This window comes from Podarcis liolepis (genome assembly GCF_965112155.1).
Source record: "Podarcis liolepis genome assembly, chromosome: 2".
Classification (NCBI taxonomy): Eukaryota; Metazoa; Chordata; class Lepidosauria; order Squamata; family Lacertidae; genus Podarcis; species Podarcis liolepis.
Genome location: NC_139555.1, coordinates 100,683,823 through 100,927,886, shown reverse-complemented (window position 1 = coordinate 100,927,886; position 244,064 = coordinate 100,683,823). Strand labels below are relative to the sequence as shown.

The 244,064-nt window shown below is 42.7% G+C and overlaps 6 protein-coding genes across 10 annotated transcripts; 3 read left to right on the top strand and 3 right to left on the bottom strand.

Moving 5' to 3' along the window:
* Nucleotides 1-12,471: 12,471 nt before the first annotated feature.
* On the top strand, nt 12,472-17,853 carry SNTN (sentan, cilia apical structure protein). Its single transcript, XM_083490663.1, has 4 exons — nt 12,472-12,825; nt 13,706-13,740; nt 15,018-15,157; nt 16,252-17,853. The coding sequence occupies exons 1-4, from the start codon at nt 12,710-12,712 to the stop codon at nt 16,408-16,410; spliced, it is 450 nt and encodes a 149-aa protein (XP_083346789.1). The 5' UTR covers nt 12,472-12,709; the 3' UTR covers nt 16,411-17,853.
* Nucleotides 17,854-32,108: 14,255 nt separating this feature from the next.
* Nucleotides 32,109-76,017, bottom strand: LOC310701477 (cadherin-related family member 3-like). Its single transcript, XM_083492410.1, has 17 exons — nt 75,853-76,017; nt 74,232-74,320; nt 66,923-67,023; nt 61,571-61,681; nt 60,253-60,449; nt 59,021-59,198; nt 56,772-56,934; nt 54,164-54,266; nt 52,872-52,970; nt 47,973-48,208; nt 41,437-41,608; nt 40,370-40,614; nt 36,450-36,649; nt 36,031-36,050; nt 35,865-35,896; nt 34,669-34,717; nt 32,109-33,923 (listed from the first exon to the last, which is right to left on the bottom strand). The coding sequence occupies exons 5-17, from the start codon at nt 60,392-60,394 to the stop codon at nt 33,760-33,762; spliced, it is 1,803 nt and encodes a 600-aa protein (XP_083348536.1). The 5' UTR covers nt 60,395-60,449; nt 61,571-61,681; nt 66,923-67,023; nt 74,232-74,320; nt 75,853-76,017; the 3' UTR covers nt 32,109-33,759.
* A 17,733-nt stretch (nt 76,018-93,750) lies between these two features.
* On the top strand, nt 93,751-102,113 carry LOC310701863 (uncharacterized protein C3orf49). 2 transcript variants are annotated; one of them, XM_083493330.1, is made up of 5 exons: nt 93,751-94,585; nt 96,566-96,900; nt 97,741-97,871; nt 99,848-99,958; nt 100,788-102,113. In XM_083493330.1, the coding sequence occupies exons 1-5, from the start codon at nt 94,464-94,466 to the stop codon at nt 100,980-100,982; spliced, it is 894 nt and encodes a 297-aa protein (XP_083349456.1). In that variant the 5' UTR covers nt 93,751-94,463; the 3' UTR covers nt 100,983-102,113. The 2 variants fall into 2 exon arrangements, with proteins under 2 accessions (XP_083349456.1, XP_083349457.1); XM_083493331.1 differs by lacking the exon at nt 99,848-99,958 and having other exon boundaries at nt 93,753-94,585.
* On the bottom strand, nt 101,852-113,172 carry THOC7 (THO complex subunit 7). Of its 2 annotated transcripts, none has more exons than XM_083493505.1 (8): nt 113,033-113,172; nt 111,153-111,270; nt 107,748-107,875; nt 105,254-105,340; nt 104,269-104,326; nt 103,408-103,474; nt 102,386-102,455; nt 101,852-102,133 (listed from the first exon to the last, which is right to left on the bottom strand). In XM_083493505.1, the coding sequence occupies exons 1-8, from the start codon at nt 113,049-113,051 to the stop codon at nt 102,066-102,068; spliced, it is 615 nt and encodes a 204-aa protein (XP_083349631.1). In that variant the 5' UTR covers nt 113,052-113,172; the 3' UTR covers nt 101,852-102,065. The 2 variants fall into 2 exon arrangements, with proteins under 2 accessions (XP_083349631.1, XP_083349630.1); XM_083493504.1 differs by lacking the exon at nt 113,033-113,172 and adding an exon at nt 112,373-112,478 and having other exon boundaries at nt 101,913-102,133.
* ATXN7 (ataxin 7) lies at nt 113,072-205,695 on the top strand. Of its 2 annotated transcripts, XM_083491516.1 has the most exons (13): nt 113,072-113,179; nt 128,172-128,264; nt 143,164-143,460; nt 144,795-144,863; nt 160,744-160,848; nt 188,497-188,752; nt 191,023-191,282; nt 192,811-192,893; nt 194,250-194,515; nt 196,201-196,399; nt 196,899-197,020; nt 197,776-198,721; nt 200,766-205,695. In XM_083491516.1, exons 3-13 carry the CDS (start codon nt 143,175-143,177, stop codon nt 200,781-200,783), a joined length of 2,610 nt encoding a protein of 869 aa, XP_083347642.1. In that variant the 5' UTR covers nt 113,072-113,179; nt 128,172-128,264; nt 143,164-143,174; the 3' UTR covers nt 200,784-205,695. The 2 variants fall into 2 exon arrangements, with proteins under 2 accessions (XP_083347642.1, XP_083347643.1); XM_083491517.1 differs by lacking the exons at nt 113,072-113,179; nt 128,172-128,264 and adding an exon at nt 142,357-142,506.
* Nucleotides 205,696-208,538: 2,843 nt separating this feature from the next.
* Nucleotides 208,539-216,548, bottom strand: PSMD6 (proteasome 26S subunit, non-ATPase 6). 2 transcript variants are annotated; one of them, XR_014523096.1, is made up of 8 exons: nt 216,262-216,523; nt 213,864-214,069; nt 213,001-213,146; nt 211,977-212,196; nt 211,766-211,874; nt 209,917-210,985; nt 209,445-209,681; nt 208,539-208,857 (listed from the first exon to the last, which is right to left on the bottom strand). XR_014523096.1 is itself a non-coding variant. In XM_083493052.1 (8 exons), the coding sequence occupies exons 1-8, from the start codon at nt 216,404-216,406 to the stop codon at nt 208,761-208,763; spliced, it is 1,170 nt and encodes a 389-aa protein (XP_083349178.1). In that variant the 5' UTR covers nt 216,407-216,548; the 3' UTR covers nt 208,539-208,760. The 2 variants fall into 2 exon arrangements, 1 of the variants encoding a protein (XP_083349178.1); XM_083493052.1 differs by having other exon boundaries at nt 209,445-209,522; nt 210,817-210,985; nt 216,262-216,548.
* Between the last annotated feature and the right edge of the window lie 27,516 nt (nt 216,549-244,064).

Genomic DNA, 244,064 nt, shown 5'->3' with positions numbered 1-244,064 from the left:
ATTCCAAGACATAAAAATGGGGGGGAGGGGAGACTCTGCAGGATCAGATCAAAAGGATCCATCTTTTCCAACACCTTATTTTGAACCACAGCCAATGAAATGCCTGGCTGTGGCATTGAGAGTGTTGCAAGATTTCCTGTTTACCAACAGGAATCAATACATTCTTGCTCTGGATTACCTTGAGACTAGAGTTCATAGACTGCCTAGCTTCACAGATATATTTTTCCTCCAGGAAACCTACACAGCACATTCAGAAAACAAACCCAGGACTTAAAGTTCACAAGGAGAAGCAGAAAGCACATAGCAGTCAGCCTTGTCTCTTGCGGTCTGGCAAAAGGGTGAAAACAGAGTGGTTTGTACAGAGTGGTTGTAAAGAGCCATTTAGGAAACAGATGGAAGGGGAGTTGAGCAGCTGATGGCTTGACACCTTCTGCAAAGCCCAAAATCTAGCATAAATGCCTCCTTTGCCATAAGGGCACATGCCAACCCTGAAGAAGGCACATCATTATGTATTTAGCAAAGAATGGGAAGCAATGAATCATAGGCTATTTTCAATCTGTGCTGTTAAGGTTGTACTAGCTTTGCTGTCAGGAGGAGACTGGAGATATCACAATAAAAAAGGGTGATGAACCTCTTGCCTCCGGCTTGCATGGTGACAAGAATGTAGAGGAATTCTCGACATGGACACATCATGTATCTTAATCTTATAAAGAACGCCAGAGATTTGTTGCCTTCTAACAACACTTTCTTTTAGGCAACTGGAGAAGACTCTTGGTTAGAAAAAACATAACATTTTGTTCTGATGTATCTCTGTCCTCTGTCAGTGAAGTTAACTCTTTATTCGAAGAAACCAAAACAGTGCCGGCCTAGTGATCACAGCAACTCTTGCCCCAATCAGACAGTTGCAAGAACTGAAAATCCCTGCCTTCTCAACACTCTTTAAGTCTCCTCCCCTGGGTCCTTCCCCAGAAGCCTATGGCTCAGTTGCCTTGTATCTCATTGCTCTACCTTCTTCATTCCTCTTTGTGTTGTGGGAGACCAGAGGGGAGGGGAGCTGGTCGCAGCAGGAGGGGGAGTTTCTCTGGCTCCTTCAGCAGCCTACCTCACCTCTGTCTCCTGGCTCCCTCCTCTCCTGCCTCTGAATCTGGACCGCTCTCTGTCCTAGCTTCTTCTTGCTCACTAAAACCTGTTGCCTTTTCAACTTCCAACACCTCCTCCCAGTCTGTTCCCATTTCTCCCTCTGACCACGCATCGTCATCCCACCACCAATCCCCTGGCTCCGAGCCTTCATCCCTTGGGGGTTCCCCAGCTTATGCCTCCCACCACTCCTCTGCATTCAGCCAGTCCATGACACCTAATCGGCAGGACCAACAGTTAAGGATGATAGGAAGTGTAGTTCAACATCTGGACATTCAATAGATTCCTCACCCCTGGTCAGTACATTTGGCTAGCATAGTAATAACTAGCCAAAGGGCTCTGCAACTCATAGGTACAAGGCAAAGGCCAAATCACATATGACACTAAATGCACTTCTACAAACACTTACCACCTCATCCTGCCCTGCTTGGCACAATGGGCACTAATAGCAGCACAGGAGACAATTTCCATTGAGATCACAGAGAGGGATCCACTGAGCGTGCCATCATGACCAGGGGTCAGCAAATGTTTCAGCAGGGGGCCAGTCCACTGTCCCTCCGACCTTGTGGGGGGCCGGACTATATTGGGGGGGATGAACAAATTCCTATGCCCCACAAATAACCCAGAGATGCATTTTAAATAAAAGGACACATTCTACTCATGTAAAAACACATTGATTCCCGGACCATCCATGAGCTGGATTTAGAAGGCAATTGGGCCAGATCCGGCCCCTGGGCCTTAGGTTGCCTACCCCTGATCATGACTATGGTCCCAATATATCCCTGACATGCTTTGTCTTAGGACACATTTAGTTGGCCCTAAGTGGAAACTTTGCGCCTCGAGTCTTTGATGTAGCCCAAGCTATAAATCTAAGCAAATGCATGCTCAAACAGTTCTGTTTCTGTACTATGGTTTGCACTACCTTGCAAATGACAGACTTTTAGTAACGACATTCTAGAACAATGCATAGGGCACCACAAACTATAGCAGCTTGATAGTAGTTTATTGCATTGCTGCCCCAGGCAATCTTACTCAGCAGCAAGGCATGCTGCGTTCAGTAGACCTTACTCCCACGATAGGTAAAAAAGGTAAAGGACCCCTGGATGGTTAAGTCCAGTCAAAGGCGACTATGGGGTTACGGCGCTCAACTCGCTTTCCGGCGTTTGTCCACTGACAGCTTTCCGGGTCATGTGGCCAGCATGACAGAACCGCTTCTGGCGCAATGGAACACCGTGACTGAAGTCAGAGCACACGGAAACACCGTTTACCTTCCCACCACAGCGGCACCTATTTATCTACTTGAACTGGCATGCTTTCGAACTGCTAGGTTGGCAGGAGCTGGGACTGAGCAACAGGAGCTCACTCCATCGTGGGGATTCGAACCGCTGACCTTCCAATCGGCAAGCCCAAGAGGCTAAGTGGTTTAGACCACAATGCCACCCACCCATGGTTATCTCCCAGGATAACCATGCATGGACTTGTAGCCCTGTTATTTAACCATTTCCCTTATTAATGGAATAGCTACAATCTGTGTTCAGATGAATAGCGCAGTTAGCTATTTATCAGTAAATTAATATCAATGAAGTCGGTCATTATTTTATCAGCAGGTACCTTCCTGCTGTGGTGGGAAGGTAGCGCAGTTAGCTACCTTCCCACCACAGCGGCACCTATTTATCTACTTGAACTGGCATGCTTTCAAACTGCTAGGTTGGCAGGAGCTGGGACCGAGCAACAGGAGCTCACTCCATCGTGGGGATTCGAACCACTGACCTTCCAATCGGCAAGCCCAAGAGGCTAAGTGGTTTAGACCACAGTGCCACCCACGTCCCTTATATCTCCCAGGATAACCATGCATGGACTTGTAGCCCTGTTATTTAACCATTTCCCTTATTAATGGAATAGCTACAATCTGTGTTCAGATGAATAGCGCAGTTAGCTATTTATCAGTAAATTAATATCAATGAAGTCGGACATTATTTTATCAGCAGGTACCACTGCACACACACACACACACACACACCCTGATGAATTCCTACTCTGCATCACAAAGTATTGCTTGAATTGCAGGATGGTTCTGAATTATTCTTAGCAGGGCCTCTGATATATTGATGAAAAGAGGCTGCATGCGACATTTATTCCATCTGCCTTGTCTTTGCCACCTACCGTTATCACTCATATAACTCTGCTTTTCCAATCTTTGCTTGCTCCCTAAATGATTTAATCTAAGCTACAAAGGTCGTTTCTCACATTAGACAAGAGGGGACGCAGACTGCCACTCGGTGCATATGAAACAGGAACCTGCAGCCATTTACAGGGTCCCTGGCAAGCATTCCTGTATGATAAAATACCACACACACACCCAACATGTGAATTGGCCCTACATCTCTATAATTAGTTCCTTCCTGGAGCTTTAAACTACAATCCTATATCCACTTACCTGGGAGTAAGTCCCTCTGAACTCAACGAATTCAATTGCTTCTGAGTATAGGATCATGCTAGTAACCACCTTAATTGAAATCCATCATTACTAGATGGTATCTTCAGCGACACCTCAGCATGACAGAATAGATACTCACAGTGGCGTAGCGTGGGTTGTCAGCACCCGGGGCAAGGCAAGTAATTTGCGCCCCCTTACCCCGTGGATTTGCGCCCCCTAACCCTAACCCCCAGATGTTGTGCCTGGTGCGGCCGGCCCCCCCTGCACCCCCCACGCTACGCCACTGGATACTCATTCGTTTGTTACCAGATAAACTCTGTATGTTCTTTCAGCTGGGATGAACATAAGGACATAAGAAGCACCTTGCTGGATCAGGCCAAAGAATCATCTAGCCCAGTGTCCTGGTCTCAAAGTGGCCAACCAGAAGTCTACAGGACCTGAGTGCAACAGCACACTCCCCATTTGCAATTTCCAGCAAGCAGGATTCAGAGGCACCACTGCCCCCCACAGGACATCTGTTTTTTATTCAATATTCACAGAGAGAGGCTTGGGAATGCAGCCTCTAGGAATAATGGCGTTGTCCTGAGTGAGTCTCCACCCCCCATGTGTATTGGTGCAGGTGTTGAATAGTGTCCTCTGCCTTTGAGCTCTTTGTTCTCCCACTTTCAATGTTGGCCAGGTCCTGGGATAGAGGTGGGTCTGGAATGCCTTCTTAAAGACACTGTGTCCATCAGCTGTCACCCCCTGCTGGTGCTTCTTCCTCCTCCTCCTCCTCTCCCATTATTTCCCAGTTTTTCCTCTCATCTGCCTCTGAGCTGTGATCTCCCTCAAATCCCTGTTGTAATTCTGAACTGTCTTCTTCTCTGGAAAGGCCAGTCTAGCGATGCGGTCTCCACCATTCCTCCTCTGCCCAGTACCTGACAACTGCCTAGGTTTTTTGTGGGGGGAAACCAATGTAACCTAAAATATATATTCACAACCAGTGCTTTTTTTCTTAAAAAATGTTTAGGGGTACTCTCATTTTCCTACCCATACAGTCATACCTCGGGATAAATACACTTCAGGATAAGATTTTAGGGTTGCGCTCCGCTGCGACCCGGAAGTAACAGAGTGTGTTACTTCTGGGTTTCGCCGCTCGTGCATGTGCAGATGGTCAAAATGACGTCACGCGCATGCACGGAAGTGGCAAAACGCGACCCGCGCATGCGCAGACACGCAGTCACATCTTATGTTCTGTTCAGGAAGTGAACAGAGCTCCGGAATGGATCCCTTTCACATCCCAAGGTACCACTGTATTGAAATACCAGCCCTTAATGAGGCCAAACTTAGATTCACAATATGTTAGGGGTATGCGTACCCCTGCATACCCTCAGAAAAAAAGCACTGCTCACAACCTACAACCCCTACTATCATACCTCCTTCAACAATGAAGGTAGTACATAACCATCATAGCAAGTAGCCATTGGTAGCTTTATCCGCCATGAATTTGTCTAATCCTTCTTTAAAGCCATCCAGATTGGTGACTGTAGTTACATCTTAAGGGTTGCACATGTAAATTCACATTGTGGCACATGTAACATGGACAGAGATAGCCAAACTACTGTCGTCTGTGCTCAGGTAACTTTTAGGTGAGATCAGGGGTAGTCAACCTTTTTGTATCTACCGCCCACTAATGCATCTTTCTTGATGGTAAAATTTCCTTACCGCCCACCAGTGCTCGATGGAAGGAGGATTCAGCTTGTGCCGTAGAACCCCCTACCGCCCACCTAGAACCCTGAAACACCCACTAGTGGGCAGTAGGGACCAGGTTGACAACCCCTGGGTTAGATAGACACAATGTTATTCACAGGGCTGCCTCTGAAGATGGTTCGGAAACTTCAGCTGGTGTAGAAATTGGTGGCCAGGTTGCTCACCAGGACAAAGTGGTTTGAGCATGTAGCACCAATCCTGGTCCAACTGCACTGGCTCCCAGTGGTCAGGGACGGTGAAAGTTTTAGTCCAGCAACATTCAAAGGGCCGTAAGTTAGCTTTAAAAATGACACAGCCAAAGGTAGGAAATTTGTCCTGTGGACCCTCTTGGCAAATGGGTGTTCAGCTTTCACACAATTCTTTTCAGATTATTTTATTTTATTTTTTTATGCTGGGGAGACAGAGAAGCTGGGGAGACAGTTTAAATCACCCCACAGCCACACTTCCCTGATGATAATCCAGTTCTCCATTCCGGTTGATACAAAGAGATGGGGGTTGCATTTTAAGATGAGAGCACAGGAACATGCAGGTGATTATCTACAAATGCAAGGTGAGGCTCCATAATCCCTGAGGTACCTTGAAATTCAAAAATAGCCTTTTCACATTCAGTATCGTGATCTCTTTCTGAAGCATGCCTGGAATTGAAGCGATAAATGATATGCCCTCACCTGCGCAGTCATAGGCCTATTATAGCAGCTCCTCAGAATGACATTTTACCAGCTTTATCTTCAGAAACAAGTGATTAGTATTTTAATCATTAGTGACCCACAGAGCTCAATTTAACTGTCAGAGCTGCACAAAGTGTGTTGTCAGCTGAAGAGCATAATGGATTTCTAAAGCTGAGTTTTACCACAACCAAACCACTCCTGAGTCTTGCTGTTCACACCTACAGGCTAAACACCATTGTAACATCCTGCGCTGACAAACCACTTTAAAAGACCATATATTTAAAGCGCATCCAACACACATTTAAAGCACATGACTTTCCCATACCCTGGAAAAGAGGAGACTGAGAGGTGATATGATAGCCGTCTTCAAATATCTCAAGGGCTGTCACATGGAAGAGGGCACAAGCTTGTTTTCTCCTGCTCTGGAGGGTAGGACCCAAACCAATGACTTTAAGTTACAAGAAAGGAGATTCCAGATTTTCTGAAATTAAGAGCTGTTTAGACAGTGGAACAAACTTCCTTGGAAGGTGGTGGACTCTCCTTCCCTGGGTATTTTTAAGCAGAGGTTGCAGGGCTATCTGCCATTGGTGTTTTAGCTGAGCTTCCTGCACTTCAAGGGGTTAAAATAAATGACCGTTGGGGTCCCTTCCAGTTCTACAATTCTATGATTCTTGGTGTGCATGTGGGGTCCAAGCAGCTAGAGTTCCAGAGCCAGCTCCTCCTTCATGTCAATACCATACGATATGATATGATATGATAATCTTTATTGTCATTGTCCCATACAGAACAACGAAATTGGAAAAATCTATGTCAGGCATTCAAAAACCAACAAACCTGCTATCTCAGCTATCCCTGCCTGGACAATCCCCTAAAAACTCTGATACCCCATAATTAAATACAATATACTGCCATAGAAACTACATTGAAATGTAAAGGTAAAGGGACCCCTGACCATTAGGTCCAGTCGTGACTGACTCTGGGGTTGCGGCGCTCATCTCGCTTTACTGGCCGAGTGAGCCGGCATACAGCTTCCAGGTCATGTGGCCAGCATGACTGAGCCACTTCTGGCGAACCAGAGCAGCGCACGGAAACGCCGTTTACCTTCCCACAGGAGTGGTACCTATTTATCTACTTGCACTTTGGCGTGCTTTAGAACTGCTAGGTTGGCAGGAGCAGGGACCGAGCAACGGGAGCTCACCCCGTCGCAGGGATTTGAACCGCCGACATTCTGATTGGCAAGTCCTAGACTCTGTGGTTTAACCCACAGTGTCACCCGCATCCCTTCCAGAGACTACCTTACACTGTGTTTAAAACCACAATTACATTTGGATAGAAACTGTTTATCAGGCGGCTAGTCCTAGTCCTATGTCCTATGTCCCTAGTCCTATGTCATGTCACAAATGACTTTTGCAAGCCCCCTAAGTTTCAAGAGTAAATTGACACACAATGCTGCCCAAAGCTGGTACTCATTCTAAACTAGAGATGGGGCAGAAAGACGAACCTACCCGATTCACAAGATCTAAAACAATATGAGAACGGAAACAGCCATCCTTTGGAATTCGCAGCTCTCTGAATTTTGCAATGCGCACCTCCAGCCGTGTAATATGCGCAAAGGCTAGTAATGTTTCGATGCAAATGCACATGTTAGCAAAAGTAATGCAAAAGTGTGCTACAATAGGCAAAAGAGCTTTGCAAAAAGAAATTTGTGCTTTAGGCAAAATTGCATACAAATGCGTGTACAGGCACAAATTCACAATTGATGTAGAAGTGTGGAAAACTGCACTGAAAAGGGGGGAAACCAGAAAGCGATACAAGCTAAAATTGATAGACTCACCCTTCCCACATCCAAAGCAGTTATTGGTTCCTGACCAGTGACTCTAATCTTCCCAACAGCATGACTGAAAACGTTGCGTGCCATATTGTGGGGTTCAGCTGATGGGGAAAACAATCCAGATTATTACTCACACTTCATGTGAAAGCTCTTTCTAATTTTCAAGCTGGGAGCAGATAAATTTCTGTGTAATTTAAGTGTGTTAACTGAAGGAATAATGAGCATGGATTACATGCATTTTGGCAGTGACATTGCAATTACAGGCTCTCTTTTATTCATAAGCCTTCCCTAAAGAAGGCACCAGGAATATAAGAAATCTTAAAGCACTTCCAAAAAGGGCAAGGGTGGGGAAAAGAATGGCTTGAAAGATGACACACTAAATATGGTGTGGGTGAGATGAGGTGAGGTGTATGGGATGATATGTTCCTAGATAATTAAAGATAATTAAAATCCAGAAAGAGTGATGGTTGTAGATATCTATATTTGCTTTGGCCTCAGGAATTTCACTGCAGCTAAATGAGGGAGAAGTCTTAATTCTTTCAGCCATCTGTTGCAACCTTCTTTCTGTGTCGTCATCATGTTACATAAAGAGTCGCTCCAGAGAGTTTTGTCGTTGGAATTTATCACGGCACTGGAAATACTAGGTAGAAATTTGAGAAGCAGTGATATGCAGTGGCCTATAGGGATGGGTTGGTAGGAAGAAGAAGAAGAGTTTGGGATTTGATTCCCCACTTTATCACTACCCTAAGGAGTCTCAAAGTGGCTAACATTCTCCTTTCCCTTCCTCCCCCACAACAAACACTCGGTGAGGTGAGTGGGGCTGAGAGGCTTCAGAGAAGTGTGACTAGCCCAAGGTCACCCAGCAGCTGCATGTGGAGGAGCGAGGAAGCGAACCCGGTTCACCAGATTACGAGTCTACCGCTCTTAACCACTACACCACGCTTGGAAATTTCACATCACCAGCAGTGCAAAGAGCTCAGTGCTGCGGTGGCGGCCATATTGTCCAAAGGAAAACTGCTGGGGAACACCAAAATAATAATGAGGGCAGAGAGGGAAATGAATCTGAATAGCAGCTCTGTCTAATTTTTTTCCAGTTGCTTTCACAAAAGGGTTGCATGTCTCAAAACACATTGTCAATGTTACAATAGCAGAAAAACAAATTTCAAAACCATTATTTCATTTCAAAACCACGTGCAAGCAAACAACGTAGGAATTTTTTTCAGCATACCAGAGTTGGTTTCCACAGATGGAAGGATATAATTTTTATATCGATTTTCTAAATATAAAATTTGATATACAGTGGTACCCCACAAGACGAACGCCTCGCAAGACGGAAAACCCGCTAGACGAAAGGGTTTTCCGTTTTGGAGGCGCTTCGCAAAACGAATTTCCCTATGGGCTTGCTTCGCAAGACGAAAGCCCATAGGGAAATCTCCGGGGACCTCTTTTAAATGCTAGCGGTGGGGAGCAAAGCCTTCCCCCCCCTCCGGCCTTCAGAAGAGGTCCAGGAAGGCTGGCGGGGGCCGAAAGGCTTTGCTCCCCAGCACCAGCATTTTAAAAGCAGTCCGGGATAGCAAGGAAGCGCTTCCTGGTATCCTGGACGGCTTTTGAAGGCAGGAGAGATCCGCGAAGCCTGGGCGCGCTGATGTCAACGCGCGCAGGCTTCGGCATGCCGGCAAGTCTCCGCCAGCAGCGGCAGCGCTGCCGCTGCTGGCGGAAAGGTCCGGGAAGCCTGGGCCGGACAGCTTTTGAAGGCAGGCGGGGGGAGCAAAGACTTTCGCCCTCGCCAGCCTTCAGAAGAGGTCCAGGACCTCTTCTGAAGGCTGGCGGGGGGCAAAAGTCTTTTTCCCCCCTGCCTGCCTTCCCAGGGGCTTTTAAATCGCCCCGACAGCGGAGAAGTCCTCCGCTGTCCCGGGGCGATTTTAAAATGCCGCCCGCCAGCATTTTAAGATCGCCCCGGACAGCGGAGAAGCCCTCCGCTGTCCCGGGGTTTTTTAAAATGCTGGGGGTGGGAAGAAAAGCCCTTGTCCCCGGACCTGGTCTGAAGTCGGTTTCCCTAGGAACGCATTAATTGATTTTCAATGCATTCCTATGGGAAACCGTGCATCGCAAGACGAAAAACTCGCAAGAAGAAAAAACTTGCGGAACGAATTAATTTCGTCTTGCGAGGCACCACTGTACAGTAAAACTATTCTGTAGCATCAGGGCTGCTCAAAACAAGTGTTCCGTATTTTAATACGGAATTTATTTGACATATCCTGAAGCAAACTTACATTTAAGTGAACTGCCCTGAGACCTCGGGGTATAGGGCGGTATATAAATTCAATAAGTAATAATATAATAATAATTTAATGTCTCACAATAGCAAAATTAGGGCTCATTAAACATGCTGTACATCCAAGGGGGCTGAGGGGAATCCCAGTGTTTAAGCCCCACATAAAGTGTGATGGAGGATCAGCATTCACGCCATAGGTTAGGGTGGGCTCAAAACGTCCTCTGGATCTGGGGAAGCGAGATGGTCATACATTTTCAACAATAGCTCGGTTGGCAGAGCATCAGACTCATGAGTTGAAGCCCCACATTGGGCAAAAGATTGTTGCGCTGCAGGGGGTTGGACTAGATGACACTTGTGGTCCCTTCCAACTTGACAAAATTCTGATTCTATGTACGTGGGCTGCCTTATACCCTGAAAAATGGTTCATATAAATTTGATATCAAATCGATCAAATTGAAATCCTTTGATATAGAATTGATATAAAAATTTAATATAAATTTGATATCCCTTGATTTAAAATTTATATCCTTCCATACAAAATTCATATCAATAGGTGAGACCACCTGTCACTTTCTTTTAGAGATTATGGGTGGCGATCCCTGTAGTTTTCTAGCTCAGAACCACAATCTGGGTCTCTTCTGAAGGTATACAGTGGTACCTCAGGTTAAGAACTTAATTCGTTCCAAGGTCCGTTCTCAACCTGAAACTGTTCTTAACCTGAGGTACCACTTTAGCTAATGGGGCCTCCTGCTGCTGCCGCGCCGCCAGAGCACGATTTCTGTTCTCATCCTGAAGCAAAGGTACTTAACCCGAGGTACTATTTCTGGGTTAGCGGAGTCTGTAACCTGAAGCGTCTTTAACCTGAAGCATCTGTAACCCGAGGTACCACTGTATTCAAACAGGACATTACGGCTGCAATCCTCTGGATTAGTCTCACGCAGTTGAATGAGACACATTCCCTGGTGTGTGTTCAGCACTGCAGCCTGTAAAGTGCTGGGCGAAATCTGAATGTAATATCTACATTGACCAGAAAGTACTGCGTTCCATTTACAAAGTGATTTCCCCACCCCAATTTCAATCTCATGTTAGCATTCGCATGTTGTTGTCAACTCACATTCACAAAGTGTTCACAGGAAGCTCAAGTTCAGGGCCGTATTTACCAGGGCGTGCAAGGGGTGTAGGGCACCCAGGAGCCAAATCTGGGGGGGGGGGTGCCAGGTGCCCACTGCTGAAGCCGCCTAAGCTCTTAACTATCTACCTGTTATGAAATAATAAATAATTTTGATCAAGCTAGAAAAACAAAATACATATATACCTAGGTATTACCGAACTGTATACCTACTATTTCACTAAAGGACTTTCAACTTTGTGTGCTCATTTGCCAAAGATGCGCTATGCCAGCGACGGTGCTTGTCATTCACAATGGCGGTACTTGTCAGACTCAACGAGTATACAGTAAGTCTATCGCAAATAATAAAGTTTGTTTCTTTTTCCTCCCTTCTTTCGTAAACAAGAGATAAGGCGTAAGCGTGGTGTCTGGCATAAGCATAATAAAAGTAACTTGTGGGCTAAACTAAACTAGGGGGCACTGGGTGGATCTGTGCATCCCAGTGGTGCGTATGCTAAAGACTCCCCTGCTCAAGATGGTTTTTATTTTTATTTTTTATAAAAATTTTATTAAGTTTTAACAATGCACAACAAAAAAAATACAAAAACAAAAACAAAAAAGTATAAAAACACAGCATACATACTACAAAATACAACACTACAAACATTAAACACAAAAATACAAAGATACATACATTAAAAACTAATAATAAAAAAGAAAAAGCACATATAGGAACAACACAAAAATTCCCTCTTTCTTGGTTTTATATCTTAAATTCACATATTTTCCTGACTTCCTCACATCCCCCGTTCTTGTATCCCTTTTAAAAGTTGATTCAGCAAATTCATAGCCCTTAGTTTGTCTATTTGTTAATTTGTTAATTTAATCTTAAATTTTATCTTATTGCTAGAGCCCCCACAGTTCATTTCAATGTCATCAACATTCAGAAATTTTACAGTGTTTCTGCAAATAAATTTTAAATTTCCCCCAATCGTCTTCCACTTGCTCTTCTCCCTGGTCTCGAATTCTGCCAGTCATCTCCGCCATCTCCATGTAGTCAATTAGTTGCATCTGCCAGTCTTCCACGGTGGGTAGATCTTCTGTCTTCCAATGTTTTGCTATAAGAATTCTTGCTGCTGCTGTAGCGTACATAAAGAAAATTTTATCCTTCTTTAACACCGATTGGTCAACTATGCCCAGGAGAAAAGCCTCTGGTTTCTTCAATGCTCAAGATGGTTTTTAGCACCATGCACTGAAGCAGCCTGAGCCAGGTGTGTTGCACAAGCAGCGATGAGCTTCCTTTGTTAATCTCTTAGCTTAGAATGTCCTCCCGGGCTGATTTATTTTGCCAGCAACTTAGTGACCAGAGAGCCTTCCCATTATTAATAGGCCTGGCTGGTGAACAGGCTGCACCCCCTTCCTCCTTCACAGCTTGTGTTTGTCTTTTTTTACAACCTCGGAAGTTGCTAAGAGATCGTAAACAGTGCTCAGGCTGTAGAAAAAGATGTGTGGCTGTGCATCTAGCGCTGCGGACAAAAAGTCATATTCTCTAAATCAGGCGGGAGATGCTTCTTCTTCGAAGAAAGGCACAAATTCAACTTCCAAGAAGATGGCCAAGCCGTAAGTGTTAATCTTGACCTCTTTCCCTCTAGCAGGCTCTCCTACATTTTCCTTGCTCTCTGTGTCTGTGTGAATGAGGTTCCACAGGAGAGGAAAAGACAGAGGTTTCACAGCTTGTGGGCTGGGCTGTAATGAGTTTCTCACACTTCGGCAAAACTAATCATACTGTCTATTAAAATGTTTAAATCCTAGGGGAGAATAGGAAAATCCTCCAAGAGCATTTTCTTGATAGGCGCTTTAAAAAATTGATTACTTTATTTTTCAAACTTATATCCCACAGTTCCTTTTGAAATCCCAGAGCCACTTAGATGGGCTTCTCACTGGGCAACTAGCAAACCCAGGCCGACTCCTAGCGGCTGCTTCACTAAGGCTAGCAGAGGGAGTAGAGTCCACAAACAGAAGCCGGAATTGTCCAAAATGAGTTGAAAACATCGGAGCCAAGTCCTAAGGGCCGAGGTCCCCTCGCCAACCCCTTATAATATATTTGATGGAGCCAGGCGCCCCCCCAAGTTAATGAGCTTTGCCATTCAAATGGTGTAGGTTGCACCATGTCATGTGATTATGTGGGGCAGGGCTTACCTGCCCCCCAATATTATATTCAAGTTGGCACCCCTGGTTCTAAAGGTCTTTTCTTAAGATGTGTTCAATATACACAGGCACAGATTCTATTATTGCAAGCAACCGAATCTGATTATGTTTTGAGGGGCATTACATTTTTATCCTATATCTCAGAAAAGAAAAGAAACTTACAATGAAAAGGAGAGTGACCAGCCCAATATTAAAAGCCCTCCCACTATGCTCTCAGATAATAAAAAAAAAATCATTTCTTGCTACATTAACCACCCAGATATACCAGTAACAATGTCTATTTAATTTCCAGTATTCCAATATCCAAGCAGCTGGCTTCCATAAAAGGTAAGTGAGCTACTCCCCTTGTTTCCTTTATACATTCATCTATTTTCCTGGACAGGGCAGCATAAAATGCTGTGATGCACATAGCATTTCTAACCACGTTTACTTCATGGAATCATAGAATAGAATCATAGAATCATAGAGTTGGAAGAGACCACAAGGGCCATCGAGTCCAACCCCCTGCCAAGCAGGAAACACCATCAGAGCACTCCTGACATATGGTTGTCAAGGCTCTGCTTAAAGACCTCCACAGAAGGAGACTCCACCACACTCCTTGGCAGCAAATTCCACTGTCGAACAGCTCTTACCTTATTTCTAACCTTATTCTATTGGGCTTACACCCAGGTTATTGGGGTTAGAATTGCAACCTGAATATATATTGCAACACAGAGCACACATCATTCCCATCCCAAAGCCAAATGTTTTTTTAGGTTCTCTTAAGAACATCTGAGGAAACAAATACATTTTTAGTTGATGCTGAATTATTATTTTTAATGAGTTGGTACGACGCGGGTGGTGCTGTGGGTTAAACCACAGAGCCTAGGACTTGCCGATCAGAAGGTTGGCGGTTCGAATCCCCACAATGGGGTGAGCTCCCGTTGCTCGGTCCCAGCTCCTGCCAACCTAGCAGTTTGAAAGCATGTCAAAGTGCAAGTAGATAAATAGGTACCACTCCGGCGGGAAGATAAACGGTGTTTCCATGCGCTGCCCTGGTTCTCCAGAAGTGGCTTAGTCATGCTGGCCACATGACCCGGAAGCTGTACGCTGGCTCCCTCGGCCAGTAAAGCGAGATGAGCGCCACAACCCCAGAGTCAGTCACGACTGGACCTAATGGTCAGGGGTCCCTTTACCTACCATACATTACTCAGCATCCCACACCAGGATGCTAACAAGGCCCCTCAATAGATTTTAAGGGTTGCGCAGGCTCAGGACTATTTTTGCAAAATGGCAACTCTAACCATCAGCCTGAATCACAGCCCTCTCTTAGTCTGCAAGTTTGTTCCACCTCTAAGCAGGCATCCATAGTGCTGGGCTCTATTACAACACTAAGGGTCTAAGCCTTCCTTTGAATCCTGCAGCCGGCTCTTCTGCAGGTAGCTCACAACCATAAACACCCTCGCCATACAAATGCAGTATGCAGTGTCATTGCTGTCAACTGCAGGAAGCTCAGAATAATTTACTCTCGCTGACTCTGGACTCTACTGTTCTTCTTCTTGTTGTTGTTGCTGCTTAAAAAACTGCTTCCGTTGGCCTCCCACTTATTGTATTTCGTCCCTCAGCTCTAGGGAAAGGCTCAGATCTGGAGAAAGCTGTTGCGACAGCAGCCTTGGTTTATGACAACGTTGCAGACACAGAGGGAAAGCTCAGCAAAGCCGAAGCAAAAAAGTTGCTCGAGACTCAGTTTGTGCATTTCATGCAGGTAAGTGGAGTGATCAAGCTGGTGTAAAGGGAACATCGGGGGAAGAGACCAAACTCCTCAGCCCTAGGCCAAGAGCATTGCCAGGCCCAGTTGAAAGTACCAATATCACCTTTAATAAAGCCTTAATAAAGCCTCAACTTTCTGGGGTTTAGAATATGTGAAGGAACACCTGCTGAGAGCTACTGGGGGTGAGGAGTTGCATGGCACCCAACACCCCACTGCTAGTTGAACGGGGGCTGGTGAGGGTTTAGGGGCCCAGAATCTGGAATTCCCATTTCTGGTGGTCTTCTTATAATAATTTAATAATAATAATTTATTATTTATACCCTGCCCATCTGGCTGGGTTTCCCCAGCCACTCTGGGCGGCTTCTAACTGAATATTAAAAACAATCTTCTTCCTCTTCTTCTTCTTCTTCTTCTTCTTCTTCTTCTTCTTCTTCTTCTTCTTCTTCTTCTCCTCCTCCTCCTCCTTCTCCTTCTCCTCCTCCTCCTCCTCCTTCTTCTTCTTCTTCCTCCTCCTCCTCCTTCTTCTTCTTCTTCTTCTTCTTCTTCTTCTTCTTCTTCTTCTTCTTCTTCTTCTTCTCCATTTGAAGGGTATACAACATTTGGTGAACAGTTAATCTTATGTGGGATCCTGTTGTTGGTTTTTTAGTATTATTGCTGCTGTTTTCATTACGTTTTCTATTGCTTTTCTCTTAATACAGTTTTCTATTTTGTCAGCTCAGAGGACCAAAGAGCAGCATATGAGATTTTAGTATAAGCTCCTCTCCAGGCCTTAAAAAAAGCAGTGTGTTTTCAGAACCTTTCTTCTGGCCACTTCTTCGGACATCAATCCATGTCAGCTGGTCACACATACCCTTTCTTTTCTTTTCCTTTTTAGCATTGCTATTTGTGCCTTTGGCATGCTTGCACCGAACGCATTTGACTGTGTCTGTTAATAGTCTCTTGACGTGCGGTACTTCCCCTTAAATTGACCCTGATTCTGCAACCTGTCTAGGAAGCATGTTTTGTAGCTGTTCTGCTCTCCCTCATTAGCAGCCATGATGAAAGCAGCTTCCATATTTTGTCACAACATGATTCACGTTTTTTCACAGGGTCAGGAAACCAAGCCGAAATACCAAGAGATCATTTCTGCTCTTGAGGAGAACAGGGACGGCGAAATTGACTTTGAAGACTTCATGGTTCAGTTGCTTAGCCTCACCCTGATGTCTGATCTCCGGGAAGAGATCCGAAACGTGAAAAAAACAAAGTGATAAAGGATGCTGGATTGAACAGATCTTTTGGGTGGTGGGATGGGGGGGGGAGAGAAACTAAGGGGAGCATCTTATTTTTATGGCATGTTTCCAGAATGATAGATAGATCACTGGTATCCTTGGCAGAATTGTGGAGCACAGACGTATGGGTGACTCCCCACTTATGCGGGGGTTTCATTCTGGCGCCCTGCGTGCATTAGTGAAATTTCTGTAAGGGGGGAGCACACTCTAAACACACTTTTCATGCCCTCTCTGCCACTGTCTCTCCAATTCAGATCAAAAATGCTGTACCAAAAATATCCGCAATGGGATTGAAGCTCGGGGGGCAGCTATCCCACACATCAGCTGTTAGGCGGGGTTCTGAGCAGCCTAAACAAATTCCCACTGTGCCTCCAGTCTCTTTTCTGCCCCCACTAAAGTCCTCTTTGGACTCCGGGGAGAGTCTCCTCACAAGCCACCAGGACTCTCCAGCTCTCTCTCTTGTGCACGCCATTTCCTGGTGTAAATGGAATGATTTAATTTCCTGGCACCACACATATACACGGTCACACACAAGTTCATCGCACGCAAATTGGGGGATGCCAGTATTCTAAAAGGGGAGAAAAGGCTTTTTTAAAAAAGGTTATCTGCCTTCCGTTAGGCTCTAGTGTGATCAAGGATCAGATGAGTAACCAACAACCCAAATCTGTGCAGGTTTGCCCATTGAACCGTGGGGCTTATTTGGAAGTAAGGATGCATTTGGCTGCCAGAGATTGCAACCCTGCGCACTCTTATCAGAGAGCGTCTCATGAAACCTTTGGATCAATAAGCTTTTGAGTACATATGCATAGGTTTGGGCTGTAAGAGCAATTTGCATTTCAATTGCACGTTAAAGGGCGAAGCAGTATGGCGAAAAAAGAGATACTGGCCCAAATCCAGAGATACTGGTGCGCAAGAAGGTGTTGCATGAAGCAAGCAATGGGGGTGTGAAGGCTTTGAGTGTTGGCCCCGAATACCTTACAAGCATTCCCATCCACACCAAGACAGATGAAATGGGAATGTGCACTTTCTGGAGCGATGGAGAAGGCATGAGTTGACTCACATAAGTGTCTTGCCCTTACTGAACTCCACCTGCAACCCCACGTCTGTTAGATTACATACGCATTATGCCCTGCATCACGCACTCCCTTGTACCATCTCCTCCACAAGAACCCCAGCTGGGTGAGCATGTGAAGCAGCCTTAAGGGTGGACCAGGTCTACAATACAAATAGTTTCATCTCCTGGGTATATTCATTGACTAGGCTATTGTGTGGGAAATGTATAGGAAAATACCTAGAGTTAGTATTGAGGACTTTGGGTGCTGCAATTAAATGTTGGCTTATTGAGCTGAGTTGAAAGATTATATTGACTCTTAGCCTGATGCATTATAATGAATAAAATTAACGCTAAACCAAGACAAATAACGGTTTATCTATTTATTCTTGCAAAAGGTACAGAGCTGTCAAAAGCACAGAATTTCCTTAATGTTATTTCACATGAAGTACATTCTCAGGCATCCTGAAATTGGTCTATCTTGGCTTTGCCTCTGGACAATTTTGTGACAGCTAGAATCTCTCTTTTCAGATGGTCCATGTTGCGCAAAAGGTAGTGGGGGGACATTTCTCTGATAACCTGTACACTGATTATTCAAATGTCAGGTTTTCAGCTCACAAAGCAGCCCTGAGCGATGATAACTTTGGAAGGCTGCACATTTACTTGGACGTAAGTCCAACTGATCACAGTGGGACTTCTGAAGGATAATGAATGAGATCATGCTGTAGGGTTATTGACAACACAATCCTATGGAGTCCATTCCTTGGAAATAAACTTCATTGTGTCCAGAGATGTTTATTCCCTACTAAGTGTTTAGGAGTGCGGCCTAAATGCCATTGAACGCATTGGGCATCATTCTCAGAAAACACATTTATGAATGATATCGCTAGGTTTGTCCTAAGAGACTGAAACAGTTGGAGGATGTGTCTGGGAGCAGGGAATTCTGAATGCTACCCTTTAGCTTTACCAGCTCCTGTTTATGAAAAGTTCCAGAACTTCAAGCAGAGTGTGTTAGAGCAAATGTCTATTAGTGTAAACACAGTGTGTGTACTTTGTGAAGACTCCAGAGATCTGAAGGGAAGACTCCAGATATTCTTTCCTGTTCTGTGGAATCTGGTCCTCCATGTAGGATGATGACCAGATGCAAAAAGAGAATAGGACTTTTAACAAAATACAGTTGTACCTTGGAAGTCGAACGGACTCCATTCTGGAAGTTCCTACAGCCAATCGGAAGCCATGCCAGACATTCGGCTTTCGAAAATCATCTGGAAACCGAAACACTCACTTCTGGGTTTCAATCATTCGGGAGCCGATTTGTTCGGGAGCCAAGGTATGACTATATAAGGAACCTATTCAATGCAATTCAGAGTTTTTGGCTCTGCCCTGGTTTGCAGGCATGGTCATGGCTGCCTTATGTAGCTGTTTGAATATTGCACTATTATAGACCGGGGTGGATCTACACACAGGGGCGGAAAGGGTCAGAAATTAAATTGTTATAACAAAAGGGGGGGGAACGCTATGTAAAATCACAAAGAATATTTGTCCCTCTCCAGCGCCATCTAGTGTTGCATGTTTATAACACATTTAAAACTCTGCTTTTTTGACTAATGTAGCTTGGATTCACTTCCTCACTCAGCTATGAGGGGTGACTGTGTGAAGTAATCATTAGCTCACAGCCTAACCAACCTTAGCAAGGTTGTCGTAAGAATCAACTGGGTGAAAAAGAGAGCCATGCACGCCCCCAAGCAGCTTGGAAGAAGAGTAGGATGCACATGCAGTAAAATAAAATGGCGGAAAACTAGTGGATGAAAATGCAAAGATACAGAAGAGGAGGAGAAGAGGAAGAGGAAGAGGAAGAGGAAGAGGAAGAAGAAGAAGAGGAGGAGGAGGAGGAGGAGTATGGATTTGATAGCCTGCTTTATCACTACCCTAAGGAGTCTCCAAGCAGCTAACATTCTCCTTTCCCTTCCTCCCCCACAACAAACACTCTGTGAGGTGAGTGAGGCTGAGAGACTTCAGAGAAGTGTGACTGGCCCAAGGTCACCCAGCAGCTGCATGTGGAGGAGCGGGGAAGCGAACCCGGTTCCCCAGATTACGAGACTGCCGCTCTTAACCACTACACCACACTGGCTCTGGCACCATTCATAGTTGCATAGAACCATAGAATTTTAGAGTTGGGAGGGACCCTAAGAAGATTTTTAGGCAGATGTAACTTGCATGAAAATTGTAAAAGTCCCTCTTTTACACACCTCTTAAAAGGTTCAAGAGCCCTGTCTGCTTTGGAATCTGGCCACTCTACTAAGTATGCCATTTTAATATTTTAACTTTAACACGTGCATTTTTGTACTCATCCCTTGGCAGGAGAACTGCATTGCCAAACTCAGAGAAGCGTGAATTTCAAAGGACAGCTGTGTTCCAGTTTGTGCATTGTTTCAGGAAGTGCAATTTCACCTTTAGATGCAGACTGAATTGAACCTGTTCCCCATTGTTGTTTACACCTGTATATTAATGTACACCCCCCCAACAACAATAGATTTAGCAAGGAAACATTAATCTCTTAGAGGGAAGTGCAACCCTACAATGAAGATGATTTCCTGGCTACATCTGGATGATCGTTAGGCTTGTCCCACTGAGAAATGGTGGGTGCTTTCCTTATGAGATGAACTAGCTGGAGTACTTCCTGTCCCCCCGTTCTGCCTCTCCCTTAGTTAAGCCTCCTTTCTTGCTTGTGGGGTGAAACGAGGTCTTACGATGGAGAAAACCATGTGTCCATCATAGAGACGGAAAGAGCAGTGGGGCCAGACTTTCACCAGCTGCATCTTTGCTTGGTGCGTCAGAGATTTTAATGGGAGAGATGCAATCCCCGGCAACAGCTTTAGACAGTTAAGGGGGGAAAGTGAGAGACACAAGGTAGTGGGTTTTAGGAAAACTAAGCATAGGCAGCAAGCTTTCAGAGAGCAAGATGCATGTTAAAGTGAGACGAATTAACTCTAGCAACCTTGCCTTCCACGCTAAGTATGTTTCTAATTCCCCTATTTTAAAAAGGCAAAAAATATGTCTAAGTAATTAGTTGGAAGGAAAATGCCCCTAAAAGGCCCTGGAGATATCAATGTGTCTACAAATGTTCCAACCCTTTCATTTTCTCTCTCGCCTGAGCAGAGGAGGTGGGCGGGCAGTCCTTTTGCCTTGGCACGCTCTTATTTTCTTTAAGCAGGAAGAAAGAGAAATGGGGGTAAATTAACCCGTTCGCTGGTGACCTTCGGTGCTAATGAAGGAGTACAATGTAGGGGCTTAAGGACAGATTTAGCTCACTGACACCAGAAGCGTTGTGCTATGGCAACCTGCGTTTCTCATGTCCATGCAGTCCACCTGAAAGAGGAAGGCTAGGGTGGATTGACTTTGCATTTTCAACCCACACTTCCCCCCTCAAGGAGCTCTCCATCCCGCTTCTTATGAACAGAGCAACCCTGTGATGCAAGTTAGGATGGAAGAAGGAGACTGACAGAAGGGCACCCAGAGGGACTGTAGCTCCGTGGCACAGCACACACTTGGATGTGGGTACAGTGGTACCTTGGTTCTCAAACACCTTGGTACTCCAACAACTTGGAACCCAAACACTGCAAACCCGGAAGTGAGTGTTCTGGGTTGCGAACTTTTTTCAGAAGCTGAACATGCTCTGTTTTGAGCGTTATGCTTCCAATTTGGGTGCCACGCTTCCATTTTGAGTGTCATGCTGAGGACTGTCTGGTTTTGCTATTTATTTTATGTTTTTGTTTTTGCGACTCTTTTTGTTTTGTTTTGTTTTTGTGACTGTGTGGAACCCAGTTTAGCTACTGATTGATTGATTGATTGTGTGACCACAGTACATGGTTTATTGCTTTCATTTTATGGATCAGTAGTCTCATTTTATAGTAAAATTCATGTTAAATTGCTGTTTTAGGGGTTGTTTTTAAAAATCCGGAACGGATTAATCCGTTTTGCATTACTTTCTGTGGTAAAGCGTGCCTTGGTTTTGGAACGCTTTGGTTTTGGAATGGACTTCCGGAATGGATTACCTTTGAGAACCACTGTATAATCCCCAGCATCTCTAGGTAGGGCTGAGAGAGATTCCTGTCTGAATCCCTGACATAGATACACAACACTAAGTTGGATGGACCAAAGGTCTAACTTGGTAGAAGGCAATCTCCATCCGAGTGTGACGCTCTTATAGTGTCTCTCAAGGCTGGACTATATTGGAATGTAGCAGGAGTTCCCATGTGAGCCTTCTTAGATACAAAGGAGAACAGGCCTCCTGCTCTTTTAATAGTTTTCAGCAGGTCACAAACGCTATACCTGCTGAAATTCCCTCTTCTGCACAACTATTGAAGGTGCAGGAACCCAGCTTCCTTGTGGATCTGCTCACCCTAGAGTCTTCTCAAGGCAAATAGGAAATTCCTCATGTTTCCTCAAGTGAATATGGTTCTTTCCTGTTTTTATGGAGGAATCATGGGGGAACAGCAGCAGCGAGGTTGTCCAATGAAGCTTGCTATTGTGTCACACCTTGCCCACTCGGGTGAATGAAATTTAGCACAAAACGCTGGCATATTGATCAAAAAGCCACCGTTCTATAACACAACAGGTACTGCAGTATGAAAGGAACGCTGGAAAAGAGGGCAGAAGCACTTGCATTGTATTCAAGAAAGCTCACACAATATTCGCCATGTTTGAATGCACCCTAGGAATACTCAGGGGCTACAGAGAGTGGGGAGGGGTAAGGGAATGGAACGAACTGTCTAGAGTCCTGAACAGAAGCATACCATGATGCACACTTCCGTTGGAGCTCTCACTTGTACAAGTCATCACCTCCATTAATTTGGTGAGCCCAGCAAGGCTACTATTACAGTCTAGTCACCTGTGTTCTGTGTTTGCTTTGAGTCTGCTTGTCTCTATAGCTCGGTGTGTGGGCAGTGGAGGTTTTCGCCTTAAGCAACTGCAAGTTCAGGTATGTGCCTCTTCAATTCAAAATGTGCGTGGCTCTATTTAAAAAAACAACAACCCCAAACCAACAAACCTAAAGAATGTCTTCAAAAGAAGTTGAGGAAGCTGGCCGCTTGCCACTCTCACACCGGCTAAATCAATAGCAAACAAGTATCAGGGTAAGTGATCCTCATGGCAAAACTTTGTCTTACTGTACATATTTGCAGAACAACTTCTTCTAGCAATTACCAAGGAATGTCACCGAGCTTGCACAAAACAAACTGCCGGTAAAAGAAATGGCAGTCAATCCAAGATCAGGCAGCAGCTGTCTGGATGAATTGATCCATGCCATATAATTAGATATCCCTCCCCCCTTTTTTTAAGGAAGTGGCATGGCTGGAATGGGTATATATTAATACCTGGAAATGTACCAAGGAACTAATGTAGTGAAAAATGGTAGTGCTCTAACCGAGGCTGGTAAACAGATCCTTTTCCCATTTAGAACATTTGCTATTTTTATAATGTCAGCACTAGAGGGAACAACTTTATTAGACAGCAATATTTTTGTGAGGCAAAGTGTGTGTGGTACCTGTGCCCTGGCTGTGTAGACTCTGGAATTTCATTTAGTGGCTGGGCTTTCTCATGGTATAATTGTTTTTAAAAATAGAATACATGTTCCCTGAAATATATTAATAATAATGGAAGCAGAGTTTGTTCAGTGGTAGAGCACATACCTCAGTCAGTAGAGCATAAGACCCTTAATCTCGGGGTTATGGGTCCAAGTGCCACATTGGGCAAAAAAGTTTCCTGCATTTCAGGGAGTTGGACTAAATGGCCCTTGTGGTCCCTTTCAGCTCTCCAGTTTTAGGATTCTATGTTTTGTCCAGGGTTCAGTCTCTGCCATCTCCAATTGAAAGGCTACGGAAGCTGGTGAAGAGGAAAGAGAGAGACCTCTGCTGGAGAGTGTTGCTGGGACTGAAGTAGCTGGACTAAGACAGCTTCCCATATATCCAGCTATTAGGAGATTAAAGATATATGTGGGCAAACCTCAATAGAAGAAGCCAAAGGGAAGAATCAGGACCTTCAGTGATTTGCCACCCAGCAGCATAAGTGATGAAATCAATGGCCACCAGTGACCTTCTAGAAGAACCTTGTGGATTAGCATCAATTTGGCACACGTGATGCTGCCTTCTGCTGAGTCAGACCATAGATCCATCAAGCTCTGTATTGGCTTGCAGTTCTGGCTAACTCAATATTGACTGGCAGCAGCTCTCCAGGGTTTCAGGCAGGGTCTCTTTAACTACCTGGAGATGCTGTGGATTGAACCAGGCACTTTCTGCATGCAAAAGCACATGCTTTGCCATTGAGCTATGCCCCTTGCGGTTGGCAGGCTCAGGGCCGGATTTCGGTTTGATGAGGCCCTAAGCTACTGAAAGTAATGGGGACCTTTGTATGTCCAGCTGTCCTTTGTCAACAACAAATTGTCGCTCTTTTTTGTGTTGAATATGTGCTATATGGTAATTTCTGGCCCTAATAGGTATCTAAAGCCATTTGCACATAACAAAATATGTATTTTATCAAAGAAATTGTTGAACTGAAATACAATTAAGAAGAAGTATATTAAAAGTGACATTTGGGGGGGCAAGAAAGTGGAGCCCTAAGCTATAGCTTGTTTAGCTTATACGTAAATCTGGCACTGAGCAGGCTGCTAGTTCAAAACTATCCTCACTCCCCCTGCCTTACTTCTTTCTGAAACTTTAAGTGTTACTTAGAAAGCTTTTTGGCCACCTCATGAGAAGAGAAGACTCCCTGGAAAAGACCCTGATGTTGGGAAAGATGGAGGGCACAAGGAGAAAGGGACGGCAGAGGACGAAATGGTTGGATGGTGTTCTCGAAGCTACCAGCATGAGTTTGACCAAACTGCGGCAGGCAGTGGAAGACAGGAGGTCCTGGCGTGCTCTGGTCCAGGGGGTCACGAAAAGCCGGACACAACCAAATGACTAAACAACAACAAAGAAAGCTTGACTAAAGGCACTGGAGAACAAAAGTTCCCAGATAATTCTTAGTTGGGCGGAGCCCTGAGGCAGGTTTCTTTAGTGTACATACATTGCCCAGTTGCCAAATTCATCTTTTGTTTTCAGACTTTGTGGCCAGGGCCGTCTCTACCTGGGGGTTCAAGGGGTGTGGGGCACCCGGGCATCGAGCTCTGAAGAGCCCTAGGCCGAGTGTCTGGGGAGGAGAGTTGCAGTCTGGAGAGAGCAGAGCCCGTCCGAGTGTCATGGGCTCTTCTGCCACAGGCTCTGCGTCTGGGGCCAACGAGGTGATGACGAGGCGGCTGGCTGGCTCCACCCTGTGTGCGTGCCTGGCAGCCTTGGACTGGTCTAGGGCTATCGAGGGGCCTGCCCACCCAGCGCACGTTGCTCACCCCCCAGGCACCTGGCTTTGCTCAGTCGCCACCATCTCATGTTCTGCACTGCTGTGAGGCGCTGAGGTGGCCAGCCCTGTGGGAAGAGGGAACCGGGTGATGGGGAAGGGGAAGGGGAAGTGGAGTATGAGGAGGAGGAAGGCACCGCCACCATGGAGAAAGAAGAGAGGCACCCCAACTCGCCCCTGTTCTTCCTCCTCTATCCGGGCCACGGGTTTGCAGCCCCAGAGCACCTGGAGAGGCCCCCCCCCGGGCCCTTGCAGGGCCCCTTTGTTGGGATTTTCCATTCCACCTTTAGTGGCAGGCATGGGATTGTTACTTGTCACACGTCTGTTTACATTCCAGGACAGTTAGCTGGCACAAACTGAACTTTCGCTGTATTGTTTTTCTTTTCCTTTGACTTTCTCTCCGAGGAGATGGCAACAAGAGACGACATGTTTATTTGTCTTGATTTATGCTTAATAAATCTGTAGTTCATAGTACAGTGGTACATTGGGTTAAGAACTTAATTCGTTCTGGAGGAGGATTTCTACATCCTTTCTGCTTCTGTCTCCAAGCAGCGGCATTTTGGCCAAGTGTAAGATTAGTGGGCTTGATATGGTACAAACTGGACAGAAACTCAATTGACCTTTACCCTGCAGGAGATCACATCTCTTCCCATCACAAAACTATTGTTCAATTGACAAATTTCCTGTGACAAGAAAATGGTATTCGCCCACACAGTAGGAAGAGTTCTTAAATGGACTTGGTTTTTGACACTCGCAGCAGAACTGTAGAGAAGAGGGGCTAGAGTGGTAACTTATCCTGGCATTCGTGAATGTTCACTGACAACATATCTAGATCAAAACGTGATGCCTTGACAAATGGGTTGAAATCAGATGCTGAGCCCTCTGATGCAGGCATTAACCAGGGCAGTTAAATACACAAAAAAGAACTGAAAATAGGATCAGGGGAGTGGAGACTCAGTACAGTGGTACCTCGGGTTAAGTACTTAATTCGTTCCAGAGGTCTGTTCTTAACCTGAAACTGTTCTTAACCTGAAGCACCACTTTAGCCGCCACGCCGCCGGAGCACGATTTCTGTTCTCATCCTGAAGCAAAGTTCTTAACCTGAGGTAATATTTCTGGGTTAGCAGAGTCTGTAACCTGAAGCGTATGTAACCTGAAGTGTATGTAACCTGAGGTACACTGTATTGGAAGGGATAGAAATTGGTTAGGGGGCAAAGAAAGTTCAGATACTGTAGTACAGTGGTGCCTCGCAAAACGAAAAGAATCCGTTCTGTGATTCTCTTCGTCTAGCGGTTTTCTCGTCTTGCGAAGCAAGCCCATTGAAGGATTAGCGGATTAGCGCTATTAGCGTTATTAGCGGCTTTTAGCGGCTTTTAGCGGCTTATCTGCTGATCGGATCAGCTGATAAGCGGCTTAGCGGCTTAGAAAAAGGGGGGGAAGGAAAAAAACCCAGCAGGAACTCGCAAGACATTGTCGTCTTGCGAAGCAAGCCCATAGGAAATTCCTTTTGTGAAGCACCTCCAAAACGGAAAACTCTTTCGTCTAGCGAGTTTTCCGTCTTGCAAGGCATTCGTTTTGCGGGGCACCACTGTATAAAGAAAGCAATGCAACACAAAAGTTCGTTGAGATCCTTTCAGCACATCTCCAACTGCTCTATTATAGCAGCAATGGTGAAAGCTGTGTTTCTGTGTAATGTCTGGTTTTCTGAAACTCTTTCAGCTGGCGAGGAAGTCAGTGAAATTCTCCTCCACCTCTGAATTATCTCCCATGGACCTTTATTCGGGAAGAACGTGAGCAAAATGATTGCAGTACAAGCACCTGAGACAGATCTGGGCATGGTTTCCAACAGACAGGTCAGAGATCCTACCTGATTGTGTTTTCTCTTTCACTTCAGTGGAGAGAGCAAAAATATGCAAGCCCTGAGAGACACAGAGCTCCATTGAAGTGACTGAGGAAGCCCTGGCAGCCAGGTGAGCTCAACAAATACATCACAGCTCCCATATCAGCAAAAGGGATTTATGGGATGGAGACATGAGGTGGAAATCTTGAACATAGCGATATGTACACTGAAGTTAATGGGATTTATGTGTGTATAAATATGGACTAGATTGCAGCCTAAACATTTTATTATTTGCTCTCCTACATCCCCAGGTCCATAATTCCCTGGACTTAAACTACCTTCGATTGTTTCTCATTCTCTCTATCTTTCATATTTACATTTTTATTGATATTTTAATGAAAGCTGTAGGACAAGATATAGGAGCCACTTGGAGTTCTGATAAGAAAAGCCCTTGTGGAAATCGAAAAAGTTAAAAATTACATTACATTGAATTGGCTAAACTAACAGAGGTAATCGGAGACCAACCTAAACAAAAGTTCAGAACAGAGTGGGGGAAGTGGAAAGATTACTTTATAAAACAGTGTCCCCAAGTGAAAACCTGGACTTGTTTTGGTTAACTTCTGCAAGATGATTTATGATTCTTAGGTTATGTATGTGAGACAATCATAATAATAATTCACAAAGGAAACAGTTGAAAAGAAATAAATTTAAAAGCCGATATCAGGATGAAGGAAGTCAAAATTTTATGTTATTTATATTTATGTGGTGTAAATGTATAGGTTTCGTTGGTTGTAACTTTTATTGTCATTATCTAATTTCAAATATCTTTTGATTGCTGTATATATATATATTTTCTTCTGTTTTGTTGTTGTTGTCCTGATGTATCAATAAAATCATTTTAAAAAGAAAAGAAAAAGTTAAAAATCACAGTTCCATCTGACACTGGAAATGGTAGCGAGAAATATATGTAGTAAATTATGCCTTACATCCCCAAACCCAAAAGCAGTTAGAAAAATATTGGGATGCCTTGTTAGAATGAATTTACATCCTAAGGATGCATTCACTTTAAGAAGGAATCATAAAGAAAAAGAAGGGAAAAGAGGAGCAAAGTAGACAAAAACAGAATGGCAGGCTGTACAAGATTCTGCTTGCACAAAACGGCTTTGCCCCATCCTTTCCCCCACTCCCCCCCCCAATTGGCTGGGGGTGGGGAGGGCCAGGAGAGACCCCAGAGCAGTGTTTAGGGGGAGGAGAAGAGGGAGCATCCCATCCCGCAAGCTGCAACGCTTGTGCAGATAGAACAATGGGAACTGTGTGATACTGAATTCCACCCTACAGACTGAATGAATTGCTTTTAAAAATGTGAAAAATTGCTTCTGCCATCTAATTATGTGAAATGCCTAAGCTCATCATGGTGGTTAATTAGGTTAATGTGAACTACAGCGGGGGGACTTTAAATTATATATATATATTTAAGCCTGATGGCTTCCAGCGGCCGTGCTAGGAAGAGACAGGCGTATTGGGAAATGATGCATTGGGCAGTATGCACCGGAATGGGGAGAGGCCACTAAGAAGTTTGTCAGAGATCTGTAGTTCAAATTAAATATGAGGGTCTGGGAAGGAGCTACAGACAAAGGCATTTAACCCACAACAACAACCCAATCTTGCTTTAGCATGATCAAATCCAGCACATCCCTCCACGATGCTGCACAGGCCTTTTAAAAAAACACCCTTATTTTGTACATCATTTGTCATGCCTGTGTGAGCATCATGGAGGGTCCAGCTTTATCACGCTACGGGGTACCATCTGCCGCATTGTGCCTGTCACTCTCTGGCATCCAATAGAGGGCTCCCTTTCTCTTGCACATGCATTATCCAGCTCATCGATACCATATTTTATCTGTCTCCATTTGCCTCCTGTGGTTCCTCAGGGTGGTTGACAAATGAAAGTGTAAAGACAAAGGCTTTGATCCTGCCCGGAGTATGATAAGTTTGGCGGTTTCAAGTCTGGCGGATGCGTCTCCCAGAATCCTTTGTGAATATGTGAAATATACTTGGAGTCGAGAGTGGATTTCATGCTCTTTATTCAGCTCATGGTAGTGAGGAATGAAAGTTCCCCCAAAATATTTGCTTCATATACACATGATTGGCTAATTCCAGGATTCTCCTGTAGGCCAATCAGGTTGCGGATTCACTTCCACCTGGAGCTGGATTCGGTAGCTCCTGCAGACCAATCATACTGCTGCATTGTTCTAGGACCAATCAGACTGCTGCATTCTGAATCCTATTGTTCTCGGACCAATCATACTGCTGCATTTTGGATCCTGTTCAACTCAGTACATAACAATATGGAAATTGGGGAGGCTGTACAGTCGTACCTTGGTTTTCAAACAGCTTAGTTCACGAACAACTCGGAACTTGCAAAGCCAGAAGTAGGTGTTCTGGTTTGCGAACTTTGCCTCGGAAGCCAAACGTCTGGCACAGCTTCTACAGCTTCCGATTGGCTGCAGGACGCTCCTGCAGCCAATCAGAAGCCACACCTTGGTTTCCGAATGCTTCAGAAGATGAACAGACTCCTGGAACGCATTGTGTTTGAAAGCCAAGGTACGACTGTACAGTGGTACCTCGGGTTACATATGCTTCAGGTTACATACGCTTCAGGTTACAGACTCCGCTAACCCAGAAATAATGCTTCCGGTTAAGAACTTTACCTCAGGATGAGAACAGAAATAGTGCTCCGGAGGCACAGCAGCAGCAGGAGGCCCCATTAGCTAAAGTGGTGCTTCAGGTTAAGAACAGTTTCAGGTTAAGTACGGACCTCCGGAACGAATTAAGTACTTAACCCGAGGTACCACTGTACTTCCATTCACTCTGACAACCTGAAGTGCCATTACCAGATGCGATGATGGCCACCGACATGGGCATCTTTTAAAAAGAGCTTAGACAAATTCCTGTAGGATCAGACTATTGATGGCTTCTTGTCATAATGGCTGCTAAGGTCCAGAAGTTGTTTGCTTCTGAATTCTCATAACGGGAGATAATGAGTGGCAGAGCACCATTGCACTCATGGCCTTTGGAATGTTGTACTAGGTGGGTCATTTGTCTAATCCAGAGAGGTCTTCTAATGTTCTTCTGGCACTAACTGGTTAGCAGCCGCAATTTAAGGTTATTTAAGCCTCTCTGCATCAAAGAGCATTTTCATGAGAACACTAATTATTCTCCAACCCGCTCCATTCATCATTTGAACAATTGCACTAGGAAAGCTGTTAGAGACAATCATGTATATTCATGTTCAGAATCCAGGAGACTCTGTGCTTAATTAATGTTACTGGGTTCTGTCAAAAAAAGAAAGAAGGAAGGAAGGAAATTGCACAGAAATGGAATAAAGGAGTTCTGCAACAATCTAAAGGGGGGGGGGGACCACCAAGCTGAAATGCCAGTTTGGACTGATTCCTACGACCCCCTGCGAACCAGCTCTAAACATCCAGAAAATTCAAAGCTCATTACAGTTAGTTGCAAAGCCAGTCATGGCAGGGCAGGGCATTTTTATACTGAGAAGCATAGTCTCCTACCATTCCTGGTATCTCCCTAACACCTGGGACTCAGCTACATTAGTCAAGAAACAGTGTTTTGAATGCGTTATATACATGCAACACCAGATGGCACCAGAGAGCAAAAGAATTTTCTAAGCGATTTCCCATAGTGTTTTTTTTCTTTTGTTATAATGTAAGCTTACCAGATTTTTTTTTCAATGAATCCGGGAACACTTCATTAAAATGAGTCGGAATGATAGGATTTTGTCAGGGGACTGATTTGTAAATCTGGGGACTGTCCCCGGGAAACCTTATTATAATGATTTAATTTCTGACTTGTTTATAGTGTTTTTTCCTGTGTGTAGATCCACCCTCAGACTTAAAAACCCCAGTGGTTCGTGGTGGGACTGAGATAGATACCTATCATGGGAAAGGAGCAGGCACATTGTCATTCCTTAGATCAAAGAAGTAGCTGTCACTATCTAGGCAAGATGTGTGAGGCATCGGGAATATTCAGATGTATTCCTCCCTGCCCAGTTCCTCCTTGCCCATCTTTGCTTTCATGCACACCAACACAAACATAAGAGACATAAGAGAAGACACCCACACACCCCGTGTTGTTTACACTGGAGAGAAGGAAATACAGATCTCTATGCCTGTGTGTCAACTGGAGATCAAATATCTATGGTGCATAGGCATAGTCTTGAAGATCAGGAACTTCTTGGGTTCCAAATGGGAAGGTTTCACTGACCGGATATTACAGATGCACCCCTGCCTTCCAGTTGACCATTGCAAGCCCTGACAAATTTGTCACTACCCAAACCCAACATATAGTACTGCCAAATGAGATTTTCCACTGGGGCAGGGCAGACTTTGGGCCTCCTTTCAGAAATGGCCTTGGCCCTCATGGTACTTCGTTATGAGTATGGCCAAGGGCTCCTTCCAATGGAGGCAAAGCAAGGAAGTGCTACAACAACTGTAACTGGCCTCAACCTGGACCACTAAGCACCATGGTGGAAGCTTCCAAGCACCAGGCCAATGGGAGTAGGGGAAAGGATCATGTTCATTTGCTGGCAATCCATCATTTCATCTCTTGCAAACAAAGAAATGTGCCTAAGTTGAGGGCTGTGCAAATTATTTCCCTTTGTCAAATTAACCTCTAACAAGTCACCTGGCATAACCAATCAATAAGTGAAATTAGTCTCTTTCTGTAGCTGCATATAGATTTCCCCAGTGTGGCTGCCCATCGCTTCCCAGGCACGAGGATGACAATGATGAGTGCCTGTCACAAACTCCATGAATATTAAGGCCTCGTTTATTGGACAGCCTTAACTAATGAGATGCACTGAGAGTCACTCGTCCAAAAACAATTGCATTTCAAGGAAGCCCAGGAAATCAGAGGGTAGTATTGATGGGCTCCTGTGAATTTGCTGCAAATTTCCAAAAAAAGTGCACGTGCATTCTGCTAACTTGTTTCTCTACCTGCTTCACATATTGTCTTTTTCAGTGATGGGAAGAGACAGTAGTTGCAAATTTAATAATTCCAAACTTCCTAGATATGCATAGAAACCAGATTCTGAAGAGCCTTGGTATGTGATACCAATCAGGATTCCCCTGTTCGATCCAAACAGGTTTTAGTTTTCATTTAACCAGCACAATGTGATATAGATAAACAAATTAAATGGAGCCACCTAGAGAAATCATCAGCAATCTGTGCTGGAAAATAAAAAGAGAAATATACCCCCTTGCAATTTTTGGCATCCAATTTCTTCTTTTTAATTTCATTCCTTTTGTCAGGGATCCAAGTGTCATAATAAAAGCACATAATCAGAGGGGAAGGTGATGGAAGGTGTGGTTTCCAGCTAAGTTTTAAAAAATCTTCATTTCACCATGGTCCAAATAGGATTCAGGGCCATCTACTGCTATTAGTCATCTTTTTAAAAACAAAAAACAGCAGCAGCATGTCACCCCATTCAGTTCAATGGCAGTTGCTCCCCATAAAATATACTGATGAATCAGTGGAATGAATTGGTGAAACAAAATGGTGGGGGTGGGTGATTCAATGAAACTATTCCTTCTGTAATGACTCAGTTCCATGATATATTTTTTTTGTTGTTAAATCACTCTTTTCCACCAGCTCTAGTTTTGATCAGCATTGCTTCCTCAGTCAAATTTCAAGATGAATTTAAAGCCCATGGAAAAGGTTGAGCCAATGTGAAAAATTTATCTAGCTAAGGAAACATAGTTGATATTTCAGAGCAGCAACAAGCATCCTGATAGTTCATCCTGACAATCTTTTCAGTGTGTCCAGATTTTAAACAAAAAAATTGCAAAGTGTTAATGGTTTAAACCAACATTATTGATGATCCAAGATAAGGCCACCTAGAATTGATTGCTGTCACTGCTGTCACTATGGAGATGTAGTCAAAACATTTGCTTACAGCTCCAATATCCAACCTATAGAGGCCTCCAGATCAATAGGTAATAAGTAAATTAAACTTCTAAGGGAATTGGTTTTCCCCATTCCTCTTTTTCCTCTTTTTAATAAACCTCAATACAAAGAAAGCAATTGATCAAATTTTCTTTTTTAAAAATTAAAAAATGATTAAATGCCATTTTCATATCAGAGTTATTGGATTAGACATTGTTGATTTATAAAGCACTCAGATGCTCAGGGAAATCATAGCAAAACGTAGGCTCTTTTCAAAGTTTCGAGGATCCTAATTAGATATACAAAAACCAGGAGTAGTAGTACAATCAAGAAATTGCCTTTCAGCTGGAAAATGGCTTTAGCTCAATGGTAGATCACAAGTTGGAGTTGTATAAACTTCTAACATCCCCAGAAAAAGGATATCAGGTCGCAGAGATATTGGAGAGCTATTGGACTATGTGCATCCTTAGTCAAATTCATGCCAGATCTAGATGTTAGCTATGAGCACATAATACTAAATCAGGGTTTAGCACTATATGAATGAGATAGAAATGGGGTGGTACCAGATCCTACATAGCCCTACATCCTATTTGAGTGTTTTTTTTGCCTGCCCAGAATGAGTCCTTGCACTCTGATAATGCCTCTTGTTTGCCTAGGTAGAGGAGATAGATGTGTAACAAGTTGCTCTGACCACTTTCGCCTCTGGATCTGCCCCCTGGAAAGTTGTCCATGAGTGAATGTGGACCTCAGGCTTAATAACGTTCCCTACCATAATTTCATAATACAAAACTCATGACATGGTGTCCTTGTATCGTGGGCTTCCCTGGCTTCGCTCTACTTTCGGCAGTTGCTTAGGGATGGAGGGTGATACAACAGTACTGTATGGTGTCTTTCCAAGGAGAGAGCACATGTCTCAACAGCCTTCAAAAACAAACATGGCTTCATTCTGAAAATGTTTCTTTTCATCCATATTCAAAAGTCCATCTGAACCCCACTCCCTGATACTAAATCCATCTTCCTGCTGAAGACTAGAAGAGAAATAGATCAGTTATGATTAAATGATTGGCTTTAAAGGCTGAAGAAGTTATGGATCTTTAGGGAATTTCATTGGCATGTTCTTTTCAGGAGAGAGACTCTGAGACACCGAAGATATGCTTGTGAGATCCAGATTGTTTCTGATGGGTTCTTGAGGGACCTTCCACTTTCTTGCTCCTGACTTGCTGTTATACTGATAGACATTGCCTGTGACTAAGGAAGAAAAGAAAAATGGTGCAACGTTGCATTATTATCTGTGAGTAGAATGAATGCAAAGTTAGTTTCATTTCTGAAAATTTTGCTTCATATTGATGAAGAATATCAGAAGTGTCTTGCTTTATGAAACCTAAATCCCATGTAGTCCAGCATCCAGTTCTCACATTGGCCAACCAAATCATAGAAACCTAGAGTTGGAAGGGACCATGAGGGTTATCCAGTCCGACCCCTTGCAATGTAGGAATCTTTTGAACATCGTGGGGCTCGAACTCATGGCCCTCAGATTACGAGTCCCATGCTCTACTGTCTGAGCTATTTATGAGAAGCCCACAAGCAGGGTCCTTCCTTTGTAATTCCCAGTAACTGGTATTCAGAGTGGGAAAAGAACACAGTCATCATAGGTAGTAGCTGTTGAATACGAAGTACTGAAGGAAACGAATAAGTGAGGTCCAGGAGGCCTGGTGGCACCATCTACTGCCAAAGGATTTTGTGAAAGGTATTTCCATACAACCCATAGAAGGCATGTGTAAATGATTGCTGCAAATATCTTACTCCTCAAATACTGACCAGATTGATACAGTTGAACTCTGGAAAAGGAAACAGATTTGCTATACAGGCTGGATCTCTCTGTGCTAGTGTGTTTCCTTATACCAGAGCTTTCCAAACTGTGTGTCGCGACACGCTAGTGTGTCAGTGTGTCGTGTGAATGCTCCCCACATTCCTCCTAGGGAGGATATATTACCTGGATCTTTGGCTTCTCCGTTGAATACAGTTTCATAAGTGGAGGTTTCCTGAAGTGAAAACAATAGCAGTCAAGTTTCATAAACATCATAATTAAGAAATGACTTGGTTTCCATTAACATCAGTACCTCACCAGCAGCTGCAGCAGGAGAGAAGCAGCAGCCAGACCAACTGCAAAGCAGGTAAAAGTTTTGAACCAGCACCCTTCTTTTCCTTGATGCTGATTTCCACTGAAGGAAGAGGAGAGATGCTGGACCATCCCTGGAGGAAGATGCTGGACACACCCACTGCTGATTTGCAACAGCCTGATACCAGACTTTTGGGTGGGGAACTCAAAGGGAGGGGGAATAGTTGCTTATTTAGCTCCTCAGATGTTGTTTTGCTACTACTCTCATAAAAGTCAACCATAGGCCATGCTGCCTGGGGCTGATGCAGACTTTCCACGTTTGCTTTAATGGAAGTGATGGCTCTTTCTACAGTGGTACCTCGGGTTAAGTACTTACTTCGTTCCAGAGGTCCGTTCTTAACCTGAAACTGTTCTTAACCTGAAGCACCATTTTAGCTAATGGGGCCTCCCCCCACCGCCACGCCACCGGAGCACAATTTCTGTTCTCATCCTGAAGCAAATTTCTTAACCCGAGGTAATATTTCTGGGTTAGCGGAATCTGTAACCTGAAGCATATGTAACCTGAAGCGTATGTAACCCGAGGTACCACTGTATATATATTTTCTTTACTGGGACACGGGTGGCGATGTGATCTAAACCACTGAGCCTCTTGGGCTTGCTGATCTTAAGGTCAACAGTGCAAATCTGTGCAATGGGGTGAGCTTGTGTTGCTCTGTCCCAGATCCTGCCAACCTAGCAGTTCAAAAGCACACCAGTGCAAGTAGATAAATAGGTAGCACTGCGGTGGAAATGTAAATGGCATTTCTGTATGCTCTGGCACTCATCATGGCGTCTCTTACGCCAGAAGCGGCTTAGTCGTGCTGGCCACATGACCCAGAAAAGCTGTCTGCAGACAAACGCCGGCTCACTTGGCCTGAAAGCTGAGATGAGTGTTGCACCCCATAGTCAAATTCAACTGGACTTTGACCTCATAGCAAAAATGGGTATACTTATTTAATTATTGTGAACTTTCATAATAAAATTCTTTACCGGTTGTGTCATTTTTCAACCAGTGTCACAATACTACTTACTGTTATCACTTCCATGTTTTCTTTCTGGGTTCCTGTATCAACAATAAAAGTCATTTTACTTATGGGAATAAAATCAATGAACACAGACACACATATTATCCATTATATGGATATAACAAAAAAAACATTATAGCAACAGTATTCATAGTTCCACAGAAGGACTTACCTAAACTATATTTCTTTATTCTGTAACAGAAAGACATTTAATAGGAGTAAGGCATATTGCAAATACTTTTACTTCCATGTATATAGAACATAAGGCATCAATTCTCGCAGATGCTTGCAGCAGGTGGATCAAAATGTGACCCAGCATTTATTTTCACTGGCAACTGAAAGTTCAGGTCCTTGAATCAACTTACCAGATTGGCTTATGGAAGTCTGTCTGAGGTGGGAAATGGTAGCACAACAAGGGAGGTTATGAGACTGGTATTAAAGACCTCCCCCCCCCCGCCCCCCGTTTTTCCATAGAAAACAGAACTGCCACAAAGGATCCCAACTCTAATTGTATGCACAATCTTCCTGTCCTTCACAGGTTTCCACAGAATTTAATTATTTGGATTCTGGCCTTTATGTCAAAAGACATACCTTTTTATTTCCCTGGGAGTTTTGGTCCGCTGTTTCAGACATGCTTCCTTACACCCGCCATATCTCCATATCAGAAAAAACCACCAAGCAAGCAATCCAACAGCCATAATTGCGGCCAGTGTGAAGATAAATGGAACATACCAATTATCAGAATGGAATGTGTTGACTGATGTGTATACAATGGTCAGACCTTTCTTTGGCTGTATGGGGAGGGAGGGAGAGGGAGAGGGAGAGGGGGAGAGAGAGAGAGAGAGAGAGAGAGAGAGAGAGAGAGAGAGAGAGAGAGAGGAATCTCTGAAACCATTTTAGTTTTGATGCAGTGCATGGGAAATCCAAGCTAAATCTCAACAACAACACAAGACACTGTAGGATGGCTCTGGGGAAGTGTGATTAAGACTAACTAAAAGAATGTGCCTGGGGGTGGGAAACTATTCAGAACACAAAAATGACATGTCAGGAGTGTTTAAATAGGATAATCTACCCCAAGAATGGGATTTCAAGTCATGAGGAACATGCAATAAAATGTGTATATAAAGACACTGCAGAAATGAAGGCATTGTTGTTGATGCACAATTCAAAGTGTTGGTGCTGACTTTTAAAGCCCTAAACGGCCTTGGTCCTGTATACCTGAAGGAGCATCTCCACCACCATCATTCAGCCTGCGAGAAGTGAGGTTACAGGGAACCAGACTGAGGGCCTTCACGGTACTGGTGCCTACCCTGTGGAATGCCCTCCCATCAGATGCCAAGGAAATAAACAACTATCTTACTTTTAAAAGACATCTGAAGGCAGCCCTGTCTAGGGAAGTTTTTAATGTTTAATGCTGTATTGTGTTTTTAATATTTGGTTGGTAGCCACCCAGAGTGGCTGGGGAAATCCAGCCAGATGGGCAGGGTCTAAATAATAATAATTGTTGTTGTTGTTGTTGTTGTTGTTGTTGTTGTGCTGTACAGATTTATTTTTTTCTGCCTCACTCCCCCAGCTCACATCCCAAGCCTACAGATAAGGTATACAGAATTAAGAGCACTTACTGATTGCATGAGCAAACTCCCCCAGTCCACTGGCCTAGTGCAGCCTTCACTAGGGATGGATGGATATGTCATTTTTGGCTTCTTCGAATATCTCATTCCCCCCCCCCCCAAATCTTAAATTGAGTTTGCCCCCATTCCTTCATCGCTTCGAAATTATTATTTTTAAGTTCACAGGAAAACACATTTTTGTGCCTGATTTCCCCTAGTACAATGATATTTTTGTGTTATTTTGACTTATATATACATTTTTTTTGTCTGCGCTTTTCAAAATGTAAGCATTTATCTTTGCATTTTCTGCACTACAATATTTGGAGAAGCACAAATTCTGAAGGATAGCTGCCTTTTGGTTCATGTATCGGTTCAGGAAATGTGAATTAGCCAGATTTGCATAGAAACAGGATGAGCTTTCTCCTCCACCCCTAGCCTTTATAGATAGGCGGAGGGGTGTACCTAACATGTGCAGCTATGAGAGTTGTGCCTTCCTATTGTGGCATAGCCAGCAAGGCCACAAAAAGGAATATTGGGGGAAAGGTAGAGTCAGGGACCAGACTGAAAGTCTGGGCAGCTGCTAAATGATTTCAGGTGGGCGGGTGGGTTGGGGGAGTCCTCTTGGAATTCACTAGTCCTGAATGTTGTTTGATAAAGAACTTTAACAAAGTTTGTTCAAAGCCATTATGCCAAACCTTGCTAAAATTGACAACTCCCAAAGGGCTGAAAACTCAAGGAGGTTACATCCAATTTGGTCATTCTGCAGCTAATCCCCCTCTGGGATTTCTACATTTTGCTTTTAACCAATTAAGGAATACATTCCTTTTTAATTTTATGCTCAAGTTAGCAACCAAATAAACAGAAGTATTCAAGGCTGTCCTTTCATGAGATTTGGCAGCCTGTCTGAAGCTGTGGCAAAAGTGTCCCCCTCCATCTCCGCTATAGTCATCTTGCTGTGGGCTCTCTGTTGCATTCGGTGAACAAAGCCGCAAGTGTGGCTGACAGCCAGGATATTGAGTGGCTCTGAACAGCCTCCTGACTTTTAATAAGAGGGAAGAGTCAATTTGAGTTGTTCTCCACACCTGCACTTGCCAGGCAGGGATTGCTTTAACAGGCAAAAGCAGAAAGAGTTTGACTTGCTATTTTAAAACAAACATATCCTTCACTTCCCCCATGTAGCCCCCCACCCCAGGGAAAGAAAGTTTGTTAACAGCATCTTCTGTAACTAATTCAGTCTTCTGAACAATAAGACCCAGGCCTTTTCTTTTTTGGATTTCTAATATCAGTAATTCAAAGAAAAGTACTACGGGAAGGCAGGGGGTTGGATTTGAGTAGTTTTTACTCAGAGTAGATCCATTGAAATTAATGGACCTAAGTTAGTCATGGCCATTCATTTTAATAAACGGACTTTGGGGCTGGATCTACACACGGGGGTGAAAATGCTATAATTAAGTCATAAATTAGATCGTTATAACAAAAGGAAAAAAAAACCTATGTAGAATCACATAGATAAATTTTGTGCTCTACAGCGCCATCTGGTGCCACATCTTTACAATGGAGTTACAACGATATAACTGACTGAGTGTAGCTGAGTCCTGGGTAAGTTAGTTGAGTTGCAATGTTCAGGGGCCACTTGCAATTCACCCTTACTCAAAAATAAGGATGAGGAACCTATGACTCCATAGATGTTCTTGAACTACAGCTCCTATAAGCCCCAGCCAGCAGGGCCAGTGGTCAGGAATGATGGGATTTTGTAGTCTAACAGTATTTGTACAGTCACAGGCTGGTAGTACAATAGCTTTGTAAGCAAGCATTTTGGTTTCCTTGCAAATGTCCCGGTCCTCAAACACTCTGCACTTCAATCGGGAGAAAGCTGCACTCACAGGTGATGCTGGATTTTGGCATCAATATTGGCCCTTGGGAAAGATAACTGCCCAGGTATAAGTGATTGACACTTTCCAACGTTACACCATTGAGTTGGATGATACTGTATGTTTATGAAACATGGACCACTTATAAACACCATCTCCAACTACTCAAAAGATTCCATCAAAGGTGTCTCCGAAAAAAAATACATATCACTCAGGAAGATAGGCGAACTAATGCCAATGTACTGGAAGAAGCAAAGATTACCAGTGTCAAAGCAACAATTCTTCAACAGCAACTCTGTTTGACTGATCATGTTGTTCAGATGCCTGATTATCATCTTCCAAAGCAAACTACTCTAATCTGAACTTAGAAATGATGAAGAAGAAGAAGAAGAAGAAGAAGAAGAAGAAGAAGAAGAAGAAGAAGAAGGGAAGAGTTTGGATTTGATATCCCGCCTTTCACTCCCTTTAAGGAGTCTCAAAGCGGCTAACATTCTCCTTTCCCTTCCTCCCCTACAACAAACACTCTGTGAGGTGAGTAGGGCTGAGAGACTTCAAAGAAGCATGAAAATGAAAAGCATAATGCTGGTGGTCAACAAAAGAGGTTTAAAAACTGTCTCAAGGGAATTTTTTTTTTTTTTAAAAATGTAGTATAAACACTGGCCTGCAAGTGCTCCAGTTGGAGAACAGCCTTTGCCAAAGGTGTCATGAACTTTGAAGACACTCGAACTCAGGACGCAAGGGAGAAACGTGCTAAGAGGAAGGCACATTTGGCAAACCCTCACTGTGATCAACATCCCACCCGGAAACCTATCTCCCCACTGTGGAAGGACATGTGGATCCAGAACTGGCCTCCACAGTCACTTACGGACTCACTGTTAAAACTGTGTTTATGGAAGACAATCTTTCTCGGCTAGAAGTGATTGCCAAAGAGGACGAGACAGCCATAGGTTTCTCACCAATGGGTAGCATTTTTCCCACTGGACACCAGTTTGTTTCACTTGGTCTTTGCTAAACACAAAGTACTACTTACATCAAAATATGGCGTTGTTGGAGGAGGAGTCCTGGTTCTAACCACAGAAACATCTATCAGGACTGTTCCTGTCATAGCTTTGGAAACAGAGTTATTGTACAAGTTGTCATCTATAATGTGAACCACAAGATGATACTGGGTCTGCATGTCCATTCTATCTTCAAAGTTGAAAGGGCTTTTCACAATCAGTCGCGGTGAACTGGACCCTCGAAATGGGTCAAAACCAAAATGGTTACCACCATTTCCTTTGTGTGAAGAACAGAAAGAGAGATTAGAATGCCTCTAAATGCCTCTAAATTTTATCTTATCTCGGGTGTATTTTTATACAAAAAGGCTTACAATGAATGCACTTTTAGTGGTATCACTAATGGCAATAATAGTACCTTTTAATTATTTTCTTTTATCTGTATATATATATGCTTTCTCTTTTGAAATATGCAAAATTCAGTAAAGCATTGATTTTAAGAATGATGATAATAATGGTTCCTTTTAAAATGAATATTCATAAAAGATGCACATTTGAAAAGCAGATGTCAAACAAAGGTACAAACTAGGCTTGCAGGGGCAGGGAATTGTTCTTCCCTCTTGAGAGTGTCAGTGGTTACGATGGCCTGAGAGGCATTACAGTGTACTACAATTTCATGGAACTAATCCTGTGTACACACCAAACATTTAAAGCACGACTCCCGCACCCAGCAAGAATCCTGGGAACTGTAGTTTCTTAAATGGTGCTGGGAGCTGTAGCTCTGTGAAGGGTGAACTACAGTTTCCGGGATTCTTTGAGGAAAGCCATGAGTTTATGAGGCCCGAGAACCTATGCCCTTAACCATCCATAACCCAGAAATCAACAAATGATGTTTCTTCTCCCACCACCACATATCCATGCCAGAAAAGGTTTCACTTATTGCATTCCTGCATGACTCGCGCACAGCTCTTCAAAGAACAGAGCCTCTCCGTTTGGTGGTTAGGGTGGAGACTGCAACCCTAGCTAAGCCCAACGAGGTTTGGAAAGTGTTGTTCCACATCAAAAACCGTAAGGAGACATTTCGTGATGCAAGAACTTTTACCGAAAACAATCTCAAACCGCATTGAAGTATCAGCAGAGTCTCTATCGTGGCAGGTAAGCCGAAAGCTGTTTATATTTGTTCCTGGGGAGGTACTGTCAAGCACTGTTGCTCTATAGGTAAGGGGTGTGCATAGGGGGGCTTCGTCATTCTCTTCTCTGATATCTATTGTCACCTATTAAAAGAAACAACAGCAAATCAAGAGAATCATAAACAAAAGGAGCCTGCAGAAGAGTGCTGGTGGGGCATGGCTCATCTACTGTTGCTAACAGGATCTAACGCCCTGGAAGAAAGACTGTCACAAGACATAGCGGTGTCTACTTGCTCAGAGGAGATAAAAAGGAATGAGATGATTCAGGGAGGATGAGTCTGTCAAGGCAGTAGCAGGAGTGGGGCTCACTGCAATGCCTCTCCCCATATGAACCAACCCAGACCCTGCAATCAATGCCTGAGGCCCTCCACGAGAGGTCCAGAGGGTGGCAACATGAGGACGGGGCCTTTTCTGTGGTGGCTCCCCACTTGTGGAATGCTCTCCCCAGGGAGGCTCGCCTGGTGCCTTCATTACGTATCTCTTGGCACCAGGCAAAAACATTCCTCTTCTCCCAGGTCTGTGGCTAATTAAACAATCTATGGCCTTTTAAACTGGGGGGGGGGATTGCTTTTGTTTGTTAGTATGGTTTGTGTTTTTTATATTGAAACTACACTGTGATCCTTGGATGAATGACAGTATAGATATTTTAAAAGGTAAAGGTGCCCCCTGACTGTTAGGTCCAGTCACGGATGACTCTGGGGTTGCAGTGCTCATCTCGCTTTACTAGCCGAGGGAGCCAGCGTACAGCTTCCGGGCCATGTGGCCAGCATGACTAAGCCACTTCTGGTGAACCAGAGCAGCGCACGGAAACGCCGTTTACCTTCCCACCGGAGTGCTACCTATTTATCTACTTGCACTTTGACGTGCTTTCAAACTGCTAGGTTGGCAGGAGCAGGGACCGAGCAATGGGAGCTCACCCCGTTGCGGGGATTTAAACTGCCAAACTTCCGATCGGCAAGCCCTAGGTTCTGTGGTTTAACCCACAGCGCCACCCATATCCCTATAGATTATTATTAATTAAATATATAGAAATAATAATAATAATAATAATAATAATAATAATAATAATAATAATAATAATACCTCCCATCCCCCATGCTGCTGCTGTTTACTGGGGATGGGGAGAGGGAGGCAGTGGTGAGGTTTGGTGTTCTGCACCCCCATTCTGTTGCAGGTTCTACTCACATATTATAAACCAAAGGGTGGGAGGCAGGGGAATCGGCCATGTTCATTTACACAGAAAAGATCAAAACACCAAGCAAGCTGGAAATGCCAGACTCAGCCTAAGGGTTACTTGCCTCGGAGATGATGAATGGTTTCCCACCTGAAACATTCATGAGTAATCTCAGTAAGCTCATGTCTCAGAACAGCACTTGGATGAGAAACACTGTAACAATCCCCCCCCCCCCCCGGGCAACACACAGAAGCACACTAGAAAATTAAGATGCATAAGAAGAGTCTTCTGGACCAATCTCCTCTAGCATCCTGTTCTCCCAGTGGCCACCAGGAAGCCTGAAGACTGGACATGAGCTCAGCTGCATTTTTGCCCCCATCAACTGGGGTTCAGAGGCATAATGCCTTTGTGAAGCAGCCAGGTGAAATACAGTCACCGGCTTGCCTCCACCTCGGGAAAGCTGCTTTAATAATTCCCAAAGAGAATTGCTTCAGGAAGCTTTTCCCCTGCAGGTGTGGGGACTGAACAGCAGTAATGGCATTTCCCAGTTGTTTGCAAGCAAAGGAAAACCGAAAGTACCAGCACTCTTCCTTGATCTACTTGTGCAAGAAGGAGACAGTAGCATTTGAAATAGTAAGGCATGGTTCTCAGCAGTTTTTACGATTATCTTTTTTTTTTAAGTAATTATATTTATTCCAGGCTTAAAATGAAAGACACTGGAGCTCAAGCCAGTCTGAAACAGAATCTTCTGACTTGGAAACCCTGAGGAACTGAGATCTGGTTGCATAATGAGCCCCTGTGGGCTAAAGGATGAGGAAAGCTCTCTGTACAACCTAATAGGCACTCACTAGCAAGTCTACAGGTGCAGAAAAGAGCAGTCCTTATCAATGCATAATATGGGAGATTCAGGGGACAGGAGCATGCTGCTTCTCTCACAGATTGGATGCATTCATCCAGCACCTTTAATATTCCACAGCTACTGTGGACAAGGAGACACAGCCAAAGAGGTATTTCAGGGACCCTCCCCACATGTTAATGTGGGGCAGCCGCTCTTCCAAATGGGTTGGCCATGTGTCCTGTTTTACAAAGAACAGTCCTCCTGAAGGTGTCCTGTATCTGAAGTCCTGCCCACTCCAAGTGATGGAAAAGAGCTTCTCCCTGAGTTTCCAGAGAGCTGCTGCCAGCCCGAGTAGACAGTACAGGGATCCATATCAGACCCTCCCAGTGTCCCTATTTTCCCGATGGACAGAAGCCGTCCCAGTTTCTGATTTGACCCCAGAATGTCCCGCTTCTCCTTAGGACATCCCTATTTTAATCGGAGAAATGTTGGAGGGTATGGCGTTATCCAAGCCCCCAAGCCATCTGAAGGCAGCCCAGTATAGAGAAGTTTTAAAATGTTTAATGTTTTATTACGTTTTTCTATATGTTGGAAGCCGCCCAGAGTGGCTGGGGCAACCCAGCCAGATGGGCCAGTATAAAAGTTGTTGTTGTTGTATAGGACATTCCTATTTTCATCAGAGAACAGTTGGAGGGTGTGCCATATGGATGAAAGGTCCAAGCTGATATATATCAGCTTCCTGCATTCCTCTGATACATTACACTTGGGGAGGGGATGTTAATTTTAAAAAATGCAGCATAGATGTATACATTTGTCCCAAGGTGAAGTTTTGGTGTTAACTGAGCACCTGTATTTGACACCTATTCTGGTCGCTTCGCCTCTGCACTTCTAGATCACCCTAGGGCCAGGTCTCTGCTTGGCTGACTGAACTCCATCTGCCCTCAGGGCCCATGACACCTGTAATTAGCTTATCTGCTTTGTAGCAGCATGTAGGAGACAGAGAGCGTTAGCAAAGTGCTACTGCTGCTGAGAAAATCAGTGCAGCTGAATTTTTCAAATCGTTTTTTAAATCACTGCAACAAAAGTCCACAAGCAACAGGGCATTGCTTAAGCAGAAACCTGCTCTCCAGAAGTCAGAGAAGAAACTGCTCTGATCAAAGAAGGACAGAGAAACAGCAAGAGGCATTTTACACGAAGGTTACAGCTTCATCTCCTGTTGGAGCAGACTAATTGCAGCCTAGGTCCGTGTACTTTAATCACTGTTGCCTCTCTACCAGAAAAAAAAAAGATGCATTTGTGTAGGTAAGGAGAGTATAGTGGTACCTCTGGTTATGTACTTAATTCGTTCTGGAGGTCCGTTCTTAACCTGAAACTGTTCTTAACCTGAAGCACCACTTTAGCTAATGGGGCCTCCTGCTGCCACTGCGCCGCCGGAGCACGATTTCTGTTCTCATCCTGAAGCAAAGTTCTTAACCCGAGGTACTATTTCTGGGCTAGTGGAGTCTGTAACCTGAAGCGTATGTAACCTGAAGCGTATGTAACCCGAGGTACCACTGTAAAAACTTCTAAGACACTTTCTTTCCCCACCCAGTAAAATACTTCTTTAGTTTTTGTACCCTGCCAAGCCAAAAGAGGCCCAGCAAGCCATGTATTCTGGCTTGCCAGGTACTTGACACACCTCTTTTGGGCAGTCTGCAACATCATTCATTTGAGCTTTGTTGGGCCACTATACCAGTAGCTGGCTTAATGTGTCCCACTGCAAGCAATTGTTTTCTTGGATTTATGCAACCTGTTCTGCTCTTTCGCTATGCTGATTTTAGCCTCCTTGACTTCTGTGGGATTAATCCAAATCACCAAAATCAGGTCATTAAATTTAAGTAACAAATCTAACTACTTTGTGATGTTCGCAGGAGCAGTGCATCTGGATGATGATGATGATTGTTGTTGTTGTTGTTGTTGTTGTTATTATTATTATTATTACAGGGAGAAATGGAAAACCAACCAGAACAGTCTCTTTGGCTTAGGCACGATCTGCTGTTATGTGTTCCACATGCCCCCCCCCCCGAAAATATATATTCTGTTGTATCATTATTACACCCTAGTGTTACAGAAGAAAGTGCTGCAAGCTTGTAATTTATTATCAATGAATGAGCTTTCTGTGTTACAGTAATCCTATGCTTGTAGGTGTTAATTAAAATGTTCCCACCAGCTAGGGACAGAACAGCAGTACAGAGACATGCTCAACAGATGAACTGCTTGCTTGCGGTGCATCCGTTGCAACAGCCAGCAGCTCCAGCTGACCCCAGCTGTGACCAGGACATCCAATGCTAACCGTCATGACTTTGCATGACAAAAAGGCAGGCTGGCATATAGAGCCAGGGGAGGTCTTTGCTCATTTCTGATATACAGTGGTACCTTAGGTTAAGTACTTAATTTGTTCTGGAGGTCCGTACTTAACCTGAAACTGTTCTTAACCTGAAGCACCACTTTAGCTAATGGGGCCTCCTGCTGCTGCTGCCGCTGCACCACCGGAGCACGATTTCTGTTCTCATCCTGAAGCAAACCCAAGGTACTATTTCTGGGTTAGCGGAGTCTGTAACTTGAAGCGTATGTAACCTGAAGCGCATGTAACCTGAGGTACAACTGTACTCGTGTTTTTATACTGAAGCCCCTCATGGCCCAGTATATAAAGTATGCTGTAATTTGAGGTGTCGATTCCAATATGTCTCTTTCCTCAAGACCCACTGAGAACCCTAGCCCAAAATGGAGCTTTTCGTATTTCCAGAGTTCAGAGCTTTCCTGGTCTGGCTTGATGCTTGGCATACCGCCACAGGGTGCTTTTGAAAGGTGGCCCCTTCTCGGCTAAGTGGTGTCTAGCAGCCCCCCCTCTAGGGCCCGGAGGGGGGAGAGTGCGGTCTCCAAAGGCTGATCGATCGCCAAATGAGTGATATTTATGGAATACAGCTTATCTACATTGTAATATTGCAAACAGTTTTGCCTAACAATTTAATTTGGAAGGTACTGATTCAATAAAGCTATAAAGGAAGGTTTGGACAATTAATGATTGGGAGTTCCTGTGCCATTAAACTTCAGATAACAGACTTGGACAACATCCCGGATTGGAATAGAGTCAGAGGAAACTACACTGATAAAAAGACAGTTGGAAAAATATATACTAATAAAGCTGTACTCGATGGATGTTTGACATGATTGAGAATCGTAGACCCAGGGACGGAGAATTATAAAGCGTCAAAATCGAGATGTGGAAAATATGGACACAACAAGGAGAGGCAGAACTGAGATGTGGAGATATGCTTCAGAGATCCAGACCGTGGGGAGCTCCGAAAAATTAATAATTATAATTTGGACTATAATTTGGTCTTTTTTATTTTAGTTTTTTATTTTAATTAGAGTATTATGATTGGATATATTAATTGGATGTTTTTTATTGGAAAAGCAATAAAAATGATTTTTTTAAAAAAAAAGAAAGGTGGCACCTTCTCGTCCTCCACTAATCCACATGGGATAGGCACCTTTACCGGCAAGATGGGGCTAGAGCTCTTTTGAAAGTTGTTTTCTGGTTACTTCTGCTTCGCAGGATGCCAGACCAGATTACTGCAAAGAGCTTTTTGGTAGTAAGATCTAGTGATCTTTGTGTAATTGTCTCCATATCACTCACTAGGTAATCCTTCCTTCCCTACTCTTAGTTGTTTCATCTGTTCCCTTGCCGCCCTGCATCTGCCTCTACCCTCTGCAACCCTTTAAGACGGCCTTCCATTTTTTGACATTATCATTCTTCGTCCATGACTTCCTTGCCTCCTTTTCAAGACAGAGCTTCATATGATGCATGGAGCTACCACGTCAAAAAACACCCCTTGTGTTGAATTCTTTCCAACAGCCCATAATTTGTGATAAGAACATAAGTCCAGCATCCTTTTCTCACAGTGGCCTACCAGATGCCTGTGGGAGCCCTGGAACTGTTGTCTCAATCCAATCCACCTTGAAAAGATATCTAAATTGGTGGCCATTACCATATTTTGTGGCAGAGAATTCCAGAGTTTAATTTACCTTTCCTTCTTTTCTAAAAGAAATGCTACTTTTACTGCTCAGCACTACATGTCTAGCCATTAAATAAGTTCCTTTGGGGCATGTGATATGAGAGTTTTGCTCTTCGGTCATGTTGATGGTTTGACTTGGAAGAAGCAGTGAAAACAAAGGCGAGGCCTACCTTTGGAGTTCTTAAAATGGTGTGGCAAAGGCACAAGAGTTTCTTTACAATGGTACCCTATGAAATAAAACGGTTTGCATGACACCTGCCTGCCTTTGATTTTCCCATTCTAGTGGACCGATTGCCAATAATTCAGCTACTATAGAAAGGAAAGTTAAAAGAACTGGCTGGATAATGTCCATAAGAAAAATGTTTAACTCAGACTTACTACAGTACTAGCAGTTCTGGGATGAAACAGATCACAGTCAACAGCTTCAATGATCAGTTTGTACTGCTGGACAGATTCGTAGTCTGGTTCTGTTATCAGTTCTATCACTCCAGACACTGGATCCAACCAGAATATCTCAACGGGGTAAAAAAAGCCTCCATGGCCTATTCTATAGGTCACACAGTCTGATGGGTAGTCTTCATCTGTGGCGGTTACTTGTCCAACTTTATGGTGAGCTGTAAGAAGACAGTGGTGTTTTACAAGTGCTAATTTTCAGACTCGATTTCATTTACCTGGAATTAATGTAGTAGTGACTAAGTGGAGCCCTCTCCTTTTTCAACAGTGAAAGCCGAGCGCTCAGAAAATGAGCCTATTACTGTGCTGCCTTTGTAAGGCTTATTAGCAATCCCTTCTTATTTAGCCATATAACAGGGCAAAAATGACACAAACAGGAGCTCCTTAATTACCTCACAATGAGTACTACAAGGCATAAGCTGCATTTATCGCTGTTGGGATGAGACTGCGGCGTAATTGACCATTAAATTCTTCTCCAATTGGATTTCTTTTCTCTACAAAAGACTCTAGGGGTGCATCTTCCCCCGAACTAGTTGCGTGGCATTTTGTTTACAGGCAAAGGAGAGAACTCAAAGGTGAGTGGTGGGCGAAGAGGAAGGATCCACGTGTCGCTAAATATGGAGATCAGTGCTGTTAATTTATATTATTATTATTATTATTATTAATAATAATAATAATAATAATAATAATAATACCCCACCCTCCACGGCCAGAGCCGGGCTCAGGACGGCAAACACCAATAAAATCACAGTAAAAACATAATAATGGAAAGGGGGGGGACAATTTAAAATACAGGTTAAAATGGAATTTAGAATGCAGCATTTTAAAGTAGCCGATAAGTCAAGACCGTAAGGGGAGGGAAACATAAAGGTCAGATTGAGTCCAAACCAAAGGCCAGGCGGAAAGATGTCAAGGCCCTGCGGAAAGATGTCAAGTCCCACAGGGCCCTAGTCTCTTGTGACAGAGGGTTCAACCAAGTCGGGGCCAGTACTGAAAAGGCCCTGGCCCTAGCTGAGACCAATCTAATGACCTTGCGACCTGGGACCTCCAAAATGTTGTCATTTGTGGACCTTAAGGTCCTCCGCGGGGCATACCAGGAGAGGCGGTCCTGTAGGTACGTGGGTCCTAGGCCGCATATAGTGTACTGCTTAATAAATAGCCCTGAAATGTCACAAAACAAGGACTTCCAGGATAATATTTGTATTCCCTAACAGGAATTGAGGTCGGATTAAGCAACTGTGGGTTCAGATTCAATGGCTTGGGTAAAAGATGGACTTAAGTTGTCCCCCCACCCTTGGCTGTTGCATTTGGCTCTGGCCATACCATCAGACCAGCAGCTGTCTGGCTCTTCCTCCTAAACCCTCTGTTGGAGGACGCATTTGCGTATGCTTTGTCGCCTGTCCTGGCCTCCCTAAACTGCTCTGCTTCCTCAGGTGCCATGGAAGATGCTATCCCATCTGCAGTGCTGAAGTACGATTCAGTTGTCAGCCAAAACAGCTTTCGTACATGGAATGGGGAGGAATTCCAGCTTGTCTTTCAAGCTGCAAAATGTTTTGTATCAGCTCCGCTCTAGCCCCTGGCTTCTATCCTACCTCCCATACATAGGTCTCAGCCTCTTTGCAGCATCTGCATCAGATCTCAGTAAGTTGCTGCCACTGTTGTCCTTTTCCCGCAGTGTCCTCTTAAATGTTCAGAGCAATGGAACATAATAAGACTGAAAGGAGCCCAGACCAACGGCAGGAGGAGATGCTGACCGATTAAAATCTGAGGTCCATAGGCAAGACCCACATGAGTCCAGCCTGAAACTGTTTGGGATTTCTGAAATAGCATGCCTAGTGTTCATGTAAATGCAGCAAGCAGGCGCCAAGTAGTGACGAGCTAACGTGGTTCTGTTTATTAGTGAACTGTTTTAAAGCAGCTGCCCCAGTTGCCAGGTCATTTCCAGCCCCAATTCAAGGTGTTCACATTAGTGCTCCAACCCCTAAAGGTCTTAGGCCCCCAAAACCTAAAAAATCACCTCCTTCACTCTAAGGTGTTAAGATCAGCAGAGGGGGCCATTTTGGTTGTTCCACCAGCCTCAGAAGCTCAGGGAGAGGGTATTCTCTGTGGTAATCCCCAAATTGTGGAACTCATTCCCCACAGAGATGCATCTGGTACCTTCATTACATACGTTTGAAGGGCACAATTCCCAGTATGTTTCCGGGCACAATTCAAAGTGTTGGTGCTGACCTTTAAAGCCCTAAACAGCCTTGGCCCAGTATACCATCGCTCAGACCGGCCACTGCCGAGGGCCTTCTGGCAGTTCCCTCACTGCGAGAAGCGAAGTTACAGGGAACCAGGAAGTGGTGAATTATTGTATTTTAATATTTTACTGGAAGCCACCCAAAGTGGCTGGGGAAGCCCAGTCAGATGGGTGGGGTATAAATATATTATTATTATTATTATCATTATTATTATTATTATTATTATTATTATTAATTATATAGCTTTCGGCAAATGCTGAATACACACCTCAAGCGTCAAAAGCCAGGTCAAGGAGATGCACCTCAGTACCCACCTAATTTCTAGAATAGTAAGTTGTTTGAAGCTGCCTATAATATTGTGTTTTAATTGTAAAATGACCCAGGACTTAAGGGTGACGGGTGGGCAAAGGAGAAGAGGAGGAAAAAAGAAATGTTTCCACTACCTTTTATGTCTACGAAGCCTGAGCTGAAACCTTTGCAGTCAGACAAAAGGTGTCCACTACTGGGCCTTGGTTCTGCTAACAAAGCGTGTAGCATAGGAATATGCCTTACAGTTGTATCTCGGGTTAAGTACTTAATTCATTCTGGAGGTCCGTTCTTAACCTGAAACTGCTCTTAACCTGAGGTACCACTTTAGCTAATGGGGCCTCCTACTGCTGCCGCGCAGCCGGAGCACAATTTCTGTTCTCATCCTGAAGCAAAGTTCTTAACCCGAGGTACTATTTCTGGGTTAGCGGAGTCTGTAACCTGAAGTGTATGTAACCTGAAGCATATGTAACCCGAGGTACCACTGTATACCGGATCAGACCACTGGGTCCACCTAATTGAGTACGGTATACACACTGACTGTCAGCAGCTGTCCGTGGCTTCAGTCAGAGGCCTCTTCCCATTCTACCTGGAGATGATGGTGAATTACACTTCCACATGCCAAGCAGATGCTTTCCCACTGAGCCCTTCTCCTCAAAAAAACACAACAGTGGGTTTAAAATGCAGCTCATATTGCACAAGTACATACAGCGGTACCTCGGGTTACAGATGCTTCAGGTTACAGACTCCGCTAACCCAGAAATAGTACCTTGGGTTAAGAACTTTGCTTCAGGATGAGAACAGAAATTGTGCTCCGGCGGTGTGGCAGCAGCAGGAGGCCCCATTAGCTAAAGTGGTACCTCAGGTTAAGAACAGTTTCAGGTTAAGAATGGACCTCCAGAACGAATTAAGTTCTTAACCCGAGGTACCACTGTACTAAGAGTTTCTCTCATTTCCACATTGTAACTCTGTTAAACATAATAGAAAGCCAATACTTTTACGTGGGTATGAAATTAACCTTTCAATAAAGCATAAAAAGCTAACCTGAGCACTTCTCAAGCTCGAGTTTAAAATAGAGCCATTATGAGGGCTCCTGAAAGGCTGCCAACTTTTCTCCTTGAAAAACTACTGTAAGCGAATTGCATTTCCCTTGTGGCTTCCGGCACAATGTGATTGAGCTTTTCCGTTTCTCATGAAGCTGTTTCGGATCTTTTTAAACAAGATGGGGAGGTGGTGGTTAAAAGGAAACTAATTTCATGTGTGTGTGTGTGTGTGTGTGTGTGTGTGTGTGCCTTTTTCTTTTGCTGTCAGCAGCGGATCCGTGTATGTGTCAAACTTCATCAGAGAAAATTACTTTAAATATTTCAGATTGCTGTATTGTGTTCAAATTATATAGTTACCAAGACCCCATACAAGGCAATTTTGTACTAATGCAAATAAATAAATAAATGCAGCTCATTCTTTTGACCTTTTTATGGGCACTGCTATAAAGGAAGTTATAGCATCGTGATGTTCTTGTATTTTTTTATTTTCACCTACCTGATTTCCACCCTCCCTCAACTGATTCAAGTCAATGCCCATTGCTATAGCTCAGTGGTACACAGGTCACAAACTCTGCAAACAGAAGGCTCTAAGTTTGATCCCCCACATCTCCCGCTAGCAACAATTTAGTAGCTGGTGAAAGAAAAGACCTCTGCCTGAGACCTTGGAGAGCTACTTCCAGTCAAATATGACAATATTGGTGGCCTAGGTGGAGAAATATGACTAATGGCAACGGTATCCAGTTCAAATTTCAAGTCAAGGCCAGTAAAAGTGTGAATAATTATGGATACTTATGAGCAGGTGACAACCTCCCTTCCTTCCTTCTTTCTTTCCTTCCTTCCTTCCCATAATTTCTATTCCATGCCTTCAATGTAATTTTAAGTTCCAAAGGCGACTAATAATAAGCAAGAAACAATAAGAGTATAATTTTTAAGAAATAGAAAATAATAAAATAAACCATACACACTAACACAGAGAACTGCAATTTTTATAATTTTATAATTACAGTGTTACAGTTATCACAGTATAATGATCATTGCCATGTTATGACTTAATTTCTCTTTATTTTGAGCTTTTGGTACAAGTTTAGTACAGCAGCTCTCGTGCTATGCTCAAGTTTTGCTTTATTTGTTGTGTCTTTATTCGTATGCTTCTCTGAGCTGTTTTTATAAGGCAAAGCGGTTAATATATTTTACTTAATTTTAGAAAGGAACAATCAAATATTGTAACGTACCTCCAGCTGTTTCAGGAACAACAAACGCATAATCTGCTTTACTAAATGCCGGCCCAAATTCATTGACAGGTAAGACTTCCACAATTATCGTAGCAGTTACTAATAAAAGAACAAGCAGATCAGCATTTTCCAAGTATTAACCTGAGAATTCACCCAGCTGACAGCAAATAGGAAAACAACCAACAGGAGAGTAAATTGAAACAAGAGGCCCAGGTCTTCATTGTGTCAGAGGGAGCCAGTGTGTTGGTTAGAGTGCTGGACTAGGACTTGGGATGCCATAATTCAATCCAAACTGGAGCACGAAACTGTCTGGGAGACCATGAACCAATCACTGTGCTGCAAAGGGTTGTTGCAAGAATAACATGGAGAAGGGAGAACCATATATACCACTTTGAGCTCCTTGGACAATATATGGGATCCAGGTGTCATGATAAATAAATACTAAGCTATGGCCAGTATTTCATTCCCAGAATCAAGGCAGAGTGGGCCTCAAAAGTGCCACTTACTATTTCATGGTCCTAGTGAGAGATTTTACTTTCTTGGGCTCCATGATCACTGCTGATGGTGACAGCAGTCACGAAATTAATAGATGCCTGCTCCTTGGGAGAAAAGTGATGACAAACCTAGACAGCATCTTAAAAAGCAGAGACATCACCTTGCTGACAAAGGTCTGTATAGTTAAAGCTATGGTTTTCCCAGTAGTGATGTATGGAAGTGAGAGCTGGACCATAAAGAAGGCTGATCGCTGAAGAATTGATGCTTTTGAATTATGGTGCTGGAGGAGACTCTTGAGAGTCCCATGGACTGCAAGAAGATCAAAGCTATCCATTCTGAAGGAAATCAGCCCTGAGTGCTCACTGGAAGGACAGATCCTGAAGCTGAGGCTCCAATACTTTGGCCACCTCATGAGAAGAGAAGACTCCCTGGAAAAGACCCTGATGTTGGAAAAGATGGAGGGCACAAGGAGAAGGGGACGACAGAGGACGAGATGGTTGGACAGTGTTCTCAAAGCTACTAACATGAGTTTGACCAAACTGGGGGAGGCAGTGGAAGACAGGAGTGCCTGGTGTGCTCTGATCCATGGGGTCACGAAGAGTCGGACATGACTAAACAACTAAACAACAACAACAAAGGTTCCAAACCTAAAGTTGGGGCACGTTGGGGGGGGGACCCTAAGAAGACATAGAGAAAAGATGGATTCCCCACACAAGAATCTCAAAGGAGGACATGGTCAGAAGAGCAAAAGGCATGGCATGCTAAGAACACACTTGGGTTCTTATTAAAATTCTCACCTGTGTGTGACGGAATTGCATCATCAAAAACAGAGAGAGTCATTTCATGGGTACTACCAACTGCAAGATTCCGTGGGTCTTCATAGTCCAAATATTGTGTTACCTTCCAACATAGCAAGAGTGAACAATTAAACCAAGCAGCACAATATCAAAGGCAGATTGAAGCTCTTGCATATTTCAAATTAACAGTTAAAAGTATCTCAATTTTCCTGTTAGAAATGCAGATGCAACTATGGATAAGACTCAACCAGGGGCAATTTCACACTTGGAGGACTACTAGAAAGAACACTTGGCTCCAGTTTCCATAGGAATGCAGAACTGAAAGGAAGTATGTGCTGGTCCTACCCATCACCTGGAGGATGAAAGGCTGCTGGGTTGTCTGTGTGTGTGTGTGTGTGTGTGTGTGTGTGTGTGTGTGTGTGTGTGAATCTTGGGAGCTTCAATGCGGAACGGAGTTTATGTTATCATTACAAGCTGTTGCTTATAAACTGCCTTGAGAATCATTTGATTGGAATGCAGGGTATAAACCACCAGGTCCAGATGGCATGATGGCATCCACCTGAGAGTTCCCAAAGAACTCATGTGAAATTGCTGATCCAGTAACAAAAGTATGTATTTGTCCCTAAGATCAGCTTCCATACCTGAAAACTAGAAAATGGCAATGAAATGCTATTTAAAAAGCGTGGTGGTGGTGGTGGGGAACGTGGGGGATCTTGGTAATTACAGGCTAGTTTGCTAAAAAATAAAAGGGTGAATGCAAATATCATCATCTTCATCATCACCTTATTCTTACACAACACCCTTTCTCCAAAAAAAGGCCAGAGTGGCTCAAACTATGCATATTATCGGACAGTGATGGACGGCCAGGAATGGTGTTAGCTCCCACTTGCCACTCAGTGGCAAACCCAGGCTTGTTGCTGCATAACAAATAATAATAATTTTATTATTTATACCCTGCCCACTTGGCTGGGTTTCCCCAGCCACTCTGGGTGGCTTCCAGCAGAATATAAAAACATAATAAAACATTAAATGTTTAAAACTTTCCAATACTGGTCTGCCTTCAGATGTCTTCTTAAAAAAATGCTTATATAATATACTTACATTATATTATTATAATATATTATATTATTATAATACATTTATACAATGCTTAATTGTAATAAAACCTCAAACTGGTTTACAAAAAGAATAAGATTATCAATAAAAACTGTTAAAAACAAAATATTCAAAAATAGTAAGCTAAGACCAGAAATTGGCTTGATTCTGCTGCAAAATGGTGGGAAGAACCCCACCATTGCCAGACTAAAGTTCGTGCATTTTACTAAAGGAATCTTTTCCCCAGCTATCCTGGGAGGTCCAGTAGCATCCATGAGCTCCCTTAGATCAGTGTTTCCCAACCTTTTTTGGGCAAAGGCACACTCGTTTCATGAAAAAAATCTCGAGGCACACCACCATTACAGCCCCGTGACGTCAGCGCGCAGCGTCACGCCGGGAGGGACGCATGAAAGTGTAAGTTTCAATTTTTCCCCCTCCCCCTTGCCTTCCTTCTGTGCCAACCGCCAAAAAGCCAAGACTTTAGGGCAGCAGGTCGACACGGAAGAAGCTCCTACCTAAGGACAGGTGCGACGGCCGTGTCCTCTTCTGCCACACTTGGCAGCCCTGCCTCACGGTCGTGACTCCCACCCTGATTTCTCCCCGCAGGTCGAGCGGCACAGGCAGCCCAATGTGTCCAGCCCAGACACAAGCCCCGCTTCCCCACTCTAGATCCTGAATGCGACCAAGTGCTCTGGACTCCCGAGCAGGGTGGGAAAGAGGACTCGCATCTGGTAGCCTCCGGGCTCCTCGCCTGCTCGAGGGATGGCATTGCAGGCAAGCTGCCGGCCGTCGCCATCGCCGCCCCCTCATGCGAGTGGACCTGCCCGGAGTGGTGGGCCGGGGGAGGCTCGCTCTCTGTGGGGATGTGGCCCGCACGCGCGGCCCCGCTTCCTCCTGCCCAGGGCTGAGCTCCTTACCCGCGATCTCGGCCTCGCGCACGCGGATCCCACTTATTCCGAAGCTCGCGCCACTAGCCGGGGCTCTCACACCGTGCCAGGGCGAGGCGGCGAGGCCCACTGACGTCATCGCGGCTCGCCGCCGCCCTCGACTTCCCTGTTCCCTCCCCTCCCTCAGGTCGCCGTGGTTACCGAGGACTGCAAGCTGCTCGGGCGAGCGTGGGGCATTAAGTGGGAGAAGGAAAATTAAAATTAAAACTCGCCTGAAGGCCGCCTCTCTGGATATGAAGCTATCTTTCGAATTTTTTAATTTTTCCCGCGGCACACCAGGCAACATCTCGCGGCACACTAGTGTGCCGTGGAACAGTGGTTGGGAAACACTGCCTTAGATCAGGTCAATCTAATTGTCCCTCTAGCCCAATATGGTTTATTCTGTTCTGACTGGCTGACTAGAGTTTCAGACCTGCCATGGGCTTCTTTCACCTGGACATGCCAGGGATCTAACCTGGGATGTTCTGCATGCGAAGCAGGTAATCTGCCACTGAGCTATGATGGATCCTCCCTTGTTCAGCTCCTGTGTCCTTGACTTATCTTCTCCCACATCTTCATTTACTCACCCGAATGGCATTTTTAGCACCTGGAACTTGTTCAAACAGCTTTCCAGCACCAACCGGGCCACTGTTGGGTTCATAATGGAGTTCATCAGGGGGATTGTCCATATCGTGACATCTGACATTAGCAACCACTGTATTAATTGCAATTACTTCTCTGCTGGTATATCTGATTAAAAGGAAGTCATCAAAATGTGACATGCTTGTTCCAGCAACCTCAGTTTTCTTCTCTAAATGTCCATCAAATCAGAAGCCGTTAATGATAGTGCCTATCATTTTAAGATAACGTTCCACAAGGTGCTCAGACTGAGAGAATCTGGATATGTAACTTCGCAAGGCACACTGCGATTTATACTGATTATAATCCGTCTGAAATTTTTTATACCCAGTAGTTCAAGTGCAACCATGGCAGGAGAATAATGGAACCCTATTTTATAGTCCTATAACTGCACTGTCATGAATGCTTCTTTTAAACATATTTGTAAGAGTCAATTCAACAAAAAGAAAAGACTTAACCTGACTACTTTTCCCTCACATTTTTAGGGGGATTCCAATAAGATTTCCCCCTCTCGTAAGCACTACAGTGCTACTCACAAATTTTCAGAATAAATGGAAGTGGGTTGAAGTCTCCTTAAAACAATACAGTGGTACCTCGGGTTACAGACGCTTCGGGTAACAGACTCCGCTAACCCAGAAATAGTACCTCGGGTTGAGAACTTTGCTCCAGGATGAGAACAGAAATCGTGTGGCAGCGGCGCGGCGGCAGCAGGAGGCCCCATTAGCTAAAGTGGTACCTCAGGTTAAGAACAGTTTCAGGTTAAGAACGGACCTCCGGAACAAATTAAGTTCTTAACCCAAGGTACCACTGTATGTGCTGGCCAGTTGCGGCTGGTGCCCATTGGGACTTGCAGGGTGGGTAAGAAGACCAACAGTAGGTGGAGACAGAGACAAAGACAGAGACAGAAAGAGGTGAGTACGGTAATTCTAGTTTTGCCCTTATCCTCCTGCCTGCTGAGTTCTACAAGGGCAACACTGAGGCTGCCTAAACACTTCCTATTTTGCAGAGCGAAAAATCAGTTTCTCTCAACACACATCCTCAACAAGATTGCAGATCTTGCGGTCGAGACAGGTGGGTGCAGTTACTTGATGTAAATGTAAAGGGACCCCTGACCATTAGGTCCAGTCATGACCGACTCTGGGGTTGCAGCGCTCATCTCGCTTTATTGGCCGAGGGAGCCGGGGTACAGCTTCCGGGTCATGTGGCCAGTATGACTAAGCCACTTCTGGTGAACCAGAGCAGCGCACAGAAATGCTGTTTACCTTCCCGTCGGAGCAGTACCTATTTATCTACTTGCACTTTGATGTGCTTTCGAACTGCTAGGTTGGCAGGAGCAGGGACTGAGCGACAGGAGCTCACCCCGTTGCGGGGATTCGAACCGCCAACCTTCTGATCAGCAAGTCCTAGGCTCTGTGGTTTAACCCACAGCACCACCACAAACTCTCCCCTTGATTAGATTATGCATTTCAAAACCTTGCCCTTGCTATTGTGGTATATGCCTACCCACGTCATCATTGGTCAGGTATAGACACACACCCATACACCCATTGCTGAGACAGCATGCATCTGTTTTCAAATAGGCTCACTGTGGGGTAATACAGCATCAATCTGCAATGAGCTTTTATTTTCAGAACTAGCTTGACAAGTGCTTTTCAGAGGGTGTGTGTGTGTGTGTGTGTGTGTGTGTGCGTGCAATCAGTCTAGACCAGGCAATGGCAAACTCCGGCCCTCCAGATGTTTGGGACTACAATTCCCATCCTCCCTGACCACTGGTCCTGTTAGCTAGGGATGATGGGAATTGTGGTCCCAAACATCTGGAGGGCCAGATTTTGCCTATGCCTGGTCTAGACTGTGTGTGAACTAGGTAGGACAAAGCAAGAATTTAGTCCCTACTGGTTCTAGAAGAAAAATGTGCATTTGCAGCCTGAGACTAAGGAAATGGAACCTGACAGGCAGTGCCACCAACTGGACTGCTTGTCAGAAAGAAGGCAGGCAGGTGGGGGCTGCCTGGGGGCAGACTGAATATGGTGGGGCAGGGCTCCATTTGCTCCATTGGCATGGGGTATTTCTTTGGCCCATTTGTTCGATTGTTGTCAATGAGCTTCTTTATATTTTTTGAACATCTATGTGAAGGAAAATATATTATGAGAAAAACATAGCTAACCATTTGCTGCCATTTCTTGACTCACTAGCTCACCTGTATACATACTGATGACAGAATGGCACATTGTCATTGATTCCATGTACATTCACTATCACAGGAATGCCTGCACACCTCCGGGTACTGCTGCAAGCCACAACGGTGAATGACTGAGCACTGATAAATCCAGCCTCTTCCATGTCCAGTCTAGATGCAATTAGTAGAGTACCACGAGCTGCAAAATAGTTGTTAGGATCATGATGATGATGATGATGATGATGATGATGATGATCTGTGGCCTGGCCTGGAACAGTTAGTAATTCTTACTAAACTATGAACCTGCCCATAATCTAAGACCTCCGCCTGATGTTCTGCTTATGTGCCCACTACTGAACTTGGTTACGTTAATGAACACGTGAGTGGGGCTTTCTTGGTGGTGGCCCCACAGTTGCAGAATTCTCTTCCAGTTAACAATTCCTTGGCGTATTCTATTCTGGAATTCATTAAGTTTTCAGAAACTCCTATTTTAACTTATAAGCACATTAGGGGAGCCCTGCTGCGTCAAGCCCAAAGCCCACCTAATCTAGCATCCTGTTCTTAACGTGGCCAACCAGATGTCTAGGGAAGCCTGAAAGCAAATGGGCACCAGCAATGGTGAAGGACTATAGCTCCATGGTACAACACATCCTTGGCATCCCAAAGGCCTCAGGTTAAGGCTCGAAAAAGTCCTACCTGAAGCCCTGTAATGCAGCTGCCGTTCAGTGTTGACAATATTTAGCTACCGTAGAATGATGGTCTGACCTGGTATTAGAGGAAGTAGAGCAGAAACAGGACTAGGAGACTCCAGGGATAGGCAGTGGGCCTCCAACTGGGGTATCAGCAGCTGCCTAAGGTACGATGCTGATGCTTGGTGCCTGCCCTGTAACATCCCAAGCGGCTCTTTGCATATTCCATGGGATATGCTGCCCCTTGTAGAAGATACAAACTTCATATTTTGCAACATTTTGGTTGGTCCTCCTTATGCACCACACACCTTGGCTACCTTTGTTTTTCACACAAACTAGCTTTTGCCAGTCTCATGCCCTCCAGATATTTTGGACTACAGTTCCCATCAGTCTTAGCCAGCACAGGCGGCTTGGGCTGATGGGAATTGTAGTCCAAAACATCTGTTCCAGGAGAATTATGTAGACTGACAGTGAGCTGTCCTCTTCTCCTGTGGTTGCAATCAAAAACAAAGGATTTAGGGTAGGGATGGGGTTTTGCCAGGATTCACATCCGTCATGGCTTACCTTTGTCAATCATGAAGTAAGGATTGCTTGGATCGAGAACAAAGGTGATAGGATCCATTGGATCTTCTCCCACAGCATGGCACTTGCCAACTGTCATCCCAATGGGAATTTCTTCATCCAAAGTAATGTCCACCAGAGCCATTGAAACCGAGTCTTCTGTCCTAGGAGTCAATCTGCCTTTCCCAATACTGAAAAAACTAGAAAGGCAACACAGCTTATAAACAGTAGCTACAATGTACAGCTCAGCAGCGGATCATATCTTTTTCACTGAGCCAACCCAGTCTCAGTCTTCACTTTAGCAAGTGTGGATATGACAGTAATTATCCAAGATGTGGCAGCTTTATAATTCCCATATTGATGGTGGGAAGATGAGGATGAAATAGTTATGCACTGGGCAGAGGAAGTTTTGAACTGGGGACTCTCAGGCCTATAGTTCCTACTCTCAGGTACCACTTCGCTTATTTAAGGAGCTTAGAAGAGTTTGGATTTGATATCCCGCTTTATCACTACCCTAAGGAGTCTCAAAGCGGCTAACATTCTCCTTTCCCTTCCTCCCCCACAACAAACACTCTGTGAGGTGAGTGGGGCTGAGAGACTTCAGAGAAGTGTGACTGGCCCAAGGTCACCCAGCAGCTGCATGTGGAGGAGCGGAGACGCGAACCCGGTTCACCAGATTACGAGTCTACTGCTCTTAACCACTACACCACACTGGCTCTTAGATGGGGACAGATCAATAACTGAAGGAGTGGGAGTGGGAGTGGGAGGGAGAGGGAGAGAGAGAGAGAGAGAGAGATGGGTGCGGTACAAAAAAAAATAAAATTATTATTATTATTTCAGAGTTTCAGACAATCTCTTTTCCCAAGCAGAAAGGTGATATGGTTTTCCATACATGACAATAAGGAACTTATATTTCCATGGCTGTGAAGGGAAGATAGCTGTGTGTGCCTGTGTGCATTTTCCTTTTTAAATAATCTTGAAAGCAGCATAGTGAAACTGTAATAATAATAAAATCTTCCCCACTCTTATCCCTAGTCTGGCTATAGTAGTTTTAGTAACGTCTCTGAAATCTACAAAACCTTTTGGACTAGCAGAGGCCATACTGGGACTAGGGGAAATGAGCACCTATTCCAACAGGTGAGACAGCAGAAAATGGATAGCTGTTCCTACATCCCAAGCCCAGCCCCACAGTCCCACTATGTTCCTACAAGAAGCTCTAGAGACTTTATTCCGCCATCAAGGGTCTCTTAAAAAGTCTATCAATTCTACACAAACACAAGATACACACCCTATAGAACCAAGCACTACCCTGGATGCTTACGTGCAATTAAGAAAGACGTCCCCACTGTGCTTCACTTCCACAAGAAACACTTTGATATATCCAGTCGCAGAGAGACCTTCCGGATCAGCCACAGTCACCTTCACTGAATAGCTGTAAACAAATTATATATTTATCTACCGCAGTGATATCCTGCTCTCCCCCCACCCCAAATAACCCCAACACCATTCTCTGACATCAGAAATGGAGGTATCCAGAAAGTAACAGGAACACCTATCAATCTTCCAGGACACTCTATAACTGACCTTTATCAAGCAATTCAATTATGTCACCTGTGGGTTACATCAAGATTGCTGCTGTGCTGTTCTGTTTTTTTTTAATCACACTACATGTGCTAATTAGTTTACTAATGCCAGGCTGTTTGCATTAGCACCAACACTACCATGTTAATTGGCCACTCTGCTGCGTTGTTAATTGGTTACTGTAACTATTTTGCTTTCAGGTAGCTGTCACTTTCTGCTCTTTTTACATTTCATTTCCTCTGGCCTCAATTCTCTGCATTCTCTACTCTTCCCCTCCCCCCTCCGTGTGTCTGTCTTGCCAATTTAGGATCGTAAGTCGTGCAGTTGATGAAATGGACGGTGTTGCGTGAAAGTTCATGCCATAATAAGTTTATTGGGATTTAAGGTGCCAGAAGACTCTTAAGGTCTTTGGTTTTGTGGGATCCACCTCTTTTGATGAATTTATACTGTTCCATTCAGGGTGGTAAGGTTTCGTTGGCTGTTATAATTTTAAGGGTTTTACCACTTTTCATAATTGCTTGTTGCATTGTTGTAACTCACCCTGGGACTTTATGGTGAAGGGCACGTAAGAAATAAAAATAATAAAAATTGGTGCCAGGTGCTCAGAAGGCTTCTTCCCATATAAACCTGCCAAACAGCTTAAGGTCCACCATTCTATGTCCCTGCCTTTGCTTTGGAAAGGACCATGACTTAGTGGCAAAAGAGCTGTGTTGCATTCAGAAGGTCCCAGGCTCAATCCGTAGTATCTCCAGATAGGCCTGGTAATGTCCCTGTCTGAAAATCTGGAGAGCCGTAACCAGTCAGTGAAGACAATACTGAACGAGATGGACCAATGGTGTGACTCAGTATAAGGCAACTTCCTGTGTTCCTGTACTCAGAGGTGATGCAAGTGGCCACTAGGAAAGGAGCTTTCTGAGTAACTCTACCCTAGGAATGTTGTCCTGATTGTGACTCTACCTACTATCTTGAATTAAATATACTTCAGGGGCCAAGGGAAGGCTTTCTGGTTTATCCAAGAGCTTTTGTTTGATGGTTTGCATAGTTGTTTTCAGTTACTGATTACTGCTTCTATCATCTGTGGTTGGCTGGTACCGCTTAGTTTTCCCTGCCGCTATTTCATCTGCTGAGGTTTGGTTTTATATATGTTATATTCATACTCATAAAATTTATACACCACTTGATTGTGTCAACAGACTTAGCAGTTGGGGTGAATTAGATTGGAATTCAAAGGCTTTATTCATGCAGGAACGATTTACAGGATGAGTGGAAAGAGGAAATAGAGGACATCTTATCTGGAGAGAACAGTAGACAAAATGGCTCAGCTTTTAGGGTTGGAGTTAATTTAGACTACAAGCATAAGCAGAGTGGCTAGATCATCATCTTGAGAAGGAAGTGTATTTGCTTTCCTCCAACAGTTTGTACAATAAACCTCAAAACAGCTTACGAAAGAGATTAAACAATAAAATTATCACAAAGAAAAAAAATCACAAAAATACATACACATTTTGTATGTGTGTATTTTAGACATACAAAAGTCTAAAATACTAAAACAAGTTAAAACTCAAATCAGCTTTCTAAGCATCTGGGAGGAGCCCAGTTGCGCTAGCGTAAGTCCTCGCCCAGGCTTCTGCTAGTAGGACCAGATAGTTGAATCAGGTCCCATGAAATTATCTCATCCTCTTTACTAATAATAAGCCAAATAAGCCAAGATATGACTGTTTGAACATGGGCATTGTGTTGTAGAAATGCAGCAGAAACAGCCTCTAAATAAATGACCTACACAGAAAGCCGAATATGTCCATGGGCAACTTTCCGCTCCTTCTGTATAGTACCATTTCTCTATCTTCTCTTTGTCTGTCTTAGCGAGTTAAATCACATCTAATTGAAAAACTCTCCAGAGTAGAAACTTTGTCTCTCGCAATATTTTGTTTCAGCTTTGAAAGGTACAGCAAGTGGTGGCTTCAATTGTCACTTTAGCCTGCTGGAGTAAAACTAGAATGATAAACAATGAGTGCCTGTAATTGGAAAGTGAATAATTAGATCAGAAAGTTCCTTCTGGTTGAGCAGAAAGCTCTGCAGTCTCTCTGGGAATATGATGAAGAGCTTTCCAGATCTCATTTGGGTAACAGTCTCTCTTCCACTTGACAAAGAGGAGGGAGCAAGAGGGGAGCTATGCATACTTTCCCTAGACATGTTCATGCATTTCCAAGTCATCCAAGTAAGAAATGCTCTGATTAAAAAAGACACACCTTCTATTTTTAAACAACACCAGGCGGTATTAATATGCAGGTAGAGGGAAATGACTAATTAATGTAGTTCAGCCTTATTAACATACAGCTATAACCCTGTTGCATCCTGCAAGGGCTGGTGAGGTCAGCATTGAGGTAGTTAGAATTAATTAGACATCCCAGGCTCCCTCTGCCCCCCTCTGAATTGAGGCACATCCTGAATCTCACCAGAAGGATAGATACAGAGTTAAAAGCTGAAGGTCTTTTAAGCTTATGAACGAAAACAAACAAACCCTGCAATAAGCAAGAAATCTATTAATAGCAATACTAGTTTTTTCCATCTTGTCATTTTCAAATGCCTAATTTAAATTTATTTTTGCATACACACATGAATCAACTGTTCTTCTAAGCTTTGGGCAAAAATCAAAATGTTTTTGTTCCCTTAGTTTTGCTTCCCAACTCACCCTGATTTACGTCCTTGACTAAACTGTGGGGCGACGTCACATGATGTGGAACTTCCACACTGAAAGGGTCAGGAAGCGGGTGATGTAATGATTTGACACACCTGTTGTTTTGTTACTCCTTATGAGTCACAGGAAGGCTATGATATACAATGAATTGAAAAGGAGGTTCAAAATAACTTTTTTTAAAAAAACAACAACCAGAAGCTTTTCTTTGGGAAATTATAGGGGCAGAACTACCTAAATTGTATAGAAATTTATTTATGTATGCTACTACAGCAGCAAGAATACTACTTGCCCAAAAGTGAAAAGAAGCAGAAGTCCCAGCAAAGGAAGAACGGATACAAAAACTTACGGAATATGCAGAAATGGCGAAACTTACTGGAAGAATAAGAAATCAAGATAAACTTTTTTATATAAAAGAATGGAAATGGTTTATTGAATATTTACAGATAACTTACAAACAGATAAAAACATTGGCAGGATTATTGTAATAACCTGAAGTTTCATAAGAGTATATATTTAAAGCAGATAAGCAAATGAGCAAATTAAATGAATTTGGATATGCAGAAGATGTAAAAAAATAAATTTAAGGAACTACAGAAAGAGCGGGAGGGAAGTCAATTCTTTGAAATGTTAAATTGATTGTAAAACTAATGAAATGTATAAACTTGAAAAGTATAAATAAAAGCTTTTTTTTAAAAAAAAGAGGAATGCTGTGGGAGTTGGTTGTAATGATATGATCAGTGGTGACTTGAGGAAAAAGTTACTTGCTAAATATTTTTTTAAAAAAGAGACTTCCACCAACTGACCACCTCTTCTCATTGGGAATCCTCTACTTGATCATAGAATCATAGAATCATAGAGTTGGAAGAGACCACAAGGGCCATCGAGTCCAACCCCCTGCCAAGCAGGAAACACCATCAGAGCACTCCTTACATATGGTTGTCAAGCCTCTGCTTAAAGACCTCCAAAGAAGATCAGGCCGTGGGTCCATCTAGTTCAGCATCCTGTTCACACAGTGGCCAACCAGATGCCACCAAGAGAAGCCCCCAAGCAAGACCCAAGTTCAACAGGACTCTCACCACTCTCACCAGTTCCCAGCAACTGGTATTCAGGGGCACACCTGCCTCCACCAGTGGAAGCAAAGTGCAGTTATTGTGCCCAGTTGACATTGTTTTATGTTTTGAATTGTTTTAATTGATGCCAGCGTTACTTTATTGTTTTTATGATATTTTATGCACTGCCCTGTGCTTCATCGTAGGGCCCAGAAAAATTGAAATACTTTATTGTCACTTGTACAACTTGTATACAGGGAGATTACATGAGCACCCCCCACTCAGCTCTCTTAGTCTTAATTCCCCTCATTTACTGACACACACACACCAAACCCGAAAGTCAGTTGCCCTGTTGTTATCTTTTCATTCAGCAGCCTAACAGCCCACCAATAGAAGCTGTTTTTTACCCCGTTGGTGCGACTAATCATGTTTCTATATCTTCTGCCTGAGGGCAGGAGATCAAGAAAGTGCGGGCCAGGGTGTGAATCATCCCTGAGAATTTCCCTCACTCTCCTGAGGCAACGTTCTTCTGCTATTTTATCCAGCGGATTCATGGGACAGCCCATAATATGTGCTGTATTCACCACCCTCTGTAGGCACTTCCTATCGGTTGATGTCAAACCAGCGTACCACACCGTGATGCAGTATGAAAGGACAATTTCTATTGTGGACCGGTAGAAGGAGATCATCAGATGTTGATTGACATCATTCTTTCACAATACTCTGAGGAGATGGAGTCTCTGTTGGGCTTTCTTAACCACTTGGGTTGTATTGATTTTCCAAGTAAGGTCTTCACTGAGATAAACTCCTAGGAATTTACAGGAAGAGACTCTCTCCACACAGCCCTCCCCAATGTACAGTGGGGCTAATTCTCCTCTTTTCCTCTGAAAGTCCAATAACATCTCCTTTGTCTTGCTGATATTAAGGTGCAAGATGTTCCCTAGGCACCATGTAGATATTTTTTTGGACCTCCCCTCTATATGCTGATTCACCTCCACCTGTTATTAAACCCATTATGGTGGTGTCATCTGCAAACTTAATAATTGCAATAGACAGGTCAGATGATACACATAATGCACAAATAATAAAATGGAACAGCATGTTGCTAAAGAAAAATTACAACTTGTACTGTCCTTCCTCATGTCACAGGAAAAGCTGTCTCCCTTCCTTCCTTCCTTCCTTCCTTCCTTCCTTCCTTCCTTCCTTCCTTCCTTCCTCCAAATGCTCTTGCAGTGTTTGTTCCCCCCACAAGCAACCACGTGCGGGAAATAATTTTAAATGAAAAACAATTGGGATTTTCTCCACTTCTGAACAAAATAAAACAGCAAAACAGATATCTGCTTACCTCTTTTCCCTGTGTTCAGATCTGAAGGTCTCTGTCGTAGAAATTGTCCCTGCACCATCAATCTTGAATACTGTGAGGTTCGGTGAGATCTCGATAGAGAACTAGTAGGAAAGGGTGGCATCAATTTTTAAAATGTTACGGTTCATGCAAAATGTCAGAGGTTGGAAAACAATGATAGCAAAGAATAATCTGATATATTAGAAGTATTGCTGTGTTTGAATGCCCAGTCCATCCCTATGCAAGTGAACCCACAGGATAGTATCAATAGTAGCAGAGATCTCTATACAATCTATATAAATCTATTGAACTGTTATTCCCCTCTCCCCTCATAAAGCAACATTTATTTTCTGACTGGCTTTTCTTGAGGGTGGCTGAATTTGCTTTTGGTTGTCACCGGCTCTTTGTATTACTTTCTGATTTTGATTTAAATCCTATAGTAAGTCAAATGAAGGAAATTTCCGCATCCCCTCTATTCCCTTGCTCCCATAAGCTGGGAAGAGAAGCTGGGGAGATAAGAAGAAATCCTTCTGTAAACTCCCTAAAGATCCAGTTCTGATTTACATCAGGGGGACAATAGCATCATCACCCACAATGATTCTGTGGAGGAGTCTGCCCCTTGAGAGGAGTCTCTGGCTTGCTGGACTTAATGCCTTCCTTCTTGACACACAGAGTACTTCCGGTATATCCTTCCTTGTCCTTATAGAGTTTATAGCTGGAGATAACTGTTAAGCTGTGGGTGAACATATCAGACGACACAGCGATTCTTCAGACAGCTCTTGTTTATTCACAAGCCTGAACTGAACTGAAGGGTTCAGCCAGCCTACTTATATAGAGCTCCACTACAACGCAACAGTAGCAACTTTCTGTAACTATCCAATCACTGAACGTCACTTTCAATCCCTTATTTGCATATGTGGACCTGAGTGAAAACTATCTACAGTATCCCCCTGCTGGCCCAGGGTGAGAACTTCAGTACATAATAATAACCATGTCCCACAGGTTCTCTCAGTTCCACCAGGTTTCCACTCAGGCCCAGCCCTTCTATGAGGCAAAGTGAGGTAGCTGCCTCAGGTGGAAAATTCTGAGGAGCAGAAAGTGGCTAGAAATGTGGGCCATGCAGTCTACATTCCTTCCCTAGGGTGTGGAGGTGGGGCTTTGTTCCATCACCAGTGCTTAAGGATGATTCAGTTACCAGCCTAGTCAGAATTTGTGCACGGAGTGGGGAATGCCTTGTCCTTCGCCTCAGGCAGCAAAATGGCTTGGGCCACTCCTGTGCCCACTATTTCAATGCCATCGCCAAAGACCAACTGCTGTCCCCTAAGACCATTGTGCAAATTCATACAGATTGGCTTTCTTTTAATGTGAAAGAGAAGAGTTATGTCACAAAAGCTTTCTCCCCCCCCCCCCCCCGCACAAACAAATTGTGGCTGATGGCTTGTTACAGTCTGATATACTTCTGTTTACAAAAGGACTCACATGGTTACTAGGCAACAGAAAGACTGGAAGTCAGCTGGAGGAACAAGGAAGTTTTCTGCTTGAGTTTTTGGAACCATCACAGCCAGCAAGTGAGAACACAAATAGCCTCTGTATTAGAGCAATTGGCTTGACTTTATTATCAGCAGATGGACAGGCTGATGCTCCCTGGAGATTTTTTTAAGTCATTAAGGACACATTAAGGATTGAAAGCAACTTTTCAATCCAAGTGATTTCAATCCAAATGTTTTCAATGAGAGAGCAAATATGTTAATTACCTCTCACTGAAATCTGTGAGATTTAAAAGTGCCTAAATTTATCTGGATTATGTTTCAGATACAGTATTACCACCTAATTTTGCCATATGTCTGGAAATTCCCGGACATAGCCAGGATTTGGCCGTTGGAAACAGGGCCAGGGCAGAAAGCGCTTAAATGTCAACACAAGTCTTTCCCCTAAAGTAGAACCACTGAAGTGAATGGACATGACTAACTGAAGTACATTGGTTTCAATGGTCTACTCTGCGTGGGGCTTGGCTGAATACAACCAGTGTGTTATCTCAGCGCTGTGAGATTTGATAAGGTCATCCAGGGACATAAACAAAAATAATAATGTGCAGATACTTCTAAAAGTAGATTAGTAGGCCATTGACATTTGAGGCACTAAAGGCGCACAGCTCCGTCTCTGAAAATGGTAACTCCACAGAAAAATTAGCGAAGGCATTTCTGCTGTGGTCAGTAACATTGTGAACTAATCTGCCGCCTGGTGGCTAATTTGCCTTTAAAACCCAAGGATATGGTTTGCAACTCACCACCACCACCTTTGTTCTGCTGTAGTAGTTCTCGAATTTCCGGGATCGAGTCTTAAGGAGGGTATGAATGTTAAGGAATCATATGCACTGACAGAGCTTGCTGTGCCATTTCAAGAGAGGCTTATCTTTTTGACAGGAGAAATGGTTGCCGCAAGACCAGAAAACAACACTGGCTCGTACTTTCATATTTTTTCTATGTCTCCATGCCTGTTATTCAAGCTGGGCAAAGCCAGTGTGTGTGGTTTATCACAATTTGTTAGAAACCAGGCTGAGGAGTACTGCTCTGATGAGGAATGGTGGGAGCCTCCCCCTCCCCCTGCTCCTGACCAGGATCCTGAAGCTGCCCAGGAACAGTGGGACAGTATAGATTTGGAACAGTGGTTTGCAGAGGGGCATAGTTCTGAAGACAAAAGTTGGGATGAACTGGGGGGGGGAACAGCTAGGAGAAGAAGAACTGGGAGAGAGAGAGAAAGTTAACTGACTCTCTTTCTTGCTTGAAAATCTACATCTGCCCAGTCCAAGGTCACGATGAGCAGATAAGGTGGCAGCCTAGAAAGCAAAGTGGTTGCAAGATCAGGTTGCAAGGCGCGGAAGTGACTGGGGGGAAGTGGGTGGAAACCTTAATTGGGATCACCGTCATTCTGAGAATGGCTGCTTTGTTCTTTTGCTGTGATCATTAAAGACTCTTTAAATGGTAAGCGACTCTTTTCACTTTGTCCTACGGCCAAAGGGGCAGAGGAAGCTGAGTCCTTGAAGCCTGACACCATCCTACATTTGGAAAACATGCTCTTGCACCCTCTGTTCTTCAGCACCCTTCGTAAAAGCCACCTTCTCCACAAATCCACACTTTAACAACACATTTTAACTCCCCCAAATCCACAGGGTGCCTGTGCTTCTGATATACAGTATGCAACTAGCTATACTGGATAATTACACCAGTAGCAAAGACAAAATGGAGCCACTGAGAAACGAGCAGGAGGTATCAGCATGCTTGGGGATGTTTGCAGAAATGCAAACAACTCTTGGGGGGGGGCAAGCAAACAAAATGAAACAAACCCCAGAAGCCAGAACTGAGAACCTGAATTGGGAAACCCTCTAAAAGGGCACGGCTGGTTGGCTGACACATTGAACAGGAACACTTCTCTGCAACCTTTTGCTGCCGGTCCCACTTGTTAAAATTGTTTGTTTGTTTGTTTGTTTGTTTGTTTGTTTGTTTGTAGAACCTTTTAAAAGGGGTGAAAGAGGAGAGGGCAAAATATGGTCTGAAGCTCAAAATCAAAAAAACGAAGATCATGGCCACTGGTCCCATCACCTCCTGGCAAATAGAAGGGGAAGAAATGGAGGCAGTGAGAGATTTTACTTTCTTGGGCTCCATGATAACTGCAGATGGTGACAGCAGCCACAAAATTAAAAGACGCCTGCTTCTTGGGAGAAAAGCAATGACAAACCTAGACAGCATCTTAAAAAGCAGAGACATCACCTTGCCAACAAAGGTCCGTATAGTAAAAGCTATAGTTTTCCCAGTAGTGATGTAGGGAAGTGAGAGCTGGACTATAAAGAAGGCTGATCACCGAAGAATTGATGCTTTTGAATTATGGTGCTGGAGGAGACTCTTGAGAGTCCCATGGACTGCAAGAAGATCAAAGCTATCCATTCTGAAGGAAATCAGCCCTGAGTGCTCACTGGAAGGACAGATCCTGAAGCTGAGGCTCCAATACTTTGGCCACCTCATGAGAAGAGAAGACTCCCTGGAAAAGACCCTGATGTTGGGAAAGATGGATGGCACAAGGAGAAGGGGGCAACAGAGGAGGAGATGGTTGGACAGTGTTTTCGAAGCTACCAGCATGAGTTTGACTACACTGTGGGAGGCAGTGGAAGACAGGAGTGCCTGGCGTGCTCTGGTCCATGGGGTCACGAAGAGTCGGACACGACTAAATGGCTAAACAACAACAATTGTTTGTTTGTTTTAAAATAAATTGCTGTTTCTTACATAGCTCTCAAACTGAGGTGGAAATGTGAAGAACTGAAAAATGAGAAACTGGGAGAAAACAAAATGGACAGATCTGCCCCATTTCTAGTAACAACGCCACTGAAATAAAACCCAGCTGCCCAAAGACAATGCTAAATTCCACTTCACAAGGACTGATCTATCATGTGGGATCCGCTTGTTCAAGGGGAATGGGTCTATGACCTGAGGCTGGATATCTTTATTTTTATTTTTTGCATTGAAGAAGGTAACAACATTCAATCTGGGCTGGAGTTGTACAATTCCCACTGGTGCTATAATGTCATAAAACAAGAGCAAAAGTAGACCTGAGGGAGTCATGCTCATTAGCGGAACATCCACAGTTTTGAATAATGTATTCTTAAAAATACATTACATACATTCTTTAATAATATATATATTCTAGCCTAGCATTTGAAAAACTTAGCATGAATTTCCCCAAAGGTTTTTTTGTTTTTTTAAAAAAGAAAACAACCAAGGGAACAAGCTATAATCATAAATAAAGCTGATGGCCTGTTCCATACCTTGAAAAATGCCTTGCTTGTGTTTAAAGTTTGTTTCATAGCTGAATTATCAACCACAGAAGATGGCAGTTTATAATTAAAATCCAAACTCTTCCTTAATTACAGGTATTGCTAAAGTATCGTTCCTTGCTATATAATTACTCCTCATGGAGATGACTAATTATTTTATTTTATTTTTGAAATGAATCTCCTAGTAAAGTAGCCCCAAAATGCAGGGCTGCCAAGGCACAATATGTGGACCAAAATTTTAGGGGAGAACCTAAAATTCTTCTTTTGGAGAACATGGAGGAAGGGGCGAAATCTCAGGTCAGGAGCCAGGGCAAGCTGTCTTCTCTTTCCCCCGGCCCGCCAGTTCCATTCTGCACTTTAAACCACCCAGTACAGTGGTGTCCCACAAGACGAATGCCTCGCAAGACGAATGCCTCGCAAGACGAAAGGGTTTCGCGGTTTTTGAGCTGCTTCGCAAGACGAATTTCCCTATGGGCTTGCTTCGCAAGACGGAAACGTCTTGTGTTTTTTGCAAGTTTGTTTCCTTTTTCTTAACACCCTTAATACAGTTGCGACTTGACTTCGAGGAGCAACTCATAGAACGCGGTGTGGTAGCCTTTTTTGAGGTTTTTGGTGATTTTTGAAGCTTTTCCAAAACTTTTCCGACACCGTGCTTCGCAAGACGAAAAATTCGCTAGACGAAAAAACTCGCGGAACGAATTTATTTCGTCTTGAGAGGCACCACTGTATTGCAGTATGTTGCTCAGCCCTGTCTCTCCCTCTCCCTCTCCCTCTCCCTCTCCCTCTCCCTCTCTCTCTGTGGGAGCATTGGCCTAAGGAGCAGCAAGAAACACAAGAAACTTTTAAAAAAAAAAGAATTACATTTCTTCATGCCTGGTGGGCCTGCAATGCAGTGCGAATGTTATTGCGGTTGTCAACCAGGCGCCCGTGGGACACCTGCAGGGCTGGCTTACCCATAGGCACTAGGGGTGTGGGGCACCCAGGCGCTGGGCTCTCAGGGGTGCCAGGCCGAGAGTCTGGGGCCAAGATTTGGAGTCCGGAGATTGAAGAGCCAAGCCAGTCGACAGCCACTGCCGAGCGGATCACAGCCCGCCGGAGCGCCGCAGGCTTTTCTGCTGTGGGCGCTGAGGCAGCTGGCTCTGTCCTCCTGCACACCTGGGATTGGCAGGCCGTCGAGAGGCCTGCCCAGCGCACGCACACTCCTCACACGAGGCATGCAGGCCATAGTCACCATAGTCCTGGCGACTGTTACCCACCAACAACAATGGCTCCGCTCCGACTCCACCGCCGCCTCCTTCTCCTCCCGCCGCAGCTCCTCCTCAACCCCGTCCTCCTCCTCCTCACCCTGCGGTGCCTCAGCCTCGCCCACAACCACCACCACCACCACAACCAGCAGCCAGAGCAGTGGCAGCACCCCGGCAGCCCCCCTCAGCCCAGAAACGACAATGCAGACATCAGAGACTGGTTCAGACACAGGTTCGACAGTGACTTAGAATCATAGAATCATAGAATCATAGAGTTGGAAGAGACCACAAGGGCCATCGAGTCCAACCCCCTGCCAAGCAGGAAACACCATCAGAGCACTCCTGACTTTACAGACTTCTGTAGCTGGCCAAGCAGCCGTGCCTACCCAGGTGGTACAGCAATTACCAGTGCAACAACAGGTTCAGCAAGTGCAAACGGTACAACAGGTCCAGCATGTCTACCCAGCCCAGGTGCAGTATGTGGAGGGAAGTAACACCGTCTACACAAATGGAGCCATACGAACAACCACGTATCCTTACACAGAAACTCAGATGTACAGCCAAAACACTGGAGAGAGTTGTGCACCTGCCACCTATATGGCTGGAGGGCACACGGCTTCCCTCCCAAGCCTCAGAGTTGTGAGCTGCCCCCCCTTAAAAAAGCTCAACAAGTTTTGCCTACCCCAACCCCCCAATGGAGGCGCTGGGCAGTTTTTTGCACCCTGGCACCGCATATGCTAAAGACGGCCCTGGACACAACAGCACCCTGTGTGCCTCGCTGCTACCCTGCCCCACAGTGCCCCAGTCCCAACCAGCTAAGCAGCTGCGACACCCGTGTCAGGAGGGCATGGTCTCCAACCCACCATATGCACCACTGCTGTTCACGTTGGCAATTTTGACGCGCCCGTGGGATTTATTTATTTAAGACATGTATAGCCCGCCTCTCCTCAAAGAAGCTCAAGTCAGTGCATACGACCGATCCTGTGAAGGAGGTTAGAAGGAGAGAGGGAGAGCAACTGGCCAAGGACCAGGGTTGAGTTGTCTTCCCAGTCCCAGACTGACATTCTTAAGCACCGTGCTACATTGCCAAGAGTTCTGTGTCTGTGTCACACACGACAAACAGAGGAGAAGCCTTGTCCATTTCCCCAATATTCAATTTAAGGAACATGGGTGGGGAAAAGTAATTTGAGACCTCACCTTATTAAGATTAAGCTATAGAAGTCTAAGAGTTATTGAGAATTACCTTCAGAGGGGCTCCCTCAGGATCTCTGGCAGTGACTCTAAAAATTCCAGTGTTTTGCAGGGTATCCTCTGTGATATAAATTTCAGGAGCTGCAGATAAATATTGTTGATGAATCATTCATTTGTTATTATTACCTAATCATCTGGCAGCTGTAATTCCCACCTATGGGCTTCTTTATTTTGATTTCTGCCCCTCACACCGTTCCTTAGACAATGTTAAAATCCTGAAACAATCAAAACAGAATTGGCCATGCTAGCTAGGGTTGATGGGATTTGGAGTCCAGTTACATCTGGAGGACACAGTGTTTTCTACCCCTGCTTGGGATATTCTGCATGGATTGAAGTCATCCTAGGAGCAAAAGTTGGACCCAGAGTCTGTCTTCCATGGACAGATTTGCAAAAGGGACCAAGGTCCGGGAGAGTCCTTCCTGGAACAAAGGAAAGGCAGGGTCAATGCAAAACACGCCATTGCCTGAGGTGGAGCTATGATTGCTTCTCTGTAACAACCCCATGACTTGGACCTCCTCTCCACTGCTATTCTCAGGAAGAGAAAGCCAATTCAGAACTCCAATAACATAATACTTGCCCCATCCTCCAGCCCTAGGAGTCCTCATAAGGGAACTGTGCTTAGAGGAAGAACTGTGAGGGGAGAGGTTTCCAGCCATCCATTAAATATCATATGCTGATATTTAATATTCTATACTATCCTAATGGATTGTTGAATATTACTTTATTTGATATTAGTTGCTTATTTTAAAGTTATGTTTTATTATCACATTGTTGTATTGGATTCGATTGTTATAAGGTGTACATTCTTTGTTTCTTCAGCTTTACAAATTAAATGTGAAATGAAATGAAAAATTCCAACTTTCCACTGAGTGACTGGGACAAAAAATTACACAGGGAGTGGCAATCAAAATAAATGGGTTTGTGACCTTCTGAAAAGCCAGAGATGTAGCCTGCTGGTCGTAGGGCTGCCAAATGTCTGGAAAATGGCCTCCAGGTAGATTTTTGGCCCCTCGGCAAAATGTATGGTAAGGGGAGTTATATTATTCCCCCCACAAGCTCAACAACTTTGAGTAAGAAGAAAATAAAAACTTGGTTCACTTTTGGGAATATGGCAACCCTATCTGGTGTAGCTTCATTGGGAGGGTATTTCAAAGGTGTGGTGCCACCACAGAAAAGGCCTTCTTTCTGGTGGTTATCCATCCTACAGATTTAGGCCCCAGACACACCAAAAGGATCTCTGGTGGAGATATTAATGCGCAGGCAAAATGGTAGAGGTGCGGGATGTTCATGAGTTGGGCCACAAACTGTTTAGGGCTTTGAAGAGTGACACTAGCAGCTTGAATTGGTTCTGGAAATGCAATGGAATCCAGTGTAGCTTGTATAATATAGGTGCTATAGAAGCTTTACACCCTTCAGGACTCCACCAGCTGCATTTGAACCTGCTGAAGTTTGCAGTCTGTCTTTAAAGGCATCCCCATATAAAGAACATTACAGTAGCCTCATCTGTATGTGAGCCGATCATATTGGCAGAAGGGGGTCAAAGACAGGTCAGAGGGTGTGAACCTTTTGAAACCAGCCATTGATCATGCCATCAAAATGTAGTTGCTTCATACCTTGGCTAGGCTGAGTCAGAAGCCCAGTGAAGACAGGTGGTTCGTTGACATCAACAATCTGGACAAAGATGGTCTGAGAAGCCGAACTCCCCTTATCATCTCTCACAAGGATGGGAATTGTGTAAAGACTTGTGACTTCAAAATCCAGCTTGGGTAATGCAGTGGTCATTAACTGGACAGGTTAGAAATTCAGAAAACTAAGTGTGAGTATAAAAATAATAACACAGAGACTACTATTTCCAGCTTGTAGCATTTTTCTTATTTTACCCTCTTCAGCAAAACTGAGATGGATGTGAAGCTAGCAGTTCAGCAGCTGTCACTTATGTCTTCTCTGCCTCAAGAGCTGAGTCATACTGAGCCCTAATTTGTAGACTGTTGAGAGGCATTCATATGAACTCGCCCACTGTGACCAAGGGGGCTATGCCCATTAGTGCCTCTGTAAGAAAGCACCACTGAGATGCATCTTCTGTTAAAAAAAAGGTGTGGTGAGATTCTGGGAATGAGATCTATTGTATCAGGGATAGAGAACCCCTCAATATGTTTTTGGGATGCGAACTCTTAGCTGCAGATAGCATAGCCAGTGGTCAGGGCCGTGGGATGCTGGATCCAACAACAAGAGGGCCACAGGTTCCCTGTCATTCAGTGGCGTAGCGTGGGTTGTCAGCACCCGGGGCAAGGCAAGTAATTTGTGCCCCCTAACCCGTGGATTTGCGCCCACTAACCCTAACTCCCAGATGTTGCGCCCGGTGCAGCCCGCCCCCTCTGCACCCCCCATGCTACGCCACTGCTGTCATTATATGACCTAAAACCTGGAGCCCAGACTTTCTTCTCTGCTCTACCAATTGTACAGTCTACTCCAGGCTTCCTCAACCTTGGCCCTCCAGATGTTTTTGGCCTACAACTCCCATACTCCCTAGCTAGCAGGACCAGTGGTCAGGGATGATGGGAATTGTAGTCTCAAAACATCTGGAGGGCCGAGGTTGAGGAAGTCCTCGTCTACTCTATACCACCACTATCCATGCATGCACAAACAGGTCCTTTACTGCCTTTTTGGAAGCATCAGCAACCGGTGCAACCCAAGAGATGTTTTACATTATTTTAAATGTGTGTATATGGTCAGGTAATATGTCTGTCAGTGCCTTCATCTGCAGCAACACGGAGGCTGCACTTCTGATGCCTGGTGGGCAGGGACGGATTTAGGTTTGATGAGGCCCTAAGCTACTGAAGGTAATGGGGCCCTTTGTATGTCCAGCTGTCCTTTGTCAACAACAAATTGTCACTATTTTTTATGTTGCAGAACGTGAAGAAGGGGAGGGGGATGACCAACAAAAAGGGGGGGTGATGGGTAAGGGTGCCGTTTACAGCCCCTTTGATTTGAGGAATAGTGCATCAAGCAAAGCAAGAATTGGTGGGCCTGTCCTGGAGGGAGTGATGGGTTGCCATCTGTGCTTCCGGTCCTCAGGGTAACATAGTGAGTTGGGCTTCTGATTTTTGTATGCTGCTTGGTAACCACCTGTAAGAGCAGCTTGTGGTAATTTATGGACCTAATAGGTATCTAAAGCCGTTTGCACATGTTGCCCTGCAACCAGTCCATGCAGAATGTAGGCACCCTATATATAGAAATGAGCAAACCAGTGATATTTCAGGGAGCAGGCTAGCAGGCGAGGCCCATTACTTACATCATAGGAGCCTACACAACACAAATCACTATTTGTTTTTTTAACTTATATTTTGGAAATGTACATCCAGGTTTTTTCCCTTTTAAATTTTTGGGGCCCCCCAGAAGAGTGGGGCCCTGAACTATAGCTTGTTTAGCTTATACGTAAATCCAGCACTGGTGATGGGGAAAGAGGTCAAGTGGTAGGCAATGCATATAAGCTTTGAGGCTTCTTGCACTTTTTTCTATGATTACCATCCACAAACACCTGTAAACTCCAAACTAAAGGTTAAGGTACAGGTAACCCTGACCGTTAGGTCCAGTTGCGGACGACTCTGGGGTTGTGGCACTCATCTCGCTTTACAGGCCGAGGGAGCCAACGTTTGTCCACAGACAGTTTTTCTGGGTAATGTGGCCAGCATGACTAAGCCGCTTCTGCCAGAGCAGTGCACGAAAATGCCGTTTACCTTCCCGCCGGAGCGGTACCTATTTATCTACTTGCACTTTGATGTGCTTTCGAACTGCTAGGTGAGTAGGAGCAGGGACCGAGCAATGGAAGCTCACCCCGTTGCTGGGTAAACTCCAAACTAGATGTAGTCAATTTAGGTTTTATTTCATTCTTGCATTCTTATACCCAGTGCGCAGTAGCTGACCCTTGCTGGAGGAATTTCCTTCCTTCCTTCCTTCCTTCCTTCCTTCCTTCCTCCCGCCCTCCCTCCCTCCCTCGCTCCCTGTATCTATTAAATTTATCTCCCACCCTTTTCCTCCCAAAGGGGCCCTGGATGGCGAACGCATCTGTAATTAGAAATACAATTCCAAATAAAATAAATACAAAATTTGCTGAAAACATCTAAACATCTGAAACAGATTTCAGAACAGATGCATAACCAAATCACGTGTCTGGATGGGACTACCGAAATAGAAAATTTTTGGAAGGCATCTAAAGAACCACGGTGATATTGCCCACCTAATGTCAAGCAGTGTTGAAGTCAGCAAGCCCATGCTTCAACATGAAAGCTTTCGGGGGTCTAGGGAGACACTGCGCAGGTAATGAAAGGAGCTGCCCCATAACAGCATATACCGGTACATCAAGGTTCTTTTCTACTTGAGCTCAGTGCTAGTTCCGCCATAAAAATTAATAAGAGACAGACACAAACACCATCCCAAGTTCGGCTTACCACCCCACATTCCCGGCTTATTTTCTGCAGCTAATTGTGCTCTGACAGGTAGCAATTGGCAGATTATAGAGCAGAGCGTTCCGTGCCTCTTTTCAAACTGATGTGCCTATGCAATCAGTGCATTTTGTTGCCTTACTATTGTTTCCTGGCGAAATCGCTGTTGTTTTATTTGACTGACTGCCCAGATCCCCCTGCTAGGTGGAAGGAATAATTGTAAAGTAAAACGAGCAAGGAGAGAGGAGCTCGACAATGGGTAATGATATGATAATGCAAAATACAGGAAAGCACAATTGCTCGCTGATGCATGATAAAAGATGTCAGGGGAAAATAAATATATAACACAAAGCAACAGCCGCAGCAAGGGTAAACTGCAACTGTTTTCCTCCACTGTTACTTTACAAATTCATCCTTAAGTGACAAGTCCATTTTTAAAATGAACTAACAAATAAACACCTGTCGAGTTTGTCAACTCGTCAACACATGTAGAGGAATCAGCTTGCAGTTTCTGAATGAGGGGGAAAAATCAATGAAAAATACAAACGGATCATCATACATTACTAGTTGAAGAAGAATCAGTTAGCAAATAAACCACTAATCACAATTTCCCCCCTCAAATGAATGGGTTAATTCATGAAGAAAATCGCATAGTAACAATGATCACTTTAATCCACACCCACCACTGACGTGCATCCACTGGAAAGTTGCCCGTGAGAGGTTCTGGAAGGTTGCCCTTGGGATGAAAAAGGTTCTCCATTTCTGGCTTATAGGTTGTATTTGACTGCCAGTCTGGTATGCTTCCAAATTTGGAATTGGGGAAGGGAGAGCCATCTTGTCCTTTGCCTCAAGCAGGAAAATGACTTGGGTTGGCCCTGGTGCAGGGCAGGCCATGTGGCACACATTGCTCTGTCCACTCCCTGCCCCTCAGTATCTGCTACCTGAGGCAGCCAATTCACTCCATCTAATGGTAGGGCCAGAGGACGAGATGGAAGGACAGTGTTCTCGAAGCTACCAGCATGAGTTTGACCAAACTGCGGGAGGCAGTGGAAAACAGGAGTGCCAGGCGTGCTCTGGTCCATGGGGTCACGAAGAGTCGGACACGACTAAACGACTAAACAACAACAATGGTAGGGCCGGCCCTGCATTGAGCATTCCTTTTGAATGATGATTTGACCATAAATTGATTTGTTGTATTTCTATACTGTTTTCGTTCAAATGAATCTCAGAGCATCTTACAAACAATCAATAATAATATCATAATAAGACATAATAACTACTGCCTCCCATGCCGTTTTTGCTGTGTTAGCATCACTGAAGTGACCTCCCTGGGGCGCAAACCTGGGCAGTGTTTATGGAGGTCCTGGGCTGCTCAGATGACTCAGCCTCTCGGCCCAAAGGAAAGCAGAACAATACATTTAGCACTAGCCTGGCTACAGGAGTTGCCGGAAGGAAGCATACAAGGTGCCATCCTTAGGCGGTTGCCTTAGGGACTCCAGATTTGTATGGGGTTTACTCCTTAACCCTTTCTTCTCCCAAAGATACTCCACAAGGTAGCAGGTATTGATTCTTCCTCAGAAGTGCTTTTCTTCTAGAAAACAAAGGTGCTGGTACTGTGTACCCTTGAGTACCCCCAGGCAGTGGCGTAGCGTGGGTTGTCAGCACCCAGGGCAAGGCAAGTAATTTGCGCCCCCTAACCCGTGGATTTGCGCCCCCTAACCCATGGATTTGCGCCCCCTAACCCATGGATTTGCGCCCCCTAACCCTAACCCCCAGATGTTGCGCCCGGTGCGGCCGGCCCCCTGCACCCCCCATGTTACGCCACTGCCCCCAGGGGGAAAGCACTGTTCCTCAGAGTTTGCTCCCGAAGCCTTTCCATGAATATAGCCGCAAGACAGTGGATATTTGGGATTATTATTATTATTATTATTATTATTTATACTCCACCCATCTGGCTGGGTTTCCCAGCCACTCTGGGTCAACTCCCAACAGAATATTAAAAACACGATAAAACATCAAACATTAAAAACTTCCCTTAACAGGGCTGCCTTCAGATGTCTTCTAAAAGCCAGATAGTTGTTTATTTCCTTGACATCTGAAGGGAAGGTGTTCCACAGGGTGGGTGCCACTACCGAGAAGGCCCTTTTCCTTCAGACTTTTCCTTCTCCTAGATGGGCTACCTTCCTGGGTTGATGAGTCCCATTTGCCCCTCTAAAACATAATAGAGCATCACAAATAACATGGACAAACAGTAAGCCTTGGCTTCTGTCAGATCTTGTTACACTTTCATCGTCTTCCTCCTCACATCTTAAGTAAATAAATAAGCTCTGGGAATGGAAGTTTCCAAGAAGTTCCAGGCCCTTGCCACAAATGAAAGGAGTATCCAGTGGGCAATGTGGGGTTTTGATCAGATGTAATTAACTATATCCATTTAGTACAAATACCCACCTGCCATTGATCTGTGCCCTTTGGAGTAATGACAAAGGGGTGCTCTATTGGGTAAGCATTAACTATGGCTGGTCCCCCAACTAAAGAACTGTGGTCAGGAACAACCACGGTGATGTTGGTTACTACCGTATGCTCAGGTGTGTTTTCTGCCAAAGGCCGAGGTCTTTCAGACATTACGCTGAGTAACGTGAGACCTGAAAGAGAAGTTATATACCACGTTGACACTTTTCATCATTTAACCTATTTCAGTTTTTCAACGCATTGCAGTCCGTTTGCCAATATTAAACTTACTACTTTATTAGAAACAAACAAAACAAGGCACTTGCAGCACAATCATAACCATGTCCACTCAGAAGTAAATCCTGTTTACAGTGGGTAAGAGGGTTTATGATTAAAGTGTACACACCATACATTTAAAACACTTTAAGGCATGTAACTTCTCTCAAAGAATCCTGGGAACTGTAGTTTGCCCCTCACAGAGCTACAATTTGCAGCAGCCTTAACAAACTGCTATCCTCATGGATTCTTTGGGAGAAGTCATGTGCTTTAAATGTGCTTTAAATGTTTGGTGTGTATGCAGCTGGTTTCCTGCATCACATCTTAGCTATTTGAACCAGATGTTCCTTTTAAAAAGTACATAAATAGATAAAGGGGGATCAGCCAGTTAAAGAAGTCTTGATTGATCCTGCGAGCTTTAACCAATTAATCCATCTTTTAATTGATTAAAACTGCATACATTTGTACACGAGTTGTTTTAAAGCAGCCAACCTGCAGTCGGTCCCAGTTCACAATCCTACAGGCAGCTGTATATTAACTGGTCCTCTCCACCAGTGGCCATACAGTGCTTCAGGGCAAAACAGGCTCTTGCCTTTTGCAAGGACTTCTTCAATGGGACTTAATTCTGAGTAGATACGTTTGCAGTGTGAGTTGAGATTTGCCTGGTTCAGATATCATCTCCACAATGAATTCACTAGGTGATCTTAGGCAAGCCCCTGTCTCTCAGTATCATCCCCCATCTATAACCCATGGGGATCAGAATTCAGGCTATTGAGAAATCCAGGCTTGGGTCCAGCTACAAACTTCAGTGGGTGCGTGGTGTTCACATCAAAGAAATGTTCAAGGTGTCCATTTTATTGTGCATTCATGAAGGTTTGTACTCATGATGATGTAAGGGCCGGTATCCTGCTTTCAATACCGTTTGTGCCTGTGGAAGTTCCAATACTGTTTTGTTTCCAATCACTGCATGCCCTGTAATTCACTGCTGGAATCCTGCAACTTTTCATGAATGTTCTGCTTGTCAGGAGCTCAGCCTACACTCGAGTAGGATACTGGTAGAGACACATGCCCAACTGGCAAGTTCTCTCCCTCCTGGTCGATTGTTCAAGAGCTTCAAAAGCTTTCTTCTGCCCGAACATCACAGCAACCGATGCCAACCGACACTGGCACACTTAGGGATCCGCAGAGGTTGCACACAATGCGTAACAGACCTCAGCAACTCAGCGTTTTGGCTAATCTACTTTGTTTACATATAAACGGAGCACTGCAACATGGCTCCATCTCTCTCTAGCATCAGACAGCAAAGAGAAAAAGAACAAAGGACAATAGTCCCACCTCATGGAACACAGTAACACAAACATCCTGTCTATCACTTCCCACTCTGTGGAGTCAAAACATACACCACCATGTGATAGACAACAATCCCATGACTGCAATCACGGAGCAGGAATTCTAACACTGCTTTCCCCCCGTTATTGATCGGCTATAGTGCAAGAGTGCCCCTCTAGATGGCAATAATGCAGTGGCATTGCAGAACAACTAACAGAGCAAAATGCCTTGCGGATAGTCCAGTACAAATTCACCATTAGTGCACTATTACAGACAGTGTCAATGGCATGTTGAAGAGCACACCCACAGAAAAAAGCAAACAAAACCCCAACCCAGTCTGGAGGGGCCCTATGAAGACCCGAGCATTTACAAGGCTCCAGAATTCTTCTCCAGTTTACATTAAAATCCAAGAAAAAGATGAGTTAAACAAAGTTTACTAGCTGGGGCAGCAGCAGCAGCTACAGCAGCAATTATTGTTGTTGTTGTTGTTGTTGTTGTTGTTGTTGTTGTTGTTGTTATTATTATTATTATTATTATTATTATTATTATTATCAGTTGAATTTATATACTGCCCTATACCCGGAGGTCTCTGGGAATGGTGTTCTGACCATGGGAGAGAGAGATCTAATCTCCCCCTTTCTTCCCCATTCAGTGCCCCTGTATTTGCTTGCCATCCCCTTTACTCTGGAAGTTAGAGGACACAGTTCTGTGCGTCATCATAAAGTTGGCTTGGCTTTGGCAAATAAGCATAGCTATTTCGGTGTAAAATACTTCAGCTTGTTTTCTCAGCCAATCGATCCACTGTGAGCTGGGATGCAGTTGCCTGTTTCTAATCATAATACTGACCTATCTTGCAAGGCTGTTCTAAGGAGAGCAGGGACAATGTATGTAAAGAACTCGCTGAATATTGAAAGTACTGTATTACATACCCTCCAACATTCTGCATGAAAATAGGGACATGCTATACTACTATAGGGACGTGGGTGGCGCTGTGGGTTAAACCACAGAGCCTAGGGCTTGCTGATCAGAAGGTTGGCGGTTTGAATCCCCACGACGGGGTGAGCTCCTGTTGCTTGGTCGCAGCTCCTGCCAACCTAGCAGTTTGAAAGCATGAAGTGCAAGTAGATAAATAGGTACCACTCCAGCGTGAAGGTAAACGGCGTTTCCATGCGCTGCTCTGGTTCGCCAGAAGCGGCTTAGTCATGCTGGCCACATGACCTGGAAGCTGTATGCCGGCTCCCTCGGCCAATAAATCGAGATGAGCACCGCAACCCCAGAGTCGGTCATGACTGGACCTAATGGTCAGGGGTCCCTTTACTACCTATACTACTACTACACACCTGGTAAAGGATGCCTGGACGGTTAAGTCCAGTCAAAGGTAACTATGGGATTGTGGCACTCATCTCGCTTTCAGGCCGAGGGATCCGGAGTTTGTCCACAGACAAATGGGTCATGTGGCCAGCATGACTAAACCGCTTCTGGTGCAATGGAACACTGGGATGGAAACCAGAACACACGGAAACGCCATTTACCTTCCCGCCGGAGCAGTACCTACCGGTATTTATCTCCTTGCACTGGTGTGCTTTTGAACTGCTAAGGTTGGCAGGAGCTGGGACAGAACAACGGGAGCTCACCCCATTGCGGAGATTCGAACTCCTGACCTTCCAATCGGCAAACCGAAGAGGCTCAGTGGTTTAGACCACAGCGCCACCCACTTCTCTACTACCACCACCACCACCACCACCACCACTACTACTACTACAATAGCAGTTCAGATCATCTTAATGTTCCATCGCCTCTGTACCAGTGCAGTGCTTTTGCAGAGAGAGATTTCACTTGCACTGATGCTGTTGGAATGGTGCTTAGAACCAGCCACTGGGCAGATCCAGTAAAACCAGATTTCAGCTAGGTTTGGGACACAACAAATCAAAGTGTCCTCATGGGCAAACTAGAAATGAATGTAATTGTAGTCTGGTTACCTTGGAGATGGGGGTTTGGTAGAGCAGGAGACCCTTAATCTTAGGGTTGTGGGTTCGGGTCCCATATTGGACAAAAAGATTCCTGCATTGCACGGGGTTGGACTAGATGGCCCTTGGGGTCCCTTCCAGTCGTACAATTCTTTGATTCTATGAATCTCACTACAGTTCAAGTTGTTCTGAGGATAAGATGGGGAGGCGGAGAGGATGACATACCGCACCTTGAGCTCTTTGAAGGAAAGGTGGGGTGATAATAATGCCCTTTCACTCCAATCCTGGTGAAAATCCCCTCCACACCCAGTAAGAAAAGGGAGAGGGGGGAACCAGGTGTAGATGCTAGCTATGCAGTTAATATAACAACATGCCATTTGAGCCTTAATCCTTTTATTATCACATTTCATTCCATTTTTCGCAATTAGCTCCTCACTAGCTAAGGCTCCAGGATGGCTCTTCCTGCTAGCTCTGCAAACCCCAAAGCACTCATCCATTTATAGCAACCTGAATAGCTGTCCCTCTTGGGAGTATGAGTGGTTGGTCTGGCAGCAAAAGAAGTGCCAGTTGATTAGAAAAATGAGTTAGCTCATGAGGGACCTGCCCCATAAAGAGGAGCCATCTCCAGTGCTTTTGGGGGGAAAGGGGATAAAAAAAATGAGGGGCTGGTACTCCTATTTGGTATAAGTGCTGTGATTACCAGCACAAAATGGCTGCCAGAGGCAGCAAAAAAGGACATTGTGATACTCCATACTGGTGAGTTCTCTCTCTCTCTCTCTCTCTCTCTCTCTCTCTCTCTCTCTCTCTCTCTCACACACACACACACACACACAAGCACCGGTCATCTCATATAGAGAAATAAATAACTATGACCATGTATTCAGGTTTGTATCATTGGAAGTAGATGATTGAGGCACTCACCCTGTGTGGTTTCCAGCCAAAGAAAAATAATAAACATTTTAAACATTTTCTCTCCCCCTCTTTTCCTTCTTCTTCTAGAGTCGCCTACTGACTAATTTGTATTCGCGTACAGCAATGCCTTCTGCTTTGATGCACACCCTGTAGTGTAAGGCCAACCCAAGCTCTTCCACAGCATTAACATGAAGTGTTCTGAGTGACAGGGTTTGTTTCCAAGTTTTCCGTACGAACTTGTTGGTTTTTCTTTCTCTAAGCCAACGGCAGAGTCTGGTTACCACTTAAAACGGGGAGCTGCCTTTTTCGCTGCCAGCGTAACAGCGGCAGTTTCAAGGAGGCCCGGTGAATGACAGGTCTTGGCACTCTGCAAACAAACTTGGACCCAGGTGGGCCAGAATGCGAACAGCTTCCTTTTGCTTGAATTCAGGCACGGTTGGAGATTTGGAAATCTTAGATGGTGTCTTATGCAAGCGAGAGCCACAGAAATGTCTCCGAAACAAAAGGCCTTTAGAGATCTGCCTTTTCTTTCTCCTGGGGGTTGCTATCCACCTTCTGTTTCTCCTACAGTGGAGAAATGTTTTGGGTGGCGCCCTGGGAGAGGCACTACGGGGGTGTGAGAGCATAGGAGTCAATGACTAGGGGCCAAGGGGTCTTTGAGCCACCCCATAAAATATCTGAGGGGGGTGGGACCCCCCCCCCACAGTTGGTGGCCATCACCATTCAAATGATGTGTGTGCATCACATCATGTAATTGATTGTGCATATACAGTGAGATCTTGGTTTTTGAACATCTTGGAAGTCGGACATTTTGGTTTTTGAATGCCGAAACCCGGAAGTAACTGCTTCGGTTTTCGGATGCTTTTCAGAAGTCAAACGTGCCACATGGCTTCTGTATTGAGTTTTCCTTAAGTAAATGCTTCCAGAAGTAAGCGCTTCAGTTTTCGAACGCTTCAGAAGTCAAACGGTCTTCCGGAATGGATTACATTTGAAAACTGAGGTACCGCTGTATTTTATTAAAGTTGCCCCCCCCCCCCCCCGTGTGAGAGGCACTCTCCTTCTGGGAGGAAATAACAGTGGCACTTCATTCTGTTTTCACAGCATTTCCTTACCTGATGATTTCCACATTTTATATGATCTGTCGCATGACATAAAACATACCGTCCAACATTTTGGAAGGGCAGTTCGGGACACCCCAGCCCATCCCTCGCCCCCTCTCTGCTGCCGATTCCTTCCTCGCCCACCCGCTCACCCCTCCCCCTCCCTACATTTGCAATCTTCCTCCTTCTCCTCCACAGCATCTGAGGAACACCGGGAGACGCGGCAGATGCCGGTGAAGTCTTCTAGCATCACTTCTCTGGACTCAAGAGAAGCCAGCATGGCCTTCCAGCAGGCCACACCAAGCCACTGCCCCCAGAGAAGCAGGAAGCCTGGTGCAAGCCTTCCAAAGGCAGGTCGGTCAGCCGGCCTCCACCACCTCCAGAAAAGTGGGCATCTGGGTGTGACCTGCCAGTGTGACATCTCCTGATGCAACGCAGACTGGACATATCTCCTCCTCCTCCTCCGGCATCACAAACAAGGTTCCGGAAGAGGAGGTCAAGGTAAGTTTTTCTTCCAATTTTTTGGTTCTGTTTGTGGACTTGTGCTACAGCAGAACCCCAAAACATCCATCTTTCCTCCCTTGCTCTGGCACAATGATAGAGGGAGAGCAAAATCAGGACATTTGGGATTGGGAATGGAAGCTCCTCCCCATGGTGCTGGAGGAGATTCTTGAGAGTCCCATGGACTGCAAGAAGATCAAACCTCTCCATTCTTAAGGAAATCAGCCCTGAGTGCTCACTGGAAGGACAGATCCTGAAGCTGAGGCTCCAATACTTTGGCCACCTCATGAGAAGAGAAGACTCCCTGGAAAAGACCCTGATGTTGGGAAAGATTGAGGGTGCAAGGAGAAGGGGACAACAGAGGACGCAATGGTTGGACAGTGTTCTCGAAGCTGCAAACATGAGTCTGACCAAACTGCGGGAGGCAGTGGAAGACAGGAGTGCCTGGCATGCTCTGGTCCATGGGGTCACGAAGAGTCAGACACGACTAAACAACAACAACAATGGAAGCCCAGGTAGCTTCTCCCAATTTGCAATGTCCTGAAAAAACCGGGACACTTGAGGGGGTCTGCGTAAAAGCTTTGGGGGGATTTTTAAAGAAAATCTTTATTAATTTTCACATAGACAAATATACATGAATTACATAACATATAAAACAGAAAACGATACAAATGAATAGAAACAATGAAATAAGAAAAGATAAAGAAACAAACAACAACAAATACAATATATTACACTTACATGATGATTAAAAAATATAACTTCCAATAATTCTCATTATACTACTTATCTGTATTCCTTGCACAGATTTATATTATTTTGTTTTGTATATAGATATATAGTCCACAATTATATTTTATGTAATTCTTGGTTACCAGTATCACTCTATTTCTGAAAGTATCTTATTGTTCATACAGTACACTTTTAAGCATTCGTTAAATATTTTCCATTCCCTATATACCTTCTGGTTTGACACTCATCTAATTTTTCCAGTCAATTTTGCTGGTTGCAGATATTCTATCATAAAAGCCACTTCTGGAAAACAAGCAAAATTGCTCAGAATTCATTTGACAAAAATTTCAGGTGGTTTTCTCTGAGCAAAGTGAGCAGCCCCAATTATGCAGATATCCAACACCCACATACTTAGAATCAAAGAGCAGGAGTTCATTGAAGGACATGCGACAGAGACTCCGTGCAGGCCTGCGCTCTGGCATCTTTTAGGATTAGAAAGCAGGTGAGGTAAAGGACTTCTGCCAGTCAGAGAAGACAGAAAGCTAGATGGACCAATGGTCTACCTCGGCTTATTATGTTCCTCAAGTAAGTTACAGTTCTTATGTAATTCCCACCCGCCACCAGCACCCAGACATAAGGAATCACAGAATCATAAAAATGAAGGGTTGGAAGGCACCCTGAGGTCCAACCCCTTGCGATGCAGATTCTAAAAGTGGAAGAAATTCCACAACATGAAATGGCATGTATTTTGACATTCCCGGAAAAGATATGCTCCAGGTGTGTGTTTTTAAGATCCTCTGGAACAGGTATCAAAGCACTGTAAAGGCCCAACATATTATGCAACTCTAGACATACATTTTAAAACTTCTGAATATATGAAATGGAAAAGACCATAGCAAACATGCGCAATATACCCTTTTGCCAATTCAGAGCCGCTAAGAAAATACAGGCAAATTTCATCAGAAAACAAAATAAAAAAATTCCTTCCAGTAGCACCTTAAAGACCAACTAAGTTAGTTCTTGGTATGAGCTTTCGTGTGCATGCACACTTCTTCAGATACACCAAGCTCATACCAAGAACTAACTTAGTTGGTCTTTAAGGTGCTACTGGAAGGAATTTTTTTATTTTGACTATGGCAGACCAACACGGCTACCTATCTACCATCAGAAAACAAGGCATTGTAAGAGGACACTGTGATCCTCTGCTGTCCTCTGCTGTTCAAAAAGCGCTACTGCAATGCCTTCTGCTGAAGTACAGTTGACTTTGGGCATAATCCACACATAAACAAGTAGGGCAGCCATTTCCTCTGCCCAGGGAAGCCTGGGGACTGTAGTCCTGTCAAGGGAGCTGTGATGGTATCCTGTGGGTGTAGGAAGGGTGCTCACTGTGTAAGGAAGCCTTGCAACCCGTCTGCCCTAATACAGTGGTACCTCGGGTTAAGAACTTAATTCGTTCTGGAGGTCCGTTCTTAACCTGAAACTGTTCATAACCTGAGGTACCACTTTAGCTAATGGGGCCTCCTGCTGCTGCTGTGCCACCACCGGGCAATTTCTGTTCTCATCCTGAAGCAAAGTTCTTTTAATATTTTAAAGTATTAATATTTTAAAGTATTTTAATATAGCGGTACCTCGGGTTACATATGCTTCAGGTTACATACTTTAACCCTAACCCAGAAATAGTACCTCAGGTTAAGAACTTTGCTTCAGGATGAGAACAGAAATCGTGCAGCAGCGGCGCAGCGGCAGCAAGAGGCCCCATTAGCTAAAGTGGTGCTTCAGGTTAAGAACAGTTTCAGGTTAAGAACGGACCTCCGGAACGAATTAAGTACTTAACCCAAGGTACCACTGTAGATAGATGTATTCATTGGTAAACAACAGATGGACAACTCGGCATACTAGCTGCACAGGAAAGTCTAAAATTCCAACTAGTTCCCACTCAGCTGGGGAATGAACCACACCTAGGGAGAGGAAAGAAGTTTCCATTACAGACCAGGCTTGTCCCGTAAAGAGACGGGCCACACACACACCACATTTACTCAGAATTTTCAGCAAAACTCAGGCTTTGGTAGAAAAACTGCCAGTTAATGTGGTATTAAAAGCCATGTGACTATAGTGGAGATAGGACCTTCATCACTAGTTCACCAAACAATTGACCATTTGGGATCACGAATCATTCCCTCACAGAGGCGAAACTAGGCTTTATTTCACCCGGGTCAAAGACCCAGTTTGGCACTCTCTCCACACACATTCACGTACATACGCACACAGGCTGGGAGCCTCAATGGCGCCCCTCTGGAGGGTTCACCTGGAGGAAAAAAATCATCCCAGCTAGTAACCCCCCCCCCCCAATAGCTACAGCCTCCATTTCCAATGTTCAGGTTTGAGCGCCAAAGCTTTATGTAGCCAGAATGGCACCATCTGCATGCAAGAGGGAGGGACTAGCCATTTTGGGGAAACTCCAGCATTAAGAGAAATGGGAGGGGGGACCTTTGTGGGGAGGACAGCTAAGGGGAGAATCCCAAAAACAGACCAATGAAGATTTAGATTGCTCAGTAGCCATGCTATGGAATACTAATTGACTGGGAGAATGCAGTGGAAAGGGGAATGGAATATCCGGGGGGGGGGGGAGTGACTGAAAGGTGTCTTCACTTGCATTCAGGTAAAATCCATCTCCAAGTCCTCTTGGGCAGACTTGGTTTCATTCACCGAAACAGACTTCCTGTGTGCACACAGAAAGCAGTGAATGCCACCAAAGACTCCTCGCTTCAAGGAGGTACCTCAGGTTAAGAACTTAATTCATTCCGGAGGTCCATTCTTAACGTGAAACTGTTCTTAACCTGAGGCACCACTTTAGCTAATGGGGCCTCCTGCTGCCACCACGCTGCCACCGCACAATTTCTGTTCTCATCCTGAAGCAAAGTTCTTAACCCAATGTACTATTTCTGGGTTAGCGGAGTCTGTAACCCGAGATACCACTGTATTTTCATTGATAGCTGAAGGCTGCAGCTACTGTTGAACATATCTCTTCCCTACCACAGCAAAATCCTCTTTCTGTGGCCATCAGTATTTTAGGTACAAGGAAAAGGAAAGAGTGAGTGAAAGGTGGCAATAATTCCTAAATGGCATCTTAAAACAGGAATTATTATTATTATTATTATATCCCAGGGCATTCTATACAAGATCTCAAAGTAGCTGTCATATTACAAAAGAATTTCAGAAATAGACTAGAAAGAGAAGTTGCTGAATTACAACTTATTACCAAATTTAAAACCACAGACCTGGTCTGAATAGAGACATTGGATTCTTATCTCATTATACATGATAAAGCTATTTTTTGGCCATCTCATCCCTTGCTTTTTTCCTGTAAGACCAACTGCAGTCGTTAACAGGTCTACCACACCTATTGTATGGCGGGGTGCCCGTGACGGAGCCTCAAGAATATCTTATAGGGTTTTTATGAAAACCTATGAGATGGCAGTGAAGGCCACTAAGAAGTCTTACTTCTCGGCCTCCATTGCATCCGCTAGCTCTCGCCCGGCGCAATTATTTAGTATAATTTGGTCTTTAACGTCCCTTGAAGGACAGCCAAATTTAAATAACAATCTGACACACAGCTGTGAGGCATTTGCGAGCTTTTTTGTGGAGAAGGTCCTGTTGCTCCGCCATGACCTCCCTGCCAATTTGGATACAATAAAGGAACTGGAGGCCCCTCGACTGCCCTCGGGTCCAGTATTGGACCACTCTGACCGGATATCTCCAGCCGATGTGGACAGATTCCTCCAAGCTGGAAAGCCCACCACCTGTCCTCTTGACCCGTGCCCGTCATGGCTGATTAGAGCGTGTCCAGACGAGGTGCGGGCCCCCCTGGGGGATATCATCAATTTGTCCCTTGGCACCGGGATATTCCCAGGGGAACTGAAGGAGGCGGTGGTGCGTCCGCTCTTAAAGAAAACATCATTAGATCCCTCAGATCTATCCAATTACCGCCCGGTCTCGAATCTTCCATTCCTGGGTAAGGTGGTTGAGAGAGCGGTTGCTGAACAGCTTGGTAGGTTTCTGGATGAAACATCTGCTTTGGATCCATTCCAGTCCGGCTTCCGCGCTGGTCATGGGACCGAGATGGCTCTGGTCGCCCTAACAGATGATCTCCGTAGGCAGCTGGATCGAGGCGGGTCGGGGCTGTTGATTCTTCTAGATCTGTCAGCAGCCTTTGACATGGTCGATCACGAACTCCTGGACCACCGCCTTGCCGACGTGGGGATCCAGGGCACAGTCCTTCAATGGCTGCGCTCGTTTATCTCTGGTCGGGGACAGAGGGTGGCGCTTGGGGGGGGAATTGTCATCGCGCCACTCCTCAGGGTGCGATTCTCTCCCCGATGCTTTTAAACATCTTTATGCGCCCCCTCACCCAGCTTGTCCGGAGTTTTGGGCTGGGTTGCCATCAGTATGCTGATGACACCCAACTCTATCTGTTGATGGATGGCCATCCTGACTCGGCCCCAGACACACTGACCAGATGTCTGGAAGCTGTGGCTGGATGGTTACGTGGGAGCCTGTTGAAGTTAAATCCTTCGAAGACAGAGGTCCTCTGGCTGGGGCGGGACGATATGGGATTGAGGGGGCAACTCCCATCTCTTGCGGGGGTGCAATTAGTGCCAGCACCGTCCGTTAAGAGTTTGGGTGTTATCTTCGATACCTCCCTCTCTATGGAGGCGCAGATTACAGCTATAACAAAGGCGGCATTTTTTCATCTCCGCCAAGCTAAGCAGTTGGCCCCTTATCTCTCTCGCCCTGACCTAGCCACTGTGATCCATGCGACGGTCACCTCCAGACTGGATTATTGTAACTCGCTCTACGTGGGGCTGCCCTTGAGACTGACCCAGAAACTCCAGCGGGTGCAGAATGCCGCGGCGAGACTCCTTATGGGGTCTTCGCTGCGAGATCACATTCACCCGGTACTATACCAGCTGCACTGGCTCCCGGTGGAGTACAGGATCAGGTTTAAGGTGCTGGTTTTAACCTTTAAAGCCCTATACGGCCTAGGACCCTCGTACCTACGGGACCGCCTCTCCTGGTATGCCCCACAGAGAAACCTATGGTCTGCAAATAATAACATCCTCAAGGTCCCAGGCCTCAGAGAGGTTAGGCTGGCCTCAACTAGAGCCAGGGCCTTCTCAGCTGCGGCTCCAATCTGGTGGAATGCTCTGTCACAAGAGACTAGGGCCCTGCGGGACCTGACATCTTTCCGCAGGGCCTGCAAGACAGAGTTGTTCCGCCAGGCCTTTGGTCAGGGCGCAGCCTGACTCCCTCCTCTGGCAACCTGCACAGAATTTTGCTTAATTGGTTGCCTTCAATTTGATTTAATTAATTTTTATAATGAAATATTTTTAGATTGTGTAACTATTTTACTGTTTGATTATTTGATTGTTGTTAGCCGCCCTGAGCCCGGCTTCGGCTGGGGAGGGCGGGATATAAATAAAATTTATTTTTATTATTATTATTATTATTATTATTATTATTATTATTATTATCATCATCATCAGCCAATCACCCATTCCCACCACCCTTCTGAGTAATACTCCTCCCCACCCTCTCACTGCATATAAAGGTCTGGTGACTTCTGTTTCAGTGTATCTGAAGAAGTGTGCATGCAAACTAAAGCTCATACCAAGAACAAACTTAGTTGCTCTCTAAGGTGCTACTGCGTCAGACCAACACAACTACCTACCTGAATCTATTATTATTATTATTATTATTATTATTATTATTATTATTATTATTACTACTACTACTACTACTACTACTACTACTATACTCTTCATCCGAAGATCACAGGGTGGTTTACAACATAAAGATACAAAAAAAGAACTCAAAATACATAACAAACAAATAACCCCCCTCCCACAAACACATCTAGTCCAACCCTCTGCAGTGCAAGAAACTTTTTTTTGCCCAACATGGAGCTTGAACCCACAGCCCTGAGATTGAGAGTCTCTTGCTCTACCGACTGAGCTAACCCACAGTTTCCTAGACTCCTGTGTTGTGGACTACAGCTCCCTCCATCCCTACTGACCATGCTTGCTGGGACTGATAGGAGTTGTAGTCCACAACTTCTGGAGGGAATCACATTTGCAACTCCTGTCTCATGGCCATCAAAACAAAGGGGCATCTTGAAAACCCAGGAGTTGCAAGGTGGAAGATGGCAGCCTTTGAGGAGAATCCACACCCTTGTGGATAAAATAGACTTCACTCCGTCCTCTTGTGCTAAGTCCAAAAATGTGTCACGTCTCTGAGGAGGAATTTACCACACCATGAGGAGCTGTGTATTGTGGAATTTCCCAGGGCTTTGACAAATTTGTTATTAGGCCGTGTGATTCTCAAAAAGTAGAGCCGTTTCATGACACAACCTGCCCAAATCTCTACAAGGCAAGGAAAGGTGTTTCAAGGAAGCGCCGAGCCCTGAATGCACATAAAGGTCCCGTATTAGGAATCTACTCAGCCTGGGAAGGAAAGAGCTATGCGCCGCAACCCAAGGTGCTTTCCTGGTCCTCTTCGGAGCTGCATGCGCAGACCTCCTAGTGAAAAGACGCATGAAGCTCAGGGAAAAGCCATCCAAGTGAAAGGGAAAGAGACCAAGAGGTGAGCCACACTAATTCTTCACTTGCACCTTAAACAAGTTGTGGAAATTCCCCAGGAATTTCAGTCACACATCTGGTCAAGGGCTCCCTGACTCAGAAGAAGTTTTCAAAAGGCACAGCTATGCTTTTTGCTTTGTGGGGATTTTGGCTGTATACACACCATACGAGCAAAGCACATTTCCTCTCCCCGAAATCTGGGAACTGTTGCTCTCACAGAGCTACAATTCCCAGCACCCTTAGCAAACTAGAATTCCTAGGATTCTTTGGGGTGGGATGTTTATGGCGTGTGCGAAGCCTCTAATCGTTGGTTTGCATTGTTGTTTCTCAATGACATTGTTCGTTGTACAGAATACAAACATGGGATAGGGTGTTTAGTAAACTGGGACTGTCTTAGTATTAAGCACTATATAAATATATGAAGTGAAATGAATGAATACAGTATTCTTGCTCCAGGAGACATCTAGTCTATTGGCTTGAGTTGTTTTAACAGGCTGATCCTCTGCCTTTTAGGGTTGTGCCTGCTACTCCGATCTCTGTTTTTAACTCTTTTATGGTGGTTGTACTAATTTTTGTATTTCCGGTGAATGTACTAAACAACAACAACCTTGGACATGCACAGAGAGATGTCTATAGCAGCCTGCCCCAACCTGCAGACATTTTGGACTACAACTCCCATAATGCTGTGCTTCTATTAGCTTTGGCATTGTACAGCCATGCTGGCTGGGGCTGATGGGAGTTGTAGTCCAAAGCATCTGGAGGGCATCCTGTTGGGGAAGGCAGCTCTGTAGCTACATATGCCACAGTTCTCTGCTTGGCAAAAATTCTGGAGAGCCAGGTGCTACGAATGTCTGTTGAATTCTGTTTTCTTGAAAAGAGGTCTCGGGAGGCTTGCTGGCATTTTGTGATATCTGCTTTATTTGCAGAGAGAGAGAGAGAGAGAGAGAGAGAGAGAGAGAGAGAGAAGCAAAGTTACTCATGTTGAGCCATAAGAAGAAAACTCTACAAAATTGGGTAATTAGGAGCAACCATAGGGTCATCAAAACATGTCAAGTTTTCAAGTTCTTCCTTTTTGACGGGTGGCTTTTGGGTTGGTCCTAAGAAAGTTATTTCCCAGCTGCGAGCTTTGGAAGTTGAGCACAGAAGAAGATACAGCCGAACTCCTACAGAGGTGCCAAAGCTCCCATCAGATTTCTCAGGGAAATGCCAGCAGCACCATAATATTCTTACAGAAGACAACTCAGCCCTCTGGCCTTCTGTTAGCTTTACTGCATACAGAGAATTAGCACAATCCACAGCTGGGAGGGTGGAGGGGGAAGGTGACCCCCACCTTGACAAGGCTCTTTCTTCTCCTAGGAGGTCTCCAACCATTAGGTCCTACAGCAACAAATCACCTGTACTTGGCCAAACCAGGCCTGTCCAGCATGTTGGACCACTTTAGCAGTCCTTCTAATGTCTAGACTCCAACCTTACAACCATAGAACCATTCAGCTGGAAGGCATCCAAGATCATTCAGTTCAGTCGCTAACCTTATTACTAACCCATTATGCACTGGGAATTCATTTACAAAAGTTAAGGTTGAAGTTTGTACAGTGGTACCTCTGATCCCTTGCAAATGGGATCTGTTCATTTTGAGCGTCTGCGCATGCGCGAGCGGCAAAACCCAGAAGTAACCCTTTCCGGTACTTCTGGGTCACCGCAGGACGCAATCTGAAAACGCTCAATCTGAAACAAACGCAACACGAGGTATGACTGTACTTTTCTTTTTACTTTGTTAGAAAGGTGCTCTTTTATAAACAAAAATTGGAATGGTACGAAATCCTAAAAGCCCTATTTTGAATTTCAGAAATGCAGCCTCACGTGTCAGTGCAAAGTTTTGTTTCAGTATGTCTACAACAATACAGCGATCCATCTGCATAAACCAGGACTGTGGGCGGCTTACTCACTGGGAGAGTCAGTAATTATCCATTATCTTTATTTTCAGATGGCAAAGAGTCATGCCTATTCATTTGGTGAGAGAGGAGGATAGGCGGATGCCTCAAGGACAGGTGTCTGACAGCTCTGAAACTCTTGAGTTCCACGTGGGCAAGAGAAAGAGCCTTATGAAACAGTTTAGGGCAACAATGAGGAAGTTATTCCCTTTCTATCAAAAGGCAAGGAAGAAGGCCAAGCTCCATGGTGAAGACGGCTCTCCAAAACCAGTGGGGTCTAAGACGACTTCTGTTCCCCCTAAGTATCATGCCTTTCCAAGGGCTATTCGGGCCTTACCTTCTCCCAAAGTATTTCCAGCACTGAAAAGGAAGAAGCTTTTACGGAACGGTAACTTAACTTGCTTTGCCAACGACCACTTTGTGTGCAAAATTTAAATTAAAGCAAACTGGGCACACATAGCATGCTTCAAGGGTGCCTGTTAAAATATATAATGTAGTCCCTATATTGTGGCCTAAGCACAACACGTAAAATCCATGGCCTGTAAAGTAAGATGAGCATCACAACCCCAGTCGTTCGTGACTGGACTTAATTTTCAGGAGATCATTTTACCTTTAAGTATAATGTAGTGCATGGGGAAAGGATGCGGGTGGCGCTGTGGGTTAAACCACAGAGTCTAGGACTTGTCATCAGAAGGTCGGCGGTTCGAATCCCCGCGACGGGGTGAGCTCCCATTGCTCGGTCCCTGCTCCTGCCAACCTAGCAGTTCAAAAGCATGTCAAAAGCATGTCAAAAGCAAGTAGATAAATAGGTACCGCTCCAGCGGGAAGGTAAACGGCATTTCCGTGTGCTGCTCTGGTTCGCCAGAAGCGGCTTAGTCATGCTGGCCACATGACCCGGAAGCTGTCTGCGGACAAACGCCGGCTCCCTCGGCCTATAGAGTGAGATGAGCGCGCAACCCCAGAATCAGCCACGACTGGACCTAATAGTCTGGGGTCCCTTTACCTTTACCTTTAGTGCATGGGGAAGGGGAAAAGGCATTGTGTATTTATGTACTGCATCTGCATAAGGGTCTTTTGTGATCTGCTCCTGGCCCAAGAAACAGTGATATTAATTCCAGGTTACCTAATCTAGAATGAAAGGATTTGATCTTTTATCGGTAATGAAACTGCCACCATTTCGGCTTGACTTGCTGTGTATCCTTTCTTTTCTCTTCCTTCCTCTCTGAAGCATCAATTCAGCTGGATGTAAACATTGTGGAAGAACATGCACAAAGCATGCACGGGACAAACACGGTTGTGCAAGCAAGACGGATGATGCGCCGCATCTCAGTGGTGTCTCTGCCACCTGGGATCCGAAAGGTAATGGATGACTGCTGGGAAGCAGACTGAATTTGTTGCATTTATTAAACGGCAACCGGCTTGTTTCTTTATAGAGCAAGTGGGTGTTTTACCTATGTATCAGCTCAGACCCTAGAGCTTCTATGTTATTCACTTTACGCATGCATACACATGCCAACTCAGTGCACATATTTGGAAAGAAAATGCTCACTTTAAAATATGGCATTTATGTACATTTGCACAAAGTTTTTAAGTCACTCAGTTTAAGTACTGGCACAACTGGAGAGGAGAGGGAGCTCTGTCAAGTAAGCTGCTGAAATGGGGCACTCCTGAATAAATTCAAACATAACATGTGTAAAAGTAGCTGTTTATGTTGTGAACCATCCTGAGATCTGCAGATGAAGGGCAGCATATAAATTTTAACAATAACAATATTTTTCTGAGCTATTTAGCTGTCCCTTCGCAATGGCTCTTTCTTTCTCCCCTTTCGAAATGAATTTTCTGTGCTAGCATCCACACCTACAGCTCCTTTGATCACCTATGTACAGCCCTGATCACTCCATTGAAAAAAAAAAGGATATTGCAAAATTAAAGGAGACATTGGAAAAAAATCACTATAATCAGACTGAAGGGTGATCACTGGTTGCACAGTTCTTGCTTCTAGAGTGCTTGATCTTATCTGTGTTGTGCAACTGTTTTGTTAAATGCAGAAGCATAAAGGTTAATATAACGCAGATGTCTTGTGGATTAGGATGCAGCCCATAATATAACTACTTGACCTGTGAGAGAAAAGGTTAATAAAGTAGGCAGGCTAGATTAAAGAGCAAGCTTGCAGGGAAACAGGCTTTCAGTTTTGAAAACCCAATTGAAAGACAACTTCCTGCCAAAGGAGGAATTCTCTTTTTTTCAGCGCTGTTTCCCAATTTTGAGCAGCTGGTTTCTTCAGGGGGAAAAACTACAGGACTTCTTGTCTGATTCAAATTTTGTTTGATGAAGCCCTCTGCTGGTCAGACCCGAAATTAAGTTTGTTCCTCTTTTTATTTGTTCATAAATGTGGAAAAGACAACTGTGCCTGATGAATCTTAAAAAAGAAGAAGAAAAAGAATAAATGAAAATAACCTAGATTCATCTTGGTTTGGGAAGCTTGTGAGCAGCAAACCCTGAAAATTCAACACAAAATTGCCTTGCTAGATCAGAGAAATGGTATATATTCTACAGTACTCCATTGCTAACAGCAACCAACCAGAGGGCCCAGGGAACTTACCGTATGTTGCTTAACTTCCATTGCTTAAACATGTTGTTTCCATTTTTTTTAAGCTAACAAGTGTAATAGCTCTTATAGACATATATACCTTATAGCAGGCATAGGCAAACTCGCCCCTCCAGATGTTTTGGGACTACAACTTCCATCATCCCTAGCTAACAGGACCAGTGGTCAGGGATGATGGGAGTTTTACTCCCAAAACATCTGGAGGGCCAGGTTTGCCTATGCCTGTCTTTTAGGAATGCACTATAAAGGTAGAGGAGCTTTCACGGTGAGAAGTCATCCACAATGTTTTAAATGGGATTGCACTGCACATATATAGCTATTTCCTACTTATTGAACATATCAAGATACATTTTTGACAGCCTGTAGCCTATAAGCCAATGCATAAGTGTGTTAAATTAATTTTAACTGTTTTTATTTTTATCCGCATTTTAATTTTTTTGTTTCATTGCATTTTATGATACTGTACTAGTATTAGCCAACTGGGCACCATGTGGCGGAAACAAGGGGTGCAAATTTAAGATAGAGACAAACAGACTTGGGTGTTCCCTGTATGAACTTTCCCCATTTATTATGAGGCTGGAAATTTTCCGTGTTCACAATGCAAATTGTATACATAGGCATGGCATGTTCCTTTCTCATGGAAGAGAATGGAAAGCACCGATTCATGCGGATCACAGAATTCTGTTCTTGTCTGAATGTTTTGTTTCCCACCCCCCAAAAAAAACAGGTTTCCTATTTGGCAAAAAAGAAAAAATTCTCAGTGTTCAAAAAGAAGAAGAAAAGTATGCCACCAGTATGGTACCATTCAGACATAACACTAGGGAAGCTTCAAATGCAGGTATCTTGAATCAAAGCATTGTTTAATTATACGGTGCAACATAGGACTTGGCTATACAGCTGCAAATAAAACGTTTTTAAGTGTGTTGTAAGGTGCATTATACAACTGTGACACTAGATGGCGATGGTGAGCTATGGCAAATTCAATATATTTTTCAAAACGTTAAAAAAAACCATTTTCAGAGTGTTTTTAATGTATCTAAATTCCACCATAGGCCTTTATCTTTCCGACTTCAATTCTTCCTTTTGCCTACCAGCAAACTATGAACAGTATGAATGATACACTATATTAGTCACTCTCAGAGCAAACCCGTTTCTTTCAGTGGGTTTGCGTATCGCTCATTAATTAAAAGGGAGCCCAACTCATTTTAGAGTGCCCATGAGCTGCGCTTAAGAACTGTTGACCAAACTTCACTGTTGATTCATCCTGGAACCAGCCATGGTTGCTCCAGATTATGGGGGTTATGAGACGCTCTTATTGTGACTTTTCTTCTTTGGACTCCCCCATGTGATAAATTCTTATTTTAAATCTTTTATTTTAGTTCAGCGCTCAGCTCTTTTCTCAAGTTGAAGCTCCTGAGTTGATGGGAGGGATGTACTTCTGTCTATGTACTGCACATGTAGGAAAATGCATGTACATTAAGTCCACAGCCTGTTGTGTTGCACGCACTGCAGTTCTATGGGCAAATATTGTATCGCTGATAACATAGTGTAGGATAGTCAGTTTTCTATCTTTACAAGTGACTGAAACCCTTCATCTTTCTTTCAGTTCAAACAAATTTGTTTTATCTTGTTATACTTCACCATTTTTTATCCTCGTTTCTCAACAGGTGGATAATCTCTTGGATAACATCAGTGAAAAATCCATCCAGCTATTGGCTCTGAGAAGTGCAGAGCTGCAGCAGTGCGAGTCTTTGGGAGACAGGATACTGCAGTCCTCTAAGCAGTTCCAAAGGGTTTCCTTAAGAACCACAAAGAAGCATAAACGGAAAAACACGTGCTTTCCGTGTAAATGCTGTTGCTAATATCCTTCTTTTTCTTTCTTTTGAAAATATTACTCAAGTTTAAAGTGAACCATTTGCCGGGACGCTTCTAAGAGCTGATTAACCACCTCAGAAAGGTCAAAGTAGATTAAGATTTGATGCTACTGTCAAAGCCAGCAGCAATTCATGTTTTTGCTATTTCTTCCTTTTGTTGGCCTCCATATTTCTCAAGAGCCGATGGAGTGCGCCTCCGGGGGGAAAGTCAAACTGAAGTGACCTCCCTGGGGTGCAAGCCTGGCCAGAGTGTATGGAGGTCCTGGGCTGGCCAGACAACAAGGCTCTTGGCCTCGCTGTTGTGGTCCAAAGGTTCTCTATTTCACAGCTTCAATAACCTGAGCTCAGAAGGCATTAGTGTCCTTTGTTTATTGCTAACACCTCAAACGGCAACACATGCAAGACATATTTACGAGTTATGCTTGAAGTGTGACCTGTTGGCTTTTGTGGTGACTAGAACATACATTACTCAACACTGGAAATCAAATACAATCACCTAACATTGCAGAATGGATTAAAATAATATGGGATATACTGTTCCTCAAAAAAACCTGACCTATTACTTGAAATGTAACTCTCAAAATGACGTTATAGAGATATTATTCCTGTTCGCGGGTTTTTGGAAATATCGTAATACTGTTCAACCTTATATCATTTTTTTCTACGTTATATCTAAATTTATAGCAATGCGAGCTAAGGTGACATCAAATAAGTGACCACTATAAGGTCATGCTCCTATATTATATTTTATACGTTTTGCTTCCTCTTCTTTTTGTTGTTTGTAAATAGCTGTACTGATGTGTTAACATTAATATGGAGATTTTAAAAAACTGAGTAAGAAAAAGACAGAAAAGAGCTCAAAGGCTAAAGTAGTATTTTAATTCCATAATACAAAAGCAATGTGAATCTAAGGCTAAGTATGTAGTATCAACTATTTATTGTATTAAAAAGACATTTCAAACATTAAGTCAAATGCATTCCAATGGAAATACAATCTAGTTTCTCAGGAGACCAAAAGAAAAAAAAAGTATCCATTGGCTTCCAGGCTTTGGAGCTATATCCAGGGTCTGTCTATTGTTTATCTGCAGATACCATTGGTGTATCTGAGGCATCTTCTGCTTCTGAAAGCTTCTCATCATCTGAAATAAATATTGTGCTTATGGTTTAAAAACATTCACTTTAAAATGAACATAGAAAAAGTCATGCCCTATTATTTTGAGTGCTACTGAGTTGAATTTGAAAATGTAAGTGGACATATTGAAGCTTATGATGAAATTTAGGGGAGGACAGGAATTTGGCAAGCTGAGTGTATGAGGGAAGGAGCAACAAATAAACCTGAACCCAAGCAGTAAGGAAAGTAAGTCATGCCTTTATATACTGAACTAACTTACTTTCCAGTGTTTGCTGAAGTTCATGGATGGTGCTCAGAAGTACATGGAACTGCTTTCGTCTCAACTCCAGCTAAAAGAAAACAAAAACAAAATCTGAAGCATATGAAATATTTCTTTTGGATTCTCTCTGTTCTGCATCAATGAATCATCATCTAAGTAAACATGTGGGTGAAGCCACAAAAATGTCAACCTACAGACCCAATTTTCATTTTCATATAGTTAACATGTTCTATATAATTTTAAAGACAATTTGCCAAAGTTTCATTTTGCAGAATGGCATTTTACACATGAGTAAAGCAACCAGAAGCATGGCATGCCCTATGACTCAGATTTACAGTACTCTATTCCCCCCCCCCCTAAAGTTCAGTTAAAGACCTATCCAAGAAAACAGACAATAGGTTAATGGCCCTTTATTGTATTGATAGTTTTCGCTTGCTCGTTTGGTACATTGACAGGAAATTTTATCTTAGGAACAAAATCCAAGGAAATTAGGACAACAACACTTACTGAGTGCATTATGTTTGTCGCATAAACACATACTTTCCCCCCTCCACGGCAAATGAAAATCTATGTTTTAACATTATTTTCTTCTTCAAGGTTCTTAGCATGAAGGAAGTATGATATTACCTGCAATGTATTTTAAATGCAACATTTCTTGTAGCCTATGTTATGGTTTAGAAAAGTACAGAATTTATATTTTTCTACTAGGCCCCCACTCTATTTCTTGAAGCATGTAAAAGCTTCTACCAGCTTCCCTTCACATCCTGATTGGCTCTCCCTAGCTAGGCTGAATAGATTGGCTTATCTAGAACAGGGATAGGGAAACTTTTTGGCCCCAAAGGCCAGATTCTTATCAGGATCTGCCTTGCAGGCCAAATTTGACAGGTGGGCAGGGCTAAAATATTAGTGAAAACACAAAATATTTTATTTAAAAAAGCTTATAAATGTTACACTGGTCGGTACGGAATTACCCATGTGGTATTTCATTGTAAAAGAAGAAGAAAAAAATCAGCAAAACTTACTTTGTCTTCAACATTTTCTTTGATATGAGAGAGATGCTGAAGTTCTTTTCCCAGAGCTTCTAACTGCCTGAGAAGAGATTTAGCATACTGCCATTGAAGACACCTTATCTTTGTTTTGCACTATTTATTAATTAATAATTCCATTTATAACTCAACTTTCAACCTGAAGTTTTTAATCATTTATATTATGCTCTGCAACTGCCCAGTGGTTCCCAGAGCAGCTTACACAAATAATAACAAGTATACGAAAGCACGTGCACTTAAAACAGTGCAAAACGATGTAAGATAGAGGAGTCATTTTTAAGACGCCCGGGAAGTAAAAAGACACTGGGAAGAAAGCAAACCCTCACCAGGCATGACTTTGGGAACCACATTCTGAAGGGCACCACAACTGAGATGGACCTATCGCCTACCATCAGCTCCACCTCTGCTTGTGGTGTTGGGCAGCCTAGAAATACTACAAGGGCACATTTGTGTGGGAGAAGCTACCTAGATTCCAAGTCACTTAGAATGATTCAAACCAGCACACAGAATTGTGCCAGGGAAGATGTCCAACAGGCATGGAGGAATCCCAGAAGCATCACCTTTACAGAAAAAGCACAGTCTAATTCTGCTGCCTTGAATGAACACCCAAATGCAGTGTTAACTGGACTATGCCACTCTGCATGATCACAGTGACTGTAATTAGAATTACTTGCTAAATCTAGGCGTATTCTGTACAGGTGAACATTTTGTGTGAGTTTCTATGGTGCACTTTCAAATAATACCACCATATTGTTTTAATTTCAGTGACTGCTAGCTTTCAGATGCTCTGATAAAGTATTATCACAGTTTCATTTCAGGTGTTAGACCCATACTTACTTGAGTGTTTCATGCCTATCCGGATGGTGCTGTATTACTTTAGCCAAAGCATCATATTCTGAAAGAATGAAAGATTATAAGCATCATATCTGACTTTATTTCAGTTTCACAAAGTTATAGAGTGTAATTTCACTAATTTTTAAATTTCTGTTTATAACTTGGCCCATTCTCAAACTTTCAGACGAGAAACAATTAAAAGCATAAGAAATATAATTAAAACAATATAACTGGGATGACAGGTGAATGAATGCTCTGTTGCTTGGCATATGCACAGCCTCAACTTTAACTCCATACCAAACATCTCAATGTTTGCCCATGTGATGATGATGATGATGATAATTTTATGGTTTACACCATGCCCATCTGGCTGGGTTTCCCCAGCCACTCTGGGTGGCTTCCAGCAAAATATAAACAAATAATAATCTGTCAGACATTAAAAACTTCCCTGAACAGGGCTGCCTTCAGATGTGATACTGGCTTGCCCACTTCTTTACCAGTCTCCCTTCTGAAAAGAAATCTCCCTAGTTCATAACACTCATTCACCAGAGGGATGGGTATGATGTCTCTACTCCTTTCACACATTCCTCTAGCTTACAATCACAGGCTCCACACCACCCTCTCTCACATAGGGGAGACATGTTTTAACCCATCTATTAGTACAGATTTCCAGCAAACCAGAATTACAAACACATAATTGAAACATGGATTGTGATCATGATTTGTGGGAAACCACACTTCGAGTAAGACATTATTTCCACTCATGTCACAAGGAAATGCAATGAAAGGGCAGGCACTTTATGCTTTAAGTTCAAGTCTAAGGAGTGATTGACAGCATAGGCAATATTTATTTCTAAACGAGATCTTTCATAACAAGTGAAAATAATCATGGCAAGTTAGAGAAGGATTGTCATATGCATCAAATCACTAATGTTACATGCCCCTTCATATAAAACTAGCAATTACTAACTGCAAAATAAATAGTTACCTTGGCGATTTTTTCGTATTCTTTTTGCCTGAAGAATCTGCTTTTTGCACTCTGCAATTTTCTCATGTGCGGCAGCTATGTTATTTTCTTCCAGAAGAATAAAATAAAAAAAACAATTTGACACAAATATATAAATGTCACATCGCCTATTTATTAAAATTCGAAAACTTGTACTGTTAAGTGGCAACATTACATAAAACATCTGGCTTTCAGGTTTCATCTCTAGTCATTGTGAATAGGTCCATAAATCACAATACATTGTGTATTCTAATACTGTAATTACTGTCAGAGTGCTCAGAATGCAGATCTTCTGAAATAAATATTTCTGTAGATATACCAGACAAATAAAAGATCCATTTCTAGTACGCTCCATGAAATCTGATCTGTTTACTGGGCAATTTTTTTGATGTGGAGCTAGGATTATTAAACATTTTATTTAAAATATTTCTATGACACTCTATAGCCACGTTCTCAGGGAAACTTACGAGGAGGTAAGAGATTTGTAAATAAAACAAATGAATAGCAAAACATACAAAAGCAGCACCATGTAGCAGTGCCAGAATAGTCATAATCAGAAATGGAATACAGTGGTACCTCGGGTTAAGTATTTAATTCGTTCCGGAGGTCTGTTCTTAACCTGAAACTGTTCTTAACCTGAAGCACCACTTTAGCTAATGGGGCCTCCTGCTGCTGCTGCGCTGCCGGAGCACGATTTCTGTTCTCATCCTGAAGCAAAGTTCTGAACCTGAGGTACTATTTCTGGGTTAGCGGAGTCTGTAACCTGAAGCGTATGTAACCCAAGGTACCACTGTAGATTGAAAGGCCATGGAAAAAAGCATTTGACATCAAAGCAGCGGCCCATGGAGGGGGGCATTTCATAGCCAGGATGCCACCACTGAAAAGGTCAATTACCTCCAGCATCTCCTCCAGCAGGTGCTCCCTGAGAAAGCTTAGGAAGATCTTAAGTTTGGGAAGACACATGTGGAGAGAGGTACCCTAGTCCTAAGCCATGAAGGTCTAAAAGGTCAAAACCAGCACTCTGCCTTGGGCTCTGAAATGGACTGGGAGCTCAGAAATGGAAGCTGGCAAAGCAGTGGTCTGATACGGTCATATTTCCCAGTCCCAGTTACTAATCTTGGAGCTTACAGAGGTTTCAAGAGAGTCTTCCGTGGCAGTCCCACATGCAACACCTTGCAGTAGTCCAAATGGGAGGTTACCAAGGCAGGGATAATGGAAGCCAGGTTATTCCCATCCAGGTAGGATCATAGCAGGTGCAGCAGCCTAAGTTGCTAAATGGCTATAGAGACAACATGAGTTTTCAGCAGGCTGGACTGATTTAAATCAATGGTTTAATTCAAGCTTCCTATTGGTACTTCTTCTAAACAAGTGTGCAAATCTGACCACTAAATCATGCTAAGTTGCATGCTTTACAACCAGCCCTTGCATCTATTTGTCACATTGCATTTATTTTTTCCGTACTCCCCTGTTTTACCTATAGAGGGAATGTCTTTAAAAAGTACTCCCCTATAGGGACTTTCTTATGACCGGCTCCCATGACAGTTTGTGAGGTTAACAGTTCAATCCTGTCCATGTTTACTAAAAGTGCTTCAGTTTGCCTCAGCCCAGCCTCACAAAAAAGAAGCAAACAAAAATGAACTCACAGTGACTGATATGCTATTTTTATCAGATCTGTGTTTGACAGGAAAAGGGTAAATATTCACATTTAAGAAATTATCAAACTGATTCTTCATTTACAAAGCAAGCCTCCTTCAGCACTACGTCTGGTAGGACACATTGACTCTGCTTAGTGATTATCTGCAGGGCTAAGACAGCCTTGTGAATAAGCTCACAGAAATCACTGGCTTCCTAGGGACCGGCAGAGGAGGGATGGCTTTTCTATGCTGGATGAGAACTCCATCCCTCCTCCACTGGCCTGCTCACTCACCTGTTTGCATATCCTCTATGGCTATCAGGCCTGTGATTAAATACAAAGGTGGGCTAACATGCATATGCAACAAAATCTTTTTTTAAAAAAAAGTTTTTATTCACCCTAGTCTCCAATGGTAAGGAGGAATCAAGAAGCCCTCCAAACTATGTACCTGAACATTCAGAGTACCATTGGGGAACTTGTAGCTCTCCAAATGTCAACTGACAAGAACTGCTCCAGCCACAGAACAACCAGTGGTCAAGGATAATGAGAGTTTAAGTCAAACAACATCTGGAGGGTCACAGGTTTACCCCCCAATCCCACAGGAGTGCAACCCTCTTCAGAACAGGGAGAATACCACCCATCAGAGTAGATGAACCACCTGCTAACCATACCTCTGCCTTATCTCGACTTGAGCTGGCAGCTTCAGGTTTCAATTTATAAAATGGAAAGAACTGCAGTGTGGCAAGAATGGATTGCTTTTTGCGTAATTATATTATATAAAACAATTATATCACCATTGTTTATTGTATGACGACAATATTCAGTCGGAAACCCACTATTTACCTATATCTTTGTAGATTTTTTCGTAGTTCTCCATTTCTCTGAGGTTCATATCATATACAAGCAAGGTTTTTCCCATTGAAAATTCACACTGTGACAGAGTGCTCAGCATGCGTTGGTACTGGGTGTAGCTGAAAAGGTATTATGCATTTCAATAATTTAATATCTCATGGACATACAATGATTCTCGGGAGCTCAATGCTGAATTGAAGCCTGATGCAAATCAATACAAATTAATTTTTGTGTGTGTGTATTTAAGGGCTCCCACAGCTACTTTCAAAGCTACCTGCTCTTAGTGGTGTTTTTCTGGCATTTATAATCACCATAATAGAGTCACTATATATAAAAAGAACATTTGTTGTAAAGCTGATCCCTTACACTCCTAATATGTGTCTATTATTACAGCTATCAAATTGTCATTCTGTAAATGCACAGGTTAACTGATATCAATTAGTTGCAAGGAGGGAATGCATACAAAAGGAGGAGGTAGGCTTCCTTTAACCAACATCTGAGCAATGCAGAATAGTCAGGAGGAGGAGGGGGATGCCAAGAAGACGTAAAGCAGTTGCCTAAATCATTGTGTTGGCTATTAATAAGGGTAAAACAGGCATTGCACAGTATTCTTCTGTGTAATCCTTTAGACTAAAGTTTACACAAAGGTAAGATGCAGCCATTGGTTCTGTTCCAAAAGGGTGGGATGAGGCTGAGGAGACAAACTTAACCCCACTTACCTGCGAGTAAGCCCCATTGAATTCTACAGGATGTACTTCAGAGTATGTATGGTTAAGGTTGAGGCCTTAGTTATTGAAAAGCCCAGAGCAGGTGCTATAAATGTATTAATTTAAACAATGTGAAGCAGCACCCCCAACATCAGTCTGTTATGGGGGGGAGGGGGGGAATCCACATTTCTAACTAAGTTCCCTAATTGCTGCTAGTATCAGCTTCAAAACAGCAAGGAGAGCTGATTTTTACGGTAATCAAACTGTATACCTTAAACTGTTTACTTCAGACATAAATGGGGCCACAGTAAATAGTCTGAGGTTTAAATGCTCCTAGAATCTCAATCTTAAGGGAAATAAGTAGAGCTAATAAAAAGATGATAGCAGTCCTTGAGCACTGTGTGAAATGCAAATGTATTTAAATTGAATAGTGCAAGTGATTAAAATCTGGATGAGAAATCGGCAACAAAAAGCTCACTACATCACTTGACAGACCTAAGATGTTTATACTTCTAATTCTAAATGGATTTGCACCGCTTGTACTTTTAGAAGTGTGAATACAACTTCCTGATGCAGAATCTTTGGGCCTGTGGAAGTATTCATCAATGATAAATGATAATTACTAAAATTAATTTTACATACTATCCTGTCCTTTGCCCTTTGTACTATATCTATTACTTATATGTATGGATCACGATTCATACATATTCAGGGCACTGTACACCAAACTTATGAACAAAATTCAACTAAACAAAAAAATATATACACTAAAAAAGGCAACAAACAAATTAAAACAGAATGCACACATTGCTGATGAAGCAGACACCTCTTATTTATCGAAGCATGAAGGCCTTGACAAAGAGAAATGTTTCCCTTGGCATCTGTAACCCAACAACATGGGAGACCATCACATCTCTAAGAGGAGATCAATCCAGAGTCAGAATATCCTTCCACACATCCTTTTCCCACAAAAGTCTGGTACTTCGGAGCACTTTGGAAAAATTGCTATAGTCCAGTTTAGAAATACTTTTTCTGATAAAACCATTCCATCTCAAGCAAAGCTTGTTTCAGACCAGTGTTGCCTGCCTGCCCCATCACATTTTATCATCTGAGTGATAGCCTTGGAAGTTGCTGTTTGAAAGCAATAATGCCACATCCAACCCACATGGAATGGATGGCACAGATAGTGGCACTGGGAAAAGCTATCCTGTCATTCACTTTTCCTTGAAAGAAGAGATGAACTCCAGTGCTAAACAGAAAGAACATACAGCCTTCAAGAGCTGTATCAACGGGATAAAAAGAACACAAAGGCTTGCTTTAAAGGAGCATGAGTGTGTATCCTTGATGCTGTTTGCCTTTACAAAAAACAAACACAAAAAGCAAAGCTAAGTGAGTGTTCCTGTGTAACAGTGAAACACTTTAAGGGAGCAATCCTATACACAAGAAACTGGCATGAAGCAAATTGGTGCAAATTAAGCTGATATAAAGTTATACCAAACTCCTTTCAGCAGCAGGCCTCCTGCTGCCTGAGCTGGTTTGAGCTCTGGCAAAGGAAAAACAAGCTTTGTAGGTACACCACCCTTTTGCCAGCTTAATTTAGCCTGGATGAGGGAGTTAAGAGGGCATAGCCTGACCGTGCCAGAAATGTCGCAGCTCAGCTAGAGATCTGCTGGATCCTAACCCGCTCATCCTGGCAGATCTTCCTGTAGGATGCTCCCCAAAGCGTTAAGAAAGAAAAAGTTTTAATCTCCCAAGTGTCACCCAATGACAGTATTGTACAATCAACATTTGTATTACATTGTAGCATTGATGTTACAATCAGTACTCAAGGTGCCTGCAACACTCACAGCAGCCAACATTCCGCATGGCAACTCCATTATCTGGAGGCAGAATTGCATTTTCCTAAATAATAATAAAATCAAGCAAGCCTAATGTGAGGAATGTGGTAGGCCCTCAGCAAAAGCACAGCTCTGAAGGAAGTCATCTGGACTGCACACAACACGGCTATGCATTTACTTTACTAAAAGGATTGTGTTTGAAGACTCTCATAGTGTTTTGTTTAAGGTCAGTTGATCAATACACCTTTCCAGGGCAAACGATTTCGCCCATTTCATACTGATCACCAGCTGCTATAAAACACAGCTGCCAAAAACATTCCTACTATTAGAGTGGGTGTTCAACAGAATATACTTGAAATTGACAAGTAATTAAAGAACTGATGTCTCATAGCTGGATTTCAATTGTTTACACTTCACTATAGTATTTAGACTGTTTAAATATTTGTTTTCCCAAAAGACACTTTCAAACTCTGAAATTTGGATGCAGTCGTACCTTGGAAGTCAAACGGAATCCGTTCTGGAAGTCCATTCGACTTCCAAAATGTTTGGAAACCAAGATGCAGCTTCTGATTGGCTGCAGGAAGCTTCTGCAGACAATTGGAAGCTACAGAAGCCACATTGGACGTTCGGGTTCCAAAGAACGTTCGCAAACTGGAACACTCACTTCCGAGTTTGCGGCATTTGGGAGCCAAAACATTCGGGATCCAAGGTACGACTGTATAATGTTGTTACCAACATCTGCCACTGGACACAATTCCCACATGATATTAAAATTAAAAGCTTTTATTTATGCAGAACTGGTGTTTGATGACCTACTCCCACTTTCTATTTTATAGGTAAGACAGAAATACCCTTCTTCATGAGATCCGGAGTTGCACCACTTGATGAAACTCTTCACCAACAAATTAATTCGTCTGTCGTCGCCAGCACCATCTCCGTCAATCAATAGTCGTTTGCGAATAACTTCATCTAAGGCAGAAGCAATAATTTAAAATGAGCAACAATGATATGTTGGTTATTGTCACAGAAAGCAGCCATTTGATAAGGCAATTGCCCAAATCCTAAAACTGTTTACTTAAAAGTAAACCCTGGTTCCAGTGGGTTTACTTAGTGAAAGTATGTATTAGGGTGAGGGGGTCTGTAAGTATATTTTGTTATCCGAAGTGCCATCCCATAGGATTACACTGGACTATTTAATTATTAGTTGATTTCATACAGTGTTTAGTCCTGAGAGACAATTGATGGATGGATTTCAAGCAACACATATGAGGTATCTCAACACAATCCTACACATGTGAACTCAGAAATAAGACCTAGTGATTTGAATGGGGCCTATTCCCACGTAAGTGAATACAGGATTATAGCCTGAGACTCACACAAATGTGGCAATATATTATAAATTAATAGGGTTGTTTTTTTTCTAATGCAAAGAAAACTTTTATCCTCATTACAAGTATAAACAAACTTATGAAGGCGGAATTAAGAGGGGAAATGGTCAAGAAATGTTTATATCACCACAGAAATAAGTTCTGAAGCCAGAGAGTGTGTGAAAGACACTGTATATAATAAAGAGGATAGCTAAATGGCCACAGCGTCAGGTCGTAAGCTTATCATTACTGACTTGGTTGTCAAAAATACATCAAAGGGGGTGGCTACAGAAGAGGAAGAAGGCTATGTTGCAAAAACAAACATACATACATTCATACAAAACCTGGAACTGAGCCGGGGGTGGGGACACAATGCACCATTGGCCTCCCAGAACTAACCATTCTTTGCCATGGGACGCAAACACAAGATGTGGGGCGAGAGGCCCTGTTACAGAAAAGCGTCATTATCTGCGGCTCACACTGTGCCCCTCGAGCGCATGTACCAAGCATACACACACATTTTTTTGCATTTGCCCTGTGAGGACGAAATCCGCACAGACCTACGCAAAAAAATCCCAGTTCCTAATTTCTCGGAAGGCGAGATCTCTAGATCCTAAAACACAACAATACACACGGTTAATCATCTTCCCCCACATCTTCCCTCTGCGCCGTCCCCCCTTTCCCACTCTGCGCCCCTCTCTCACCAAGGGCTTCCCGCCCTGGGTGTGGGAGCATAATGGCAAGATGCAGTGTTGAAAGATGCAAGTCTTCCCCGGCGCAAAAGCAGCCGCACATCGGGGCTCCCCAATTTTATTTTGGATTGGCAGCACCTGCGGCTCTGACGGTCGCCATGTGCTCAGTTGTAGGCAAACTCGCCCACCACCTCCATGCATTTTCAAGAGGGGAGGCTGGGTTGGGTTGAGGGCGAAGAGGCTGGGGCGGGGGGAGATGGGGGTCTCGCTCGCGAGGATTTAAAATGTGATCGGGGGGAGAGTGAGAGGAACCGGCATTATATTATTATTATTATTATTATTATTATTATTATTATTATTATTATTAGTGGTGTAGTTATTTGGGGGGGGGGTCCCGCGCACGTGAAATAAAGGCTTCGCGAGGCTGCTCGCTCAGGAGCAGAAAACGAGGCTGGTGGGCGAGATCGGGCTTCTTGGGCGGGCAGAGAGGAGCGGCGGCGGCGGCTGAGGGAAGCCGGCTTCCGAAGGCCTGAGGAAAGCGAGCGCGGCGGCGGCGGCGACGACAGGGCCCGTCCGAGGCGGCAGCGCCGCGGGGGAGAGGACCGCGAAGAGGCCGCCCCCGGTGCCGGGCCAACGCCGCGGGGTCGCTCGGCCAGCCACCCAGCCTCTTACCATCGGTGACGGCGCCCATGGCGGCGAGCGGCTGATGCAGGCGGCGGCGGCGAGCGAGCGAGCGAGCGAGGTGGGTCCGGCTCAGGCGGCCGCTTCCCACAATGCAGCGGCGGCGGCGGCGGCAGCAGCAGCAGCGACGGCAGCCGGGTAAGCGGCGGCCATGGAGTGGGAGGAGGTGGCGTCGTCGTCGTCGTCGTCGCTGGCGGGGGCGGCCGGGGCCTGAGGAGCAGCGAGGCGGGAGAGCTTTGGGGGCAGCGGGCGGGCGGGGTGGTCGGTGGCTGGGCCGGCCGGCCGGCCAGGAAGGGGCGAGCGAGCGAGCAGGCCTGGCACGGGCGGGCAGCCGAGCGCGGGCGGCAGCGCAGGAGCCCCCGCCCCGTGGGCCCCGGCCTCCAGCAGCACCTCAGCAGGGCTGCTTCCCCGCCAGGTGAGGGCGAGACAGGCGTTGGGGTGGGGTGGGGTGGAGGGTGGGCGAGGGGATGGGTCTCCACCCCTCAGCCACGCTGCCCAGGGTCGTGGCCTGGTTGTTGGCCAGCAGCCACCTAACCTTTGGTGACCTTTGCGCAGCCACCCCAGTGCTGCCACGACAACTGGCCGGGCCGGCGCTGTGGGCACAGCACCCTCAGAACAGACCTGGGGCCGTCGTCACCTGTGTCTCCTTCATGACACCCGCTGCCCCACTTTTTCCTTCCACAGCCTCACTAGGTCCAGCCTCCGTGGTCGCCACCGTGCTGTCGTCGTCGTCAGGACAGGTGTCATACTGTCATTTCCGCCGCAATGCCCTGCATTGTTGTGCCGTGGTGTCGCGGCTTCTTTGGACAGTCCGATTGCCACCCCCCTTGCTTACTGTCTCTTCTCTAGCGTCCTCCACCAACCCCATTATTGCCATGCTGGTTTTACAGTTCTCCGCTGAAACTGTCACAGCTGCTATATAAGAATTGCTGCCATATCTCCGTTGGTGATACCGTTCCATTGGGTTTTCCCATAGTACCGCCATCTTCTTTGCCGCTGTTACCACAGCTTCTCTTGCCTCCTCACTAATCACTTCATCAGTTTGTCTGTGCCAATTCAACTTTCCTTGTGGTACCATCATTGTTTCTTTCACTTTCATATCTCCCGTATCGCTTTGTTCCCGTGTTTTCTCTAGGTCAGGTTTGACAACTCTTCTATTTCTCTTTACGCTATTGGAGAACCACCACTACCAGAATAGTACATACGTTAAGAATGCTTGATGTTGCCACCATTCCTTTTGTCTTTTGCCTTTTTGGTCATCCTTGCCATTTATCTCATTACCGTACAAGAAGCCCGTCCATACTCATTACACCTTTTGCTGGTGTTTATGGCATTTTCCTTTCCAGCCCATAATTGTTGTGGCATCTGTTTTGCTTATTATTGTTTCTGAAATGTTTTGCATTGTTATTGTGGCCTTTGTTAGCATGGTTGACTTTCTTGATTTCATGCTTCTTAGATCTGCAAATATTTTGGGGGAACCATTTATTTCCCATTGCTTTATCTGAAATTACTATCACAAGCTCCACTTAAATTATTTTTGTCATTACTTTTGATGTAATCATAGAATTGTAGAGTTGGAAGGGACTCCAAGGGTCAATTAGTCCAACCCCCTACAATGCAGGAATCTCAGCTAAAGCATCCATGTCTATGATTTTCACTATTACAGTGCTAAAGTAGTTGTTTCTGCTCTCTTTGACAGTCTTCCAACAGTGATAAGTACGTCATTCTGAGCTCCTTTGATGAGAGTATCTCCTGCTCTGATCCATTTGTGAAGCCATACAGTAGATTTTGTGTTTGCTCGTGTGTTTGTCTTAGCTTTTGGCATTGTTGTTTGATACATCACTATTGCAGCTTTTCTTTTCTACTTCCCTTGTGCATGTTTGCTACATTTGATTCTGTTGCCGTCATGGTACACGTTGATGGATCATAATGCTTGGCCAAGCTCCTGTTACCACTCTATAACAGCTGAGGAGCAACAGTGCCATATTATTGGTAAATTCAAACAATAGGAGAGTACTTGACCACAGAATTATTCTTCCTCTTGTTTGTTGTCCTGAGGGAAGTCGGAGCATGTCAAACTGACAAGATAGCTCAGTGGCAGGATATCTTTAACTCACTCCATTGAATACAGTCCTCTTGCATTGGTTATGTTCTTAAGCTGAAAGCAGTCTAAAGTACGTCTGGATTCCGAAATTCACTTTTCTGTATTCAGATTTTGGGCTAATACTAAACACGAACTGTCAGACACAGAACCTTGGATGTCAGATGTTCACTTTTGGCTATCTGATTACACATGGTTAGTGGCTAATCCACATCAGGAACTGTATCAGTAAATTCTCGTGTGAATTTGGAAGAAGAGTGACTTAGTGTAAGCATAGCTGCTTTCATATTTATATCGGTCTTTAGGACTTCACTTACTGTTTCCCGACAATTTAAGTATCAGCTGCTGACAGTGGAATGAGGAATGGTGTTCATGCTGAGAGGTGTAAGGAAAAGAAGCAGAGGTATATTTTGTTTTAGTTGTGTTCTTATTGGTCTCCCTGTTCTTCAGAGCAACTGCCTCTGGACCTAGTCAAAGTTCCTGCTGTGGTTTAGAGGTGAGAATGTGGGGGAGAGAGAGTAAGTTATGGTAATGTATGGAAAGAAAAAAGAAATTAAAGGAGTAGTGAAGCTACAGAAGCACTGTAGGGTGCTGTAGTCTGTAGGAGGACAGACCCTGAAAACTGCAGTGATGTTAGTGAAAGCTGTAGGCCCATAGAACCACAGGCTTTGATATTGCAGAGATCATGAGCTGTACCATATGGGATCTATTTATTTTTTCAGGCAAAACATGTCTCAAATGTTTGAATGTCTGGCCAGCATGTTTCATCTTCTTTTTCAGTAATTCTATTTCTCAGTTTCTTCCTTACATTGTAAAATGCATTAATCCATTTCTCACATAGTCAGAATATTTGTTTTCCTTTGCAGGGCCTTTATTTTATTTTGACAGTATCAATAAATGATTTACAACGTTCTGAACAATGATCTGAAGAACATGAAGGTGCAATAGTTTCTAATTTGTCCTGCTTTGAATGTGAACTGGCTTAGGGATTCATTTTGAATTTGAAGATAACCTCTGGTAGAAACAGGAAATGTTTTACAAGATTAGTCCAGTGGTTTGGTCAATCTTATATGCCCTTGTGCTCACTGAAATTTTACTAGCCATCACAAGTATGTTCTAAGCTGCAAATGTAAAACTGCTTCTTAATTTGCAGGTCTCATTAGGACAAAGAGAGCTCAGTAGTATTGGGGTTATATTTTAGGGTTTCAGCTTTTAGCAAATTGTTCAGAGGGAAATTGTATCCTAACCCCCCAAAATAATCTGTCGTTTCGTATATGCTATCCTTTTGAGAGGTGACAATATGAAAACATGGAAGGATAGATTATATTACAAACACGTTGCTTTGGTGTAGCTAAACAATGCATATTTTGTGAGTCAGCACTGAAATCCAGTCTGAAGTGGCAATATTCCTATTGATTACTGCAGAGACCCTTAAGTACCGGTAATTTACTTCAGAGAGTCCTGTTTACTTCAGTTAGGGCTGCTGTGCATTAAACTTTCAGGGTTAAGACCCAAAGTCCCCATCTACACATTTACTTCTTATCAAACACCATCTGATTCAATATTTATGCTTGCTAATACAGATTAGAATCATAGGGTTGGAGGGGACCTTTTAGGTTATCTTGTTCAACTCCTTCTTGATACAGGAATTGCCATTTCATTTTGACTACAAACTGGGAGCAGGGCAAAATGCAACCTTATCTTTTCTGGAAGCCTAGCCATCCTGATTGTAACAATTTCCGGAAGAGTATATCTGTGTTGTTTTTTGTTGCAAGAGACTTAAGGATTGTATTGACTCTTAGCTGGTAACACTGAATATTTTCTTCTTCCTGTGATGATGTGGAACAACTGATTTGCTTAAGTGAGCTGCATTGGTTTTATTAAGCTCATTCTTTGCCCTTATAGACACCTCTGGTGTGGTGTACCTTGAACACTCCAATTGTGTAGTGCAATATCGGCATGATGTGGGCTACTTAATATATTTTGGATAGCAGATACTGCCTCTAGTTCTTTCAATGTTTGAATTAGACAGGTTGAGCGTTATGTGATTCAGGATGGTACTGGCTTAGATTGTCAGCCTTCCGCTCTACCCATGACAATGTTGTTGTATAATAGGCAAAAAATTCCACAGGTGAGGTGCATTTCCATGCTTTTGAATTTTGTTTTGTTTTTCTGCAGCAGCCCAGAAAAAAGTGGGAAGCCCTAACAGAAGCACTAAAAGAAATGCATATTCTGCGTAAATGATTGCAGGAAAAATACAAATGTAGAGGGGGAGATATAATTGCAAAGCAATCAAGGAGTTCCTTAGTCTTAACTATGAATTCTGCCTACTTTCAGTGCCATTCTTAGCCAGTGTTAATCACAGAGATGCAGTATAAATGGGGCCACATTTGGAGAAGGGGACAGCCCCTAAGTGAGTAATCATATTTCTGGTGTATTATCTGCCAATACTTGATGTAAATCGCTAGTTGCCTGTGGCAAGTAATGAACAGTCTTTAAGCTGGGAAAGTCCACAAACATTTATCCTTCTTCCTTGTAAGTGATTAACAAATGATTAACAGTGATACTTATTTTTCTTGCCTGCCTAACCACATACATGTATGTATTTTGGATTTCAGTTCTGTAATCATTTTTTTAATATGTCCCCATTACAATATGAGTTGGTTGATTTTTATTTATAACACCCACCCACCCACTGCTTTTTGTAATAACTGCCTTTGAAATCCCAACAAAATAGAATAATATAATAGCAAATAAGAATAGTATCATTAAAACATTGTTAACAGTGGCAAATACTGAACAGGAGCCAAAACCAATCTCAAAACCCTTAAAAGCCTGGGGAAACATCATCAACCAAAAGTTTTTACTTGTCATCTAATATAAATCTGATTTGATGCCAAGAGAGTAAATAAGGGGGCAGAATTCCAGCAGTGAGATGTCACTGCCTAAAAGACCCTCTCTCTGATAGGACACGATCATATCACCTCAAATGAGGTAATTAGAGATGAACTGCTAATGATAGTCAGGTTGTTATAAAGTGTTCATTTTGAGCCAGGGATCACCCCAGTTTAAACCATGGAAACCGTTTTTAGTTCCAGGAATATGAGATGTAAGAACATCACATATTTCAGTGCATAGTAACTACATTATTCCCAACATATTAGTTGTGGTAGGCCTTCCCAATCTTTGTGTGTGACTTCTGAGCAGGCTTAAATTCTAGTTATCACTTTGGAAGTTTAGCCCCTGTGTACATAATGAAGTTGCGTTAATCTGAGTCACACCATTGATTCATGTACCTGTACAACACACTCAAGCTAGTACTGACACCCCAGAGTCATAGATGGAGTTCTTCCCCAGCCTTGTTCCCTGATATCCTTGTAACTAGAGAAGCAGAGATTGAAATAATAGATGTAGAAGGAAAATAACTAAGCAAAAGCAAAATGATAACCTCAACTAGAATGTTGTATCCTAATAGAAAACCCCACATAGAAATATTCAGTCTGTCATCTGTCCCTGTAATTTTTCTGTTTAAAGATTCCTTGGTAGTAAGCTGCACTTCTATATATACTTAACCTGAGAATAAAACTCCTTGAACTCATAGGTGTTTCTGAGCAGACATGCTTCAGATTGCTTTGTTAACTTGTTAAATGTTGTTCTTCCTGAGCAACTGTTCATACTTTTCAGAACGCTCATTTGTAAGTTAGACAGGAAGAACACAGATCCTCATCCTGAAGATGGACATATTGAATTGCAATAGCTAGTAGGAGAAGCTTCATCATGCTGCTAGGTTTCCCCCTAACTGTTTTATGTCTCAGGGGCAACCTTTACTTGAAATGGAATTTGCCACTGCCTGTATTCAGCCTCGGATAATTTGTTTGAAAATGATGTGTTTTGCTTGGCAAGTTTCCTCTTTTTATCTGTAGTCCCTTATCAGGCCTCCATTAAGTATGTTCAACTGATTCTGCTTCTCCCTCCCTTGTCTGTTGCCATTAAGTGGGACCCAAATATTTACCTTGCAGGGAAAGCAGGGTTGATTATACATGGGATCTTAGTCACAATACTGGATGGTTGATCTTGAGACAACTGTCAGGTGACTGCAGAGGAAGAAAGTTCAAAGGATAGCTGCTCTACCACATAGAGTCTCTTTCTGTATTTTTAGTTTGATAACTAGGTTCTTCACTGGCAGGTTAGCCTAGAGTACATGCTGAGAGGTTGCAGGAGCCTCTGCTTTGGTCATATGATGCCTAAGAAATGTTTCACATAAATATTGTGGTCTCATTTTGGTCCCCAACCACAAGAGCTAAAAGTTTACTTAAATTAATAGGCTGTAACAATGAGAATTTTAGTTTCAATTGTTGCCGTGGTGAGAATTACAGTTGTACATTCTCAGTTGCTTCATGCAAGCCTTGTGAAATCAGAGGAGCTCTCGCACAGCATCAATCCTTCATGAATTGTACCTACAGCAATTAGGATCTTCTGTGCCTGCTTTAACATTTTTTTAAAAAAATAATAAGGTAAACCCTGTAATTATTTTAGTGCTATTTATGAAGCGCTCTTTTATTGTTCTCTTAGAGCATAACAAGGTGTGTCATGCTGCAATATCGCCACTGTCAAGTGTGTTTCAGAAATTAGGTTTGGGTCTCATCCTGAGGAACTGACTGTCCTAGAATGACACACGCTTGTTTAGTGTCTCATCATATTATACTCTCGTGAGGAAAGTTTCACTCTTCTAGATAAGAGGAATATTCAGTTTAATCATTGTCTTTCTTTATGGATAGACTAAACATAAGCTCAGCTTCTCCATGACATCCGAATAAGGAGAGGCTGTGCAAGCTCTGTACAAGTGTCTGCATGCGGTGTTGGACTGGATGAGGGCCAGTCAACTAAATTTCAATTCTGGGAAGGTGGAGTTTCTGTTGGTAGGTGGTTCCCATCTTTGGAAGACTGGCCAGTTGCCTGTTCTGGAGCTTGTTGCACTCCCTTTAGAGGAGCAGGTACGCAGCTTGGGGGTACTCTTGGATATATCTTTGTCACTGGAGGCCCAGTGACCTCTATGGCGAGGAGGGCCTTTTTACTAGCTTACTCCGGTTTGCCAACTTTCGCCATATCTGGAGCAGCATAACTTGGCCACTGCAGTCCATACATTGGTAACCTCAGGACTGGATTACTACAATGTGCTCTTTGTGGGGCTGTCCTTGAGCCTAATCCAGAAGCTCCAGCTGGTGCAGAAAGCAGATGTTATACTGCTGGTGCGAACAGATGATTTGACAGGATGTCACACCTCTGTTGAAGCATCTGCACCGGTTGCTAATATGTTTTCAGGCCTAGTTCAAAGTTCTTGTGTTGACATACAGTGCCCTGAACAACTTGGGTCTAGGATACTTTAAAGACCACTTGGGTCCAGGATACCTGAAAGACCACTGAGATCATCTGGAGGAGTGCTGTTAGTTGTCCCCTGTGTTACAGGAGATCTTATTTTAGGTTCAGCCCTAAAGATGGCTGAATGGCTTCATGAAATAGATTTCCATTCCTGCTCCCCACCACCCATAACCAAAAGTACATGACACAAAGTCATTTTTTTAACCATAGAACAGTATTCAAATAATAAGATTCTTTTGACACCATATATATATTTTTATTGCATGATATCTCACCTTTTTCTCCAAGGTGGTGATGAACATGGTTCTCCACCTTCTCATTTAAAGCCCACAACAACCTTGTGTGGTAGCTTAGGCCAAGAGGTTTACAAATAAGTTGCTGTCTTGATTTCATAGTAACTGTATCAACCAAGTGCCATTAGAGTCATTGGTTTTATGTGTGCTTATAAATATCAGAAAATGCAGATTTATCACATAAATCAGGCTGCAATCCCCCATGCACACTTACTTGTAAGTCCTGTTAAATGTGGTTCAGCTTACTTCTGAGTAGGAATGTATAGGATTCTGCTGTCGATAAGTGAGACTTCTGTTTGATATTTATTTTGGCTAGTACATATTCCAATGACTAGAAACTTTTCTGTTAGGTTTTCATAGTGAAAAAAATAACAGATTTCCCCTTTATTTTCCCCACCCATTTAATTTGAAGGCAACACATTCAAGTTTTCTTACTCAGTTTTCCCTCATGCTTTACAAGTGTTTTGTCTTCCGCTGTAATTAATGCCCCTCCCTCTTCCTCATCCAGCATCACCAGTGATGTTAGCAGGAGTGTGTATATCTCAGCTGTATAGATTTCCAGTGGCGTTTACAGGGCAAATTCCTTTTACGTTTGTACTCAAAACAATATTTCAGTATTTCATTATAATATTAATCAAAGGCTATTTTTTAAATGCTGACATATATAGATAGGTGAAGTGACTTTTTCAGCAAGTTTATAATGTTTTGTAAGGATTGTCAGAGTTTCAGTTTAAAAGTCTGGGAAGGGAAACTGCCAAAGTTAATCATTGTTTGAAAGAGGAAGGATATTCAAATAACTCCTTTGTTTATGAAACCATGCAGTGTCTTGAAAATACAGACTCTTTCAGTTTCTCTTTCTTTTGCAGGATTCTTAATGTCACAGAATCAAAAGTTTATTTACAGGGAAATCAACATCCTTTATGTTTGTTGTATTATATAAAATACTATATTACACATACATCCAATATGGCAGGTATGTGGTAGAGGCAATTTTTTTACCTGTTGCTATGGTGGGGTGAGCAAGAGTAGTGGAGGACAGTTAATCTGCCCTCCCCAAAAAAGATTTGTAGAAGTTGATACTAAGCGGTTCCGTTTCTCATACCTAATCTGTAAATATCCCATCCTCTTATAGTTTTTTGTTGCTCTCTAAAATTGAAGCCACTTGCAAGGTTTGTCTGGTTTTTGAGAAATGCCATGCATTTAAAAGAACAAAATGTATATGGGAATAAATGTGTTTCAAGGAACAAGCTTGTAAGCAATATGTTTCATGTCATTTCATTTCACTTTTAATTTGTATACTGCCTTTTTATATTACTATGCACAAGGCGGTTTACAGCAACAAAATATACAACAAAGAACACACACCTTATAATAATCTGATCCGATACAGGAAGTCATAATAAAACATAACTTTAAAATGGAACAAATAATATCAAATAAAGTAATATTCAATTATCTATTAGAATATAACAGTACACAATAAAGTTAACTCTCAAAACATCAGCTAATGTTGAGCGAGCCCCGATGGGGTTGCAGTAGGTGCCCAAGGATACCTAGTGCCGATACTGTATTGGCCTGTTCATAGCCCTTTAAATTTTTATTTATTTATTTATTTGTAATTCCTTCAAATCAAACCAGTACAGTGGTGCCTCACAAGACAAAATTAATTCGTCCCGCGAGTTTTGTCGCCTTGCGATTTTTTTCGTCTTGCGAAGCACAGTGTCGGGAAAGTTTTGGAAAAGCTTCAAAAATCACCAAAGTCTTTAAAAACCTCAAAAAAGGCTACCACACCGCGTTCTATGAGTTGCTCCTTGAAGTCAAGTCGCAACTGTATTAACGGTGTTAAGAAAAAGGAAACAAACTTGCAAGACGTTTCCGTCTTGCGAAGCAAGCCCATAGGGAAAATCATCTTGCGAAGCAGCTCAAAAAACAAAAAACCCTTTCGTCTAGCGAGTTTTTTGTCTTGCGAGGCACCACTGTACTGTTATCCCCATATTGTGCATGGCAGGCCAAGATAATAGTTTGGACAGTTCATGGATAAGTTGAGATTCGAATTGGGGACTTCTTAATTTATTACAGCTCAGTCTCTGAACTACAGTGTTATGAGTCAGCTCATATAATAGAGGAGGAGGCAAGAAGAAGGAAGCTTATGTCAAATGCTGCAATTGTATTTATAAGGTGAATGGCAACCACGGAGAGAGCCTTGCTAATGTGTAGGCCTGCCTAGGGAATTCCTTCCCTAGGGAGTTCACCTGCCACCAACATTTCTGTAAACAGTCCTGGAAACTTTGCTGAAGAATAGTATATAAATATTTTAAATGAAAAATAAATATTAGTTGAAACTGGTGTGGAAATACTGCAGATAGTTTTTGCATTTCTGTTTTACAGGGTGCTTTGCAATTATGCTTATCTCTCTGCCCCACTCGGTGAATAGGAGAAGACAAGTAAATTATTGCAAATAAGCAAATATATGAGGCAGATATGTTTTGATATTTTGTCATTTTATATAGTGGACAATTCAGTTTGAGCTTGGCATAATTTTTTTTTTTTAAACCAAACTTGAAGTACACATAGTTCTGTTGCATGCACTATTACTGTAGTTCAAATTTCTCCTTCAGCAGGCAGCTATGGTACAGAGTACAGGAGAAGGCTTTCTTCTTTTCTCCCCAGAAACCAAAGCAATGTGGGAGGAGAGGAGAAGCCTCTTTTTCTCACTCCTTGCTGCCCTGCCTACCCTCCGCAGCAGGTTTCCGTTTTGTTGTGTGTTAGTTGAGAAGGCTTTTGCCAACAATGGAAATATGCCGTAGAAATCACTTTGTGTATGTGGAGCTTCACTCTTAAGTAATTTAATAGCCATTGCCTGTTTGCCATGTGAAAGTAGTGGTACTCCCATGTGCAGAAGGAACTGCTTCTATCCAGGCAAATGAAATTATTTCCTGGCTACTACAGAATGAGTGGTTTGCATATCACAACAGCAAAAAATATTTTGAAGTAGTTTGTTTTTATTCCCTCTCCCACAAGCTCAGTTGTACTACTGTTATGTTCAAAGTTTGCATGTGTGTGATTCTGTTGCTGGCATGGGAGACAATGGAGGAGTGTGCCTTTGGGGGTAAAGTCAAACTGTTGGAAGGTTGCAGTGCTTGTTGTGAGTGTAGGAACCAATATGGGAGAGAAATGTTTTGTTACAGCTGGTGCAGTTGAAGTCCAAGCATATAATAAATAGCTGAAATAAACTTCTTCAGTTCTATTGGAGCAATTCCTGGACGACAATGGAACATCATTATTGATGGAACATCAGTATACAGTGGTACCTCGGGTTACATACGCTTCAGGTTACATACGCTTCAGGTTACAGACTCTGCTGACCCAGAAATAGTACCTCGGGTTAAGAACTTTGCTTCAGGATGAGAACAGAAATTGTGCTCCGGCGGCATGGCGGCAGCAGCAGGAGGCCCCATTAGCTAAAGCAGTGCTGCAGGTTAAGAACAGTTTCAAGTTAAGAACGGACCTCCAGAACGAATTAAGTACTTAACCCGAAGTACCACTGTAAAGGCTTTATGTAGGGGTGTATGTGTGCATGTGCATATACCTGTGTAGTACAGAAAACAATATTTTCATGAAACTAAGAGGTCTCCATTCTGCATTAAAAGCAATAGAACGTCCCTATTTTCATGAAGAATGTTGAAGGGTATTACTAATGTAATTATAGCATTTAGCTTTCGATACCATCGACCATGGCATCCTTCTGGAGTGACTGTCCGAACTAGGGGTGGGTGGCACCGCTTTGCGGTGGTTCCAGTCCTACTTGGATGGTCATTCCCAGAGGGTGTTGCTTGGGGAATGCTTTTCAGCTCCATGGAACTTTCATTGTGGCATTTTGCAGGGCTCAGTCCTATCCCCTACATTGTTTAACATCTACATGAAACGGCTGGGTGGGGTTTTCTGGATGTTTGGAATATGTTGTCAGCAGTATGCTGATGACACTCAGCTCTGTTTCTCCTTTACACCTGCAGGTGAGGCAGTGGAACTGCTGGACCAATGTCTTGCCTCTGTAATGGACTGAATGAGAGCCAACAAACTGAATCTCAATCCAGATAAGACTGAGGCACTGTTGGTGGGTGCAGTGGCGTATCGTGGGGTTGCAGGGGGGGCCAGGCGCAACATCTGGGGGTTAGGGTTAGGGGGCGCAAATCCACGGGTTAGGGGGCGCAAATCCACGGGTTAGGGGGCGCAAATTACTTGCCTTGCCCCAGGTGCTGACAACCCATGCTACGCCACTGGGTGGGTAGTTCCCTAGACCGGATGGGTGGGAGATCACCTTCTCTTGATGGGGTTACACTTCCTCTGAAGGAGCAGGTTTGTAGCCTGGGGGTACTCCTAGATCCTCTGCTGTCGTTCGAGGCTCAGGTGGCCTCGGTGGCCCGCAGTGCCTTCCATCAGCTTCAGCTGATGACCCAGCTACACCCCTATCTGGACAGGAATAGCCTAACTACTGTTGTCTATGTTCTAGTCACTTCAAGGTTAGATTACTGCAATGTGTTATATGTAGGGCTGCCTCTGAAGACAGTTTGGAAACTTCAGCTAGTGCAGAATTCTGCAGCTGGGTTGCTCACCGGAGCAAGATGGTTTGAACGTATAGCACCAATCCTGGTCTTTATTTATTTATTTATTTATTTACGGCTATTAGCCCATAAACCAATCCTGGTCTGGCTGCAGTGGCTACCAATTAGTTTCCGGGCCCAATTCAAAGTGCTGCTTTTGACCTATAAAGCCTTAAATGGTTCAGGACCATATGAACCTTTCCATATGAACCTACCTGGACCCTGAGATCATCTTCTGAGGCCCTTCTTTGTGTGCCTCCTCCTTGAGAGGTCCGGAGGGTGGCTCCCTGTCCCTGGAATGCTCTCCCCTGGGAAGTTTGCCTGGCGCCTTCGTTATACACCTTTAGGCGTCAGGCAAAAACATTCCTTTTTAACCAAGCCTTTGGTTGATTTGATTTATGCCCTATGCCCTTTTAAAATGTGGGGTTTGAGGGGGGGGGTTATTGTTTTTATTTTGATTATGTATTTTGTGGTTTTATATTTTGATTTTATTCTGTTAACCACCCTGAGACCTCTGGGTATAGGGCGGTATATAAATTCAATAAATAATAATAATGATTTATTAATGCTAGTATGTTTCAAAATAGGCTAGATATCACTTCTGATGAATGCTCTGGTTGAAAATACTGTAATGCCGCTTGTCTCTGCCATCTATATTTCAGCATTCCTTCTAGGATAGCATTCCACTCTGCTTAATGAGGATGCTAAATTTTGTCACTTGATCAAAAATCCAATGCTTACTCTCTGCTTCCTACCTCCTTTAGTTTTTGTATTCTAAGCACAGTATAGTTACCGTTGAAATAGTTTTTATCTCTGCAGCTGCTTTTTTAGACCCTTTGTACTGCCAATTAAAACCCCAGTTAGTGGATTGGTGGGTAAAGAATCTCAATCTCTCACTCGCTACCCCCCCCCCTTCAGCTTGCCATCTCCACCTCCCTTTGTATCTCCGTCTCTCTTTGGCCACTGAAAATGTAGGTCAGATTGCATCACCATAAAATGGAACAGTCAGAAAGGTGTTTGAAAAATGCTGACATCCTTAGCCTGGGGTGCATGCCGCTGTCTTTTGTTTACATTGAGAATAGCGATGTGCGTTGTACCTGTAAATGAACAAATCTCCTCTTTAAGGTTAGTAGTGTGGCACATAAATTATTAGTCAGATTTTCCTTTTCTGTCTTTGGATAGTAAATTAAAACTGTACAGATGAACTTACAGTCATTTACAGTAGTGAAACATTAGGGAACTCATTTGAACATCCTGTTTATGGTAGCCATAACTGTTGAAAAATGAGCTTTCTGGCACATGGAGGTTTAACAATAGCTTTGGCATTTTTTAATATCCATGTGCTCCTTCCCTCAGATGCAGAATAATGTGTTTTACATTTTGGTTAATTTATGTTTTTGTCAGTAGTTTGTAAATAATCTTGGGCATTTTATGGGGAAAGCATTAGAATGTGTTCTTACTGACTGACTTACCCATCTTTTCTGTGAAATCTTTCAAAATTATTAATTATAATAATTTTCGACCAGAAGGAAATCAAGATTAACAGAAAATATATCATAACAATTCAAACTTTTATACTTCTTTCTTTGCATACAAAGTTGGGCATAATATGAAGAGAGATCTTTACATATAATATATCCTCACTGTATATTAATATAATTTATCTAACCCAGCCTTCAGTTATTTGAAAATAAGTAAACGATGGAAGTATTTTAGTGAGAGAACGTTACAACATCAGCATATACATTTTTGCCGCTTCGGTGTTTAAATAAAAACAGCTACCTGAGTTACATAAAAAGCAGAATTACTTTGTGTGAATACATCTTATTATCTCATTAACAATTCTGTCTACTTTTGAAGATTATCCAGAAGTTAAAAGGAAAATTACTGCAGATGGAGTTGAATCTGCTATTGACAATAGCCTGTGATTGACTGTTGGGGCAGAAATAAGAACTTTGAATGTCTTGTGTGCTGTAATTACACAGAGAAAGAAACATCAAATAGAGAAGTCAAACACTAGTGCGAATGCTTTGAACATACTTTATTGCGAAAGAGTTGGTTCTACAGGTTGTTCATTAAGAGGACATTTGGATAGTTGCATTAAAGATACTGAAAGTCAGCAGTTGACAGTCAAATGTTGTGCCTTATGAATTAAAGATTTCAGTATTGTTTATATTTTGGGATACTTCTGGGAGTTTGCTGACATTCTGTCAGCATAAATTACAGCATTCCTAGAAAGTGTGCTTTCATACATACATCTACAGTAAAGTTCTCCACAAAGAAAAAGAATTGCTTAACAGGGCAATCCTAACCAGGTCTACTCAGAAGTAAGTCCTATTGAGTTCAATGGGATTGATTCCCAGGCAATTGAGGTTTGGATAGCAGCTGAAGTTTGTAGCAATCTGGGCATGATTTTTCTTTTCTTGTAATCTCAGGACTAAGAGAGCTTTCCCCTTTGTCTGTTAGCTTTACCTTAGATTTTCTTAGTTTAGTTCTTACAAAAAATTCTTTAAATCTAAACCATTTGCATTTAAGACTTCATTCTATTATTCAAATTCAGAAACTACAGTAATGAGAGTTTAGCTTCAAGCAATTCTATTCAAATAAGCTTGAGACAATATTAATAGTAGTATTAAGTGGCCTGCATAGAAGAGAATGATCAGGGTAATTTCAATTAAATGTTTTTCGCTTCTGCAAGATAAGATGGCAAAATCTTATTACTGTAATAGTGATTGTTACCATGTGTTTCATTGCAGATTTAATCAAATATAAGAAAGAGGAAACTTCCACAGTCCAGGCAGATGATGATCAATTGATATCCCAACCCTGAATTTTACCAGACTTTTAAGGTACTGTGACCTACTAACCTATATATATATAAGTATGTTCCTCAACTATTATGTCTGGGTACTACAGATGCAAGAGATGCTGAGACACAAAGGGCAGCAAGAATTTGAAAAAGGCAGACACAAAAGTTGTTAGGAATGCCACAGTAATATTAAGAGCTGCTAGGTGTTAAATAATTGTTTTTGTGACAGAGGGGTTTTATGATTGTACATAATACCGTATTTTTTGCTCTATAAGACTCACTTTTTCCCTCCTAAAAAGTAAGGGGAAATGTGTGTGTGTCTTATGGAGCGAATGCAGGCTGCGCAGCTATCACAGAAGCCAGAACAGCAAGAGGGATCGCTGCTTTCGCTGCACAGCGATCCCTCTTGCTGTTCTGGCTTCTGAGATTCTGAATATATTTTTTCTTGTTTTCCTCCTCCAAAAACTACATGCGTCTTGTGGTCTGGTGCGTCTTATAGAGCGAAAAATACGGTATGTTGTGACCAATGACACCAACTTCACCCACTCTGTTGTGCTACAAGTCTCAAAAGCGATAGAGAGTATTGGTGTAGGGGGAAAACCTGTTCTCCCCTTTCTAGTTTTTTAAGGGGTGCGATACATATATACTGTTCAAAGAAAAACAAAGAACAGGATTTTGTAAATTGTGGGAGAAAGACTGTGCTAGCAAATAACATTTAAACCAAGGTTCCCCAAGTTACAGTGAAGATAAACTGATTTCAATCTTGATTGGTCTACAGTTTTTTGTTTTGTTTTGTTTTTTTAAAAAGAATGCTAGGACCTCTGTGCTTCCCCAACATCATCATCATCATTATTATTATTATTATTATTATTATTATTATTATTATTATTATTATTATTTTAGATTAGCAAAGCAAGAGTATATACTGTACTTGATCTTTTAACAGTCCCGTAAATCAGATCAAGACTTCCTTCTCTAGCATGGTTTGCAAGATCTCCAGCAAACCTGCAACCAGCCAGCATTCTGTGAAAGTGATCCAGTGGTCCACTGGTATACCATGGTCAGCCTTCTAACCACCCTTGTGCATATAGGAACAAAAGGATCACATTTCTGTTATATCGTATTTGGGTTCTCACAGAAGCACTGGGCATGTTCAGCTGGTGTTTTCAGAATTTTTATGTACGCATGTGTGTTTAAAGAAATAAGAACAGCACCATAACCCTTTGGTTGCAAGTAATACAGATGCAACTCTGTTTCTGGGATCCTAACATTTGCTTTACAATTTTATGTTGCTGGTTAAATGCATTACTTCCCCCAGCTAACACCTCCATAGCAATTGAGGTTTCTCTGTAACACAGGGGAACAACTTATGTTTGTCATAGCTTCTCCCTCCTTTTTTTTCTTTAAGTAGTGAATGGCTTCTCCACCTTCTCCCTCATTATGTTTCTAATATAGAAAGCTTGCTTATAGAAGGTCAGGTTGTTTGCCCACCTATCCCAGGATTGTTTGTTCTCACTGCTTGTGACTGTCAAGGATCCCAGGGAGAGGTTGTTCATATCACTTGACCCTCGAGACACCAGGAACTGAAACTGTGACATCCTGTAAGAAAAACTGAGCTGTAACTTATCTCCTAAATTTGCAGGATCACCGCTAGTGTGAGTTAAGCCTAAGAGGGAAACCATTGCCATCACTTATTAGAAATGATTGGCTAGGCAAGCACTTACCACAAGTTACATCTCCAAAATAAAATAAAACATAGTACTGTATACCACAATGAGCTGTATATGTTGTTCATCTGAACCACAAATATCTATTTATTTTGAAAATTATACCTTGCCTTTCAGTTAAATGATTCTCAATGTGACTTACAATAGTGTAATTATACAGTACAACACACACACCACACAGAGATACTGTACAAATATACCAGCAGCCCTGACTGAAGAATGGGCCCACAATATGGTTCCTAAGCAAAACTGACAGTTGGACAGAGTGTCCTTTCTGGTAGGAAGTGGGGAAATAAGTTCCCTGCAGCTGATCATTCTTTGGCTTGTGATTGCACCTAGGTTGGACTTCTCTCTGCTATGATGTTGTTAGTGGGAGCTGGGAAATGGCCCATAGTTCTGTTGGGTGCATGGGGCTGGAGTATGAGCACCTTAATTTTGCAGCCCATGGATGTAAATTTGTTCGTATTTTTAAACAACTTCCTATAAGTGATTATGTTCTTCTTTTATGCATCGTATGTCTTGTATTTTCATTTTACAAGTGGGACAGTGACACTAAAAGACAATGACCGAAGATGTGCAGAGATTTGTACCTGGATCATGTCCTACACATTGACCACTGGGAGTTATATTACATAAATTTAAACAAAATCAGCACTTTGTTTAATTAGCAAGGGAGGGAATATGTCTTTCCGCGGGTGATAGAGTATGTTTCCTCCACTAAAGGGTAACATTGGAGAACATAATATTTTATTGTAATACGAAGCTTTCCTTGTGACAATATCACATTACAGTTCCTTTTAAAAAAAATTCTCTTAGTTTTCTAGAATATTTTCAGTTCTGTTGATTTATATATTATTGCCTTTGCTTGATAGTTGTATAAAATGGAATTCAACACTTCTAATACTGGAGTCTTGATGTATAGAGCTAAGCCTATTTTAGTTGTGTTAATTTTGTTGTGATAACCAGCTTTACGTGCTTTTAAAAATAGACTGTTCTACCAAAAGCCTTAAAGGGGTTGCTTTATGTAGCTGAAAGAAGCAGAACACATTTAAATGACAAAGATAATATTACAGAATGCTAGTCACAGTACAACCTACCCCCCACCCCTTTACAATATGTATTTTCATGAAGCTCAGCTAAAAAGCTACTTTGGAATTGTTGGATGAGGAGCAGTTTTATAAGATGAGCATATACGATTTATGTGCTCCTTTAAAAGTAGGAGCATATAAATACCAGCCTCAGTTGAACATTCCATGTTTTCTGTGTGGAGATACATGTACAAAGTTTTGTAGAGAAATTGTACGAAGTGGCAATATAATCATGTTCACTTAATGACTCTGTTCAGCAATAACAAGAAACCAGTTTCTAACTACAGAAACAGGTTTCTAACTATATAAATGAGCCTTCCCAAGGCACAGGCTCCCACACTCCTGTCCCCCTTTCTTACTCCTTTTCCATCATGCACCAAAGGAAGATATCAAAAGCTTTTACTTCTGCTTTTAAACTAACCACAGTTGCCTGTGACATTTAAACTAAGCGAACTGTGTTTTGTTTAAACTATAGCTAGTGAGTACAAGCCAGAAACCAATTGTGTCTTACAAAATTTATAGCTGTGGGGGAAAATGTAATGGCATTGTTGAAATCTCATTCATTATAGAATATTAATATATCTAGTACCAGGCTTTTGTGGGGGATTTTTGGTCTGACTCACCTCAGCTTTAAATGCAGCTGCCAGCCTCTTTACACTGGCTGCTTGATGAAGGGGTTAGTATTTTAGATTAAGAGTTGCTAACTTGTAATTCTTCAGATGTTGTTGGACATCCACCTCACATTATGCCTGACCAGTTGCCATGCAGGCTATCCAGCAGAATCTGGAGAGCCAAAGGGTTAGGCTTTCTTGTTTTATATTATCTAGGTGCTAAACTATTCAGTTGCTATCATTTAAGCAGCTTCTGCTCTGCTCTTCTCTTCTCTGCTCTGCATGAGATTTGAAATTCCAAATGAAATCCCAGACCCACAGGTTCCCCAGCACTGATTCATAAGATAGAAATAAAATATCAGTAATGAAACAGGATGGCCATCATATAGCTATTGTAAAAAGGTCCAGTGGCGGGCGACTCTGGGGTTGCGGTGCTCATCTCGCTCTATAGGCCAAGGGAGCCGGCGTTTGTCCACAGACAGTTTCTGTGTCATGTGGCAGCATGACTAAGCTGCTTCTGGCGAACCAGAGCAGCACACGGAAACACCGTTTACCTTCCCGCCAGAGTGGTACCTATTTATCTACTTGCACTTTGATGTGCTTTCAAACTGCTAGGTTGGCAGGAGTAGGGACCGAGCAATGGGAGCTTACCCCATCGCGGGGATTTGAACCATCAACCTTCTGATCGGCAAGCCCACAGCGCCACCTGCGTCCCTATAGCTATTGTAGCTTGTAGTAATTGTAAGAATTTTAACTTTCACCCTTAAGGAAGGAAAAGAATTATGGGTATTATATTTAGGAGAGTTTTGGCAGTGTTGGTATTTAGAATGAGTTTTTCCAAGCTCTGTTTTGGCAGGTATATCACTTCTGTTTCAGTCTTGTAGATAAGAGCAGATTCTTTAGAAAGAGTGACTCACCAAAGGCTACCCACTGAACTCGTTATTCTTGTTCTTGTTTTAGATTTGTAATAAACCTCATTCCAGAAAATTAGGGCAGATAACAGTATGTTAAAATCTTATGGCAAAGCCAACCAGATAAAACAAAATTGACAACTTAATACTAAAACTTCATCTATATATCAGCTTAATTCCTACCACTCAGGCCTAGTTCAAATAAAATATTTTATTGGAAGAGATGATTTAATTGGCTCCAGTATATTTTTGGAGGAAGGGGATTTTGCAGATGAGGGCAGCCTTGCTTCCAAATGCATTGCATAGAAAGCATTTTAAGATAATGATTGGCCTTTATAATGACCTTGTCACTTTAACGCCAATACAACTTTGTACCTACAATTCATTATAAAGTTGGGCAGAGCTTCCTATGTGTATTCTGCTTTCTAGCTCAATAATTTAAAATCCCCAAAACTATTTTCAGTAGTTTTATTAGGCAGGTAAAATGTTTTAAATAGCAATCCTAACCAGTGATGCGGGCCATAAAATTTTCTCCCACAGAATTTCCCCCTGCAGATTTTTTTATTTTATTTCATAGGTTTATTAGTAGCAATTAATGGATGATAACTACAAATAAAATATTAGAGAGGTTTGATGGTTTCAAAGTTGTAATTAATGTTTTTCAATTGATTATCCTAACAAGTATGTGAGTCAGCTTTTTTGGATCACGAAATGTATTAGTGTATTAACAGCTTTCAGTGTCTGGTTTTTCCGTCCTTGAAATTTAAACTACATGAATGAAGTACAAGCAGTGGTCTTCACTTTTGCTTTTACAGTATTCCCATTAAAAATCTACATAAAATAACATTTAAATCACATTAGGTGTGCTTCAGTTTTATACTTCCAGTATTTTGGGTCAAATACTTGTTGTGAACTGGGACAAAAAATTAACATGGCTCACTTTTATACCTTGGTTTGCTAAATACAGGTAAAATAAACTTGCCAAATTAGATCACTCTCTAGGGTATCCAAAACTTTTCTGATGCAAATTTGAATCACTAATCCTAACCCCCTGATAGTTGCTGCTAGAACAGGTGGGATATAGTAACAGCTGCAGAAACCATAGCAGATGGCATACCAGTTGCTGGTGTAGGGCCCTAAAACAGGGTGCCTGGGGGCAGGACACCCCGTGCCTGGGATCCATTGGATCCTAAGCAACTCAATTCCTCTTCAAGGGACCTGGTATGGATCCCTTAACTGTGCCACCTTGGAGTTGGTGCAGCAAAATAAAATAAAAAACCACTGTCTTCTGCTCTGGCCCCCACAAGTGGACAGAGCTTCAAATGCAGTGCCCAATTTCCTAATCTGCTCCAATCCCACTGTTCCTGGCCAGGGAGCTGGGATTTCACTTTTTATTTTGGATGCTTTTATTTTATTCTGGAAGTTAAATTTTGGATTTTTATCCCACACTGTCCCAAATCCTCAGGTGGATCATAATATTTTAACAAAATCCAAGTAACCTGACTTCTTAAGATTCTTCTTTAGAGCTCTCTGTCTGCTGTGATAGATAGAACTTCACAGGCTCCCTGGCTATTTCCCCACCTGTGGCAGCTTTAGTAGATTATTGCCTTAAAAATATAACACAGTGGTAGAGCTGATAGCCCCACCCAAAAAATTAAGTATCCCTTTCTCCCCAGTGTTAGCTTAAATGTACCCCTTATAAGCCAATTTAGATGAGATCAAACAAATCTTTATGGAAGATACTCAGGCCCTCACGTAAGAAAGAGTTCTATAGTAGCAGAATTACTTACCAAGAATGTTTAAGAGATTGTTGTGGGACATGGGGAAGGAAATAGGTTTTTTATTATTTTCTATTTATTTAAACGTTTGTCCCAACCTTTTAGTTATGAGTTCAATGGATTTCCTAGGTTGTCTTGAATGTAGGTACTGCACTGGAATATAGGTACTGCACTGATACTGCAGATATGCTCACATACCTGCCTAGATTTAGAAATAGAACTACATCAGCTACTTTTACACATCATTCTTTTGGCTTAACATGTTGTGAAAGGTGAATTTAATCGTTATATGATTTCATACCACAAAGAGATGGTGGAAATACAGTACCAACTTTGGAATGCTTGTGAAATACATCCCCAAATACTCATTTGAATCTTGAATTTTCAAGCATAGTCATGTAGAATGCATTTCTGTAGTCCTACACTTAGTTTAAGAGATACATTTGTGTGAACATTTCTGCTCCCCAAATACTTTTGTACAGTAGCTTGTATCAGGATTTGTTAACCGGGAGCCGTATCCCACAATAGGAAGCCAATATTTGTACTCATGTACTTTGCACTATTGTCATGACAGTGAGCAAAGAGTAGTTTGTAAATGAGTCATGAAAACCAGTGAACTGAAAGCTCTAGGCCTTCCTGTTGATCCTTCTTCCTGGAGCTTCTCTCAGATTTTTCTTTGAAACAGAAACTTGGACTCCTGACAGACATATTTGATTCAAGAAGTTGGTGTGCTTCCTTCCGTTGGGTTTCTAATTTAATCACCTTCATTTTGGGGAAGCTTCTCAACAAAACAAAAAGGAATTGATAGCATGTGTATAGCCAGATATCACTATAATGGGGATGAAGAACCTGTGGCCCTCCAAATGTTGTTGGACCTCGGCTCCCATCAGCCTCAGTCTTCATGGCTAGTGATGAAATATGACAAAAGCTGTAGCCCAACAACATTTGGAAGGGTCACAGTTTCCTCACACCTGCTCTGTAAGCTTAAAGGATATTGGGAAGGCCTGGTGGTGCTGTGGGTTAAACCACAGAGCCTAGGACTTGCCGATCAGAAGGTCGGCGGTTCGAATCCCTGCGACGTGGTGAGCTCCCGTTGTTCAGTCCCAGCTCCTGCCCACCTAGCAGTTCTAAAGCACGTCAAAGTGCAAGTAGATAAATAGGTACCACTCTGGCGGGAAGGTAAACGGCGTTTCCGTGCGCTGCTCTGGTTGGCTAGACATGCTGGCCACATGACCCGGAAGCTGTACACCGGCTCCCTCAGCCATTAAAGCGAGATGAGCGCCGCAACCCCAGAGTCAGTCACGACTGGACCTAATGGTCAGGGGTCCCTTTACCTTTTATACAGTGGTACCTCGGGTTACATACGCTTCAGGTTACAGACTCTGCTAACCCAGAATTATTACCTCGGGTTAAGAACTTTGCTTCAGAATGAGAACAGAAATCATGCTCCGGCGGCGCGGCGGCAGCAGGAGGCCCCATTAGCTAAAGTGGTGCTTCAGGTTAAGAACAGTTTCAGGTTATGAACGACCTCCGGAACGAATTAAGTACTTAACCCGAGGTACCACTGTACTGTTATGCTTTTGGTTCTCCTTCCCTTCTCCTCAGGCAGGCCTGTTTCCATACATTGCTTTTTCTTCAAGTTGCTGAATGTTGCACACCCCCTCCCTGACCGGTTCTTTGCTTCCCTACGCAGGCATGTCAAATTCCATATCTGACAAGAGGGTTTCTCAGGTGCTGTCTGTGTATTTATAATCTTTATTTTTCTACCATTTGTTTTAGTACTCCCCCAAACTATATCGGAGAACTAACTTTTTAAAATAAAATTTGATTGATTTAAGAGAGAACCATTCTCTCTTTCATTAACTTCTTTTTCTTGCACTATATAACATGTGAAATTGGCTCCCCACTTGCAACCCCACAAAAAAAAAAAGAAAAATCAGTTTTTGAACTGACTTTATTATTCCTAGTTTGACTTGACAGTCCGCAATCTTGTCCATTGAAGTGATGAATTGATCTTTCTGCTGCCCCTCTTCTCTTTCTACTGGAATACTGATGGCATGTTGAAAGAATGTTTCAGTAGTAGAATAGTATATCACCAGCCAGCCTTAGGTGACATCTTAACATGCAAAATAGCTGCCAGAAGTGGACAACAAAATTAAGCATGCACTCTCTCTCTCTCCCTCTCCCTCTCCCACACAAACACACGCACCACCCACACCCCAGCTTTACTAGTAATGAAGTTACGTGAGCCATAGAGCAATAACTGAGAAGTATTGCAGCGGGCAGGGGTATCAGTTCAGAATCAGCATCTTTAGGCCCCTTTCCTTATATATTTCAGTTGCAGAGTCAAATAATAGTGATTAAATGGGCCTCAAGTGGACTCTGAAAATAGTATTATTCCACTGGACTTTTATTTTTACCTAGGGCCTCAACTGATTCACAGTGCAATCCTGCAAATGCCTACTAAGAAGTAAGCCTTTCTGAGTTCAATAGGATTTACTTCTAGATAAATGGGTGTAGGATTGCAGCCCTACTCTCCTAATTCTATTGCTGTTTGTTTTTATTGTACCTCTTCCTTGAGTTAGCATGCGCCTAGAAAACCAGGATACAAATTTTCCCTTTTTAAAAAACAAAGAAAGCTGTTGATTTGGTATGATGCAGCACAAGCTAGTTTCATTTCATGTTGTAGTAACTAATGCAATCATTATGTTACACTTGCCACATCTGTCTATTTTGATGTTTGCTTTCTTTTCTCTTGTGCTTACGCCTCGTTTTCACAACAAAGAATGGTGTTATGACAGAACGGGGCTTGAAAATTCTACTTAAGCATTAATTGACCAAAAAAACCACAAAAAAACAACCCAACAACTTCGTTTAGCATGAGCCCAAGTATGGAAGTACCGGTACTCTGACTTCCTTATTCTACCAAAAATGCCTAGTTACATTTCTATCAGCATTACATGTACAAGTTGTTAGTTTCTCAAATCTGATTTTCACAGAGCACTTATATGAGCAGTAATTGCTCAGCTGGATTTCCACAGGCATTTTCAGGAGGACAAGCCCTTTCTAATGACTTTGATTAGTTGTGATAAAGAAGAGCAGATAGCTATGCTCTAACAATTAAGTCTTGAGGCGTCATTTCCTCATGAAGGAGCCTGTGACTGATTGGCAGATTCTGAAAGTCTGTCCTGCTATACCTTGACACAGCAAATAACCCTCATCTGGAAGTTCAAAAATATGCGAGTGCTTGTCATTCTTTACAGGTGAAATATGTTTATTACAGCCACAGTTCTGAAAGTAGGAGGTGTAGTAGCTGTCTTGAGCCCTCCCATCCTCTTGATTGATTGCATTTTATCTAAAATTTATAGCCTACTCAGGGACTCAAAATGGTCTACTTACACTTTTACAGTTCACATTAAGAAACAAATGAGATTCTGGAAGGACTTGCTTTCTACCTAAGGATCCAAAATGATGGCTGCCCTTGGTATTCTGATTTCCACTGATTCTCTCACATGTCTTCTGGATTTGAGTGAGGGCCTGGATTGGTTTTTCCCCAGGGTTTGTAAACACTTTGAAGCAGTGATGTGGGTGCTTGCTGTTTCTTAGTGTTGCAAAAGCCTGGTGAAAAGTGGAACAAAACTTCTGGTTTCCCCATCTCTGATAAAGCAAAAGACATTGCCTCCGCCCCCCCCCCAGCCCCCCGCAAGTTCTCTGCCTTTGGAGAAGTGAAGGGTTCTCTCATCTTGTACTGGACATTTGGGGCAAAGGTTGCCAGAAATAGGCTGGCCAATTGCATTTGTGCAATTCCTATGTACAGGTATCTGAGAACGTTACTTGCCTTCAACTCAGTATTATATTTTATTCAATTTTGACAAGAAATGAAAGTCTGTGTGGTCCAAAGGTGTGCAGAGTGTTGTTGTTGTTCATTTATAACCTGCTCTTCTCCTTGAGGTCTCAAGGTGGGTTACAGCACAGCAATTTAAAATACAAAATTAAAAGCAATTTAAATCCAACCTAGTATTTTATTTGGGGGTGGAGCTGTAGAAAAAGACAGTTTATTTAGTATGTTATGCACATTTTCTTATTTATGACCAAAAGCAGACCAAATCCAAGGGATGTGTATAACAACCAGTATTCACCTAAGCAACAAGATGAACATCAGCATTGGGGAATATGTTCCTTACTTGCATAGAAAATGTTTTCATAATATGTTGTTGTTTCTTAAATTTGTATATGCCCTTCATCTAAAGGTCCCAGGGCAGTTCACAACAGAAAAATACAAAATAACAATACAAAATACATAATAAAACAAAAAGAAACCAATAACCAGCTTCCCACAAACACATTTTTAAAAGCCCTAGACAGTTAATCAGCCAAACACCTTGTTGAAGAGAAACATTTTCGCCCAGCACCCGAAGGTGTATAATGAAGATGCCAGGCAAGTTTCCCTGGGGAGAGCATTTCACAAATGGGGACCCACCACAGAAAAGGCCCGTCCTTGTGTTCCCATCCCCTGGGCTTCTAGTGGGGGAGGGACACGAAGAAGGATCTCAGATGATAATTGCAGAGTCCGGGTTGGTTCATAATGGGGAGAGAAGTTAAGTGGGCTCTTTCATTTCCTGCCTCCCAACACTCAGCATTCAGTGCTCATTGGATTGTTTTTGCGGTTCCCCCTCCTTGCTCAATATTTGTACTTTTAGCAAACCTTCAAGTTGTTACAGGCCTATAATGATAACCTCTCACTTGTTTGTGGATGGCACTATTTTGCCTACATAAGTGTCAGTACACTTGCTTAACATTGAAAATTGCACTTTCTCCATCATTCTCTTAACCACCCCATCTGCCCTGGTTCTCTTGACTGCATTAGCTGATCTGCTGTACAGTCAAACCTCAGCTCTCGAACAGTTCCGTTTTCAAATGATTTGGTTCCCAAACAACGAAAACCTGGAAGTAAACGCCTCCAGTTTTCAAACATTTTTCGGAAGCCGAACACCTGACGCAGCTTACACTTGAGTGCAGGAAGTTCCTGCAGCCAATTGGAAGCTGCAATTTGGTTGTTGAATATTTCAAAAGCTGAACGGGCTTCCGGAATGGATTATGTTCGACAACCGAGGTTTGATTGTACTGTCAAAATGGTGCTAGACAGCCTTTGTCCAGTGGCTGAGTGTTAATAGGGACCTGGAACACTTTAGAACGGGGGGGAGGGGGGCTAACCTGTGGCCATCGAGAGGTTATGCTGAACTACTGTTCCCATCAGCTTCAGCAAACATAGCCAATGGTCAGGGTTGATGAGAGTTGTAGTTCAGCATAACATCCAGAGAGCCACAGGTTAACCACCACTGCTTTAGAATTTGCTTGGGGACCTTGAAATTCAGTGTTTGTTGAACTTGAGACACCTCATCATCCCATACATTAGCAACGTACACTGACTGAACAGATACTGTATGTATGGGATTACTGGGCTTCCAGCAACTTAATTAAATCGTAAGCTAGCAAAAAAGTTGTAACTTAAACCCAAACATTTAAAAGCTTATGAGCCTATGGTATTAATGAAAATACTGTATACTTAGAATGGTGTATGGTTCTTCTTCGACAGCAGTTTTTTTTTTTACAGGTGGTGATCAAAGCCTCTGTAGGTGCCTCATCTGTTTCATTACATATTCTTTATAGTCATCGCTGCTTGAAATAGCCTCTGCACAGTGATTATTCCACACGGTGACTACTCCACACAGCAACTTCAATGTGTGGAGCATTTTTGCTATTGCTCCATTCAGTTGATGCTCCTGTAACATGTGGCTGTGGCATGGACATTCTCCATGCTATTGAGCCATCTATTTGGCAAACTGTCATAGTGTTCATATTTCATAAAACTTTAGTGTAGATTCAGGTACATTTATCCTCGGGATAACTAATAACTATATAGTCAGTTAGCTGTATTGCTATATTATTCTTGAAAATAGAAAAATCTACATGACGGTTTCTCTTTGAGATAATCTAGCATTATTTACCAGATAAACTTTGTTTCATATAATTAATAGTCAATGATTCTTCAGTAAGCACAGTATTCTGCCAACTGTCTCTTAAGACCATTTGGGGTGTGTAATAAGAAAAGCCTATCAGATGCCAGTAGAAAAATTGGCAATGAATATCTTTCCTGTCTTGCCAAGGAGACATTCTCCCGCTCCCAAGTGTAAATAAAACACTACTGGTACAAAGAGCTGACATACAGCCTTTCATATCTTTTTTGCAGGAGATAATATAGAAAAAATAATTTGTATTTTTGTGCCAGTAAGGTGCATTCCTCTGTATTTTTTGTTTGACAGTAAGCCCCATTGAACACAGAGATTACGAGTTTTCCAGTAAATACAGGATTTGGCTGTATGAGTTGTATCCAGCTACTCAGAGTAGACTCATTGAAATTAATACATCTTAATGAGTCGTTGTCATCAATTTCAACATATCTACTCTGAGTAGGCCCTAGTTGCCCCACTGAATGACTTCTAAGGAAACCTGTGTAAGATCAATCTCCATGGCTATGTACTTACATGGACGTAAATTCTATAGAAATCAGAAATCAATTTCACTTTCACAAATACACAGTAGAAGTGTATATTGATAATTGCAAAGGGTATATAATGCTTATGACAATATATTATCACAGAGTTTGTTCGTGATTTGGGTGTATAAGGCATGAATATGGTTTTGAAATGCAGAGCATGTTGAATAAGCAGCGCATATTGCTTGGTGTGAGCAATCTTGTTACTAAGAAGAGCATTTCAGCACCTGCATTTTACATATGAATATCTTATTGGTTCATGATGTGTGGTTTTTAGCACTCTCAGGATAGACCTATTTTTTTTAAAAAAATGCCTACTATTTTCTAAAATGTAAGTGGGACCTGCAGTTAGATGTTGCAATATATCCTGACCCACATCAAATGCTTCTGTTCAGTACTTCAGACAGCAAACCTCTAGGAGGTGATAAGCTTTTAAGCCAATTCCCTCTCACCCCCCAAGAGAACACTCTTCTTGAACTGAACTCACCAAGCTATAGCTCTTGGAGACCACTAGATCTACATTAGGAGTTGGGTTATTTTTAGTATATACTTTTTCACCTCTGCGTGGCTAGGGAGTCCCCTAATAATTTAGAAACCCCTAACTTATTTGTGGGTGGCCCAGCTTTATTTTCAAATAGGTGCTCAGTCTGCTGAGTATACTCTCAGTATCTATGTATTTATTAATTACATTTTTGAATGACTGAGTACATACTGTATTTATGTGCCTTGAGTTCTTTTATACCAAAGTGTTTTGTGATCCGCCGAAGTATGCTAAAATAAAATATTCTAAGGAAATTTGTGCAGATGCTGCAAAAAAATCAATATACATTCCAAAAGCTGTGTAATGATAACCTCTTATAAAGAAGACGGTTGCTTGTAAAACCATTCTTGTCCTCACTGGAAGAAGTAAAACCTCTTGAATACTTGACGTAAGGATTAATATCACTAGATTTCACTTTGAGATCGAGAACAGTACAAAATTGCGAAGTTGCAAGCACAGTTCCTCTGAGGACAATGAAAGGGTTAAGCAGGGGTCTGAATAATATTTCTTCCTGATCATCTTTTAAAGCGGTTAACCTATTATTTTAAGAGAGAGATTTCCCCCCCCCCCTTTTGCTGGCGCTTCTTTTCTTTAACTCCCTAGCATTGGAGGAGGTGGATGGGGTGTAAAGGCGAGGAGGGTGGGGGGGAATTGGCAATCTCGGTCTTCATTCATGCTTTTGACAGATAATAAAGCCCCGCTCTGGGAGTGCGCGGCGCCTCTTTCGACGAGGAAGTCGCCGTGCGCCGCATCCCATTGGTGCTCCGGAGCGGAGCGATTTAAATATTAAATGAGACCTTTTAAGGCAAGATCGGCGGATGACATTTGCGAGAGGAAGGTGTCCGCGGCAGCGCTGGGGGCGGGAGATGAGTTACATAGATGGGGTTAGTTTCCTGCTTGTTTCCTACTCAGCCTCCGTCCCTGTGCTTGACGTTGAAAACTTTTAAGGTGGGAGGGAGGCCAGAGGGAGGCGTCTGGCGTTAAGGTAGCCTCGAGAGGGGACGGGCTCCCGGGAGCGCCTAAAAAGAAGAGTACGGGGTTGAGCAGTGTGTGTCATGAGAGGAGATTTGGTGGGTTACGCGTTTGTGGAAACGAGACTCAGTCGGGGACGGCGAGTAGGGGGCGAGCTGCCTCCCGGGCTTCCTGGCTGTGTGGGAAAGGGCCCCTGTGCCTTTAAGAGCCTGCCTCTGCTTAAGGGGGAAGCGGCGGGGCGGGGGCCCGACTGGGATAATATGCGCGGAGCTTTGCGAGACTCCTAAAATTAACCGACTTCCTTTCGCTGAAGTTTCTGGAGTTCGCGGGGCCGCGCGGTCCAGCTTTAGGCCGCTTCCATGGCGCCCTCGGAACCGGCGCCCTGCGGGTCTCGCACTGGGCTGCTGGAGGGAAGCGCCTCACGATCCCGGCTGTCGCCTCGGGATCCCCGATGACGGCGATCGTGCAGGTCGTCGCGCTTCCTCGCCTTTTCCATAATAGCTGCAGCGGGGGAAAGAAAAGCCCACTGGTTCGCTTCCCCGGGCCGATGATTATGAACCTGCAGCGGCGGGTTAATGGGAAACTGGAAACAAAGGCGGCGCGAGGCCTCTTGCTGGTGCCGCTTCTGCCCCTGCCAGCCTTGCGCCCGTAGCGGCAGCCCCGGTTCCGCCTGGCAAGAGGGGAATTCTGCGGGAGCTTCCTTAAGCGGCGGCGCCACCTTAAAGAGCCTGATGACTTTTCTCGTTACATTGTAGCAGCGGAAAGAATGTCGGCGCGGGCCGTGGCTGACGTCAGAGGGGAGCAACGCAGAGCGGCGGCGGCGGCCAGCAGGCAGCAGCGGCGGCCCCGGCACGGAGGCGGCGGCGGAGGAGGAGGAGGCGGAGGCGAGATCGGCCCCGGCCCCGCCAGCACTGCTGCCGCGAGCACGACCCCAGCCACCAGCGCGGCAATGGCGACGGTCGGGGAGCGCAAGTCCTTTCCCAGCCCGGAGGCGATGCTGGGGCAGCCCTGGAGCCATTGGGTCGATGCTGCTAAACTTCACGGGAACGACGGTGAGAGGTGGATGGGGGAGGGAAGGACAGGAGAGGGGTCCGGCCCGGCAGCCAAGGGGTTAACCCAGCTGGTCGCCTGCGGGGGAGGCGCTCCAGCCTTCCTCTTGTCCCCGGAATCTGTCCCAGGCTCGGAGATAGGTGGGGAGTTGCGGTGATTGGCCAGGAAGAGCCAGGTTTCACCCGGAGCCAACTCCACCCTGCCGCTCTCCGAGGTTTATCTGCATGTGGGTAATCCTTAGTGTGCCTGTGACAGGCTGCTCTCCAATCCTTAGGTATAGGTATGCTTCCTCAACTGAGAGCAGATTTAGGGTATGTTCTGCTTCTCATTTACCTGAGTAACCAAGAGAGCAGCTGCATGCTTCCAGGTATTTTGTCTCTGCTAGGGCCATTCCTACGTTGCAGTTTTTGTTTACAGGTGCTTTGAGCTGGAACACAAAAGCCACATCAAGCAAAAGACTTTAATGTGTTTACCACTCTCTGTTAGGAAGGCATTATTCTGAATATTTAAAGTTGTTTAATATAATAACTGTACATGGCTTGCTAATCGATGTGCTTTTTGCTTTTTTACATCTTACAATATGTGCTCACTTGTGTGTTCCTACAAGTCATTCCCATGACTAATAAGGTATTTGGGGGACTGACTTACATCGTCTGCCTGTGAATAAAAATGGTCACATGGGAAGTGTTTCCAAATAAAAGTATTTACAGGTGCATGCAACCCATCTATCAAATGATATGTATGGATCTTTTGAGGTTGTAGTGCATTCAGCTTTTATGTTTAGGGACTTGCTGCAATGGTGACTTATATCTGACGGTGAGAAGTTAAGTACGGCGGTATCTTGGTTTACGAACTTAATCCGTTCCGGAAGTCCGTTCTTAAACCGAGGTTCGCTTTCCCTAATGAGGCCTCCCGCTGCAGGTGCCCTTCCACCATTCGGCTTCCATTCGTAGACGAAGGTAAAGTTCGCTAACTGGAACACTACTTCCAGTTTTGCGGAGTTCGTATACTGAATAGTTTGTAAATAGGGTTGTTCTTAAACTGAGGTGCTACTGTATGTACTATGTTTAAGTAGGTGTCTGTGATTGGAGCTGTTTTTTCTACCTTCTGTTTTGTCTATCTAATGAATTCACCCCTTTCTAGCTACCTTGCTTATGTGAGATGAGGGGAAAGGATGTGTTGTATACTTTTGCAGCAAATATATTTTATAGCTATCCTTGGAACAAATGTTTCGTATTAACATTGGCAAAAACAGTGTCTAGCATGTCATTTCTCCATAGTCACCATTCCACAAGGACTCCTTAAACTGAAGTTCTTATTTTTGTTTGACACATAGGAGCAACCTTGGAAGAAAATTTCAAGGAATATGGGAAAAACCGAGAAGCGATGCGACTCTGTAGAGAAGGTGAGTCTGACGTGAAAAGGTCTTTCCATTCATAGACTGGTCAGTGAAATGGGCAGATGTAGGGTCTTGCAAAGGCCTATGTTTGCAAGCCAAATCTGTATTAAACCTGAAATTAATATTTTGAGGTTCTTGTAAGCTTGATCCAGTGGCTAGTTTTTGTCTAAAACCATTATCATATTTTCCCTTTATTTATTGGCTGTTTTACTGATGCATATGTGTTGAATTTGATAACATGGTCTCTGTTTCCCATCAGTTTAGCAATGCTTGCATCTCTCACTAAGTCATTAATATCATTTAGGATATTAGGATATCACTTAGGATATACTTAAGTCCAGGGTCACTTCCCCTCTGGTCAGTTTCAGGACTGATTTTTCTAGGGCATGATTGTTGAGGGTATTATTAGAAATTTTACCTCTTCGTTGAGGCCAGTACGTGCATTTACCCAGTTTATGGCCTAGAGTTCACACGTAACACTAAGCCAGTGTAATGTGTCTTAGTATGAACAAGCAGATGTGTGGGCTCCCAGGGAAAAGAGTGTGGCTGCTTTGTTCCCCTTCTAGGCCTGATACTACTATGCTGCTATCAGCCAAGTTGCAGTTCGGCTTAGTGTTATACCTGAACCTGGGCTTTGGCGTGGGAGCAGATTTAACCATGAGCAGTAAACCATAGAACAAACTTTGGCTGTAGCTCATGTTTTGTCAGGAGCAAAATAAACCATGAGTCTTGGTTCAGTTATAACACAAAGCCAAACTGTAGCTTAACTTTACAGGAGCATGGTACAAACAGGATTGGAGCAGGAGCAAAGTGGCCGCAATATTCTCTCTGAGAACCTGCATGCTTGCTTGTTGTTAAGCTATGGTTTGGCTCCGCATTGAATGCAAATCAGGTCTCCATAAGGGTAATTAATGTCCATCACAACAGTAGTAATACCTCTTTTGCTTGTTCCAGATTTAATTGTCCATCTTGAGATCACACATAGTACTTTGATCAGGGTTACAGTTGTTAGTACATTTTGAGTACTAAAATATTTTTCGGATGTGTTAAGTAATTCTGTGGTGTGTTATGCTGGAAGGGCAATTGTGATTAGTTTCAGAAATGTTTTACTTTGCAAGGACCGCTTAGTCAGGAGTGCTAATTTAAAAGAACTCTCATTTTTTAAAAATAGAAAATATGTATTTGATCAATAAAGCTAGATTTAACTATCAGAAAACTCGTATCTCAGCTAAAAAAAACTTCACAGAATCAAGTTGGAACCTATACAAGGCCACTTAAATGAATCGGGGTGAGGGAGATGTGCAGCAGCAGTACTTGGAGAACTAATTCAGTGTTCAAATCAACAGCACAAAAATTGCTAGTCCATGTGCTATTGGTTCTCCAACCCACAACATACCTATATTGGGGAGAGAGGAGACAGAATAGACTGGAGAACTGTCCATCATCTAGCTCCCAGTGGTCCAGCTAAGGTGGCCTCTCCCTCCTCAAACTGTCTATAAGAATTCTCAAAAACCTTCTTGCCCTGAGGGTACAGTGGTACCTCGGGTTACATACGCTTCAGGTTACAGACTCTGCTAACCCAGAAATAGTACCTCAGAAATAACCCAGAAATAGTACCTCAGGTTAAGAATTTTGCTTCAGGATGAGAACAGAAATCGTGCTCCGGCGGCACGGCGGTAGCAGGAGGCCCCATTAGCTAAAGTGGTGCTTCAGGTTAAGAACAGTTTCAGATTAAGAACGGACCTCCGGAATGAATTAAGTACTTAACCTTGAGGTACCACTGTATATTAATGAATTAAAAATAATAAGTAAATATAGTAATCATTGGGGATATATGGACAACTTGAAAGAAGCCAAGAACCAACAGTCCTCCATTTTACATAAGCTTTTCTTCTTGCCCTTTGAATCTCTGGTGCTCCTTGGCAAACCTACAAGGGCTTGCACCAGCCTGGTGTCCTCCAGATATTTTGGACTACAACTCCCATCATCCCTAGCAGCACAGCTGAGGCCTCAGAGTTGAGAATATATTAAAACAAGGAAGTTGCCTACTACTGCAGCTGCTCTACAGTGTTAAGTAGTAATTGTGTATGCACAAAACAGTTGTTAATACAAACCCATGTAATTTGCACAGAATCTAACTATTGGTATACTGTGGCTTTGTTGTGTTTTCACAGTGGAGTGACAAAATAGCTTTGGTTGTTCAGGACTGGGAAACAAGATTGCTGCTAAAACTTCTAAACCACGCCTCCCCAAATTTGGCATTATTTCAAAGTTACCATCCAGACACAATTCGTACTTTTAAAAGTGTATATATTGTTCCTGTGTATGTGCTCACATTGTGTCAAGGCACTGGCCTTGATTCTGCAGAACTTGTGTTGGAATGAATTGTGTGTGTGTGTGTTTTTAAAATGCCCCCCCCCCCAATTTTAAAAACAATATTCTTATACATTCACATCATTTTCAATTTCTATACTTCTGGGATTACTTAGAGCCCTCAAACTTCCCCAACCCCCACTTCCAGTTTCCAATTTCTCCCTATTTTTGCATCTACTGTATTTTTCGCCCTATAGGACGCACCGTCCCATAAGGCGCACCTAGTTTTTTGGGGGGGAAATAAAGGGGGGGAATTATTATTTTCCCCCCGGCGTGGGGCTGGGGCGGGGGAAGCTTGAGCTTCCCCTGACCCCAGCCCCCAAACCGGCAGCTCTCTGCAAGCCGTGGGAGCGCTCCCGCTGCTTGCTGAGAGGTGCACGAAGCCTGGACGCGCTGAGCTGAGCGCGCGCAGGCTTCAGCATGCAGGCAAGTCTCCGCAAGCAGCAGGAGCGCTCCCGCTGCTTGCGGAGAGCTGCGCGATGCCTGGACGCGCTGAGCTCAGCGTGCGCAGGCTTCAGCATGCAGGCAAGTCTCCGCAAGCAGCGGGAGCGCTCCTGCTGCTTGCAGAGAGGTCCTCGAAGCCTGGTCGCACTGAGCTGAGCGCGCGCAGGCTTCAGCATGCAGGCAAGTCTCCGCAAGCAGCGGGAGCGCTCCTGCTGCTTGCAGAGAGGTCCTCGAAGCCTGGTCGCACTGAGCTGAGCGCGCGCAGGCTTCAGCATGCAGGCAAGTCTCCGCAAGCAGCGGGAGCCCAGTGCTGGGCTCCCGCTGCTTGCGGAGAGGTGTGCGAAGCCTGGAGAGCGCGAGGGGTCGGTGCGCACTGACCCCTCTCGCTCTCCAGGCTTCAGCGAAAGCCTGCATTCGCCCCATAGGATGCACACACATTTCCCCTTCATTTTTGGAGGGGGAAAAGTGCGTCCTATAGGGCGAAAAATATGGTGATTACATTTTTCTAATTCATTTTATCTCCTTTTTTAACCTTAAATCATATTACATTATAAGTGTTATCACAATCCTAACGTTTTTAAGTATCTACAGCTGTCTTTAAGATATTCTATAATTTTATTCCACTCTTGACTAAATTTTTTATCATCTTGGTGCCTGATCTTCACGGTCATCTTTACATTTCGGCATAGTTCGTCATTTTGGTTATCCACTCTTCTTTGGTTGGAACTTTCTCTTCCTTCCACTTCTGGGCGAGTAGCATTCTGTTGTCGAATACATAAATAGTCTTTTTAAATCTTTTGGTTTTTCATCTGTTAACCCTAGTAAACCTAGTAAAAAAGGCTTCTGGTTTTTTATGAAAGTTATCTTAAACATTTTCTTTAGGAATGAATTGAGTGTTAACTGTGTGATTAATTTCATTTGGCTTACTTGGGATATAGAAGAGACATATCGCTGCCCATAAACATACAGAGCCCTGTGGGAAATATATTAACGTTTAGGTTGCCGGGAGCTGCCAGAGCGGGGTGAGCATCCTAGTTATTTTATTCCTGGTTTAGTGTGGAATCTAAGAGTGTGAGTTGTATTCACTGCTTAAGAATTAATTTCTGCTACATTTGCAAGGTGGTCTTAGGAAAGTCCTTGCCTGTCAACCTCAGCTTCATGATTAATAATAATAATAATAATAATAATAATAATAAATAATAATTTATACCCCGCCCTCCCCAGCCAGAGCCGGGCTCATAGCGGCTAACATCATATGAATAATACAATATGCATAAAAACAAGCAATCAATTGATTAAAATGCATCCCAAAATTAATTCAAATAAATTAAAATTAAAACTGGACAAATGACAATCCTAAAATTGAAAGTGGTTAATACTCACCAGGACCGACTGTTTCCACTGATATTATAAGGACCTGTGAGCGGGCTGGGAGACCTGCTTTGTGCTTATTGTTATATAAAGAGTCAGACTGAACCCTGACCAAAGGTCTGGCGGAACAGCTCTGTCTTGCAGACCCTGTGGAAGGATGTCAAATCTCACAGGGCCCTGGTCTCTTGTGAGAGAGCGTTCCACCAGGCTGGGGCCATGGCCGAAAAGGCCCTGGCTCTGGTCGAGGCCAGTCTAATCTCCCTGGGGCCCAGAATCTTCAGGGTGTTGTTATTTGCAGACCGTAAGGTCCTCCATGGGGCATACCAGGAGAGGCAGTATGATGCCCAAGGTGCAGGGGACTGAACTGCCTTGCTGGGTTGTTGTAAGGATTACCTGAATAATATACATGCAGTACTGCAGTTTACATGCAGTAAACTGTCAGGATCGTAATGTGGCTACACTTGGAATACAGTGGTACCTCAGGTTAAGTACTTAATTCGTTCTGGAGAGCCATTCTTAACCTGAAACTGTTCTTAACCTGAAGCACCACTTTAGCTAATGGGGCCTCCCACTGTGCCACCACTGCACAATTTCTGTTCTCATCCTGAAGCAAAGTTCTTAACCCGAGGTACTATGTCTGGGTTAGCGGAGTCTAACCTGAAGCGTCTGTAACCCGAGGTACCACTGTACTGTGCACAGTTATTTTATTGCTTTTCAAAAATAAATAAATGTACAGCTAAAATGTACAAATTTGCTAAAAAGGGGCAACCAAAATTATTAGGGAATGGCGCTTTCTAGGTTAGAAGAAAGTTGAATAATGTGGCAGGGGGAATGATCATAGCTTACATATCATATGAATGTTTTTATCCCCCTCAAAATACTAGTATATATCCAATAAAAATGACTAGTGATTTAGGATTGACAAAGGGGGAGAACTACTTCACACAACAATTAATTTGTGGAATTGTCTGTTGCAACATGTGGTGATGACCACTAGCTTAGAAGATTTTAAAAGGGGGATTTGATACATTCATGATTGAGTACATAGTCACATGTGGTGTGTGGGAAGACCGCTCGCTTGAATGAATGGGTCCTTCATTGTGCTCATGTTCATTGGGTATATAATTTTACAGAAGTTTGTACATATGTCTGAGCTCTGGCCAGGGAACTGTCCCTGATGCTACAGTACATGTAGGAAACTGGGTTTATGAGAAGCTTTAATGCATATAATTGCTTTAACAACAGATTCCACTTCAGACAATTAAATAATTTTCAGAGGAGTTTAAATGTGTCTTTAAAATAGTTTGCCTACTATTAATGATTTTGAATTTATTGTAGTTTTTGCTGGCCAAATTTCTCTAGTTTTACTGAGGAAATATTGTGCAGAGCTTTGTTGTCATCCTAACTGATGTATCCCATGTCCACTGCGGTCTCCTTACCAGCTGCAGCTAACTTTGTCTAAAGAATGAAAGCAGATTGACTTGTCATGGTGGTTGATTACTATGATTTTCATGGTTTGTTATAATTCATGTCAAAGTTAAATTAGTAGGCCCTGATCTATGCTTCACCTTGTCAGTTTCTAGCATAACTGGACTATACCTTACATTTCTTTGATTATAACTAATTTGGAGACTTGAACTTCTTTATTTTAATTGTGGAGTATCTGTTTACATTTTTCATGTCCTGTGGTGTTTAGTTTCTCTCTTGTGGTATTGGAATACCCATTGATTATGGCAATCATATTCTCTCAAAAGTTCCCAGCCTTTTTTTACCTTCTTTGCTTTTTCCTAAATGATTTTCCAGTTTGGTTTTTAAAAATCATTGAACAGTAAGAGAGAGAGAGAGAGAGAACCAACCTGCAAACAAAAAAGTAGTAGACATAACTTTTTCTTTTTTTCTTCTTTAAAAATCCTTTGGCAGTTTGGTGACTTGTGTGACTTGTGTTTTGTCTATTCTTAATATCACCATATGATTATTATTTTTTAGCATCCCTGGTGCCTTAGTAGTTTGAACCAATTCTTAAATACTAGATTTTTTCACCATGCTATGAGCATCTTGAGACTAGATTGTTACAGTTCTGTAATTTATAAAAAACATATTGCAGTTTCCTTTTTATGAGAAACAATATTGGGAAATTAAAATTGGTGCACAGTGAATCATTTTTCTGGCTGGACGTTTAGAGCATCATTGTCCCATAAGATAGACTGTTTGCTTACCAGTACAGATAATATATTATTTTATTGGCCAAAACTAGATTGGGTCTCGCCCACTCTAATTACAGTGGCCCAATTTGGATGTTCTGGTAAACATAAACATGGATGTTCAGCATAAGATCAAGCTGCAGCTTTACCTGTGGTGCTACTGCAGGGAGGATTTTGGCAGCTTTCACTTTCTGTTTTAACAGATTTATCTGACAGATTTTTCTGAACTGGGGAAAGATGTTTCCTTTCAGTAAAATCATGCTGATGTGGCCCTTGGTGCAGTACAAACAGCTGGTGGGTTTGTAAGTTTTCATTTAAATGATATAACAGATTATATATCTTTCTCTTACATTTTCAGCCTTACCTTCAACATTTTTTTACATTAAAAAGATAAATGTGTAAAAGGTCTTCAGCTGTGTCAATACTACCTTCCTTGAAATCACGTTCTGATTAGAAACAGGATGGTTCCAGCAAGCATGTTTTCCACTTTAGCTAGAAAGTGTTGGCAGTGTATTTTAGTGCTGCTCTAACATGGGGCACAAGCATTGCAAGGTATTGCGTTCTTTCATTAGAGTTGAGGGTTCTCAGGGGAGATTGCTTAAAATAGCAGCAGCAAGTGAAGAATTAAAGGCAGGGTCTAAACACTCACATGTATTTTCAAAATATATGTATAGTTAAGTGTCAATAAGTGATCCCTGTTTGGCAACACTGCACACAAAATTGGACCTTGGAACCTCTAGGTCAGAATTCTTTTTTTCCCTGCTTTCCTATCATTTTTCAACACAATCAACACATTTGCAGGAGGAAAAGAAGTGGCTTCATAAAGCTCTGATTCCAGAAGATAACATATTGCTTTCATAGTTTTTAAGAGGTTGGAACATGACTTGGAACTCTTGGAGTTGCCAGGACACTCTAGCTCACTCTAGCCTGCTGGACAACTTTGCTGTCATGTCAGGAGCTGCTTATCAAAATACTGTTTATCAAATGCAATTTTTGATGATTATGATTATTTAATTAATTGCCTAACAAGTAGCATGAAGAAACCAATTCCCACCCTCCAACATAGAATAAGTCAATCAGCTGTATATTGGCATCTACCAACTGCATGCAGATGGTGAAATTTTCTTCAACGTTTCGGGTTCACATATTAAACTGCTAGTAGTTGTCTACTCTATGAGCACCCAGCAGTCCAAAGGTTATATGTGACCTTTTTAACAGGCATGCCAGTCTGTCACTTTGTTCTGCTTTGCACTTGAAATTCTTAGAAAAGGATCTGATCTAAACACAAAGCGTGGAGCCTCTTACTTAGATTTGCTTGTCACAAATTAACGAGAACAAAGCTTAGTCCTTGAACAAGAACGAACGAACAGAGTGTCCAATTGGCAGTGGGGAGCAGGGTAGAGATGGTGACCTGAAGCAGCTGGGATGCTGGAAGAATTCTGCATAGATGCAAATAATGCTATCTAAATCTGTAGTGACAGCATGTCTTCAGTCAAAGTATTCAGGTAATGGCTTGAAGTATTTCACCTTCAGTACAGATTATTTTTGTACAGTAGTAATATTGATGCTACAGTCAAGAGCCACATTTTAAACCTGGGAAACACAAGGAATTCCTGCTCAAGTGGCATTGCTTTTCATTACGAGATCCAGCACTTCTCACCTAAAGCTGTCCGTTGAAGTGAATGGGAAAGTCCTTTTAGATTTTCATGTATGTATTGCAGCCCAGTGATCACAAGAAATCGTAGGGTGTAGAACAGGGGTCAGCAAACTTTTTCACGGTCCCTCAGATCTTGTGGGGGGCCGGACTATATTTTGAAAAAGAAAGGAAGAACGAATTCCTATGCCCCACAAATAACCCAGAGATGCATTTTAAATAAAAGGACACATTCTACTCATGTAAAAACATGCTGATTCCCGGACCATCCGCAGGCCGGATTGAGAAGGCGATTGGGCCGGATTCAGCCCCCAGGCCTTAGTTTGCCTACCCATGGTGTAGAACTTATAAATTAAAGGCTTTTGTGGATGATGTGGCCCTAACAACCTAATGTGAACCTAATGTGGTACAACCTAATGTAAGCATTCCCAAGGTTTTAGATGAAATTAAAAAGTTTGGAGAAGTGGCAGGTTATAAATAAATGTAGAAAAGACTCACAATCAAGAGAATTAACATGGATAGACAATGGGCTACATACAGAGATCTGTTGGAATTTACAGGGAGTGAACCTTGATTGAAACCAATGGAAGAAGTAAGGAGCCAAATTACGCATTGGTTATAGTATCATCAAATATATGAAATGTTTAAATTAGATTTTTAAAAAGTGGGTTTCCAGATCAAAGCTCACAGTTTGAAAGAGAATCATTATGGAACAAGGATAAATTGTCAAAAATGTATAACTTTTTATTAGAATGGGAACCAAAAGATGAGTTAGTCAAAGCTTCAGTGACACACTGGGCAATAGATATAGGGCATAACATAGACCTAAACCTCTGGGAGAAATTCTGGAGGAATGATTTGAAGTTTACTGCATGTTATACTTCAAAAGAGACTTGTATGAAAATGATGCATAGATGGCATTTAACAGTGAGTAGGTTGGTCAAGATGTACAAAGTTGGATCAGATCTGTCCTGGTAATGCAGAGAAACAGAAGGAACATTTTTCCATATGTACATATATACCGCCCTATACCCAGAGGTCTCAATGTGGTTAAAAAGGTTAAAGGCTATGAGGAAATGATCTACAATGAGTTTTTAAAATGTTTAAAACAACATTCCCAAAAAAACCTGAGGCCTTTTTGTTAGGAATACTTAAGTCTGAAGTTCCCAGTTGTGAGAAAAAAATATTTATGTACACAACCACAGCAGCTCAAATTTTGCTAGTGCAAAGATGGAAAGTGAGTGAGATCCCTGATAAGGAAGATTGGAAATTTAAGATGATAGAATTTGTGGAAGCAGCAGGTTTAACCTATAGAATAAAAGAGCAAGAAGAATATTTATTCAAAGAGGAGTGGAATATTTAGAATATAATTGCTGGTAGCATTTAGATAAATTCAACAGTATGGTAAATATTTGAAGGATGTTAAACGGAGAAATGATTAGATTGGCTATAGTAAAATATGCAGGAATGATAGATAAGTAAAATGAAGCATGAAAAGAGAAGGGGGGAGTCAATTGTTACAAGGTATTATGTAAAATGTTTATTTTGAGATGTATAAACTGAAAATTAATTTTAAAAATTATTTAAAAATGTTAACAACAAATCACATGTTAACAACAAATCATACAGGTAGGTTTCCATAATGGCCTGGTTCACACAAAATGCTAAACAATGTTTTATTAAACTATAGCGTATTAATAGTGGACTATGGTTCACATTTCTAATATCATTTGTGTATAGTCCTGCTATTTTGTGTGGCTTTAAATTATTTTAACATGTTGCATATTGAATGGGAACACATAAAGTTATTAAATAAAATAATAGATACAAATAGATACCGTGCAGATAATAAGGAATGCTTTCTGGGACTCCTTAAGAACCTGCCCCAAAGTATCCAGGTTCATAGGACTAAGGCTTGGCAAACAATTTTGAAATGAGAGGCACCTGAAATGTTGCCTTGTGTGACAGCTTGATAGGACTAGCCAGACAAGTTTGACTGCAGTCATTATTGTTAGAAGGAAAAAACACCCTGTAGGCTGCACTACAGTTTGTGCAGAGCTGAAAACTTGTGGCGTAAGACAAAAGTGCTTGTAAACAGTATGGTCCAAACTGCATGGTATATATGTACTGTCATGCAGACATTGCCTTCTAGCATATGCCAGATCCAAACTGGAAACCATTGGAGATTATTTTGATTGGAATGCTTGTAAAAGTTTCAAACACGTCAGTTCAATAGCACATGCTAATGTTGGCATCCAGCTGTCTTGGGAGACAGTGGAGTGTGCCTCCAGGGTGAAGTCAAACTGCTGGAGAATCTCAGCACCTGATGTGGCTGCAGAGACTGGCAACTTGTAACTGCTGCCTCCAGTCTTCTTTTTGCTGCAATAAGAGCACCAAAGTGACTTCCCTGGGAGTGCAAGCCTGGGCAGTGTGTATGGAGGTTCTGGGCTGCCCAGGTGGCATGACTCCCCTCTCAGCCACACTGATGTAGTCCTAGGGAAAGCAGAGCAGTACATTTGGCACCAGCTTGGTTGCAGGAGTTACTGGAAGGAGGCTTACAAGACTCCATCCAGCTGTCTTAGGGACTCCACTCCAGGCAGGAGGGAGAAAGAGAGAGGTTGAATTAATTACTGAATAGTTACTGATTTTACATGCTTGAAGAACAGTGGCTGGAAATCATCATAACACTAAGCATTAATTCTTGCCTGATGGAAAGACCTCCCATTTTCTCTCCTTAAACAAAAGATTACAAAAATACAGTTACAGTTAAAAATGTTACATTGATACAAAGTTACACACACACAGATACATATATAGCAATATCAGTTCATTTTCTTTCTGACACACTCTTCCTCTAAGCCTCTGAGTTCTCACCCCTGGTTCAAACAAACAAACAAACAAATTATCTCTATTCCAGCTGCTCAGTTTAACTCATACTGGGTTCATCTATCATGTTACTAATCAATGTTTTGAAACAATGCGTTTCTAAAAGTGGGTTTTCTCTATGGAGAAATAGTATGAAATATTTTCTATATCACACAACAGATTCTAGAGCTCCCTACACTCTCCTTTTAGATACGTGGCTTCTCATTAGTTCTGGCTTTAACATAGTGATTAATATAATTGCTGCATTCTGTTTTATTTCATTTTAACTAATTTTTATGCATTTAAATTTCATGTTTGTATAATCTTCTGTACCAGCATTGCCTTCTGAATTTCAGAAAGGTAAATGATCAATATGATAGCGCATGTATGCTAACTCATGAGATCTGCTGTCTTTTATATTGCATAATTTTTTGCTTTTATATTGCATAATTTTTTTAAGTCTTGGTATTCTTGTGTTACTTGTCATACATGTGTTATCATATTGATCAGTTGTCTTCTTGGACGTATTTGCAGTAGGATACTTTCTCTTCCTGAGACAATTGGTCAGGCAAATACTCTGAATGTTTTATCGGAATCCTGAAAGTATATGAGTAGAAATACTCAGCCTTTTATAATGTGAATTCTAGAGTAGGCAATGCATTGCAGCAGTTTATGTAACATTATTAATCTGTAAACCAGCTGAATAGTTTTGTTGTTCATTTGAATATAAGTTGATTCCTTCCTACCTTTTGTGGTATAGAGAAGAATTCTTCAGCATTATCTTAGAAGTCTATCTGGAGTTAGCAGATGTAATTGATTGACAGCAGTTTCAACAGGTTTCCTAAACACTTTGACACTCAGTTTTGGGGGTGCTCAAGAGCACTTGCCTGACCAGTGCTAAAAACAAACATCACTCTGAAAGGTGAAGCTGGGGCTGACTTCTTTTGGTGGAGGTGATGGGACCTTGCATGCCAACACCAAAACAAGCCCAAGCCTTCACTTTCAGCTGTCAAGAGAAAGGGGCTGGGCCTGTCCATTTGGGTGCTAAAGCTCCCTAGAGTGCCTGTCTCTATCTCCAGATTTGGAGTTGGAGAGCAGTGGTTGCACACAGATCCACAGGCTTGATGGACCTCTGTTACTGTGGCCCTTAGGATATATGCAGTAATCCTAATTGGAAATCTACTAATTTCTCAATTGTCTCTTGTCTCTTAGTCTCATATTTATGCAGTGCCGATGGCGCATGGGTGTATGACAATATGTTTTGGATTATGCCCCTAGGTACCATAAAGGCTTTATTTAGTTTCAGACTGGTGTGTTTTAATATATGGCAGTTAATGTGTACTGTTACTTAGGAAATGTATGAATTGTATAGTGGGAAATGTGACTTCAAGTAATTTTTTCTTGATTTCAATCCATCCTAAATTTAAGAGTAAGACTCAGAGGCATCATGCCCCATGTTTAACCTACTGGCCATATAACCCATGAAATTCACTTCCTTAGAGGCTTACCTAAACTGCTTTCATTGCAGATTTTAGATAGCAGGCAACAGATTTTCTAGGCTGGCATTTAGAATGTTTCTTCACTGCTGAACTTTTTGTTCTTATATAATGTAATTGTCTTGGTATTTGTATTGGTTGGTAACATAAATAGATGAAAGCAAAGGGGTTTGGGGGGATTTATATACCACACCTTATTATTTCAGGGTAGTTATACAATACATTACCCACCCGCCCCCCAAGCTAGCACAAACCGCCTTTTGTATAGCAATATAGAAAGTTGGTATTTAAATTAAAAGTGAATTGAAAGTGAAATAAGGCCTGGTTTGGACATAAGCAAAAATCTCACCTCCACCCTTGTCCAGCTCTTTCGCTTCTGCACATACTGCAACTGAAGACTTTTTCAGGATTAATTACCCATAGTTTATCTTTACATCAAAATTAGGGGGAACTGTGGTTCAGAGCAAATCAGGATTCGGTGGTAGGCGGGGAACAGAATACACAATAGTAACAAAAAAGATAGAGAGAAGGGAAATACAGTGGTACCTCAGGTTAAGAACTTAATTTGTTCTGGAGGTCCATTCTTAACCTGAAACTGTTCTTAACCTGAGGTACCACTTTAGCTAATGGGGCCTCCCGCTGCCGTCGTGCGATTTTTGTTCTCATCCTGAAGCAAAGTTCTTAACCCGAGGTACTATTTCTGGGTTAGTGGAGTCTGTAACCTGAAGCGTATGTAACCTGAGGTACCACTGTAAATGAAAAAGTAGAGGGAGACTAGTTTTTCAAGGCCAGAAGAAATTATCTGTGGGCGTTTAATATCTAGCCTGAAATAATCAGTGTTCTTTCTTGAATAGCAATTGGTGGCTCTTTGGCCAATGGTTGGGGCCTTTCCCTCTGTTAAACTTTCTAGTGGGTTTGCCACTCCCACATGACATGAACAGTGGGGCCTTTGTCATATACCACCGGAGTGTGTGTGCGGAGGCGGTGTATTTGCCTGAAATTGGGCAGAGGGATCTTACTCCATTGGGAGCTCTGCTGACACAAGATCCCCGTGCTCAGTTTCAGGGAACTCTGCCTTCCCACTGCAACACTGTATGACACAGCCCCCACTGTTTGGAGGAGTGTCACTTTGGACAGAGTTTTTGGTTGGTTCGGGGGGCTACGGGGACCAGAGGAGGGAAAGAGAGCAGTCACTTGCATAAATTGCATAGCACTCATGCAACCATTAGATGCTACCCAAGAAATTTACCATTTGCTTCTTTTCTTGGTATTGCAAATTTTGGCCACCAGACAAAGGAACCCATAATCTCATTTAGGACTCCAGGATGAAGCTCCCACAAGGGGCATAAAGCATTGCTTTTCAGATGTTGGATTGGCACCCACAGGTTCACGGCCTAATCCAAGGTGGGTTGCAACCAAAGCACTACCACCGTACAAATATGTAGGGGGGGAAGGGGGAGGTTATAGGTTGGTCCCATGACTGAAAGGGTTGAGATTAATGGTATAAAAATTACATAAACTGATGTGCTCAAATAATTCATTGCTTACAGTAAGTCACGAAGGTTAAAATTTGATTGAGTGCTGTGGAGGCTAGCATAATACATTTTAGCAACACAGGAAGCCACCTGATACACATTTCCAAAATAGTTTCAATACTTGAGATTGGAAATGTCAAAATCAAGTGCAACTTTGTTTTAAATAAGAATTAAAAAATAAATTTTAAGAACCAAGGCAAGTGATTTTCATGTTGTTTACGGTTAAACTATGCTATACTTGTAAACAAGCAGTTTCCATGGTACTCCAACACCATTCCAAGTGTTTTTAAATAACCAGGTAATAAATTTTCAGAATGGCAACCCATTCATAAGATCTTGTTCTCTACATGAATGTAGTAGCTGGGTGGACACGGTCCACTTGTTTGAGGCATTGTGACTGATCTGGCTATGAACCTTTGCTCAAGTATTCAGTTGCAGATTCCTTGCATCAATAAGTGATATGCTGTGAGTGAGAAAATAGTTTTCTACCTCCTAAAGAGATAGGCTTGGAGGTTTTACCATCGTCCAGACTCGTTGACTGTGTGTTTTGTTTGTTCTTTGTCCATACAATGGTAGTTATAAATGTCATTCTGCCACGGAATGTACTTTATGATGTTCTGTAGAAAAGCTAAGCTGTTGTTACAAAACTGATAATGATTGGCCCTTACTGCATAGGCTGTCTTGCAAACTGAAGAAATATGATTTAGCTGTCCATTATGTATCTCTTAAAACTGTTTTAATTGCTGAGTACAGCCTGCTATCCAGATTAAAATGATATTGATTGGTATATTTAGTGCCAGGGCAGCCTGTGCTTTGAACTTACAGACCTAATTCAAACATAACTGGAAACCATGGTTTCCTGCCTCAGGCTTAGGCTCAGTCTCACAGCCTCACCCCTTTCATCTTTTGTACCTGCAAGGAAGAAGCAAGGGATGTTCAAACTCTACTTTGTGAGAGCAAACCAGATTCAGAGCCTGGTTTCAGATCCTGGCTTATTCAGTAATCACAGTTTCCCCAAGTTCTTACACTGTGGCAAACTGCTGTTACTGGCATCTGTTTGTCTCAAGAGAGCAATGGAGTGCACTTCTGGGGGTGAAGTCAAACCACTGTGTTAGCAGCACGGAAGTGACCTCCCCAGGACGCCAGCAAACAGTGGCTTGTTTAAAAGCCGAGACTTCTGATCTTCTTGCAGGTGTGAAAGTGGGGATGAGCCCACTAGTTCATTAACATAGCAGGAAGCCATTTTGAAGGTGATTTTCTAGCATATTACCTCTGTTTGTAGTCAGGGAGGATAATATAGAAACACTATTCCAATTTAGAAGTCTATTATAATAGTAGCCTACATGTAAGGTTTATTATTTTGTCCAAATGTCATTGTACAGCCAAGTTTCCTGCTCAGTTTTTTTCACTCCCTTTTGCAAGTGTTTTCTAGGTCTGTGGTACCAGATGGCTGGGATATAATATCCTATTAAATAGAACTATTTGATACATAACGCTGTCTAGTTAAAGCTATGCCTTTAAAATGTATGCAGTCTGATCCTATGCATGTTTGCTAGGAAATATTTGCTAGCAGTTAAATTCCTATGCCTTTGAGTAATGCCTTAGAAATGTTTAATAACTTTTCCCAACCTGCATGCAATTTAGAAAAAAAAAATATTTATGTGCTCTTTCTAGTTTCTAATGCTCTTCTTAAAGTAGTATAAACTCAATTCTGTATTCAAGTACCTATAGATAATGACTGTCAATAAGCTATTTTTGTGTTCACTCTGAAGTAGATATGTTGTAATACTTAATTCTGTAACTATTCATTTCTCCACTCCCACATGTAGCTTTTGAAACTTCGTCTCAGTGATTCACCTACAGCAACATTACATGGTTATTTTATATAAATTGTTGTACCACCATTTTGAATACTTGTGAGACATACCCTTTGTCTTTTTATTTTAGATATGCCAATATTTGGCCTATGCCCAGCTCATGATGATTTCTATTTGGTGATGTGTAACCACTGTAATCAGGTCGTAAAACCACAGGCATTTCAATCACATTATGGTAAGTACTGAACCATTTTTTAATCATTAGGGTGAGGTAAAATCAGGATTAAGCCTGGCAATTTTAGATTATCCCTGTTTGTGATCTTTCCAGCCGATGTTGCACATGGCATTATGTAAATATTGTACAAATATGAATTGTGCATATGATTGCGCTTTCATGTTAATTTTTTATTATTATTTTATTGGAATTTTATTTACATCCTAACACAAGTCCCCCACCCCAATACACAAATCCACCTTCATTAAACGTGAACATAACATACAGTGAACATAACAAACAACCAGCCAAAAGACTTCCTTTATCCTGTATTTGGCCTCCTTATTTACTTCTTATAAACTGTTTCCTTTATGAACAATTATTAAGATTTTTCTAATTATAACCTAAATATCCACAAAATCTCCTGCAGACATTAATCGAAACAAGTCCAGGTATGTGTTTTAGGGCACTGTTTTGTGAAGTATTCTCTGCATTTCCCCCATGTTAAATTTTTTAAAAGGCATAATTTATAGCCCATGTTTTATTTTATAATTTTTGAAATATTGTTTATTAGGTTTGCAAATATTTCTTAAACATAGAGAGATTTGAACAGCATTATAAATAAGGAAAACAGAAGAAACATATTCAGAAGAAAAAGAGTTGAGTTGATGCTATCTTGTATACAGAACCTAGAGTTTACTCTCATATAGCTTTTACACAAGACTAAAAATGTTCTTTACATTAGTTACTTTTTGGGGTATGTGAATTGGCCTTAAAGGTGACCATATATTACCTCCACTAAGACCTTTTTCGTGCTGCAAAATAAGGAGAATCTGGCCTGTCTCATTTGAACCAGTTATACAATTGCAGCAATGATGCAAAAATTCAGAAAATGGTAAACTTGAACATGTTAGAAGCAGAGTGTATGTGTCTGGATGTTTTAATTTGTTGGAAACCACCCAGAGTGGCTGGGGCAACCCTGTTAGATGGATGGCTCACCATCATAGTTCATATGTATTGCAGTATAGAGTGTTTTGATACTAGATATAGTTGTAGTGAATTTTACATGAGTTCTGATTTGGATGTGTTGGTATTAACAGATTATTTAAGGTGAGGAAATAAAATGCTGTCCATAGGGTCGATAAACACTCAGGATTGCATCTGATTTAAGTCCAATGCAGAGTAGACCCACTGAAATTAATTGTTACCTTTTGGAAATAGAACAAGTCCAACTGTTTAAATTTAAAATAATGTTTAAAAAGAAAATAATGAAATTCATTGGGGCAAGCAAAAGCACAAGGAGCCACTAATGAAAATTTCAGTGAGAACTATTGTAGCTGGGATTTTCCTGTTATAAGCTTTCGTGTGCATGCACACTTCTTCAGATACACTGAATCAGAAGTCACCAGACCCTTATATATAGTGGGGAAAATATATATATATTTCCTGTAGGACTAATTGCAGTCGTTAATAGTTGCCAACAGGTTTACCATACCCATTGAGCCAATCACCCATCTCCTACTACCCCACCCCACCCTCTCACTATATATAAGGGTCTGGTGACTTCTGCTTCAGTGTATCTGAAGAAGTGTGCATGCACACGAAAGCTTATACCAGAACAAACTTAGTTGGTCTATAAGGTGCTACTGGACAATTTTTTATTTTTATTATTTTTATTGTAAATATATAATTAGCATTACTTTAAGGCTGGTTTCAGTAAAGTGTTTATAAATACAATCCAGAAATCTTGCCATCTGTAAATGTATAGTGGCATTTCAATTTTTTCATAGACAGTCACTAATTAAAATAAAGTATGAGTAAGGAGGTTCTGCAAAACAATAATGGAATCATAGAATTGTAGAGATAAAAGGGGCCCTTAGAGTCATCTAGTCCATCCCTGCAATACAGAATTCCTGCCAATGGCTGTCCTTAGATAGTCTCGAACCGCCAGCTTTCCAGTTAACAGCCAGACTCACTGACCCATTGTGCCACCTGAGGATTGAGTTGTTGTTATTTGAAAGAAGTGAGGTGGTAGTCAGTTGATTGTTTTGGTAGCTTTAAGTGTATTTTAATACGAGTGTAACGTTTTTGAAAGAGAGAATTTTCATGAAATCTAATTTATATCCATGACTGAGACCAAGCCAGGTTTATAACCATTGATGGAAATGGCAAAGTTCTTGGAACTGCCAAGTGAGACATGTTATAAAAACCAATCAAGTTTTATGAGACATGGGACGGAGGAAATGTTAGAATGCCTACAAATATTAAAAATGATAGTTTTGTGGGATTTTGTAACTACTGTATAGATAGTTCTTTTGAATTGGAAATTATGGAAAACTACAGTTAAGCTTCCTTAACCATGTTCTGGCATGGTGAGATGCTTGAATTGAGCCAAAAAAGTGAGAGAGAGTTTGCTAAAAAAGCATAGTTGGATTTATAGGTGTGTGCTTTATAGTCACTGTTCCTCGACCTCTGCCTCCTTTCTGTAGAATGGGATTAAGAGTGACATGTACAGAAATATTTTGAGGATACGTTTTGTATACCAACTGAATGTTATTCTTCAGATGTCAAACCTATGTATCTTTTCCTCCCCATCTTCTTCCACTAGAAGAATGGAAGTATATTGTGTATACAGTATACTGCAGTATATTGTGTTTTCATATGGTCCATGTTGAGTGTTTATTGTGTACTCTAGTTACAGTAGACTGAAGTCTTATGGTCATGGTTTTTGTCTGCTTATTAGTGAAGCTGATTACAGAAACTAGTATTATTGATATTTGTCCTAAAAAGTGATGAACAAATGTTGGAACCTGGCTTGAAGAGGAAATTGCTAAATTGCTGTTTATTGGAAGCTAATTTTGGAGCCATCATTAGAGTTAAAAAAAACCAGCTGTTTTCATGCTTTAAATTATTCAGGCTGATTTTAATTCTGCATTTGTATAGTGTTGTAACACACCCTGGGATCGTATAGTGAAGGGCGGGTAAGAAATCCTATTGCTAATATTAATACTCTGTTGACTATAGGGTCCAGCAAATTTACTTGCTCACTAACGTTTTTATTAGTTCACCTGCCTTAAATGTCCCTGTTAGTCATATATGGCCTAAAGGGGAAAAAACAACCAACTTCTTGAAAGCTTCCCTGCCCAGTCACCTAGAAACATTTCTTAACAAAGCACAGGTGATCAGGTAAGTGAGTATTTTTCTAAGGCAGATTTCTGATAAGAGTTTTCCTGCTTTAAATTAGTATTCAACGCAGTATGGTCTTGATGCGATTGTGCTATAATCCCTTTAATCTTCTCTGTAACCTGTGTTACTTTACAACGTTGGTTTGTCAGAAAGATGAAGTACTCATTGCATATTATATTCTTAACTGAAAGCAAGCAGATTAGTCCACCAACCACTGGTATCAAAGAACGGACAGTTCAGTAGGATTAAACTTGACTTAACATGCCAATTCATTTGTGACTCCTAGGTTGCTGTTAGGGTGTGTCAATACATATGATAGCCTTATTCTAGGTTGCAGTGGAATCTGAGAAGTTAAAGACAGTATTGCAGACAGATGCGATTAAATATTATGTTGCAGCAGTATACATTATTACCTATAAAGTGAACATCAGCTGCTCTCTGTTACTTTTGAAGCATAGTCTGTCGCCTTGAAGGCTTGGATAGCTAGGTACAGTTTGGGTAGTCACATAATCATAGGCTTGTGTGATTTGAGAGTGGGAGGAGAGGGTTGTTCTGTTGGTAAGTGATCACGTTTGCTTCTTCCTGCTTTGGGTTTTTTTCTTAAGGTGGCAGATTGATGTTTTCCAACATTTCCTATTATGCAGCCATAATGCACATATCACCTTTGGAAAATGCACATTTCCTCCCTTAGATGAGCTTTGGAGTTTGTCTCTTTGTGATCTGTCTATACCACATGTTGTCCTGTGGAAGCTGGGGCTGTACATTGCCAAATTGTCTCTGATGAGCAGTGTTGGAGAGAAGTGTTTCTGTCTTGATGGCAGAGGTCAGTACATGGATAGGTGAAGGGCAGAGGCACATAGTTTGACTTAAAACTCAGGTCTGTAGCATGTCGCTATGGAGGGAGGTGATCTTGATATTGGGAACGGGACCGGCAAAGTCATTCTTCCATACCTCCAGTGATGTAGTTTTTGTACTTGCGAGCTGTGCACGACTTTGCAGAAGTGTGTCCTTTGCATGGCACCGCAGTATAAGGACATTTCTGTGTGATCCTATTACAGCAAGTGGAGCTGTATAGAGTCACTTTTACCTGCTTCTTATACCTCATATTGCAGTTACGGTTAAAAAGCAAAACAAAACCACCTTCCAAAAAGCTTGTTGAGCTTCATGTGGCACCCAGAACTCTAAATCCTCCATCTGTTGTCACCCAGTTGCCAAAATAAAATCTGTACTGCCTCTGTTTCTTCACAAAAGGGACCCTCAGCCTATCAAGCTAATGCCAGAAAGGCACATGTGGTAGCTGACTACCAAAAGGCCTGAGATAATTATACAGTTAGGAAATTACCATTAGAAGCTTCAGTCGGTTGCATATAAATACTTCTCCATTCCTCAAACAGTAGTTCACCAACTCTGAATACCAGCAGCTGGATTTTAATCTCCAGTTCTAGTAATGGCTGATTTAATTTCTTCTTGGCAAGGCTGTATGAAATGCTATAGCTCGTACAAGTGAACACTCTGGCATGTCCCCAGAAGCATTTTGCACTTCAAGTTTACCGCTGGATTTGTCTCAGTAAAGACACTTCAACCAATTACTTGGTTATTTTAAAACAGCGTATCATTTAATAAAGTATCTCCACTTAGATCGCCGTTCCAATAAAATAAACAAACAAGGGATGTGAGGGGAGGCTTGAAAATATACACTTGGCACTTATTAACCTGAAGCTGGAAACACTCTTAACAAGTTTAAGCAACAAGGTTGGCTACAGTCACAAATGCTATCACGTTATTCAATAAAAAGCCACAAGACATACTTGAATTCTAATAGGATGCCCTATATTACAAATAGTTTATATGCTGTTGAGTTGTCATAAGCATAAAATTTTCTTTTAAGGCACTGATGGCTCTGGAGAGAACTTTCTACTTGCACTTAAATTAGTTGCTATTTGCATGAAATAAAACAATATTTTTAAATTGCATAATCTGCAAAGAATTTTTTATTTTTTTTGCTGAAGTACGGTGTGTGCCAAAACACCAAACGTAAAATAGGTCCGGTACACACTGTTCTCTTCTTGACTTAACATTTATTAGTATAAATTGTGTTTCTCTTTAATATGCTAAAGCGAGTACATAAACTGCAGAAATTGGTGTGTCTGCACTTCCACAGGAGGGGGAATGATACTTTCTCACTTTCAAAGTGCTCCCAAAAAGTGAGGCTATTTCCCATGCTTTTCTGAGCAAAAGGGGTTCTGAGAGAGGGGTTGGCCAGTATCTTTTTGCTGATGTTTAGTGTTCTATATGCAAATTAAAAGCTGTACTTGAATTTATTGGAGTATCAATAAATATTTTGAGATGTGAAATCTCAATAACACGCATTCCTTACATTGTTTAAGTTTTTTAAATAAAAAAGTAAGGCACTGAAAATTGTTATACTAATTTTTGCACATTCTTGTATTTATAAATAGCTTGCTTCCAAGGGAGGGCCGCATGTGGGGGGGGGGGAGACCAGTTAACCATTTAAAGGCTTGGGTAAAATAGAACTGTTTGGATGCACAAAATAAACCTTTTAGCTGCACGATCATGCTTTATTCATCAGACATATAATGTAGGTTTCATATTTAACATGACTAAAATGCACTGAACCGTCCACATCACTGTTAGGTGTGTTTGAGCCTGGCTGCAGAATACAGTCACTTTGTAAGTCCTGCTTGTCAGAAGTTTTTGTTATTTCTGCAAAGTTTGCTATCCATGCAAACCAGTTTGCAGAGGTGGCCCATGAGAAGACAGTTGGCATAAAAACTGGCCTCAAGACCAGAGCTTTTGTATGCATAGTGTGGTGAAATGATAATTTTAACCGTTAAGAAACAATAAATAAATGAGCTTAACAGAGCAGCAAGATTCTAAAGATTCACTTTCAAGCTAATGTTTGCCTGAAGTAAGACAATTTTAGGAATCTCATCGTAGAAGAGAGAGAAATTCTAGCCTAGTCCTGCGTCCATTTTCAGTATTTGTCCGATAGATATTTCTTGTTTTAGAATCCCTTTAGTGTTTTTCCAACATGCATGTGGTTGGTGTACTTATTTCATTTATCTTGACAGCGGCCCTACATGCTTGTCATGAAACTTCCTGTTATCAGATGTGGAACTGACGATGAGATAGAGGAAACAAATGGCCATTTGGCCACACAGCTATATCGGATGTGTGGTAAATTTTAATTGTTAACCTCACTTGATAGCATGATCTAGACAACTGGCTTATTGGATGCAAAACCTTTCTCCATCCCAGGTGGTTGCCTACTGTTTCCTGCTAGTAAAGCCTTTTTTGTTCAATGTCTTTCTTAGTCCTTTTCTGTAAAAGCAACTTAATGTGTTAAAAGCTGCCTCCAGAAATTATTTAAAAGTATTGTATTGTAACAAGTGGGACACGGGTGGTGCTGTGGGTTAAACCACAGAGCCTAGAACTTGCCAATCAGAAGGTTGGCGGTTCGAATCCCTGCAACGGGGTGAGCGCCCGTTCCTTGGTCCCAGCTCCTGCCAACCTAGCAGTTTGAAAGCATGTCAATGCAAGTAGATAAATAGGTACCGCTCCGGCGGGAAGGTAAACAGCGTTTCCGTGCGCTGCTCTGGTTTGCCAGAAGCGGCTTAGTCATGCTGGCCACATGACCCGGAAGCTGTATGCCGGCTCCCTCGGCCAATAAAGTGAGATGAGCACTGCAACCCCAGAGTCAGCCACGACTGGACCTAATGGTCAAGGGTCTCTTTACCTTTACTGTAACAAGCCATTTCTGGTTCATTTTGTGGTAGGGAAATCCTGGAAGGAACACCAAAGAGATTTTTGCTAACTAAGTATATATCCTCTGAAGGCGATATATAGCACCTTCTTACTGTGTTAAGGCTTAACTGATGGCCTACATTCACATGCCAGCTCCTGAAACTCATGGATCCAGCATCCCCCTTTATTCTGAACCCTTATTGCCATTTGTCTCCCAGATCCTCCTTTCAGCAGCTAACCATCTTCGGATGGAGTTCTGTGATGTTTCCCATCTGTGCATGTTGTTGAGCTATTCCCCTAGATCAGCGGGTTCTCAACCTGTGGGTCCCCAGATGATGTTGGACTACAACTCCCATCATCCCTGAGTTCTGGCCTTGCTAGCTAGGGGTGATGGGAGTTGTAGTTCAACAGCATCGGAGGACTTACAGGTTGAGAAAGGCTGCCCTAGATCCTACCTGGCTGCTGCTTTTCATCCTCCTAACTGTTTTGAGGCTCAGGCTATCCACCTTTATTAGCCATGTTAGGTATTGGCACTGCAATAGTCCTGTCGACTGTAGAGAATTAGAGATCATCATATAATCATTATATGATTATAATGTTTTATTTGCTTCTCCCCCACCATGCACACAATTTGATTGCATCATATGCTGTGTTGCTGGCAGCATAATATATAGGCATGCACCTATGGAACTATGAGAAGGCGTCATTAGGGTGTTACGTTTCTGGCACTCCTTATTACAGTTTATGGTTTGCTTGATTTCTCGCTGCCAAAGCTAAGAGGAGCAAAAACATACTACTGTTATTTTGCAATCTGCCTTGATTTACATAAATTGATTGTATATATCTTAGAAGTCCTATTCTTAGGGGAAGGAATAGTGCTTAAAATATGCCATATACATATTTACATTCTGATGTGCTTTTTAAGCATCTGATACTGTGCTATAAGGGAGAGGAGCAAGGAATCCATTTCAGTTTCAACAAAATTACTCATTTTGTTCGCGCTAAACCCAAATCCTTGAGTTTTTAAATAAACTTGTTTCATCAGGCTGCCTTTCAACAGACTGTAGCTTAACACATTGAAATGCAAGAGCTGCATTCCTAATGTTGGCAATGGCATGAAAACCAAAGGTTAAAGTCTTCATCTTTGAATAAGAATTGCAAAATAAAGCTCATAATATCAATTGGATTTCTGCATTAGTGGTTAAACTGTTTTCTTTGATTTTTGCCTCAGAAATGAGATTTACATGCCTTGAGTTTTAATCTCTCAATTGCGAACAGTTTGTGCTAGGCAACAGCCAAGGGCAAACAGGTGGGTTCATAGAGGTCCAGGCAATATTATGATATCAGCCCAGCTGGGGCTGAAGCCCAGTGAATCAGGCAGCAGAGTGCATAGAAAAAACTCAAACCTAATCCAGACTACAGCTCCAAACAAAGGAAGATACTGTGCAGAGGAGTGAGAAATCAAGCGACCCAAGGTGAAATTGTACATATGCAGTGTCATCGCACCCAATCCCATTCTCTCACAGACAGGCATCCGAGAATGGCACTGGCTTTTTGCCCATGATGCTCTGGTTCCAAGTTGCAACCAAAACATGTGGGCTTTCGTATGTGAGCACTTGTTGTGCTCTGGTGTCTGATCCATTTCCAGTTATTGTGTATTTGTTTCCATATCTAATAATGTAGCAAGGCTGGGCAGAAGACCCATCAGACTCTACTTGTAGATCTGAGTGCAAATGGCAAGCATTCCTGACTACCCACTGTTTAATCATGGCAGCAACAAAATGACTCTGCCGCCGCCCTGTCCTAAATTATACTCCACAAATGAAGAAAGGTTCGAGTAGCCAGGAATCATTTTTTGTTTGGAAGAACTGTGAACTCAGCTCAGTTCTGCTATTTACAGGATTCTGAGTCCAGGAATTTGTTTTATTCCTAATTATGTGCCAGACTATACTGGAATTATCTTTGGCATAGAACTGAGCAGTTAGATTTATCTCGAAGGATTAGGGCAAGCTGTAAATTAAGTGGGACTGTGTAGTAAGAGGAGTTTCCAACTGAATTACTGAAAAATACACCATTCATTAATATAATAGGACCTTCTTTGCAGTAAAATAAAATAAAATTGTCAGCTCTGAAGAACTGGAAGTACTTCTCGAAGTTCAATCAGCAGCTGCTGGACACCGTCTTCCTCTCTTTCCTACATGCCCTGATTGCACTTGGCTTCAAAAGAGATAAACTTTGTTTAGGGCAAGTACTGGAAGGGACAAGGAGCTGTGATGCAAGGATGACTTATTTAGTTCATTAGCTGCTGCATGCAGCCAGAGCCTGTCCACTGTGGCTCTGCACTGTGCTTCTGGGTCCTAAAGAGTGCCTTTTCTCTCTTCTTTGCTAATGCTGCAGATGGCAGCTGAACACAGTGCCACTTAGTGCTCCTTCTGCTAATGTCAGATTGCCAGCTGACCATAGTTACCCCTCACAATGGCTGTTGCTGCTACCGTTGAAAACTGAAAAGAGGAGAAAAGGGCCATACCTTTATTTATTTATTTATTTAATTAAATTTGCATCCTGTCCTTCCTTCCAGTGGAGCCCAGGGCAGCAAAAAGCAGAATGATGTTCCTGCTGCTGCATATTCTTGATGATGATGATGATGATGATAATAATAATAATAATAATAATAATAATAATAATAATAATAATAATTTATTATTTATTATTTATTATTTATACCCCGCCCATCTGGCTGGGTTTCCCCAGCCACTCTGGGCGGCTTCCAACAAAACACTAAAATACAACAACCTATTAAACATTAAAAGCTTCCCTAAACAGGGCTGCCTTCAGATGTCTTCTAAAAGTTTGGTAGTTATTTTTCTCTTTGACATCTGATGGGAGGGCGTTCCACAGGGCGGGTGCCACTACTGAGAAAGCCCTCTGCCTGGTTCCCTGTAACTTGGCTTCTTGCAGCCCTCGGCGCTGGACCTCAGTGTCCAGGCAGAAATTTGACCTACAATGACAGTAAAAGGTAGGAGAATAATTTGCATCCATTAATATCAGAATTAGTTCAGTTTAGACACCTACGTTATGCTAGAACTCAAATGCAACAGCGCCACAAAATCACATCATTTCTGTTCTCATTAGGTTTAAAAGGAGCATTCTGTTGAAGTCATTAGAAGGCTTTTTTCATGCCTAATTTCAAAAAGTTCCTGGGGGGAGGGGCCTCTGTGCATGCTTCTTCCCACCCCCTTCTGTCTATCCTTCCTAGTACACTAGTCAGTTGAGCAGTTCCCCTTTAAAACGTTTAATGAGAGTTTGGTTTGATGTGGAGGAAAATGCTGTGGAAATGTATTCACTTTCAGTTGCCCTTCATTCACATGTGTGTTTGTGTCTGTGCTTAAAAAGAACGTCTCATATTTCTGAGTAAGATAGATGACATCTTGGTGAGCCCCTGGTCCTGTTATGCAATTCCCAGTAAACGGAGTCTCTTTAGAACTGGACTCTAGGTAATATTTGCTGTATCTGAAAACCTAGTTAGATGGTGATAAGGTATCCTTAGGGGCCTTGTGAACTCATGGGTCATGACTGAGGATCTGGGCCACAGAACATTCCATTTCTATATTGGTGTCAAAAAGTATTCTCAGCTATTCAGGAAGTCTGCTGTTTGTTATGTCATCTATAGTGGCTGAAATTTTCTGCATCACATTTTTCCATTCTTAATAACAAATACTCCTTTCTCGCTGCTGAAATGTAAGCTTACATCCAAGGCAGTCAAAGTTCGGTTCCTCTTTAAAGCATGCTAGGAATGTTGATGAGCTCTTTTCTCTACTCATTTATGATCAAGCTAATGATAGTGTCTGACAACAGCCAGGTATTAAACTTTGAAATAAATACCTTTTGCAACCATACCAGAGCCAACCAAAGTAAAGATACAAGAACCTTATGCCTAAAGAAAGAACATGAATATTATTTTATGGAACTAACCTATTGAAATTAATGTATTTGCATACTCCAATATATATTGATTTCCACAATTTAAAATATACGAACAAGAGATTGCATCCAAACTTTTGCTCACTGAAATTCTTCTAGTACTAGAGGAATATGACAGGGTGGCGATTTTGCCCCTTTCTCCCTTCCCCCTGCAGCCTGCAGTGCCACTTTCAACAGTGGATGAGAGCAAATCTTCATCCAACCCATGGAGTTTTGTAAGCTTAAAAAAGGCCTATGCACGTGCATGTATAAATGTGTGTGTGTGTGTAATGTGTAGGTTCCTGCTTTTTTCTGTATTGTAATAATGCGCTTACATGAGCTTTGCGAAAGTACTTAATTGTAAAGCTATTCCAAAAGTTGTGCAGGTGGTCACTAACTTAACTCTACCACTGGCTACTGATCAGGCTGACTATATGGAGTCTCCATGCTCAGAGGGCTATGCTATCGAATACCAGTTGCTAGGGGAAACTGTAGGAGCCAGTTATTAACTTCATGCCTTGGTTGAGGGTTTCATAGAGGCACCTGGTTGGCCAGTATAGGAAACAGGTTACTGGACTACTAAGCTTCTTAATGTTGCCTTGTGTTCTTTCCAATATATTTCCATTGTTGGAAGCGGGGAGGAATCCTTGCTATATAAATACAGTGATACCTGTGGTTAAGTACTTAATTCGTTCCGGAGGTCCGTTCTTAACCTGAAACTGTTCTTAACCTGAAGCACCACTTTAGCTAATGGGGCCTCCTCCTGCCGCCGTGCCGCCGGAGCACGATTTCTGTTCTCATCCTGAAGCAAAGTTCTTAACCTGAAGCACTATTTCTGGGTTTGCGGAGTCTGTAACCTGAAGCGTATGTAACCTGAGGTACCACTGTAATGACATTCATATAGCATGTCACATAATTATATAAACTTCCTGAATGTATAGACTATTTAGAGGATTTCTCATACTTTATTTTAGCAACATGGTAAGGTCTTAGAGGGGAAACTGTCAATTCTATGATAGTGAAAGGTTTGGAGGGGAAGGTTGGACATGAAAATGTCATGACTTCAGAGTCTAGTGTCTTGCAGCTATGTGGAACTAAAAATGTACTGGCTGAGATCAGACATCGTGCTAGGTCAGCTTCCAAATCATGGTAGTTTGACCAGGAGCATCTCCCATTAGCTTGCATAAGCCTTCCTCCACCCTCTTCCTTTCTTCCCCCTTGAATCTGTGCACTCTTTCCTTCTCACTTCCCTGGGTATTGGTAACTGTGATTTACCTTGCAGACTAGTCATTGAAACTGGGGTTTGATCTGGTTTTAATTTTTTCGGTTGAGACCTAACTTTTGTTCACTGTTGCTACCTTGGTTCAGATGTAACTCTAAGCATAGTTACTGCTGCCCAGAGAAGAAAGGGGGCAATTGCACAAGGGGAGGAGGGGGCGAGGAACCCACAGAGAGTGGCTGCTTGCTGTTTGACAGACAGTTGCATAACTATCACTGTTAATATTAATTAGGTAAAGGGACCCCTGACCATTAAGTCCAGTCGCGGATGACTCTGGGGTTGCAGCGCTCATCTCGCTTTATTGGCCAAGGGAGCCGGCGTACAGCTTCCGGGTCAAGTGGCCAGCATGACTGAGCCACTTCTGGCGAACCAGAGCAATGCACGGAAACGCCATTTACCTTCCCACCGGAGTGGTCCCTATTTATCTACTTGCACTTTGACGTGCTTTCAAACTGCTAGGTTGGCAGGAGCAGGGACCGAGCAACAGGAGCTCACCCCGTCGCAGGAATTTGAACCGCTGACCTTCTGATCTGTTCATAAAACTGTTTATAAATGCAGCCCATAGCACTGTTAATAGAAATATTACCACATTAGTATCCTACCCTTTTACCTAGAAACTCAGGGCAGTGCACACCATCAGAAACTCCCACACTAGATACAAAGTCACTTATGGTTTGCCAAGATTCTGCACCCCGTAAGGAAGGCAACACTTTTATTCTGGTACAGGGATACTGAAAACATGGAAAACACCTACATTAGTTTATCCATAAATGGTGTAATGGTTTGTGGGTTTTTAAAAATAAATAAAACAAAACTCACTGGGCATGTCTGAAATTTCTATACAGTTGCCCTGCTGTTAATTCAAATGCATGAATTCAAGTAAGTAAAGTTACACGGAAAACCTTTACTTAAGGTGGTATTTCTGTGCCACTCAGTCCAAAACCAAGGTTATCTGTGCAGGGTACATGTTTTTAAAGATCTCTAAATATTTAAAGATCACTAAATATTCCAGAAGTAGTTGTTCTGCAACACATGTGTTCTGTGCCAAATGAATTATGTTATGCTTGAGGTAGACTGGTTCAAGTTGCAGAACATATTCTTGGCTTTTCCGATCTTAGGCAGTGCCATCTCCACCAGTGCTGAGGTTGTGATAATTCTCCTGCTAAATCACTTGCAATGTGTGCATGTGGAATAGCATGAAGAATAATGTGTGAAATGTGTGTTTTGTGTTATTTGGAAAAGTAGAAGCAGTACTTTTTTTTCTGGGGGGACGCAGGGGTAGGCATACCCCTAAACAGACTGTGAATCTTTGTACTTCTGTCCATTTACTGTGTTTATTTTCCCCGATTTAAACTATAAAATGGTGCTTTTCTTGAGTCAAAATGAGAATACCCCTAAACATTTTTTTTTAGAAAAAAAGCACTGGGTAGAAGTATTTCTAGTTCACACATTCTTCTTCCAAGCAAGACAGTTTAAACTAACTCATTGCTAGTGTTAGTCTTGCATGGTAATCTTAGAAGAAGGCTAGTAGAGTTAGACTTTTTCTCCTCCTCCTCATCACTTAAGTCATCTTTGTTCTTGTCAGAGGACTGATACACAAGAGCGGAATTTTTGTCATCTCCGTATACAACTTGGCAGAACTGAACAGGCAAGCTGGGGGGCATGGGGGCAGCATGGTGTGCATGCCCCCAAAGCTAACACTTACAATATCTAATTTTTTTTATTCTGTCCCAGCAATATCTCTCTTTGTGGGCAGCAGAAATTGTTTCACAATAACACTAATGAATATAGCAGGTATATTCCAACTGCTAATGTCATTCTCAAATGTAAAATGTTTGCTTTTTAAACATTTCAAACTTTAAAATCAATTATGCCATTATAGTTGAAGAAGGTAAAACGGCTCCCCGTCTTTTATAGCTCTAGTTGCTGGTCTTTTTTGGTGTGCTTACCACTTCATTTTGCTAAATGGAAAGTTGCCTCTACACCTGAATTTACCTACTCATATAAAAAGGTAAAGGTACCCCTGCCCGTACGGGCCAGTCGTGTCCGACTCTGGGGTTGCACGCCCATCTCGCTTAAGAGGCTGGGGGCCAGCGCTGTCCGAGGACACTTCCGGGTCACGTGGCCAGCGTGACAAGCTGCATCTGGCGAGCCAGCGCAGCACACGGAAATGCCGTTTACCTTCCCGCCGTAGCAGTCCCTATTTATCTACTTGCACCCGGGGGTGCTTTCGAACTGCTAGGTTGGCAGGCGCTGGGACTGAGCAACGGGACCGCACCCCACCGCGGGGATTCGAACCGCCGACCTGACGATCGGCAAGTCCTAGGCGCTGAGGTTTAATAGAGTGCTCCTAATAATCAAATCAATCTCTGGGAACAATCCTACAACAATACTTTTATGTTTATGAAGGTCTCTATTCATTTCATCTGTACTTTTCTGCCCCCCCCCCCAAAAAAAAGACTGGTCTTCTATTCCTTCCCTTGGACTGTGCTTCCTCCATGCTATACTTCCTAGCCAACATGCGTTGCCTGTCAAATTTCTGTCGAGGTTGTGGATAAAAGAGGCTTCACCTCGAAGATGTTTAGTAATTAGGTTTCCTAATGTCATTGTTTCTGGACAAGTGATTAAATTCTGCAGAACTGACTTTAGCCCCTAGCAGATGTGAGATTGTCAAGCAGCTGTGCAACCTGAACTTCAATTTCACAATCTATTGATTCAGCTAGCCTGTCAGTTAGCTGTAGGAATTGGAGTCATCCTAATTGGTCTGAGGTTATGGAGGGACTTTGTGTTTTGCCTGGTACTACTGTTACAACGCACTGTATCTGAAGTTCCTAGCCAGCACTCTTGGGGCTTTCTGTTCTGTGATACAGAACAGAATGTGTTTATATGAAATGCTGTGTTGCCACTGTTGTGGGCTTTCAAAAACAAACAAATTGAATTAGGATTTAAAAAAAATATCAATGCAAATTAGGGTAATTTTTACCATATTTTTTTATTTTCCATAGGAGAATTCTCTGATGCTCTAGAGTGATCTTATTTATTATGTTTGCTTTACTTGTATTTAGTAAACAATGCTATAAACTTTGGCACTGCCCAACTTGCCTGATATTGTATTTGCAAATGGCACCCACTAATGTTCTTATGAAACAGAAACACTTCTAGTACGAAGTACTGGAAAAAATTCCTTTGTCAATGTGATCACGTGCTAAATCATGATTCTAGAATTAAAATGTTTCCATGGCTTTGTCCGGATTTAGCACCAAGAAAAGTTAGATGCCACCCTTTTTTTATATGTTTTTAAATTTATTTGATACCATTGCTGATAACCAGTATCAAGCCTCTGTTGCAACTGTGGTGAATAAGGAATAGCTGTTGTTCATTTTTGGATAGCTAGATTATGACATTTGCACCTACTTGTTTTTTCAGCCTATCATCTTTCTTAAGATTCATCTAGGCTATGATGCCTCAAATAGTTTAGGTCATCGCTCAGCACACAGCCCCATTACAAATTGTGAGCTGCACACTGATAGTTAAATCCTACTGAAGTTTCGTTTCTAAACCAAACTTGAAACTATAAGTTTTTTGGGAAATGCCCAAAATAAATTTGGATCTTATTTAGCAAATATAAAACACCAAATACAGCAAAAGAGCTTAAAGGTGTTATACTGAGTCATCAATTTTTATTTTTATTTTTTAAAGGGGGGTATGCAATAATGATTTTACATTCTGTTTAGGTGTCTCAGAGTTTTCCCTGGTAGCCAAAGGTTCTTGATGTGAGGGTTTTCTGTTGTTGTTGCTTACATTTTACCTTGGAATGAATCCAGGAATTGGTTTTGTAATTACTTTTATTGGAATATTAGTATTTATTTATTCTTGATGTTTGTTGACTTCTTATTAATAGACTGTTCTATAACCACTTCCTCTGGACAATTTGCAAGCAATATTTTAAGATGTGGCAATGTAGGAACAGGCACTCCCCTTCTGTGGTTTAAATTTTAAACTGGGAGGGGGATAACATATCTTATCCTCAGCTTGGACTGTCCAGACAGCTGGGTGTTAGATATTGTTTGTTACTCCAGAGGGAAGAACTAGTAGAACCAATGGGTCAAAATTGTGAAGACGCAGAGATTTCTTTCACTGCAGATATTTGAAGAGAATCCAGATAATCTACTGTCAAGGATGCTGCATCTTGCATCTTGCAAGGGATTGGACTTGATGTCCTCCAGGATCCCTTCCACCTCTATGGTTCTATAAATACTTGCTTTGCAAAATTTTCGGTTATTCTTTATTTTATTAGATTTTTTTTACCCATCCTTTACCATAAAGTCTCAGGGTGGGTTCCAGCAATAAAATACACAATTCTAAAACAGCTACTACAGAAATGGTAAAAACAATTCAATATATTAAATATTTAAAAGCAATTCCACGTACAATAGTGGTTAAAAATCATTCCAATATATATATGCAGACCGGCATAAAGATCTCGCAACATTCCAAAGTGAGGGAGAATTTTTTTCAGGTAAAATCCAAGTGTTCAGAGTTATTGGCATCCTTGTGAACTAATTCTGTGTTAACAACTGGTTGTCTAGATTATTTTTGCAGCTCAGAGTTACGTATGCAGGAAAGGAGCATTCATTCATTCATGTACACAGCAAAGCTCTGATAAAGTATATTAAGTGGCTGGGGGGGGGAGTTAGAATTTAGTATTCAGAATATTAAGTAATTTTATAGAATAGTTCTGAAGCGTGCTAGTTGTGAAAAGTTCTATTAAATACTCCTTTTGAAAAGCTGCAGTGTTGCATGAGTCTTCATCATGCAGTTCATATTGTACCAGGATTTGTTATTGCATGTTGAATGATAGCTGTTGTAAAGGAAACTGGGGCAGTAGCTGATTAGCACATTATATGGTAGATTGTTTTAAGTACGGGCCTCTCAAACTCTGCCAGGTTGTCTGAAAACAGAGGGATTAATTTACATGAGCGAGGATTCCTGGTGTGACCATGTTAGATAAAATTAGACTCCTCCTCCCTGTTTTCACTAGTTATCTGCCAGGACCTTTGTGACTCAAGCGGACTTCACTGTAACAGCAAACGTTACATAAACCCAAACATGGAGCCTATTTGGAGTTTGTGGGCAGACCCAAATTATGATGCAAGCTTCAGTGGCAAGTGTGCAGTGAAGCACGGTGAAATTATGTGAATGGGGGAGTGAAACAAGAAGGCTTTCCAGAACAGCCTTTTTCCTTTAGACAGGGCTTGAAAGCTCTGGGTAACTGTCTGGTGCAGTTTTCAGAGGCAGGAGTTGGCAGGGATCCCAGATCTGAATGGAGTTTGCAGAAGGTTGGTATAGTTCTGTACTAACACGACATGAAACGGAGAGACTTACACTTGTGTGCATTTTTGTAAGTTTGCTTTCTCTCTCGCTCTGCCAGAGGTGGAGCTGTGAATAGTGTTGAAGTCCCGTAGATGGCCTTTGCAGAGTTAGTTGATCAAAGTGGATAATCTCAAAATGAGGGATTAACTGCTGCAAGCGGCCCACATAAGCCATTCTGAAATGTGATTTGGCCAAAGTTCAAACGCAGATGGGAGTTGAGTTTGCTATTAACTCAGACGAAATGCTGATGTTTGCATGGAGCTATCACAGTATTTTGGAACATAGTAGCTCTTTTTAAACTGTATCGCAAAGACGTGTAATTGTTTACAAAGCTGACTGATGTCTAAGATTAACATTTTTGCGTGCTTAAAACGCTTAAGCTGTTATTTTGTTAATCATATTTATGATTAAAGTGCTTCTGTGATCAAAATAAGTTCCCTGAACAGAATGTGATCTGTGTTAAAGCGGCTTCTCTGCAGAAGTTTAAAATGCACATTTTTGTAAAAGAAAAAACATTTGACAAGGGTAAGCAACAAAAGATACAAAGAAATTTGTATCTGGTAATTTCAGCCTTCTGATTGTAAGTGCTGTGTTTGTTTTGTTTGATTTATTAACAAGCACTGGCTTAATAAGCTAATTTTAGAAGCTAATCACCTGAAAAGCATATTTAACTCCCCTTCATAGCACAATTGAACAACATAAATTTACATGTCAGAGTGCTATAAACACAAGACTTCTGTTTACGACAAGAGATAGTAATAATTTTGTCATTGTAAATCTCTTGAAGCTGAAATGTGAAAATAAATTGGTGACCTTATCACACTACATATACTGCAGTTATATTTGTAACACTAAGACAATTGGTGATTATTTATTTGTTTACTTTTTTTTTTTTTTGCATCCCAACGTCCATAATACTAGAGATTTCCTCTCGCCCCCGATAACATTTCGCTGAGTTTTATGTACATGTATAAATATAAAATAAAATTTAAGAGCATCTTACCGTGCAAACATAGTGTGGTTTGCCCTTATTGTTTACTCTGAATCATCACTCAATTTTATCAGTGACAAAGCACGAAGCTGCCTGTATGCTAGAATTTCTGTTGTAATCCTTCTAGGCAGCACATAGTAATTATACTGCAAGAGTCTAGAATATTTTGCCAACATAACTACATTAAAGTTAATTGAATGACCAAGTGTCTCTTGTTCTTAATCAGAAGTGCTGCTAGTATTGCAAAGGTGTTCTTTTTTTAAAAAAATCCTCACGTCAACAAAGCAGTTTGTTTCTACCCAGTTATGCTTTGTCTAATAGCCTGTTACACCTGCTTGAACCCCTTTGGTGCCACAAAAAGTTACACTGCAACATTCTGTTTCTTGGCATATTTTATAATTGCAATTGACCCTAAAGTTATCAGAATATAAATTTGGGAATTCAAAAAACCTGTAAGACAGGGAAAATAAGTAAATGAAAATTTCACCCCTCTGTTTCCAAGATAGCACAGCTGTGTCCCTCTCCCCTACACACACAGACACATCAGCAAAATAGCATCCCATTGAGCTAAATCCACCTCTGGTCTTTGAATATAGGAAACACTGTAGGGTTTCAGTAGGTGGTTCAGTCAGAAAATGTGCCTTCTTTGCCATAGTTCTGGTTCACATGTAACAGTAAGCCACACCATGGCTTTGTGCAAAAAAAGAGGAAAAAATCCATGTGGGATTCTGTACCAAAGGTTGCGGCCACAGTGCTTCTCCTCAGTTCTTGTTACTGCTGTACTATCCAGGGCAAAACCATGGATTAGTGTAGTACTGTATAATGTCCAAAGCCATGTCTTGCTCAAGACAAAAGACAAGCAGTAAGCAAGGTCAAATTGAGATCTTTTAGTTTTTATCCATCTGTTTTCAATAACTGTCTAGAAACCTTTTCAGATCTTAATGTTTATCAAGGCATTGACAGATGTTAAAAATATTTGTTTTAAAGAAGAACATTGGGGTCTGTTTTTATTGAATTACAAAAGCTGGGATAAAAGTTGTTGGGAAACTAGTACAAAGGGTAAATAGTTCATTAATTCATATATTAAATATTATACTGCCAATATTATGACGGCAGAAAATTTCCACATGTTAGAAAGCCCTGTGGCGTATTTGTTAAAGCTGATGCAGAACAGTGAAAAGGTCTTGTGACGTATTTACAATGTTCCTTGGATTCCTGTTCTTCTGGTAGCTTCTCCTGACAGCTTCCACTTAAAACTACTGCCTGCCACTCAGTCTGCTGTTTTTGAACTACTGTTGCACTTTCCACAGCCATTGGACTTAATGTTTCTATCTAGCGTCTGATTTACCATACAGATTATGTCAGCTGTTGTGTTTTGTACTGACGGTAGAACAGCAAAACTAAAGGAAATTCTAGGCTGATGCAGTGGCGTAGCGTGGGTTGTCAGCACCCGGGGCAAGGCAAGTAATTTGTGCCCCCTAACCCGTGGATTTGCGCCCCCTAACCCATGGATTTGCGCCCCCTAACCCGTGAATTTGCGCCCCCTAACCCAAACCCCCAGATGTTGCGCCCGGTGCGGCCGGGCCCCCCCCCCTGCGCCCCCCACGCTACGCCACTGGGCTGATGCATTGTCCCAGAAAAGGATCAATAAAATTTATCTACTCCATCTGCTACAAGAACTGCTGAAGATGATTCCTGTTCAGAATTCGTCTGTGATAGTGGAGCAGATGTGTATAAAAAGAGTAAACTTTGCAACAGCAGCAGTGTGGGGAGTAGGGGTTTCCCACTCCCTGGGAAGAGTGCAACCTGATATTAAGATATTAATAAGAATTTTAAAAACTCTTCTCTACAAAGCTTTAAAAACATTTTGAAGTGCTTCTCAACAGGTTAGAAGTGGGAAATGCATGAACTGATGGACAGGAACTGTCTGTGTATCCTGATTTGCACATTAATGATTGTCAATAAAAGGGAGGGAGAGAAGTGCAGATCTTATGACCGTTAACGGCGGCTTCATCTTTATTCAATCATAGTTATTGTAGTAATAACCAGGCATGGGAGAAATGCTTTCTATTAGTAGGCACCATCATTGTGCTTCTTTCACAGTGGGAAATCCCACTCCCAACTGTTCTATCATCCTTCTGGATTTTTGCACACACACAGAGGGAGAAATTTATTCAGTGCTGAATTCTGTGCCTAGTACCATAGTCTGGCTTTTGTTTTCACCCCCACAGAATCTCAGTAAACATGTTTGCCTTAACTGGTGTAAGGTGCTCTGTGATAGCAGGTCAGACTGTTATTTTCATTTTGTGTTACCATTTTAGGAAGCCATCAGATTAATAAACTATCTATGAACCTGTTGTCGTAAATCTTTAGAGCACGATTGCTCATGTATTAGAAGTTGTGTATTGAAGAATTTTAATTTTTTTAATGCAGTACAGCTGACAAATGAACTGGCCAGATTATGATCTATTAAGGTAACTAATAGGATCCTAAATCTAAAGAAGGGCCAGTGGAATTTTAACTCATTTTCTTAGTTTCAAACCTCCTGATGCAGGAGGAAGAGAAGAAGAGTGTAGGCATTCTATTCGCCAGTTCCTGAGGCAAACAGTTAAAAGAAAAAAGTGATGAATCAGCAGCAGTGTAGACCAGGTGCCACCAATCTTTTTGGACTAGTGGACACATTTTGAATTTTGAGAGAGTGCTGGTGGCACCAGTCACACATGGCATAACAGAAAATGGCTGCCATGGGGTGTGGCATAACAGAAAGTTAGAAAGACAACCATCCCTGAGAGCCAGTTTCCCTTTTCTGATGCAGCTGCACGTAATCCCTGAAAATCTGTGTGGAATAGTTTTGGATGTGGTGTGGGGAGCTACAGGGAAGGGGGAATTGTAGAAAATTGTCTCCCTTCTCTTATGTGAGCAGACTCCACTATGGGATCAAAAGCTGTGCAAATGGAATGCCAGCATTGGATTTCAACCTTTCACCTCAGCGTGAGTTCATGCTTTTAAAATACAATTTTGACAACTCTCAAATTTATATTCTGGTATCTGTCATATCATACACAAAGAGATGGGACATGTGTTATGAGCTGTTCTTGTCACATACTTCATGCTTTAATGTACAGTTGTGTGAGGTTTGAGGTGTAATGCCATGATTTTATGTCCTGAGAAGGGATAGTTGATCTCACATGGGTTCTTTAGGCTGGGGAGTGAGGGTGCTGCCAGTGAAATCTAAGAGTAATTCTCCTGCAAAGTATCAGCTTAATACTGGATAAGCAGCAGATTCTGTCTTTCAGATCTCCTCTTTAATTACTACCAGATAAAAGAGATGCACTCTCTCTAGGCCTTGATTTTCATACTATAATACCCTATATAATATTACTCACAGGGTGGCTTTACAGATAAAAATAGTCCAGTTATATTCCCATTTTATTAGGTCCAAGTATTCACACTTTTCAAACAAAAGAAGACATAATATATAATTTCATCAGTTACCTCACAAAAGCCCCTTCACATGAAGGTCTCATTTGATGTTGGATATCCAAAATCTACATCTGTTGCTCAGTTCCTTCTTAAAAATATTTTGGTACATGAAACGTTGGATTTGTAATTTTGTCTAGATATGCCATTTTTCTACCTTTACCATCCTAGTCTAATATTGAAATTTATATCACCATTGAAGACTTCACTGTCAAAACAATTAACAAACACTGCCTGAGTAGCCTAGTGAAAAATGCCGTTAATGATATTTCTGTCAATCAAAACTATACATTGCAAATTAATGAGTGTTAGTTGTTACATCAGTTTCTCAACCAATAGTTTATATATGTGTGTGTTACAATGTAACTCCCCTGTCATTTTAAGACATGTAAAATAGAAGATACAGTACTGGTAACTTGCCAATGAATGGATCAGATACTATTTTTAACATTGACTTGTATTGGGATTTAAGATTTGCTAAGTGTACAGTAGCTAAGAAGGTAGAAATATCTAGCCTTTTCTTTTTTCTTTTTGCTTCTTGTAAGGGTTCAGTATCACTAATATTGGCTCTAGCAAAATCCTAAAGCACTGCTGAACTTTTAAGGCCTCCAAATAGTAAGTTAGCAAATCCACTCTGGGAATCTCGCCATTGTTATAAAAAGACACTTGGCACTTAGTACTTTGTCCCATTTAGAAGCACACAATTTACTAGGCTATAAAATGCAAATATACTTGCACAGCACGTAGTTTTGTAAATAGACTAAATGGTCTGTTTTCGGATATGGTGGAAGATTACTAAGAGGAAAACTAGAAGTGAATCAATGCAGAGATTTATTTGCTCCCAGACGTCTGGGGTCCCCCCACTTTTTATATAGAACTCAGAATTACAACAGAAGCATATGGTTCATTTTTAAGTTTAAATGTGTCGTTTTGACACCTCAGAGAGCCCTACCTTGTTTTGCTGATTGGCTGGGAGGGTCTGGTTGATTTAGAGGTGTTCGATGAATTAGCTTGAATGCTAATCCTAACAATTAAGAAGAATAAACTTGAATTAGGATTCTTTGTGCCTCTTACTAATCTGTGGTGGTGTTTTCACCCCATCTATGATTGATCATGTGATTGATCAAATAATCCGAGGATTATGTTGTTCTTGGGATGGAGTGGCAATCCTAGGATTTAGAGTTTGCATTTAGTGCACCACTGACTGCCACAGTGAAATTTGGTCATAAATCAAGCAAGAGCATCAAACTTGCATATGAACATACTCCGATTGTAGTTCTTTTGGTTGCTATTTGTGCAATTACTATCACAGACCCTGAAATAGCAAGCATGCTTTGAGATAATTTATGGTTTGGCCACAAATGTGTACAGAGATGAACATGAAATATTAAATTTACACACCCACACCCAAAAAGGCTGCTGGAATTCCAGATGAGTAGATCCTTTATCCTGGCTTTGCAGTTCCCCCCTGTCTGTTCTCTATGCAATGCCACCTTTTCAGGAAGTGATATATCCATATCCCAAGTATACTCCTCCCCAAGTATTATTTAATGTCTTGATGTACAAACATGGGATATTCCTTTATTATTTATAAAAATGAAAGTACACATTTAGATATCTGGTTTTCATTCCCATCCCTGAGGTGTGAAAGCTGACCAAAATTAGATGGCCTGTGACTTCATGCAAGGATGTAGACTTTAATTTCAGAAAAGAAAGCTGGTGTTTATAAATTATCAGTAAATCTTGAGGACCTCACAGAGGGGACATACTGCATAGGGCCACCAATTGCTGACTCTTCATTTATGTGTGGTATAAAAAATAGCTATGCAGATTTTTGGTTGAAAAAAATATTAGGTTAATCTGAAGGGGCTATTTCAGGCCCTTTCTTATTTCGTATGAAGAGTCAGTGAGGCTTACGCAGGGCTATTCCAGAGTTTTCCTGATACCACTGTTTTTCTTGTGATTCCTTATGAGATATCTGGGGGCGGCAGATCCTTAAGCCGGTAATGACGATTAATGAATAATGCCACTGTCTCCTGTGTGATGAATTGGTGGGTAGACACTCTGGAAGGAGGAAGAGATGTGTCTCTTCTCAGATTTTGTGTGTTTGAATGAACAGTTATGCAGTAGGAATGTATACTTGACAGGTTTATCTATACAACCTTATTGCTTACTAGTAACTTCTTTCATAACAGGTTTAAAGCAGGTCGGATATTTGTTAAACCCAAAGGTTAAAAAACACACAAAACAGTTTCTCTAGTTGTGCCCAGAATAGAACAGACTCTAGTTGCAGTTCTTGGATCCAAAACCTTCAGTTCCAGAGAAACATTAAGGTGCTCGCAGATCTGCTTCTGCACCAGAGAGCAAGGAAATTAGAAGTTAAGGTACTCGACCTCAACATCTAAATACGTTCTCTTACTCAGCCAGTTTACACCTTAGCCTCCAGGCATTCACACTTTCCCTTGATCTTTCTGCCCTAAATCATATTTCCCTCTACATATTCAGTGTATGTATTGGATGAGCAAAGAATTGAATAAAAAGGGTGTAGTTCAAAGAAAGGTTTTAAAACTGCTGTGATTCAGCTACTCTTTATATCCTTCACAAGGCAGATTTTCAAGCCAAATTTCTTACTGATATAATTTGTCTTGATTTTATGATGAATAGGATTTTCAGGCTTTAAAAAGATAGAAAGGTGAAAAAGCAACTCGCCTTAAATATACAGCCATTCCAACAGCCCTTATAATCAAGGCTAAACATATTCAAAAATCTGTATAATCATTTTGGGGATTTGTGTTGAGCTTCCGGTGTTGGTTTCTTGTCAGAGTTCTGCCATAACTGGTCTGGTCAGGTTATGAACAGGGAAAGGGGAGGAGAAAAGTATTGCTCATAGAATCTCTGCAGTACCTAAATAGAGGACTATGTGTATTCTGGATGCAAGAGTTAGGTAATGGAGGAAATAGTCCCTGCCAAGTTTGTGCTTTTTTTTTTCAGTCATAGGAAATACTAGACTAGCAATAAATAAATAAAAAATACCTAGATAATCTGCAAGGAAGCTTGGTTTTGTAGCCCTTCCAGATAGTGCAATGGTAATATACTTTTGCAGTCATGTTGCTAGATTTCATTTCATATTATACTTTTTAAAATTAACAACTGATAAAACTGGAAATACACATTCCTTTTAAAAGTGTCTGGCTCTTCTGTTACAGTAAGGGGAGAAAATCCCGTGCCTGTATCATAAGTCCTAATGCTGAATTTTGAATACAGCCATACCTGGGGTTGAAGTAGCTTCGGGATAAGTATTTTCGGGTTGCGTGCTGCGGCGACCCGGAAGTAACGGAGTGCATTACTTCCAGGTTTCGCTACTTGCGCATGCGCAGACGATAAAAATGATGTCATGCGCAGAAGCGGCGAATCATGACCAGCACATGCACAGATGCACGGATGCGGGTTGCGTTCGCTTCTGGATGCGAACGGGGCTCCGGAACGGATCCCATTTGCATCCAGAGGTACCACTGTACTTGTTTGAATCTAAGGGATGTGATTAAATTACAGTAGCTAGAAGCTTCAGGAGCCTACACTTATCAGCCTTGAGCCTGGTTAAGATCATAAGAGCTTGCAAAATCAGGCCAGTGGCCCGTCCAGCCCAGCATCTTGTCCTCACATTGGCCAACAAGATGCCAATGGGAAGCCCACGAGAAAGCATAGAGCTTTCTTCTCGCCTACGATTTCCATCAACAGGTGTTCGGCAACCTACTGCCTTTGACAGTGAATGTAGCAGATTGACACTTCTTCATAACCTAATGGATGCAGTATTGCTTAATGAATGGCCTGGTGTGCACATCACACATTAGCCCAAGCACATGGGTTTCCAAAGAAGAGATCATGGCCACCTAGCTCGTCCCTGACTACTAAACCATGGTTTAGCTTAGCATGTCGTTCGAACTTGACTCATGGTTTAGCTTTCAGGCATTTATGGCTCATGGTTTGTCCAGGAGATCTAAACCACAAGCCTGCATTCATATGACATGCTAAGCTCTGCACGCTCTTGCCTTAAGTTATGGTTTGGCTTAACATGACATGCAGACCAGAAACTTGCACTCCTTCACCTATAGGTACTTGCCTAGTACTTGAGATCTTCACTGGAGGTCCTTCTCTAGGTTTCCCACTTCTTAATACAAGGTGGGTATTACTAGGGAGAGAGCCTTTTCAGTGTTGATGCCCTGTTTATAAAATGCCCTCCCCCAAGAGGCTTGTGTCACACCCAGTGCTTTTTTTCCTGGGGGGACACAGGGGTACGCACATCCCTAAACATTTTGTGAATCTTTGTACTTTTATCCGTTTACTGTATTTGTTTTCCCCGATTTGAACTATAAAATGGTGATTTTCTTGAGTCAAAATCAGAGTACCCCTAAACATTTTTAAAGGGGGAAAAAGTACTGGTCACACCCACTGAATATTTTAGATGCCATGACTTTTTTATTTGCCCAGGCCTTTTAATTACAAAAGGCATATTCGACAGTGTTCTTTTGCTGGTTTTGAAATGGTTTTACAGTGCTGTGTCTATGCTGACTTTTAGATTGTATTCCTTCTGATTAGTATTGTTTACAACTGATGGTGATGGCAAAAGTTTAAATGATAATTAGTGGGGGTTTTCAAATAAGTTTGTAAACTGCCAAGAGGACTTGAGTTGTATATAAATGTAACAAATAAGTTTGAATGACCCTAGATAAAACTTTCATAGTGACTTCAATGCAGTGCTGCTGTTCAAGGGATTTAAGTCGAATATTCAGCTGCCAGCCACGTTAGAGTGGATAAATGGGACATGTACATGACCACAACAGGAATAGGTGGCTGTGGCTGCCAACTAAAAAACTGAGGTTGCTAGGACCCTGCCCAGGGCCAGACTAGGCCGTTTTCCCACTTGAGATGAATTGCCCTGCCACCTTCTCCGGCACTTCTTTCTATTGCCAGCTGATAGCTTGGAGAGAGTGGGATGATCCCTGGGGGACAAAAGACAAGCTACAGCAAAGAGATATTCACGCTTACCCAAATGAACACTATTATTATTATTATTATTATTCCTGCTAACCTAGCAGTTCGAAAGCACATCAAAGCCCAAGTAGATAAGTAGGTAACACTCCGGCGGGAAGGTAAACGGCGTTTCCGTGCGCTGCTCTAGTTCGCCAGAAGCGACCCGGAAGCTGTATGCTGGCTCCCTCGGCCAGTAAAGCGAGATGTCACCGCAACCCCAGAGTTGTTCGCGACTGGACTTAACGGTCAGGGGTCCCTTTACCTTCTATTATTATTATTATTATTATTATTATTATTATTATTATTATTATTATTATTATAAAATGTGTGCCACTACTTCCTGTAACATTTTCACAGTGGTTTACCAAGTTGAAACAGTACCAACAATAACCAAGCAATCAATGGCAAAACAAACAGTAAAACAACAGATGTATGGAAAAACAGTGGGCACAATGTGGAAAGCCAACACACAGCAGCAATCTGTGTCCAGAAAAAGCAGCTTTTTATTTCCACATGCAGTGGAGCAGGAGAAGTTCCAACCTGGTTTAGAACCAGTTCCATATTCTCGGTGTTTGCTAACATACTCCTTCTTTTTCCCTTCCAGAAAGAAGACACAGCTCCTCCAGCAAGCCACCTTTAACCCCTCCTTCCTCTTCAGTATTCTCCCTCTTTTCGCCTCTGACTTCAAAAAGCAAAGGTAGCAGCGGAGGTGGGAGCAGTCGTTCATCCAGTGGCGGAGGTACTAGTGCATCGTCATCATCCAGTTCCAAGTTGTTGAAGTCACCCAAAGACAAGCCGCCAATCAGTGGAAACAATAGGCCAATGCACCTGGTACATAGCAAAGGTCCCCATGACAAAATGTGAGTATGCTCTTATAAGGAGAGGCACTAAATGTTTAGCAATGGATACAAATACTATCTCAATTTTGTATATCTCATTTTGAAAAGGCATATTTCATTTTGGTCTAGGGCTCCTTCCCAGTAACTGGCATAAGATCGATGCATATCTTCCACCCACCCATTCCCTTTCTCGTCCAGTCACTAGTATAGTGGCACATAATGTTCTGGAGCTAATAGGAACCATGCTTGCATTAAACCGGGGTGTGGGTGGTTTGCAAATAATTGTTAGAGGTAACAATGGTTATCATTAAATATAGTGTGTAGACCTATATACTTCACTAGTGCTTGAAAGGGAAAGAAGAGGACAATCCACATGGGCACAAAAGAAGAAGGGCTTAGCCTATAGGATTTATGCGGAATATTAGATCTGCACCAGGGCAGGGCTTTGGTCTTTTAGCTGCTGAGCTGTAACTTATAATTATATTGCAATCCAATATGAAGGAGGCTGCACCAACAGCATCACTGCTGCACATTTTAATGTTTCTGGAAGGGGAAGGATGATAAAGAAAAAGAGAGAAACCATATCAAATGGGGGGGGGGAGGAAACATGCTCATATGGCAAAAAGAAAGTTAAGAGTTGGTTACAAGTTGCTAACTGGGATTAAATATGTTTCCTGAGTTTCCTAAGCGTGCTGGAAACTTCTGAGTTAGAAGGTCAGGGCCACCCACTAATTTTTATATTTTGTGTATTATTATTTTTTTTAATTTTGTACACTACTTTGCCTCCAAAGTTCACAGGGCGGTTTACATTATAAAGTTGTTGGACATAGAAATCATACTGGTGCAACATTGAAGTAGAAATGTATTAAATGTCAAATGGTTTCTGCGCACATACTCTAAAAGTGAACAGCTGAATCTGATATATTGTGTACCTGAGAAAGAAGAACAAACGTGATCGAATAAAATGTGCATACGCTTTGTAAAAGGGAGATGAGCAGCCAGACATCCTATTTTCTATTTTGAATTGAACACAGTAAGTTGGATCCAGACTTTGTCCTCCACTAACGGAAGCACTCTTTCAGTCCATGGGTTCCTTTGGATCTAGTGGCAACCTTTGCCCAGATGGGCAATTCACATTGTGGTCTGTGCACCCATCAAACCCGCAACTATGCCTAATGATTGTATTAAGCATGGGACCGTTTGCAAATTAAAAAGGGGCAGGGAGCCTTTATTGAGATGTTCACTTTTCTGGTAAAACGGAATAGTGACACACATAAATCATTGGGGTCAACAGCAAAAAATGCAAAATATGTTTGATTTAAAAGTTATTTATTTTTTAAAAAGCCATAAAATTCAAAGACCCACATAATCAGTATGCAGGCTCTAACTTATTCCACAGTTTTTTAGTCATCAAAAAAGCACAGTACAGTTTTTTCATTCTGTTCCTAGTGCTGTTTCCCATTTGTATGAAGCTGCTGGATGCACTCACTGAGGGTTAAGGCATGGTGGTATCAGTATGCTAATGGCACCCAGCTCTTTCCTTCATACCATCTGAACCAGATGTAGCTATATCTCTGCTGAACTGGTGCCTGGAGGTAGTAATGGACTGGATGAGGGCTAGTAAACAGAAGGTGGATTCTGACAAAAGGAGGAGTGCTGTTGGTGGGTGGTTCTAATGTTTGGGAACTGTGTATTTGGCCTGTTCTGGGTGGAGTTTGCATTGCCTCTGAAGCAGCAGGTACGTGGTGCTGCTAGATCCATTGTTGTCGTTGGGAGCTCAGGTAGTTTTATTGGCTAGAACTGCCTATTGCCAGCTATGGCCGGTTCAGCAGCTATAGCCGTTCCTCGGTTGAAACACCTTGGCCACAATTTTGCTTGCTCTACACATCATATAGCATCTATTTTGTGGGATCTACACTGGCTACCAATGTGGTTTGGAACCACCTTTTCCCATATCAGCCAGCCTGTGCCATCAGATTTTTTGGGGGGGCACTGATTATCAGAAAATATTGCTTGCTGTGTGAGGTTGTGCCTTCTCAGTAATTACACTCCAGCTGTGGATTTCCCTTCCCCTTAGAGGCCTATGGATGGCTACATAACTAATGGAGATGCTTCTGTTCTCCCAGGCTTTTAGAGGACCAGGCTGATCTGCTCTGGAGTTTAGGGTTGTTTGTTTTATATATCACTGCTCCTGATTTCTGTTTCAGCTGTATTTTACTGTGTGTTGGAAACTGCTTTGCTGAAAAGCAGTCTACATATTTTATAATAAATTACCTCTTTCCTCCTTGCAGCATGACTCCATCTGTCAAAGTGGAAAAAATACATCCAAAGATAGATGGTGCACTATTGAAACCTGCTGTTGGTCCAACCTGTTCTACTACTGTGAGCTCCTCAATAAAGACTGGCCTTAATCCCTCAATACCAAAGCCACCCTTGCCTTCCCCTGGACAGATACTGAATGGTAAAGGTCTTCTCTCTGTGCCTCCATACTCGGAAAAGAAGCAAGACGAGAGTACAAATAATAGGAAATTTTTACACAAAAGATTGTCAGGTAATTTTTATAAGGCTTTTTTTTTTTTTTAATCTCGCTTCCTAACAATAAAAATAAAAGAGCAACTGGCAAGGGTTCAGAAGCATAGTCTTCCGGCTTCAGATGTACTATGGTTAATTTCTAACAAGCCAACGATTTGTGAAACTGGTTAGCCAAAGTTCTGGGTCTGGGAGGGGACACGAAACATGCAAGGGTTTGGTAGGTTTGGGCTCTTTCACATATTGCTGTACCAAAGTTTAGTGTGACATCTGAGCAGAGCTGTTGTATGATAATAAATCTTGGGCACTAGAAATGCTGTCTAAATCAGGCATAGGCAAACTCAGCCCTCCAGATGTTTTGGGACTGCAACTCCCATCATCCCTGACCACTAGCTAGGGATGATGGGAGTTGTAGTCCCAAAACAACTGGAGGGCCGAGTTTGCCTATGCCTGATCTAAATGCTAACTCTTGGTTGGTTCCAAAGCACAGATATTACTCAGTTTCCCTTTTTCTCCTGGTGCAGCACTATTTGAGATCCTGCTGGTCAGAAAAATCAGCCGCATATGCACGCCCAGCCTTCCTTGGATCCTAGCCAACATTATTAAATGTGCCTTAAATCATCATAATGTGGCATGAGCTAGAAATGCACAAAACGAAATACGCAAGTGCTGATTAATAGTGAAAACGTTCACTATTTCCTTTAAAGTGTCCCTCATTTGAAGTATAATATATATTTTTTAATCCTCCTAGGTGAATTAAGTGGTATGAAATCATTTCCCTGGTGCAAGAAATAGCCCTAGATAAAGGCCAAGAACCGACACAGTCCACACAGCTATATAGTTTTCAACTTGGAAGCTTTGATAGCAAATGAGGCAAGCCATGAACAGTGTGTTGACTCTTGGACAGGGGATCGGAAGAAAAGCACTTACGGGATGGGGGTTGCACATATAGATCTCTTGGGTCTTAGCTGCTGTGACCATTTATGGACCCACATTTACGGAATTTTGCCAGTTATGGAAGCATGTACAGTTAAAGAAGAGCACTGTTATTTTTTAAATAAAAAATAAATGCACCTGCTCCTTAATCTCTTCAGTTTGTGTTTTTTTGAAATCTTAATATATGAATTTAAGAAGGTTCTCCTCCCGTTTTCTTACCTATAGCATCATATATAGATTTTTATATAAATGTAAGAGAGATGTGGCTTCCACTTGACTTAAAATGTATAGTATATGTCAGTAACACTGAACTGTTAGAATATGACAGTATGATTCATTTTTCTAGTTTTACTTTAATTTATATTTCTTTGCAAAGCATAGTCTTTGAGTCTGTGTGGTTTCTTTCTCACGGATTCTATAAAGAAGAGGGCCGTAGGTGTAAAGAAAAATACAAGTATGGCAATACCTTTACTTGCTTTCACATCTTAAACTCAAAAGCGACTCTGGGGTTAGTTCTGCATTGAAATAAACAAATTTAATTTCTGAATGAAGCACAAATTGCTGTTGTTGTTGTTTGCATTGTTATTATTTGTATTATTATTTGTATTTAACAGAGAGAGAATTTGATCCTGATATCTACTGTGGCGTCATTGACATAGAAACGAAGAAACCCTGTACTAGGTCTTTGACATGCAAGGTAAGATGCCTTCTTAATGAACTAAGTTTTCTGAACGTCAGGACAGAGAAGTCAAAGTTTGATTTAGGTGATTCAGACAACTCCCTGAAAACAACTTAGAAAACTGGTAGTAAGAAGGTTAGAGCTAGACTGTAATAGGAAGAAAATCTAGTTTAATTTAAATCTTCATTTATGTGTTTTCAGACAGTGCAGCTAAATGGTTCCAGTTCCTCCTTCCCACCCACTTTTTTAAAAAAATTGGGAGATACTCAAATAGGTTTTGGCAAAATAGGGAGTTCTGCTTAAATACGACTTCATCTTTTGACATGGGGAAACAAGGCAAGGCCACAGGAAATTCTGATGAGAAAATTCAGATACTGGAATTACTATCCTAAAATAATGCAAATGAAATGATTAAAGAAAATAAGCAAATGCAGTATAAAAATATAGATCAGATATGCTCTGAATTGCATTCACACTGTCACCTCAGCTCCTTTACTAGGGCAATACTGCAAACCTCTTTGCTGTCCTTATTACCAAAGATGATGTGCAACTGTGAATCTCTGTCTGGGTTTGAACTGGTACTAAAAATGTAGAGTAGGGTATTTATAGCTATAACATGTTGAAGAATGGCTTGTACACAAAACCCTTTAACTGCTGTGCACAACACCTATATTTCCAGCAGAGGGAGCAGCAGCTAATGTAATTTAACAAAATGGCATTTCTATGTTTAAGTGGATATTAATGAAATTCAAGAAACACCACTATATTATATCACAAACACTGCGGAACTTGGATACACAATCCAGTGTTAATTCCTGTACTATCTATGGTTAGGACCATATGTACTGAATTTGATTTACCATGACCTAAGAAACTCCATGATTATGACGTTTTAATGGGTTTAATGCTCATTTTTAATATCTTATTAATGCCAGATGCAAGTATGGCACATGGCATTTGCAGGTCTTGTTTGAACGTTTGGCCTGTGTCACTTTATTCCAGTTCATATATTTATGCAGCCAGGCGTATGATGCATATAATAGGCTCTTTTCCATTTTCCTCTCTGTATTCCTAGTATTCTTCCCTCTATCCATTTTTGTGGATTAGATTGGAGTTCCTTCTTGCCAAGGTCTCCCCACCACTACCAATTCTCCCCATTCCACTGTTCCTGATCCAAAAATGCTTCATAAATGACCACACTACCCACCTCCACCTATGTATTGTGCTCTGTTTTCCTAAAAGCAAACAGGATAAATCTGCACTAGTGAAATGCCAGACATAACAATACCTTGGTATATTCAAAGCTTGGTTTTACATATATTGCACAGGTATACCTCTTCAACCTGGAGTAATCGGTTGCCTTTTAATTTCCAGACACATTCCCTAACTCAACGGAGAGCTGTACAGGGTCGAAGGAAACGATTTGATTTATTACTAGCCGAGCACAAAAGCAAAACCAGGGAAAAAGAATTACTCCGCCATTTGGATCATCATCAGCAGATGCCCCCTCTCAGGGAACCACATCCCTCACCTTCAAGAACTTCCCAGGAGCTGCACCAAAATTCTCATGGAGTTATTCCTACAGAATCAAAGCCTTTAGTACCTACTAAACCCAAACCTCACACCCCCAGTCTTCCAAGGTAAATAAAATCACCCAGTGGCTTTGGTAGCCTTTGGGAACTTGAGGAATTGTGACTTTCTGCATTCGGCCTGGTGAATACTTGCTTGTCTGGTCCGTCTGCTCCATTTGTGCCACTCCAGGTAGCACCAGCTCTCCCATTTTAAGATTTTAAGTGTCTGCACTGACCCATACCACAGTCTCACATTAGAATTCCTATGACACCAGTATAGGCAATGCAGCATGCTTTTATGTTGCACTCTCACAAGCTCTGGACTGATCTGAATTAGCTCTGCTTATTAAGCTTAGCATGGTAACCAGTTAATGAAGATAAATGATCAGACCACCTAGATATTTTCAGGTAAGGCGGTAGCCCAGATCATTGTGACCTGTTCCACAGTCGAGAAGCATGAGAACGTTAATAGAGCAGCGGCTGAGGGCTGTAAATGCCAAATAGTTGAAAAGGTTTGGTCAAAGTCTCCATTCTTCTAAATTGGAGGCCAGGAGTCACCATATGCCTCTCTCTAAAGCCGAGAAACATTTCTGCAATTAGTCTGCCTTTGGTTAAAAATAAAAATCCTATCAACACATTGTGTGAGCAGAAGGTTTTCCCAGGCAATCTATGTAAGGTAAGCTTTAATTTCTAAGAACGACTATTAAGCAAGCGCTCCAAGGCAGAAGGCGTTGTAGTTACCAAAGCCCCGTTTAGGGTTGGTTCACATAGTTGTTTTCAGCTGTATTTTCGGCATATGAACCCCCTGTACTTTCTGTGTTGGAAGAGCTGTGCAAGCTTTGATTCAGCAGAGGGCGGCATTAATGTAAGACAGAGATTTCCCCCTGCAGCCCCCCACACTCTCAATTCTGTGTGGTTTTGTAGGGTTCCCCAACTCTCTAAAACAGATTTTCAGGGATCTACAATGGTCCAATGTTGTGTGATTATTATTATTTTTGTAAGAAACTATTACTCTTCATGCATGTGCATATGTGCTGTAATTTCATGTTAAAATACAAATTGTAACAGCTTGGATATGTGAGATGGATGGTGTTTGTTTCTATTCAGAGGGGCTCAAGGCAATATATGTATATATTGCTGCCCACCCCCATGTTGTCCTCACAACAACCCTGTCAAATGTACGAGACTGAGTGACTGGTCCATGGGCATCCAGTGAGCTTTGTGATTAAGCGCAAATGGGAACTTGGGTCTCCTCAGTCCTTGTCTACCGCTCAAACCACTACACCAGCCTTTCCCAGCCTGCTGCCCTCCAGATATTGTTGGATTACTGCCCCCATCATCTCTGGCCACTATCCATGCTGTCTGGTACTGGTACTATAATTGTTGTCCATAACATCTAAGGGTACCAGGTTGGGGGAGGCTGAATTTACACCACCTCTCAGTTCATCAGAGTGCTTGAAGCCTTTGACCACCAGAAAGGTTAGAAAAGAGAGAGAGAACATACGGATCTCCCTCTGTTTCCTGTTCTTCTTAGGCTGCTTGTCATCAACCTCTAGTGAAGTGCTTATTGCTTACTTTTGACACTGTTGTGGGATTGGTCTGCCAATTCATTGTGCCATTTTGCATATATAATATAGGAATATGTCCTGTGCTCTAAATCTACGACCTTTGTTCTATAAAAATGCATTAATACATTTTTAAGCCAAGTTATAGAACATTCGTTGGTATTTAACTGTGATTCCTCTTTTATGAAGGCCTCCCGGCTGCCCAGCCCAACAAAGTGGGAATGCCCCAAATGAGTCTCCATCAGTCCATGAATCTCCACATGCTCCCTTACCTGCAGCTGAGCCAGCATCTCGGTTATCCAGCGATGAGGGAGAAGGTGATGAAAAAGAAGAGCCTGTTGAAAAACTGGATTGTCTTTATTCAGATCATCATCCTCAACCAGCTGCTGTACGTTTCCCCATTTATAGTTTCCTTGTATTTCTCTTGCTTGGTGTTTTAAATGTGTGTGTATAAGCAGCAATACTTCATGTTCTCTAGAGGAAGGAGCATTCAGATGTAGCTGTGGGTCTGGATACAGAATACTGCTGAATACTGAATCACACGGGTTGGTTGCAATTGCTGTGGTAGGCATTAAATTATTGTGAGACACAAGAAGCTAGCCTGGTGACAGAGAAGCTGAAAGGCTGCTTTTAGCATCAGTATTCCACAGAGAAATAAGATCTTTGGGCAGGATCGGCTGCTCTATAAGATATATAGTATATTTGTCGGATTCCTTCAGATGGAAATTCTGAGTTGTAAGAGAGCCACAGATAATCATGAATGCTTGTAATTCTCTCTGTATGTTGTTTTATTGCAACTGTTTTATTTGTCCTTGCTTTATTTTATATTTGCTAATATGCAACATCTGGTTGAGAAATTTACTAAAGTAACTATCCCTCCCCCCCAGTTTTGCACATTTGGTAGTCGACAAATTGGAAGAGGTTACTACGTGTTTGATAAGCGGTGGAACCATATTCGATGTGCACTTAATGTCATGGTGGACAAGCATCTTAACTCACAGATGTGGAAGTGAGTAGAAACAGAACAGGCTGTCATATATCTCATTGCGAAGTGGGGTGTTTTGCACGCACGGGGTGAAGGAGGAAAACGTGTTTTCTTTTGCAGTTAAGGAGCGTTAACATTAAGCATCAACACATTCTCTTAGGTGTTTCTAAATTAAGGGAAATGATCCATTTCCTCAACTGAGGGATCCTTCCCAATTAATGAACTACCAGCGTAGCCTTGAGTACCCAGCACAAGAGAGGTAACACATGTATACATTGTTAGATCATTTGCCAGTTTCAGGGAGCCAACCCAGAGGTCTGAGCGAGAGAACCTTTTTGGACAGAAGAGAGCAGAAAAACCAAATTTCCTTGACAACTTCTGAATACCAGTTGCTGGAAACTGCAGGAGAGAAAAATAGTGTTGTGCTCAGGCCTTCCTGCAGGTTTCCCACTGTGAGAACAGAGTGCTGGACTAGAGGTGCCATTGGCTTGGTCCAACAGAGCTGTTACCAGGTTCTTAGGACGAGAGATTTGGACATTGCTTTCTTCAAAATCTGTTAGGTTGCCAGCAAGAATGCTGGCAACCTTTGGTGAAGCTGGGTGGACAAGGGGGATCCCTGGTATCTAATTCTGATGGGCATTTGTGTAGGGCCTTTGACTCTGTGCCCACTGTACCTTTTCAGTCTTCTTTCTGTTAAGGTAGCAGATTTTTTTATTTCAAGCGGGCAAAATAGAATTAACCCACAGAGCACTAACGACCTGCTTTTCCCTGCCGCCTAGGAAAATTCCTCCAGCGACAAGCAACACTACATCCTTGCGTGCTCCACACCGGACAAGCTCGACGCCTGTGTCGCAGTACGGCTCCAGCACAACAGGTTTCCTCTTGCCCGCCACAGCTATGCCCTCGCCAGCACACATGTCTCCTTCCTGTTTATCCCTCAGTGGGAAATCGGTACCATCCCACGGGACTACGCTCAATGCCAACCCTGCAAGTTTTGGGGCAGCAGAACCTGCCTGCAGTATGCAATCAAGACAAGTGTCTACATCCCCTTCCACGCCTCCAGTGCTTTCCTCGGTACCGTCGCCTCTGTCCAGCAAACCTCAGAAATTGAAATCCAGCAAGTCTTTCAAGCCTAAGGAATCTTCTGCTAGCAGTGCCAACTGCAACAGTACCAGTAGCAACAGCAGCGGTGGCAGCTCAGGAAAGAAGCGTAAGAACAGTTCTGCGCTGCCAGCACCTTCTTCTCATTCCACAGAGTCCTTTAGGAAGAACTGTGTGGTGAACTCTGGAAACTCTGGGGCTTCTTATCACTCGCCTGGGATGTCTTCGTCCCACAGCCTCAACTGTATGACTAGTAAAGCTAACTCGGTTAGCCTCAAACATGACCAATCAGGGAGGGGCCCTCCGACTGGGAGCCCTGCAGAATCTATAAAAAGAATGAGTGTGATGGTGAACAGTGGCGATTCCACCCTGTCGTTGGGGCCGTTCATTCACCAGTCCAGCGAGCTGACGGTCAACTCGCACGGCGGGTTTTCACATTCACATCCTTCCCTAGACAAATTCATAGGAAAGAAAAGAAAGTGCTCGCCTGGTTCAAGCAGCATAAACAGCAGCAGCAAAGCAAACAAGGTTGCCAAATTGCCACCAGTGAACAACATTCATACGAAACACGCTGGTGCAATCCCAGGGACACAAGGACTGATGAACAATTCTATCCTTCATCAGGTATGAAATCTTACTTGGGCCATATTGATATCCAGACAAGTTACTTTGAGAAATTCCCATTCCGGACAGAACTTGCCTACTGGAGGTGATTTTTTTCTTGTCAGAGATGTTGGCGCTGGATATCTTGGGTGTATGCTTCGCTTTGTAAAATGGTTTATTATTATTATTATTAACTCCCTTGCCGCCATGGATGCTATTGCTTGTTAGAAGCATAATTCCCTTTCATCTTTTGGGACTTGTTGAATTTTAAAGACATGGCACAGATTCCTTGTTGGGGGAAACAGCACGATCCAACTGGACTCACCTATATATCCTGAAGGGCTTTCCTGTTTTCAGCTATGGGAAACCAGAGACTCCTTCATGTTTGAGGATATTATTATTATTTATTAAATTTGTATGCCACGTTTCATCCAAAGATCCCAGAGCAGTACACAAAATAGAAATACAAAATGAGAACTCAAAATACATAATAAAGCAAAAGCAGAAACAAACCAATAAACGCTGCTTCCATAAACACATCTAAAAGGCCATAGAATAGCCAGAGGTCTGGTTATAGAGGAAAGTTTTTGCCTGGAGCCTAAAGATATGTAATAAAGGCACCAGGCAAGCCTCTCTGGGGAGAGCATTCCACAAGCAGGGAACCACCACAGAGAAGGCCCTCCAGACCTCTCATGGAAGAGGCACAAAAAGAAAGGCAACAGATGATTGCAGGGTCCCAGTCAATTCATACAGGGAGAGGTGGTCCTTGATGTATTGCGTTCTTCAACCATTTAAGGCTTTATAAGTCAGAACCAGCACTTTGTATTGGTCCTGGAAACTAATTGGCAGCCAGTCAGTGTAGTCGGACCAGGATTGATGTAATATGCTCAAACCATTTTGCCCTGGTGAGCAACCTGGCCACTGAAATCTGCCCTAGCAGAGGCAGCCATAGGTATAATGCATTGCAGTAACTTAACTGTTATCAGAGCAGAGACAATGGAAGTTAGACTAGGGACGCAGTTGGGCCACCAGCCAAAGCTGAGGGAAGGCACTCTGCACCACTGAGGCCACCTGAGTCTGAAGCAACAGCAAAGGATCTTGAAGTATTCCCAAGCTGTGTGCCCACTCCTTTATCAAGGGAATGTAACTCCATCAAGCTCAGGCGATCTCCCACCCATCCAGTCTAGGGAACCACCCACTGACAGTGCCCCAGTCTTCTCTGGCTTGAGCTTCCGTTTGTTGGCTCTCATCCAGTCCATTCCTTCACATAGCCAGAAACGGGTACCCCATGGGGCTGCTTGCAAGTTGGAAGAGCTTAGTTGTGCCATTGAAAACAACTCAAACAGATAGCTTTGCACCAGTAGGATTCAAGTCTGTTTGCCTTTTGCCAGATTGCTAGCTTGTAGCTTAAATACCACTAGTGGATCAACTAATAGTTTTTTTTTTTTTCAAATCTGCTGCACCCGCCAAGAAAAGCAGCGTTGATTTTTTTATTATTTTAACAGGGCATAATGGGTTCCATAGTTATTTATTTGATAATTACTGGTCATCTCAGCAACCGGGGGCAGGTGCCTTGTTGCAAATGAACAAGTTGTTGATTGGAATTGACAATATTATACCACAATGAACTAAAGGGAGGATATGGGACTGGGCAGTAAAACAGAAATTCATGTTTTTTTAATCAGTAACCTTACTGAAATTTTAGAAGCCACTTCATATTTTTCAATTACTTGATGACAAGTAATTGAACTTTGCCCATATACTGTGTAAAAAAAAGGGGGGGGAGGTTTTCCTTTGACGCATAAGAAAGGGAGGGGTCAAGTAGGTTTTTGCTGTTGCTGTGACAAAGAACCCTATACAGAAATATGCCTAACATGATATAGCAATAAAATGCATATAGCTTTTCCTCACCCCAAGAAAGTAGATGTTTGGTTGTTAACCTGTGCTACTGAATTTTGCCAAAGCATGTTTTGGGGATCCCAGATGATATAATTGGACATAGCTTTATCACTTAAAATATTTAATATTTATTTATCTGTTTTTCCTCTTTTCATTTGTGCGAAAGCCAAAGGCTCGTCCCTAACAGTTGACACAGACAATGCCATGGTAAGAAAAGAACTGGATTATTTTCACTACAAGCGGGGAAAAATGAATAAATCTCCATCTGGAAATCCTGGACTCCAAGATGCCTTTTGAGTTCTCCCAGCTTCCCACAGTCCTCAGGTGTGGAAATCTACTGGACTGTCACACAATCAAGGAGTTTCCCTGAAGCCATGTCTGTAGCAGCGAAGCTTGGAAATGGACTCTGGATTGCCGTTCAGCCACAGGATGTTTCCTCTCAGTGTTACCAGTGGTCTGGACAGCTTGCTACAAAAGCCCTGTGAGATTTCACTTACAGGAGTACATCACCTTGCCACTATTTGATCTAGGTTGGTTGGGCAAAGCAATGTTTGGGAAAGAACATTACTGTGGACTTGTTTTTTTCTTTTCTTCTGATAGTGTCATAGGCATAATTAACTGCCCCTTTGGCACTGTCCAGTGAAAACCCCTCACGAAGGAGGGGGCACAATGTGTTAGGCACAATAAACAGAAGAAGAAGAAGAAGCCCTCAACAAGGGAATACGGCTTTAGTGTTTTATAGCAATGTTCCTTGATTGGAATGCAAAAATAGCACAACTTAGAAAACAAAAACGGTCTACATTTTGCCCAGCCTTTTGCAAGTAATTTGGGATAAGAAGCTGTCAGGAGTTCTAAAAAACAAACACAAAAATGTTCATGGCCATCACTGAAAAATTAAAAAAAGAAGAAGCATAATTAAATAGTGAAATCACATGGTACAGAACAATTTTATGAGCATCATCTACCAAGCACAGCTGCTCAGTATTCTTCATTCATTCCAGTGGAGCGTTCGTCGGGTCCTGTACAACTGCCACTGAAATGAAATAAGGTTGCACAGCGACATTGTATGGAGGAGGGCTGTGCCTGCTTGATTTTGAATAAAATTGCTTTGATCTTTTTAAAAATATATATATATCCCCCCAAACCCAGATGCAAAACTCTCAAATCCAAAATGGTGAATGACCTCTAAAACTATTCCCAAAGAATATATTCCTTGACCTATACTGTATGCCATAAGCCTTTGTTGTTTTGGGTAGGTGGGTAGGGGAAACTGAAAATGCCAATCTAAGTTGGTTGTACCATCCAACCTTTTAAAAAACAGAACACAAAATAGTCCTTATAAAACTAAAATGCAAACCTTTAAAACAATGAAATCTCAATGCTATTTTTCTTGAAAGATTTTTTCCAGTAAGTTGATGCCTTGTTCACGTAACCAAATTAGCATTCCGTTCAATAAAGTCCACATTCAGATTTTTTGGATGACTGCATTAAGTGCCAGTTCAAATTCTGAGCTCAGTGTTAAATGCACCCCTTGTACAGCCATCTTGTGAGCAAAGGGGGAGTGTTTTAAACGCCATCCAGTCCCAAGTGGTCATTTCCCTCGTTCCCATGAGCAAAAAGTGTTTTGTTTTAAAGTAATATCCTCAGAAGGGCTTTAATATTATCATTTGATCTGGATGTTTGTGACACTAGTGAATCTCCAACTACAACCTGGAATTTCTACACATTTTATCACGTGAAAGGAAAAAAATAAAAATAAACCCCAAACCATAGGTCATAACACAGGCAGAGCTTTCCTTCAGCAAGCCCGTAGAAAGTAAATTTCTATCCATTTCAATGGGGTGTGTTTTGGGTTGTGGATTCAGACAGCCTCCCCAATGAGAATTTGCTCTTGCAATAATCAAGTGAGGCTAGATTGTCTGAGGGTGCCAAAGTAACTGCAGACTCTGCTGAAGCTACATTTCTCAGCATGCTGTATTTTCATCACTTCTCAAAGTGATAAGTGCAGAATCCATTGCACCTTGGGGACCCCATCAGATCACCTAGCTCTGTTCCACTCCTATCCTTGGTAAAATGCGTGGCCAAATGGTTAGCAGGACTCATTGAGGAAGAAAGCTGATTGTCTGAATCGATGCTCAACAGGGCTTGTGCAGGAGAAGCTCTCAGTGGAATGTGTGCCTGTAGACTTCTGCCTTAAAGGGGCACCAAATCTTGCTGAGATTGGACAATCTGAGCCTATCGAATTCACACAGCCCAGCCTCTCTCCCGACCATGGTGGTGCATTGCACATCAGGGATTCTGAAACCGCCACAAGCAGCAGCTGCTTGGGTTTTGTTTTTTAAACCTGTTGAGGTTTTCCAATTTGCTATGATTATTAAAACACAGTGAAGCAACAAGACTCTATGCAGACAACTCTAAAGCCTTGAATTCACAAAAGATCATGTGTTTGTTTTTTAAGTAAAGGAATAATATTTTGGATGGTGATGATTATGCAAATATTTAAAAGGGAGGGCTTGAACAACCCTTCAGTTTCGAGAGGATGCTATAAAATGTTAAAACCTCTTAATTGGCTTACCTGGGGCATGGGAGGAGACGACCAAAGTAATGTATCTGCTCCGCAGAGAGAAAATCGATACTGACTCCTTCCCATGTGTTGGATATTTTTGATCACAAGTGCAATTTGGTTTTGATAGATTTACCTTCGAAGGCTGACAAATTTTTCATAAGTTAAACCTTTAGTGGCTTTAAGTACTCAAAAATGTCTGTTTTATAAATATTATGTTGCTCTGAAAGCATCAAAGCAAGTCTTAGGCTCCTTAAAAGACATACAGATCTTTGTAAAAAGTTCAGCAGTTAACCACTGTGTTTAATTTATATGAGTTGCAGCTCTGGGCCCAATTCCCACTGTGAATGTCTCCATTGCAAGCCATGTTGAAACGGGAGCTTCACACAAACACAGCCATGCTCTTGCGCAAAGCCTGCCTGATGCATTCAGTGGGGCTTATGTAAGTGACATTCCAGGATGGAATTGTGGCCTGTATCTGTCTGTTATGGCTTATAATTTTAAAACTTGCCATGAATAGAACCAGAGGACGTCTTAATTTATGCCTGCCCTCAAAGTGTAGACTTGCTTAAATATTATACAAACAATATTCCATTTTGGGGGCTTAGTAATAAATGGAATGATTGTATTTGAAGCTTTTATTGTCTGACAACATTCTTATTGTAAATAATTAAGGAAATTTCAGATTTAATTTATCTTGCAAGATTTGCAGTGGCTGGGTTGTTTCTTAGAAAGATTTTGGTATTAATTTAAGAGATACAATTTTTATAGTCTTTCCAGCTTCTCATTATGACTCCTGCAGTTTTCTTAACCTAAAATAAATAAAAAAATTAAAAAATGTTGCAATGATGAACAAAGAATTATACGAAAATAATGAAACCCATACTTTTGTATCTTTATTTTGGAATTTCTTGTTCTATTATAAATATTGAAGTATCCCTATTTCAGAAGACATATTTTGTTAATTGATTGTACATATTTAAATATGTATTTTTGCACAGGTCTTTTTTTCTTATATCCAGTTTTGGTACAATTGAAAATCATCTAGTATTTATTAATTAAAAAGAGAAAAGCAAATACTTTTTTTATAATTTGAAGTGGTTCACTGCCAATCCAATAGATAACATGCCTACTTTGCAGTTTTTAAGGGATGTCTCTTGTTTGGGGAGGGGGGAGGGGGAAGAGTTGTGTCTCTTTCTTTTAATGTCTTGGGAATTGCTGGATACAACCGAAGGCTCTGGCATTGCAGTCTGATGCCCGCAGGCGCCACTTCTCTAAGCAGGAAGGCTGTGTGGCATTTAGATGCATATGGTTAGCCTGCTCTGGTATACACAACATTTCTTACAGTTACCTGAATCCCAGAAGACTACCTTTTAGTTATGACACACGGCTTCTAATTCTTTTTTTCTTTTTCTTTTAGCATTTGTGTATGTGTGCACATGTATGTGAGTCTTTACGTGGTTTAAAAAACTAATGGAAAAACTGAAAGTGCCTGATTTATATATCTAGATTTTAAGCTTGGACTGTTTTTTAGACAGCTTCTCCTTTAAAGACTTGAATGTTCTGTTGGAAAAAAGAATTGGAGCTTGCTTTCCCCACCTACATATGACTACATATTAATGCGGGAGAGAGGATGGCGGAAGGGGCGGGATAAAACAAAATCAAAAGATCCGATTGAAGCGAGTCCCTAGTTCATAAATAATGCCAAGGGTTCTGGAGATACTTTTCAACAAGTAAATCTGAATATTTTCTTCTGTTGCTATCAGCTAGAACTTAAACACGAAATGAAAGAAAAACAACAGAATGTTGACATTATTTTGTATTATTGGGAAAAAAGTTACCCCTCAAAGCAATTTTACAAACTACCAACACAAGCCGCCACCAGGCTATCCTCTGCACAAGCCTCACTGAAATGAATGGGATTTAGCAAGTGCGTAACTCCCTCTTCGTTCCAGTGAGGTTTGAATGAGAGCGGTTCACATAGTGTGGTTTCAACCTATCATCTTCCGGTAAGTCGTCTTCCGGCAAGAGTTGTTATTGCCAAGGATGTTTGTTTCTGTTTTGTCTTTTTGGGAAGGGGGGAATTGTACGGTGAAGGGGATTGGGCTTGAAAAGATTGTTCTGCTTTCCTCAAGCAGAAGGTCGTTTATTTTAAATGCTTTTGTGCAAAATATCCTACTTTTTATGAAAGGTGATTATTGTTATTTTTTAATGAGCACTACATAATGTCAATAAGAATGTAGGCTGCGGAAGCTTCTTGCTTTTGGAGTTGAGCCCGGCTCCATAGAAAGGGGGAAAAAGCAATCTCCTGTGTAAAATGTGTGAATAGTTTGATAATTTGTATACATATTCAAGAGCATCTGCTCAGAGCTGAACTTTTTTTGTGTTGGCTGCTGTATAGTACATGAACAAATGTCATGAGGTAGAAAAAAAATTACTTTGGATATTTAAAAGAAGAAAATAAATATATAGTCTATTTGTTTTGTAACAAGTTTCTGTAAATAAAATAATTTATACTATTTATAAGAAAAAAGTTGTGCTTTTGCTTCATGACCAGGAAATTAGCTTGTTGTATAAACAAGATGTTACTGAAACAAGGCAATAAAATGATTAGGTTGTCTTTATGAGATGCACAATTATGTTTCTGCTTCATTACGAAGACCAGCAAAAATTAGTCGTAGTGGAAGGAAAAGACGGGCCATGTTAGCTTCTGCCTGCCAAGAACCCCAACCCATGTATGTCAGGTAGATGCACAGCAAAGCTGGCTTAGTGTTCATTTGCTACTGTTTTTGAGGCAAACATTTTAAGGAACAGGAAGAAAGGGACACAGCTTTGGTATGGACAGTGATTTGCCTACACTGCAAATTCAGATTATGAGTCTCTCCCGTCTCCCTTACTTTGAGTGTGCCCAGTTTCTGTTCCTACATTAATCAGTGCTGAAACAGTGGGCTAAACAAGTATTTGGAATACCCAGGGCCGTGGCATAAGGCGAGTGAATGCTACCGCCCCTCTCGCTGGGTTCACTAAACCAGATTATGGCATATGCAGATAGAGAGAATATCTCACGGACACTGCCTGCCCTCAAAGTCCACCAAGGGAAGTGGTTGCCCAATTCATTTCTGCCATCCCACGTTTTAGAGGCAGTCAAGAGCATCAACACATTTTCTAGTTTTCCATCAAGTAAAAGAGATCCCATCTCCCACTGGCAATTGTTCTATACCAGGCACATCCAACTTGCAAGAGACTGCGATCTACTCACAGGATAAAAAAACTGGCAGTGATCTTTGGTGATCACTCGTAGCCGAGTAAGATTGTCTTCCATAAACACAGTTTTAACAGTGAGTCCATAAGTAACTGTGGAGGCCAATTCTGGATCCACACGTCCTTCCACAGTGGAGACATTGGTTTCTGGGTGGGAGTTGATCACAGTGTGGATTTGCCAAGCATGCCTTCCTCCTAGCACATTTCTCCTTTGCGTCTTTAGTTTTGAGTCTTCAAAACCCATGACACCTTTGGTAAAGGCTGTTCTCCAACTGGAGCACTCGCAAGTCAGTGTTTCCCAGTTGTCAGTGTTTGTACTACATTTTTTTTAGATTTGCCTTGAGACAGCCTTTAAACCTCTCTTGTTGACCACCAGCATTACGCTTTCCGTTTTTAAGTTCAGAATAGAGTAGTTGCTTTGGAAGATGATCAGGCACCTGCACATGACCAGTCCAACGAAGTTGATGTTGAAGAATCATTGCTTCAACACTGGTGATCTTTGCTTCTTCCAGTACACTGATATTAGTTCACCTGTCTTCCCAAGTCATTGGAGGCAGGAGCATGGGTGTGTGGAAGGGGAGGATTGACCAGAGTTGTTGAGCTCCCACCCCACCCCCAAGGCTCTGGCTGGCTGGCTATCAATCAGGATCCCAAAATCAACCAGGAACAACCAATAACACCCCACGATCGACCGGTTGCACATGCCTGCTCTATACTGAAGGATTTGATAAAAGCTATGGGTTGACAAGTGAAATGGAACAAACTAAGCCGCAGAAGCCTAATCTATAGCTGCCATTTCTTATGCTGGGGCAGCCTCTTGAGAAAGTCTTGCAGAGATTTGATGTTTGTTTCTTCATTCATAAACGTCTAAGGAAAATTGCTGTACATGGTTGCCTGGACAAATATCACAGGAGTGCGCTGACTATTCTTTGAGGTGTTAGAATTGTCTACAGCTGCTTGTTGTGTACCTTGGGAGCTGCACAAAGTGGCTTTTGTCAAACCCCGTCTTTGCCTATATGATGTCAGGTGTAGGGTGGGCAGACATGGCTTCCCCAAACAGCCTCATGGGTTGAAGGAGTAAACATGGCAGGCTCAGATTTGGCCATAGGTTGGGCTCCGCACACCTGCTGTAGACAGTACATGTGTAGAGCTTATAGTGACAAAATGCTTGATTAGAAACATTCACCCTTGTCATTTAAAGGATATCAGTGAAATGTAGGTTTTTTCAGTTATTACAAGGTAGGTTTTGTTTAAGGCTTAATCATAAATGCTAAGCTCATTATCGGTTCTAGAAGAGCTGCTCAGGTTTCTTTACCTCCAAGATAAAGGAAACTATGGTTAGATGGAAGCTATTGTTCACTTGCACAGCAGGTTGCGCAGTGTGGATTGTGTCAGCCAACATTCCTTGGATGCCTCATGCTAGATGTACTGTTTAACTGAGTAGTTTCTCCACACCTCATCAAGGCCCTTAATGTACCTTCTAGAAGCCTGCTTTTCAATAGTCTCATCTTCAGTGGCCTAATGCTCTAATTGCTTTCTGTTCCCCTGCTTGAGCAATCCAATATTTATGATCCCATTTCATCTCTCAATAGGTTGCTGCTGCAGCCCCCAACCCAACTTTCCCTATCCAAGCAGACACTAAAATCTCACACAGAAGCTTAGCATCACATAATTTTGCATGGCAGCAATTTATCTAAGCAGCACATTTACCTGTGTGGGGGGAACTGGCCAGCTGTGTTGGATAGATTTATTGGTCAAAAGAGGAAGGGGGGAGAATGTTAATTAACTTAATATATGCTCTCCCACAGGGAACAGGCCACCAGTTTTGGGACAAACTCTAGCACTAAGCTTTGAATTACAAGTGGGCAACCCTCACCTGGTTCTTGGTTAATCCCAGCCACACCCCAGGAAGATGTATACTGTCTGCTACAAGAATGGCGAGGGGGGGAGCTTTAAACCTCCCACCATGCTCCTGGTTCAGCTCAACTGGTCATTGATCACCTGGGCAGCAGGAACGCAAGTGGCCCCACTCAGGCCATCTCAAGCAGCATCTCTGCTGCTTTAAAATAAACCAATTTTATTAACCAAAATAAGCCCACTCAAGGAACAGGAAAATCAACTGTATTATACATTTAATAAATGAAATTGATCTGAAAACACAAACAGAACATTTATACAGGTTTGTTAACGTATGGAAGTAGCCTATATAAAAAAACCAACCCTTAACTACACCACGGTTCCAATTTCCTCAGCAACAGCAGAAGTAATACCATACAGCGATGACTTCCAAAATGCTTCAGTCTCAATTACACACTCCCCCTTTTGCTTTTTTAAAAGTTACATATTGATTACTCTAGAAAGCTTCTGCACTCTGTTTAGCAGCAAGTCTCCTTTTTTAATGGTTTCTTGATACTGCCAGTTCTTGCTGTCGGGCCTAAAGAGACAGAGAGAGAGAATTTAGTCAGGTGGTTCACTAGGAATGACTTATCAAACAGCTCCCAAAAACTGTTTAAAGAGTTCCTCAAAATACTGAACAGGAAGCTCATTATGCGCAAAGCAGTAATGGCAGGCAAAGTTTCCTGAAAGGCAGCTTGTTCATCGCTACTAATCCTTCCCTGGAACACACAGGTGCAGGAGAGCATGGGAGTGTCTTCGGTAATATTTAGCTCAGCTGGGCAACAAGCCTGGCCAGTACTGCCCCACCCCATTTGCTGAGAGTGAATCGTGACACCTGCCCTGGTATCTTCCATGGCAGATGAGCTGATGAGAGAAGGTAGAAAGTTTGGAAACACACGGTTCTATCTCTAATAAAGATATTGTTCCAGTGGAAAGAGTATTTTGAGTTGGGTGAGCAGAGCTTATCTCACCTGGCTTTGGGCAAGCTACTACCTCTCCATCTGTAAAACGTATGCAATACGTTTGGTTGGGCAGCAATTAAAAGGCTGCAAAGTCCTTAATGTTAAGCATGATGTCACTACTAGTTTTTTGGTATTAGTGGGTGTGGTGTCCAACATACTGTACCTGTTAGTTTCTACTATTTCGTTGACTTTGTCTATTTTGCAATGTAGTCGCCCAGCAGCAATAAATCTTGACAATTCCCTGGAGAGAGAGAGAGAGAGAGAGAGTGCTTAGGACACCACCATCTGTATCTGTTGCAAAGCACCTGAAATTTCATGGTGGATGATGCAAGACTGCCATTTTTTGGTCCAGTTTGGGGCCTTGCCTCAGGGGTGGCAGGTACAAGCCTAACATTGTGGCCTACAGAGTCGTTAAGAGTCGTCAACAGGCTCATCTCAGCTATCTGCCAATCTCCCATTCCCACCACCCTTCTGAGTAATACCCCTCCCCACCTTCTCACTATATGGAAGGATCTGGCAACTTCTGTTTCAGTGTATCTGAAGAAGTGTGCATGCACACGAAAGCTCATACCAAGAACTAACTTAGTTGGTCTTTAAGGTGCTACTGGAAGGGATTTTTTTATTTTGATTGTGGCCTACAGCCATGCTAGCTTGATGCAAGCAATCACTTCTTGAAAGATGTTGGAAAGTGCTTCGACCAGCACAATTCTGCTCTGTTTACAGCTATCAAACTAAAGAACTGCAATTAGCAAACCACAATGGGGCTAGGACTGCTTAGTGGCTGCTGCAGTGCAACTCACAGACGCTTCTGCTCTTGCAGCTTACACCTGTGTAACACGTGGGCTAGCATTTCTGGTGCAGTATGCAATGGCATAATCAAGTAAGATGCTGCAGCAGTATTCCTTTAATCTACGGAGCCTTCCTAGCAAGCTTTTATAGCACATCAAGGATGCACAGCAGGCCCGGATTTGATAACCGCAGGGAGTGATGGTCCCAGCCCATAAAGGGCTTCACATACAGCACCAGCATCTTCAACTGGGCCCAGAAGAAGCAAGTGTGTAGCTGCTGAGCATTAGCCGTACAAGCTCTTGCCTCCCTCCGTCAGCAGGAGGCGCACCAAACCACCCTGCACCAGCTGCAGCACAGCCATATTCACAGGCATACACCCACCCACCCAGCATATTACTGTATAGTTGATCCTGGGTTATAAAAGCCTCAGGAAGAGTTCCAGTCTTCCTGTTCCAAAACTGAAGGGTGGAGTCTGTACAGAGTGCAGCTGGCACAACCACCCCAAGGCTCCTCTGCTCAGATGATATGCGGGGGTTTGACTCTATGACCCTCGGGGTCCCTTCCAACTCTACAATTCTGTGATTCTTGCCTTACCCAACCTCTGCAAGTCTTGCAATCAATGGTTCTTCCTCACGTTTTTTTTAAAAAAACAAAGATATCATCAAATGACCTAACCCCTTAGCTAGACAGGAATCACTATAAACTGTAGAAATGCATTTAAAATATATAGATATAGATATACTTACTGATCTATGAACTCTACACAGACTCCAAAAGCATCTGCCATGTAACCTAGTGTAAGCGACCTGTAGGATTCTAGGAGCTGGCTGTAGGCATGGATTCTCATTTCCCGAACGTAATAGCGGTAGTGGGGCGCAAACAGCCAATCTTTCTTCATCTCTTGCTCTACGGTGGCTGAAAGGGAAACATAAGAACACAAAATGAGGTCTGTGTTTCACAAAAGTTTTGTTTCTCCCCGGAAGGTAGTTTAACAGCGTGAACCATGTGCCACTGAATATTGGTGGACACTATAAAGTCTCCCATCAGCCCCAGACAGCATAGCCAATGGGCAAGGATGATGGAAGATGGAGTTCAACATAATCTGAAGGACATCACGCTGGCTACGCCTGGTGCAAACTAGCGAGGGCAGGTTAAGCCTATCTCGGGAGACCTGTGTATCTGCTAACATCAGCACCTGTGTTCCTGTGTGGCCAGCCCCTTAAGAAAGATTGAATAAACCTAGCTTCTCTCATCCAGGAGACAACATGGGAAACATAGTCTATTTAAAGTTGAGTGGCGAGGACCAAATCTTATGTTATTTGTGGGCATTTTACTTCTGCGCTCATGAAACACATTCCACCTTCCTTCTCATTTGTTCAGCCTGCTGAAGCAGTTACATCCAGAACCAGCTTAGGATCAGCTTTACTTACCTCTTGGAAATCTCAGTTTAATTCTTGCCCCTCCTTTGATTGAGGATGGGCCAAAAGGTTTGAGACTGCTAACCCTAGGAGATGGGGAGGGCAAGTCTTGGTGGGTACAGGGAAGTGGATGCGTGTTTTTTGTTTCTGTCCAATCCTAGGAGATGGGGGGCAAGTCTGGGTGGGCTGGCTGCACATGTAACCCACAAGCTGTGTGCTGCCCACCTAACAGCCCAGTAACCCCCCACAGAGCAAAAAAGCAGAAACACTTCCTTACCCAGCGACTGGAAGAAAACTGAATACCGACATTCATAGAGTGAAAAAAGATATTGCCGGACTTTGGGTAAACTGTGCAAAACCTCCAGAATCTCTGCCCCTTTGATAACCTAAAAGAAATCAGACAAAGCCAGCAAAAATCAGACATGAAAGGAATAAGGAACACAAAGCGCACTCTGAAGGTTCTCTGTGGAAGTAGCTGCTTGGCGTACCTTCTCTCTAAGGTCAGGCCTGTCTAATGCAATCATGCTGACATAGACTGTGTATGTTACAAAGGTTTTGTAATCCATAAGTTCATAAGACGTAAATGTTGAAACTGTATCCAGGAAAAGCTCAGCTGCCTGCTTGAAGTCTCGAATGGCCACGCAGTAAAGACCCTGGTAGACCTTAAGGCGGTTCCGACGGTCCCAATCTCCTCCTTCCTCTATTAGGCTTTTAAAAGAAAACAGGTATGTGTGTTATTTCCCCAGCATCCTTAGCCATGCACAAGCATTTTCATCCATTTGCTTAACTAGCTTTATTACAGTAGTTCAAACAAAAGCTATGGGATGGTTTTGCTTTGAGACTACACTGCAACCTTTGACAAAGCGGTGTGCTGCAGGTTGCTTTCAGCTGCAGCTCTTATCAACTACTCTGATGTATGGCTCGATCTATGGCTCTTTTAGACAATGATCCTGTGGGATATAAATGAAGTCGTAATTCTAAGTTAAGGATAACTAATTTTGCCTACTACCTTCTAAGACACTCATAGCCCAATCCTAGGTGTGGTTCCTTGGAACCCAAGTCCAACTAAGATAAATGAAGCTAACTCCCAGATAAGTGGGCATATGGGCATTTGACTATGCATCCTATGTAAGATGATTGTGTTTGTCAGCACTGACTGAATAAAAGCTACTGGTACTTTTCATTTTCATAAAAGTGTATTCTTCTGGTATCTTTAACACCTTTCAGGTTCCTAAAATGTTTTTTTGTTCAGTAAGTGTTGTGTATTTTGATTTTCCCCAACATGCTGTTTAAAAATATATGAAATGAAGTATCCAAGCCTTTTAAGGATCATCATGTTTCTGAAAATTCTGAATTTCATGCCACACTTCATCTAAAGTATACACTCCCTGCTACATAAAGAAGCCATTCCCTAGCAACCAGACTACATCTTCAGAACCTGTATTACTGTTAAGCAAGATACTAATGCTTTGCACATCAAGGTAGCAGCAGCAACAACAACAGAAATGGTACCTTTTTGCTTTTTCAGTGTTCCGGGTGATGAGGTCATTGTCCATATAAAACAGGCCAATTCGGAGGAGATAGAACACAATATCCAGCCGATGTCCTAGAGCCACAGTTTTGTCATATGTCTTCCGAAAGGCAGTCAGAGCAGCTTCCTGACAAGACAGCATTTGCTTAAGTTAGATGCCGCAGATCTGACGCTCTGGAGAACAGATCTGTAATTTGCTAACAGGTACCCCCTGCCCCATCCAAGGTTCTGCACTACGTTCCCCCACTGATTGAAGGAAAGCAGGTATGTATGAGGAGCATGAACCTTTCAGCAAACAAATAACAGAGATAAAGGAGTGCATTGACATGTAACAATAAGCCACAGCTTCTGGCTAACCATGGCTTACCACAAATGAGCAGCATATTCATGCAACTTTCCTGACTTCTCCTCTGGTGCAAGCACAATAAACGACAAACTAAGGCTTAAAGATGGTTTGTGACTGTGGCTTTTTGGGGAGAAGCAAAACCACAATCTGAGAACTCATGGAAGCAGAAGTGGGGTTGTGCTCACTGACGCCACTACCAGCATTTCTCTGGCTACAACTTCAGGCCTTCTCACATTGAGGGGAACTCCATGCATGCAATTGAATGCGCTCAGAATCCTCCACACAACTGAGAACTCTGATCACACGGGGTTCCTGATCACCAAGCACACAAAGAGATCCTCTTCAAATCACCCTGCTCAATGCACAAAAGTCAATCGGAATGGCAGGGCCAACGCATGCCCACCTGCCCCTCCCTCCCACCCCACGTTCTGAGAATGTGGAGGCAAATACCCAGAACACGCTTTACACACATTTTATTTTATGTAAAAAAATAAATACCTTGTCCCCGATTCGGCAGAGATATTCAGCTTTGGCCATCATGGCATCACGGATTTCACTTTCCCCCAAGTTCTTCTCTGCATCTTCCAGCTGCTCATCAAGGCGTTTCAACTCCTCCTCATTTGCCTTCTTCATCTTACTCAAGAGATCTGTATCTACCTGCCAATCAAGTGACTTGCAGAGGGATTCGTAATACGGGGCCATGTCTGTGGACGACAACATAACCATTTGAACAATTAGCCCTGCCAAAATCATATCTTAGATCACAACAGCAAAAAGTTCCGAAGAAATTAACATTGCTTTGTCCCCTCACAAAAGCAGAAAACCAGCATGAGGCAGTGATTCGAAGTGTTTGGCCTGAGACTGGGGAGGCCTAAATTCAAATCCTCACTCAGGCAAAAAATGCAACCTTGGACCAGCTCACACTCATTCTCAGCCCAACCTGCCTCGTGGCGTTTTTGCGAGGATAAAACCAGGAAAATCATAGTGTATGCTTTTTAAAAGTGAGAGTGCATTCAATAATGGCACACTCCTACACTGAAATCTTAAATGGCTCCCTGAAATCCACTATCTCTGGATCCATCCGAGAGTACCACATTGAGCTGATTAGGCCACTTCTTCATAACTTGTGCTTGATTATTATTGTTGTTGATGTTGTTTTTTTAATTATTATTATTTCTACCCCACCCATCTGGATGGGTTTTCCCAGCCAGTCTGGGCGGCTTTCAACAGAACATTAAAAACAGAATAAAACTTCAACATTAAAAACTCTCCTAAACAGGGCTGCCTTCAGATGTCTTCTAAAAGTCGGATAGTTATTTCCTTGACATCTGATGGGAGGGCGTTTCACAGGATGGGCACAGCACCTGATAAGGCCCTCTGCCTGGTTCCCTGTAACCTCCCTTCTCACAGCGAGGGAACCGCCAGAAGGCCCTTGGCACTGGACCTCAGTGTCCAGGCTGAATGATGGGGATGGAGACGCTCCTTCAGGTATACTGGGCCGAGGCAGTTTAGGGCTTTAAAGGTAGCACCAACACTGTGAATTGTGCTCAGAAATGTACTGGGAGCCAATGTAGGTCTTTCAAGACCACTGTTATATGGTCTCGGCAGCCACTCCTAGTCACCAATCTAGCTGCCGCATGCTGGATTAGTTGCAGTTTCCGGGTCACCTTCAAAGGTAGCCCCACGTAGAGCGCATTGCAGTAGTCCAAGCAGGAGATAACTAGAGCATGCACCACTCTGGTGAGACAGTCTGCGTGCAGGTAGGGTCTCAGCCTGCATACCATATGGAGCTGGTAGACAGCTGCCCTGGACACTGAATTGACCTGCTCCTCCATGGACAGCTGTGAGTCCCAAATGACCCCCAGGCTGTGCACCTGCTCCTTCAGGGACACAGTTGCCCCATTCAGGACCAGAGAGTCCCCCACACCTGTCTGCCCCCTGTTCCCCAAAAACAGAACTTCTGTCTTTTCAGGATTCAACCTCAATCTGTTAGCCATCGTCCCTCCTCTAACCGCCTCCAGGCACTCACACAGGACCGTCACTGGTTCTGATTTGAAAGAGAGGTAGAGCTGGGTATCATCTGCATACTGATGAACACCCAACCCAAACCCCCGATCTCTCCCAGCAGCTTCATATAGATATTAAAGTGTGGGGGAGAAGACGGAACCCTGAGGCACCCCACAAGTGAGAGCCCAGGGGTCTGAACACTCATCCGCCAACACCACTTTCTGGACACTCCCTGAAGATGTACATATTATAAATGACAACAAGTGATTTTCAGTTAAACACATTTCAATAGTTTTACAGCCATTTTAACATTTCAGAACCCGACTTCCTTCCTCCTCTTTCTGCGGTTCCTTAAATTTATATTTATCATTTGCTGCATATTCTAAATCAACTTACTATTTCATTCATCTACTTTATTTATTGACTCTTGCGAAACTGCAGGTTATTACAATGATCCTGCCAAGGTCCTTATCTGTTTACAATTTATTGGTACATATCCAACAAACCATTTACATTCTTTTATTAATTTATTTTTTAAAAGCTTCTTGTCTCGATTTCTTATTTTCCCAGTAAGTCCCGCTCGCCATTTCTGCAGAGTCCGTGAGCTTTTGTATCCAATCTTTCTTTTCTTTCCATTCTTGGGGCAAATGACATTCTTGCCGCGGTAGTTATATACATGAATAAATTCCTATACCGTTTAGGGAATTTCTACCCCAATCAGTCCCAGGACGACATTTAAAGTTTAATGGCTTTTTAAATGTTGTAACCCCCCCCCCCCCCGCATGTTTTGAAGCTGCCCTTTTTTTCCAGATCTGCGAGCCGCCTTTTCAGGGAAAAGGCGGGGTAACAGACGCCTGACTCAGAGCCGAGGCGGCCTCCCCTCACTCACCGTGTTCGCGGATGGCGGCCATGAGCTCCTGGCGCACGGCCGGGTCGGGGCGCTTGGGCTGGAGGCTTAGGAGGAAGCGCAGCTGGGCGATGCGGAGGTCGGGGTTCTTGGGCAGGCCCTCCTCCTCCAGGTTTTCCAGAGGCATCTCGGCGGCGGGCGGAGCGGGGGGGACGGACCCGGCAGCTGGGCGAGGACAGAAGCTCGGTCGGCCGGCGGGCGAGCGAGAGGGAGGCAGCGGCAGAGTGACTCAGCCCGTCACCCGGAACCGGAAGCAGCCGGCAGGGGAAGCATCTTCTTCCGCCGCCGAAGGAGCACTTCCGGGTCCCGCCTTCGCGGCGCGGAGCCCGCCATGTGCGGGGCGAGAGGGGCGTCCTCGGTCTGGCCAGAGGAGTCAGTCACGCCCCTGCAGGCTCCTCCTGTGGGCGTCTCGGTTTACTTTGAAATCCCAGCTTTCTTCCCCTCGAATGAGCGGGGGAGCTCATTTCTGTTTATTTCCATTTAATTTTATTTATCTTATTTGAAATCCCAACTTTTCCCTGCTCCCAATGAGCGTGCAAGCTCATTTCTATTTCGATTTATTTAATTTATCTTATTTGAAATCCCAACTTTCCCCCCTCTCAATGAGTGGCTTATTTTTTATTTATATTGAAATCTGGCCTATTTTCCGCCGCCTCCATCTGCATGAGAGGACAGGCTTCTTCTTCTTCTTCTTCTTATTATTATTATTATTAAAATCACACATTTTTTCCCTCCTAAGGAGCGGCTAAGCTATCTATCTAGTTATTTATATTAAATTTCTGTATCGCCCTTCATCTAAGGATCTCAGGGCGTGTTTTTACAATATAAAAACACAAAAATACATAACATAGCGAGAAAGACACTGTTTAAAAAGCCAGATGGGTTATTTTAATTTTAAATCCCACTTCCACCCCATGTTCAGCATGTGGTTATCTCCCTCCTTCCCATTTGATCCTCTCAACAACTTCAAATTTGCTGGTCATTTGTTTCACTGCATTGTAATCTTACATGAAGTCACCAGATGGTGCTGTTTCAGAGCTCATAGGTGCGGCTGAATTCAGGATTTAGGGACTTGCTCCGGAGAAACCGTAAATCACTGACAAATGTGATTAAAAAGGTCGCAGGGAGACCATGCCCATGTTTAATCTATTTTCTTACGGAACCGAAGGACTCTGTTGCTTACCTTGTTTGTTTTCAAGCTTGCTTTGCTACAGGCTTATTATTTGCAGTCACAGCTTGCTACCTAATTTCTGCCAGCAAGAATCTCACATTAAATAATAGGTGTCAGATTCATTCATGTTCATATATAATTAAAACCATATGAGACAAATACATTGTCTGGAATTGCTTTTAAATTACCATCGTTATAAATGAGCTTTATACAGAGTCAGACCCACTGGACTGTCTAGCTCACTACTGGCAGTGACTAGCAATGATTTTTCCGGGGTTTCAGAGGGGAAATCTCTCACAGTCCTACCTGGAAATGTCAGGGATTGAACCTGGGACATTCTGGAGGCAAGGCAGAGGGTTCTATCACAGAACTACAGCCCTTTCCCTTAACTGTCCTGCTAATAAACACATGGGCCACATTAAAGCACTATGATACTACTACAGCCATGGCTTCCCCCAAGGAATTCTGGGAGTCGTAGTTTGTTAAGGGTGCCGGGAATGTTAAGAGACCCCTGTTGCCATCACAGAGCATATAATTCTCGTAATGCTTTAACACTCAATCTCGCGTCACAGGAAATGGAGAACATCCGCATTTGAAGACCTGTGTGAGTGCATGTTACTGGGTAAATTTGCCAAGATGCGCTATTACCACGGTCTCAAGATCAAAATTCACAAGACTCCTAGAATGTGTGCACATGAAACAAGTTCAGGAAACGAGCCAGCAGCTTAGTCAGTAGGAAAGGGTCCCTGATGGCTTTACCAAGTTTGTTTGGGGGTGGGACAGCTGAAGGCCAATGGACTCCTCCTCCTTCTTCCTCCTTGTGCACTCTGGTGGTGGAAGGAGAATGACTGAATAAGCCTGGAACTGACTTAAGAATTAAATGGGCCAATGGTCTGATTCACTACAAGGCAGCTTCTTTTCAGCTATGCACTTTTCTTGGTTCTTCTTGGACTGACGGCGAAGGGGGGAAAGTGGTCTAGGCAATTCACATGTTCAAAATCCAATTTGGCAGGCAGTAGAACAGTGTCAGCAGGTCCACATCATTCCCTGCCTTGTTACCATGTATTCAGCTCCTCTACGGTTCCCTCTGCATTCTGTTTTGTCACTTCATTAGTGCACAGCTCACAGTAATTTTCCGACCGCATTTCATTTCACTCCCTCTCCCTAATTGGTACCGGAAAATGTTTGCAGGAGTTGCTTATTAAATGTATCTTCATTACTGAGCTTGCTCTCAATAATCTACTTTCCTGTTTGGCGGTGAACGCTGGCTATCTGAAGACCGCTCAGAGAACAACCGCAGCTATCAAAGCAGGAAGGTTAATACGCTGCTCCAAGCTGGCCTGCAGTTGATGGAGAGCCTAAAGATATGCATCAGTACGGAACATTACAGGACAACATTTCATCACTTTTGTATTGGAGATGCAATCCAGCTGCACGGTTGTGGGGAGGTAGAGAGAAGAAGAGAAACCACACACAAAGTATTTCCATGAATGAGGCATGAACTGTCCCAACTCAGCCTCAAAAGTTCACACTTTTATCCATACATCTGAGAGCAACAACCAAAGGTGCGTCCAGGCTGTTGCTATTTTGGAGGTGGACTCAGTCGCACACCGGCAAATGCAGGTTGCACAGGTACAGTTGATGAAGAGTTCTTGCACAACAAACTTTCCCAAAAGATCAGGCTTCTTGAGGTAAAAGGATGGGGACATGCTCTAGAAAAGTGTGGGATAGCACTTGCTTTGACGCAACGCCATCTAACCTCGTGAAGAAAGCCAGAATGAATCCTCATTAAATAGGCAACGTTGTCTAATCTCTCCCTGCAAACAAATCCGGATGAATGCTCAATAAATAGATCATCTGGAAGCGCTCCAAGGCACACATGGAAGTCCTTTGTGTATCCAGCGAAATTCACCAGAATTTGATCCCACAAGGTTTTATTATACAGCATTACCTTGGTTCTCGAACAGAATCCATTCCAGAACTCCATTTGACCAAGGTGTGGCTTCCGATTGGCTGCAGGAGCTTCCTGCACTCAATCAGAAGCCACGTTGGACATTTGGGTTCCAAAGAATGTTTGCAAACTGGAACACTCACTTCCTGGTTTGTGGTGTTCGGGAGCCAAAACGTTTGAGTCGCAAGGCGTTCAAGAACCAAAGTACGACTGTATTTCATTTCTCGTGCTCCAATAGATGGCTAATAAAAACAGTACTTTAAGAAATGATGAGAACAGTCACAAGAGCAAACCAAAAGCCTTGAAGAAAGGGATGATGAAAACAATCACAGTAACACACTGTTTTACACTGTCACATATGAAATATATATAAGAAGAATAGACTTGATGTCACGACAAAAAGTTGTCATGCCTCCTTTTCACTGGAAGTCTTGCTCCTGTCGTACAAGTGTTATATTGCCTGATATAAATGATGTGTCATTAAATATAAATTTTATATTTTAATTTCATATTGTTATATTTTTGAAAAGGTTTATTTTAGGTTATCGTGTGACTTACGTATGTGACCACTTTGTTTGCCTCTGGTTCTGCAGAACAAAGTAGTTGAGTGAGAATATAGGGGCTTGGGATTAGTCTTAGAGTTTTTACAAAAACCAAGTAATGTGTAAATGATGCTTGAAAACAAATAAACAGCAGCACAAATCTAATCCAACATGGATTCCAACTGGGATAAATATTTTAGGAGGTTTGCCTGGACTACTACACTACAACATATTTGTCCTACTGATGAATCCAGCAGCACTAGCATTGCTGTATATTTTGGAAAGTTGTTTCCCTTGTATGTCTCTTTTAAGATATTGTAACCATATTTTGCATGGAGGTTCCTGAGATCATAGATCAGGTTTTCCTCTGTGTTTGGGATACAATTAGATTCTATTCAGAAGTGCATTGACTGTAACCACTAATTTCAAAACCACCCTGGGGTTTTTCCTGGTTTCTTCAAATTCCTAAAGCAGTGCTGGGAATGAAGCTGCTGCCAAAACTTTAAAGCAGATTTATGCTGTATTATCTCTAAATACTCGCAAGATGGCAGTGTTTCAGAGCAACCCCCCAGCACAGTTACGCTATGTTCTGCTGCCTCTTTTTCCTCTGGGCATCCTAAGGTGAAATGGTGCCATCACTACTAATGTGTTGTTAACTGTAACACCCTGTTTCTCCCAAAATACTGCTAAGCAGCATGAGTTGAATTGTGCAAGCAATTGAAGGCATAATTGAGAAAGGTCTTGCATTTGAATTCATAGAGCAGTGCTCCTAAGGCCTGCCATCTCCCCGCCCAGCCATGAATTCTCTGAGGTTTACTTTCCCTCAAAAATAGTGGCCTCTGCTACCAGTGCTACAGTTTTTGCACATCCTATCCTTATGCCAGAGACATTTGCATGTCCACCTGACATTTTTAAAAAATGAGTTTCTTCATAGGTCTCTCCTTTGTTGCATGTGCAACAATGAAGAATAAATAAGACACCTATGCAAAATTCAAACAATCACATTCTTGTTTTCTCCTTTGCATCAACATTTTCCTTTTTGCTGGCGATCCCACAACAGTTTACATTCTCTTAAGTACATGAGCCATAACTCAGTAGTAGAGCATCTAGGTCCTAGATTCAATCCCCAGCATTCATGTTTGTTTTGGCACCATTTGGCTGAAACAATTGAATACTGACATTCCTGGATCTACAGAAGCCATCCTGGTTTGATTTGAGGGTACTGTTGTTGGAGGGTATCCCTACTTTTATCAGAGGGTATGTGGTTTTACGACCCCTGAGCCAAGGAGAATAGTAACTATACGACCTCTGAAGTATACAGACATCTGAAGACATCCCTGTATAGGGAAGTTTTTTAATGTTTAACATTTTAGTATGTTTTTATATATGTTGGAAGCCATCTAGAATGGCTGGGGCAACCCAGTCAGATGGGCAGGGTATAAATAATAAAAGTTATCATTATTATGGAATAAGATGTCCCTATATTCATCGGAGAAATGTTGGAAGGTATGAATTAATGGTGGCAATCATTAGAATGGCTCTCACTCACGCCTGTAGGGTGACCAGAAACGGTGAGGCTCTTTTGCCCAACCTAAATGTGAAGCACGGTCAAAAAAAAGGCAATTTGAGCTATTTGATTTTGACCAGGTAGATCCTGTGTTTATTACTAAATGTGCAACGCAGTTTTCAAAGGTCTCTTATCCCGCAGGAAACTGGTGCTGCTGCAAAGCTACTCTGCAGCTTCCTACCGCTCACAGAATGAGGGAATTCAAATCAACTGGCATTTGAAGCCCATTTTCCCCCATTACTCTCTTATTCTTTCGGTGCTTTTAAAAGCCTTGACTAGAGGAATACTGATACATCCTTGATTTATACGTCACATCTCATAAACATATATCTCCACATCTTTTTGCAAACCCAGAGGGTGTATTGCATGCTGTGTTTTTCTGAGAAAGGTTTCTAGAAGATTATGGACTGTTTAAATAACTAATTATTGTTGACATTTTACAATCTGTGGAAGTCTTCACGTCCAAAAATAATACTCTTTAATTGTCATAAACTTAGCTATGCTGAGCAAAATGCTCCATTGGCATTGTGACTCTATTGACTTTGGTGAAGTTAAGCCAGAGCAAAGTTTAACAACATTCTCTTAAGTACATGAGCGCATTAAATCTAATAATGTTCAGGAGGGGGGAAGTCTTTCCTTTATGACAGTTTAATTTAACGGGGCGGTGGGGGATACCATAAGGAACCTTTCTAGTAATGTGAATAGAATTCATTTTTCTGAGACACCCCCTTAACATTAATTAAATTAAGCCAAAGTTTGTGTGTGTGCACCCACATGTGTTTCATCTTTGCTTGTTGGGTTTTCTTTTTAACTGTGTGCACTTTGTAGCTCACTTGGTTAGAGCATGCTGCTGATAAAATCAAGGTTGCTGGTTTGATCCCTGCATTGCAAGGCATTGGACGAGATGCTCCTCAGTGTCCCTTCCAATTCTACAATTCAATAATGATTTTTAGGTAATTCCAGACCTCTGTCACTCAACTTTCCTGCTACATTGCTTCAGAAAGTTGGGAGAGGCATGCCAACCTGCACAGCTGCTCAGTCTCAGCAAAATATTCTTGACCATATCCATGACCGTTTGTCGGCATCAGCAAGACAGTACAGCCACAATTTCACACAGGAGAAACAGAGAGATGTTCTGACTACAGCAGAATGGACAAGGCACTTCATCTATGTGAAGCCAGCTTTTCTGTTCAGGTAGAGTGATCAGCTGCAATGAACTTTTCAAAAACACCTCTGTTTTAAGCACACTTCCCCGCTGCCAGGCTTTTCAAGGGGAAAATAATACAAATAAATAATAGTCACAAATAGTTCATTGTAGCCAGCTTTGTACATAGAGCTAAGCCATGGTTTTGTTTAACAAACCACAAGCTGTTCCACAGAAGATTAAAAAAAAACCCCAACAACCCATGGTTTGTTTCTCCAATGTTTGGTTTGTGTTCTAGCTCCTCTTGCCTCATGCCTTTGTAACATGCTGAGTGTCTGGGGTTCGAAGGCAGGCAAAGGGTTTTGGAAAGGAGTTTTAGTTAGATCCAAGAAACACAAACTTGCATAATCATCGGGGCATGGTTGAGCCTGAAGGAGACTAGGATGTCCCACCAGACCTCTCTGTCACGAATTCCTTGTGGCGCTTTAGCAGAATGCTCAGAGTCCCAGGTTCTTTAGTCAGTATTATTTATTGTGAGCAAAATATATATACAAATATCTACAGAAGCAGTTCGTATAATCAGACAGAGTACCTGGCTGCACCTTGAGGCAAAAGAAGACTCCACACTCATCTACACCACGCCCACTATTGGACAGGCTTCCCTTTTAAACAGATGACAGCCAATCAACTGTCAGCACATTACTGACCCAGCACCTTCACAAAAAGTATGGCATCAGCCTGTTGCATCAACTAGCAAACTGAAGCCTGCAGACTTATTTACACAGCATCCTGTGAATCCCAACACTCTCACCTGTTTTGGGTCTTAGACTGGGAGAGCTGCATCAGCAAAACAGAGAACTTTGGCACAGAGTTGTGCCAGCAGAACTCACTTCTCCCAGCGCGTCTGTGTTTCAGCCCCTCAGCTGTCATAACCTGAACCTGGGACTGAGCTCTAGCAGAAGAGCTGCAATGAGGTACAAGGATCCTACAGTTTGAGAGAAGTCAGAAGCACGTGCTTTAAGTGTATGGTGTGGCTGTGACCTGAGACCGGCAGAGGTACTGTCAAGTGCCATCCTATTTGTCTGGAGTGCACGTCTTTGGTCTTGCAACCTTATTGCTTCTTTGCTTTCACACTTTTCACACTTCCAGCTGAATGCTTGAATAGCTGTGTCTTTGTTTTCAGAGTGATTTTTGTGACTCTTGGCTGTGGGGTTTTTCTTTTTTCAAACTATCTTTTTCTTTCTGCTGAAACACTTTGGCTGATGGCTGATTATAGCCACATCAGTGGCATCCACAGGTTAGTTAATTTCCCATTGCTTTAGTGTATAATTAACGAGAACAGCTTTGCTGCGCTCACTTATAATTGCATGCTCTTCATCTCTTCCACATCATTCCGAAGGTCTTCAGAAGCACCACTGATTGCCCTTGTCTTTCACAAGTCCAAAGCAGAGTGGTTATTTTTTTTTCCCCCTCGCGTGATTGCACAAATTACATCCTTTTCTTTGCCATCACTCTGCTACATTCTGGGTATTGATTGCACTACAAGATGCTCTTTAAAAAAACCCCGCAAAAACACAATGTTGTTGGGGGAGGTGAAGAGCAGCCAAGGACTGAGACTATTGGCACGAGTTGGCAATAGAAGCAGTGTTGTTGGTTTGGCTGGGGAGCTCATTTACACAATTAGATACTTTATTGAGTTTGATCATTGTTTTCCTGAATCGGCAGCCCCAGTTTGTCTCTGTTTACATAAGCTAGTCATTCCCATCCACTTGATGGCAATGCCTGGTTGGCATGTGGATGCCTGATTGGGGTGTCTATGCCAGTTGTTGGAGAACAGTAGCAGGAAAGTGCTATTGCACTCCCATCCTGATTGAGGGGTTGGTTCCCATCAGTTTGGCCACTGTGGGTGCCAAATATTATTAGCACAACATTGGAAAGAAGAAGGTGTCCCAGCTAAAGAAGATTGGCAAGTGAAGTTAATGGAATATGCTGAAATGGCAAAATTGACTTTGAAATTAAGAGGAAGAGATGACAATGAATTTAAAGAAGATTGGAAGGACTTTATTGCATATATACAGAAGCAATGTACACAGGTTAACACATTAGCAGGATTTTGAAAAGACTTGTAAAGACATAATGACTGGACAATAAGTAATTTTAATGATTTTATCATTTAAAATGGACATGCGGTATGATGATAAACAGTGGAACCAGGGAAGGGAGTAGGAAGTCAACTCTACTTTTTATGTTTGAATATGGATTGTTGCTTTCATTTTTTGTTTTTGGAAAATTAATAAAATAATATTAAGAGAGAGTGAGTTCTGCATGCACACCGGATGAATACATCTGCATGTGGCACCAGCACCTATAAGCCCATGTGAGAAGCAGCTCCTATAATAATGGCCCACAAAGTGTTCTGAAGGTGGAGAGAAGGACTGAAGGCAATTGGGTCGCAGGGAATGTTATCTGCTTTTCAGGTGTGTTTTTAGTTTTGAACGTTTCATTGGCAAATGAGCTATTGCATTCAATATTGTTGGAATGAGTTTCCCTGCCTTTCTCCTTTTTCAAACCCAATTTCTTTCTCCCTCCCTCTCTTCACACCTTGACTCAGCTCGATTTGTCCTTCTACAGGTAAGGGTCCTTCCCTAGGCACAGCCAACGAGGCCTTGTGGTCAGCAGCTGGCATCTTTCTCTCTCCTTTGTTGATCTGCCTTGGCAGATCAGAAGGCATCAGTTTCCATTCCCCCTTGTATTCCTTGCATGCACCATTCCTCTGTTGTTCTTTTTCCTATTCGTCATTTTTCCTATTCGTATTTTTCTGCTATTTGTCTCACCATCCACTGTGGTGACATTACATAGCTTATTAAATTCACATAACCAATAATGTGTCATCAGCATTATTCCACCCCATTCATTTCAGTGCTAAGGAAACACAGTACAGCAGCAGCAGCAGCAGCAGCAAATACCAATTGTATTCACTGGATTGGTTTCCATTCTGGACATGGAACCCATAAGCAAACCAGCAATTTCCACTCCTGTTTCTGTCTTCAGCTGAATTCCCCAACATCCCTAAACCACCAGTCAGCATGGAAGGAGATTCAGCCCTCACTGGCCAATCTGGTGGGTGGGGATCTGTAGGTCCCCGTGCTGCCACCACCCTGCCCGCACTTCCAGGGTCCATAGCATCTGCCAATCAGGGAATCAGTCTGAAAGTCAAAGGATGGTTTTCTCCACCTATCATAGATTGCTAGTGGCTGGTATATGAGACCCAGTGTGGTGTAGTGGTTAAGAGTGGTGGACTCATAATCTGGTGAACCGGGTTTGCTTCCCCGCTCTTCCACATGCAGCTGCTGGGTGACCTTGGGCTAGTCACCCTTCTCTGAAGTCTCTCAGCCTCACTCACCTCACAGAGTGTTTGTTGTGGGGGAGGAAGGGAAAGGAGAATGTTAGCCGCTTTGAGACTCCTTAAGGGGAGTGATAAAGCGGGATATCAAATCCAAACTCCTCTTCTTCTTCCTCTGAAATGCTCCTATTGAGAACTGGCGCATCATTTCAGCATCTTCCCTTTCCAAACATTGTTTTCATTCCTTCTTGGCTGTCTTTCACAAGTGCCTTCTATTCACACGTGGCAGCTTAGTGCCGATTTTGACCCTGGAGTAACCGCTTTTGCAGGGCCCTGCTTGGGTTTTTTGTCTTTGCTGGGGAGAGGGAATAAAGGACAAGCATCATTTCCTCCCATCTTTTCTAGTTACCTGTGATCAGGTTCCCTTCCAAAACCAAGGCCTCTCTGGAGGATTCTGTTGTTCTTGTTCTCTCTTTCTACAAAGAGCGCATTCAAACTCCTCCTCACCTCATGCCAGGAAGATGTGCGCCTCTGCAGAGAAGTGCTACATGAATTCTATTTAGGTCTGGTCTTTTATCACATTATCCAAATGCGTATGCTAATCTCCGGAGAACAGCTGCAGCATACAATACTGTGATAACAGCTATAATGCGGCCTTTTAAATTCAGCGCAACTTGATGTTGTATCGCGGCTCTTTGCTACAATGAATGGTTGTACCTGCAGCAATAGTGAATTGAGGGCAAATGAGTAAGCATACCCGCGATGATCCTCCTCCACGTGGGTACTACAAAAATGGCCAACCACAAAAAGGAACTTTTTGAGAGCAAGGCCTTTTCCTTGGTTTAATACTGTCCCTTCTGGGGTTTCTTTGTTTACATGTAAATGAGATAAGGGATGGAGAATTTTGGTTCATTCTGCAATTTGATGAGAACCTTCCTGGTCCATGCTTAGATCAGAACATAGAAGTGCAGATTTGATCACATGCCTACGAACTTTTCCAAACAAGGTCTGCTCCAATTTATGCAGAGTTCTTTGTTTGTTAATGAGGTGGTGCGTGTCATGGACTGGCTGGATTCAGAGCAGTAGTGGAAGGCATCATCTGTGGAATCCCCAAGGGAAGAAGGCTCAGAGCCAGGGGGTTGGTGGTGGGACGGCAGTGAGTGGTCAGAGGGAGAAGAGGGAGCAGACTGGGAGGAGGAGGTGTCAGAAGCTGAAGAGGCAACAAGTTTTAGTGAGCAGGAAGAGGCTGGGGCAGAGAGCAGTCCAGAAGCAGAGGCAGAGGAAGAGTCAAGGGGCAGAGATGAGGCAGGCTGCAGAAGAATCCAGGGAGTCTCCCCCTCCTGCTGTGACCAGCTTTCCTCCCTCCTGGACTCCCAGAACACGAGGGATGAAGAGGATGGAGCAAAGAGAGACAAGACAAAGGTGCCTTAGGCTGCTGGGGAAGGACCCAGGAGAAGAGTCTTAGAGAGAGGTGGGAAGGCAGGGACCTTCAGCCCTCACAACTGCCTCATTGGGGCAAGACCTAATGGGATGACTGTGATCACTAGGCCTGCGCTGTTTTGGTTTATTTGGGGGGGGGGGACTGACACCGGATGTTTTACTGCTGACCTACTCCTGATTCTATCTCCTGACAGCCCAGTCTTTCCTGGTGGTTCCTTACTTTTAAACTATTTCTAAGGTTACATCCACACAGTTACGTTTAAAGCACATGACCCCCCTCCTTTAGCAATCCTGACCCCCTCCTTTGGCAATCCTCACAGAACTCTAGCCCAATGGTTGCCATTAATCTGATTTGAACTGATTTTACAATGAATGTTTTACTGTTTTACTGTATCATTTTACTGTTGTTAGCCGCTCTGAGCCCGGCTTCGGCTGGGGAGGGCGGGATATAAATAAATTATTATTATTATTATTATTATTATTATTATTACTATTATTATTATGACTTCCTCCAAAGAATCCTGAGAACTGTTGTCCCCCCCCCCTCAGAGTTACAATTCCCAGGATCCTTAACAGCTCCCAGAATTATTTGGGGGAAGTCCTGGGCTTTAAATGTATGCTGTGGATGTGAGCTAAGAAAACGCAGCGCTGGCTGTGTTTGTTCAAAGCTTTAGAGTAAAAAGGCCCCAGAAGTGGTGATATGTGATGGCGACCCACACTTACTCTGGAGGAGGAGGGGGGGGAGAACCCAGTTACAAGATGCATACATGAACCATGAAGAGAAAGGAATGTGTACATTTGAATTAGACGCTCATCTCTTTAAAAATACAGATGTGGCAGCAAAATCCTCTTTTTAAAAATAAAAATCCTTCTTAGGGTTAGGGTTGAAGTTCTATTCCCTTTTCAGTCTACTTAGTTTATGCTTGTTGTTTTGTCTAGCTGTTGCTTCACCTGCCTATCTCAGGTATGCCATGTTTTAACAGCATAGTGGAAATCCATGTAATTAACCCCCACGGTCCATTTCAATTGATGATCCGTCTCTTTTGTAACTAGTCCTCATGTTTCCTGTTTGGGACTGGCAATTAACTCTAAACACTTTAGTGTTTTGCTTCTGCTTTGTCCCTCACTGATGGGTTTCCATTGATTGAAAATCACTGATAATCTACTTTTCAGTCTTGATTGACAACCTGGAACTTGCTTGGACACAGACATTCTACCGAATTATGCTCTTTGCATTTTGACGACCAATTCCGAATGTAACATTTCCCATAAAACTTCCAGTGCATATTTCTTTTTTCTTGGATAAATGGTCCAATACCTTATGGCTTAAGGCATTTTTCTTTGTTTTTATTTTTCCCCTTGGTGGGTGTATGCATAAAAAATATAACAAAAAGACAAAAGAAACATCAGCAGCTCACATTGCCAACAAAAAGAGTCCATCAGTTCTAACACAGATGTTAACATAAGCAGTCCATATGTCCAAATACTGTAGCTATCTAAGCCATATAGATTATTTTAAAATATACCATATTTTTCTGTGTATAATGCCCCCATGTATAAAACAACCCCTATATTTGGGGGGAGATGGCCTAGGGTTGTTGAGCTTATTGGGGGGGGTTGCCCAGAGTTGTGCAGGGGTTTTTTTGGGGGGGGGATGCCGAAAACTAAGGCCGCCAAGTGTCTGCCGACTTGCCAACAGCAGCCGGCAAGTGCATGCCCAATTGCCGCAGTGGCAGCCAATCCACAGCAGCCCTTGCCGCGGCCACCAATCTCCACCCAAATTACCACAGCACCCACCAATCCACAGCAGCCCTTGACACAGCCACCAATCACCCATCAAATCACCGAAGACAAGCTCCTGCTCGCAGCTGCAACCAATCACCCATCCCACCCCACACTATCTGTGTATAAGACGATCCCCTATTTTTAACATAGTTTTAAAGTAAAAATACCTCTCCTTATGGGATGCGGGTGGCGCTGTGGGTTAAACCACAGAGCCTAGGACTTGCCGATCAGAAGGTCGGCGATTCGAATCCCCGCGACGGGGTGAGCTCCCGTCGCTCGGTCCCAGCTCCTGCCAACCTAGCAGTCTGAAAGCACGTCAAAGTGCAAGTAGATAAATAGGCACCACTCCGGCGGGAAGGTAAACGGCGTTTCCGTGCGCTGCTCTGGTTTGCCAGAAGCGGCGTAGTCATGCTGGCCACATGACACGGAAGCTGTACGCCGGCTCCTTCGGCCAACAAAGCGAGATGAGCGCCACAACCCCAGAGTCAGTCACGACTGGACCTAATGGTCAGGGGTCCCTTTACCTTTACTTTACATCGCCTTATACATGGAAAAGTACGGTACTTTCAAACGTTGAAAGAGCAGGGAGATCCTTAGTTCGCCAAGCAGTGGTCTTTAAGGCCACATTCACATCACAAATTTCAGCACTTTGATACCGCTTTAAACAGTCATGGCTCCCTCCGCCAAATAATTCTGGGAGCTGTAGTTTGTTAAGGGTGCTGAGAACCGTTAGGAAACCCTTATCCCCCTCCTAGAGCTACAATTCCCAGAGCTCCCTGTGAAGCGGGATTGCTTGTTGAACCACTCTTAGGTGAACCGCGCCTGCAACAACTGCAGTTTATCAAATTGACAATCAAGGCAAGAAGAACACTGGTTCACGGGGGAAATGCGGGCACAGTGGTGCATTGTATGACTCTGACAGATGACATGCCGGCCTAGGATGAACAAAGATTTCTCCACTGCCCCTCCACCCACTCTCATCCGCTGAGGAGACAGCCTGATCATAGAGCAATAATGTGTTTTGTAGGCAGGGCTTGGCTCCTCCGGCACTGTGCCGGCTGATGATGACAACCAAAATGCAGAGGGGGGGTGAGGGAGAGAGAGAGGAGTTGACAGATACCCAGCTGCAGCAGCTGACAGCACCCCTGGGGCCTTGGTGAGCTGCTGAGATGCTTTTGGCTGTTCTTCTGCACTACGTAGCTATTGTGCCCTGCCGTATGAATGGGAGCAGTTGCTGCGCTGAGTTGACAGGTGTGTGTCGTCTATGTCTGCCTGATGTTCTGATTGCATACAGTGCAAAAGCAATCCCAGTTTGCTACTGTCTGATTTAAACAGGAGGTTTCTGTAGGGGTTACTGTTGTTGTTTTTTATGGGTCTAACAGCAGCAACCCATACATATCCAAGAATAGAAAAAGTCTCATTGGGTTAAATGGCACTTACATCCAGGTAAGTGTATATAAGATGGCAGCCTGAATGTGTTTGGTGTAGGGTAAGCTGTTCAGGATAATTCCCTGAGCTGCCACTAGGAATGGGCAAATCTGCATTGAAGTTTCTCTCAGATTCCGCCCCCCCCCCCATCATAACTGCATATAGTTCACCTCATTTCCACACCATTTTGCCTATTTCTTTTTTATATATATAAAAAAGTTCTTGCAAAAATTCATTAGAAATTTGCTTTGCATAACTTCTGGTATGTAATTTCCCCGAATATAATGTGCATTTCTGTACATTATCTGCACTAATAATTGTATTTGTATGCACACTTCTTCCCTGACATGCACACTTCTGCACACATCCTTTTGGTTAGATAACTGAATTGCAAAAACTGAGAGAAATGTGAATTTTTGAGACTATCTGTGCTCAAATATTGTTTTGAGAAGGGTGACTTAGGTAAGCAGCACTCATGAAAAATGAGGCAAAGATTTCCAGCATGAATTGCTTGGAAGGTGCTTCGTATTAGCGAAGACATCATGTTAGATCTATTGCCATCATTAAATCAGCTCAGAGCAGCATCGTGCTGCACGATGATGTCACAATGCCAGGATGATATTGTGCTGTCTGGATGCTCTTGGACCTGTTTCCACATAATGCGAGATACTCCAGAGTCTACTTCCTTGTCCCAGAAAAGCATAACATACACAGTCAGAGCCTGCTGGATCAGATCAGTGGTGTGTGAGGATCTGCAGCCAAATCACAAATGCATGATTGCTAGAAAATCACAAACAGGGGTCTCTATGATGTCATATCCTCTAAACTTGTCTGGTGGGAAGGGGAACAATAGAAACTTAATCTTCTTCTTCCTGTCTATGCACTTTTCTTCTTACCTGCAATGGGGTAGGATGTCTGTGTGCTCTCCTCTAGACAGCAATCTCCGTTTTGAACTGGACTATAGATTTTGTAACTTTTAAGTAGAGCTTCTTTCCCCTACTTCTGTGCCCCATCATCCTTTTTTGGGGGGGGGGTAATTAAATCTCATGTCCCCATAGGTAAGACTTTGTTTGGTTTTGTTCTGAAAACTCTGTTCCTTTCCTCTACAGCTTCCTCCTCTGAATTCTCTTATGCACAATCGAAAACATACTCAATGTAAGTAGATGCCCAAAGAAATATTTGCTCTGGCTCTTAAAACGACCAAGCTGTGCCAATGAACTCCAAGAAAGTGGAATCTCAAGCTTGTAGTAAAAACGAACCTTTCCCGTAAGCCTTCAAAACTAGAATCTTTTTTGCAAACAACAGTAGGAGTGATTGTCTGCTTCAAACAGCTCGTCCCCCTCCTTTTAAATTAAAGAGAAGCATTCAGAACAGATTTTGCATATAAGCCATGATGAAAAACAACTGATGAATAAGGTTAAGGTTCTGAATGCACTTAATAGTTATTGACTGGCCTTCATAGACTTGTGTTTTCCATCAATGCTGCTCCTTACCTGCTATTTGCCCACAGCTTGCAACTAGGGATGAACAAATATCTGTTTCTGTTTCTCCCATTTTCTCATTTTCCCAATCTTAAGTTCCACTTCTTCACATTTCCACATCAGTTTGCTTTTAAAAAAAAAGTCCTTATGAAAATTAATCAGCAGTTTAGTGCAAACTGGTATGTAATTTTAACTCCCTCCCTCCCTCCCTCCCTCCCTCCTAATTTAATGCCCTTTGCATACTATTTTCATGAACAAGTGCATTTTAATGCACACTTTACCTTATCATATGCATTTTTGTAACCAGGACTTGCTGGAGAACTGTATCGCAAAATTCAAAGAAGAATGAATTTTGAAGGGTGGCTCTTTTTCGTTTTGCCTACTGTTTCAGAAAGTGCAAATCAAGCAGATTTGCCTTTAAATGCAGGCTGAATTGAATTTCTTCCCCATCTCTAACTTGAAAGTAAGTCCCACTGAGTACAAAAGGACTTACTCCCAGGCAATTCATTAAAAGTTGTGGAGGAGAGTTGCAGTTATTCTGCTTTATAGATAAGGAACCATTCCTTGAAATAAGGAGCAGGTGGGAAGCTTAGCCCATAAGCTCCTGTGCAGGTGGGATCCTGAAATACATGCAGGTTCCTGAAAGCGGGTGTTTGTGGGCACAACCCCAATTCCCTGTTCCACGCATTCATTTTTATTGTTACAGAATACCTACAGAGGGTTTCTATAGTTAGGAAGTAAATCAGACTGAAGATTGATGATCCTGCCATAGGCATGCACAGTACATTTCATAAAGGTGTGTGTGCACCCAGGGAATTTATTTCAAGGAGGAAGAAGTGGGGTAGTGACAAGACAAACTAATAGTGACAAGGAAGGAGTAAAGAGGAAGAAAGCCAACAAAACGACAACAACCAAGAGTTTAAGAAGCCAAAACGGGAGGTTTTCCTACAGAAAAAAAGAGCTGCGCCAAGCTGACCAGAGGTATGGCAGATTTGGAGGGCCGAAGGCATGCCCACAAAACAGCCCCTCACCCCACAGGTCTTTCTCCACAAAAGGTGGCAAGCAGAGCTCAGAGGGAGACAGATGCATGAAACAGAAACAGATGCAGGCAGAAGAAAAAGTCTCGAATGGACCTGCAGCTTCTGCCTGTGTCTGTGGAAGTGGCTCCAGTGGTGGGAGGAGGCATCTTTTTCTTCTTTCTGTGTTTCTGTCTGTCTGCTTCCCTCACCTCTCATTCTGCCTTTGTTTCTCCCCAACTGCCTCTTCCCCACGTGGCAGCTGAGGGAGACAGATTCCTGCTCTATATTCTCTCCTCCTTGCCATGATCCCTGTTGTTATTCTACAACTTTAGGGTGTGCCTAGATCTATGGATCTTAAGATGTTTGAAGAGGGATTGAAAGAGGGATTGGTGCACATGGTGTGGACCCAGTCATCTCACTTTCACCTTGGGTTTTTCTGGTTTGTGCATCTGAAACTTTGTTAAGCTCAGGAAGCAGTGGAACAAAAGGAATATGAGTGTGTGCCCTGAGAAGTGTTCCCTCACTATCATCTATCTCAAGTCTCAGAAAGGTCCTAAGAATGGAAAGCAACTGAATGAATCAGTCCACACGTCTCTGAGAATCAAGGAGGGAGTTTTTCATTTAGCATAGTTTAGATCTCACAGTTGTTGTTGTTGTTGTTATTGTTGTTGTTAATTGAATTTATATACCGCCCTATACCCGGAGGTCTAAACAACAACTGTTGTTGATGTTGTTTGTGTATGTGGGTTCTAAAAAAAAAACAATTTTCCTGTGTTTATTTAAAAGGAGGAAAATAAATTCTACCTTTTTCCTACTGGTGGAGAGAAGAACATCCTCAAGATATGGATATGTGGTTTTTTAAACTTCATAACTAATACATGCTGTGTCAGGCAACCAGCCAATCTTTTGCAGAAAGAGCTAGCCAGGGTTTCCAAGAGCAAAAGCTGAGGCAAGAAGGCCGAAATAACAAATGCAAAAATATTTGCTGTGTCGAGGGTGGGGGTGGGGGAACTGTATCCCATCTTGTCTGAAACCCAGCAACAGATAATGATCATTTGTACAAAGAGATGTATCTTCAGCTGGGGCCAGTAAGAGGGAGGAGAAACCAATCTCAGCGTCTCCATAGAGCCAGAAGAAATCACAAAGATTTCTGCTTGTCTGCAGAACAGCTGCTGAGCCTTATAGATGAATCTAATTAAGTGTATTCCTTGCCACAAACACTGCCTTTCTCTGATGCTGAATGTTTTCCCATAACGTATCCAGGAGAGTACTGCTTTCATCCAGCACGCTCCTAAATATGTGATTGGAAAGCTTTCTCTCTCCTCAGCCCTGGCCCCACCACCTCCTGCAACAAAATTAAATTTCATCCTCCGAACTTCGCCAAGTCAATACTATTGATTGATGCCTCCACCTTGGTGGAGTGAATCATGAAATAATAATGGCTGAATTTCATTTGCCAGACCAAAGAAACCTCATTCTCAAGTTGCTTGTTGCTTTTTTCAGTGCCAAGCCAGCATCCTGTCCTTCGCGCAATTTTTAGGTGTTTAAATGCTATTGCCAGAAAGCTCTAGCAGGCACATCCAACAGGTAGATCGTGATCTACTGGTAGATCATTGGACGCCTGCGGTAGATCACTGGTAGATCACTGGCTTTCCTCCTCCCTAAAAAGAGCTACACAATTTAGACCTGAAGATCCCAAAAGGGGGTAAGATCACTGCCAGTTTTTAACACTGAGAGTAGATCGCGGTCTCTTGGGTGTTGGTCACCCCTGCAGTCTAAGGGAATTGGAGCCCTCTGTGCTGAAAAACGGGTGTCGGGCTGTGTAGTCTAATTCAGGGATGGGCAAGTTCTAGTCCTCTTGGTGCAATTTTATGTGGCCTTTGGTCTGTTTTCAACCCGCTTCTGAAAGTGATCAGTTCAGATTTCTGAAGAGAGATTGAAGGAAAAGGAGGTCCTGGCCTCCCCCCACTTTTGGCTCTTCAGAAACTCAAATGTGGAATTGTTGATCTTCAAATAAAAATATGCAACTTGTCACTAAAATTTGCCTTCTTGCCAGAGGGCTGAAAAGTAGCCAAAAGGAGTAGTAGGCAGCCAAATCACAATAATTAATTAAGGTTGGGGTCCAGGAAATTACCTGCCTGTTAGCCTAGCTTCTATCCCAGATATATAATAAATGTAATAAATAATAGATGTAAAGCATTATTAAAGGAAGAATGATGAAATATAGGAAGAAGAAACCTTGCTGAAGAAGAATTACTATGGTTTTGGCAAAGGGAAGCCCTATCTCACTTTTTAAAAAGAATTATTTGGAAGTACAACCAACAGAGACAGGGATGAACCAGTCTATAGTATATACTTTGATTTTTAACAAGCTTTTGATAAAGTCCCTCAGCAAAGGCTCCTGAGTGAATTTGGTTGTTCTAGCATAAGAAGAACTCTTATGAATGAGTAACTAGTTAATCAATGGGAAACGGAGAATAGGGTAAAATGCACAGTGCGGCTTTCCAAAGGATCTGTTTGGAATCAGTGCTTTCTAATGTGTTCATAAGTGGGGGCTGAAAAGGGCTCCAAAGGGATCTCTTTGAACTGGGTGAAAATGGACAACAAAATGGCAAACGTAGTTCAAAGTAATGCGCATTGTGGTGGTGGTAAAGGTAATGGTACTCCTGACCGTTAGGTCCAGTCATGGATGACTCTGGGGTTGCGGTGCTCATCTCGCTCTATAGGCCGAGGGAGCCAGTGTTTGTCTGCAGACAGCTTCCAGGTCATGTGGCCAGCATGACTAAGTCGCTTCTGGCGAACCAGAGCAGCGCATGGAAACAGCGTTTACCTTCCCACCAGAGCGGTACCTATTTATCTACTCACACTTTGACGTGCTTTCGAACTGTTAGGTGGGCAGGAGCTGGGACCAAACAACGGGAGCTCACCCCATCACAGGGATTCGAACCGCCAACCTTCTGATCGGCAAGCCCTAGGCTCTGTGGTTTAGACCACAGCGCCACCCGTGTCCCTTGTGGTGGTGGTAGTGGCAGGCAAATCCTAGCTCCACATACATATGCTGGTGGGATCTGAAATGGCCAGGATCTCTGAAAGAGATCTGGGGCCCATGGTGAAATCATCAACTCTGTGGGTGGCAGCCGTGAAAAAGGCAAATTCCATGCTAAGGATTAAACTGGAGAAGGACAAGCACAGGTGAATCCAGACTTCCATTTACCAAGAAACAGCTTACTACAGTCTGCATGGCTGTTATTGTCCTGCAAAGCAGAGAGCAGGAACTTCTCACGCTTCTAAGCCTAGTTAGAAATCCAGAAAAGCCCAGTTGATGATAAGATTCTCCTTATCACTTGGTAGGACAATAGACAACCATCTTACTTTACAATTGTATCACATACCATGGGTACATGATTTGCAAAATGGTGCTCTGCCGTCACCTGATTTCATCAAGATATATGAATTCCTAAGCACAATCCATGTTCTTATTTATGCAGTTGCAGATGATGTGTGCCGTGCATTAAGGCAATGCAAACTGCTGGGGTGGAATGCCAAACTCTTTAATTTTTTTATATGCAGAAGTGTCTTCCCACCCCCAGACAATGCCTTGCACATTGCATTCATATTAGATTGAGTCCCACAAACATAGCACTCTTAAGCCCAGGGTGCAGAAACTCAACATTGCTCAGAGCCTCTTTGCATTCCAGTCACCACACCAGGCTCCAGATACTGCATTATTTAGTAATACAAATTCAGCTTAGAATGGCATTTTAATACCTGCCTGCCATTCCAGAGTCCTGAGCTTTTGCAAGCATGTCTCACGCCTGTCATATCAAGTAATACCCTTGCAATGCCAGCATAACATCATGGTTCACGACACCGTGCTGACGTGCTATTCTTACACAGCGCTTGAGATCCACAGAGCGACATGCGGTGGTGTTTTTCAGCTGACGTATGCAGTCCAGCAACCCTCTGCCAAACTGAATTTTAAAGTTAAGGATGTGTGGAGTGTAGTTTGTTGACTGCAGAGGTCTGCTGGAATGCAGGCACAAATAAAGCATCCACTTCTATGATGCTCACTGCCTCGATTAAGAGATCCATTGGGCCTCCTAGATTACTGTTTTTGATTGTCCAATGACCTGTATCAGGAGAGAGACAGGGTGATGGTATCCCTGTTAATTCTCATTGAACTCTCAATGGCTTTCAATACCATCAACCAGGGTATTTTGCTGGAGTGACTGTTCAAGATGCGGGTGGGCAACACCACTCTGCATGGTTTCCAGTCATACTTGGATAGTCATTTTCTGAGGGTAGTACGTGGGAGACAGTTGTTCAGTTCCGTGGAGACTCCAGTGTGCATTTCCATAGGGTTCAATTGTATTGCCCATATTGTTCGATATCTACAAGAAACCGCTGAGTGGGCTCCTCAGTTTTGGAGTATGTTTTCAGCAACATCCTTGGTAACGGGCAGCTCTACTTCTCCTTGACTTCTGCAGATGTGGCAGTGGATGAGCTAGACCTGTGCCTTTCCTCAGAAATACATGGGAACCAGTAAACTGAAGCTTAATCCAGTCAAGACCGAAGTACTGTTAGTGGGTGGTTCCCTAAACCAGAGGGATGGGAGGTGGCCTTCTCTGCATGGGGTTAAACCCTCTCAGAAGTATTCAAGGATGCATTCCAGCCAGGCCAAAACACTAAAGGAGGTTGTGAAACAGGACCAGTGATGGGTATGCCTTGAGGACGGGGGGGGGGGGTAGATCCATACCATAAAGCATCTTCAACTCATATTTAAAGCACGTGGCTTCCCCCAATAGATTCTGGGAATGGTAGCTTCCTCCCTCACAGAGCTACAGTTCCAAGCATGCTTAACTACCATTCCCAGGTGACTTTAGGGGAAGCCATGCGCTTTAAATGTATCAGTGGAAATGCCTGGGGTGTGGCCAGAGAGAATTCCAAAGACCAGATTGAGTGACTTGGGGAGCCGCATTTGTTCCCCGCCTCTGCCCTGTTATATCAAGTCCCTCCTGGGGCAGGAGAAGCCTTTGCTGAGGAGAAATATGAATGAGCTGGAGAGCTACGATGTCCTGAGTGATGAAATTATTTCCAAAGGCATTTGTGAAATAGTATATGCCAGAAAGCCCAAATCCTTCAATCCCATGGATTGTGATCACTGACCCTTGAAAGAAAAATCGTAAGGGCGAAGCTTAACTTCTTTAGTTTGGTAAATGTGAAGCTTAAACCCACCGGAGCTGGATTTTTTCAGTACTCAGTACTCAAGGTCAGGTTTCTGAAATGCTTCTCTAATAAAGAGTCAACTTTGGAAACAATTTCACAAACTTGAAGGTTCCTTAAAATTATATTTAAAAAAAGCTCTTTAGAAAGAGCCAAGATCTTGTGGGAAAGCGTCGTGTTCCATTTGTTTTATGTTTAGGTGAAAAGTTTTCCAGAAGTAACAGTTCATAAATGACTTCCAAAGACATGAAAAGAAGTTCAGTGTGATACATAAAAGTTTATCGGCGGCGGCAGACCCTTTCCCACATTTTGGCTCATTCTAAAAGTCATTTAAAAATGAATAAATTATAATAATAACTCTGAGCTTTCTTAAATTTAGGTGTATTTATATTTAAATTATAGTAATTATTACTACATTTTTATCTGTATGTATAAATTAGCACATGCAAATTTCATGCAAATCTGTGCCTTCTTCCGTCCTCTCTTTTTGGTGATGACCACCCTACCATGTACACAGGGCCTCTGTTCTCAGACCCACAATAGACTTTGTACACCTTTCTCAGCACTCTCTGTCTAGGAGTAGAACCCATGTCCTTTGGGGCCATTAGCAGAAGTCTGGCAGTCCTACCAAGAACTCAAGGAAGCTACCCAAACTTCCTGGGTGGAATTCAACTAAGTCCTGCTTAGAGCAGTCCCATCAAAATGAATGGACCTAACATAGTCCTGTCAAGTTCAGTGGGTCTACTCTAGCATTGAATCCCACCCCTCTGTACTTCAGTACACAGTAATATACCATTTGATTGCATGATAGGATTTGGATCTGGTCATCTGATCAGCTGGCAAATCTGCATAACTTTTCTACCTCTGGAGGGCTTTCGGTCATGGATATCCTGCCTCCCTGATTTTACAGAAGGAATACTTTCCCTCTTATCCATAGATAAGGCAGAAGAGAATCTTCAGCGTTGCTCACAAAATGTGTTTAAAACCAGAGATTATGGCGGCTGACTTTTTTTTTATTTTACTCTAGAGATGCTTCCAAGTCCTCTCCTAAGCTTTCTCATGAATTGTGCCACCACTCACTGTTCAGAGATGACAGAGAGAGAAATTCTACTCTATAGATGCCTTGTGGGCGTACAGCGAAGAAGTATGCTTCCTTATGAGTGTTTTTAAGTGCTGCAGCTGTTCAGGTTGCTATGGTGATGATGAATCTGATTAATCACTTGAGTGCATTCAAACGTCCCTCATTGGGGTGCTCATCTGCACCCAGAAACACGTTCTGTTCCTTGTATTTCCTGTGGATGAGAAAATTATGGCCAGAATGGGTTCTTTCCGAAGGATTTGGTCTGTAATAAAAATGTTCTGATTCCAATAATTCAAGAATTTCCTTCTGCGGTTGGCTTTGGGACTCCTTTTCAGTTCAACCCCTTGAGGGGAAAAAGTACATGAGATTGATGCTGCGGCCCATTACTATTTTTATTACTGCTGTTGTACTAGTAAAAAGGTATTTTGTTGAGACTTTAAGGCCATGTTAGCAAAATTAAGTATTAGGCTGTCTTCACTTGTTCACACATGTATAAGTTGAGAAAGCATTATATGGACCCATAAATAGACCACATCTCTGACTGGTTCACCAGCTATGGCCATTCCTGCATTGGGTCTCAATGGTCCAGGCTCTGGTGATCTTCCACCTGCACTACTGCAAAGTACTGTAACATGGGGCTGGCCTTGGGGTTGCACCCTTCAAGGTGCATTTAGCATGCAAGGTACTAAATGATTTGGGACATAAGTACCTAAAACAACACCTCCCACATTACCAACCATCTCGAGTCTTGTTGAGCCTTGTTGGCAATGCTGAAACTAGGTGCTGCCTGGTTGGCCATGATCTGTGGCAGGGCCTTCTTGGTGGTGGTTCCCCATTTGTGAAAAGTTCTGCCTAGTAAGCTGTGTTTGTCTCCCTCATTATTAATTTTCAGAAGGAATATAAAAATGATCCTGGTAGCCCATCAGTGGAAGTAGAATGGTACATCTGGTTAAGAACTTAATTTGTTCTGGAGGTCCGTTCTTAACCTGGGGTACCACTTTAGCAAATGGGGCCTCCCACTGCTGCCGCACCACCAGTGTGTGATTTCTGTTCTCATCCTGAGGTAAAGTTCTTAACCTGAGGTACTACTTCCAGGTTAGCGGAGTCTAGTACCACTGTATAATCTTCAATAGCCTTGTCTTCCATGAATTTGCCCAAACCAAACCCCTTTTGGAGCCACCCAAATTGATTAGAGTTTGGATTTGATATCCCGCTTTATCACTACCCAAAGGAGTCTCAAAACAGCTAACAATCTCCTTTCCCTTCCTCCCCCACAACAAACACTCTGTGAGGCGAGTGGGGCTGAGAGACTTCAGAGAAGTGTGACTAGCTGCATGTGGAGGAACAGGGAATCAAACCCGGTTCACCAGATTATGAGTCCACCACTCTTAACCACTACACCACACTGGCTCTCTGATTGCCCATGCGCTATTTGTCCACTCCAAAGGGGAGGCTCAAACAGGTGAGGGAGAGGGTTACAGGTGGGGACGGGGCTCATTTTGACAGCAGCCTTGGTTCTGAAAGGATAACTGTTCCTGGTTAGGAAAATGGAGCTTGTTGCTCCTCCCTTGTCCTGCAATGCAAAACATTTAATACAGAAGCAGCCAAAGGAAATTAGCTGAGAACACATTTATTTTGGTGCCTGGCAAAGCCTGCCACTTGGGAGCAGCTGGCTCTCTCCATCTAACAGATTTTTTTCTCCCATCTTTATGAAATAAGGGGATGGAAAGGCAACCCGCTTGACACATGGCTGATCTATTCTTAGGCTTGGCATTTGCTTAAGTGGGTTTTGCCGCATTGTGCTTGACGCTTGCACCATTTCTACCGATGAACATATTTTCTCACATTAATCAGTGAAAGGTTTTATTTTAAAAATTCCAGAACTGCTGCGCATCCCTTCCAGCAGGCCTTCTGCTATGTGGAGCTGCATTGTACTGTACCATTGCACTGTATTATCCTTCCTCCCTTGCCCTCTAACTCCCTCTTCCCAAAATGTATATTGAGAGTGAGTCCTTAAATTAGGGCAGCAAGCTTTTGATTTTGAGCCCAACTGCCCCTTGGGCATGGTCAGAGGACAGACCCTAGCAAGTCAAAGGTGGTAAGCTGCTGCCATCTGAGCCAAGGTACCATCTGATCAGCCGGGAGCTAAGCAAAGGCAAAATCTGCTGTGTCAGGGGATGTCTGGCACAATCTAAACTTCACTGGCTTTTTAGTTGCGTGTTAAGGTCACCAAAACTGCCTAGAAATAAATTCACACATGACTCAAATTTTAGTTTGAGGTTTGGCATAATTTTGGCCACCACTTTATTGATTACAGGCTGTGATTGGTTTGCCCAGGCATTGGTTCAGACCAGGGGTCAGCAACCTGTTTCAGCAGGGGGCCGGTCCACTGTCCCTCAGATCTTATGGGGGGGGCGGACTATATTGGGGGGGGGGAATGAATGAATTCCTATGCCCCACAAATAACCCAGAGATGCCTTTTAAATAAAAGCACACATTCTACTCATGTAAAAACACCAGGCAGGCCCCACAAATAACCCAGAGATGTATTTTAAATAAAAGGACATTCTATTCATGTAAAAACACGCTGATTCCCCGACCGTCCAGGCCTTAGTTTGCCTACCCATGGTTCATACTATCTGAACCTGTCCTAGACTATCCAGGACAGGAACAGAACTGACAACTGCTAGTTGCACAGGTCAGTCAAGGTAAGAACCTCAGGAGATTGATTGGGATGGGTGCAGATCCGTAAGATCACACCCAGAATGCTCCCAGGGGCTTTTGCATGGCCCTATCCCACTTTCAGGGGACGGACAAATGCATAGCGAGCCCCTGGATTCCTTTAACGGAATATCTACACAGCAACCATTGGAGGGACAGGTCACAGTCACGCCTTGCCCCCTCCACACACATTCACCAATGCCTAACCGCAAACCTTACAAAGTTGTGATGATTTGCTACACGGTAGGCAAAACCCAAAAGGTACCAGCCAAGTGGGAAAAATTCCTACCGGGCCCCTGCCCCCAAAGCAGACGACCCACAATGGTATAGCAAGATCAACACAGACCCTAAATATAGGGTGGGTGGGCGGGTGATCCGGTGGACAAAGCAAAACAGAAGAATCTCAACGCAGTGTGCAGCGGTATATATCTACCCCTCGGAAGAAATTTCTGCAACCCCATTGGCTGGAACAGGTCCCATGCTTCCGAGGGACCAATCGGGTAGCTGTGGCAATCCAAACTTACCCACCCCAGCAACAGAGAGCCAGTTGTGGTGACCTCTGGCATAGGCCCTTCCATGTGATTGGAAGTCTTGTGTCACCAGCAATCACAGAATTGTAGAATTGGAAGAGACACCGAAGGTCAACTAGTTCAACCCTCTGCAATGTAGGAATCTCAGCTAAAGCATCCATGACAGACAGCCATCCAACCTCCAATGAGGGCAAGTCCACCACCGCCTGAGAGGCAGTTACAATCACTTAGAAGCAACTGTGTGTGTAAGGTCCCATCTCACTTTCTGCTGAACATACAGAGGCATGGCTGGGGCTAGGCTTTGTGATCCTGCATCTTCACAAGGGGTGGGGAAGAAATTGAATTCAGTATGCATTTTAAGCCAAATCTATTAAATCTGACCTTTTCCAACACAATATGAGAACCAAATGATCTTTCAAAATTTTCATGTATCTGAATTTTGTGTTGCAGTTCTCTAGCCAAACAATGTTTACAAAAATGCATATATATATATTTTGGGGGAATATGCATAAGAATGGCTATATTAGTGAAAATAATACTAAAAATGCATTATGTTGACAGAGCCTCCCATCCCTAATACCCACCATATGTTCAGTCAAGACACGCCAATAAATACTGGTCCATGAATATAAAGAATCTGCTTCCCAAGTAGCAATGGGAGCAGCCATCTTGCAAGAAAGACTGCCTCAGCTGTGAATGCCAGTCTTTGGGATCTTGGCCTGTGAATGACATCACACGTGAATTGAGGAATTTAAGGTGCCTCTATCTGCTTCAGGGCTAACAGAAAGTTCTAGAATGGGATTGCTTACATACCAGCAGGACAAAAAAATTCCTTCCAGTAGCACCTTAAAGATCAACTAAGTTAGTTCTTGGTATGAGCTTTCGTGTGCATGCACACTTCTTCAGATACACTGAAACAGAAGTTGCCAGATCCTTCTATATAGTGAGAAGGTGGGGAGGGGTATTACTCAGAAGGGTGGTGGGAATGGGTGATTGGCAGGCTCATCTCAGCTATCTGCCAACAGATATCAGCTAACAGGCTCATCTCAGCTATCTGCCAATCACCCATTCCCACCACCCTTCTGAGTAATACCCCTCCCCACCTTCTCTCTATATAGAAGGATCTGGCAACTTCTGTTTCAGTGTATCTGAAGAAGTGTGCATGCACACGAAAGCTCATACCAAGAACTAACTTAGTTGGTCTTTAAGGTGCTACTGGAAGGAATTTTTTTGTTTTGACTATGGCAGACCAACACGGCTACCTATCTGTATACCAGCAGGAGAGGAACATGCACACAGGCACATTAAGAGGAAGGAATAAATTGCCCAGAATGATTTTTACAAACACCAGCGATGAAC

Excerpts from the sequence above, each read along its gene's own strand:
- SNTN (XM_083490663.1), top strand. The coding sequence starts at position 12,710 with ATGTGTGGCTGTGCATCTAGCGCTGCGGACAAAAAGTCATATTCTCTA. Across the intron at positions 12,826-13,705 it reads TCCAAGAAGATGGCCAAGCC|TATTCCAATATCCAAGCAGC; the intron begins GTAAGTGTTAAT and ends TTTAATTTCCAG. Across the intron at positions 15,158-16,251 it reads AGTTTGTGCATTTCATGCAG|GGTCAGGAAACCAAGCCGAA; the intron begins GTAAGTGGAGTG and ends GTTTTTTCACAG.
- PSMD6 (XM_083493052.1), bottom strand. The coding sequence starts at position 216,406 with ATGCCTCTGGAAAACCTGGAGGAGGAGGGCCTGCCCAAGAACCCCGAC. Across the intron at positions 212,197-213,000 it reads AACACTGAAAAAGCAAAAAG|CCTAATAGAGGAAGGAGGAG; the intron begins GTACCATTTCTG and ends TTCTTTTAAAAG. Across the intron at positions 208,858-209,444 it reads GAAATAGTAGAAACTAACAG|GCCCGACAGCAAGAACTGGC; the intron begins GTACAGTATGTT and ends CTGTCTCTTTAG.
- LOC310701863 (XM_083493330.1), top strand. The coding sequence starts at position 94,464 with ATGCGCCGCAACCCAAGGTGCTTTCCTGGTCCTCTTCGGAGCTGCATG. Across the intron at positions 94,586-96,565 it reads AAAGGGAAAGAGACCAAGAG|ATGGCAAAGAGTCATGCCTA; the intron begins GTGAGCCACACT and ends CTTTATTTTCAG. Across the intron at positions 96,901-97,740 it reads GAAGAAGCTTTTACGGAACG|CATCAATTCAGCTGGATGTA; the intron begins GTAACTTAACTT and ends TCCTCTCTGAAG.
- LOC310701477 (XM_083492410.1), bottom strand. The coding sequence starts at position 60,394 with ATGGCTCTGGTGGACATTACTTTGGATGAAGAAATTCCCATTGGGATG. Across the intron at positions 54,267-56,771 it reads GTGCTAAAAATGCCATTCGG|GTAACACAATATTTGGACTA; the intron begins GTGAGTAAATGA and ends CTATGTTGGAAG. Across the intron at positions 36,051-36,449 it reads ACTCCCAGGGAAATAAAAAG|AATAAAGAAATATAGTTTAG; the intron begins GTATGTCTTTTG and ends TTTCTGTTACAG.
- THOC7 (XM_083493504.1), bottom strand. The coding sequence starts at position 112,463 with ATGTGCGGCTGCTTTTGCGCCGGGGAAGACTTGCATCTTTCAACACTG. Across the intron at positions 104,327-105,253 it reads AATACGAAAAAATCGCCAAG|AATATGATGCTTTGGCTAAA; the intron begins GTAACTATTTAT and ends TCATTCTTTCAG. Across the intron at positions 103,475-104,268 it reads GATAGGCATGAAACACTCAA|GCAGTTAGAAGCTCTGGGAA; the intron begins GTAAGTATGGGT and ends ATCTCTTCTCAG.
- ATXN7 (XM_083491516.1), top strand. The coding sequence starts at position 143,175 with ATGTCGGCGCGGGCCGTGGCTGACGTCAGAGGGGAGCAACGCAGAGCG. Across the intron at positions 144,864-160,743 it reads GATGCGACTCTGTAGAGAAG|ATATGCCAATATTTGGCCTA; the intron begins GTGAGTCTGACG and ends TTTTTATTTTAG. Across the intron at positions 188,753-191,022 it reads AAAGGTCCCCATGACAAAAT|CATGACTCCATCTGTCAAAG; the intron begins GTGAGTATGCTC and ends TCCTCCTTGCAG.